The sequence below is a fragment of the Miniopterus schreibersii genome, assembly GCF_964146895.1.
Source record: "Miniopterus schreibersii genome assembly, chromosome: 15".
Lineage (NCBI taxonomy): Eukaryota > Metazoa > Chordata > Mammalia > Chiroptera > Miniopteridae > Miniopterus > Miniopterus schreibersii.
Genome location: NC_138115.1, coordinates 50,601,557 through 50,849,559, shown reverse-complemented (window position 1 = coordinate 50,849,559; position 248,003 = coordinate 50,601,557). Strand labels below are relative to the sequence as shown.

The 248,003-nt window shown below is 53.1% G+C and overlaps 9 protein-coding genes across 30 annotated transcripts; 4 read left to right on the top strand and 5 right to left on the bottom strand.

Moving 5' to 3' along the window:
* Positions 1–337: 337 nt before the first annotated feature.
* Positions 338–14,822, bottom strand: SLC38A3 (solute carrier family 38 member 3). 4 transcript variants are annotated; one of them, XM_081159810.1, is made up of 17 exons: positions 14,720–14,790; positions 7,290–7,355; positions 7,056–7,205; positions 6,879–6,960; positions 6,599–6,714; positions 5,988–6,061; positions 5,813–5,905; positions 5,630–5,711; positions 4,510–4,592; positions 4,353–4,411; positions 4,039–4,203; positions 3,874–3,953; positions 3,525–3,625; positions 3,265–3,389; positions 3,038–3,182; positions 1,851–1,954; positions 338–1,763 (listed from the first exon to the last, which is right to left on the bottom strand). In XM_081159810.1, the coding sequence occupies exons 3-17, from the start codon at positions 7,154–7,156 to the stop codon at positions 1,659–1,661; spliced, it is 1,515 nt and encodes a 504-aa protein (XP_081015936.1). In that variant the 5' UTR covers positions 7,157–7,205; positions 7,290–7,355; positions 14,720–14,790; the 3' UTR covers positions 338–1,658. The 4 variants fall into 4 exon arrangements, with proteins under 4 accessions (XP_081015936.1, XP_081015935.1, XP_081015934.1 ...); XM_081159809.1 differs by lacking the exon at positions 7,290–7,355 and having other exon boundaries at positions 14,720–14,822; XM_081159808.1 differs by having other exon boundaries at positions 3,265–3,625.
* Positions 14,823–19,351: 4,529 nt separating this feature from the next.
* On the bottom strand, positions 19,352–24,202 carry GNAT1 (G protein subunit alpha transducin 1). The gene is made up of 7 exons (XM_081160747.1): positions 23,450–24,202; positions 23,182–23,323; positions 22,923–23,080; positions 22,712–22,840; positions 22,360–22,489; positions 22,004–22,157; positions 19,352–21,881 (listed from the first exon to the last, which is right to left on the bottom strand). Exons 1-7 carry the CDS (start codon positions 23,452–23,454, stop codon positions 21,691–21,693), a joined length of 909 nt encoding a protein of 302 aa, XP_081016873.1. The 5' UTR covers positions 23,455–24,202; the 3' UTR covers positions 19,352–21,690.
* A 2,223-nt stretch (positions 24,203–26,425) lies between these two features.
* Positions 26,426–54,311, bottom strand: SEMA3F (semaphorin 3F). 2 transcript variants are annotated; one of them, XM_081159291.1, is made up of 19 exons: positions 53,786–54,311; positions 49,723–49,882; positions 36,745–36,905; positions 36,584–36,646; positions 36,352–36,471; positions 35,559–35,651; positions 33,896–33,989; positions 32,466–32,585; positions 32,154–32,293; positions 31,915–32,029; positions 31,690–31,759; positions 31,382–31,526; positions 30,232–30,454; positions 29,523–29,611; positions 29,389–29,430; positions 29,049–29,206; positions 28,810–28,877; positions 28,412–28,545; positions 26,426–27,764 (listed from the first exon to the last, which is right to left on the bottom strand). In XM_081159291.1, the coding sequence occupies exons 2-19, from the start codon at positions 49,832–49,834 to the stop codon at positions 27,354–27,356; spliced, it is 2,358 nt and encodes a 785-aa protein (XP_081015417.1). In that variant the 5' UTR covers positions 49,835–49,882; positions 53,786–54,311; the 3' UTR covers positions 26,426–27,353. The 2 variants fall into 2 exon arrangements, with proteins under 2 accessions (XP_081015417.1, XP_081015418.1); XM_081159292.1 differs by lacking the exon at positions 35,559–35,651.
* A 24,173-nt stretch (positions 54,312–78,484) lies between these two features.
* Positions 78,485–100,500, bottom strand: RBM5 (RNA binding motif protein 5). 2 transcript variants are annotated; one of them, XM_081160422.1, is made up of 26 exons: positions 100,376–100,500; positions 99,031–99,101; positions 97,331–97,496; positions 96,564–96,719; positions 93,217–93,286; positions 92,669–92,742; positions 90,182–90,265; positions 89,322–89,382; positions 88,812–88,877; positions 88,393–88,553; positions 87,895–87,992; positions 87,249–87,336; positions 86,992–87,069; positions 86,836–86,908; positions 86,120–86,205; positions 85,649–85,733; positions 85,352–85,443; positions 83,364–83,525; positions 82,672–82,821; positions 82,521–82,592; positions 81,727–81,906; positions 81,250–81,324; positions 80,122–80,219; positions 79,914–80,043; positions 78,962–79,068; positions 78,485–78,880 (listed from the first exon to the last, which is right to left on the bottom strand). In XM_081160422.1, exons 2-26 carry the CDS (start codon positions 99,045–99,047, stop codon positions 78,733–78,735), a joined length of 2,577 nt encoding a protein of 858 aa, XP_081016548.1. In that variant the 5' UTR covers positions 99,048–99,101; positions 100,376–100,500; the 3' UTR covers positions 78,485–78,732. The 2 variants fall into 2 exon arrangements, with proteins under 2 accessions (XP_081016548.1, XP_081016549.1); XM_081160423.1 differs by having other exon boundaries at positions 78,842–79,068; positions 100,376–100,492.
* Positions 100,501–102,279: 1,779 nt separating this feature from the next.
* On the bottom strand, positions 102,280–162,494 carry RBM6 (RNA binding motif protein 6). Of its 6 annotated transcripts, none has more exons than XM_081160416.1 (21): positions 162,302–162,494; positions 155,585–155,691; positions 150,334–151,579; positions 149,035–149,124; positions 147,460–147,529; positions 137,761–137,834; positions 118,595–118,669; positions 115,141–115,198; positions 114,049–114,306; positions 113,555–113,715; positions 112,511–112,608; positions 111,795–111,837; positions 111,574–111,655; positions 111,257–111,342; positions 110,576–110,722; positions 109,487–109,582; positions 108,084–108,344; positions 106,404–106,478; positions 105,640–105,737; positions 103,248–103,377; positions 102,280–102,525 (listed from the first exon to the last, which is right to left on the bottom strand). In XM_081160416.1, the coding sequence occupies exons 2-21, from the start codon at positions 155,626–155,628 to the stop codon at positions 102,400–102,402; spliced, it is 3,318 nt and encodes a 1,105-aa protein (XP_081016542.1). In that variant the 5' UTR covers positions 155,629–155,691; positions 162,302–162,494; the 3' UTR covers positions 102,280–102,399. The 6 variants fall into 6 exon arrangements, with proteins under 6 accessions (XP_081016542.1, XP_081016544.1, XP_081016543.1 ...); XM_081160418.1 differs by having other exon boundaries at positions 109,487–109,576; XM_081160417.1 differs by lacking the exon at positions 162,302–162,494 and adding an exon at positions 156,356–156,409.
* Positions 162,495–162,621: 127 nt separating this feature from the next.
* MON1A (MON1 homolog A, secretory trafficking associated) lies at positions 162,622–179,311 on the top strand. Of its 4 annotated transcripts, XM_081159577.1 has the most exons (8): positions 162,625–162,723; positions 163,125–164,128; positions 164,576–164,681; positions 174,902–175,041; positions 176,251–176,736; positions 177,324–178,089; positions 178,779–178,926; positions 179,025–179,311. In XM_081159577.1, exons 4-8 carry the CDS (start codon positions 174,915–174,917, stop codon positions 179,163–179,165), a joined length of 1,668 nt encoding a protein of 555 aa, XP_081015703.1. In that variant the 5' UTR covers positions 162,625–162,723; positions 163,125–164,128; positions 164,576–164,681; positions 174,902–174,914; the 3' UTR covers positions 179,166–179,311. The 4 variants fall into 4 exon arrangements, with proteins under 4 accessions (XP_081015704.1, XP_081015703.1, XP_081015702.1 ...); XM_081159576.1 differs by having other exon boundaries at positions 162,625–164,128; XM_081159578.1 differs by lacking the exon at positions 164,576–164,681 and having other exon boundaries at positions 162,622–164,128.
* A 4,658-nt stretch (positions 179,312–183,969) lies between these two features.
* Positions 183,970–197,162, top strand: MST1R (macrophage stimulating 1 receptor; the record flags this gene model as incomplete). Of its 7 annotated transcripts, none has more annotated exons than XM_081159992.1 (20): positions 183,970–185,202; positions 188,037–188,225; positions 188,305–188,433; positions 188,618–188,788; positions 189,084–189,244; positions 189,603–189,768; positions 189,880–190,016; positions 190,367–190,528; positions 190,623–190,716; positions 190,875–191,084; positions 191,186–191,332; positions 191,412–191,574; positions 191,743–191,844; positions 191,920–192,126; positions 192,493–192,573; positions 192,696–192,877; positions 192,990–193,099; positions 193,366–193,531; positions 193,932–194,068; positions 195,440–197,162. In XM_081159992.1, the coding sequence occupies 20 exons, from the start codon at positions 183,970–183,972 to the stop codon at positions 195,693–195,695; spliced, it is 4,203 nt and encodes a 1,400-aa protein (XP_081016118.1). In that variant the 3' UTR covers positions 195,696–197,162. The 7 variants fall into 7 exon arrangements, with proteins under 7 accessions (XP_081016118.1, XP_081016115.1, XP_081016117.1 ...); XM_081159989.1 differs by having other exon boundaries at positions 191,656–191,844; positions 191,923–192,126; XM_081159991.1 differs by having other exon boundaries at positions 190,872–191,084.
* A 14,826-nt stretch (positions 197,163–211,988) lies between these two features.
* CAMKV (CaM kinase like vesicle associated) lies at positions 211,989–223,837 on the top strand. Its single transcript, XM_081159200.1, has 11 exons — positions 211,989–212,171; positions 219,538–219,646; positions 219,735–219,866; positions 220,031–220,105; positions 220,295–220,433; positions 220,551–220,671; positions 220,813–220,888; positions 220,985–221,121; positions 221,281–221,359; positions 221,572–221,659; positions 221,934–223,837. The coding sequence occupies exons 2-11, from the start codon at positions 219,552–219,554 to the stop codon at positions 222,486–222,488; spliced, it is 1,497 nt and encodes a 498-aa protein (XP_081015326.1). The 5' UTR covers positions 211,989–212,171; positions 219,538–219,551; the 3' UTR covers positions 222,489–223,837.
* Positions 223,838–225,190: 1,353 nt separating this feature from the next.
* TRAIP (TRAF interacting protein) lies at positions 225,191–245,831 on the top strand. 3 transcript variants are annotated; one of them, XM_081159647.1, is made up of 15 exons: positions 225,191–225,389; positions 229,298–229,355; positions 229,849–229,932; positions 231,908–231,947; positions 232,548–232,675; positions 233,863–233,957; positions 234,455–234,568; positions 235,306–235,393; positions 236,274–236,363; positions 236,793–236,881; positions 241,435–241,590; positions 243,375–243,423; positions 243,697–243,846; positions 243,962–244,012; positions 244,211–245,831. In XM_081159647.1, exons 1-15 carry the CDS (start codon positions 225,292–225,294, stop codon positions 244,328–244,330), a joined length of 1,410 nt encoding a protein of 469 aa, XP_081015773.1. In that variant the 5' UTR covers positions 225,191–225,291; the 3' UTR covers positions 244,331–245,831. The 3 variants fall into 3 exon arrangements, with proteins under 3 accessions (XP_081015773.1, XP_081015775.1, XP_081015774.1); XM_081159649.1 differs by having other exon boundaries at positions 225,208–225,389; positions 233,869–233,957; XM_081159648.1 differs by having other exon boundaries at positions 225,208–225,389; positions 233,866–233,957.
* The last annotated feature ends 2,172 nt before the right edge of the window (positions 245,832–248,003 follow it).

Sequence of the window (248,003 nt, the reverse complement as noted above, 5' to 3'; positions counted from 1 at the left end):
GCTGGCAATGCCATGGGTCCAGCAGCCATCAGCTTCAGGAAGTTCTTTCTTCAGGGGTTTCCCATGCTGGCAGCCGCCTTACCAGTTCAAACTGGATTTTTCCTGCTGCTCTTTCCTCAGCGGCCTAGCTGGGCACAGGGTCTCTCCTAATGAGGGTTTGGTGCCAAGACCTGGGCAGCTCCATCCCGCTGGGTCCCAGCTGGTTCAGGCCTGCCCCGGGCAATGGGCAGCCTCCCAGCCCCACCCGGGGCCAGGGCACCTGGGGCTGCCCTTGCGTCCTTGCAGTCTGTGCCCCACCTTGGGTGCCCCCACTCAAAGCTCAGGCCCTACACACGGGACTCACTACCCCACCTTTATTCACCATGGGTTTTACTATTAATACAAAGACCAGCCTGACAGGGCACAGGGCCCTGCACTTTTGTTTCCAGATTCAAGGCATTGATGAGGGCTGACAAGGCAGCCTGGGAGGGCAGGGGGCCCTTCTGCACGGCTTCCGAGCTGCCCCCAGCTCAGACCCTCTCTGAAGCTGCTGGAGATGCACCTCACGTTGCCTCCTTCCGGAGGCCTCTCTCTGTCCCATTTCCTGGGGCCTCATTAATTCTTCCCCACCTCACCCCTGAGAAAGCAGGTCTGTGCTGAGCCTGGCCTGGGCCCAGAGCAGGGTCTGAGCACGCACACCACTGGTTGGTTTGGGAGGCAGGGGGCAGAGTGGGGTAGGGGACTCGCCTGTCCCTGCCCTCATCCAGGGAAGAAGCAGGAGGGCACTCTATCACCACCCAGGTCCCAGTTCTCACTCCATTTTCCAGGAACCCAGGGAACATGGAGACCAAGAATATAAAACACAGCTGGTCTTATGTATAATATTTATAAAAGGGGGCTGCCAGGCAGTCTCTCCACCCTGTCCCAGGCTGGCCCCTGGGGTCGTAGGCTCCCAGAGGCAGAGACATTCTGGGCCCCAGCCTCTCTCTTCTCCCAGCCATGGAATGTGAGTTACAGCCCAGGCTCGGGGTGGGGGGAGTCCCAGCCTCCCCAGGACTGGTGAAGGTGCATGGCAGGGGTCCCTTGGGGGTATCCACACCAACTTCACCCTCAAAATAGCCTGCTGGCTCCACGTATAGGGTGGGGGTCTGCTCCTGGTGGAGGGGATGGGAGAAGGGGGCAAGAGTATTCAAGGACCTGAGCCCAAGTGCCTGCGAGGGGCCTAGGGAACAGAAAGAGGGAAGGCAAGGGGGCTGAGGGAGCTGGGGCCTCAGGGCGCAGACGGTGGCCCAGCAGCAAAGTGGGGAGATGGCTGCAGGCCTGGGTTCCAGCTCTGCCTGCCCCCACAGGCTCTGTGGGCTCAGCATATGCCTCTGTGCAAGGAGGAGACCGGGCTTGGGGGAGATCTGGAGCAACAGGAGGGGAGCAGGGGTACATCCCCACTCTGCTCCCAGCTCAAGAAGGCCCTGCAGCCCAGAAGCCCAGCAGGGTAGCGGCCCAAGGGCCTTGGTCCTGGCTCTTTTTAAAGAAACCTTCCACAGAAGACGTGGGGCAGGGCCAAATGCCATTGTGTTAACCATGCCTTTCTCCTGCCCCCTGACTGGCCACTGGGTGCGAGCTGGGGCTCAGGATTCTGGGCAGGGGCACTGGGAGGAGTAGACAGAGCAGGACAGGTTGTCCTAGTGGCTCCCTCCATGCCGGCTGGTCCCTGAGACCCAGTCAATGATGATGAAGCTCAAGCTCATGGTCATCATCAAGAAGCCAAGTGCAGCGAAACAAAGGGCCTGTGGGGTCAGAAGTCAGGGTCAGGACGGAGGTCAGAGCAGCCCCCTCAGCTTCATCCCGGCCCACCGACCTCCAGGCCCCCGCACCAGGATTTTGGGGGAGGACTTCGCGGGCTCCTTCTCGGCGGGCACGATGCGGAAGTAGAAGATGGCAGGAAAGATGAAGATGAGGCACGGGGCAGACGTGGCACCTGTGGAAACAAGGCATGGCCGCCGAGTGCTCGTGGCCCCCTGTTGGCTAAGTTTCGGGGGTGGACCAGTGAGATCAAACGTCCCTTGTTGGGGGGACTTCACTTGAAAGCTCTGCAGGATTCTAGGGAACCCCCCAGCCCCTCCCCTGTTCTCTGCCCAATGGGGTGGGAGGCTAGTGCCACTGGTGTCAGAAGAATCGGTCAGTGAATGACTAGCAAAGAGGAAAGGCAAGTGACGCGCTGGAGACGGAGACTTGAGGATATTGGGTTCCTGGATATAGCTGTTCCTGAAGGCTGTTCTGTTACTTGAGCCAAAACATTCCCTCTGCTTAATTCATTTTGAGTTGAATTTGGGATATAAACCACCAAGAGTCCTGTCTGTGATATCCCTGGTACTCAGCCCAGGCCTGTGTGTCGGTCCTCACAGAATTGGGTTAGGGAGTTAATCTCCTGAGTTGGGTGACCCTAAAGATGTCTCAGAATTGCTGATATTCCAGCTCTGAGCCCCAACTGGTCTGGGACGTGGGTAGAGTACCATGGTCCTGGGGCTGAATCCTGGCTCCCCACTTACCAGCTGCCTGGCTCTGCCACTCCCTTAATCCCTCTGAACTTCCGTTTCCTCATATGCAAAATGAGGACAAGACCCAGTGACAAGACCCTGCGTTGTGGAGGCCTTGGCTCCCCTGTGTGCCCCAGTGAGGGGAACTGCTTCAGTGGTTCTGAGCCCTCAAAAGGCGTTAGAACAGCCTTAAGTTCAAAACCTCAGATGGGAGGCCATGCTGTGCACATGGCCAGCAGCCATCACTCTAAGGTAGGGTGTGAGGCCCTGGCCGGGTGGCTCAGCTGGTTAGAGCATCACCCTGATACACCAAGGTTGCAGGTTCGATCCCCGGTCAGGGCAAATACAAGAATCAACCAGTGAGTGCAGCAGTAAGTGGAACAACAAACTTCCTCTCTCTCTTTCTCTAAAATCAATCAATAAAATTTTTAAGTAAATAAATGTAGAGTGTGAGCTCAGGAATCTGCTAGGATTTGCAGAAGAGAAATTCTCCTGGGCAACACCCAGCAGGGCCAGACCCTCACCGATGATCCCGAAGATGCCCAGGATGTTGGGGGCGAAGATGACCAGCAGGTTGATGCACGTGAGCAGGCCAATGGCGATGACGGCGTGCCGCAGCCAGCTGAACTCCTGGTTCTGGAACAGCATCTGCTGGATGGCTCGGCGCACCTGGGCGGGGGAGTCACCGACCTGTCAGCCCCTCAGCCCCCCCCACTGGCGCAACCACCCAGCCACCTGCCCACAGGCTCACCGGAAACAGAACGATGGGCACCGTGAGTGTGACCGCGGTCAGCACGGCCACGCGCACGCACAAGATCAGCACGTCGAACGGGTCCACCTTGCTGTAGGTGTGCAGCAGCTCCGACTCCACGCCGTCTGTGGAGGCAGGGGGTCCGCGGGCTGCCCAGGCAGGGCTGGGACCCGGCCCGGCCCACCCGACCCCGGGGACGGCAAGCGCCCTGCCTCCCAGCTGGCCTCTGCCTGCCCCGCCCCTCACCAGCCCCGACGTACCGTAGAAGGTGAGGTAGCCGAACAGGGCGGCCAGGAAGTACATGACATACATGACGGCGATGGACAGGTTGGAGATGTGCTGCATCTTCCTCTTGGAGGGGCTGCGGGGATGGGGCGGGCTTGGTGCCAAGCTGGGCCACGCTGGGAGGCCCCCAGGCTCCCCCAGGCCTCTCTGGCATCACATTTGTCATGTGCACAAGGAGGCCTCATTCTTACCCCAGTCATCACCCACAGCAGCCACAGGGATCTCTGAGAAAATGACTTGGCTGGGGTCTCACCCCCCTTGCAGGGCCACATCCACCCTCGCCCCTGCCCAACCTGCTGCCCCCTCTCCCGGCCAGGAACCTACTCCTTGAGCTCTGTATAGATGGGCAGCACCTCCGGGTGGCAGACGAAGGCGAAGGCCATGATAGGGATGGTGTATGCCGTCTGGGGGAACACAGAGAGTGTCAGCGCAGTCCCCACACTCCCCCCCCCTCCCGGGCCCGGGCCCCCACCCTGGGCCTGTCAGAACCTGTATGTTGAGTGTGAAGTAGTTTGAGGTGCAGGAATCTGGGGCGACGGTCTCCCCCAGGAGCGGTGTCTCCTCCTCCATGACCTCCGCAAGGCTGAGGTTGCTTGTGATGTTGGCAAAGTTGGAAGGCAGTGGGCAGGGCACCTGGAACTTTTTGTAGATGACCTGGTGGGGGTGAGGCAGAGAGTATCAGGGCCTGGCTAGGCTGCCCAGAAGTCACTCTGATCTAGACCAGGACTGGGGGAGCTGCCTTCTGACAGAGGAGCCCCTAGGAGCCCTGCCACCTCCCCTGACCAGCATGGAGGGTGACTCACAGCAACTAGGAAGAATACCATGCAGCTGAGCGAGAAGCCGCTGGAGTAACCCAGGTAGCCTGCAAAGTTAGGGAAGGACGGGCTGTGAGACTGGGGAGTCCCCTCTGGTCCATCCTTCCAACATCCCCTTCCAAGGCCCTGGCCCTGTCACACTCACCAAGCTGCCGCATCAATGCCAGGGGCAGAATGATGGTGACAGAGACCAGAATCACCAGGTAGTTCCCATTCATGTACCAGTCCCTGCAGGACGGGAGTGGGGAGCTGAGATCAGAGCCCACACAGCCTCCACCCCCAGTCAGGGCCACCAGTGGCGCCACTGAGTGACCTCCATAGAATATGGGTCCACAGCTCTGAGTCTCCCTGTCCCCATCTGCACAATCGGCAGGCTCCCAGCACCCGCCTGGGTCAGGCGAGGGCTGAGGCACTGGGCTCCTGCTTGGTAACCATTCCGGTCAGTCCCTGCTGTGGTTTTACTCAGGACACATGGGTCTGGGTCCAGCTTCCACAGGGAATGACCCCAAAGGGCCCAGGGAGGGGGGTGGACTGAAAGAACCTGGCTCTGGGGGGTGGGGCATTTTCCACGGGGGTCTCGGGGACTTGCCAACAGCCTGTGCCCCTTTCGGTCCCTCCTGGCAGCTGCATCCTGCATCATCCTGCCCCTTCCCAATGGACATGGGTTGCAGGGAACTAAAGGGATAAAGGACCGACCATCCTTCAAGGACAAGCCTGAAGGCCAACTCCTCGGGAAAGGCTCCCAAGGAGGGGGTTTCTGGCTGTTTCCCTCCCCCCAGAGCTGCTCTCAGCCTCACAGCCCCTCTGCCCGCCTGGGCCGTGTTGCCAAGGGCAGGGCCTGCTGTCTTCTCTGCCCCACTCACAAATGTCAGGGATGCCATCAGGGCTGCTAAACTGATGATGGGGAACTGGGACAGCCTGGGCTTAATTTCTTGGTGGGGGGGCTCACACCCAAGCCACAGTCAGGAATAGCAGGGGCTTAGAGCTAAGCCCTCGGCCCTCGGGTCCCCCCTGCTCACAGGCTTGGCCAGGGCCAGGCGGGCTGTTTCCTCGCCCCTCCCACGTGGCTCTCCTGGGGTTCCCCTAGGTGCTTCATACACGGGGTGGACTGAATGTCAGCCCTGCTGGCAGCTCTCTGCCCAGCACCAGCCACTCATAGGGTCTCTCCCACTAGCCCAACCTGGGTTCCCAGGGCCAGGGTGGGACAGGGGGGGTAGACCAGGGCCTCCCACCCTCACCCAGCCCCGCCCCACCCTGGGGCTCACGAAGTTTTCTCCTCCAGGTTCAGGAAGGTCTGGATGACAAGGGGCAGCTCGGACTTGATGATGTACAGGTAGCTGGACATGGCTGGGGGGAGAGGGGTGGGCAGGCGCTGGGGTCAGTCCAACCGGCTGTCCTCAGACCGCCCCCCGCCCGCTGTCTGCCTGTGTCCGCCCGCCGGGCCGCACCTCCGATGTTCTGCAGCGTGATGGCCAGAGCCGCCGCCAGCTTTCCCGGGGTCCCAAAGGCCCGGTAGCCCAGCTGCTCGTAGGCACGGATCCCTGTGGGCACCGGGAGTCAGGACACGCAGGCGCGCTCCTCCCAGGCTGCCCCTCCCTTGCTACAGGCTGGTCTGAAGCTCACCCACGATCCCCGAGGACTTGAGCAGCAGGTGGATGGAGTAGCTGGAGAGCAGGGCTACGGCCGTCAACAGGAACCTGGGGGGACCGACGAGAAAAGGCCGCTGGCTCCCCTGGCTGGCGGGAGGTGATGCGCCCCGGGAAGCCCGGGCGTGTGGGCTCTGTGACCAGGTGTCTGAACCCCCCACAGGTGTGGATGTTCAGCAGGCACCAGGGGTGGTGAACACCAGCCAGTTTGACCCAGAAGAGGCCCTGTAAGCCCACCTTTCCTCGAGTTCTGGGAACAAACACGTGTTCCACGTGGCTATGGGGCAGAGCTCCCAGGTAAGGACACGTGTCCACACAGGCCTGGCCACTGGGGTTTGTCCGTCACATGTTAATACAGGACAGACAGACCTGATAGGCTGGCCCTGTGCCTTCATCCCGGCGGGTTCCCTGGGAAGTGGTGTATATTTGTCTGGCTGTGGCTGGTTCTTTTAGCCATGGCCTGGGCTGAGTTTAAGTGCCCCCCCACTGCCACCCGGGCCTCGGGACAGGAAACTGGTGGTCCTGGGAGGTCCTGGGTGGTGGCCTGTTAGGTGCTCCATCTGTAGGAGGGTTGCAGGCAGCACTCACAGAAAGAGGACGATGCCCGTGTTAGCCATGGCGTAGGCCAGCCCCAGGATGCCGCTGCCCATGATGGCATTGCTGAGGTTGAACACCGACATCCCGAACGATGTCTTCCCATCAAACTGCAGGGACCAGAGTGGATGGGGAAGGGCAGGGGGTCAGCAGGCCTGGAAGGCATCCCAGCAACCCCGCCCTGCCTCTCAGCTTCCCATCAGCGCCCTACAACGCCTTCTAACTTCACCCCTGCCCCCAGACGTGCCCGAGCCCCTCCGCTGCCCCGGCTCACGTCGGTGAAGTGTGGCTCCTTGCTCGGGCTTTTCTGTAGGAAACCCTCGCCCTCAACACAGCTTCGTCGGGGGCCCTCGACCCTGCAGGCACAGGCCAGGGTAGGCAGCTCAGCTCCAGCCCTTTGCTCTGCACCCTGCCCTGCCCTGAGACATCACTGGGTCCTTCCTTTGCTCACCTCTCATTGCCTGCGCTGGGGGTGCTGGCTGGGTGGAGTCCTCCCGAGTGTTTGCCGTTGGGCACCAGCTCTACCATCTCCGTCTGCAGAGGTGCTTCCATGGCTCAGGGAACACAGGAGCCTAGTTCTCACACCGACACACTCAGGAGTCTGCAGAGTGAATGGTCCTTAGATTATTCCCCACTCCTGGGCCCATGGCCCAGCCTCCCAGAGGAAGTGTCAGCCGCAGCACACCTTCCAGAGGGTCACTGGGGACATATGTGTGCAGGCTGATCTGTCTGTGGCCTCCCTGGAATCTGCCTGTGGGAGAGGAAAGCTTGGACACCGGAGGTCTCCAGGACATCCTGAGGGGCACCTCAGCAAGTATACACACACACACACACACACACACACACACACACCCCACACCAGCCCAGGCAAGTCCTTCAGGCCTCAGTTTCCCCATCTGTGAAGGGAGGGTCAGTTGGATGACCTAAGTTCAGAGCCCAGTGGCGCCAGGACCCTGGGATGCTGAGTCCCAGGCGTCCAGGTCCCACTCTGGTTGTGGGCCCTGGACTGACTCCCCTTCTCCGAGGTTAATACTGGGAGACGGTTTCCTGTGCGGGATCTGTGTGCCAGGGGCCTCCTAGCCAACCTAGAATGGCACAGCCCGACGGCTGGAGGCCTGGAGAAAGGGTGAGGGCTGTGGGCCCTGTTCCCAGCCACCCGGCGGGCACTGCTGGCAGCCAGAACAAAGGCCCCTCTGTGGGCTCAGAGCTGGCGCTGGGAACGGCAGGCGCAGAGGCTACCCCCTCGGAGCCAGGAGGCCTGAGGCAGTGCTGGGTGGCGGGACACCTGGGCCCTGCTTGCCTGGCTGCAAAGGGCCCTCAGGGGGCCTTCCAGGAAATAGGTGCCCCAGGGCCCAGTTCTCTGAGCCACACAGGCCTCACCCTCCACACAGCCCTGGCCTGAGGGCCATGTTTTCCTTCAAGACTCTCTTTTCCTGCTAGGGAACCCCCCCACCCTTAGGTGCCCATCTCCTGGTCTTCAAACAGAGTCCCCATTTGCTTGAGCCCCAGGCCAGGAGCTCAGGGCCTTGGCCAGCTGCCGAGGGGCCTGGACCACTGGATCAGCCCCCCTTTCCTGCTCTTAGGGTGTGGCCCTGCTGGGTCTCATAGGAACCCTGCTCTCCATCCCCCAACCCTGCTCACTGCCCAGAGAACTCCTTGGTTGGCCCCTCTCCCATCACTGGGGATGAGAACCACCCACCCACCTTATGACCAGAAGATACCTGGGCATAGTCCCCTCAGGATCTATAAGGACATTCTGATGGCCAGCCGAGCCAGCACGAGAGCTGAGGCCAGAGTGGTGACCAAGGAGTGGATGGCACTGCCAAGCAGGTCAGCCAGAGCCTAGTCTTGACGCCACGGCACCCCCTCTGCTTGGGAACCCTGAACCCTGCCCTGAATCCTCTCTCCTTACTCCAGATCCTGCTGGTCCAGTCTGCTCTTGAACCTGGAGCACAAGGAATCTCAAACTTAGCACTCAGGACTATGGGTGGGTAGGGGAGGCTAGGAGCAGGCCTCCGGCCTCAGGCCCCTGGTCCTGGAGGCAGCAGCCACACAGAGCTGACCAGAAGACCACCTGCCTTTGCTCCAGGCTGGAGTTCAGACCCCAGGCGTGTCGATCCTGGGGACCTCGCACCTGGCACCCTTGAACCCCCTCAATCTGCCTCTCCTCCCTCTGATGCTGCAGCCGGGACCCTTCTCTCCTCCAGCCCCGCCCGCTCAGGATCATGATCAGTGGATATCTCTTCTCACACCCTCCCTCTTCCCCTGGACCAGAGTCCCTTAGGTCAGGGACTCTGCCCCAAGCCCCAAGCCCCACCATCGGCGCCCCTCCAAGATCTGTGCTGGGTGTGGAGGTACCAACAATTGGTCCCCTGAGTCACTCCAGAGTGCCCCCTGGCTCTCAGCTGGGGTTGCCCTTGCAGGGCCTCCCGTCCTGGGCAGGCTTTGACAGGCCCTCGGAGTGTGCTGAGTCAGCAGCCTAGACAAAGCACCCTTCTCTGCCTTAATATCCTTCCCTAGCAGCCGGGCACTGCCTCCAGGGAGACCACAGCCATGGCATGGTCATGGCCAAAGTGCCCGAGGTCCTGGCTCCAGGTTCCCCATCCCCCAGCAGGACCTAAGCTGAGACTTTCAGGGCCTATTACTCATAACCAGTCACTGCTGGTTTTCGGCTGGCCTGAGACCTCAGCGAGAACATGGATACCCTTCCTCAACTGGGTTCCAGTCTAGGAGTGACAAAACCCTTAAACACACCCCCTCCCATGGCTCGTGCTGCAAACTGAGTGTGAGCCGCATAATGCTGGGACTAAAAAAAACAGGGAGAGTGAGGCATCAAGGAAGGCTTCCTGGAGGAGGAGGTGACGGAGTCAGTTCTGAAATTCCAATGGGAGTAACCAGGGTGTGGAAATAGGAAAGAGTGACCCAAGCAGAGGACACAGCACAGCAAAGGCCCTGAGGTTGGTATGAGGCAGGCTGTGAAGGTGAAATGAAGGTCCCATGGCCATAGACAAGCCCGACAACTTTGAAGGCCAGGGCAAGGCATCTGTACTTCATTCTAGTGCAAGGCTAAGGGCTGGGGATCCAGGATAGAGATGAACACTGGCCTGGCATGTGGACCCCCAGCCATTCCCTGAGCCCATTTTTGACACTCCCATCCCTCACCTCGGGCCTGCCACCTCCCAGGTTTCTTTATGTCAGGGAGTCAGGGTGGACTTAGGGAGATCACCCCTCCCTAAGGCAAGCTGCCAGCAGACCCTAGCCCGCTGTGGGAAAAGCCCAGAGTGGACACTCTAAGTCCAACGCTGACCTGGCCCTGCCTCACTGTGTGACTGTGGCCAGAGTTTTCCCCACTCAAGACCTCAGTGTCTGCCTGTCTTCCAGGAGTCTAGTGAGGTTTGGCCATAGCTGGGGACAGTGAGGAGCCTCCCTGAGGCCTTTGCCCCTGCACATGCCACGGGCTCTCAGAGTCCGGCTCTGGGGTGGGGAAATCGCTGTGACCTTGGGTGGGTCATCAGAATAGCATCTGTCATGGGTGCAGCGTGGGCTCAGACAGTAAATCGATGGCCCAGGCCACTGCCCCAGGGTCTGTTTGTTCTGCTTGGAGATAAGGGGGGGGGGCAAGGAGCCACAGGGACAGAGCGGCAGGTAACGCCCGCCCACACGCATCACGGGGTGCGAATTGGTCAGGCGCACCTTGGCAGGTGCTGAGTTTGGCTAATTAAAGATTCCAAGGCCCAGGAATCCAGGCCATCGTGGGGCTACAGCGTATGTCAGCTGCTGTGGGAAGCACACGTGTCTGCTTCCTTCCCCAAGGACCAGGGACCAGGGACGAAAGTGGGTCTGCAGGAGCGAGCTGGCTACAGGGAGGCATCCACACTGTCTATCCCTCAGTCCTGTGGCCACAAGCCTTGGTGGAGGTGGAGGCCCCACGGAGCTGCTGCTGTGGCCTCTGGGCTTCTTGTGCCTGGGCAGCCCTAACCTCAGCCTGGATCTCAAAGGAGGGGCCTGGCTTGAGGGCCCATTGTGCTTGTTCTTGGGGTCTCAGGGATGAGGGTTGCCCCCAGTTCCAGCTCCCCCATCCTTACCATTTCCCTACCACTACCTTGGCTGAACAAGGTGCCCCTTTCAGCCTGGCACCCCTCTGCCCACCTGCTTCTCCAGGCTTCAAAGGGAAAACAGCCTCCTAAGACAGTCAACAGGGAAACTAGATTCAAAGGACATGTCTGATTTGCCCGTTTTCAAGGCACAGCCACAAGGATTTTGGGAAACTGATTGCTGAGGTCAGGGGTCAAGTAATAGGGTATGTGGGAGGGTATTCAGGACCCGGGAAGGTGTTAAAACACACCCCTGCCCCTGTCCCAGATCCATAACCCCAGATTCTGACCCCAGTAGGCCCAGCTCTCCATCCACTACTCCCTCATTGTCAACAACACTGGGAAGTGGCCAGTGTGTGGCCAACAGCTGGCTGGTGGCACATCCAGGGAAAAGCAGATGACTGAGAACACTGCTGTATTGGCCACACCAGTCCCTCATCCCCTAGCTTCCTGGCCCTGTGTCTGGGGTCCGTGCTTCTGTGTTCTGGGCATCCGGAAGGTGGGGCCGGAATGTGAACTTTCCTGTAACAGGGCATATTTTCTAGACACTCAGTAGATGCCTAGAGCTGGGCCTAGCCGCAGACACCTCGGCCTCCCCTCTACCCAGCCCTGGACCCTACTTGCTCAGGCTGAACCCAGGAGAGGCTGCAGCTGGAACCTCTTGGCTCAAGACTGGACCAGAGCCAGCAGCAGCCCCCTCCCCCTGTTGCCAGCCTGCTGAGAGGGACGTGCAGCCTGAGGCCCAGCTGAGACAAAGGACAGGACATCACATGCCTGTGGCCCCCCAGGGGCAGGGAAGACCCCGAGCCAGCCAGCCCATCCTCCCCCGTGCTGACCCGGAATCCCCTGGAGGCGGCCAAATATTTGGACAGCCGGACTTCTGGCCCCGAAGAAAGCTGGAGCAGGGGCCTGGGGCAGCTCAGGACTTGTCGGAGACCCCAATGGGGGGGCTAAAGGCAAGGTCAGCTTGGAGGAGGGGCTCCATCCAATGTCAAGAAGAAGCAGAGAGAGGCAGAGGGAGGGAAGAGAGAGGCAGGGAGAGAAAACACACACAACACATGTGTCCGCGCACACATACTGGTCCGACAGGGAGTCAGAGAAGTGCGGATGGACAGAGAGGGACACAAACAGAAAAGCACACAGAGGTAGGTCACTAGACTTCAGACAGGGGGAGGGAGACAGACAACTAGAGAAGGCCAACTGGTCAGAGACAGCCAGATGGAGAGAGAGACAGAGACGAGACAGCAAGGGACAACAAGGGACAACCAAGGAAAGACAGAGAGAGCCCCAGGAGGAGCAGGAAGGGGAGAGGGAGCCAGAGGCCTGGGTGAGCCGGCAGCAGACCTAGGTGGCACTGCAGGGATGAGCAGGCAGAGCCCTGGAGGACCCCACAAAAAGGCTGCTACAGCATTTCCAGGTTCCCACAAGGGCAGGCTATGCCCCTATTAGCCAGGTGCACGGACATCCGGAGGGTAAGACTGAGCCCACTAGGGCCACGAGGCCAGGCCCAGCTGGAAAGAACCCTCGTCCAGCACCCGTGGCTTGTCTACCACACAATGGGAAAGATATATGGAGGCGATGGCCGGTTGGAGTGACCCCATCCTTAAGGGCCACGCACGTGTGTAGACGTGCCAGCTGAGAGGCTGTGTACAGGACGTGGCCCGCAGAGCGGAAATTCAAAACCAAGCCACCTCAAGCTGCTGGCCGGAAAGCCCCTCCTGCCCCAGCAGCTGGGCCTTCCCTTTGGCCTTCAGAAGCCCCGCCTGGTCCTCTAGGGCACTCCACCTACCCGCACTTGTCTTCCTATCCAGAGTCAAAGGCCAGCCCTCCACTCGCCAGCACATAGTAGGTACTCAGGCAATGTTGTTAAACAAATGAAGTGGGTTCGAGGTCCTTGGCAAGCCCCCAGCCTATCTCACTGGCTCCAAACGGCCACTGGCCCGCCATGTCTGCACTGGAACATCCTCTCTCAATGCCCCTGTCTCACTACAGCAAGGGCTGCACACATCCCAGCTTTCTGTGCACACAGGTGCCGAACTCCCCAAAATAGGTTTCCCCCTCAATCTGAGTGACTGTCCCCATGCCCAGCCCAGACTTTCAGGGTGCACTCAGTTCAGCTCAAAAACCTTCCCTGACCTCACCCAGACACCACGAACCACCTAGCCTGTCCTATTTTGCCTCAGTTTCTCCATTTGCCTGGGACTCTGAGGCTACTTGCTAGAGCAGCAGACACCAGGACAGGAGCAGCCAGCTCTCATGGTCTGGCCACCCGGAGCCCTGGACTGTTTTTTGTTTTTTTGTGTGCTTTGGGCCAAAAGAACCAGTACTGAACAAAGGGGTGGCTTGAGAAGCCAGTGAGGACATGGGTTCTACGCGTCCAGGAAGAATAAAGTTCTGAGACAGGTACCTCCCCCCCAGAGACACAGTCCCCTGCCCCCAATGCTAAGGAGTGAGATTCTCATTCCTGCCCCCAGTCATTCCAGTCCTCTGAGAGATGTGTCAGGCTTGGCCTTTTCCACCCCTGATTCCTCCCACCTTTGGTGCTTCCTACAGGAAGCCTTCCATGCTTGTGCAGAAGCTCTATCTCTTAAAATAGAACTGCCCCCTCTTTGGCTTTCCATGCTGAGAGCCTCTGAGGGACTTGCTTCCTCTCCAGAAGGAACTGAGCCCCCAGCCAGGCTGCTACTGAAAGGGAAAGGGAAGGGGTAGGTCCAAAGGCCTCTTCCAGGGACAGAACAGTGGCCCAAGCAGTCATGGAAGGAAGGACAGGACTGGCAGGCTGAAGGAAGGATGGGCCTGGGTGAGGACCTTTGACTTAGTGGCCCTCAGACCTGTGCTAGAGCCTGTACCTGGGCTCAGGGCTCAGGGCTCAGGGCTCAGGCTCAGGCTCGGGCTCAGGGCTCAGGGCTCAGGCTCGGGCTCGGGCTCAGGGCTCAGGGCTCAGGGCTCAGGGCTCAGGCTCAGGCTCAGGGCTCAGGGCTCAGGGCTCAGGCTCGGGCTCGGGCTCGGGCTCAGGGCTCAGGGCTCAGGCTCGGGCTCGGGCTCAGGGCTCAGGGCTCGGGCTCGGGCTCGGGCTCGGGCTCGGGCTCAGGGCTCAGGGCTCAGGGCTCAGGGCTCGGGCTCGGGCTCGGGCTCAGGGCTCAGGGCTCGGGCTCGGGCTCGGGCTCAGGGCTCAGGGCTCAGGGCTCAGGGCTCAGGCTCGGGCTCGGGCTCAGGGCTCAGGGCTCAGGGCTCAGGGCTCAGGGCTCAGGCTCGGGCTCGGGCTCGGGCTCAGGGCTCAGGGCTCAGGGCTCAGGGCTCAGGGCTCAGGGCTCAGGTCGGTGCTGGAGGGGAGGGATCACCACAGGCCCGGTCCCCGCCTCCCCTCCCCGGGTGTAAACAAACGCACGAGCTGTGGCGCTCCCTCCAAGCCCTGCCTCGCACCCGGCGGAGAGTAGCGCACACGAGCCCCGTCCTCAAATTTGCGACCCACAAGCGCCCGGTGCCCGCCGCGCCCCTCGGCCCGGTTGCAAATGGCACGGGCTCTGGGACCAGCATGTGCCCCGCGGCTCCTCAGGCAGCCTGGCCCGATCTGCCCTCAAATCCCTGCCCAGCGCAGCCGGGATAAATATACCCGGACTTCCTGCACGCCAACCGGGCCGATTTGCCTGCCAGGTGCCCGTCGGGCAGCGCTCCAGGGTCTGCTCGCCGGCCCTCTCCGGCCCCTCCCCACCGGCCGTGCTTCGGGAAGCCCGTCGGCTGTCGCCCACCTCCTGCTGTCCCACCCGGCCCTGCCGAGAGGCCCCGAGGCGCCAGGGTGCCACTCCCGGGACACCTGCTCGAGCTCGGAGCTGAGTCTGACAGGTGGGTCCCCAGACCTGCTTCCCGAGCGCGCGGGCTCTGGTTCCCCGAGGCTGGGGCGCCTGCCCGACGCGGGGCGGCGAGGGGAGCTGCCCAGAGCCTGGCTACGGACCGGAGCGTGGACAGCAGGGCTCGGCCCTCCCGGTGCCCCTGGGCTGGGGGACTGTGCCCCCAGCGGTACCTGGCTTCGCGGGTGGGACGCGAGGTGCTCAGCTGCCGCTGTCCTCTGCTCCGGGCCGAGCGCAGCGCCCGGGGATGAAGGGCGCCGGCCCCGCCCCCGGCCCGCCCCCGCCCCCCGCCCGCCGCCGGCCGGCCAACCCCCGGGGCCCGCGGGAGGAGGGGCTGGTCCCGGAGAGGCGAGGCCCGGCCGCCCGGCACAGGCACGGGGGCAGCCGGAGCGCCAGGGAGCCCCCAGGTACGGAGCAGCTGCTCCCGGAGGGCTCAGTTGAGTCTTGGGGGGGGGGTGCTTCAGTCCAAAGCAGATCCCCCTGAGTGCCCCCTTAACCCTCACCTCCCTGCGCCAGAAGGGGCTCTGCAGCCAAGCGCAGCGCCGGGCAATGCTTAGCGTCAGTGAAGGGGGCTGGAGCGGGGGACTAGGCATCGCCGAGGCTACAAAGTATCTCTCTGCCCGCCTCGCGCTTCCCAGGCGGAGGGGGCGAGCGGGTGAGGAGGGGCTCCCGCACCAGTCCTCTCTTCCCCAGATGTTCCGAAGGGACTGAGGCTGGAACAGATGGGACAGGAGCCGTGAGGACAGGAGGGGAGCCTTGCCTGGGATCTCCCTGGCCACGTCCCCCATTTCTTTATTTCTAAGGAGTAGGAGGCAGCTGTTAGTCTGCCCATGGGAAGTTGGGCCTGGCACTTGGCGCCCTGGGACAAGGGTTTTTGGGGTGGCCCTGTTTTGGGCCAGCGCCTCCCATTCCGCTCCCATCTGCTTCCCACGCAGGACTTTGGTGCCCAGAGGTGGGGCCTAGGTGTTAAGGCCCCCAGGCCCAGCCAGCAGGGAGCTGGGGGAGGCCTTGACCTCAGAGGTGAACTGGGGGGACAGATTCCCAGAGCAGCTGTGTCCCTTGCTTCTCAGTCACAGGCTTTGATCTGATTAATCCCAGGGCCTCTGCTGCTCCCAGCCAAGCTGGATGTCTGTGTCATGTCTGCCCCGTCGAGGGTGCTGGGGGGAGCATCCCTGCAGGACAGGTCTAACCTCTCCGCGGCCCTGTGCTGGGAGTCAGAACTCCCAGAGTCTCTTCCTCTTGACTCACAACATCACCACAGCCAAGCCTTAGTGTACCTCAGTTTCCCTATGTGTCACAGGAAATGGCCCTGTCTTCTCCTGTGGCCTGAGGGGAGAAGCTTCGAGCCAAGGCAGGGGACTCAGCTTTGCCTGGGAGTGCCAGAGGCCTGGGAGAACTACAGAGAAAGGCACTGGGAAGGTGCGCCCCTGAAATCCTCAAACCACCGGAGCTCCCAGCCCCTCTGATGGCTGAGAGATGGAGGGAACTGGCTTTCCCTCCGGATCTGGAGCTGGTGTCATCCCCAGATCAGAGTTTACCTTGGTCATGAGGGACCCCAAGACTCTCACCCTCCAAAGGGGCTTGAGGACACCCCACGGGACAGAGTCAGGCAGGAGAGGTGGTGACCAGGGTCTCAGACCGGCCCCATTGCCCACCTACAGACATCCTGGATGTTCACAGAAGTCATTTGCAAGGGGCTGGGGGCTTTCATTGGCAGCTCATGAGGGGCCAGGCCTGGTTTCAAGGTCGCCCAGCCTTTGGGTGTTGAGGTCCTCAATCCGTAATGGAGGGATCAGGGGCTGGCTGGGCCGGGCTGCTGTGGGAGTCCTGGAGGCGGCTTGATGTGGGGTCCCTGGGCAGGCCAGTTGTGGCCAGGCTGGGGGAGGGGCTGCCTGTTTGTTGATGCTAGGCCTGGGCCCTGGCCAGGGCAAACACAGCTCCGAAGCCTTTCCCGCCACCTGCCGAATCTCCCAGCCCAGCCTGTGGTGGCCGGACAGCTGGCAGCCAGGATGGGGCTTTAAGAACTGCCGGCTGCCTTGTCCCAGAGACCAGAGGGAATGTCCATCCACACAGCCGCGGTGTCGAGGGCAGCCACCTGGAGTGCAGGCTGGAGGCGAGCTTATGGCTTGATCTCAGCCTTCAGCCCAACCCCCATCGCCAGCCTGAGGCACAGCCCCGAGACCGCCAGACACATGAGGCAGAACTTAGGGTCCCGGGGTCACTCAGGCCCTCCTTCCAGGGTCTGGGCAGCCCCTTGCTCTCCTCCTCCCTCTCCAGGCATGTCCTCTGGGCCTCCAGCCGGACAGCCTCCCCTCCCCAGCCACCACCTTCCCTGGCACACCACCCCGGCGATGAGCCCAGGCCCTGTACCAGTGAGGCCTCATGGTGACCTCCAACCCCGCCCTGCCCAGAGCCCGGCATCTGTGCGCACTGACTCCTCGGACACCCTGCGGGCTCCTGCCTCACACCCAGCTGGCCTCCGCACAGCCTCCCAGGCCGCTCCTCCTCCCAGTCCGCCTCTCGCCCTCTCCACCGCCCAGCCCTGCAGGCCGCTCACGTCTCCTCCTTCACTCCCCGTGCCTCTGTCCCCGTGGTTCCCCATCCTGTCCCACCTCCTGAGCAAACTCTTACCTGCCCTTCAACACCCAAATGGAAGATGATCTCGGAGGACCCTGCCTGAGCACCGGGGAGAGCCGGCTCTTCCTATACTTCCGACGGCTGTTCACCCCCCACCCCCCACCCCACCCCTCCCTCCCCCTCCCACCCTTCCCCCTCCCTCCCCCTCCCTCCCCCTCCCCTCCCTCCCCCTCCCCCCTCCCCTCTCCCCCCCACCCCCACCCCCGCCAGCCGCAAGCCGCAGCCTGGGCATCTCTAAGTGCTCTCTACAGGCCGTCTAGACAGGGAAGCCCCTGCCAGGTTGGAGGAAAAGCCTGGTGGAGGAGCCACCTGCGGGCTCGTCTCTCCCGGGGGAAGAGAGGGACGTGCCTGGGCGGGAGGAGGAGGGGCGCTCTGGATGGAGGAGACAGCGCCGCCACAGGAGAACTTGGGCGTGAGTGTGGGGTTGGCACGGACAGGCGCAGGACTGCGTGCAGGGTCAGGACATCAGCCTGGAGTCATGTTGGGAGGGTCTCTAGGCCTCACAGGACAGGGTGGCTCTCACCTCCAAGCTTACAGAGTGGGGGACCCACGCCTGCAGCTCCTGACTATACTCTTCCCTGGATGGTGCCTGGGACATTCCTCCTTGAGCCTGAGGAGGGGTTTAGTTGGCACAATACAAGGGAAGGTTGAGGGGACCCTCCTCCCCAGTCCTTCCCCAGCCTGAGTCCCCAGAGCTGGTGACCTCTTGGCTGAGGCCTGTCCCCACAGCCTTGGAGTGCCCTCCCTCTCTCCCCTGAGATCTGGCCTCCAGCTTCTCTGGCCACTGGAGCGGCTTAATGAGCCCCAGTCACATGGGCCAAGCTACTGCCTGTGGGGAGGGCCCAAGCCCCCAGTGGCTACCCAATCAGATCCTGACGTCAGTGGCATTAACCGTCTGCCAGGCTTGTCTAATCTCTGGCCAGTGGTTGGGCCAGGTTAGTCCCGCCAGAGCCAGAGCTGGAGGCCGAGAGGGCCCTTGGGGGCACCTTGAGGTTGCAGGTCAGGCAGGACAGTGGTGGCCGTAGGTGCCCGCAGTAAACGCCCCCTACCTGCACTACTAGGTGTGGCCATGGTGCCAACTCTGGCCAGCTCTCTCTGATCCTCTGCCCTGACTTTGAATCAGGCATTGGGCAACCACTGCTCCTGCTCCTTGGGGTGTAACTGCACTGGTGTGGCGAGTGGGGCCGTGAGGCTTGCCAGCCATGGAAAGGGCAGCTTGAGACCAGGCATCATCTCCAGCCCATGAGATCCAGGAATATGGGTCCTGAACCCCAGACTCTGGGTTGAGAACCATGCATGGGAGGGGACTCCCTGGAGCGTGGGGTGCACCCCCTGCAATGGTGTTTGGGCTTCTCTCTGTCTCTTGCCCAGGAGGGCTGGGAGCTCACTACTTTTCTTCCAAGACAAGGTGGCTGTGTGAAGACCCCATCAGCCCATCTCCCCTGACAGCCTCCTCCCTCTCTAACTTGCCTCCTCCAGCTCCTCAAAGCTTTGTCTTCCTCCTTGCCTCTCCCCTTAAATCCTGCCGTCACTCTTCCCTGAGCACCCCATTCTAGTCCACTACTCAAGCAGAGGGTCCTTAGTTGAGATGAACAGCCCCTGCTCAGCCAGGCCCAAGACCACCCAGGGGGGTCCTAAACCACTGGCCCAAGCTCCATCCTCCCCTCAGGCCTCTGAGCAGCACCAGGTGGTTGCCCATATGTGTCCTGGGCTTTCTAACACAGCCAGTGTCCCCAAACCCTGTGCTCAGGTCTGGGTACCCTTACCGTCCCCTGGCACCTGCTATCCAGCTGCCTCCTGGACATCTCCCCAGTGGCCACAGGTCTGGAAAACTCAGTCCCCTCAGTGTTCCTCTGTAGTCCCAGCTTGGTGGGGGCATCACATGCTCTTGGTCAACACATAGATCTGGGTCCTGTCACTCCTTTCAGATCCTGGCCCCACAGGGTAAGGAGGCCGTGTCTTCTCCATGGATCCTGGGCCCACTTCTCCCCCATGGCCACTCACACCAGTCCCCAGGAAACATGTGTGCCCCCAAATACATGATTTTATGAAAAATTTTAATGATTGTTTTTTCCAGAAGCAGATTTGGAAAATATTACTGACTATTTTATTTCCATTAAAGTCAGGAAAATAAAATTATAAATTGTTTTAGGTATAAGTAAAATATTTAAGCTTAAAGAAACATTTTGAGTTTTAATATACTTACTGTAAATTATTTCAATGTTTTTTTAACTAAAGTTATGTGAGAAAATTAACCATTAAAAATACGTAAAACCGGTTATAGGAGTGGGCGTTTTCCTCTTGCTTCAGGCTCCAGTATGACTTCCCAGGGCTCGCTCGGATTTTGAACTTATTTAGAATATTGATATCTTGTGCATCATGGATTTTTTTGCAGCCATTCTGATTTTTAAAAGCATTGCATTAATATATTATTTGATTATTGAAAATTTTGTCCCAATCATAAATTTTGCACCAGAGATAATGCCTCACTTGCCTCACCCTTAATCCCAGCCCGACAATTATGCCCTGGCTTCGAGGGTTTCAGAGACCTCTCATCTTGTGGGGGAAGCTCAGGCCTCCAGGATGGCATTTGGCACTCTCCCACAGCTTCCACCCCACCCCATGTCCCCCTTCGCTCCTCTTGCTCTACTGAACTCCTGTGGCCCCCAAGGCCATGTTCCTGGGCCTTATACCCCTTACTACCCCAGCCAGAATGAGCTTCCATCTCAAAACTCCCTCTTGATCCAAGACAGTCCCTGCAAACATTTCCCATGGCTCCTCTCCCCGAGCCCCCATCAAGAGGCACTTTGGTCCCATGTTCCCAAGAGTGCCCCCTGCCATGTCAGGCCAGCTGCCTCAACCTGGAGGACCCATCTTCCCACTTGTGTCCAGCCTGGCACTGGGCACTTCATAAATGCTCATGACTCATGATAATTAATACTCTCCCCCTCCTCCCAAGAAAGGACAGCGGGGACCTGATGCAAAGGTTTATTGCTGAGTCTGAGCATCTAGTCACGGGGAGTGCGAATGGTGCCCTGGCCTCGCTAGACGGAAGCTCCTGTCCTCACCTGCAGTACGCGCCCGGGCCCATGGGCATCAGCGAAGACTGGGTAATTGAGGAGCAGGGAGTGGGGATGAGGGGACATGGGTTTTTGGCCCTGACAGTTCAGGCCTGGCCCTCAGTTATTCCTGCCGGGAAGTGGGCCTTGAGTAGAAAGGGTGAGAGAAGCTGCTGGCAGGGACAAGGGTCACCTGGGTTTGCTTGTGACCCCACCTGAGGTAGACCCCTCAGGGCCACCATCCTGTCCCAACTTCTTTTCCTGGGGCAGATCGATGGGAGCTGAACTCTGCCCCCAGCCACCCCTCAGGACAGCTTGACCATTGGCCGAAGCTGGTGTCAACAGTATCCTCCCTCAACAGACCATCCCCTTGACCGAGGCCTCGAATACTGTGGGTGGGTGGGTGAGGTAGAACATGGATCTAGTGTCCAAGGACGGAGGGGGCAGAGCCTGTGGGGGAAGGGGCTGGGGGGTTACTCTGAGACTGGTCTGTGGGGAAGGGTCCAGCTTAAGTCTCTCTTTGGCACCCAGGGGCTCCCAGGCCTATGTCAGAGCTATACAGGCCAGAGCTGGCTTAGACTTTGGACCCCAGAAGCCGCTGGGAGGGACAGTCACTGGGCACTGGGTAGACAGGTGTCAGACTTGTCACATGGAGGTGGTAAGGCTTGGAACGGGCTGATGGCAAGCAGGCCTGCTTGGAGGAGGGATCCCTTCCTGCCCCCCTGCAATTCCTGAAACTCTGGGAGGGAGGGCTGTTTGCTGAGCCCAGACCCACCGGGTGAGTCACAGGCCCCCTGGGGCGGGAGAGCTGCAGGAGATTGGCCAGTCGGGCACTGCTGAGTCACTGTGTGCTCTAGCTGCCCCAAGTCCTGCCGGCTCCTAGCTGGGGCTGGCTGTGGTGGGTCCTGGAGGCCAGTGCAGCCAGGCCGTGAAGGGCAGCACTGGGGTTTGGGGCACTTGGCCCTGGGAGGCCTGGGAGCTACAGGGGAGGGTCAGGAACTGAAAGTTAGTGGGACTTAGGGTTTTGAGTCTGGCTGGTGGGGCCACAGGCCGGGGCTCCGGAGTCCTGCTGGCTGGGGCTACAAGCTGGCTAGGCTACAGGGTCTCAGGACATGCATGGGTTCAGGGACCTGGGAAAAGAAGGAGCCTTGTCAGCATCCCCAGCCCCAAAATAACTGGGCCTAGGCTGAGAGACACTGTGGAGGTGGGTTTGGAAACAAGGACACCTGCAGGATTGGAGCCTGGTCAAAAGACCTTAAGTGGGTGGGACTTGTGAGCCAGGGGCGGGGCCTGTGACAGTGGGGTGGAGCCTGAGGGGGCCTGGAAGGTCTGGGTGAGGCAGTGGAGTGGGTCCGCTGTAGGGAGGTGGGGTGGGGAGTGGGCATGGGACTGGAGCACAGAGATCACGGGGCACGGCAGGGGAGCACCCGGGCCGAGAGGGGCCCCCCTCAGAAGAGGCCGCAGTCTTTGAGGTTCTCCTTGATGATGATGTCGGTGACGGCGTCGAAGACAAACTTGACGTTCTGCGTGTCCGTGGCGCACGTCATGTGGGAATAGATCTCCTTCACGTCGCGTCGCATGTTGAGCTCGAGGAACTGCACCTTGATGTAGTTGCCCGCGTCGTCGTAGGTGTTGGGCCCTGGCGGGGAAGGGGGCTCTCACTCCGGGCCCCAGTCCTTCCCCGCGGAGGAGGAGCGCAGCCCGGGGGTGGGGGGTGGGGGGGGCGCGGGCGCCGCCTGGCGGCCGGCCCGGGGCTCTCACCGTCGTAGTCGGGGAAGCAGATGCTCAGATGCGCCTTCTTTATCTTCTCGGAGAACACGTCCTTCTTGTTGAGGAAGAGCACGATGGACGTGGTGGCGAAGTAGCGGTGGTTGCAGATGCTGTTGAACAGGTGCAGGCTCTCGTGCATGCGGTTCTGAGGGGGGCAGGGGCCGTCGGGCAGGGACACGGGCAGCCTCCCCCCGGCCCCCCCCACGCCCCCGCGCTGCTGGCTGCCTCCTCTCCACTTCAGGCGGCTCTGGAACGAAGGCCCCCCCGCAGGCGCTCCCCGCTCCCGCAGCCCCGGCCCCGGCCCCGCTTTCCGCAGGCTCCCGACACGGGTCCTGCTTGAAGCTCACCACCTCGTCGTCTTCCACCAGCACCATGTCGTAGGCGCTCAGCGCCGCGATGAAGATGATGCAGGTCACACCCTCGAAGCAGTGGATCCACTTTTTGCGCTCGGAGCGCTGCCCGCCCACGTCGAACATCCTACGGGGCGGGTGGGGTCTGAGCCCGCGCGCCGAGCCCCCTGGACACGCCCACACGCCTCCCCTCGCCTCCCCCAGCCCGCAGACCCGCCTGCACGCCGCAGGGGCCCCGCCTTCCCGCGCGCGGGGGACTGGGCAGGAGCAGGGTCTCCCGTGGGGCGGGGCCTCGGGCGGCAACCCGCGGGCAGGGGGCGCGCGAGCGAGGACCCGCGCGGGGCCGTACCGGAAGTTGAGGTCCTTGAACGAGAACTGCGTCTCGATGATGCCCGTGGTCTTGACGCGCGAGCGCAGCACGTCCTGCTCCGTGGGGACGTAGCCCGGGGTCACCAGGCGTTCCAGGTCCGAGAGGTAGCTGCGGGAGACCCCGGGGTGTGGCTGCGCGGGTGCGGGAGCGCGGCAGGCCCCCGCGCCCCGCGCCCCGCCCGCGCGCTCACTAGCCCGCCGAGTCGTTGAGCTGGTACTCCGAAGCGCGCTCGAAACAGGCCTGGACCCCCGAGTCCCTCCACAGCCGCTGGATGATGTCCGACATCTCTTTGGGCATCGTGCCCTCCTCGATGGTGTCCGCCATGTGCATCAGTTTCCGGGCGTCGTCCTGGGGACGGGGTGGGAGCGGTGGGTGGGGACTCGGGCCTCGCGCCCCGTCCCGCGCCTCCAGCCCACAGAGGCCTCTCCGCCCGCCCGCCCCCGGCACACCTGGCGCGCGGAGTCTCCGTACTGGACGTTGAGCGTGGTCATGGCGCGCACGATGGCCAGGATGGACTGCAGCGTGTTGCCGTAGATGATGGCGATGAACTCGAGGCACTCCTCCAGCGAGTACCCGTCCTGATGGATAATCCTGCGGCCCGGGCGGGCCGAGGTCAGCGCCTCGCGGGTGCGCGGGCGGGGAAGGTCCGGCCCCGCGCGCGCGCCCCGCCCCCGGCCCCGCCCCCGCCCCCGGCCCCCGGACGGGCAGGGCACTCACTTCATCTGCTTGACGATGGTGCTCTTCCCAGACTCGCCGGCACCTGGGGGGGAGCCCGGCCTCAGAGCTGCGCCCCCCGCGCCCCCCGCCGACGCCTCCCCATCCTCACCTTGCTGCGGGGCCCGGAAGACGGCGAGGCCCACCCGGAGCCCTCAGTGCCACCTGTTTCCCCCTCAATCCCCCAAGTAAGGTCGGGCGCCCTGGCAGGAAAACTTCTGTAACAGCCAGGGGTGACCGAAGAAGGTCGCCAAGGGGGATCGACGACCTCGGCTGTGCCGGGGAACCCCCAGGACCCTGCTTTACGCACTTGATTAGCCTGAGACCAAAATAAAGCCTGGAGCGCCACCTTGTGGAGACATGTGGCACTGCAGCACGGGATTATTTGAGCCGGGTCAGCCCAGCTTTTCACCTGGGTTGGGGAGTGTTTCCCTGAGGCTCAGAGCGAATTAGCGCCTTTGGTGGGGGAGAGACAGAGCTGACAGCCCCTCTAAGCCTGCTTGCGAGGGTGTTGGGCACAGTTAATGGGATTTCTGGCTTAGCCTTTCTGCCTTCCTGGGGCACTGACTGGACGCTGGGGAACCTGGGTGGAGCCTGCACCCCTCTCAGAGCAGCTCCCTGGGGCCTCCAAGTACTGAATCCGCCCCATGTCCCCTCACTACCATGGGGCCGTGGGCGTGCTTTATCTGTTCCCCTCTGGGCCTTAGTACCCCTTTACCTGCTTTGCACGTCTGCCAACAATAAAGTTCTGGATGGTTCTAGAGGCTGCCCACTCTCAGGACTGTGACCTCTTTCCCAAGGGAGCAGCCTATTGTGGGGCTCCCCAGAGGACCCTGGTTTCTGAGCCCTGCCCAGCAGGCCCATCATGTCCAGCCAGGGCAAAAGTGTGCCCCATACACACACCTCTACAAGAGCAGCTAGTACACACTTCTCAGAGGGGAGGCTTCCTGAGGTAGGCCCTCTGGAGAGGGGTTCCACAGCATACCTAGCCTTGGGGAGCCAGGGCATTGCCAGTCAGGGCTCCCACTCTGTTCCCTGCCCTGTCGCAGGCTCATTCTGCTTCCCAAGTCACTCCTGCTTCACAGAAGGGCCACCTGCCTGCCCCTGGGCCTCTGACCTTGTGACAGTGGCCCCACCTGGGCCCACACCCCTACCCAGAAGCAGCAGTTTCACGGTCCGGGCATCCTTCTCAGCATCTTCCTTCAGCTTCTTTTCTAGCTCCCTTGAGTGCTTCTCCTCCGCGCTGGCCCCAGCCCCCATGGCCCTGGCAGTAGGTGAAGAAATGGTCAGTTGGCTCTTCTGGATGGAGGGATCTCCAGAGCCAGGCTCAGGCCAGCCTCTGGCCTCCCTGGATACCCTTCTGGCCCCAGGCCTGGCAATCAACTGGCTCTCCAGACCTGTGCAGGCCCTGGTGGGGCTACTTAGTGGGATTTGGGTGCTGCGGGTACCCAAGAGCCAATCAGAGACAAGGACAAGTGAATCCAGCTCAGCCCCCACCCCTTGTAATCGGGCTGGTGTAGCCCCAATCCTTCAACTGCTGACTCTGCACCCCCACTACCCCCTCCCCCAGTCCTCCAGGAGAGACCCTGGAAATGGTCCTGCCCCTGCCCTGGAGCAGGGATCAGGCTCAGAAAGGGGAAGAAAAGGCCTTGAGCCAAGGGGGTGGGGACCATGGGGGCAGGGCTGGCAGCAGGGAGCAGAGGGAGAAGCATGCAGGGGCACCTGGGCTCTGCACTGCTCCTGATTTTGTGAGCTCACACCAGCCCTAGGGGAGGCTCCCACACCATCAGCGCCTCTGTGCTGATGAAGCAGTGGAGGCTCAGTCATGCAGTAGGAGGCGATTGAGAAGGGTTGGGTGACTCTGGTACTAGGTGTCATGCTCTTCAGGGAGTCAAGAGGCAAAGGTGGACATTGTGTTTGTGCCATACAGAGGGCTGGGTCTGACCTGGGTGGGGCCTCTCCATGACAAGATGCCAGTGGACTTGGGTGGGCATGAAGATTTCCCACTGCCCATCAGAAGCCCCAAACCCTGGGCTCCCAAGGCTCCCTCGAGGGCCCTGAGCCTCCTGCCTGGACTCCCTCCGGGAAACCTGGCTGCCTTTTAATATCTGACTCTATTTGTAACCAGGAGACCACACAGGGCAAAGGTGGCAAAGGTGTCAAGTCTGTGCCTGTCCCAGTGGAGCTGGCTCCTTCCCTGTGTCCTGTAGTGTCCCTACCACATAGGTGTAAATACTGACCCCACCAAGGGCTCCAACATCTACCCTCTTGGGGGAGGGGGATCTGTCCAGGCCATTTTCAGCCTCAGGTTCCAACCATCTTCCATCCCCCACATGGTAAGTGGCCCCGTGGTTCTCTGCAGCTCTTTATACACAAGGGCTTAGGTGGTGCAGGAGCCCGGGTTTGTTAAAACAACAAAAACCTGCTTTTTGCATATTATTTAAAGTGGGGCCAATCCACTGCCTCCTGTCCCCACCTGGCTCCCTTGCCACCAGGTATGGCCCTAAACCCTGTTCGATCCTTGGGCCTCCCCAGCTCTTAGCTTCCCCTGCCAGGCCCGACTCAGTGCATTTGGCCCAGGGCACCCAGCCCCACTTCCTCCTCTCCAGCAGCTCCTCACCTACCTTGGTCTCCCCACCTCTACTCACTTGCTCACTTTGGGCCCTCCCCTGAGCTGCTAGAAGCAGGCAGGAAGAAAGGGGATTTTGTTGCTTGGGGGGGGGGGGACGGGCTAGACTGTGAAGGCTGTGGCTTTGTCTTGCCAATTCTGAGTCCTTAATGCTGGCACAAGGCTGGACACAAAGCCAGGTGAGGAGAGAGTTGAACTAACGATCCAATAATTGAATGAGAGAAGGGAAGCTGGCCAGTAAAAAAGAACCCGTGGGAACTTGTGGCCAAGCCGCACAGGGTGGGGCTGAGGGGCAGAACCTGGTCATGGGCTGAACCCCCATCCTCCCCCGCCAAGGAGAAAAGCCAAAGTCCAGTCCCAGAGCCAGTGTTTATTAACAAGATGGAACCCAAGGGCGGCTGTGGCCTGGGCAGCTGGGGGCCTCCAGGAGCTCCCATCCACCTACCCAACTGCCCCCCAGAGCTATTTACACCCATCATCTGAAGTGGTGGGCAGAAGGGAGCCCCGGGGAGCCTCCGCAGTCCCCAGCCTCTGCCACAGCCCCTCTGCCCTCAGCCCTGCTTAAGCCTGGCCCCTCTGCTATTCTCCCAGCCCCTGAGTCAGTGGCACAGAAAAAGCCAAGAGGAGGTAGAGTGGCCAGGCACGGGGGAGGAGGGGCTGGAAGGGCTGCCCCACCCACACAGGGTTCCTCTTCATCCCCAATAAATAGAGAATAAATACCCGGGAAGGGGCTGGCCTTGACTGAGTGCCCCCCTCCCAGGCTGGGGCCGGCATCCTGTGATGGCCCCTTCTTCCCTCCCTCTCTGAGTGCATCTGAGCCCCCCTCCCACCCCCAGTCTCCGAAGCAGTCCTTGCATCCATGTCTATGCCGACGGCTCAGGTTGAGAGCACACACTGGCAAAAAGTTGTCCAGTTCATGCCTGTCCCAGTAGAGCTGGCTCCTCCCTGTGTCCTGTAGATTCCAGCGGTGGCTGTCCAGCAGGTGGACTCCCAGCTGAGTCTGGGGACTGTGCAGTCCTGGCCGGGCCTGGCCTCCCAGCTGGCTGGGCCTGATTAGGTGGTCTCTGTTTTCTGCCGTCTCTGACCAGCACGGGTCTAAGTTCTGGACATTGCTGCCGCTGAGGCAGGCTATATACAACCCACCAATAAATACTGTCTTTGCAGGGGCAGGGTGTGTATAGAATATAGATATTTTTATATATATATATATCTATATATCTTTTATATTAAAAGGGACAAGGGCTAGGGTGGCCCATTGCAGGGCTCAGACAGCTGGCCTCATGTGTCCGGCGGGTGGTGGCGGCGATTCCGGGGCTTTTTCTGGTCCTGGGGTTCAGGAGGCCTGGGTGCCCCCAGGGCCTCCCTGGGGCTGGGGGGCACATGGCGCCAGTAGCCCTGGCAGTACTGGTGGATGAGGCCCACTTCCGGCTGGGCCAGCAGCTGGGCCAGCTCCTGGTACGAAGGTGTGGGGGGGCCGGCGCCTGGGGGGGGCGGGGCGCTCACAGCCAGCGGTGGGAAGAGGGCCGCGTGCACAGCGTCCCGGCCAAGGACGTGCAGCTGCACCCGCGTGACCACGTGCTTGAAGTTGTTCTCGGTGGCCGTGCAGGAGTACAGGCCCCGATCGCTGAGCTGCAGGGCACGGAGCAGCAGGCCCTGCTCTGTGCGCAGGAAACGATCCTCCACGCGGATCTGCAGGGGCAGGGAGCGGGCGCTCAGGGGCTGCGTGACACCCCGCTGCCCCAGCCAGCTCCCAGATCAGACCACCTTGAGGCCACTCCACGCAGGGGCAGCCATGTGGAATTTCCGTACACCAAGAAAAAGCCACAGGAAGGTTGCACATAATACCTGGATGAGGCATCCATACAATTCCCATGTTGGGAGGGGATTCCGTACAATGGGAGAATTTTGGAGCTCACAAAGAGTTTCTATCTAATGAGAATGCCCAACTGGGGCTCCTCATAAAACTTCCACGTAAGGAGGGATGCCTGGAAGGCATTCCCGTAAAACGAGGGCTACCCCATAGCATTTCCGTATACTGGAGCTCACCCACATGACGCCGCCCTATAGTGAGGTACACGTCGGATGGACACACGTATGGAGTTTTCACGTAAAGAGGCATGCCTATAAACGGTTTCATATAATGCGGAAACCCCACCGAGTGCCCACAGAACTAGATCCACCCAGATGATTTCCCTATAGGGCAGGGAGCTCGGGAGGGCTTTCTTAGAATGAGAGCCGGCCCAGGTTGGCTCCTATCCGCATTTCACCCACGTGGAGTTTCTACTGTACAGAGGACTCCCGCACCCGTGGGAGGACTGCAGGGCCCAGGGAATCACCTCACGGCGCCGGTCACTGGGGTCCCGCTGGAACAGCCACTTGACAGTGGCCTGGGGGGAGCGGGGCTGGCACTCGAGGAAGGCAGCACTGCCCGCCACGCCGTACTGCACGGACTCCACGGCGTTCTTGTTGGCTATGGACCAGAGGGTCAGGTTGAAGCAGCACTGCCTCCAGGCAGGCTGGTGAGGGGCTGGCGCCAACGCGCACGTATGGGGACACCCACCCACAAAAGGCAGAGGCACGCCATGGGGCACCCACTCCTTGAGGGGGCGGCTAGGGACAGCCCGTGTCCGGAACCCCAAGCCCCCCACCCCCGTGGGCCCCTGAGAGTCCTGTGGGCAGCTTGGTTGGCTGCCGGGGCTCCGCGCTGTGCGGACGGGGGGCCCGGCACACTCACCGTTGGAGTTGAAGCCGCGGCACTGCCGGATGGGGTTCCCGTGCCGGACGTCCTGCCGGCGGCTCCGCCTGGACGGGGACAGGTCCTGACGGGCATGCCTACAGCTCGCCCCCCAGGTCCCCGCGCCCAGAAGACCAGGGCGCACAGACTCCCCCTGGGTGATATCTCATCCACCTCCAAACCCCCAGGACAGGGCCCTGGGTCTGCTGCTAAAATTCCAAGGGTCTGGGGGTCCACACCTCTTGGAGGACGCCGTATAGCGGGAACAGGCCTGGCCATCCCAGGCGCAGTAGGGGTCCCGGGCGAGGCAGCAGTCGGCACAGGCGGCCCCATATGCCTGGCAGCGGTGCAGGCTCAGGTGTGTGACGCCCACAGCTGAGGCCACATACAGTTGTTGCTGGGGGAGGGGAAGGGGCATGTCAGTTCCCTCCCAGGGCTGGCCCCCATCAGGAGCCAGTAGGGCTGGGCTCCTTCCCTTCCTGTTCTGTGCCTCAGTTTCCCCATCCTTGTGCCAAGGGCCTGACCCCAAAGGAGAGGCAGCTCCATCCCTCGCCCCAGCCCACCTTGCCCAAAACTCACCCTCTTGGAAGAGATGGTCATGGTCTTAACGGGTGCTGGGTCCTGCAAGAAGGTAACGATCAGCTCTGGATTCTAGGGACCTCCCCCGGCCTTGCCCTGGAGGTCTGCGGTCAGGACTGGGGTGTCACACCCACCTTGAAGACCTCCACCTCCTCCAGCATGAGCTCCTCCATCTCCTGGTCATCCTTGGGTAGCACAATGACCTTCTGCACTGTCCCGCGGTCTGGAACGGGCCGGGCAGGGCCTCAGTGGGGCTGAGGACACTGGGGAAGGGGCACCAGCCTCAGCCCCTTCCCCCACCAGGGCCCAAACCCCAGAGGGCAGTGGAGCATCAGCTCTGTACCAAGGGTGGAATTTCCCCAGCAATGGGAAGAGGTCTGAGGGGACTGGCCTGGGACGAGGGGTGTCAGGGCCGGGGCGGCCCCTCCCACCTCAGACCCTTGTTTGGACGCTGCTCAGAACAGGGTGCTGGAGGTGGTCCCATGCAGGGGCTCCTGGAATGGTGGTGGGTGCACTTGCATGTGTGCATACGAGCACGTGTCAGTATTTGGACCCATGTACCCTGGAGGTGTCTGCCATCTGTCCCCCCTTTCCTGCTCATACATGGGTCCTCAGGCACCCAGTGTCCCTGCTCTCCTGTCCCTGGGGGATGAGAAAGGGGCCTGCCCACCCTTAGTCTCAGTTATCCTGGGCAATAGGGAGAAGGCTCCAAAAGATGAAGGTGGCAGAGTTGACCCTGACCAGCCTGTAGCAACCCCTAGCAGCGTAGGTCCCAGACCCATGGATGAGCACCCTCCACCCAGTGGGCCCAGCGCAGGAGGGGCTGGGAGCAGCAGTGGGTACCTGTGCCCAGGAAAAGCACCTCATAGCGCCCGTCGGCTGCGTCCACCTGGTCCACGGCGACAGTGGTGAGCCGGTAGGGAACACCTGTGCGGACCACCAGGGGCCGCCGCTGCAGCGGGTACACGGCCTGGTACATGAGTGGATGGCTGCGCATGAAGTTGATCACTTCGTCGGGATAGTCCTTGGTGGACTTCATGGACGGTGTGAAAGTCCCACCAGGGCACTGCGGGCAGGTGAGAGCGTCAGGCCCAGGTCGTCCAGGTGGGACTCCCTGGACCCACGCGCTGCAGGAGGCCTGTTCTGTCTGTTGTCTGTTCCCACCACCCCGTCTGCTTGCTTTTCACTGCAGCCAGGCTTTAGCCCTACACCCAGTCTCCCTGCAGGTCCTGCTCCAGAGGAGGTCCCACGGTCCCACATTGCCAAATCCCACAGCCACCTCCCTGGCCTCATGTGCCGAGGCCCTGTGGCAGCGTTCGGCAGAGCTGACCACTCCCTTTCCGTGTCCTTGCCACTCTGATGTCTTTTTCCTTTCTGGGTATTTCTCAGCCCCACTCTACCCCTGCCCTCCTGGGCAGGACTGCAGGCCCTGAACTCCTTCAACACCTTGGCTATGCCCTCCCCACCCCTGTGCAGCCTCTGAGTTCACCTCTGGGGGAAAGCCTTCCCTGACCTCTGCCAGGACCAGACTCTCCATCCCAGTCCTGACCACACAGAGGTAGCTGCCCACAGCATTTAATCAGCTCACTTTGCCCTCCTGCTTGGCCGCCTGCTGTGGCCCACAACACACCAAGACCAGTGAATCACCTCCCACAACCCCTGCCTCTCAGCTTCTACCCTGAAGACTCTTCCCTCCAACTTTCAGCTCCCAAACAGCCCCCAGAGGGAGTAGCTGGCCACATCCAGCCCCCCATCTGTGTTTCAGGAGCCTGGCTGGGTTGCTTCACAGCCTGACACTATGTAAATGGTGGGTTTTTGGTGTTTTTAAAATCTCAGCTCTATTTAGGGTGAATGGTGGGTTTATATGTGTGTATGGTCCACCTCTCCCACCTGCCTGTAAGCTCCTTGATGGTGGGGACCCATGTCTGCAAAGAGCTAGACCTAGGGCAGGTCTCACAGAAGGAGCGAAAGGGAGAGGCAGTGGGGTCCTCACCGTGCCAGGCCGTGGGTAAGGCATCTTCCCCGAGAAGGGCATCCACTGGTAGTTGGGGCCCTCCTTGTGTGCAAAAGGCCCATTGAAGACCATGCGGATGTCAGCCATGGAGTAGACGCACACGGCAGAGCCTCGGAACACGGAGCTGTGGGCAGGGCAGGCTGCTGTTAACCGGCAGACCCCCGGCCCAGGGCCTCTCCCCAGTCTGCCCTCACCCCACAGCTCGCTAGCAGGCTCGGGTCCTCCACAACTCATAGCCCCCCAATCCAGCCCCGCCCCGCCACTGCTGGCGCTGGCCCCAGCCTCACCCCGAGGAGGTAAAGACGGCGTAAATGACCGGGTTCCTCACGTCCTGGGTCTGCTGGACAAACACATCCTCTGGGGACAGAGGGAGAAGGTGCTGCGAGGAGGCCGTAGCCAGGAGCCCCAGGACCCTGCCCACTCCTGCCCAGGGGGACCCACCAAAGGTGCACTGACCAGCCTCCATCCCTCCCATAGTAGCCGCAGGACCCCCCCGCCTGCTGGGTACTCACGGAGCTCATCGAAGTGCGTCTCAATGCCATCCTCGCCTGGCACGGAGCAGACCAGCCGCGCCTTCAGGAACGTGCTCCACTTGTTGACCAGGCAGCAGTGGCCGCCGTCATCATTCTGGGGGGCAAGGGGCAGAGCGCTGGGTCGGATCAGCTCGCTCATCCTCAGGCCCCTGCCAGAGAAGGGCTGACCGGGCAGGATTGGGTCTGGGGAGGGGGCAGGGGGGGCCTGGGGCGCCTACCAGGCAGATGCGCCCGATGCGGGCGTACACTGCAGGGCTCTGCGGGGCCTCTGCCGACCGCTCGCGGAAGAAGAAGTAGAGCTTGTCGTCGTTGCGCTCCGCGCTGTCCGGGATGAGCTCGGCGTGGATGAAGGAAGGGTCTGCGGGGGGCGGGGGCAGCTGGGGAGCCTCTTCCCCAACGGAGCCCCCGCCGGGTACAGGAATACCCCAACTCTTCCCCAGCCAGCCACAGGGCTGGAAAATTCCCCAACTGCCTTCTCACGGGCAACATCCCAGACATGCTGCCCCCCAGGACAGGCGGGACGCACTCACCATTGAGCCACCGGGAGTTGTACTGATCTGTGCGCATGGCCGTCTGCTTTCCAAGCGTGCGGAAGATGGCTGCGTCGGTGCCCATGAAGTCGATGTACACGCCCGCATACAGCTCCTCATCTGCGGGAGGCCGGGGGGTCAGTCAGGGGGACCGTCCTTTGCTAGGACCCGAGTGCCGCCCAAATGACCTCCAGGGCAGGGTCCTGTCTCCCCTTCAGGTGCCCCAGGGCACAATCGTATCACCAGCGGGGTGCTGGGCACTGTTTAACTGGCTCTGGGAGGACTGGGATTAAGTGGCAATGAGCTCTGGTCAGTAGCAAGAGCCAGTTTCTGTGGACAGACCCCCCCACCGCGGCTGACTGCAAGCTGCTAACCCGAGTCCCTGAGCGTGGGGCTGGGAGGAGCTACCAGCACACTGTATATAGTATTTCCATCCCACGGACACGGCAGATGTAAATTACCTCCAGAGCAAGAGCATCGATAATAATAAAATGTAGTAAAATAATTAAGAAGTAATGAGTTTTGAGTGTATTTACCTTTTAAAAGTAATTGATTTTTAAAAAACTCATTGACTTAATTGTAACTTTATATAATTTAATTTTTAATAATAGCTGTGTTTAACATCTGGCTCACAAAATACCTGAACACTTAACCATGTGGGCTCCAAGTCTTCCTTCTGGATTCCCCCAGGCAAGCCCTATCTCTCCCATCAGACCCCTTGGTCTGGGCTCTACCATCAGGCTAGGACCTACTCACTCGACCAGAGGGAGAAGATAATGCCCATCCCCTGCCCTCAAGGGCCTCTCCCAGGCCTAGAGGTGGCATGGTGCCCAGCAGCTGCTCTTAGACGCAGACTGGGTTAGGCAGCCAGAAGATAGGCCCGATGCAGGGACCAGGGTCAGCGGTGGGCTCGCCCCACCTGTGGGTAGGGGCAGCAGCTGCTCCTGAGGCCCAGGCAGGACCCCTCTTCTAAGAACATTCCCCCAGCCCTCCCAGACACCTGGCCAGACCAGAAACAAGCTCCCCCCAGCTGGTCACGGGGCCAGTACTTTCCCTTGCTGCTTCCTGTGGGCCTCTCCCAGCCTCCCAGGCAAAATGGGATTATTCAACCACCCCTTACACCACCCCAAGTACAGGCTGGATACAGACTCCCCCAGGCAGCCTGTGGCCAGGAGGGTTCTGGCCTTGGCATGGACCACACTGTGGACTTCAGGATAGGATCTGGCCCCCTCAGCACCTCCATCTGCCTAGTCTCTCCCCCTCAGCTCACACTGGGGTCTGTCTGTATCCCTCTCCCTGCCAGGTGAGGCCCCACTGTGGGGTTCAGGGCTAGCATGTTCACCCTGGGGTAAGTGTTGGTGCCACACACCCCACTCCAGGCCAGAGGCCAGGCTTTTGGGCTGTAGAACAGGGCGGGGGGGGGCACTCACTGATAAGGGCTGAGGCTGTGTCCAGCTTGGGGTCGTACGGACACTTGCCCTTCCCTGACTCGAGTCTCTCGGGCTCCAGGTAGAAGATGTAGTCCTGCAGGGCAGAGGGGGGCTCAGCAGCATCCAGGCTGGTCCCATGGCCAGGAAGGTCAGGGCCATCAGGTCCCCGGAGTAAAATCAGGCCCCCAGGGTAAAAATCAGGCACCCAGTGATACTCTGAAGCCACTTCTCTTCACTCCCCAGATCTTTTTGGGTTTTAACTCTGTCCGGCCAGGTGGCCCTGGGCAGGGCCACACTGCAGGTTCCAAGGGAGGTGCTGCCTGGTCCCAGGTCTCAGAGGGCTCTGCTTTGGGGGCCATGAGAAGGGCATGGGGTGGGCTTATAGGGGCTGAAGCCCCTCTATGCCAGCTGGTTCAGCAAGACTCTGGCTAGGGCCTCCCTGGGCCATAGAGGCACAGCTTTGTGAGCTGTAGCTGCCTGCTCTGGGCCAAGAAGGGGCTGCCAACCAGATCAGGGCAGGGCTACTGGCCAAGGGCCTGGGTTCTGTCCTTTGCCATCAGGTCCCACCAGGTCAGAGGGCTCCGAGGTAACCGTGTCCCCAGGCTTTGTGGACAGACTAATAGGCCGTGGCCTTATTCCTGCCCCTCATCCAAGCTCCCGGTTCCACACGTCTCCCCTGGGAGCCAGGAGTTGAAGGGTCCAGCCCAGACCACATGGAATTCATAAAGCCTCCTGTGCCTCCCAGCCCAGCCCCAAAGATGCGAGGAGGAAGGTCGGTGAAGGCACTGGGACCAGGAGGAGCTCGTGGGGAGAAGGGAGAGAAAGGAGAGAGGCGCAGAGGCAGGGGGAGGAGGCAGCGGGTGGCGGGGATGGTGATGGGAAGGTGTACACAGGCCCGTTTCCAGTTACACTCTGCACACGCGACTTCCAGCACACACGGGGCTGCACACACAGCTTGGCACGCATCACTGCCAGCACGCGGAACCCACTGTTCACACCCCGGCACACACAGTCTGAGCCGTCCCAGTTTCCAGCACTGCCTGCCGCAGACACACATGCTCAAGCAACCATCTGCTCATACACCGGCAGCCCCTGCCCCCCTGCCCGCCCCTGCCCAGCCCCAGCCCCCCAGCCCAGCCCGGGGTCATGACCAGTGGACAGAGCGCTCCGCTCCTCCCACCCCAGGGGAAGAAAGCCCCAGGCACGTGAGTGTGCAGGACGCCTTTGCTAACCAGTGACCCAGGGCGGCATGGGGAGTGGACCCGAGAGCAATGTGTCGGATGCCCGCGTGTACCACGTTCCCACTCTGGGTGCTGAGTAAGGTGTGGGCTTGACAGCAAACATGTGCCCAACTATATGTTGGTGTGTGCTCATGCATATCTACACACATGTGTTCTGAGAGCTGAGGCATGGCTGTCCCCAGGGCTCCTGTCTTCCCCACCTGGCGGCTTCATGGTTTCTTGCCTGCAGGGCTCACATTGACTCCAGCTGTGACTGCCTTCAGAGTCACTGCAGGGGGAGGGCTGGGAGGGGCACAGAGATAGAGGGGAACCCCTGGGGAGGCTGGCCTGGGGCACAGGGCCCTGGCTAGAAGGCCAGGCCCAGGATGAGTGCAGCTCAGAGGCAGGGCTGCCTGGCAAGGGCCTGGAGGGATGAGGCCCACCTGGCGTGGGGCCGTGGGTGTCGGGCGGAGGGCGCCGTCCGTGGCTCTGCTGCCTCGGCCTCTGACCACCTGCATCTGGGTCCAGGGCGTGGCCTGAGGAGATGAGGAACAGAGGTTAGAGGCAGGGGTGGCAGGGGCTGGGGGAGCGGGCTCGGGCTGCCAGCCTCTCACACCACACATGCCAGGAACACACGTGAGCACCTGGGCCCCAGAGTACATATATGCGCCTGTGCGTGCACACATACACACAGCTTGGTGCACACCTGCACACACATGTGCCCTAGGTCCAATCACTCACATACGCTCCGCAAGGTCACACCAGCTACACACAGGCCCACATGGAAATGGAAAAGGGCAGAAGCGGGCAGGGTGGGCAGAGCCGGGGCAGGGGCAGCTCTCCCCGAGGCTGTGTGGCAGAAGCTGACCCAGGCGTCCAGCCTTCTGACGCTGAGGTCCCCGCCAGGCCCTCTGGCTTGGCTGCAGGGCCCGGTCCACAGGCATAGCCCAGAGAACTGCTGCCTTGCAATGGAGCGAGCGCTTACTACACGCCAGGCACATTGCTAAGAGCTTTGGGAGGGTTAGCTCACTGCCTCCTCCTCACACCGACCTGTGAGAAAGGCAACCATTAGCCCCATTTTCAGGTGAGGAAACTGAGGCTCTGAGAGGTGAAAGAAGTCACTCACCCAAGGTCACAGGGCCGGGAAGTAGCTGGGGCTCAAGCCCATCCTCCCATCAGAACCCTGGAATGGAGCCTCCAATGGGGGCAGCGCAGGGTGGGCAGGGCAGGGCTTACCTGGGCACGGCGGCCACGGTTTACATAGGTGCACATGGGGTTGTAGGCGCCAGTCCCACACACGTACAGATGTGTTCGGTTCCAGGGCTGGATGAGCCTGACGAAGTTCCCGCACTCACCCTGGGGCCAGAGGGAAAGCGGGGGACATACCCAGATGCCTGCCTGGCCCCACAGCCTCCCTGGAGTCACTGCCGGCCACCCCCATCCCACCTGTGGACCCTGCCGCACTCACGTTGCCATCCTTGCCTGACAGCACGCACTCCTCGATGCGCTGCGGGGAGGCCGCCCAGTGGATCTGCCAGAGACAGGGGTCAAGGTGCCGCCTGTGGACAGGGCCCCCAGCCCGGAGGCCCCAGGTCCCTCATTCCCCCGCCCCAGCTGGCTGGCCCTTACAATGAGGGGCTCGCGGTTGATGTCATGCAGGTCCAGGGACAGCACATAGTCCTTGCTGCCCACGTACATGCGGTCGTGGTCTTCGTCCTTGAGCAGGATGCGATAGTCGGTCGTGTTGAGCAGGAAGTTGAAGAAGTGGGCGGTGCCTGTGGCCTTCAGCTCTGTGGACCAAGGGTAGAGGGCAGGGCAGCAGTTAGGACCCGTGGAGACCATCCAGTTACACCCCCTTTGGTAGACGGGGTCCCCTACCACTCAGTCATCTTCACCCCCAGCCTGCCCTCCAGGGAACACTTGGCTCCCTCCCTGGCCCCTGGCCTGCTGGGAGGAGAAAGTGGGACAGGTGGGAAGGCCAGAAAGGGGCCACACCCAAAGCTAAAGCCCTGATTCATCAGTGATCCCAGCCAGGCTCTGGGTCCCAGCGAAAGGACAGTGGGCAGGAGTCAGGGAGAGTGAGGCATCAGAGTCTTTGCTCTGGTGGGGCGGATGCTCAGGGCGGGGCCAGCGTCCCACAGGAGCCCAACAGGATGAATGAGGAGGAGGTGTGGGCAGGGGCATCCAGGACAGCCCGCAGACGCTGGCTGGGAGGCAGGGAGCCCCGTCCTCACCACCAGACAGCGGGTCAGCCAGGACACGGGCAGGTCCTACTGGAGCCACACTGCCCAGCAGGCTGGGCTTCCCCAGGCCCCACGGGCTGCTGATGGTGGAATTCTCAGGCCACTCAGAAGCCGGAACAGCCTTTCTCGGCAAAGAGGCCCTCTCAGATTGTGGCGGTGTCCCCAGGGCTGGGGCAGGGTCTGGCTGAGTCCTCAGTTTCTTTTCTGCTTGAGTCCAGCAGCTTGGCCCTCCCACCCCCAGGTTGCTCTAGGAAAGTCTTCCTCCCTGGGGATGAAGGGCAGGAGGGGACTTGGCCAGTGACAGGCCAATATAGACACAGGACTCCGGGAAACTAGGGAACTTTCCTCTGGGAGAGAGAGAGTCAATGGGTCCCCCAGGCAAGCCCCTCCGCCACCCACCCCCAGCTATTTTTAGCTCAGCAGGAGAGGGAAGATTGTAATGAGGGTGATGAATATTCATCAGCACAGGAGGCCTGAGATGGCAGCACACACAGAGAGCACATGCGTGTCTCTGCAGGGCCCAGGTATGACACATGCACACACAGGTCCTGAATCAAATGAGGCATACAACCGGGAGATCATGCCCGACCCAGCTCCCCAGCCCACAGCTGTAACCCATTTCACAGCTGGTTACCCATCTCAGACCTGGTTACCCATCTCAGACCTGGTTACTCATCTCAGAGCTGGTTACCCACATCACAGGTGGTCACCCACATCACAGGTGGTTACCCACCTCACAGGTGGTTACCCATCTCACAGGTGGGGCAATTAAGGGGGAGGCTGGGGAGGGAGAACAGCTGGGATCCAAGGCCCCAGGGGGCTGCATGAGGTGGGACCAGCAGGTGGCTCCATCCCATCAGTCACGGTCACCCTCCACTCCAGCAGCTGTCCTGGAATGGCCCGGCTGCCCGGGCCCCTGCTGTGTGCTAGCCTGGAGCAGAGCTGAACTCAGGGGCTGTGCCCGAGCGCAGCATTGGACAGGGCTCCCAGATGGGCGTGTGCGGAGGGATGGCAGCCAGGGGACTCCCACAGCGGACACAGAGCCCATGTCTGAGGGGCTGGAGGACAAGCAAAGGCCCGGCCCTGTCCAGCCCTGTCTGTGTGGCGACAAGAGACTACAGATGATGACCTTGGCCAACCTCTGGGACGCAGGGACGCCGGGGGATCAAAGGGCCGATCCCGGCCTGGCTGCAGCCTCGCCCGCCTGTCCAGCGGCGCCTCTGAAGTACTGGGCAGGGCAGCCTGAGCACCTGTCCTGCACCTGTTGTCGGGCCACTCGGAGTCCCCCGCCTGGCCACCCAGCCATAGTGACAACAGGAAAGTAAACACTCCCCCACCCCCAGGCCAGGAAGTGGCCAGAGAGGAAGTGGGGCTGCCAGCAGAGCCCCCCCAGGCTGGGACAGCCCGCCAGGGGTTATTTATACCCTGGCTGGGGGCATGGCTTGGTTATGCCCTTACCCGTCCTGCTGGGACAGGGGGCGTTTGGGGGACAATGGAGGGGAGGGAGGCAGAGGCTCAAGTTGGCACCTTCAGACACGCGCACCCGGGAGTGGAGGAAGCTCCAAACATTTAGCCCCAGGGGTGCAACCAGCCACAATCCCCACCCTCCCTCCACCCCTGCCCAGCCCTGGGCCTCTATAAGGCAGGCCCTCCCCCTCTGCCCCTCTGCCATGCTGTGACTCCCCATGCCCGAGCCCCAGTCCAAGTCCCCCTCCTGGACTCAAAGCCCCAGCACTCCAGGCTCCATCCCTGTCTGCAGGAAACAGGACACAGACCATTCATTCAGCAGATGAGGAAACTGAGACATACATGGACGCAGGAGACTAGTTTTGATCTGACCTCCTGCCTCTCAGCCCTCCAAGGTGGGGACAGAGGGAGCCTCTCAGTCATCAAGCACCTATTTTGTGCAAAGCCCTGTGCTCACAACATCCAATTTACAGACGAGGCCATCCAGGCACAGAGAAGGAAGGCGACAGGCCAGAGTGTATGGGAGATGGGATTCCCACCTATGTCCACAGCCTTCTGGACTGAAGGAGGGGTGGCCCGAGCAAAACCAGTCCTGGTGGTGGGGACTGGCCACTGGGACGGCCAAGGCCAGAAGGTGACTTGTTCTCCAATGACAGGGCACATGACTCGGGACCCTTGGGATCCCTCCCAGTGGCCACGGGATATGGCGTCAATGGCTCTGTTGTCACAGGACATGATGTTTGGTGACTGTGGAAACTGTGGTGGGGGCAGGGTGCTCTGTGGGGTAAGGAAGGGGTGGAACAAAGGGTCAGGAATCTGGGTCTGATGTGGGTTCTGGAGTGGGCTTCGAGGCCCCAGCCAGGACACTCTGGCTCTGAGCCTCATGTCCTACCTGACCCATCTTTTGGGCCCTCCTAGTACTGACATTCAAGGTGACTCTGGGGTATAAGAAATGCTAACAGCCGAGCATCTCTGGGTCCTCCCCTCACTCATCCTTTGTGGGCCATCTCTGCCTTGGAGGGGAGAGGAGGTTCTTTCCCCAAAGAAGCAGGCCTCCCGAATGTCACCATCTCTGGGAGGACGTATACCCCCAGTCCCATCCCTGTCTCCCCATTTCCTAGTGCTGGGGTGGGGGTAGAGAGGGCATCGAGCAGGAAGGGAATTCCTGTGGACCCAGCCCCAAATCTCTCCTAACTCCAACCTGGCTCTGCTCCATCCCCAACCCACAGGAGCAGAACAAGACCCCAACCCATCCGTCTGAAGGGGAAACTGAGGGGGAGAGGGATGAGTTTCCCGGGGTTCCGGAGTGGATTGGGTGTAGAGCTCTGGCCTTATCATCCTCTGACTGGAGTGTTCACCTCACTCGTGGCAGACTGTAGGAAAGAATGAAAAAAGGGGCCCACGGCAGCCCAACAGCCCCAGTTCCAGGGAGAGGGGTGCTCACCTCAGGTCACAGGGTGGGGAGAAAAACTGGTGTCCTGTTCCCCCCCCCCAACCTACTGCAAGGCAAAGGAACTGGGGACCTCGCTCCTCCAAGAAGCCCCGGGTAGGGCAGGAGGCGGTCAAGCAGCCCCCTGTATCCTGCTTTGACACCTGCAGAATAAGCAGGACCAGCTCCTGCTGGCCCCCAGCCCCTCTTAAGGAGCAAGGACTTGGGCCAAGAGGGCATGGGGGGGGGGTGTTGCTGACTCGGACTCAGTCTGGTTATGTCCTCAGGCCAGTCCCCACCATTACTCCACTTGTCCCAGCCCCACTCCGATGGCAGGAGTGTCCCCCCTCCCCCTTCCCCATGGCAATACTGGAGGAGGAGCAGAGGCGCAATCAAGGGTTCTGTGGGTGTTGGGGCTCAAGTCTGGGTAAGCTTTGACCTTGGGAAGAGAGGGTGATGTGCCTGGGTAATGTGTCCTGGGAAGGGTGCCCCACCCCCATGCCCTTACCCAGGCCGGGCACAGGTTGGGTGGGGCAACATCCAGGAAGGATTTTCCCGTCATCAGGGAAGGAAGAGCCTTTTCTGGCATCGGACACCTCATTTCCGCAGACGTTCCCAGTCCCTAGCCCTCCCTCCCCCACACCATTAGCAGCTCCAGGTCCCCAGGTCCCGCCCGGAATGGCCTGGCGAAGGTCCAGCCTCAGAACATTTGCAACGTGCAGGGGGCTTGGTCTGGGGTCTCCGTCCCGCCTCTCGGGAAGCAGCTGACGCCTTGCTTTAAGGGAGGTGGTGGGAGACAGCAGCACTGAGGAGGCGTGCCCGCAGACCCCAAGTGCAGGGGGCCCCGACCCCTGCTGCCCGTCTCTAGGACACCAGGTCTGCTGCTAAAAGGGGGCTCTTGGAGCAGAGGTGGGCGTCCGCCCCCTTGGTTACAGCTCCACAAAGCAGCAGGCCCTGACTGACAGCGACACCTCCCCTGGCTGTGCTGGGATCCTGGGGGGTGATAGACAGGCCCCTGCAGCCCAGCCCTGACCTCTGACCTCTTGTGGGCTGGCGCAGCCCTAATCCTAAGCTGAAGAGAAATGAGGTGGGGGCCAGGGTGGGGGTGCTGGCCAGGGTCTCTGTCAATGCTTCACCCGCCTGGCCTCGAGGAGGGAAACTGAGGCAGACGAGGAGACGGGAGCATGGGCGACAGAGCCCAGCCAGTCCCCACTGGGCACCCCCTTGGGCTCTAGGGAAGGGTAGCCCCTGGCCCCTTTCTCGCTCCCCCAAAGCTGCGAGGGGGCCCAGAGGAAGGCCCCGGGTCTGGGCTGGCCCCCTGGCTCCCAGCCTAATCCTCTTTTAACGAGCGGCCAGCCGGAAGGCCTCAGCCCCTGGCCACAGCCCCACAACCCCGGGAGCCCCAGCCAAGCTAAGCTGGGGGCAGGGCAGCCCCAAAGACTTGCAGGCACCTACCTCCCTGTTCAGCATACCCATCTCACCCACACCCCGATGCCAAGACTCCAACACTGGCCAGGCCCACGGAGGGCCCCAGCATCAGCAGGGACACACCAGTGTGACACCTGCCTTGGGCTCCCATGGACCATCTCCTGGGCATTTCCTGTTTGTTCAGCTCCAGGTCCCACACGGGGCTGGGCAGGGGAGGCTGTCACTGATGATCTGGGGCTGGCTCTCACACCCTGCAACCCCCCACCCCAGGATATTCGGGATGGAAACCCCTAGAAGCCAAATCCAGGGTTTCTGCCTTGGGTTTAAGGTGCCTCCTCCTTAACAGGGTAGGCTCCAGGTTCCTCTGGCCCCAAACCCCTCAATATCTGTCCCTTCTAATCCCATTCCAGAGCCAGGCTCTCCAGATCGGAGACCCAGAGGCCTCCCAGGAGCTACCCACACTCGCCCCCCTTCCCCCCAGGCAGGTGAGCCAGGTCGTTGCCAACAATACCAATTACAGCCGCTCTCACCCAATTAGCAACTAATTATGGCCTCTAGTCCATTCAACATAATTAACATGTAAATGACTCGGCGTGTTTATATTCAATAACTACTCTGATTGAATTTAATTTAAATGTCTAAACTGGGGACCCAGTTACCGTATTTCACCACCTAGAGCTGCCACTTCCTGGGACTGTTGGCTCCTCCAGGGGAGAGGGACCCAAGGCCAGAGTGGAGGGTGGAGGGGCAAGCGCCTCGACACTGGCCCAGCCGCGGTGAGGGTGGGCATGGGTGCAGCCCCGGCATCCCTGACATGCCTATCCCCAGTGGAATCCTCAAGATGGGAAACCCTGTGGAATGAGGGGCCCCTTCTTAAGGGCTACTGTAAACATCCCGGCTGTTCAGTAAACACCAAGCTGGACAGGAGCCTGAGTGGAGGAGCCACCCAGCTGGGCTAAGGCTCCACTGCAGGCTTCCCTCCCATTTGGAGGGCTGGGGCTGGGGCAGGGGCAGGGACAGGGGCTTGGGGCTGGGGCTGGGGGTGGGGCCTGGGGCTGGAACTGGGGCCTGGGGGCTGGGGCCTGTTGTTCCCACGCCCGTTCCGCCCTAGTGCCCACGTGCTCCGCCCAGAAGAGGACAGGCTGGGGGCACAGGAAAAGCCAAGAGGCAAGGGGCAGCAGGGTCACTCCCTGGCACACAGGCCAGCGGGAACCAGAGGTTCTATCCCCACAGGATGCTAGTGACTTTCAACCACATAGTCCCAGCAGGTAGGGGCCCTCTAGCTGAGGTGCCTCCACTGCCCTGCCCATCCCCCAGGCCCCATGGCGTCTGGGCCTGGGCTGGTGGCTGGGGGGGGGGGGGGGGCAAGGGGTCCTACATGGACCCTACCAGTGCACACAGCTGATTATGAGGAGCCCTTTGGGCATCTGCTGGCCAGGCCGAGTTCAGAGCTCTGGCCCAGCTTGGAAAGGACACGGCGTGGGCAAGGGAGCTGGCCCGGACAGGCAGGGCGGCCCTGTGCGAAGAGGGAGGACTCGGAGGGGAGCATTCAGGCTGGGTCAGGCTGCGACCACACAGGAATGTGCCCAAGAACTGTGCTGGGGGTGGGAGGAGGGGCTGGTTGTGAGGGGAGGGCTGTGCTGAAGCACTTTTCAGGTGGGGACAGTGCCTCCAGTTCCACAGGCCCGGGACCTACCCCTCCTCCTACATTCCAGACCTGGCCCGGAAACCCCTCACTCCTTCCTCAGCCACCTCCTCCCCCCTGTGACTGCAAAAGACAACAAACTCTCCATGGCTCATTTACTCCGATACATCAACCAGACGGACAGGCTAGGATGGTCCGCAGGCTCAGCCCCCATCTCTGCTGCCATCCTAGGACTCCTGGGATCCCTGCAGACCCTTGCATCACCCACCCGAAGATTCCCAGGATGTCCCAGACAGTCTTAGCCCCCTGCCCAACATCCGGATGGGGAAACTGAGGCACCGCACAGACAGATGCGTGCTCAGGGTCGGTCCTGGGGGGTGCAGTGAGGCTGAGTCGGGAGCCCACACGGGAAGGCCTGTACTGGGACAGGAAGGTGTTGAACAAAGTGACAGTGCAGGCAGCCCTGGGCAGAGGCCCCTAGAACGCCACCCACTGGACCTCAGTGATGCAGGAGCCCGAGAGACCGCCACATCAACCTGCTGTTCTGCCCATGATAGTGTATGACCCTCAGGAGCCAGCCATGCTGGCCGACCAGCAGGGACACAGACGCTGCTCTGGGAGGGAAATGGGGACAACGGCACCAAGCCTTAGGCTGGGAGAACCAAAGCTCTTGGCTGAGTGCAGAGACCTCAGAGGAAAGAGCATGTCCGGGTAGGAAGCCAAGGACGGGTCAGGGTGATGATGAGAGGAGGTGGAGGCAAGGGGAGGTGGGGGGAGGAAGGAAGAAGAGTGGGGGAAGGGGGGTCTGGAGCTGAAGCCTCAGACTCCAAAGGCTTCCTGGTCCCCAGAGGGCCTGTTGCTTTGGGGCTGTCCCTGCCCTCAGAGATGTAGCAGATAGGGGGTGGCCCCAGTCAGAGGCCTCCCTCCCCCACAGGCTGGCCTCCTGGATCCTTCACAGCCACCACCCGGGGCCCGTTCTCTGCTGGGTCAGGGCCAGTGGTCAGGGTCTGGAGCCTGGAGGCCTCTGCACTCTCCCTGGGGCTGCTCAGCTGCCTTGGGTGGGGGGCTGCAGACCCACCAAGCTCAGGAGCCCGCATGAGCTGGGCTTGGGATTCAGTGTGAAGCCTTCTGGCATCCAGGCCTCTGGCAAAGGCCCTCTTGCTATTTCTAAGAAAAATGCAGCAGGAATCTTCTCTGCTTCTCCAAAGCGCCAAGGGCCCCCTTGAGGCGGGGCTCAGATTCCCAGGCCAGCGCCAGGCGGGGCCAGATCAGGCCAGTGCTCACTCAGCCCAGCAGTGTGGATGCCCAAGTGAGCAGCCCAGGTCTGGTCACCCCAGCACAAGCTGCAGGAGCCAGAACAGCGTTCGAGGAGGGGTCACTGCGGCTGATCGTGGGCCCAAACCAGACCGGGGAGCACATCTGAGGGGAGCCCACTCCAAGGCATCCCCTCCCCAAATGCATCTCTATCACTGGATTTTCCCCACAATAGGGATGTCACCTCTGCCGGGATTAAAAAGAGCTTAAAAATCACAAGGAGAAAGTGCAAGACTCCACCTAGCACTTTGCCCTTTCCCCAGGTGCCACAGCACCCACCCCCTCCTCTGCTCCTGCTCTTCCCTCTCCCCAAGCTCCCTTCCCCTACTTAAGATGTAGCCTCCTCCATGAAGTCTGCCGGGATGCCCACTCCACCCACAAGGCTCAGGATCCCTCCTGCAGTCCTTTCCAAACACCGTCTCCTCTCCAAAGGTGAGAAATCAGAGGGAGGGGTGAGGCGGTGCAGGACTCCTTGGGCCCTCGCCTGTCTGCCTCCCTTCCGCAGCGCAGCTCCTAGTTACTGAGACTTCCTTCACAAGGGCCACCGCTGGACTCACAAAGTTAATCCTCCCAACAACACGATGAGGTCAGTACTGTTTGTACCCCCATTTTACTGATGAGAAGCCGGGACACACAGGGACTCCACTACTCAAGGTCCACCCGAGGCCAGGATGAAGCAGGACAGCGGCAGCCATCGGGATGCTGCTTCCACAGGGCCAGGGAGGGACCAGGGTTTGGAAAGGCTAAGCCACTTGTCCGAGGTCACACACTGACGAGGGTAGAATGGGGTCTGTCTGCCTCGAGGGCCAGTCCTCTCCACCACCACCACCTGCACCTCTGCTTTCTACCAAATGTCAGTGCCCGCTCCCTGCCCTGGGCGGGGGAAGGCAGGGAACTGGAGGTCTCCCGGGAGTCAGGGGCCAGGTACCACCAGCTCTGAAGACACCCGCTAGGCCCACAGCACCTCCAGGGGGGTCACGGGGCTGGGAAGCACACACAGGTGCAGACAGCCAGGAGCCCACTCTGCAGCGGCTGCCTCCCAAGCCACAGGGTGAAAGATGCTTTTATGGGCCGGGATGAGATTTTTATCTTGGCGGTTTCTCTTTAAATTCTTTACGATTACGAAGCAGCGGGGGCTGCCAAGGAACATGATTTACTCCTTGAGCATGCACCAGCTCTCTGCTCGGTGCCAAGGGAAACTGGAGCCAAGGAGGGAGGGGCGGGTGTTGTACCAGGGAACCAGAGACAAGGCCTGTGTTGCCGAGTCCCAGCCGGTGGCCATCCCATCCAAAGCTTGGCTGGACCTGGCGGGACCACAGCTGAAGCTCAGCCCCTGGCCTGGCTGACTCAGGCGGGGCCTCAGGCAGGTTCTCCGCAAGCACAAGGACCTGTCCCTAGTCTCTTCCAGGGCAGATTCTGGCCAGCTGGGGGGCGGGGAGCCAGCCCCCAGGACCTCCCAAATCCTGAAGTGGCCATTTCCAAGCTCTCAGGAGGGAGGCAGCTTCCATTTCCAGGAAAGCTGATCCCAAATGCAGGGATCTGGGCTCAAGTTCACGAGTTGGGTCTTCCTTCCTCCCTCTTTCTGGCTCATCCTGGAACACACACCCATCCTGGTTTGCTGGCTCCATATACCCCTGTAGTTGTCCAAGCCACCTGACCCCGGCCCAGCTCCCTGGTGCCACCGCGGGCCTCGGAGCTCCGGGGCGCCTCACCTCCTCCCCTGCAATCTGAAGCTCCTAGCCTGTTTGCTGGCCAGGGAGCCCCCGGGGGTAAGGGTGGGTCCTCTATTCCCCATCCCACCTCCACCCTGTGCTCAGGCCTGGGGGTGAGGCAAGGCACCATCAGGACTTGCACAACCCCCACCCACCATGAGCCCTCCTAACCTGCAATCTCATCATCTCCTAACGTGGAAAGTGGAGAGGCTGGCTCTCAGATGCCACATGCAAATGACGGAAGAGGTGGCACCATTCTGGGCCACCTGAGCGGCTGGGGAAGCCTCCGGGTCTCATGGCTCACAGGAAACCCAGAGAAGTGCCCTCAGGCCTTGGAGGGACAGCCACTTGGTTATCCTCATGGGCACCTACGGCTATTTCTATTATCGTCATCTTACCTGACCTTTTCTGGCAAGATGACCTTCTGCTCCATCTCCCTATTCCTGCCTCAGTTTCCCCAGTAGCCTAACCACCTCATGTCATCACAAGACCTCTTTCCCCACCAAACACCTCTTGGCCCCAAGTCCTGGCCAAAGCCAGCACAGGCAGCAGCCGTGTATTGTGGGGTGGCTTCCTGGCAAACAGTAAGCATTCCCCAAGCTGAACAAAAGACCTGGCAGGGCCCTGGCACCTCCCCGCTGCAGCCAAGGTGGTGCCCTCTCAGGGTGGGGGAAGGGGAGCTTTTGCTCCCAGACTTGGTCAGTGACTCTGGGGTTAAGGGGGTCCAGGCCTAGGCAAGGAGGGGTGGAGAAGACGGCCCTGCTGTCCAGGCTCTCTAGGCCCCAGCACCCCTGAGCTCTCAGGGAATACCTCCCCTGCTCCTGGCAATAGTCCCCACTTGACCCCTCACTTCTGCCTGACCTTGGCTGTGCTGCGGGTGGGAGGGTGCTCAGGAGGGGGCCAGAGGAGCCCCCGCTCTGACTGAACCCTGGGGCCCTTCTCCCTTACACCCTCTTAGCTTTAGGCTTGGCTGGGGTGCCCGGGAGGACGGGTGGGCAGCAAGCCCAAGTCTGGCCCAGTTCCTGCCTTTGTTCCTTTATCAACCCTGGGCAGGAATGCCCCTCATGCCAGCACCTCCCAACTGCAGCAGGACCCAGGCAGGGGAGGGGATGAGTCTCAGCCGAGTCCCCGAGGCCTGGTATGCCAGCTGCTATATCCGTTCAAGGCATAGAAGAAGAAACTGAGGCATGGAGCCATAGCGACCACCAGTGTTTCTGAGAGCAACCCTCTCTGTGCCCAGGAGAAGCCCCCACTTTCCCAGGCCCTGGCCTGGCTGTGAGACCCGTTTCTGTAGGTGTTGGCCTCCGTTCTCACTCCACAAACACTTGATGAGGACTTACTCCTCACTGAGGGCCACCTCGTGTGCGTGACCTGGCTGAGACCACTCAGCACGGGGCCTGGTGTACCTAAGTGCCGGGCTCCCAGGTGGCGCAGACAACCGGTGTCCACTGTGTTTCGGCCAGTTTGACTGTAGGTACCCCATCCTGTTCACTGAAGATCCCCAGTACTCAGCACAGGGCCTGGCGCATAGTAGGTGCTCAAGTATCTGTTAAACTAAGTGACATTAACCATAAAACTAGGACATGAGATCAAGTGGGGAACAGGAAAGGCCATTCAGGGCAGGGAAACCTGCGTGTGCAAAGGCACCGAGGTCCAGGGACAGGGTGGCCCCAGGCGCCCCGCAGCCCCACCCAGGCTGCCAGGGCAGTCAGCAGCACCGTAGGCCGGCTGCCAGGAGTCGGGCTTTTAGTCACCGCGGGTGTTGGCTTCAGAGCGAATCGACCTGACTGATGTGGGCGTCAGGCGTCGACAAGGCCTGGACACCGGGGTTCTATTTTTGGCCTTGCTTCTGCCTCCTGCATGACCTTGGCCTTGCCCTTGCCTGAGCCTCGGTTTCTCACTCTGGAAAACAGGAACAAAAGCCTTTGTCCCTTTGCCCCTGGAGGTCCAAGGTTTAAAAGGAGCATACAGAGGATCTCCCTGTGTGTCATCCCTCCAGCTACCTCTTCATGGGTCTCCAGGGTGATGACAAAATTACACCCAGAGTGGATGTCTGGGCTCCAGGGTCCCTGTGGCGGGAGGGGATGGATGCTTTAACTCCCCTGCCTGGACCCTGGGATGGGAAGGGGAAAGAGGGGAAACCAGGCCCCTTGAAGATTTATTAATCTGCTCGGAGGAATTCCACCAGGAAAGGGTGGGGGTGCCAGCAGAATAAATATCTGGTCTTCCAGGCCTGGGAGAGGGGGCTGCTTCTACAAACCGCACGGATCCACTCTGCCCATTTCTCAGGCCCTGCCCAGGACTCCTCCCAGGCTCATCCTCAGAAATTCTTGCCCACTGCCCCCATCAAGTTGCAGGGACAGGATGAGGCCAGGGGAGGGGCTCTGCTGGGGAGCATGGGAACACAGTGAGGTGAGGGCTGGGCGAGCCTGAGGAAGGAAAGAGGTCGGCCCAGTCTTTCGCCCCAATATATGTGCCCGGAAATCTGGCCAGCCAGGGCCTAGTTGGCCCCACCCAGGGCGGGAGGCAGGACAAGTGACCTCAGGCCAGAGGAGGGCCAAGGCTGAGAACTCAGGAGTGACCCCAGGCCGAGAGCAGACTCTTCTGATCATAACACCTTCGAGGAAGTGGCCGGTGAGTGAGCCATCTGTACAGCTGGCTACGGTGCCACAGGTGTGCACCTGCCCAGAGGCTTAGGTGATGGAGCCGAAGGACCAGACCCCAACCCATCATTAAAACCTTCCAGGGACTTCCAAAGCCAAGTGTGCGTTGGGGCTCTCTGGAGCTCAGGCTTGTCACCACAGCACATGCTCTCCCAGAACTCACCAGGTGGCTTGCCCTCTGGTCACAGCCAACAGCACCCGCCCCAATTCCCAGGAATCCCGCCCACCTAGAGACCCACAGGAAGGATCCTCCAGCACCCACAGCCCTGCAGAGCAGGTCCTGCACCTCCAGCATCCTGAAGTCTCAGTGTCTGCCCTGAGTTTCTGACCCTCCTCCCCGGGGACTGCCCAGGGCAGGACCAGGCGCATAGCAGGGGCAAGGAAGGGCTTCTGCAAACATGAGTCTGAAAGGAGTGGCAGCTCCGACTTCCTGATTATCACACAGAGACACTCTGCAGACCTGGGGCAACCCAGCCTGAGACCTCACCTTCTGACTCTAGAAGGGAACCATACTCAGGACCCTTCTCCAAAATGTCTAAGCGGTCCAGTCTCCAGCCTTTCCCAGCAGGTCCCCAGCTCTCTGTCCCTCCCCCCCGCCCCCCACGGTGACCCTTGTGGCTGCACAATTGGTCCTTGTTTCCCTGACCCCTCCTCTCTCTCCTGTGCACAGAGGAAGATGCTGAGGAACAGCAAAGTGGCGTCTTACCTTTGAATGAGAGCCGGACCCGTGGCGTGGCTGGGAGGTGGTCCTGGAAGGGGGTGGCTGGCCAGGCCCCAATCACTAGGGAAGCCCAGAGGAGGAGACCAGCAACAGGCATTGTGGGAGGGGCCTAGGGCCCAGGAAGCAGGCTCAGCTGTCTGGATACCTGGGAGGGGAGACCGGGATTTGAGTGTGTGAGACAGATAGGGGAGCTCTGCCCCACCCACATTTCCCTTGTGTACTTCTGGCCAAGGTACCTCAATTTCCCTATCTGAACAAAGAAGGTGATGGGTGCCACCTTGTTCACACCCTTGGCCTGGGGCCATGAATGTCCCAGTATGCGAACTTCACATACTTTCCTGTCCCAGCTTTTGTCTGGGGAGAGGTAACCAATAGACTTGAAGACCAAGAAACCAGGTGCAGCCTGGGGTCAGCAGAGCTAACAGGGGCCACTGGAGACTCAACTCCCCAACCTCTAGCCCCTAGGACCCTGGATTCCATTCCCAGGGCCCAGCTCAAGCAGGTGATCCTGCAGCCCTCTTGTCCCCACCCCCAACCAAATGGGCTGCCCCATCTCTCTCCCACCTCAAGGACTGGGGGAAAGAGATGGGCCCAGCCTCGCCTGCTCCAGCTAAACCAAAACCTCTCCTCCCAGTACAGGAAAAGGAGAGGCAAAGAATAGCTGCTGAGTCTACTTTTACTGCAATCACAGCAGGAGGGGTCCAGGTCAGACACACGGAAGGACTTCCTGCTGGAAGAAGTTCTAGCTCTGCCACTAAAGGGTAAAGAAGGGGCACTAGGATGGCCAGAGGGCCTGGGCAGGCTGCAGTCTCCCCTGCAGATCTCCCACACCCCCAGCAGGTCCAAGTTTCAATACTATGTTTTTCAAATATTGTCTCCCCAGGCAGGCTGGCTGTTGGGTAAACGCAGCCCAGCACCAGTTGTCAGAACATATTGCTCCCTCCCGGCAAAAACCAGCGCCAATTCCCCACCCCCCCACCCAGATGCATGGAGGTGGGGGCACCAAGAATGATAGTGGGAGCCCCATCCTCCAGATCTGTTCCATCTATTGCCTTCTCCGATGGGGGCAGGAGCCCAGGTCAATTTTAGGACCCTGGAGTAGGGTGAGGGCTACTGTGGACTGTTAGTCCCCTGCACTGTATGATATTTACTGAGACAAGGCCCAGGTGCCACATCTGACTGCCAGGCTCCACTAGACAGACCCTGGTACCCTCCCTTGACCCACTTCCCCCAAGCCTTTGCCTCTCCTGCCAGGGCAAACCACTTGTGGTTCCTCAGACAGGAAGTGCAGCTTCAGGCCTCCTGGCCCATGCCCCAGGTGGTGCCCTCTGTGGGAACACCCTCTCCTGAGTGCCTGACACACCTCTCACAGTCCTTCAAAAGCCCCCATGACAGATGCTCCCTCCTGGGGAGGCTGGCTGGGGGAGGGGAGAATCAGAACCAGCCCCTCCCCCTGTCTGCTGGGGCACCAAGCTGGCACTGACTGAATGGCAGGCTCCACTGAGAGGGCAAGCGGGAAAAAGCTGTGCAGCCACATCACCCTCGGAGTACACCTTGGAGGCCCCCACTCACAGTTGTGAACACACACACACACACACACACACACCCTCACCTGCATGCTCACACATGTCCTCACAGGCATGTGTTTGCTCAAGAACTTGACCTGCTAGTGGGGTGGGGCTCAAAGAAGCTGGGAGACACTGTCCTGGCTTGGGGAGGGAAAGATGTAGCCTGAGTCCCTTGGAGAGCTTTGATGCTATGTACCAGGGGGCTCAGGTTGAAACCCCTTCCCTCATCCTGATGACCTCATTTCTCCTGCATCCATTTTCATGGTGACAAGGTCAGGGTCACCAAGGACAGTGTTGGAGTCCCCCAAGGTGTCCAGGAGGTGGAGGGCTTTGCCCTACTGGTCCCCTACAGGGACCTCCACAGTGCTCTGGCCCTTTAAAGGGGTGAATGTGGGATGTTCAAGTCTGTTGGGGCCTCAGGCCCAAGTCCAAGCCCCCTACTTGGCAGCCTGGGGGATGGAGGAGACAGAAGGAGAGGAGCGGCTGGAAGGAGGGGAGGACAGGGGAGGGATGGGGAGGGCATTTCTGTGGTCACTTCCCCTCTGCCAGCCCCTAGATGCATTCCACTCGGCCCCAGCCCCAAGTCCCCAGTCAGCTAGCCCGGGTGGGTGGACAGAGGAACAGGCACCGCCACCTGGGAGCCCACCAGGAGGAGAGCAGAGAAGGAAGGAAGGAAAGAAGGCTGGTGGGAGGGAGCAAGGGAGGAAGGCAGGCGGGAGGGAGGAGGAGAGAGGGAGGAGAAAGGGAGGGACAGAGGAGAGACGCTCAAACAAAGAACCGAGGAGCTGGGGCTGGCAAGGGGTGCAGGGAAGGGGCGGTAGATCGAGTGGGTCTGGAGGTACCTGGGGTTGGGGCGGGGGGCTAGGTGGTAGAATTGTCTAGCCTGCCCCAGACCTCCCAGGCTGAGAGTGGGGGTGGGGGTGGGCAGCCTGCCTCAGGGAAGGGAGGTTGGCTCCTCTGAGCTGAGAACTGCCTGGCTGGAAGGGAGGCAGGAGCAGGGGCTGTGGGGAACATGGGGAAGAAATTATTAACAGCACCCCACCCCCTACCCAGCCCCTGGGTACTCCCCCTCCGCAGGCCAGAGCTCCCTCCCCGCTCCTCGGCTTTTCCCCTCCCCCAACACCCCATGGACCAGGAAGCAGAGCAGCCCCAGCAGGGCTGGGATTGACCCCCCCACTTTCGTGGTGAGGGGTTTCCCAGTCAAGGTCACCTGGGCTTGGCTTCACCCTCCCCCTCAAGGTATGCCCAGCAGGGCGGGGGAGGTGGCTGCGGCTGGGCCGCTGGCCTTCTCTACCCCAGCCACACTTCCGGATCTGGCTCCTTCAGAACCGAGGGGCAGCAGGCAGGGGAGCCGTGCCCGGTGTCCTCTCCTTCCAGGACACCAACGCCACGGGTCCAGGCACACTCCTGTTGCAGCCTGAGGAAAGGCTCCAGCTCCATCTAACCCCTGCGCTGGGATGAGCTTCCCAACCCCGGGGGTCAGTTTCCCTATTCTGGAACTACACAGGGGCTCCTGGGGGACAATCTGGGTGAATTCAGGAGGGGAGCCCCCAACCTGGCCCAGCTCCAGGGCAGACACACCAGTGCCCTAAGTTTCCCCCCTCCCCCAGGTGCTCATGGGCTGGTGTTCACAAGATAGTTATCTCAAGAATGAGAAGTTATTTATCCAGCCAGGCCCTCAGCCCTAGCTCCAGGTGACCCCTCCTGCCATCCCTGCCTCACTCCTGGGCCACCTTAACACTTTCTGGTCCCACACGCTCTAGGAAAGCCCATCAAGTTCCTGGTGTCTCCTCCCCACTTCACCGCTGGGGACCCAGCCTGCCCAAAGGGGGGCTTGGCTGCAGGCACTCCCAGCTCACCTACACCCCACATACAGATGGGTCCCTGGTGGAGCGAGACTCCCTGCTGGAAAAGCGAACCCAAGCTGGCAGCTGGGGGCCAGGGGATTGGCACAGCGCAGGGAGAAAAGCCTTGGGGCTGGTGGTCCTGCCCTGCGGATCTGGGAGACCCTCCACGTGGGGGCCGCCAGGATAGCGTTTCCTTTGGGCAGAAGGTCATGAGACCGGGCCACTGAGGCAGGGTGGGCGCCCCCACCGGGAACATCGCTGCCTGAGGCGTTAGGGGGAGAGGGAGCTGAGCCAGGGGAAGGGGCATCGGGATTCCCACTCCAGGGCGCGGTGGGCGGGTAAGGGAGCACCCACCCACCCAGAACCTTATGGGGAAAAGTTGCTCTACGCACTGGTGACTCCGCAGGCCAGACCATGCCCCCATCTCCAGGTCGCCCCGACGCGGAGGGTCCGGGCAGGCGGACAGGTACAGCGCCCGCTCCAGTCCCGCCGCCCCTGTGCCCGCGCGCAGCCCCCGGCCCCCGACGCCCGCGCCTCGGACACTTCCGCGGAGTTGCGGCGCCGCGGGTCCCAGAGGCGTGGCGGGGTGGCCCGGCCGCCGGCCCGCTCCCTCCCGGGTCCCGCCGCACTCACCTCTTTCGCGGCGGCGGGGCCTGGGCCCCCGGGCGGCGGAGGCAGAGCCGCTCCCGGTCGGCCGGCCGGCGCTAGCGGCTCCCGCGGGCCATGGCCCTGCCCGCGCGCTCTCGCCGCTGTGCCTGAACCGGTGTCGGCGCCGCAGCCCCGGCTTAACGGGCTCCGAGGGCTTCGAGCGCGTCAGCAGCGGAGGCCCGGGGCCCCGGCCCGGGCCATGGGAAGGTTCAGGGGTGCTCCGGGCCGCCTCCCCCCGGGTGGGCTGCGGGCGCCCCCTGGCCGGCGCGCAGAGGGCGCATTCCCCCGCGCGGGGCGCAGGGCGCGGGGCGCGGGCGACGGCGCACGAAGCTTCGGGGCGCTGCGCTCAGCTCGGCCCGATGGCGCTGCGCCCGCCTGGCTGCGGGGCTGGGGCCGGGCGGCCGCGCGGGGCTGCGCCGCTCCTCGCCGCGCGCCCTGGCTCCTCGCTGCGCTCGGGGCGCGCCGGACCGCGGCCGTCCGCTCGCTCGCTCGCTCCGGTCTCCCGGCCGCCGGCGGGACAGGGTGCTCGGAGCCGCGCGGGGAGCGCCGGCAATTGGCCGCCCGTGGGCGACATTTGCATAACGCGGCCCCGCCCCGCCCGGCCCCACCTCCGGGGCGGGACCCGCCCGGCCGCCACCCCGCCCCCGCTCCACCTGTCCGCGGGCTCGGCTGGGGTCTCCCGGGCGGTGGGGCAACCCTCGCCAGGGGAGGCTAGTCTGCGCCCCGCGCCCCCGCCCGGGCCTCGCGGGCGGCGCCCCCGCCCCGCCCCGGCTTTGTCTCTCCGTGGATACACCGCGCACACCGCGCCTGGTGTTTACCCGGGCGCTCAACTCCCCGGCGGGAAGGGCGAGCGAGCCGGGAAGCGACGAGCCCGCGCTCACCTGCGCGCCCCTCGCCTCGTCGCGCCTTCCCACTCCCGCCGGCCGGCCGCGCGCGTGAGCCCCGCGGCGCAGGACCCGGGACTGCCCCGGACGCTCAGCAGGTGGCGGTGCAGGCCCTGGGACCGCTGGCACGGCGGGGTGCTGCCCACACCCTGAAGCCCAGGCCAGGTCGCGGCTGTCCAGCCTCACCGCTCTGTCCAGCCACTCCAGGGCTGCCTGGGATCCCAGCAACCGCCGGCCTTCTTTCAAGCCAGCAGCCCCAGGGACCCACCCGTTATAGTTCCATATCCCAGAGAAGCCAGATAGGCTGTGCCTCCCCTCCTAAAAGGGACATTTGCTTTCAGCTGGCCTCGTGATGACCCCAGCCTCCTGCAACTGAGCGGGAAGGGACTCTCCACCCAACCCAGCCCCCAAGGTCATGGCCTCCGTGTGCACCACAGTCTCAGCCCTGCTCCAGCCACTTTGCTCAGGTCCCAGGGGCATGGGCCTTCTTTCCCTCTCGCTGCCTTCTATTCCTTCGCCCCCCCCCCCTTCCTCTCCCCTCTCCTCCTTACCTTCTCCTCTGCCCTCCCCCCTCTTGCCCTCCCCCTATTTTTCTTCCCCCCTCTCCCTCCTCTCCTCCCTTCTATAGTCCCCCTCACAGCCCCTCTCTCTCCCCCCACTTCTCCTCCTGGCTAACCAGACCCTCTAGAGGAGGCCTCCCTCCCTCTGACCCAGTGGCTGGTTGACTGCAAAGGTGGGGTGGGGTGGGATGTTAAGGAGTCTGCTGACCGGCCTCGGAGTGCCCGCAGCATGCTCCAGGCAGAGGCTGGCCATCTGAGGCAGGAGACCCCAGCCTGGAGTCCTGTGGCTGCAGGGACAGCGCCCGCACCTTTCCTCTCTGTTGTGTCTCATTTAAAACACTGTGACAGTCATCTCTCCTCATCCCCACTCACTCCTCTGTACCAGGGTCACCCCTAAGGTTACCATCACAGAGCCACCATCACCAATGCAGCTTATGCCACCATCATCGCTGTGGTTTCCAATGCCATCCCTCCCGCCACCCCCAGCCCCAGCCTCCCTCATAGCCCCGGCCACCTCTGTCACCACCCCCAGCATGATCATTACCACAGTCACTAAAGCAGAACTGTTAGGACTTGTCAATGACTTGAGGGTGCTGGGTTGGGAAGGAAAGAGACTCAATTGATTTATCCACGGAGCTCCACTCACAGGCACAGAATAGGCCCAGGGCACAGAGGCCTTGGGGGCGGGGGAAGTGGATAGGGAGAGGGAAGAGAGCCAGAGCTGAGCCCGGCTACACACGGTGGAAGGCCAAGTCTCTTCTCAACAGTTTGAGAAGACGGAGTAATCAATATAAATAAGAACAATTATGACTGCAGCAGAAAATCCGCACTGCGCCCTTGCCCTGTGTCCGCTCTGGGTTAAGCATTTTGAATCACTATACGTGTTGTTATATATCATATATCATATATATATATACACACAAAGTGTGTATTATTGGGAGGAAATTGTAGAGCCTCCCAGGATTTTACCTTCCATTTCAAAGACCCCTTGAAACCAGCCGGGTGCCAGGCTTGTGGTTATAGTCCTGCTGTGAAGCAGGGCCCGGCGTCCCCAAGGTATAGATGAGGAAGAGGAGATGGGATAAGGCCAGGCCACGGTGTCTGAAGAGGGCTGCACTTTCCAGAGCTCTGGGAAGGCTCCAGGAGCGAAGGGCCAGGTCATGGGGCCCAGATGAGCCAAGGGGCTGCAAGCCAGACAGGGGCTCTGGGCCGGCAAAGAGAGCGAGAGCCGGCACAGCTCTTACGGAGGTCAGTAAGTCTTTACTGCGTGAATAAGAGAGAAAACCCCTGCAGCACCTGGTCTGAAAGGGAACCCGAACCAAGAGCCAAGTGGCCAGGAGCCAACTCCTCGCCTAAGACCCAGCCCTTCTGAACTGGCTGCCCCACCCCATGCTTTCCCTGCCACCCAGAGTCCTTCTGTCTTCCCCTCCAAAAGCCACTTGGTTGTGCTTGCTCCACCTGAGAGTCCCCCAGGTTGCCCTACAGAGTTGCCCACTGACCAGGCCTCCCTCCTTCCTCTGCAGGACACTCAGATCCCAGGCCTGCTTCTCCAGTCCCCCCGCAGCCCACCCTGGTACCAGTCTGAACATACAAGGTGGTAGAAGGTGCAGAGGTGGTTAGGCCAGGTCTCGTTCTCCCACCGAACCAGCCTCTGGGGTCCCCTCCTGGAGCTGCCCCCTCTCCCTTCTCAGGTAGGACCTTGGGGTGACATCCTGACTGTGTAGCTTTGGCTCCTGGCTTAGCACCTCAGGGAGCTTCTGAGGTGCCACACAGCCCAACAGTGTTATAATCTAGAAGGATTGGCCCCTTTGTCTCAGCCCTCACCCTGGGTGATGGTGCTGACAGCAAGCAGGAGAGTTTTGAAGGGCTTCTCCCCACCCCCAGCCCTCGGCCTGGTCCATTCTTTGTTTCTGGCAGCGCTCGCGTCTGTTTCCTTTCCTCTGGCTCTTCTAGGCTGCGCTGTGGGGACTGGAGTGCAGCCCTGGCCTCCTGCGGCCTGACCATCTCTATCTGTCTACCCCCGGCCTCCATCCTCGGGTCTGGGGGAGCCCGCCGCTGGGTAACCTTGAGAGAGGCTGCCTTCCGGCCCGCATCTGGAAAGCGGGACTCAAGGCCTGGGCTTCAGAGGCCCTCCGTGCCCCTGCAGGAAGGTGGCGACTAAGCCAGCACTCCCTCCTCTCCCGGTCCCCCGGGAACCTGTTTCCCGGGCCTAGCAGGCTGAGCAAGCCCCGGCCCGCCCAGCCCAGCCGAGCTGGCTCAGGTTTCCCCCCTTTCTGGTTTTCTCATCTCCCCTGCCCCAGGCGCTGCCGGCTCGCTGGCCCAGCCCCCACCCGGCCCGGAACTGGATCCCAGAGAAAGGGAGTGCTGGAAAGGGGGCCGTGGAGGGGGTGCAGGGAGGCTGCTCAGGCAGCACCAGGAGGGGGCGGGCAGAGGAGTCACCCGCAGCCCAGAGCTAGGATGGGGTTCGGCTCAGCTCAGCCTTTTCCTGCCCAGCTTGCCCCAGGGGCTGGCTCTGAGCCGATCAAAGCTGGAACGGCCCACCTCCCTGGCCGCTCCCCAAAGCTGCCTCTAGGCTGCTTCTGCTGCTGTCCCCTCTACCAGGAATGCTCTTCCCAGACTTCAGTGCCAGTGTAAACCCCGCGTTTCCTCGAGACCAGAGCCCTTGGCCACCTCCGTCACCCACAAATACCGTCCCTTTCTGCACAAGGGCCTGGCTGCCCTCTTAGGGCTGCCTCATCCTTCCCTTCCACAATCGAGCCCGCGGCCTCCCGAGCCTCTTCCAGGAGCTCTACGCTCTGTTCTCTGGGTCTTTGCACATGCCGTTCCCCCGTGCCTGGACCGCTTTCCCTGTTTCCTTCTAGAGCCTTCAGGCCTCCGGGAACACAGTACCTCCCAGAAAGCCAATCCCAATGGCTGAGTCAGGAGTTTCCTTGGGCCCCTGCAGGTCCTGCACCCCCAGACCCCTGTTCATTTCCCCAACTGGGCCCCACGTGGACCTATCAGCAACTGCTTCTCACATGAGTTCGGAGTGGACAAGAGAGGGGGACACAGGGCTGTGATCCTCACTTGTTATCCAACACCCCCTCATCATGTGTGTGTGTATTTGTGCTTGGTGGGGGTCGGGTGGGCCCAAGCTTGGCTGGCTGCCAAGTGACCCATGACTGTCATCAGCCTAAGCATATCCTGTTTAGACAGAGGCCAGACAGCCCTCCCTCACCCTCTCAGGCCTGCCCAGCCCCTGCTGGGGAGCCCAGGCTTCGGGCCTAGAGCTCAGTCCTTACCTCGTTCCAGAGACACCTGCTCACCAAGCTGGGGTGAGGATTCTGGGTTTCCCCTGCACCAGACCACAGCAGAGGCCTCACCTCCTAGTGTCTGGAACCTGCGATGGTAATGGATGGGCAGCCCCAGCCCCTAGGGCTCAAGTGGAGCTCGGCTGAGGAGACGGGGTCTATGTGGGAAAGACCTTGGATCTGGAGCCCAGCCTGGGGGACCCAACCAACAACCCATTGGCCTCTCCCAGCTGAGCAGGGGCAGCTCCATCTTCCAGCTTCTCTGGCCAAAAAGCCTTAGAATCAGACTGGACTCTTCCACTCACAGCTGCATCCAAACCATCAGCAAATACTTTCAACTTTACCTTCAAAATACGCAATATATCAGTTGACCACTTCTGGCTGGCAGCTCCGTGGCCATTGCCTGTGCAGCCACCACCTGCATAGGCAGGTTCTTCTCTAGGAGCCTCGGGACTGGACTCCCCACTTCTGCTCTTGCAGAATCTACAATCTAGTCAACCAGGATCAGAGGGACCCTGTTCAAATGGGAGCCAGGTCATGTCTCTCTCTTGCCCAAAGCTCTCAATGGCTCCTAGTTCATTGAGAGTCAAAGCCAAGTCCTTACGTGGCCATCCCCTCAGCTCCCTGCCCACCTCTCTGACTTGTGTCCTCTGCTCTTGGCTACATCTCCCTCTCTCTTCCTCCCACACCGGGCACACTCCAGCCTCAGGGCTCCTGCTGACTAACTGGGAGGGGGGCTCAGCCCAGAGCCCCTCCGTCCTCTGATCAGGGCCTGGGAGCTGCTTTCTACCCCCATCCTGGGCCTCTGCTCCTGTCATCTGGAGCTGAGGGTGGAGCAGGGTCGGGTGTCCATTTGCTGTTACCTCTTCTACCTAAGAGCTGGGCTGACCAGAGAGTGTCTCAAAGCTGCAGCAGCAGGAGCTCAAAGTAGACTTGGCCTTGGGTTGAAAGGCAGCAAAGCTCCAGCTGTGAACCCCCCAGGGGCAGGCATGGTCCCTCAGGCAGAGATGTACCTCAGAGCTAAGGGAGGGCTGTGCAGCCCCCTGACCAAGCTGACTGTGATGGGCTCTGATCTTGTGGGGTTTCTGGCTGCCTCCCAGGCCCACATCTGCTGCACACACACCCTCCATGTGTCTGTGTGGCCACAGTCCTGGGGGTGGGGGGGCCCAAGGAAGGTCCTGCAGCAGGGCCTGTGAGCTGGGATCTGGACTTACTTAGTTCCAAATGACTGGGGAATGTCCCTTCCGTGACAGCCGTGAGTGGCCTCCCCTGGTCCCTCACTCCAGGCAGGGAAGTGGGCCCAGATGAAAGCAGGCCCCCGGAAAGGGGTGGGGCTGGTGGGCAGACCTTGGGCACCCTGCCGTCCTGGTTCTTTGCCCTAAGCCTGGCTCCAGGCTCTCCCTAAGGAAAGGCTGTAATAGGAGGTCACTGTCTGTAGCCTCAGACCAGAGACCTAAGGTCAGAGCATCCCATCTTAGTCTCCATACCCCTTGAGTCAGAAAACACGGTCTTGACCAGCACTGTAGCTCGTTCTGGGCTGCAAGGTATCTGTGGCACAGCAACACTGAGACTGGCCAAGGGGAGGTCCTCCTCACAGAGAACCCCCCCTTACAGCCCATAGTCTCAGTGCTTTGGAGGAGGGTTGGGTAGCAGGGCTAATGCCAGGGAGCGTGGCACTGGGCCTGCCCTGGCAGACCTGGTGCCAGCTAAGCACTTCACCCAGCTGATGAACCTCTTTGCTCCCTGTGCTGCGGTTGGCAGGGCAGCAAAGCAGAGCCCATGCTCCCTACCCAGGGATAGGGTGCTTCCTGTCCTATCAGGGTTTGGTTTCCAAATATAACTGGACAGAACATATGTCTCAGCCATCCTTGGCCTCTGACCCTGCACCCCGAGACTGGGACCTGCACCTGTGCCATCTGTGGAGTCCCAGGAAGTGTCAGGCCTCTGGCTCACCTTGGCTAGAACATCATTGGGTGCTCATTTAACAGAAGGAAATACCAAGACCTTGAAGAGTAGGGGCCTGGGCAACCTTGTCTGGGGATTCCAGACTAGGGCCCCCTTGAGTATTAGGGTACAGCTCTGACTGAGAAAAGACTAGAACTGGCCTGAGGGTAATGAGGAGTGACATAGTCTGATTTAAGATTTTAAAGGATTCCTCTGGCTCTTGGGGGGGCCACAAAGGATCCAAGGGCATTCAAGAGAGAGAGGACAGGGACTTTGGATCACTGGGGGTGCCTCTGAGTAATCTCACACTCAGCCAGGGCCCCCTCACTTTTCCTTTGGAGCCCATCCATCAGGTCTGACCTGAGATGTGGGGTGGGGAAGAGAGGGCTGGTTGCTACCCCTGTAAACTCTCCAGAAGTGTCCCTGCTGGTTGGCCTCCCTGCCCCCTCTCCTGAGACAGCGGTTTAAGATTTAATCTGAGGACAAGTTTCTGCAAAGCTCATATTTGCTCCAGGAAGGAGCAGGGACCAGCCTAGATGGAGGGATAAGGGAGGAGGCAAGGCTGCAAAGGAAAGATCAGAAAGCTACACTCCACCCTCTGGCCCATCTGTTTCCAACACCCCAGACTAACTTGGGGGACCTTGCTCTTGCCACCCAGAAGGATGCACTCATGTGCATAGTCTGCCTGGGCACCTACTGCATGCCACCTCCACCTCAGTCATAGTCACAGTCACACAAGCTGCCCAGACTGCTTCCCATCCCAGCCCACATCCAAGTCCCCTGAAGGGTGTGTCCCACAGACGACATTGCAGCTCCCTCCTCGAGGTCAGGCTGTCTCAAGCATCACCTTACTACGACGACACTCTACCTGCCCAGACATCAGGGAGAAGGCTTCAGTTGCTGGACCTGTACGTACACATGCATCGCAAGGTCCCTGCTGGGCCCACCAAGGACCCCTTGACTCCACGCCTGGCTATGGGTGGGGCTCTCACCCCCCCTCCATGTTCATACATTACCCTTTCTCTGGGTCTCAGTTTCCTCATCTGTGAAATGAGAGCAAGTCCTTCCCTCCCAGGATGCTGGGAGGATAAAACCAGCTACCAAGAGCAGACTGCTAGGAGCAGCATGTAGGGCACACTCTGCCCATGTCACCTTTGTTGACTCGTCCCTCCCCAGCGGAGGTGGCATGCAGTAGGTGCCCAGGCGGACCCTCACTCCATCACCAGGGACACAGGGCTTGTGTGAGTCGCTCTGCACAGGCTGGGGCCCAGGAGGAAGCGGTGGGTGTTTGCCTGTTCATTCAGCAGGAGGGTCCACTCAGGATGGGGCAACCTTGACCCAGGGTCCTGCCACGGCCTCTGCTTGGGCATCCCGGATCCTCATGTCCACACATGCTGGCCCCACCTAAGCCTTTACCAGCACAGGCCACCTCACTGGCCCCCCAGTGGGCCTTCATGGGGGTTGTCATAGGAACACAGTGCTAGCAAAGCAGGAGACCCAGAACTCCCAGGACACACACACACACACACACACACACACACACACACACACCCTTCCCTCCTTAAGCAGGCTGCCCCATTGCAGCCCTGAGCCCTGTGTCCAGCCCACAGTTCCTCCAAAGATATGAACCAGGAGCTGCGGCAGTTGGCTGGGTGATGAGGCTGCTCCCAGGCTAGCTCCCTGGTCATCAGGGAGGTATCCGGGCAGGTGGATGTAGGGTATGTCCCCAAAGGGCCGGAGGGTGACTCAGGGAAGGCTGCATAGAGGAGGTGATGCTGCCTCTGGGCCTTAGAGCCAATTAGAGATCTCCCAGCTCAGTGGATGCAGGAACAGCCTGGGCTGGAGCCTGGGGGCAGACCTGTCACATGGTGAGTCCTAGAGCAGGACTCAGCAGCATCAGAATCTACTAGTGATGGGCACGGGTGGGGAGGTGGGGGAAGGTGAGGAGCAGAGGGGCACATACAAGAGCTGGGAGCGGCCGTGGCTGAGCAAAGCAGAGGCCGATGCGGGCCCTGGAACAGTCCTTGGGGAGGCCCCAGCCAGAAGAAGAGCCCAAGGGAGGGGCAGCCACTGGCCCAGGCAGCTGGCGAGCTAGCTTCCCTGTGGGAAGGGAAAGCAAAGGTTCGAGGAACCAGGTCAACCCCACATAGGGGCTGGGCGGAGGCTCCTTGGCTGCCTCTGAGCACCCCCTGGTAGCTGGTGAGCTGTCCTCTCCTGAGGGACAGGATGCCTTGCCTGGAGAACATGCTGCTTCCCGAGGGCTGGGAGCTGGGGCCCTTGAGGCTTCCAGGAGCACACAAGGCCTTAGGCTGTGTCCCTCTCAAACCTCTACCCTCCCAGCTTCCTATGTCCTCCACACACCTGGCTGCCACTCAGGCATACCTACCCCTGACCCCTGTGCTGGGGCAGGGCCCACTTGATTCACAGATGGTGAAACTGAGGTCCAGAAGAAGAGGGGGCCGAGGGGCCGAAGGTTCTGGCCCTCCATGGTCTCCATGGGCCTTCCTCGCAGGCCCATAAGTGAGAATTCCCAGCAGAAAGAGTGGGCTCCGACTGCAAGCTGGCTTCCAGGTGCCTCCAGGTGCCTCAGCCGTGCCTTCCAGGCCCTCAGCCCCTCTCCAGCCTCCTTGCTCTGTCCCCTCCCCAGGGGCGCAGGCTTAGGGGAGCGTTCCTATCCAGGTTGCTGCTCCCGGAGGACTCCAGGCTGCCCGCTTTCCTGGTAACAACACCCCCCTCTTGCCTGCTTCCCGTGGGCTGAGGGTGGTCCCCTGCCGAGGACGGGGGACTCCCAGTCCTATGGGTTAGTTGAGCCAGGTTAGGAGAGATGGGGAGGAGGGAGGAGAGGGCCCAGCGGAGGATGCCCAGCCTATCTCCCCCAGGGCTTGTCTGTTCTAGGTGTCAGGCAGGGCTCTTGGCCGCCCTGCCCCCACCAGGTGTGGGGCTTCCGGCAGCTCAGAGGCCCCTTTGTCCCTTATCTTCTCTGCCTCCTTGGTGGCAGGATCCAGATAAGCATCCCACTGGGGCTGAAATTCCAGCCCAGCTGCCCATTTCCCCACCTGGAGGTCTGGGACCTGCCAGCTGCACACTTTCCCCCAGAACGGGCCCAGGGTGCACAATCCACCCAGGAGCCCCCCAGCTGCACACTTTCCCCAGGACTCCTCCCCACCTGCATACTTGGACTGGCACCCCCACCGCCTCCTGGCCATTCAGATGCCCCCGGCCCTCCCGCATTTGGTTGACAGTGGGCCGTGGTGAGGTCCCTCCCCTCCCCCCATTTCCACTCTGCAGAGCTGGGGGTGGGAGGTTTGCTGACAGCCCTGACCTACCAGTGGGAGCCTGAAGCTGAAGCGCTGACCCCTGCGTGATCCCAGAGACCCCCCAGGCCACCACCGGACACACATCCCTGAGCTTCCTGGACCACCCCTCTCAGGGGCTTGGTCTCCATCTCCCAGCCCCACTCAGTTGCTCCTCTTCCCCATCTCCCCCCTCCCCCCTCATTAAGCCTCCTAAACCCGCCAGCTCCCTGAAGCAGGAAATTGCATTCTGCCAAGATTAAATGGACTTGAACGCCCTGCCTCTGCCCGCCGGGGAGGGGAGCTGAAAGGAGCCAAGTTTGCTGGGGGTGGGGGCCAGGACTCGGAATCGCAGGTTGGGGAGGGAGATCCAGAAGGGTGGGGTATTTCAAGGTGGGGTGGGGGCTTCCTGAGGGGCAGAGGGGTGAGGACAGGGCCTTCTTGGGGCGGCTAGGGCCGCCTGACAGAATGAGAAGCTGTGAGAGAGCCGCTCTGTGGGGGTGGGCACGTTCTGATTAGGTGGGGGGAGGGGGCAGTGGAAAGAGGGCAGGGAGGGGGGAAGGGGCGGAGGAATGGTGATTGGGAGGTGAGAGGGGATGCCTGTCAGGTTGAGACCCGACCTACAGGAAATGGGAAATGAACCTCAGGGGATGTGCTCAGTGCTTTTTGGAGTGCCAGAGGGTAGGGCTGGCACACCTCACACTCCCCCACCCCTTGGCCCAGGTCTCATAGCAAGGGGAGTCAGGCCTGTCGGGGACCCCTGTGGCCCCTAGCCCTTGTGTCCTTGCGGAGCCCCGTGCAGTTCCTAAAGTAACCCTGGACCCCAGGACCCCACTCCTGCCCTTCAGGAGACGGAGCACTGATAGTCCTTCTCGGCAAAGATGTACCGAGGTCCAAAGCCCACAGAGGCTGCTCCTCTCTGGGTCACAGAGCTCCCACCAGGACAGTGCCAGATGCCAGGGGAATGGGGTGGGTCCGTGCCAGTCCCTCCTCCAGGTGGGCAGGGGCAGGGACAGCTGGAGTGAGTGAGGGCCTCAGAGGGGCAGTTCACACCCTGGGGCCCATCCCTGCCCAGAGTCAGCCTCAGGCCTTGGGGCCTGGTCAAGCCCCTGGGCTGGAGGAGTAGGAGGAACAGCTGGTCCAAACTGGTTGGGAATCATCCCTGGGAGTGATCACCCAGAGAGCCATGACTGCAGGTGACAATGTTTACTGAGCCTCACTGTGTGCCAGCCTGGCCTCAGCACCGGGACAATGGTGGGCACCAGGAAGGATCGCCCAGCTCGATCAGTGTGGTGGCAGGGGACGGAGGGCCATGCGAGGGTCTTCCAAGAGCCAAGCAGAGGCCATTCCACTGCCAGGAGAAGAAGATAGTTGTCTGGGGAGGGTCTGAGGGAGAGTCAGCCTGGCTAAAGGCAGGTGGCAGTGGTCAGCCATGCTGAGGGGTTGGCCTGGGGCAACCGGCAGCTGTGGGAACTCCTGTGAGCTCCAGAGCAGGGCCGGGGGAATGCCACCCACCCCCACCCCAGCCCTACTGGCTCCAGGACTGGTTGTTCAGATGCTGGTGCCCATTTCAGGCAACCTGAACTGGGCAGATGGTTTCCCAGGAAGGAGGCTGGGGGAAAATGAAGGCTCCTGTGTCCCTGGGAGGCAGGGCAGGTATACACCTGGCTGGGGCACTGCGGATCATCCCAGCAGGCCCCGAGCAGACAAAGTAGTCCCTGGGAATGGGGTGCCTACCACAAGGACAACTGTACTGTGCCTGCTGGGAAGGGACACACCTGAGTGAGTCCAGATAAGGCCATCCAGATAAGGCCAAGGTGACAAGTAGCCTCCACAGTCTGCTCCCCTGTGTTCCTGGCCCAAACATTCCCTGGTCACTCCCTGGTAGGGTGATCGGTCTCCAGGTGGATCCGGATCTGTGGAGCCAGTTGTGGTGAGATCTGAGCTGGTCTGTCCTCCAGGTCACTGATGAGCAGTGACCCAAGGCCCTGCCACTGCCTTGTCCTGGCTCCACATCGCCAGGCTAGCCATTGTGGACAAGAGATGCCCCCACCCCGGCCCCCCCTCAAACCTCCCCTTCCACCACCTTCCACTGAGATCTGCTGTCTGGAAAACCTGCAGAGACACCTCCAGCCACGAGGGGTTCCTAGGTCCTGACATGCCTGACACCCTGGGCTGTAGACTGGACAATCCTGGACCTGGCCAGCTCAGCTCAGGGACCTCTCCTTGAAGAAGCCACCCCAGTCCCTCCTCCTTGGTATCTCACATGGCCTGTGGCCCCATCCCAGTCAAACCGCTCTATCTGCTCTGCCCTCGTGGCCCATGGGACTGTGCACTCTGGAAAGATGGAGACCCTTCTGTGTCAGCCACACACGGTCCCCAGGTCCTGGCAACACTGGGTAGTCGCTCAGCCAGCCAATGGAGTGACTGGTCACAAGGTGCAGGTACGTTTCTGAGGCTTTAAGGCAAATCCACTGCCTCCTGCAGAGGATAGCCTGTGTGCCCCTCTCTTTCCTGGGTCCTGGGGTGGGTGGCAGGCAGGGACGGGTGGAGACATTAGCCAGATGTGGTTTCTACCTGCACAGAGCTCAGAATCTTCCTGGAAGACAGGCCTGGGACAGAAACAATAGGTGTCAGGCCCCTGGGTCCCAGACAAGCCCAGAAAGACCCGAGATGGCTGGATTATCAGAACATCAGGGGACCAGGTGGGTGGTCATCTCCAGGGTCACGGATGCTTCCTGCAGGGGCTCCATGGAGAGCGCTGTCATCACATGGGTGGGTTGGGAGGGCTTCCTAAGCTTCTAATGTCCATCTGCTCAGCCAGCAGCGGGACCAGCCTCAGTGACCCAGTGCTCCCTGTCCTCTCAGCTCTGGTCTGCCCCCTGCCCCTGTTGCTGGGTCACCTAAGCCGTTGACAGGACAATTTATATCCTCTGCTCCTTAGCAGCCACTGACGTCCAGTCCACCTCTGCAGATGGTCTTGCAGCTTTCGCTTCACCCGGGAGAACTGGGCTCTTCACTCCCCTCCAGGAGGCCTATTCAACCACCGTCTCCCGTCGACCAGGGCTGCCCACTTGGGCCGAGAGCCGAGAGCCCTGCCCTGGCCATCTGAGTAGTGCCCCCTCTCAGTGCCCTCCCCGCCACACTGTGCCCGGGTCAGGTGTTGCCCTGCCCCCACCATCCTGCTCCCAGGGCTATGCAGGTCCGGGGCGGGTGGTGGGATTTCAGTGGGCTCTCCGGCTCTTTCTGAAACTTTGGAGCTTCCCAGCTCTAGATTGGGACGTTCAGCCCCTGGCTGGCAGGTGGCACAAGGGCGCGCGTCCTGGATCGGTCTGGCACATTGCGCTGGCCAGAAACACTCGCTGGCATTACTTCAGCTCCTCTTCTAAACGGCCCCTGGGGAGGCAGCCTTCTGGGCGCTGATACCTGGTGCCTACAGCCCCAGGGACCCCTCTCCACCGAGAAACGCAGTTCGGGGCCTCTGGGTGTTCAGGGGTCAGGTTGATCCCGGGATCTCACCAGTGAATCTGAGGCCCGCTCCCTCAGGCATGCGTGGATGCGGGGTGTGGGGGACAGGGTGCTGGCTCTGAACCCAGAGGAGAGCAGGTGCCCAGAGTCTAGGTGGTGCTCAGAATTGAGGCCACCAGGTGTCCCAGGATGAGGTGGTCTTATTCCCATCCTGACCCTCATTTGCCCCAGCAAAGGTTTGGATCAGCCCTGCTAGTCCCCCTCTCACCTACACCCCTCCCCTGACTCTGAATGGGGGGCTCCAGGGCCACACAAGCCACCAGGGCCAGCAAACCTTCTCTGAGTCTCTTCCCCGCTAGACGTGCTCTCTCAGATGGATGCCAAGGCCCCACCAGGAGAAACCCCTGGCAGCTGCCCCCCAGGACTTCAGCCTTGGGTCTCCAATGTGGCGGCCCTGGCGGAGCTGTAGTAAGGCTCATGATCAGTTCCCTGGCACTAGAAAGCTCTTCTGGGCGCCTAGGACCACCGACTGCTGGGGGAGAGCGGGGCTGGCCCTCCCTGGGTCCCGGGGCTCTGGGACGGGGTCTTGGGTTGTAGAGAGGAGGTGCCTGGGAGGTCAGCAGAGAGATTCCCAGGCGTCTACCGGCTGAGCATGGATAAAGGCTCAGGGACCAGGGTATCCCCACCTAGGACATCCCCACTCTCGCTAGGGCTTGATCTGGGCTCCCTCCTCCTCAGCTGAGCCTGGAGCTTCCTGGGTCTGGGAGCCTGGGAGGAGCAGGGGCAGACAGAAAAGTGGGCAGGTGGTGGGTGGCGTCCATAACCTCCTCCATCCTGTGCCCCCAAGGACCCACCACCCCCTCCCAGAGGTCTAACCCCTCCTCCCCCAGCTCTCCCACCAGCTGGCAGAACAGACAGGAGTTAACCCTGCCTACCATGGAGAGCCCGTGGCTTTGTCTGGGCCAACAGAGCCTACAGGGCTGCTGGGGGTAATAACCTGGAAAGTGTCGCCGCACAGGCTTCATTCTCCTGCACATGGGACTGCAGACCCAGGTGTTCAGCACTGGTGGACCCTGCCAGGCCTTGTGGGTAGACTCAGGCTGGGGCTGCTGTTTCAGAGTAGATTGGGGGGGGCAAGGTTTACCCAAGAATCCTTCTGGTCTCTGGGACTTCCCTGCCTTGAGTGAAGGAGAAGCAGGAGTGGGCAGGACCGCAGGCTGGGGGCTCTCTGTAGCCCCTCAAGGTTGGCTTGCCCATCTGTGTCCCCAGAAGGGCTATTGCTATAGGGTCTTGGCCCTTGAGCCCAAGGGGCAGGGAAGCTGAAAGCGGCTTTCCTTTGGCCTCGGCACCCACCTGGTGGCCCGTCTACTTTGCTCAGGGAGGCATCCACCCACCTGTCTGTTCTGGGCTGTCAGCTCCTCGCCTCCCAGCCAGGAGGCAGATGGGGGAAGGGAGGGGATGCTGGCCTCATGAATTTACAATGACCAGGCTGATGAAGCTGGAGCCTGTGAGGACCCTAGAGGGGAGGGGGCACCAGGTAATGGACAGTGTCTGCTTCTTCTTCCATCCAAACGCAGATGCCCCCAACCACAGCCCTGCCAGCGCAGGTTTCTGCTAAGCTAAGCACCCTAGCGCCAGGGCACGGCATAAACAACATCTGCCCCCATTGTCCTGGGTCTGGGCCATGTGCCTTGAGATCCTCTGATGAGCCCTGGGGACACAGCGGGGAGGTTGGGAGGGTCCCTGCTGACTCCCCTGCTCCTGCAGTGGCTCAGCCACAGGCTGCACCTGCAACCAGGCTCCCTAGGTGTGCTGGCCCCTGCCTGTCCAGCCATGCAGAGCCCTCATCTTCCCACTGCAAACCTGGGCCTGGAGACATGGGGAAGACGCTGCCCTGCTCTCCAGGCTCTAGTCTGGGGCAGGAGTCGGGAGGGATGGGGTTTGAGTCTGAGTTTTCCCGCCAGCCTCTCTGACCCTCCGCCTCTGGCTGGTGGCAGTGTCCCCTGTCCCAGCCTCCTAAGATTCAGAGAGAAAAAAGGGAAGAGTGAGGTGTCTGAGGGTGAAGATTGAGGGGTGGAAATTACCTCAACTGAATTTTAAAAACCCTGGCCAGTTGCCATGGTAACAGAAAGGTGCATCCCATTGTCATGGCAACAGGCAAACACCGAGGTCTGCTGCTGGGATTGGGGATTTGGGATGTGGCCGGAGGGGGTGGGCGGAGGAGGCTGGGCCTGGGCTACAGCAGTGGTCTGTGTGTGTGTGTGTGTGGGGGAGACAGCTATGCAGCCTGGAATCACGCACCCCCACCTTTCCAGGGGCCAGAAGGCGGGCTGGCACCTCCCCCCTGGCAGTGGTATCAGAGGAGAAAGATTGTTGGGAGTAATCCCCTAGGCCCCATCACCAACCCATCTCACAGATCGCCAGCCTGGGAGCCCCGAGGAGATCCTGAGCCTGCTTAACTGGGCTCCTAACTAGGCAGTCTGGGGCTTGGAGACCATCCACGTGGCTCCTGACCTTAGAGAGTAGCAGGCTGGGAGTCACACCAGTCACTGGTCCCAAAAAAGAAAAGTACATGGCCAGGAATTGGCTCTGTGAGGCCTGGAGGACAACTTTGTAATACCCTGAGGACAGCTCCACACACTGGAAGATGATCCCACACACCTGGAGGATGACCCCACACACCTGGAGGATGACCATACACACCTGGAGGATGACCACACACACCTGGAAGATGACCATACACACCTGGAAGATGACCACACACACCTGGAAGATGACCATACACACCTGGAAGATGACCACACACACCTGGAAGATGACCATACACACCTGGAAGATGACCACACACACCTGGAAGATGACCGTACACACCTGGAAAATAACTGTACACACCTGGAGGATGACCACACACACCTGGAAGATGACCACACACTCCTGGAAGATGACCATACACACCTGGAAGATGACCACACACTCCTGGAAGATGACCATACACACCTGGAAGATGACCACACACTCCTGGAAGATGGCTCCTCAAGGTGGCAGTCAGCTCCTCCAGGACCTGGCCTCCAGGACTCCAGACCCATCACCAGGACCCTGATTCAGTGTGAGGGCCCAGGGACGGGCAGAAAGTCTCCTGTCTGTCACCACCAGGTACGCTCTTGGGAAGCCAGGCCAGCCTGGTGGTCAGAAGCACAGGTCACACTTTCAAATCACATTCCTGGTGCAGGCCCAGGACTAACTTGTGGACCACTGGTCTCAACTGCCCCTGTCACCTCCACAGGCTCCACAAACACTCAGGCCGGACACAGGCTCACTGGCCCGGAGGCCTGACATCCCCCATCAGTCAGTCTCCGGGGCTCCCAGTGACGCCATAAGATGCTTATAGACACACCTGGGAGCAGCTTGGCTCCGGAGCCTCGGGCTTTTCCATTAATGCATTAGCATAGCCGAGGCTCAGAGATCATATGGGCTGCCTGTGGCCTTGGAGACCGGGCTCTGTGTGTGCGTGTGTGTGTGTGTGTGTGTGTGTGTGTGCGCGCGCACACGTGTGCGCGCACAGGAGAGTCAGCAAAAGAGGGGGGGTGTCCACCTTCCCAACCTGCCAGCCTCAAGCAGGTTCGTTACAATCTAGAGCCCCAGACCCATTCCCAGAGTTTCCTTCTGCAGAGCATGGCCTGGGCACCAAGCTCTGGGGAGACACTGGAGCACCAGGCAGGCTGCCCTGTGGGCAGATTTCGAATCTGTGGGTGACAGCGCATGGATCACCCCCCTCTCCAGGAATACAGCAGTTGTCTACACTGGAGCAGGAATTAAATGTGTCCCTAGTACAGTGTGTCCTCATGTCCCCAATACAAGACCTGCCAGGGCCAGGGAGAGAGTGACCTTGGCCAGAGTGGCACCCTGGTATCCCTGAGCCTCCGCTTGCCCCAGCCCCTTACTAGTATGGAGCCCAGGCAGCCCACCTTCCCAATCAGGCCTGTCCAGACCCAGGGTCCAGGATCCAGAGAGAGACCCAGCCCTGCCCCAGAAACTCAAGTCCTGTGGTTTTGACCCTGACTCTCCCTCGGGCTCTCAGGACAAAGGTTTGGGCTGGGACCTGACAGATCCAGCTTATCTTGTCATAAATATTTATCAGGCTCCAGGGGCCAGGCCTGCAGCTGGCTGGGGGTGGGGGTAGGGCAGATGCTGCAGAGGGATCTCGGAGCCCTTTCCTAATGAGGGTGCTGAGAGGGGACAGCGCCACCTGGGCCTTGGGATCCTTGGGGAGGGAGATGACAGATGGACAGCGGGACAGTCAGGGAAGCCTGGGGAGACTTGGGCATGCTTCAGAAACCAGACCCCTCATGCACCCCAGGAATGTGGGGGAGGAGCCAGAAGAGGCTGTGGGAGCCTCCTCCCTGGACTCTGGACCATCCATCCTCCCACAGAGGGTCCTTGAGAGCTGTGCTCTCGGCCCCGGACTATGTTCTCACCCTAGGGCTCCCCTGTGTCCTGGAGAACAGTGCACCCCATCCTCTTACCTGCATTGTCCTCCCAGAGCTGTGCTCCTGCAGATTCCCTGTCCCTGCAGAGCTGTGCTCCTGGGCACACAGTCCACAGGCGCTGTGCCCGCTCACGCCTGTCCCTGCCATCTCCTACCCCACACCTGCCTCTGGAACTGGGCTCCGCGCCCCCCCATCTCCTTGAACCCTGCAGAGCGTGCTCCAAACGCTACTCCTCACTCGGTCCTGCAGAGCTGTGCTCTCCACCACTCGGGGCCCCTGCACCCAGCAGGAGCCCCCTCCTCAAGCGAGACTCCCGACCTGGGGCAGGAAACCCCGGTGGGCCTCCGCCCCGGCGCCGTGCGCGCCCCTGCCTTCCTCATTGGCATGCTGGTGGCACCCACGGGTGAAATCAAAGCCCTTTGCTCACAGCCGAGCGGGAGCCGAGCCGCGCAGCGGGGAGCTGGGCACCTCGTCTCCCCAATCCTGGAGCGTAGAGAGCCAGGGGCAGCGAGGGCACATTGGGGGGCCCAGAGCCTCTTCCTCACGGCCACAGGCAGGCAGAGCTGCAGATAAGGGGGGGCTGCCTGAGCCAGTGAGCACCCCCAGTAGATAACGAGGGGCTGCGGGGGAAGGGACAGCCGCAGGCACAGCCAGGGGGGGAAGGCTGCCTCCTAAAGCCCAGAGCCTCATTAGTAAAAGCCTGGGAGGGAGGCAGCTAAGTGGGTCAACCCCCTCCCCCAGCCTGCCTGACAGGTGTGGGTGGGAGGGAGGATTGTCAGCCTATTGTCCCCCATTGAGGTCTGTCCCACTCTGAGTGCCTCTCCCTCCACCCCCTCCTCGAGCCCCCTGCCCCTCACAGAGCCCCTGCCTTCTCCCTGGGCCCTCCCCTTTGGAGCCCCCTTCCCTCTCTGAGACCCCTTCTGTGGCCTCCTTCCCCTTCCTGAGCCCCACCCTCCCCGTCGCCCCTCCCCCTCCCTGTGTTACCCCCGCCCCCAGGTGCTGGCCCCTCAGCCAGCCTCCCCAAGGCATCCTCCAGACGGAGCCACACCTGGGAGAAATTGAAATCTTAGACTCTTTCCCTGCCCCCGCCGAAGCAGCAGACATCCCTGTCCCGGCCACGAAAGGCAGTAAAACACCGCTCCGCTGGGGCCCCAGGGCTGTGCCAGAACAAGCATCAGATTTGGGGAGGAAGCCAGGCGGGGTGCTGTGGGCGCCGGGCCAGGGCTCCTCGGCCCCCGCCCCCACAGTCAGCAGGCTCCGGGCGCCCACTCCCCACTCTGGGGTCGCCGGTTCCCCTCTTCGCCCCCAGAGTTATGAAGCTAATTGTCCTGGCAGATCTATCACAGGGATAAGGTGGGTGGAAGAGAGAGGGAGGGTGTATCCCAGAGGCAGGGCCTTCTCCCTGCCCCCCCAGCCCCCCTGCAGGGTGGAGAGGTTCAAAGAGGGTCTACTGCCCGGGTCCCCTTCCAACTCAGGATAGCGCCAGATGAAGGCATGATGGACAGCCTGGCTGTCAGCTGCCCCCTCCCCCGCCCAGCCTAGCCCCCTCGCCCCTCCAGCCTCTGGCTGGGCCCCTCCCTGATCAAGGACTTTCCAGGGCTCCCCATTTCCGGTCAAGGCCACCTTCCTCAGCTGGACCCGACAGCTGGTCCTGGGGCTGAGGGTATTATATGGATGATGCTCTGCCACCCTTGGCGTCATTGTCCTTGATGCCCTCCCAGGACACAGTTCTGGGAGGGGCTGGGTGACTGTCCTGGTTTTGCCAAGCCCCAGGGCAGCCTGAGGCCCATGGGTCACAGCAGCCGATGAGTCTTGGTCTGGCTGCACAAGAGTTAATCTCAGGGTGCCCCCCACCACCACGTGTGCAGTCAAATTCCAGGAACGATTTCCATTAAGGATGCTTGGAGCAGATTTCATTTACATTAATAAGAACCAGAAAAAGTGTGGGGGGGTGAGACCGTGCGCGTGTGGTTGCTGCTCAGGGTTTGCATGAGTCTGGTGGAGTCTGAGCAGCTCAGCCAGGGAGCCTGGTCCTAGAGAGGCCCAGCCAAGCCAGTGCTGCGGTGTCTAGTCTGAGGGAGGAGGCAGAGTCCACTCAGCCCTAGGAGATCCCAGACTGAGGGAGGGGGCAGAGCCCAGCTGATTCTGGGGACTTCTAGGCTGAAGGGAGTGGGCAGAGCCAACCTGGCCTGAGGGTCTCCCAGTCTAAGGGGATGGCAGAGCCTGTCTTGGATGGGATAGGACCCCAACCCAGGGGAATGAGGGCAGAGGCAGGCGCCCTGGGAGTCCCGGAGCTGTTGATGAGCTCTGTCTGCCAGGGTTTGCTGCTGCCCATCTCTGAGCCTCAGTTTACCAGTCTGTTGGAGAGGCTGCGCCTTCTCTCCCTCCAGGTGTGGCTGCAGGTATCAGAAGCGAAGGTTCTGAGTCTGGAGCCTCTACTCCCAGAGCACATGCCCCTGCCTCAGCCTCCCCTCCCCCTCTGGCTCTGCCTTTGGATGCTAGAGCTGAGTGGTGGACCCTGTTGGACCCTGTTCTGTAAGCTCAGGAGCCTCTTGGGGGTGGAAACACCCAAGATCCACCATCCTGGGAAGGAAGGAGTCACAGTGACTGCGTGCGGGAGCGAGGGTGTGTGCCTGCGCTCTGCCAGCCTGAGCCCTGCGGCCCTGTCCCTTCCCAGCTCCCAGCTCCCACCCAGCTCCCAGCTGGCTTCCTTCCTTCAGGGGTGGCAAGAGTCTGACTCCCGCCCCACTGGGCCTGAGCAGGCTGCAGTGTGCAGAAGGTGAGCTTTTATGGCCCGAGCTCACCTGCCCCTGTGCAGGTGGTCTGCCGGGGAGCACTATTCTTGAGCTTTCACGGTTCGCCTATGAGGGCAGGGTGGGGGAGGCTGGGGTCTGCAGGCATCTGCGTGTCCTACCCCAGCGCACACCTAGGGTGCTGGGGAAACACGCCTGCTGCTACGGGTGGCTTTCCAGGCCTGTGCAAGCATGTGCATGCCTGTGAGTGCAGAGGGCTGCCCCTCGGCCCAGCCAAGGAGCTGGGGAGAAACAAGAGGAAGCGCTGCATGGTGCCCCCCAGCATTCAGGGTTTCAGCCCAGCCCTGCCTGTTCCAGGCCCCACACATCTGGACAGGGCGTCCTGGGGCACTGAACCCAACCTTTGCACAGGAGGCTGGGCCCCACCTCCGTACCACCTCCAGGCCCAAGCAAGGGGGTACGGGGTACGGGGGATACTTAATTACATCCATGAATCATTCTCAAATAACTGTCCGGCCAGGCTCGGGGGGGTGGTACCCGCCTGGAGCCAGGAGCCCGGCCTGCACGCACCAGACTCTGGGGGCCGCAGTCTGGCAGGAAAGCCCGCAGGGGCCCTGGCCAGGTCTCCTGGCCCCTCCTTTCTCCCCTCTGCCTGCTGCAGCCTCGCCTCCCCATCAGCGTGCGGAATTCACCCGCCGCTACTTGGCTGTCTTATCTGGCGGCAGCCAGGGGGTGGAGCAGATCCGACTCCCCCAGACCCAGCAGCCCCCATCCTGTGTTATCTTGTCCCCGCAGCCTCCTCCCACCCCTAGCAGCCTCAGACCTTTCCGCTCCTCTTCCCGGCATCCTCTCGGCCTTGCTTTGTCTGCAGTTGTCTTTTTTCCTGCCTCTCCCTGTCTTCTCTCTCTCCCCAGGGCATCGAGGGGGGTGGGCATCCCAAGGCTGAGCTCATTCCATCCTCAGCACATCAGCTGGAGCATGTCTTGCCCAAAGCTGGAGCCCGACCCTGTGCCTGCAGCTAGGGACTCACCTTTACCAAGTGAATCACTTGGGCCGGGGCTCTGGGTCGGAACCCAGGCTCGGCACTTCCCAGCTCTGCTCTGAGCCCATTTCCTTTTCAAACCAGATGAAAGTGGTCCAGGGACTGTGTGGGATGGGAGGCTCCGCTCCTGGCTCGTGCCCCCTGCTGGGAAGTTCCCCCCCCTTCAGGAGGCTGGGTGAGAGCAGTGGGCATCCTGTCTCCATCTGAGAGCCCTGGGTCAGCTCAGCCCCAACTCACTGGGCTGTAGAGACAGAGGCTGTGGATCCCATGTGGGCTCTGCCCAGGGAGTATCTCTGTGAGAGTCAATAATCAGGCAGAGGGTGAAGGGAGTGTGAGAGGCAGAAATGCACTTTATCGACTGCAGAAATTGTTTACCTGGGTTGGAAAGAATTGTTAAGAGACGGAAGCACTTAATGCAGGCCTGGCTTTGCCCCACAGCTGAGCATCAACTACCCTTCTAACCAGCCGGGATCCCTGGGGGTAGAACCTGTCGAGAACATGCGGGGCCAGCGCCACACAGAGCTTCAAGGCCCAAGTTCTGGCCAGGTTTCCTTGAATCCCAGAGAGACCTGGAGGAGACCCTGGGACCCTCCAGCACTTCAGGACTTGGTGAGAGCCTTCCCACTACCACCACCTAAACCAGCCTTGCCCATAGATGATGGAGTGCTGCCACCTGGTGGTCACCAGCAGCACAGTCCCCCTCCTCCAGGGGCCCCGCTCAGCAATCTCCCCCATAAACCTCCCCCACCCCATGCACACCCCACCTGTCTCGGAGGGCATTCATCCCTCGGGAATAAGGGTGGCTGGTGGCTGGGCTCCCGGCGCCCTTGAGACCCCCCAGCCAGACTGCGTGCCTGGGGAGCTTAGCTCAGGCCTGGCTGTTCATCTGGGCTTTGAAACTCGTTTGATGCGTGGCCACGACAGCTGCTCCTGGACGGCCCTCAAAGCCCTGCACTTTGCAGCAGCTGTCCCAGCCAAGGGCAGGCTGGGCTTGGAATCCCTGGAGGTTCCCTCTAGTTCAGCAGGAGACCCTTCCAGATTCGGAACTTGGGTTTCCCTGGCTGGGAAGTCTGTGCTGCTCTCACTGCACCCCCCATGTCAGGCATGGCTAGGAAGAACAGTGGCCCTGTGGGCAGGGCAGGGCAGGGCAGGGCAGGGCAGGGCAGGGCAGGGCAGGGCAGGGCAGGGCAGGGCAAGGCATGGCGGGACACAGCCTACTCACCCCTGGGCCAACCCCGATGGGCTGGTAGTGGGGTGGTGGTGGTTGGGCCCTTGGGCTTCAGCCTCAGATCCTCAGGGGCTGAGCCATTCGGCACTAGCAGGATCTCCCAAATAAGTCTCACACAACGGACCTGGGCCAAGGTATAGCCTCAAGAAATGGGGCCTTTGGTTCAGATGCCAGGTGAGGGCTGCAGTCACCTGATGAGGTATGCTGGTGACAGGTGTGGCTGCGGAGCAGGCTGGAAGCAAGAGAGGGGCCTCCAGCCTCCCTGAGGGACGGACACTAACTCCATGTTCACAGAAAAGCCCATTCCAGTCCAGAGCAGTCTTCATGGGGGCCTTGAGCAGCTGGGAAAAGTGACTGTCAGCACTGGCCAGCGTGGGGCTGATCCAAGTGCCTTTCCTGATGTAGGGAAGTCAAGTTGAGGTTCAAGATGACTGAGGGGGCCTGGCTCCCCTGCAGGGGCTCAGCTGTCGCTGCCCCAGGGAAGAGGCTTCCATTCGGCCTCTGAGAGCTGGGCGAATGGAGTTTCCCGGGTGCAAGAGCCCAGGGCGCTGTCAGGTGTGTCTAAGGAGGCTGCTCGTGACCGCTATGCAGGCGCAGAGCACCAGCACCTCCACGATGCTGCAGGGCCCGGGGGGGGGGGGGGGGGGGGGGCTGGCCTCTCCCCAGGGCTGACCCGGGAAGGCAGGGATCTGTATGTAGGCTGAACCCTCATTTGTGAAGTTCCCAAGCCTGACTCCATGAAGCCCAAGCTTGGGGCTTCTACATTTGCCACCGTATCTGTGTAGCAAAGCTGGGCTCAACCTCCCCAAGTCAACCCCTGGAGGCTGGGGTGAGGGCTGGTGACCCTCCTTAGCACTTTTCATTCTAACTTTGTAAGAACCAGGCCCGCCTGAAAATAGGAAAATGTGACCACCCATGACGCCGTGGCGTTCTAGCTTTACAAGTCCCTCCCTCCGACCATAAAACATGGAGCACTCAGTTCAGCCAGATTGGCAGTGTGGGTACCCATCTCCATCACCCTCTCTTCTGGTCCCCAGAGCACTCAGACCCAGGCACACTTCTTGCCCTTAAGCATGGTCTTGCTGGCTGAAATGACAAGGATGGGATGACATCATTTAGAATGGAATCCCTGCACACCCCAACTGGGGGGGGGGAGGGGGAGGTGGCCTCCTCAGCAGAGGGCGGATCAGGTGTCACCTGTATTGTGGCCTGCAGAGCAGTAACATCCCTGCCCCTGGCACACCTGCAACAGTCTGATACCTGGAGCAGCACGGGTGCTCACACTCTCTGGCCTTTAGGGGCTGGATGTATTAAAGCTTACTCGAGTATGACTGCATTTCCATAACTGCAGTTTTAAAACGTTAACTCTTGAACTTAAAAATTTGAACACGAGAACATTTTGTAAAATATGTGATTGTCTAACCACTATGCAGTACACCTGAAACTAAGATTTTGGGTTTGATTCCTGGTTAGGACACATGCCCAGGCTGCAGGTTCAATCTCTGGTGAGGGTGCATACAGGAGGCAGCTGATCGATGTTTCTCTCTCTCATCAATGTTTCTCTTTCTCTCTCCCTTCTCTCTAAAATCAATGTAAACTGTATAATTGAAAAAAAATCAGAACGTGATTAGGGCATGGAAAATAGCATAAAGTATAAGCAACTTAATCACCAGGCTTGACTGGCTCAGACAAGCTTTACCCATCCCATGGCCCAAAAATAAAGAGACACAGGCACTCATTTTTCAAGGTATTTCTTTTGTAAAGAAGCCAGATTTGGCAACTAGACTGAAAATCTTCCAAAATTCTGTACAAATGTTTAATATACAAATATACACAAGGCTTTTGCCAAGAAAAGACAGCACGACAACAAATGACAGAGGTGGCTTTGATGTCACACACCACCTAGGGCATCTCCACGCCCCCTAAGAACTTGGGGCTGATGGACCACACATAGGCTACACATGTAAAACACAGTACAGTACATTATGTACACACAAGTATAAAAGACCCAGTCCCCGCAGCCCGCTCGACCCTCCGGCGGGAAGGCCATTCACCCGACAACTGGAGGAGGGAACTCCTGTATGTGGGGAACAGCACAAGGCATGCCCTAGAGGCAGGTGGCCAGAGTGAACTCAGGCGATGGACCACTCCTTGCGCCCTTGGGAGCTCCTCGATCTTGCTCCTTCCTGAGTCTCACTCCATCTCTGTGAACCGGGCAAACATGGCCTTCCGGACAGCATCTTTGTAGGAATCTGCACCCGACAGTCCATATGCGCTGCCCTTGGCCCCTAGGCCAGCTCCTTTTAGCCGGACTTGAGCCTGGGGGCAAAAAACTGCTGTCAGCAGCAGGCAGGCAGGCTCTGGACTGCTCCCACGCCCTCCCCACCGAGCAGGACCACCCACTAGGGGCCAGGGAGAGGAGTCTTATCTGAAGACAAGATTTCCGCAATGGAGACCTGGAGCAGGTCTAAGAGCTGAAGGATAACGGGCCAAGGAAGACAGGCAGAGCCCCCCCAGTGGCTGCTGAGCAAGCATCCATGCCCAGAAACTAGGGCCCGAGCACGCCTGAAGCTGGGGAAGGCACAGTAATTATGGGCACAGAGCGCAGCAGGACAGCCTGGCGTCAGCGGAACTCCCTGCAAACGCGGTCAGGAAGAATCTGACCTAAGCGGTAGTGCAGGTCGGAGGGAGCAGGGGCTGGTGGGGTTCTTGTCTAGGCCAGTGGGTGGTAGCCTCTGATCCTGGGACTGTACCTCAATCTGACCTCTGACCCACTAAAGGATTTCTCATCATGGATAAAAATCCTACTAAATTATAACTTCCTTCATACGTAACAAAAATCACTTAGAAATTAAAGCACGAATCTTTAAAAACCCAATGGAGGCTACATGGGTCTAAGTTGGTGTTTAAGGATTTGTTTATGACAAAGGACATAGAAACATACAGTCCTTAGGAGAAAGCAGGTTTTACACTATGATACCAAAAACCCAAAAAACTCTAACAGGGTGCTGTACCCATTCCACTCAACTGACATCTTAGAAGAGGGTGAGGTCAGGGAGGGGCTCAGGGAACAGAATCCCGCTCGGTGGTGGTGATGACGCGACCTAGGACAGGGAAGCAGCCCCTGGGTCCCAGGCCCTCCAAAGCCAAATGCCCAGGCTCACCTCAATGGGGGCTGTGATGCCCTGACACTTTCTTCCCAAACCCGAGCCTTCCCGCCAGCCCATGGCCTGCAGCATCTTGTTGCCAATGTTACTGTGGTCGATGCCATCTTTGGTGGGCTGCTCGTAATTCCTGCCAGCGGCAAACACAGAGTTACTTAAAACAGCTCGAGCCCCAGCCAAGCAGGTGGAAAGTGCTCACAACACATACACAGTGCCGGCATCCAGCTGCTTCTTGCGCTTGGGCTCTGGAGGCTCAGGGATGCCATACTTTTCCCGTCTCTCGGCGGCTCGGTCTCGGTACTTCATCTGTGCGGGAGAACACACACAGCTAGAGACACTCAGCTTCTTTGCACCGCCTAATGCAGCGACACCCCAGAACCTCAAGTGTTCTCTTAACCTGGAGCTGACCTTGCACCAGTGACCTGAGAAGCGCCCTGGCTCCCTCCTGCACTCAGCTGTCTGAATAGCAGGTGGGCAGAGATAAACTGTGTGCAGAATCTGTGGCAGAACTATGTCTCCAACAAGCAATTTTATTAATTATCCACCACTCCTCCCGCTCTTCGAATAGCCTGCCCAGGTCCAAGAGGAAGAGGAGGGCCGAGCTGTCACTTCCCCTTAGCACTTGGACAGGCCCGCCTCCACGGACAGAGACCTGTTCAGCTGGCACCATAAATAGCGGAAACAAACAGGAAAGCAAAAAAAAAAATCCACAAAAACACCCTCTCCCGCCCCCCAACCTCAGATGCCTCGGCATCACTTGGGGAGCGAATTTCAAGTGACTTGCCCACTGGCTCATATCTAACCCCTAGGCTTCTATGCATATTGAAAACCCTACCCAGCTGGCCCTCAACTGGCCTCATTAACACCGACTCCCTGCCCATTACTGGCCTCACAGGCATTCTCCTGCCTACATCCCAAGCCCTGCCCTGCCCACTGCTTCCTTCCGCATCACCTATCATCATCTTGGGCCCTGCTATTCCCCAGGGCCTAATCTGGAGCCTCCCTCATCGCCCACAAAAGCTTCCCCGGCCAGGCCAACCCCCCCCCCCCCCCCCCCCCCCGTTTCCTTCCTCAAATCGGGTCTTTGACCAGTTAAGTACTTGGCATTCAGAACTTGAGAGCAGTCTTCAGGGGTCTTCTGTCTGCACCCTCATGAAGGGATAGTGCGGGGCTCACAAAGCAAATATGGCCTGGGTCCAGTCTACATGAGCGGCCGGGAGTTAAGTGTGTGACATATCCTACCTTACCCCTGGGACCTGAAACTAAGTGCTACCAACAAAAGTGAAAGGCAGAGACCCCAATATCTTCTTTCTAGTGGCACATGGCCCCCATTCACCTCTCGCTCCCTCAGCTCCAAGGCTTCCAGTTCCTGCTCGCTCAGCCTGGATCGCCGGTAGATGTCCATGTTTTGCTATAGAAGAGATTTGACAACACAGTAAGAACTCAGACCATCCTAATTTGAAACATCATAACATCACCAATATATACTGTACGCTAAGAGTCAAAGCCCAGTTCAATAACCCACAGCATGAAAACAGAGCCCAGAGTGTACGGAGCTGCCATGCTCCTGTCCACTCAGACTCATAGACTACAGGCGGACTTCGCTTTACTGTGTTTCAGGTGTCATTTTTCACAAATGGAAAGCAAGAACCCCCCCCCCACCCGCAAAATCTGAGGTACGCCTGTGAAATCAGAAACAGCTTCTACAGGCAACCGTTCCATGTAGGCATCCACTGAGCTTGCACTGTTGGGCAAAATGCCATCTGGCTCCCTCCCCTCCCCGCTGTGGAGCAGTGCAGAGAAGCGGGGCTACCTTGTGTAGGTCCGAGAGCTGCTGGTGCCGGACCAACGCGTCTTTGTTCGGGAACTGGCGCCGGCACAGCAGGCAGGCCATCTTCTTCCAGTCAGCCAGTTTCTCTTCCTCACTCTCCAGTCTCTCCACCAGCTCCTCTTCATTGTCACTGTCACCGCTGTAAGCAGCAACCAGACCCCTCTGGGGACAAGAGGAGGGTGGGTCAATGGAAATGTACAATAGGAAGATAGCTATAGCTACGTATCTGGAGAAAGGAAAGCATAATCCAAGACGGGAGAGACACCCATTGCTCTGTGCCACCTTTAGTCAATCACACTCCACCCAACTGCACGGAACAGCCAAGTCCCCGAGTGTTGGGCCCGACAGCCTCCCTGGTACCGACCCACTTGGGGCCCAAGAAGTTCCAGGATGGCTGTTTTCAAACCACCGACAGTACAAGAAAACCCCAAATACAACAGATCTGAGAAACAGCACACACAGACCAGTATCTACCAAGTAAAATCCGCTTCTTCTTGTTGCAATTTTCTCTCTCCACAATGTTAAAACTATTTACAAATGCAATAAAACTCAATGAGCTAGGCTTGGGAATCCAAGCCTCACTCCTGCTCCGTCTCACCTGCTCCCACAGGGAACACAAAGCCCTGAGAGTAGAGTCTATGTGCAGAGGCTGCTCCACAGACCCACAAACAGTGGCCACAGCCCATTTTAAGCAGAAATCACAACATCCAAGAGACACCTGAGACTGAGTGAGACACGACAGACATGGTCTTTAAGACATCGTGGCACCCCCTTACTTTGAGGGGATTCTCCTCCTCTCCGTTTCGCACCAGTTCAGGGAGGAGCTGCTGCCGTTCCGCTAAGGCTCCCTGGGGAACAGAATGAGTCGTGAGCCTCATGTATGACAGGAGCTCCCACCACCACCCAGGACATTCCTGCCACACTTACCTTCTTCTCGAAGAGAGCGAAGCCAGCATCAGCTGCCGCAGACTCCCTCCTTTCTTCTTCTCTCAAGGAGTTGACAGGCTGAAAGCTGTTCTTAAAATTTTCTTTCTGCTTATTTAAACTCTTAGCCCAGCGTTCCATGTCTTTGGCGATCTAATGTCAAAAACACCACCATGAAAACACATTTAGGCAGAGACACTTAGAATAAACTTATTTCGCCTCCTGTGCCAGGACAAGCCACTAAGAGTCTCTGTAATGAACCCCTTTTGCCCTTACTCCTAACTACAAATGCCTCTGGAGTCACTAAATGAATACTGCTCCACAGTCTGTGAGTCTTCCAGGTCTTTCCCCCAGGTACATAGGCAAACCTACAGGCAATGTATGGGAACACTAATCAATTGCACAATTCTTGCCCTGGCTGGGTAGCTCAGTTGGTTAGAGTGCTGTTCCGATCGCCAAGGTTGCGGGTCCAATTCCCAGTCAGGGCACATACAGGAGTCAACCAATGATGCATAAATAAGTGGAACAACAAATCCATGTTTCTCTCTCTCTCCTTCTCTAAAAATCAACAGGTTAAAAAGAAAAAAGAATCCAAATAAAGCTGACATAAATGCCACAACCAAAAAACAAAACAAAAAATTAAGCCGAGTACCGCAGAGCGGGCTGGGGGTCCCCTGGCTGAGTCACGTCCTCACCTGCTGCGCTGTTTTGCTCTTGGGCTTCTCCTTCTTTTCCTTCCCCTCTTTTGCAGGAGGGAGGCCCGCCTGCTGGTGGGAGTTGGACTCTGCAGCCGGCACGTAGGTCTCCTTCTCTCCATCCCAGTACAGGTACTGCTGAGTTAAGGAATTGTAGTAGTACTAGAAAAAAAAATACAATTAATGTAGACTTTCTGCTATGTCAGACCACTAACTTAAAGGAATACTCTGTCAAAATGGCATATCAAAGTTGTTTTGTCAAAAAACCCTAAACATACAGACGTAAAACATGTTGCGGACGGGTAACACTTCCTGCCTGCAGAGGAGCTTCACACCTGTGCGTGGGTGAGGATGGTGAACGAGCCAGTGAAGGTGAGAAACTTCTTGGGCAAAAGTGGAATATGGTTTCTTCTCAAGAGTCTAGTTCCCATTAATTTACAACTGGGCTTTGGGGGTACCCAGGGCAATGTGTCTGACTCCTTTCCATAGATAAACCATTGATACAAACCATGTGGCCAGACCCCCTCCCCCAACGACAACCAGCTAATAGCTATCATCAGGGTCAACCACACACACCACTTTGGACACCGAGGCCACCAAGCACAGGGTTGTAAAACACTAGCTAGGGTGCCCTGGAAGGGGGTGACAGGTGAGGAACTGGATCTGAAGTCCTTGGGAAGCGTTGCCCCAGCAGAGGTAGCACCTATCTCTCTCCCCTTTGTTCCCAGTCTGTCACTCTACCTGCTCAACAGGGACCCAGGAGAGAGGGTTGTTATGTCTCTTCCACGGAAGGTAGGGTGGGTCAGACACAGGGGTCATAACTTCTGTGTCCAGCAAAGCAACTGCCTGGGGAAGGGTTAGACTTCGCAAAGAGAAGTGGAAAAGCCTGCAGAGGCCAGCTTGCTCGGGCCAGGCAGGGCCCACAGCTTCACACCTGCTCTCAAAAACCACAGCTCTCAATGCCAAGTTCCAATTAAAAGCACTTCTTTTATATTCTATATATACAGCTCCTGACCATAACAGCTGTTTATTTATGGAGTGTTAAAGTTACCTTTCCTCTTTAAAAATACACACACACCCCCCAAAATAGAACACCACTCCACAAAACTGCTCATTTCTACCCTCAAGAATACACAGAGGTGTTAAGTAAAGAATCTGGACACAAAAGGTCACATCTGACTCCACTCATCTTAAATGTCAAGAACAGGCTGACCCAGAGACAGCAGCAACCAGCATTTACTGGGGAAAGGGACCAGGGCATAACTGCTAATGGGCACAGGGCTTCTTTGGGGGCGATGAAAATGTCCTGGAATTAGACGAGTACAGTAGCAACCACTGAATTGTACACACTAAATGGTGAATCTTATCTCAATTAAAAAAAAAAAAGAATATATGAAGAAAAAACACAATTGACGACTTCTATCTAGGTCCTTGCAGAAAGTTAAGAACCCCCTGTAAATCTGTTAACAGGAGGCAGAACAGGGGTTACTAAAGGGGGAGGGCACTGACCGGCAGGGGGCAAGAGGGATCCTGGAATGTGCTAGGAATGTTTTCTCACCTCAATACTGGTAGATGTATGAAGTATATGAATGAAAACATTCAAAGAACTGCACACTTAAATTTTGTGCATTTTTCTGTATGTACATTATACCTCAAAACATTTTTTCTAATCCATAAATTAAAAACTTAAAATCCTTGAGCCCCGGCCAGGTAGCTCAGTTGGTTAGAGGGCTGCTCTGATATACCAACGTTGCAGGTTCAACCCCCAGTTGATGTTTCTCTCTCACATTGATCAGCTGCCTCCTACACACACCCCAACCGGGAATCGAACCTGCCACCCTTTGATACTCTAACCAACTGTTTGAAGAAGTTAAAACTAATCTGGGTCACTTGCTCCTTTGCAGGGGCTACCTTCATCTCACGCTTCATCAATGGACCAAGTGAAACTAAGATATTTCTACTGGAATCGAGGAAAACGGTACAGTTACCTGGGAGTTGGGGTCATAGTATAGCCCTGTGGTTGGATCATAGTAATATCCCGAAGACTCATCGTACTGGTAGGTGGACGTGTCTGGCACCGCTGTAAAGCAGAACCCAGCAGTCAGCCAGCAGGTAAGAAACAACTGCATTCAAATTCCAGGCCGCTGAGCTGCAGAGGCCCTTAATGGTCTTCTTCTCTCGCATCCCCAGTGTCCCTCTGACACCCACGAAGGGAGAGGAACTCATTAAACAAAGGCAACAATTAGGACCTTCCACTGTCAAGAGCCCCACGAGGTTTGGCTTACCATATTTGGTACCAGGAACTACACCAGTGGGGGAAGCGGCAGGGGCCTGGGTACTTGTGCTAGTGCTAGGCTGTGCTTCCTCAGTCTGGAAAGAACAGCAGCTTCAATATAATTTCAACTGTATGGCCTCTCCGGAGAACCCAAGCACTGCAATCACCCAGGGTGGCTCCCCTGACACACACACTGCAGCCACAATCTAAGGCAACCCTTCCAGACACATGCTCCAACTTTCTCCCTGACGGCTGGCAAGTCGAAGCAGGCCAAAAGCATAAATACACTGTTTGGAATCCTACATTTAAAATATACATACAAACTTATTTTCTTATCTGATACTATCAGCCAGAGAGAAGTAAGGTGGGAGTGTGTGTATTAGTTAACCCTGGCTCACAGAGCAGGAAAGGATAATACTTGGCCAGCAAAACAAAGTCTCCCCACCAGTCACCAGGTCTGTATTTAGGACAACAGGATTACCGGAGAGCTGGGCGGATTGGTGGTTTGATTATACAGCTGGGGGCTCTGGGACACTACAGCCGATGAGGTGGTGGTCACCGCTGTGCCTGATGACATGAGAAAAACACAGGGGTTAGGAAGAGCCAAGCATCTGCATCTGTAACGCCCAGGCTAGCCTTCTGTCTTTGTATGTGTCAGTTCTTAATAAGCTAACTCCCATAAATACCCTGGACCCATGGCCTTCCCATTTTTATAACCTACGAGAATGAGACATACAGTGAACACTCTGTATGATGGTGAAAGAAAAAGGAGGAGAGAATCCATGTCTACTCTGGGGTTGAAAGAAGACTCAACTCTTAGGCTTTTGGAATTCTGGAACAAAAACTAAGCAAAGACTTCTAATAGTGACCCTTCTGACTGATATCTGGGCACCAGACTAGGGACACTCTCTGTGTCACCTTACCCTGCATGGGCACTCATCATTCCCAAGAACACAGAGGGGGCAACAGAGTTGAATTCCAGGAATGAACACTTCTTATGAGATGGTCTCTAAGAGGCTGTAATCAGCTTTTGGTGAACTTGAGCACTTCTAATCTCCCCCAGCCCCCTCGGGCACATGGTGACAACCCTGAATGTGCCCCCATCCTGTAGGGAAATGGGTTCGTAGCACTGGGTCTCACTAGAACATCTAGGTGCATCTCTTCAAACAAAAGAGAAAAGGGAGCCGAAGTTTCTACCTGATGCAGATGGCGCATCAGATTCCAACCCTCCAGCTTGTTGCTGATAAAACTGTTGGTAGTCCTGTGAGTACTGAAGAAAAGTCCACTGTTAAGGCTGCTGTTCTCACACATACTCTGGAGACCAGAAGGCGGGTGCTCGTCAGATCCACCTACCTGAGCATACTGAGCATAGCCATCTTGGCCTGGCTGCAGGTAACTGTAGTCAACACTGCCTCCTTCGCCACTTTGAGACTACAAAATGTCAAAAGAAGACGAAACACAGACAAACTTAGTGGACACCAGAAAAGAAACTAGGAAGGGTTCCCCAAAAAAGTCCTGGAGAGCTTCCAAGGCAAGCACCATGGGAGAAGGCACGCTGTGATGTAGGTAACACCCCCACACTACTCTGAGCAAATGATCCCGCATCTTACCTGGGTGGATGACCACTGAGCGGCAGCAATGGCTGTGCTGGCCACAGAAAAGGCGCTGACCCGGTTACCATCAGGGAGGACCAGGTCTCTGAAACCACAAAGACCCCATCATGTGACTCCACCTCAGGATGCTCCCAGCCAGTCACCCCCATGGTTAAAGACACAGTGATTCACTTCAGTCTTTGTCGGGAGGCCACCTTTCAGAGTGGGGAGGGGTCTCCGTGGGCAAAGTCCTCAGTGGGCAAGTGTCCCTGTTGTGTCACTGTTCTACTTTTTATCCTGTCATCAAATAATGTGTCTGCTGGATAAGCAATGACACTGGAAACGGGAAACCTACACTGCCAGATGAAGCCCTAGCACACGAGGCCATCAGCACACTGTTCCGGAAGGAGAGGATTCTCTCCGGATGGGTTTGCAAGATTCCAAAGCAGCCTGCATGGCATATACTCTCAATCCAGCTGCCAGATCTGCCTCTGCCCTGCTCTGGAGCTTTCTGGCAACTGGTGATTGAGGACAGGAAAGACTAATCTCTGAGATGAGACGACTGTCTCCCTCCTGGCCTTGGCAACCAGGGGGAGAGTGTCTCAGTATGAACACAAGCTCAGGATCCCTGGACAAATGAAACAAAAATGATGAAGCCACTCACTTTCTGGCACTTTTTGCAAAGTCAACCCCAATAGTTTTGCCATCGATTTTCAAAGGCGGATGGAGACTCTGTAGTATCTGAAGCAGCTGAGAAGCATCCTGAAGGAGAGCGTAAAGAAAACAATTCTGAAGTGTTATTCAAAATCTCACCCTACCACCCACCCCATTAAAAAAATAGAGCTTTCTTTTAAAAAAGAACAGCGATCCATTCTTGTTTGCAGGTATAAAACCTTGAGAAAAAACCTAAGTCCCTTCCCACCAGGACATGGAGGTACCCAGTCTATTCTATTAGAGGAGGAGATGCTAAGTCAATCTACAACAAAGCCAGGACTAAACTGGCTCCAGTTCCGCCCAGTGTCTACAGGTACCCGCACTATTTTTACCACTCATCAAAGTGATGTCCCTGTGATTTAGCACTGTGACAACTGTCACTGTGTAGTCTTGAACTTTGGGCTTACAATTTAGTATCACAATCAAATGAACCACATTTGCCCCTCACCATCGCAGAAGACAGCTGTACAAAGGCGAAGCCTCTGTTCTGCTGGGTCTGTCTGTCTTTTATGAGGCGGATGTTATTGACAGCTAAGGACGCATAGGGTGACAGCGCAGTCATGATGGAGTCCACCACAGTGTGCGGAGCGATGTTTCGAAGTATGATTGCTGAGGGTGGATGAGACAAATGATGTATGTATGCATTCCCACCACCAGTGCTTTTCAAGGCAGGTTCAAGTACAAACGAACAAACGATTCCATCTGGGGAGGTTCCTAGTATACCTTTCATTTTGACATGGAGAAGATTCTAAAAACCAATCTTTCATATGACAACCTGGACCTGCAGCTGCTGCTCATTAAAAAAGGATAAGAGAACAGAAAATTCAACTTCTAACATAAAGGTCAAAAGGTTATACTTGAACTTACTATCACAGTAGTAATCCACAGACTGCACCGATTCTGTGGTTCCAGAGGGCACTTCCTGTTCAGAGTCTACAGAGGGAAGGAGAGGGGGAGAATCAGCAACTGAAGACAAACAATAAACCAATGTATTTTTAGTAAAGAAATATATCAAAAACCCAAACCCTTAATTTTATGTAAATGGAGTCATTTTTTTAACCACTGTGGCTATAATAAAACCTCATGAATTCTGACACGATAAATGTGAAATGCAAAAATGGGGCAAATGGAGGATTGTTTTAAAGAAAAACAGGTGCAGAATGCAAACCAGGCAAGCAGACTTGGTTTTGGAAAATAAAAGACCCCTCTGCACTCGTAATCAGCAGCAGCATCTACCGAACCTATGGTAAGAAGGTTTAACGAAAATATCCAAGTTACTTGTTTAAACATCCTACAATCTATACGTTCCCTGAAGCTCACCGACAACCCAAGAGTCAGGTTTTAATGCGTATTCCCAACAGCTGAATCCGGGCTTACCAAACTTGTCCGCTCCACATCGGAAGCATTTTAGTCTTTTCCTGAAATTGTTAAGGCAGCACTGGAAAAAAAAAAGTTTCACCTGTAATTGCCAGGCTTACTAGGAACAGTGTGGGTTAGAACAGTGTGGGGTAGCAACAGGGCCATGGGCAAGTCCCAGTCAGCAATATAAATAGCAAAAGTAATAGCATGTAGCTAAGACAAGGGTCATTAACCTACAAATTTAGAATGCTTTGCTATGTGAATTCTCTCAAGAAAAGCAAATCTTGGCATATTTTGCATAGAATCCCATTTTTATCAAGTTGGGGGAAGTTTCAGTTCACTCAAAAACCTATAGTAAGTCACTGGCAAGGTTCTTCCTTATATCGGAAAGGCATGCTACAGACCACTCCATGTACACAAACAATACAAATAGAACACTGGACATGGGACACAGGCAGAACAGAGTCTGAGTGCTCTCAAAATATCAAGGGCAACACTCAAGTTCAAAATGGTGCATTGAACAACAGAACTTACATAACTTGAACAGGGTCACAAGGATTTTTGTTAATATAATGAAGAGACTGCCCAAAGTTGAGAGCTCTGGATTTTAAGAAACTGTCAAGTGAAACAAACCTCAAATCTTAATTAATACACTGGGCTTAGAACCTGGATCTCAATAAGTAACATCTCCAGTGCTCTAAGGACTCTGTCCTCTAATCTGTACACAGCAGGACCCAAACAAAGTCACAAAGACACAAATCACCCTACGGTAGAGAATCATGACGGTGCACCTTCATTTCCTTGTCTGGACGCATGCGTGTGTGCACGAAAACAACAAAATCCCCAGGAATCCTGTCACGTGGGAAGAACAGCCTTACCTTGTTACAAAGCCAATCCTCAAACTTGGGTCTGGGGTTGCTATAGTGCATTGCAATGTGCTTTCCTTGAATCACCAACTTTTTCTGTAAAAAAAGAAGTAATTAGTTATTCCCATTGTGGGAAACGTGTGTCCATTTTCCCAGGGCAGAGCACACTTCGGAAAAATCAGTGCTCTGGAATTAAATGGACAACATACGGGGAGGACCAACCACCGCCACCTATACTCTGCCCATCCAATCCTTCAGATAGGCAGTAAGAGAATGGGATGCGGAGTAAAGGTAAACGGAGTCAGGGAGTGCTGAGAAAGCTGCCAAACACTAAACGCTGACATGCACCAGGCCGTGTCTCCAGCAGAGACAGAAGTCCTAACATTCAGCAGTGACAGGCTGCCTGAGAGTGACAGTCTATTTCAAAAAGCAGAAAACACAACTCTCCCAATTCTGAGGTTGTCTCCTACTTGAGCCCTTAGCATGATGTCCTTGGGCTTCGCTTCGATTGTCTCCCAGTCCCCCATTCTTATACAAAGTGAGAGCCTCCGCACTTCCCCTTCCCCCAAATTCCTGCTTCAGGATGTGTCCCTCTGGGAGACAAGGGGAGGGAAATTCATTTTTAAAGGGAATCTGGTTACAACCCTTTCTCAGGAGGGACTATTCTGAATGCCATCGATTCTAATGAGGTTTCTCTCTGCCAACCGCAGCCATGTAATGTCCTAGGTGACCGGTGTGTTTTTCACTGAAATAGGTGGTACTCTCTTCAAGATGAGTGACCAGGAGGCCAATGAAGTTTCTTCAGGGGGGAGGAAAAGACTCGTAAATGCTCGCACACCACCTCACCCTTCAAGTCAGCCACGTGACTCAGAGGGACTGAACTGTAGAAGTTCAAAACTCTGAGCTGAATCAGTCTAGCCAAGAGTATGCCTGGCACCTGCCCCCAAAGAGTCTTCATTTAATGGTGGCACCTTCTCTTTATCTTTTTTTGGGGGAGAGGAGGGGGAGGGAGTGGGGTGTTCTGACACTATCAGAACAGGTTTAAGTAGGAGGTTAGATATCCAGATTTTTAAAAGGACTCTAACCCTCTAAACATACATACTGTTGAGCAATTTGGTTCTTGGAAATCCTGGAAGAGTTAAGACATGCTGTGAATGTTGTCTCTGCAATACCTAAAGGCAAGACCGCATGTCTGGCCAAGAGGAAAAGAGCTGAAGGGCCATCCGCTCCTTGTGTTGTACAGAAGCAAAAATAAAAGAAGCTGGGAGAGATGTCAACAGATCATCCCACCAGGAGGGATGTGTGCTGGGGAGACTCCAAACTACCACTGAGTCCCTAATCCTATTGGCCTCTTATTTCTGGAGTGAGTTTGAACTGTAATAAAGTATTACACATTAACACAGCTTTGTATACATTAAAATTGTGGAGATTTTAAATGTCTTACAGGCTTTAATTTCTTAGGAGTCTTAAACTCCCAGGCAAGTCCTTCAGATACATCTGCTGCATCAAAGGATGCTGCCATGTCAAGAAAACAGACTCACAGGAAGCTTGCACACCTTCTGAATTTACTAGGATGGTGTCCATGGTATGAAATGAATGCAGCTCTATTTTTATAAGATCAGGTGTCACCTCTGAGTTAAGAAAACAAGGCTTAAAAATTGAACAAATCAAACAAAATTAGTGAGTCTTGTTATAAATGGCAGTATATTAATAAAGAATGGAATTCTTACTTATGGGTGACAAATCCTACAATGCTGCAGAAAAGCAACAGGAGTTAGGAAAACTTCCCAGAATGCACCTGATTAAGGCATTCAATACTGTGCTCTGGAGTTCTGGCAAAAGTGTTATTTCCGTGCCAAGCCCTGAACATTATCTTGACACTTCAGTTAATGCCATGTTGAAAAACCATCCAAAGAACTACACATGGTTGGCTTTGAACATTCACAGGCGTTCCCAGGGAGATTAGAATGTTAATGCCACTCTAACCAGATTAGACAGCAGCGGGACACCAGCTCCCAGGCTAATCTCATCAGACTTATTGTTCATAAATTCCACCAGGTCCTTAAACAGCCTTGAAGACCCAGACGAGCAGTAATACCTCCAGGAGGCTTGTGGTCTCCAGGCAGAAATAAGGAATAATTTCTAAAATGCCTGCAGCCGACTTCTAGTATATTCTCTTCACTGTCAGAGCGAGAGTTGGAAACTCTAAGATTACTCTCAATGGTCATAAGGAATAGGAACATCACCAGGCAGGGAAACAGGAACATCTTGATGCTTTGGTAACTAGCAGCTTTGCCAGGTGGATACGTTTAAGGGCACAGCAAGGTCTGCATTGCAGTCCTGGGTACATTTATTCTAGTTGCATCAATTTTAATATATACAAAGCTTTTCTTTTTGTAAAGTCACTCCTTTGGAACAAACCACTCCTTCAACCTTTTTTTAAAATTGTACAGACTTGTTCCATTTTCATGAATATCTAGGCTTGGTGAGTGAAGCAACCTGATTGGCTTCCATCCAGCTGGTAGCATCTTGCAAGTGATAAAACTCCACGAAGGCGAAACCACGGCTTACACCTAGAGACAGCATTCAGATATAGACGGGATACTCGTGTTAGTCAGTTCCTTTACAACAGGCGAATCTCTCTCCCACTGCTTCAACACTGCGTGACAAAGCCAATTGGGAAGCAGCTTTACAAATGGCACTTGACTTGGGGATCTTCTTGATACTTTGCCATGGCAAGGAACCAAGCCGCCTGAGCTAAATGCCACTCGATTTGATTCCACGCTTAAAAAGTAACCATGCAACCGACTATGAACAAGGAGTTTATACATCGCTACTTACCGGAGGAAAGAAAAGTCCCTAAAAACAAAGTTTTAAAAAAGTCCTCAGATGCTCTCTAACATCGTTTCAAAGAGTCCCATTCCTTAGCCATGGCAAACCTTTCATTGTGAATTCATGTGCTTGAAGGCTGGGGGTGTCAGGAGGGCCTTTAGGGACTGGGGGGACGGGGAAGAGAACCAGAGCAGCGGAACTAAGCGAGCTCTCACCTGTTTTCCTTTTCATCAGCCTCACGTCCGCAGGCTGAGGGCCTTCGAAGGACTCCATCATTTCTCGAATCTGCACAGGGTTTTACACAGTTAAAGCTTCAGCCGCAAAGTTGTCTGCACTAGAGCAAGTTCAAGGACTGGGAGCCACATCGACGGCTCAACTAGCCAAGTTCTGAACCCCTAGCACCAAATGCAATCATTCTAAAAATGGAATTAAAGAAGGAAGCCTTCTCACAGGAATTCACACATTACTGCATCTTTGAGGACACTCTTCACTTACTGCCTGGGAATTTCCCTCAGGCACAATTATTTATGTTACGGCACAGTCTTGCTCACAATATCCTGTCCACCAAGCCTGCCTCCTTATGTGCAAAGGCTGCAGGATCATGGAGCTGGTCCTCATCATCTGTGGGTTCCTATTCATGAATGTGCCTATTCGCTATACCTATAAATCTCTAAGTCAGTATTGGCAGTGCTTTCAGGGAAAGACTGAGCGGCCAATGCACATGTTCCTGGCTGAGGCGATGCTTTGCCTTGTTTCAGCTTCCACACTCTATCAAGTGCCCTTGTCACACTCTACTTAGTGCCAAGCCGTCCCCATTTTTGTGCTTTTTGTTGATTTCACTGTTTAAATGACTCTCCCAGGGCAGTGCGGAAGAGCTGTCTAGGGCTCCGAAGAGCAAGGCCATGACGTACCTTACAGGTAATGTATATAAACATCAGGGGAGCTTCATTCAGCACCACCTACAGTGCTACTGGACATGAGTTCAATGCTACTAAGTCAATGACGTGTATTAAACAAGGCATCTCTAAACTCTACACATAAAACACGGTGAATGAAATTGTGACCAGAGGCTCACAAGAACCCAACTGGGTTTTCCCTGGGAGCAGTGGTTCAGTATCTGCAGGGATTTTATAGCAGCAACTACCACAAACAAGGAAAAACGCCTGTATTTATTTTTTCAGAGTACGAGAAGCGCTACACTAAGCCAGACCTAACCAGTGACTGGTTCATGCTTAGTTAGTAACACAGTAACTAAAAATGTCACTTTCAAAACAGTAATGTACATGGCAACATAATAACTAAAGACGGTTACTCTATGTTAGTGGGAGGTCAGAGGAAAGAGGCAAAAAATGAAAGTGATAAACTCAATACTACACTTTTAAAATGTTTTAAAGAGCCCGGCCAGGCGTGGCTCAGTGGTTGAGCATCGACCTAGGATCCAGGTGATCGGGGCTTGATTCCCAGTCAGGGCACATGCCTGGGTTGCAGGCTCGATCCCCAGCAGGGGGCATGCAGGAGGCGGCCGATCAATGACTCATCATCAATGTCTCTCTCTCTCTCCCCCTCTCCTTTCCTCTCTCTGAAATCAATAAAGATATTTAAAAAAAATAAAATGTTTTAAAGATACCAACAAGCACATTTTCTAAGACTATCGTACATCTGGGAATCTCAAAAACCCTATGTGAAAACCAGCCCTCTATGGCAGAGACTTCTATTTCCCCAAAGAAGCCTAGGACACATGAGCACTACAATCTCGTCTCATTAGCAGCAGGGAGAACCCCAAAGTGCCAGCTAGGGCACTGCTCTCCCTACACTACCCACTTCCTCTGGGGGCTCCCAGAGCCACAGACCTAACAGACTCCTCAAGGGGACAATCAGATGAACAGGTTAACTTTTCTGAATTGGCCCCGACTCCACATGCTCATTGCTGCCACTCTGAACTCAGCTCTGCCTTTGCTATCTACCCACTGCACTCTCCTCCCATCATTCTAACCTGCACAGCTCTTGCTACCAGGCAAAGCCCTCAGTAACTTTCTTTTATACTTAAGCTAGGCTTTCAGACTCCAGCACCTGGCCCCAACGGCACCTTCCCAGTCACCTACCTCTCCTATCAAAAGCCTTCGACTTCAGTCGAATCAAGCTGGTTGCAAGGCCTTGTCTAGACCCAGGTCAATCGTATGAAGCCCTGCTTGGAGAGCCAGTCCCTCACACCTTTCCCCCATTCTCTACCAGACCAAAATATTTCTATCACTCAAGAATCAGCTCAGCTACCATCTCCCTGGAGCACTTCCTCACCCTCCACTAGTAATAGCCTCCCATGAAGAAGCTTTCAGAGCCACCTGCAGGACCTCTCTCAGCAGGACCTCCTCCATCACTGACCCCCCTCTCCTCAGCTTGGCCCTCCTCACCCACTGACCTGAGCTATTCATCTGCAAGCATTTTCTGAGGCAGGATCCACGGCTCTGCATCACTGTAGCATCTCACAGAGTACACGCCAGGTGTGCAGTGGATCACAATTACCATTACCCACCATTAATCCGAACATCCCACCTCACTGTCACTCAACTGTTCAGAAGACCAAAGCTGTGTGAACCCAGTACTTATCTTCAGCTTTGTCTAAATTTGCTTAACTTTAGTTAGAATGTTACTTTGAATAATCCAAGATGATTTGGGCACAATGCTAATTTACATCTTTCAAAAACATTTCAAAATCTCACATCCATCTCACCAACAACACTGGCCGAGCAGTTTCCTGCATTCAAGCATGGAAGGCTGTCTTCAGAGATCTATGATCTTACGGGGGAAAGAGATGTGCACGGTGACAGCCACAGTGTAAGTGCTTTGTGAATGTCACGAATACAGAGCTTTGGGAAGACACCAAGGAAGAAAGTTGGCCTGGTAGATCAGGAAAGCTTCATGTAAGGTAGCCTTGGAGCAGAAAGAGGCAAGTGGACACATCCAAAGTGGCCTGCAGGGGAGGCAAATGGTGGATGTGCCTGGATGGAATGGGTGAGGGCCAGAGATGTCACTGGCAACCAGGCAGTGCCCAAAGAAAACAAACAAAAAAGAATTTTTTTAAAAAAAGAGAGAGATCAGGCAGTGCCCAGGACACCAAGGCCCCCATTGGCTGGTCTGAGGAGTGGGGAGTCAAGGAACGGCCTTCCTTTTTAACAGGCTTCTCAGATGTTTCAAATGGATAACAGTATAATTTTCATCAAATCAAAGGGTGGCCAGATCATACAGTGTTTTTACTGATACCTGCTCACCAAATACGTATACCAATTCAATAAAAGTGTACTGACTACCTTCTAAGGGACATTGAAGGAACAAGACCTGATCTCTGTATTAAGGAACTTCTGAAAACTCTACACTGAGTTTCGAAGCCTAAATATAAATGGTAATTTATATGAATGAACGAACCAACTAAGAGAAGTCTGCCCTAAGGATACATATTTCACTAGCTGAGATACTAGCTTGAGATAAAACAATAACACAAGACTTGGTAGAAGCTCAAAGTTCACTATGCCCACTAGACTGCTTGTTAGAACTGTTATTTCCTTACATCGCTCTCCGTGATGGTAATGGGAAGGCCGCGCAGCATGATGGTCTTGCTCTCCCGCTCATCACTAATGTCGTGCCTATAGTCATGCTCGCCATAGTCACCATCTGAGTGGTAGCCATCTTCGGATCGATCACTGTTCCTTCTTTCACGTTCTCTCTGATTTACAATAAACAAAATCGCAATTAAAATCACACTGGGTATATATACCCTTTGATCCAGGCCCCCAACTCCTAGGAATTTATCTTTGGGAACAACAGAGAGGATATAAGAACTCCATGACAATGTTCATGGCAGTGTTTTCTAAAACAGCAAAACCAAACCAAACCAAAAATCCCTGTGAACAATCAGTGCAGGAACAATGGTTTAACAACTCACTGTACAGAACACCAACATACAATAAGATACAATTACCTGTTACAATATGAAGATTATTCACATGGAAAAAGTGGAAAAAGAAAAAAGCAAGCACAAAATTATATGGGCAGCACGATTATTTCTAAACAAAGCCAGGTATGCAAAGTGCTCAAAAGAGCACCTGGTACGTGGTGAGCCCTAAGTAAACCCTGGCTAATATTTCTATTACTATAAGGCCAAGTTTGTCTTTGAGGGTTATAGCCAACTCAACGGGTTTCAAAATAATAGAGCATTTGAATATAATACTCAAGAGGAGAGATTTCCACACTTGATATACTTATTTTAAGAATCCTGGAGGTTTTATGCATACAATTCATTCTGGTAATTCCGTAAACAGCTTGCTGGTCACTCACCTCTGGACTGTCATAGTCTCGGTAGTCATCGTATCTGTCACCCCTCCGATCATCACTGGATCTTTTGTAATCTGAGTCCCTCCGCCTGCTTCTGGATTCACGCTCATCACGGTCATCCCTGTCTATGATGGAACCGTACCTTCCACTTCGCTCTGTTCTACTCACTCTGCCAGGGAAATGAATTTGCATTTACTCTAAAGTAAATCACATTTTGTCCCTTTAGAAAACATGGTTGAACACACACTCCACAGCTCAGTTTATAAGATATACAAATAGTTTTATGTATCCCTTAAAGTTTATCACTAAATTCCAGTTCACAAAGACAACCACTGGGAAAACATCCACATCCCTAAATGCAAACGCAAGTTTTAGGAATTCACCCTAAATCTGAAAATCCAGGTATTAAATGTTTGGGTTTCATGTTTTTGAGACAGGGCCAGGTTGTTCAAACTTATCCTGTGTTTTCCCAAGCCTGTGGTCTACACATTGGCCCATTATTCTTGACTTCAATCTTAGTGATCAAAGGTAGGAAGAAATTAGCATTTCACCCAGTTTCAAAGGAGAGCACATCCTGACTCACCCACTCTCAAGGTATCACAGCAGCCTGGATGAGTTAAATCTTTTTTCCACCAGGCAATTAACAAAGTAGTTCATTTGTTAGACATAACCAGCACCGCCAGAGAACATGATTTCCTATAACATCGAGTTTATTTTTGGTCACTGGGCAGCACTGGAAAATCTAAAAACAAGAGGCTTAAACCCTCTTGACCACAGATACACATAGTTCTTTCACCAACTGTTTACCAGGTTTGTAAAACTACTGTGTAAGGGTAAAACAAAGGACAGGTTTGTACTGGCCTCATTTAGAGTACACAAATTCAATAAAAAGAAATCAAGTGTGTGAAGTATGGGGGGTGAGAGGCCCTAAAAAGGTAAATGTTAATTTAATAAGTTATTTGGAACCACAGACTGCTGACAAAGAATTAAAATAATGGCACCATGTGACAAGAACATCTGAGTCCCTCTGGGCCACCCATCTGATCCATCACTGGGACTGGCCTCAATACCGAGGTGGCCGCGGCTGCATAAGGCTGTGTTCAGACCAAACGGTCTGAGTGGGCGGATCCACAGATGACAGGCAGCCAAACGCTCTCACCCTGATTCTCCACTAAGTCTTTAGCAGTTTTTCTATATGATCCAAAACTTTTCAGCGCTACACGTCTGGGTCATCTTGCTATGTAGGGGACAATAAAACTGGCACTCCTGACCGCTTACTTCTGCAGTTCAGTTCTGCACAGTGCCACCATGTGTGACCTCCAGGCTTCTGCAGGGGCTGTGCCCACACTGGGACCGCCAGGGACCCATCCCCCCTGCCGTCCTCTGCCTAAGCCTTACCATTCAGGCGGCATCTTAGATAATACTTTCTCCAGGAAGCTTTCCTGGCCATTTCCAGGAAAAACACACAGGAAATGTGTTCTAAGGGCACCCTCCACTCCCTTTCTCACAGCACTGTCCCCACAGCACTGTCGGCTCTCTCACTAAACTGCGGCCTGTGAGAGCAAGGATCAGGGGAGTGCTCCCGCACCGCCTGGCACAGGCAGGCACTCAAGAATCTGGCAAACAAACAAACAAAAAAAGAAAATTGTTCGCCCTCCCCCCCCAAAATGCTGAGATCAACGGCACGTACAGCAGTAACTTACCGTTTGTCCGACCCCATCGTCTTACTGAAGATCTAGCACACTGCTCCAAAAGGTTCAAATTTTGCTTTTTTCTACGAGAAAAGAGAGACTGGTTGCTGCAAACCCGAGCGGCCGCTTCGGGTCAATCATTCCCTCGGCCGGGGCGCTGCCGAAGTTGGAATTTCATCCAAGCCACAGAAGGGGGGAGGGAAGCCGGGGACCAACTGTCAACGTGAAAGTCACGCCGCCTTCCGTTAACGCCGAGGAAAAGCAGGAAGAAGAAACGGGCTTTAAAACTGACTCCAAATTCAGGAACCGACCCACGAAAGGATGCGAGCGGGAGGGTCCTGCCCGGCGCCCGCTTCAGGGCTGCGAGGCGGCGGGGACAGAGCCGCAACCAACGCCCCGCGCTCTGCGTCCAAGCCGCTCCAGCGGGGCCGACGGCCATTAGAACGCAGGCACCGCTGCTCGGGGGGAACGCGAGGAGCGACGTGAAATTCGAAACTTTCTGACGGAAAATGAAAAACCTGCTAAAAGCCGAGATTGCCGAGCTGATTGAAACCGACTCCGTTTATAACACTACGGCTGATCCAAAGCTACTTCGATCTGACAGGAGCAAACGTCGACAGGACCTAACTGCTCAGGAACAATGAGCGCCCCTCGCCCCGGGCCGGGTCCAACCCCGCGGCGCCGCCCGAACGCCACGCACGGAACGCGCCCGCCGCCTGCGGAGGCCGGGAAACTGTCCCACAGCAGGCGCCCAACGAACATCTGCGGCATCGACAAACGGAAGAGAATCATCCGGGGGAAACAAGGCCCTGAGCGGAATCGCTGCAGCCGCCCCTCGTCTCCCCGGCAGTGCCCAAGACCCACCTCCTCCGTGGGGTGTCGCGGGCGAGATGGCGGCGCCGCGCGACCCGACTGGGGCGTCCGGCTTCCCTAACTCCCTGCACACGCCCCTCCCGCCCCCCAAGAGGTTCCCAGCCCGCAGCTCAGCCTACAAGGAACAGCCTTCCGGATAGGGCGGATTAGGTGCAGCTGCGGGGCGGTGGTGGCTGGAGGCTGCCAGGGCTGTCGAGAAGTACCTGAGGGACAGCGGCGGCTCCACGCTCATTTGGGCTGGGGACTCGGAAGCGCGTCCTGTCAGGGCCGCCCTCAGAGCCCCTAAGAAGCGGGCCTGGGGCTGGAAGGGGGGACGCCCTCAGAAATCTGACAGCGCGGGCGGCCGAGAGGGGGGCGCGGGCCTCCAACGGAGAGATTGGGCTGGAGCTGACCGGCCGCGGCCCGAGCGCGGCTGAAAGGGAAGCTCCACAAAGCCCGCCCCACAGCAAGATCCGCCCGTCGTACGGCCGATCGCCACACTTACTTTCAGGGAGGTTCGAAGTTGCAGAAGTAGCGGTTTTGTGCTCCAGAATCTCCAACAGGGTACCGCCGCTTCACAAAATGGCGCCTCCGTCGACCGCCGTCTCCTACCCACAGTGCCTCGCGCCCACCCCCTCCCTCGACACGCCCCCCGAGGCGGCGGCCAATCCGCGAAGGTGCCTGGCTGCGCGAGGGCTACTGGGAAGTGTGGTCGCTAGGGCCTCCTGTCAGTTACTACGCCCCGTGTTAATTTCCTGCGTAATTTCCCTTTCTTTAAAGCCGCGGCCGTTGCCAAGCAACCTCTTGCGGACCTGGGTTAGGGCTTTTACCTTTATTAGGCGTAGTAATGTTTTGCCTTTGTTACAAGTGCGTTCAATAAGGCTTTAAGAGAAGGAACGCTAGTTCATCTTGTGTTGCATTATTGTAGGCTAAGATTATTGGGCTACTTTACAAGTATCTATTTTCATCTCTATAACCTATGAAATGGTGATTAAATCCATTTTGCAGCCCTAGCTGTTTTGGCTTAGTGGTTGGAACATCGGCCTGTGGACTGAGGATCTCCGGTTCGATTACAGCCAAGGGCACCTACCTTGGTTGCAGGCTCGATCCCCAGCTTGGAATGATCCCGCACCAGTCGGGGGCATGTGCAGGAGGCAACCAATCAACGTGTCTCTCTCACATGGATGTTTCTTTCTCTCCCAGTCTTTCTGAAAAGCAATGTAATAAATACCCATGGGTAAGGATGAAAAAAAAAAAAAAAAGATGGAGAATGGATATCTGGACACAACATGCAAACAATTTAAACTCACTTATCATTCCTACTTATCACTTCTGTTGCTGGAAATATTTTCTCCTTGGTGTATGCCCCTCTCTTTACATCTCCACCTTACTGCCCATCCCCTCAAAAATGCCAATCCCCACCCCCTTTTTATGGAGCCCTTCTTGGTCCTGTCTTATGCTGGATCTGCCCTTAGGCCAGGGGTTGGCAAACCACAACCTGTGGGCCAATTTTGGCTTGCAACCTGTTTTTGTAAATCAAGTCTTATTGGAATACAGCCACAATCACTTGTTTAAGTATTACTGTCTATGGCTGCTTTTTTTTTTTTTTTTGGTGTTTATGGCTGCCTTCTTAATACAACAGGGCTGAGCCTAAATACTGTCTTTCTACAGACAAGTTCACAAACTCCCACCTTACATCTCAAGATACTCTTCTCAACACGCAGTTCTCTTCCTAAGAAAGTCTTCCCTGTGGCGTCTGAAAAGCACAATTCTTAGTACTATAATGTTACCTTGAGGAATTATCTTTAAAAGTTTTGATTCATAGTCCTTTAACTGCAAATAATTGAAAAGAGAAAAAAAAAGTACCTGTGAAATGGTCTGAGTGATATGATGGGAAATTTAGGACAGATCTGAAAGGAGGCAGACACCTATTTAGAGAGTGTTAGCCATGGAGGGAAGGAAAAGTGGGGCATGGCTGGAAAGGAGTGTAATTCTTACTCTGCTGACTTGTGGTGTATGAAGCAGTGAGTACCCAGCAGACACTCAGATAAAGATGTCACAACTGCCCATCCCCCCAACAATGGGGAAGTCAGAAGAGGACTTTCAAAGGTCATTAGAATAGTAAACCAATACATGGAAATAGTTCAGCCTCGGCAGTTAGGGAAGAAATAGAAACAATAATGAGATACTATTTTCATTAATTAGATTAGAAAATATTTAGTCTACTCACACAGGCTAGAGTTCAAAGTCACTCAGATTGACAGAGAGCAGGCAGTGCTTCAGGGCTCAGTGCAGCACTCACCATTCAGCATCATCTTACATGGGCCCAAAGCAAGGCCCTCTCTCCTGTCCACCATTAGCCCCATCCCCACCCATCTACTGGAGAAAAATTCAACAATCCAAAAAAATCACATTGAAAAAAAGTTTATTTAAAAAAGTTCTAGCAGCAAGAACAGTAACAAAACAAAAGGAGAGACCGACAAACAAAGTAAGAAGGAGGTTGTGTCCTATGGGACTTGTCTCCATTCTTCAATCAAGTTCTTTATACCGAGCAAACATGACTCTTCGCACAGCGTCTCGGTAAGTCTCGTTGGACTGTCTCTTGCTGGTTCTTCCTGGAGCCCCCACACTGGGGCCCCTCATCCGGCCTTCGGTCTATAAAAGAAAGGCAAACTATAAAGCGGGCTGTATGAGTTAAATTAGCCTCTAGGCTGGTCTTTGACCACAAACATTTCTGAACCAGTGAGGAGCAGGACTTAGGAGAATTTACATGTTTAATAAATACCCAAGATGAATAAGGAAAGTGGTGATGCCATAATTTCAGGAAACAGAATTCAACACCAGGAATATGAGAAGCCAATCTATAGCTGGCACTTTCAGAGGGGGACTAAGTTAGCACAAAATGGGCGTTTCCTCTTAACACCTTTGTCCCCCTGAAATCTGAGCAGAAAAGCCCTTCCTGGCAACCAGGACTAACTTCATGCTCCTCAAATTTTAGCCATCACAGAACTGATGACAGTCCCTCTCAGAGACGCCTTTGTATCTTTTATTGTTAGTTCCCCAGATTTCACCAAATGATTCTTCAGTCTCAAACTGCCTAATTCCCACAATGCCTCACCTCTTCCTCTGTGTAACAGCATGAGCCCTATTCTAATTTCTCTCTCCACTTCCCACCACCAACCAAACTGCAAAGGGAAAGCACGCCTAGTTATAACCCAGTAATCAAGACCGAGGGGCCCCTCAGCTCTCATATTCTTCACCAGCAGTGGAAAGAGTCCAGCTGAAAGGCAGGGACGCAGCTCTGCGCTGGAGTGAGAGAAAACTAGTTAAGTATATTGTAGGTTCATGTCAGCCCAACAGGATGGAAACCACTTCACCTCTTCGGCTGAAGCCAATCCAGGATGGCCATATCCAAGGCCTGCCCCCTTCCTCCAACCAGCAGCCTGCTGGACACAGCCTCCTTTGCTGCTATTGTCAAGATCTTCTTTATCAACAGGTTTACGATCACTGCAAAAGAAGCAGACATACTTAGATACTGTTACTTTCAAAGTGACCTGCTGGTGAGCCTAATAAAAACCTGTCCTCTTGATTCAGATTTGCCTCCTCTTACATATATTAAATGATATCTCTGAGTGTCTGCTATCCATGCAACAGACTCTGTTGTGGGGATACAGAGATGACCAAGACCTGACCCTGTTCACAGGGAAGGACATGAGGAGGGTAATATGTCAACAGATGCTTATGGCACATTGAAGAACTCAGCCATGGGTGTGGCAACAGTAACTCCCTGCTATTGAAATACAGCACAAGGAACACAAACTGTGAAGGGGCATTTTCTTGTTACACAGAAAATGACAAACTCCAAGAGGGTACAGCTGAACTGGGTCTGACACATGTGGAGTTGGTGAGCTAGGAAAAGAAGTGTGGGAGGAAAGGAGGCCACAGCAAGGAGCAGCAAAAGAACACAATCTGTCCAGGAGAGGAGTGTAGGAGCTGACGAAAGGCTGCTCAGGCCAGACTGAAACTCTGTGAACATCATGCTAAACCCGACTCTGGACTTCACTCGGGCAAAGAAATGCCCGGAACCGCAGGCCTCCCTCTAGGCAACATCTACCTCCACACAAGATGAACTTTAGGAGTTTTCTGCATACTAAAGTCGTGGTAGTGGTAGGGTAGAGAATGGACTGAAGACTGAAGAGCAAAGGTTGAGATTAAGAGTCGGGTTTGGAGGCGAGCTAGAAAGGGGGCCCAGGGGATAAAGGAGGAAGACTGGGCCAGACCAGGTAGGCCATGATGCAGTAATGTTATTACTCTGAAACAGGAATACAGCAGGTTTAGCAGACTTGGACTAGAGTATAACGTGGAACATAATACCAAATCATTGTTTAGTGTGAGGAGCCTGGGAGGTATCCAAGAGGACACGCCCAGGAGGGAAATGGAAATAGAGATTCTGAACTCAGAAAACAGCACTGATTTAGGATGGAGCCGCAGAACTTGGTAGCCTGTTAGTGGCGGCTGAGGCTCTGGGTACCTTGGATGATACAGGTCAAGAGAGTACGGCAGTGAGGGCAAAGTCCAGGAGAACATCTGGAATCACTCAGAAAAGGGGTGAGAAGGAAAGAAGACGAAGGAGGAGCGCCTGGGTGTGTCCTCTTGGATACCTCCCAGGCTCCTCACACTAAACAATGTGGTGTGAAGGGTACGGGGAACAGAGGAGGGTACCCTCCACATTAACAACTGACTCAGGGCAGAGGTGACCTTCTTCCTCCCAGCAGACCCCTGAACTTCTGTCCTCATGCGGTGTAGTTCAAATTGCAGAGAGTGACCCAATGGGATGTTACATTTCGTGGTCCCCCCTTAACACCTCTTAAAAATGCAAATACAATAGACTAGAATTAAAATATTTATTTATTGCACACAGTAAGAAAGTATTTTTCATGAAGATTTCTTTTTCAGTTACACACACACACACACACAAAGTTACTGAGACATGATTCAAAAATAACCTCTCATTTGTGGGCTGTGATCAAGTAGTTGAAATGCCAGAGCCACAGCCCTACAGGGTCTCCTCAAGGCCTTTTTCCATCATCACCTCCCTTCCCCACAGGCATGATAATCTACCTTGGCTTCCAGTTCTTTTCTTACTAACATGGAGATCAGCTCAAGTCTAACTAGATCAATACTTTTCTTATAATCATTTTATAACCCCCACTGTCCTAAGATGATGAGTATGAACTTCATGAACTGGCCTTTGTTGGGCCAGCCTCATCTCATCACTCAACCACCTGTCCCTAGTGTTTAGCGCCACTGAGCTACTTAGAACTCCCCAAATGCATCATAACCCCCCTCTTTCATCCATGGTGTATGCAATTCCCTCCGACTGAAATGCCCTCCCCTTCCCCACCACACGTGTGCCTGCCCTACGAGACGCAGCACCACCTAAGCCTTCTTTATTCAGTGTTCAGTCAAGGATAATATGCCCCGCTCACCTGAGTATTCCCTGCACCTAGTGCAGAATCTGCGCACAGTGGGTTATCAACCAACTAAATAATTCTGGGCTCATGACCTGGAGACTACCTCACTGGAAACAAGCACAGGAAGCTAGAGACCATATATCTCTATCAGCAGCCAACCACTTATTCAGCCCCTATGTGTAACCTGCTCCCGACAGCCTGACCGCCCCGAAACAGAGAACATCAGCACAATTGGAGGAGATGGTTTCACCACTAGGTCTTGAGGCCTAGGCTGAGTCAAGAGTTCCTGGCTTACCTGTCGGTTTCCCTGGAGTATTTAATTCGTTTTCTTTCTGGAGAGTCAAAAGATTGAAGCTTTTCTCTGCGATCATTTCCTCTTTCTTTAAACTTTCCCTGTTGGGAAGCAGAAGAACAGATCTGAGGGAGCAGAGACGTGAGGAAGCTTAACTTTATTTCTCACATTTCTTCTAATGTGAAGGGAGTTCAACTGGTAACTCCTGGGACCTCTCGCTCTTCACACACTCTTCTGGAGGAAGCAGTAGCTTCTTGGACAGGTCAATTTGGCAATAAGCTAGTATGCTTGACCAGCTGTCTTTTCCTTCTCCTCTGAGGAGCTCTCCAACAGGCCTCCACAGGCAGATTCCAAACCATCACATAAGGCCTGACCTGGGCTGGTGCAGCTTGAGGCTGGGTAGGAGAGTCTGGCTAACTGTGTGGTCTAGGTGGCTCTCACAGGAAGCTACCTCGTCTAGCACTTTAGCAGTAAAAGATGCTATTTCAGCAGCCCTATCCAACACTGCCTCATTGATTTTAAAAGCTGGTTAGGAAAGATGAATGCTATTTATTTGATCTACTCGGAGACCCTTAGTACCACCTTTTAAAAAATATCAACTTTATTAAGGTAACATTTATAAATAAGATGCAACTGTTTAAATGTAGTTTGATGAGTTTTGAGAGATGTATACAGCATCTTTTAGGGCGTCTGCATTCTGTCTTCAGCACAGCCTAGAAATTCTACCCCAGAAAGCACAGTCAAGGCAGTAACATGTCTAAGCTTACCTCACGCTCTCTCCTCTCCAGATAGGCGAGCTCCTGCTCTGACTGCTTTATTTTCCGATGGATTTCCAGATTTTGCTGAGAAGAGAAGGAGTTCTGAGTATAGAACAAGTGGTCCCAGAAATGCCTCCAGGCCTTTCCCAGTAGCTGCTTCAGGACAGCAGCTCCTTTCACTGACCAGCTCTCCTAAGTGATCACTACACCCTGCATACACCAATCCTTAACTGGTCTTACTTCAGGCTCAGCAATGGGAACTCAGGTTCTAACGCTGCCTTGTTACACAGATTAGACGTGGTGTGGCACAAGAGGGGACTTCAATCTACTTCTATCTAAAATGTAAAAGACACAAACCTGGTTTATATCTCTTTACCTAAGATCAAAATTATGGGAGAGGGGAATCTGAGCACTTCAGTGAAGAAAACCAAATGCTCACATGCTCTGCCACCACCACCACCACCATCCTGACATCATTCACTTTCAAGCCCCCAGAGGAACATGGAAAGGAACCCCAAGGCCCTGAAAGAGCAAACAGGCTGCTCTGAGAATCCCCTACTCCTTGAGGGCCCCACACTGAAGCCCGGCTCCACTACACAAGATCCTCAGACAGATAAAAGAGAGGAAACTGCAGGGAGGGGAGTCTCTGCACTGATCTCTGCGAGGAAAGGAAAAGTGCTCCTTCTACTTTCTACTGCCCCAGGGCCATTTCAGTTTGTGGGTTTACCAGAAGGCTAGCTCCTCTTTCCTGATGACTACTTTTTATCCCGTTAGCCATTTATTAGCATTTTCATCAGAGAGCTGAAAATTTAAATGTTAGTCTGATGACTCAGAATTTAAAAAGATAGAAGGGACTTGGGAGGTGGTCTGTTGCAGGGACTGTCAGAAGGAGTGTCCCAGAATCCTCGAAGCTTTGCAGAACCTCCAGAGGCAGCTGGGAGAAGAGGTGTGCATATTACCAAGAGCAGAGCTTCTCAGCTTTTAGCCACATGAGACTGGGTTTTGTATTGAGAAAAAGTCTAAGTCCAATCCTCCCCTCACCTGCCCTTGCAGCATGTGCTACAGGAGCCTGAAATAAATCACGCTACAGCGTGAGTCCACCTATGGGGCTGTATTTGTCCAGATTTTGGCTCCTTGGTCAGTACATACAAAGGGAAAGACTGCAGGGGAGGACCGATGTATGTCCATTTAACCCCCTAAGAACAGCTGTGCGCCACAGCTTACAGCAATTACTAACTACATGAAGAATCGGGAGAATGTGACCCACCAGGGGAAAACTGCATCCTGTCAGAGCCAGACGAAACCAGGGGTAGCCTCCAAGGATCAAAGAAGGGAAGGGGCTTATCTGAGGTCCAACTGTTAGGTTAGTGATAGAGCTAAGATGAGAAACCCAGTAGGTGAGCTTCCGACTCCACAAGCCCTTCTCCTCCTATCCTCAGCACAGGCTGTGTGTGGTGCCCCAGCCCAGCCATGCTGCTTGCCTTGGGTCTGAAGTTTTTTGAAGGCGGGTACAGCTTGAAAGCAAAGCAACTCATGAATAAAAAAGGTGGAGAAGCATCTTATTCTCAAAGTGGCCCAATTTAATTATAGGAACCGGGGATGATGCAGGCTGAGGGAGGACAGCATAAGCTTGTTTTTTCCCTGAAATGCTCATCAGAAGTTTGAGAGGTCAGGGCCCCTTCCCGATACCTTGTGCAGGTCTGAGAGCTGCTGGTGCTTGATCAGGACTTCTTTATTGGGAAACTGCCTTCTGCAGAGCAGACAGGCCAGCTTATTCCAGTCTGTGAGTCTGTCATCTTCGTTCTCCTTCTTGGTCAGCTCCTCCTGCTGTTGGGGCTGAGCTGTGCGGGGCTGTGGAGGAGGGGGCTGCTCCTCTTCCTCTTCCTCCTCATAGTCACTGTCTCCGCCATATTCACCCAGGAGGCCAATTAGCGGGTTGACCACCTTGGGCTGGAAGGAGGCGGCCACGGATTAAGACCAAACTTAAGCTATAAGCCAGAAAAGTCCCCTAGCCCTAGGGACTCTAGCCCTAGCTGGTTTGGCTCAGTGGTTAGAGCACTGGCCTGCAGACTGAAGGGTCACAGGTTTGATTCCAGGTCAAGGGCATGTACCCCAGCTGCAGGCTCGATCCCCAGCCAGGTCGGTGGGTGTTGGAGGCAACCAATCGACACATCGATGTTTCTCTCTCTCTCTCTCTCCCTCCTCCCTCCTTTTCACCCTCTCTCTAAAAATCAATGGAAAAATATCCTCTGGTGAGGATTAAAAAATAAAAAATAAAAAAGGAAGTGACTCTAGCAACAGAATGGTGAAGAGAAGAGGAGGAAGGGGGGCCGAAGTAGAACACAGTCTTTATTACCAGCTTAGAGGAAACTGTCAGGTAATGAGGCATGGCCAATGGCTTATGATCAATCAAAAGTAAAAAATAAAGCAGGATACGACTGTTATATATTTATATTTAATCTTAACCATGTGATTAGATTTAGACTATCACTTCTTTTTCAAAATTTATCTTTACTGTTGAAAGATGCCCTCCCCCCGCCACTGATTTCAGAGAGAGAGAGAACGGGGGCTGGGGGTGGGAGAGAAACATCGACTGGTTGCTCTACTTATCTATGCATTCATTGGGGATTGAACCCACAATCTTGGCGTATCAGGATGAAGCTCTAATCAACTGACCTACCTGGCCAGGGCGAGACTATTACTTTAAGGCATCTAAAAAATAGGAAGCAATATTAGCCACTATTCACTCTGGCCAGGCAGGCAAACTATAAAAATGACCAAACATCTAAGCCAGAAAAATGAGTTTCCTTGGTCATTTAGAAGAGAAGAATTAACAAGACCAAGATTTTAACTTAAAATGGCCCAGGCATTCCCCAGTCTGGCAGGAATAGAGCAGGGTGGAGGGAGAGAGGAACTGCCTCTGATTCTCTAGTTATATCCCTATTAGCAGACAATGTACCCCACTTGTTTATACTTGTTTGTGAGAGACAGAGAGTTAAAGGACCAACATCAAAGTGAGGCACCCGCCTTTGAACTTCCTTTCCCATTGGAGCCAGCCCTAGCCCTAGACCAGGGCATGAGCTCAGCCTTACTGGTGGAGGACTCTCTTCCTTCTTCACAGTGGGAGGCAGGGGCTTCTTAAAGACATCCTCTGGGGAGGCTGTCCCCTCACCGGCATTTTCCTGAAACTGACAAAAGTTACGTTAAGAGTTGCTGCTATAATTGCAAAATAAGAAAAGCCATTAAACACCTAATATTTAGTATATATTAAGTGACTACTATATGTCAGGAACCAGATGAGACATTTATACACAGCATCTTCCTCAGCCTCCACTACAATCCTCTTCGATAGGCATTAATACCCTCATTCTAGAAATGACTGGGAATACGGTTAGAAACACAAGTAGCAAAAGCAGGAGCCAAGTATTAAGCCACTGTGACTGTGAAGTCCAAGTTCTCACAAACACGTTCTCTCTCTCCAGATAAACTAAGTAGTATTAAAAGGAAAAAAAAGACACGTTATGAACTGAACCACAAGCATTCATCCACTTTCACTAATGTGTCAGGACAAATCAAATACAATTCTTTGGAAAATAATTTGATTTTATGCCAGGAGATGCAAAGATATTCATTAGCTTTAATCTTGAAATTTTATCCTAAGGAAATAATTTAAAAGGAGAAATAAAATGCTAAATGCTGTACATTACTACAGTATAAAATTAGAAAGAAGAGACAAACAATGCCGAAATGATGAAGAAAATAAGGGCACAGTTTTACTGTGAATTTTTACCAGGCAGGAATTAAAATAATAATTTAAAAATATTATAGAAGCATAGAAAAATACTTATGATCAAATATAAAATGAATAAAAAATATAAAACAGTAGCCCTGTTGCAGTTACACACATAGAGCTGTGTAGACAGAATCAAACACTGAGGGGGAAGATAGGAAGTGAAACTGTGTGGCGCTGGAGTGCTGGGGTTTGAGCTGAGTCACTTTGTTCTACCACCCACGGTTTCTGCACTTGTAAAAAGAGAGACTGGCCCCGGCTGTGAGAGGCAAGGGGATTGCCTACTCTTGTAGCAACTTTACACCTCAAACCCAGCTATCCTCTGCAGTGACCCCTTGATTTTCATCTGTAATTACGCACTGAAAAGAGAGCAGACCACAAATCCTCTCACCCTTGTCCCTCCGCGGTCTTTTTTCTCCTTGCCATCTCTTTTAGACGTTTCCTTCTTGCTACTTGACTTTCCTTGACTGGTTGGTTTCTTTTCCTTGCTCTCTTCTTCCTCAGGTGACCCAGGGTCCTGGGGCACATAGACTTCTTGCTGCAATACAGTTGGAACAGTTAAGTCTACAGAAAATGTTAATTTCTCAGTAGTTTCAGGTCTAAGGAGCAGAGTTCCCTTCTGGGGGAAAGAACAGTTCTCTACTTCCAAGTCTAAGAAGAGACCACATCTCTCCTTAGACTTGGAACAATGTAAAAACCCATTCCAGGGGCCAGGACACATCCAGGCTCCTTTTCCTAAGAGCAGCACTATTCTACTTGTAATGCCACAAGGCACTGATTTTTTAAATAGGAAGAGTTAATATAAAGGTCATCATCTTTAAAATACACCTGAATAAATACAACTCAATAGAAGATCTGGACTTTTTAAAACACCAGACTAGACATGAGGCACAACAGTCAAAGCAGCTGCCTGGAATGGAGAATTACTGTTTCCATAGATTTAAACTTTTCCAACTTTTCATGTAATGAGCAACCAGAGAATCTAGGGGATAAAATCTTCAAAGTAACAAATTATAGGTACTCTTCTCAAAATAAACAACCACTGACAAAGTAAACAAAGCCAAACACTCACCTGGGTATTGGGGTCATAATAAGTTCCCGCCAAGGGGTCATAATAGTAGCCAGTAGCAGAGTCATATATGTAACAGTCAGATGATGCTATAGAAGGAAAAAAAGCAGATGCAACATTAGTCCCTACTAATGAAACCCTTGTTGGGGACACACTAGGAACAGCCAAAGAATGAGGCTGGCCAACCTAAACAGGAGAACATGTAGGTGGCTCTCTCTCTGAATGAGCACCCCTCTTGCCAACTTTGTGACCACTAAGATTTCAATTAATGAGTAGTCAGGCCAAAAACACACAATAGAAATAAAATGAAGGTCACTCACACTGTTGTCCTTGTCGATTTGAATCTGAAGACCAGTCTGAATTTCTGCCACCTCCCCTCCTATCTCGGAAATATTTTTTACCCTATCACAGAAAGGCAAGTTAAAATAATGGAACTTCCGACAGCCGTTAACCTTAACCGTCACCATCGGAGAGAATTCGCGGTCCCTCTTTCAGTCACTTGAGAATTTTAACGGAGCCCTCCCCAACTGCTGAAGCCTACCTGATAGTAGTGCATGTGGTCAGAGTGGTCCCCAGAATCATTTCTGCAACAAACAATACAACATGTCATGGGCCTGTAACCAAAAGCCACTTGAGAAGTGCCTAACCCTACAGACTGGCCAAGAAACTCTCTTTCCCCCATTTTGGAGGGAAAGAAACCAACCCCCACAGCATGCAGTTCTGGTGGTGCAGACTCCTGATGGGAGGAGCAGCGGGCCTTCTACAGAGTCTCTACAGGAGCAAAACAGCAACTGAATTGAGTGTGCAAGAGCCAGATTCCTGTAAGCCGGCCTCTCTGATGTAACCATTCCCCAGTTACCACTCCTGGGCCAGGATGAGTGAAGGAGTAAAGACGAATCCAATTTCCTAGTGCTATGGGAGTACGCACAAGGTCAGGGAGTAGGAAGTCAGGACAGCATTTTCTTAGATTTCCAAGGGGCAAGGCTGTTTCAAGATTTTTCTGCATATCCAAGAGTGTACCATCATTTGGGACCCAAAGATACCAGGCAGTCAAAAAAGGAAGGACTAAAGTACCTAGACCTACTATTTAAGGAAAAAAATCTTGAGTCACAACAAGGCAAGCTTCAGAAAAAGGAAACAGAAAGCAATCCCTAAAAGGAAGGCATCATGTCTTACTATTTGTCTCTCCAGCAGGGAATAGAAGTTTCCTCCCAAACTCGAATGGAGGCAGCACAGGGAGCCCACCCTCTGCCTTACCTTCGTTTCCCAGTAGCCAGGTTTACAGCTACCATCTTCCCATCAATGCTAAATGGTGGATCAAGGTTCTGCAAGATCTTCACTACACGAAGAGCTTCCTGGGGAACACAAGACACATGTTCAGTATTCGAATTCTCCACAGGACAAACTGTAAATGCCAGAGAGAAAAGGCCATGTCCTCTGAAGGGAGACCTGAACAAGGATTTACCTTCTCGAAAGAAAAAGTTACTGAACATTATGCTCTGGTCGTAACTGTAATACGAAGAACATGCTGGCAAGAACAGGCCTCTTAATGAAGGGCTGATCAGGGTAGTCAGAGTAGTCATCAGTTTCTTTTCTTTTTTAATTGGAAAACATTTTATTGTGATAAGCACGCCTTTTTCTAAATTATACAGATTTAAGGTTTGTTCCAGACATGAAGACAGAATCAACTCATATTCATTTTTGTTTTCAGTCAGTTTCTGGTACAAAATGCAGAAATTCAAATCCTTTTCTTTTAGGCTGCAACTATCCTCAACTCAGATCCAGTTTACAAAGTCTCCTGTGATTTTTGAGCATGAAATCGAAGACATACCAATGACTTTTATTACTATCTTTGTGTTACTTCTATAGAAAAGGGCCTCACAGCTAAAAATTCAAGCCACGAGAATCTGTAAAAGCAACACTCTGAGGAAAAAGAGGAAGTGTCCTGTTACCACCAAATAAAAATTTGTCTGTGGTTGGGCAAAACAAGGTTGAGAAATGGGAAAATTCACTAAACTCTTGAAAGGTTCAGTATGCAGATTCTGCACCAGTGACTAAGCTATTTTAACTGGAAACTGTAAATGCCACAGGACAAAAGTGGATCTGAAAGACCGCTCAAGAATCCTAAGTTTCATGGGCAGTCACTTCACCTGAATGAACATTAAACCCAAAGGAAAGAACAAGAGAGGTTATGATACCAGGTAGCGCATGAGAATTCCACTGATAAAGTAGTCCTTCAGACCTTCTTGAGGCTTCTACAGCCAGCTGTCTCTAGGCCACTGCAAGGTGGGGGCAACTCACCGCGTGGGAGTCAAGGTCAATGAAGCCATAGGTGTGGCCCATGGGGCCGGTTCTATTCTTAATGATCCGGACATTGGCAGTAGTCAGGCGGACATAGGGCTCCAGCACTTCCACGATCACCTCAGGGGGCGTGGAACGATAGATACGTTTGAGCATGATCGCTGGACAAACCAAGCACAGATGGTAAAGAAGGAGAGAAACAGAAAGGTTAACTTCTGAAGTCCTCAGAGCCTGTCTTGTTTTTTTTCCTCTAGCGAGGCTGCTTCTGTGACAAAGTGCTAGTCAAATAACTACCTGATACTTTTCTTTACCAATACTTAGAAATCTACAATTAAGCCTCGCTGCGTGTGAACAGTAACTTGCTGTTTGGAGGATTCCTTCAACCAGAACAGCAAGGTCCGCAGAGCAGACGCCTCTACAACCAGGCTGAGCAGCTGTACAAGGGTGCGGGAAGCGGGGTCACAGTGTGGCATGTGCCCCGACAAACCACTTACTTTTGCTCTCCCCATCCTGGCGTGTGTCACCAGACCACGGCTCCTTCTCTCGGTCTCTTCGGAAGCTCAGCCCTTCCCTTCGGGAGGCCGGCAGATATCTTTCTCCTTCTCTCTTCTGATGTCCTTCTTCCCGCTTCTTGGGTTCAGGTTCCTTATCAGCGGACCTTGGGGGCTGGCTGGGTGGTTTTTCTGATAGTGCTGGTATGGAGGTTTTCTGAGGCTGAGGGTAAGTTATTAAATCTTGCTTCACCTCTGTCACTAGAGAAACAGAAACAGAATCTCTAGCAAGTTTTATCCAAAAAGCACTACTGCTGTGATTCCTCCTTTTCTGCCATCAAATACTGACACTGGAGTGCTCTTAATAGTCTCAGAAATGCCTACAAAAAGCCCCGACAGACTATACACAAAGCTAATGAGACAGCACATGAAATAGTTCACAGAAGAAACTATCCAAGTATTTAAAAAATGTAATATTATGAGTTTTCTATCACTTCCCAAACATTATATGATGAAAGAGAGTCATTGATTGGCTGCCTCCTGCATGCCCCCTGCTGGGGATCGAGCCTGAAACCACGATCTCCTGGATCATAGGTCAATGCTCAACTGCTGAGCCATGTTGGCTGAGCTCGTTTATATTTTTACCGGTATTTCTGCAAATGTTTTTCTATTGAAGATCCTGAAATGTTTACATAGAGTGTAAACGGGAAAATAATGATAGCAAATGATTCCCAATAACTTCAAAGAAATGGGAGGGGTGTGTGTGTGTCACATGGATTAACGCCACATAGATTCTTTCCCAACCTAACACCCTTAAATGTATCCTGAACCACAATACTACTGATCTCTATTCAGCTGCCCATTTAGCCACCTCAGTCAGAGAAGCCCACAACCCATCTCTTTTCCCTGGTGGGACTCTGAGGCCCTAAGTCATTTATTAACAGGCCACATAAGGTTAGAAGTCACATTTCACTTTTAAGATCTTTACAGATCAACTTATATTTAGGGATGACTACTTTTAAAGCCAAGCAAAGTATGAAATTTATTCTGCTCAGTGCACAAAACAAAAACCACTGCTTCTGTGCCACTACTCACCTTCCCTTGGGCACTTGCAGAATGAGCATGATCGGTGCCCACCAGTGCTGGCCTTACACTGCAAGAGAAAGAGAAAGAATTTAATTTGACGAAAAATATTTTTAAAAGCCGTATGTAACCCAACACTGTAACACCTGCCAAAAATGAGAGAAATGAGCCATATCCCAGGTCACCTTAAAGCCTAAGAAGTGTGATGTCCCCCCACTCACCGGAGCTGGCAGACAGAGCTGGGAAGCTGCTGTTTGAGAGCTGCTTTCTGACAGGGAGTCTGGACTTTGGAGCAGCCCCAAATGCCTTTGCCCTGGACAAGGATTTCTATAGGAAATAGACTTAACTAAGAAAACTGGACTGTTAGATGGTTTATAGGATACTACTTTCCCAAAACAATTGCCACTCACAGTATGCACCCAAAATCTGGTGCTGAACAGGTTATGACAGCCCCACTCAGGCGTGGCTGGAATGAGAATTCAATGATCAATTTCTCAGACGCTGATTTTAAAAAGGCAGAGGAGGAGGGGGATACACAGGCCGCGCCTTCGGCAGGTACTCTGAAGATGTTAAAAGGAAACGGAGCGTTAACTAGCCAGTAACAAGGGAAGAAACACTTTGCAATGTGGATGTAATTCTTCTTGTTGGAACCTATGAACAAAAAGGCAAGCACATCGTCCAACCCCTACGCCCCTAAAGTTTTGCCACTGAGCTTCCAAGTGCTATGAGGGCAGGGAACTGACTGGCAGGAAACCAAAAAGCAGGAGCCATGAAGAGGATGCTCTCTGAGTAGGCCCTTGCAGGGTGAGTAAGAGTACGCAGATGGAGGAGAGGCGAAAACATTAATAGCAGCAGCTGATGAAACAGCACATGCCACATTCCAGGCCTACATGTCATCACTTATTGATCCAGATGACTATTACCTTTCCATTTTGTAGATGAAACTGAGGGCTGTAAGGTTATCATAGCTGATTATTTCATTATTCCCTGTTCTGTAAGGGGATCATACACACAGCCCTGCCCACTGTCAAGTGATTGTGGCATGGCCCTGTCCCTGTAGGGTGAGTGCACTTCCCTTCTCCACTGTCAGCCTTGGTCATGTGTCTTGCTTTGGACAATGGAGTGTGAATGAATGTGACCTACAAAGGTCTGGCAGAGGTTTTAAGAGCCACTGCTTGTGGGAATGAGCCTCTTGTTCTTTCCCTTAATCTCAAGAAGACCAGTCTCACATCAGGACTGCTCCTTCCATCTGGGTCCCAGAGAGGCCATGGAGCAGAACAATTAGCAATGACGCATAGGCCCCAACATGCACTGTGACTGAAGAATATGTTTGTGATTTTAAGTCACTAGTATTTGGGGGCTATTTGTTATTAGAGCTGTCAGTGGTAGAGCCAAGATCCAAACCTCAGTAGGTGCACTTTAAACACCATGACATTCACCTGTGAGTGTCCGATTCAACAGGCTCTAGTGTGCATATAGTGTAGCCATCACCACAGTCTAACTTCAGAACGTTTTCATCACTCAAAACAAGCTTAGCTGAGTCAATTCCCACTTTCCCTCCAGCCCCCAGAACTGTGCAGTGTATGCTCTTTTGTGTCTGGCACAGGGCTTTCAAGGTTCATCCATGTTGCAGTGAATATCAGTACTTCATTTCTTTTTATTGCCTAACAGCACTCCATTGTATGGCTATACCACACTGTGTTTATCCATTCATCAGCTGACGGGCATCGGGTTGTTTCCATTTTCTGGCTATTGCCAATAACACCACCATGAATACTTTTGAAGTCAGCACATTCCATACCAGGCCAAAGATCACATACGTAGGGTTGGCACCTCAACCCTTTCAAAAAAGTGCAAAAATTTAAAAGTACCCCAGACAGCTAAGCAAGTAGCCTGCCATTTTTTAAAACAACAAAAAACACATTTTTATTGACTTTAGAGAGAGAGGGAAGATGGAAAGAGAGAAACAATGATCGCCTGCCTCCTGCATGCTCCCTACTCAGGATCAAGCCCGAAACCCAGGCATGTGTTCTGACTGGGAATGGAACCAGTGACCTCTTTGTGCACTGGATGATGCTCGACCAACTGATGCACACCAGCCAGGGCAAGTGGCCTGTCGTTTTAAGGGGAAAATGTATCCAAACCACTCTGTTCTTTCAAGCAATAGCCTTGGCAACAATGGTATAATTCTGACATCAGATATCAAACTTTGTTTTATGCCAGTTATCAGAAAACAGAGTTCAAATTTTTCTCTTTAATGCTTGTCCCCCAAGTCTGATTATGAAAGAAACAATAAAGTATACATGACTTCAGAGAGAGGAAGGGAGAGAGAGAGACAGAAACATCAATGATGAGAGAGAATCATTGATCGGCTGCCTCCTGCACGCCCCCTACTGAGGATCAAGCCCGAAACCCAGGCATGTGCCTTGATCGGGAATCAACCTATGACCTCTTCTTGGTTCATGGGTGGATGCTCAACCACTGAGCTACACTGGCTGGGCCATTTTAGCAAAATTTTAGAAAGTTAAATGTTTTCCTAAATTGGCACCTTAAGGTAGTATATCCGTGAAATATGAGTGCTTTGGTTAATGACAACCATAGCTATCCAAAATGCATTTTATTGAGATTAATAAAGTGTCAAACTAAAGTTTTTACTGACATATTAGATTCTATAATACTTTTAATAAAACATGTTCAGAAACTTTATAAATTTTTCATAATTGTTTTTGCAATGAAGTAGCAGCAATGAAAAATGAAAAATTATATTTTCATGCTCAATTGTAATCAAACTGGGCCTCTTTTAAAGAAAAAAATGTTTTTTGATTGATTTGAGAGAGCGAGAGGAAGGGAGAGAAACATCAATTTGTTGTTCGACTTATTTATGCATTCACTGGTTGATTCTTTTATGTGCCCTGATCAGGGATTGAACCTCCAACCTTGACTTATCGCGATGATGCTCTAGCCAACTGAGCTACCTGGCCAGGGCTCTCAAACTGGACTTCTAATAAGAGTATAGCCTAAAATCTTTTAATACATCATTCCACAAGAATATGGAGTTAAACAGAGGTAAAATGCCCTGGTACCTGAAGTTCTATGTCCTTGGAAACCCCTGAATATCCAAAAAATGTATACCTTGCACAGAACCAGCCTCTCTAAATTCACCTTTGCAAACACTACTTTCCCTGTATCCACCCCCAGGAAGGGTAACTGGAAGAGGTTGAAAGTCAACGGACTATCATTCTAAAAAGTGTTTCCAACTGCAGGCCCAGAACCGTCGATGGCTACGGGCAGCAGCTGGGAAATAGGAACTATCGAGACCTTGCCCTGAACTCCAGTTCATCGGAAATGAATCAAGGAAGAAGAGCTCTGTCCTTGGCAATGCCTGCTACCAAACAGCATTCCTGGAGACACAGAGAGCTGTGAGGCCAGATCCTTACTGCTAAGGGAAAGAACTCTTGGCACTTACCCGTTTGCAGTACCAAAAATCCGGGCTTGGTACGTACTCGAGGGTGACCTCTTTGTCATGGATCATTAGAGTTCCCTGTGAAGACAAAGACAGAAGCCATCAACACCACCCCTCAGAGGACAGAGAGACAGGAAGGCACAGACAGCCTTTCCAGTCCCCGAGCTGAAACACTTTATAAAGAGGGAGCTATTCACCGACAGAAGTAAATGGCTGTTTTAAGCCAAGACTCGGGCAGTGCGGCAGAGCAGGCGTAAGCTTAGGGCAAGGGCGCGGGAAAGGGTGATTTCAGTCTTCGGCCTTGGTTCCTGTGGGTTGGGGCACTGTCCTTGGGCAGGTGAGGCCCAGTCTACTCCTCCAGAACTCAGGCAGTAAACTTTCATGTGAGCCCCAGCAAGCCCCCCACCTGGCTCGGGAGCTAGCATACTACCCAGAAAGCAAACTTTCTTCTGCAGCACAGAAGCCCAGGAGCCCTCTCAATTGTCTTCTTTTCCATGGCTAACTCAAAACCTCCTTGGAGAGGGAGGAAGGGCTCTTCGGTGCCTAAAAATTTCCTTGGGAACACTGGCTGCATGGCAAAAGCACCAGGGGAAAGAGATACAACACGGAAGACACGGAGAAGGGAAGAAGGTGAAAGCTTCATGGTAGGTCACATCCTCACATCAGGAAACTGAATGGCTGGTGGCGGTGGCTGCAGCATCACCCTGGCTTGGAGCCTACAGAGTGAGCTGCCACGAGATCTAAGAATCAACCATTGGCAAATAAGCACTTTGGGAAGGTCTGGCACAGGAACAGGTGGGGCAAGGGGCTCAACAAGCCGGCAGCTACAGAGCTCCTTTGCCTCTGCATTTTGGACAAGTCATGAAATCTATTTCACATAAAAAAGAGTTTTGTTTCATAAACACTAACCAGCAGATACGTGTTAATGCAGAGGAAGAATATCTCTGCTACTGACAGGGACCCTCACCCATACTGTAAGTGAACTAACCGAGGATGCGCCTCTGGAACTAGCCCCTGCGCTGTTCATTGTCCGCCCTCTAGGGTCCTCTGTGTTTCCTCTGAGTTATACAAGGCTTTCTTTGCAATTGGACCTCAGTTTCTTGCTTGAATCCATACATCTGTCAAATAATGCTTTACCTCTCTGCTTTTCACACCAAAAGAGTCAAGAAAAATACATAGAATAAAATTATTGTCTTGTCAAAACCAAAGGAAAACTGCCTGCCTACCTAGGTCCTAGAATCTGATTGCTGTGAAATTGTTCCCTGGCTTATTCTCAAGGCTGGGAGACGATGATAGTATTTGCTAACATTTATTAGGTGCTTACTCAGAGCCAGGAACTGTTAAGTATGTTATTCTATTTAATCCCCTAAATCAATGGCGGGGAGACTTTTTTCTGCCAAGGGCCATTTGGATATTTATAACATCATTCGCAGGCCATACAAAATTATCAACTTAAAAATTAGCTACGAAGAAAGCTACTAGATTTATTGAATTTCGAGTCTCGCCTGCAGTTGCCTTGGTAGGTCTAGACCAAATGATACAGCCCGCAGGCCGGATGTTCCCCATCCCTGCCCTTAATGATCCCATAAAGTAACATTATCTCCACTTTACAGATGAGGAAACATGTCAGAGAGGGCAAGGTCACTCAGCCCATGAAAGGCAGAGCCAGGTTGACATCTGGGGCCATAGAAAAGGGACCTCCTACAGCATTCACCAACTCCTGCTCAGTATTAGGGGGAGGAACCAACCCAGAAAGAGAAAAACTTTGCAGGCAGGCAGGGTCAGGGGGATGGCACTCTGCCAAGCTCTACCCTCAAGATGGTATCCGTCCATCCAGAGGCAGTAAATCACATCATTTAGAAACATGGACTCTGGCCCTAGCTGGTGTGGCTCAGTGGTTCAAAGGTCAGCCAGCAAACGGATGGGTCCTGGGTTCAACTCCAGCCAAGGGCATGTACCTTGGTTGCAGGCTTGAACCTCTGGCCCTGGTTGGGGCTCATGCAGAAGGCAACCAATCCATGTGTCTCTCTCACATTGATGTTTTTCTCTCTCTCCCCCCCCACTCTCTTTGTGAAAAGCAATGGAAAAGGTATCCTCGGGTGAGGATTAAAAAAACAAAACAGCCCTGCCAGGCGTGGCTCAGTGGTTGAGCGTCGATCTGGGATCCAGGCGATCGGGGTTCAATTCCCGGTCAGGGCACATGCCCGGGTTGCGGGCTCGATCAATGACTCTCTCATCATTGATGTTTCCGTCTCTCTCTCTTCCTCTCCTTTCCTCTCTCTGAAATCAATAACGATATTAAAAAACAAACAAACAAACAAACAAACAAAAAAAACCAAACCAAACAAAACAAAAGCATGGACTCTGGGCCCAGCTGCTACGACTTGGTTGAGGGCTGATCTATGCTCCAGGAGGCCGCCAGTTAGATTCCTGGTCAGGGCACGTGCCCTGGCTGTGGGCTCGATCTCCAGGAGGGGACGTTCAGAAGGCAGCCGAGCGATGTTTCTCTGTCATCGATGTTTCTGTCTCTCTCTCCCTCTCCCTTCCTCTCTCTGAAATCAATAAAAACATATTTAAACAAACAAACAAACATGGAATCTGGGTCACGGTCCTAAATTTGAATCCTGCCTCCACTCCATGACCTTCAGCAAGGTCCTTAACTTCTTTGCACTTCAGTTTCCTCATCTGTAAAGTAGGGATGACAGTACCTACTTTATAAGGTGGTTATGACCATTAAGTAAACTACCATATGTAGCTTAGCATGGGATACAGTGAAGGCTCAGTAAATGCATTTTGACCCCTCTGTGCTAGACAAGGCCTAGCACCAGCAGGTGGGACTAGGCAGGTCAAGCAGCCACTCACTCCATCTCACTTGCTTGTCAGGTACTGTAGTACCATTTCACAACTCCTTTCACCCTATTGAAAGACTACACCTTTATAGGGAATAGTCACTGCATGTCAGAACCTGCATCTCTATGACAGCACTTAGTGTTTAGCTGTCAACTGCTGGGCAAATCTTAGCATCCAGGCTAAATCTTCCTGACCTTTTATTATCAGTACCAAGCGCAGTACCTGGTACAGATAAGGGACTTAATAAGTGCTTGTGAGTGAAAGACTGAATGGCCCCAACTATCCCTGGAAAATTGGCATGCGCAGTGCACAGCAGCTCTGGAGGGAGTGCCATTGTCACAGATTACATCATCCACCCAGCCCATAAAATGTGTGAGCTGCCATTTGAACAGTAAACAGTGCTGTCGGAACAAGGCACTACTGTTACAGTTAATTGCAAATCCCCATTTCTCCACTTGGAGGCATCAGTAGATCCAGGAATTTATAAGGCAAGGAGCACTTTATACTACAGGTAACAGATATGCAGTCCAGGGGCTGTGGGCAACTTTCTGTTGAAGGTGGGGAAAGTCCCCTGCCGTAAGTACTCATTGGCATACCAACCTGGAGGTTATCTTCACCTCACGTATTACAAAGGCAATGATTTCTTACTGCTCTGAGTCCCCTACAACTAAGGCAGCCCTTCCTTTTCATCCTGCACATGGCTAGACATAAGGCTGCCAGAGGCCACTGCTAAAGATGTGAAATGGCTTTAACATTGCTATTGCTTTAATAAGAATAAACGGACACAGGAGCAGCTGAATGAGAACAATCGGGTCCATCTATGGTTTCACTCCCCAGCTGCCATCGTACAAAGGCAGCCCAGACATACCAAGCACAGGCCTGACATACACTGTACCCCTCCCTAACCCTGCAGTGCCCTTTCTTCAGATTTCACAAAGCAAAGATCTGCCAGCATCTCCCAGGTAAGCAACTTGTGGGCAGTTGGATTAATAAATGGGTAGGATGATTTCTTTACTTTTTGGTTGTCCACTTTAAGGTAATTGTCTATCATCTACCATATTCACACATTAGAATTTTTATTCATCATTTGAATTGCTGGGTCATTCATTAAGCTGCAAAAGTAAAGGTATCATAAAAGACCACGAGTCTGATTAACCAGGTATGGCTCCTAAAGAGGTACCATTTATTTCAAAGTGAAACCAAAGATAATTCCCTTCTCAGCAGTGAAAGATTCAGTTTACATTAGATTAAAACCTGCATTTTAAAATCCTCCCAAGCCCAAAACTCTCACCTGACAAAGTCACACATAGGTGTTCCTAAGTACATCTCAAGAGGCCTTAACATGAAGCTGCAAAAGGCTAAACGTAATGCCCTCCTCAGGAACAAAGCAAGTCCTAACTCTCCACTGCAGAGGAGCAAGCTAGGTGTGAGGGCTGCTGGATGCAACATCCACATTTCCATTTCCTTTTTTGCTGCTGCTCCTGGAGACTTCATAACTCCATTTTGTGACTGTCAACCTTGAGAAGGACTTGAGTGAGAAAACTGAGGCTCTACCCTATGCTCAAGCTGGCTCATAACCAAGTCCAAGCATTCTTAAGCTACTGGGGAGGAACAAGAGAAAATGGACACACATTTCTGGCCAGGAGCTTTGCATCTTTGTTAAAGATCTCCAACACAAGCACGGGCACAGTTAAACTTTGTACTGAGGGTACAGCTGCTGTGTGGCATATGGACTGTCTCATTAAAGCATGGAGAGAGAGACAGACAGACAGACAGAGAGGATCAAAAGGCAGAGGAAAGTATGTGGGCCTAGTGACTACAACTCACACTGAAAAGTCAGCATCCCTCTTCGTAGGGTTGTGCTTCTTCCAAACACAGGGTGGGAGAATCGGGTTACTGGTGGCTGAGAACTGGTACTGTTCATCAGAGATAGTAGCCTTTATTCACAAAGCAGTTACAGTTTACACAGGCATTCTTCACAAACATCACCTCGCTCAAGTCTCACAAGTAGGACACATATAAAACCTATTTCCACATGGGAAGCTATGGCTGAGATACATGGAGCAGCCTGCCAAAAACCAGAGCTTGTTAGCAACACAAAGAGGACTAAAAGGTTTTCCTTTCACCATATTGCTTTTTTGTTTTGTTTTTAAAATTCCAGGGAATAAGCCAACTCATCATACTTGCCACACCAAAGAGGTGACTTCTGATAAAAAGATGCACATGGTAAAGTCTAAAGAAATTCACAAGCAATGGCGCTATAGGGAGTTTCTAGAGAGACTACCACAGAGAATTGCTTGATAGCTTTTCTAATCCCCAACCAGCCTACTCAAGGTGGTCTTTGTGTTCTTGCAGCACCAACAAGTACTTTAGGTGCTATGCCTAAGACTAAGAGGGCTGCTAGTAAGTAGCTGCTACCACGAGTTTCAACAACCCTGACAGGAAGAATAAAGCAGCAGGTTTAAAACAGATGCGTCATTTCTCTTAACAGTAAAGAGTAGTTTTATTTATTTATGTATTTAAATATATTTATTGCTGAAAGTATCACAGGTGTCCCCCTTCCCTCCCCCCAGTGATCCCCTCCACCCCGCATCTGCCCCCCCCCGCCCCCTCACTATTGTCTGTGTCCATGGGTTAAGCATATATGCATTTAAGTTCTTTCATTACTTTCTCCCCACCCGCCCCCCACCCCACCTCCCCTCTGAGATCCCTCAGTCTGTTCCATGCTTCTATGTCTCTGGACCTATTTTGTTCATCAGTTTATTTTGTTCATTAGGTTCCACATATGAGCGAGATCATGTGAAACTGAGTCAGGAAGAATCAGAAAACCCAAACAGGCCAACCACCACCAATGAAACTGAAGCAGCGATCAAAAAGAGTAGTTTTAATAGAAATCTTTGCAAAGCAACCAGGCTCATTCTTTTTGGTGCAAGGCTAAGTTATATTTCAAACATTTTGTAAAACTCAGTATTCTCAAAGGCAAAATGAGAAATGAGACGGAAAGAGGAGAGGAGGAGCAGGAAGGGGGAAAGCAGAGAGCAGAGCCCCGGAGGGAAGCACACGGAATGCTCTGCGACAACTCTGCAGCTCTGTCCGCTGACCTCTGCACCCTCTGCTTAGACGGGCCTTTCACCCAACAGGATCTGAGTTGCCCTCTCAGCAGCCAGGAGATGAGGCCCTGATGGGATCTCTGCTGGAAACAGAACCCACTTCAGGGTCCAAGTTAAGGTTCACGGGCAAGAAGATACTGTCTTCTTGGCTGCTACTTGAGATACCTTTTCTTGTCCAGATGAAAATACAACAAAAACATTTTCTAAAATCCTCCTTGCCCGGCCGGGCGTGGCTCAGCGGTTGAGCATCAACCTAGGATCCAGGCGATCAGGGTTCGATTCCCGGTCAGGGCACATGCCCGGGTTGCGGGCTCGATCCCCAGTCCGGGACGTGCAGGAGGCAGCCAATCAATGACTCTCTCATCATTGACGTTTCTCTCTCTCTCCCTCTCCTTTCCTCTCTCTGAAATCAATAAAGATATATTTAAAAAATAAAGTAAAATCCTCCTTAACATTTTTCATAGTCTTACCATTTATCGGTCATTTCCTAAGAGGACACAACCCGCATCTTGCTAAAACCTTGCCTGTGCTCTTTGAAGCAGTATAGCTGGCCTGTGTTTCACTGAGCCCCACCCACAGGGCTCAGAGCTGGCCAAAGTCAGGGTCTCCAGATGAACTCTGCTCCAGGAACACAGTACACTCTAGACCAGGACTTGACATACAGCAACTTGATTAAAGGCATCTGGTGCTGAGAATATATTCCACCCACTCCACTACGCTCTCTTTTGTGTATTTTAAAGTAAGATCCCAGTTCCTCCAGATAATGCTCTTGTCATAATGAAAGGATATCAGTGATTTGTGGTCTTGGAGATAATTTCATTAACTAAGGTCCAGACTTAGGAAGAATAGACTTGTCTACCCAGGGATCCACAAGACTCTCCCATTCTAAGACTCATTTGAGTTAAAACCAAAGAGGCAAAATATGAACAAACACATTAAATAAATGAGTAAGCAGATAAGTAAATAATCAAAATAGCCAGAAGTCTCTCTCCTGTGAGAAAATGAGGCTCTACCAGAGACTGAGACTGCCAGAAAGGTGTGGCACTCAGCAAGTCCTTTCACCACAAACATCTTACTATAAAGAAACGATTTACAAGCTCCAGCTATTAGTACTTAGAATAACTGAACAACTGTGAACTGCTAAAATGCAAATATTTTTGAAACTTTCAGTTTGTTAACTCTGCAACATTTTACTTTTATTATTATTAATCCTCACCCGAGGACATGTTTCCATTGATTTTTATAGAGAGAGGAAAGGAGAGGGGGAGGAAGGGCGGGGAGAGGGAGAGGGAGAGGCGGGGAGAGGGGGAGAGAGAGGGAGAGAGAAATATCGATGTGAGATAGAAATGTCAAACAGTTGCCTCCTGCACATGCAGGGGATTGAACCCGCACAACCTGGGCATATGCGCTAACCAGGAATCGAACCTGCGACTTCTTGGTGCATGGGACCACGCTCCAACTGAGCCACACCGGCGAGGGCAACTTTATACGCTTCAGAGCAATGTTTCATCGAATGCTTACAAGGATCTCAGTCAAGATTTCCCTTGTTAATCAAAAATTTATTTCCCCAAAAATATATAACCTAATTCATAGTGGAAGCACAAGATTACACTTGGACATATCCTACTGATAATCCTCAGAATTCCCTTCAGAGTTAGGTTTCTGTAACCTCCATTTAATTTTCCTCAGAAATTTCTTAGTTGGTTTCAATCACACTGTAATGAAATCAAAGTACTCATAAAGTAGACTACAAAAGCATGAAACAGCTTGTTTTTTCCTAAAGATTTTCTCGGTTAACCCTAAAATAACTGTGGGGTCTACAGGAAAAAGGTTTTGAGTCCCAGTTAAAAGAGAGACTCCCTCCACAACAATTAGGACCATTTTCTCCCACATGGCTGAAGGGCAGCTCTATGACATTCTTTCATATTCGGAGAGGACGACTGTCCTAGCTCCCTTGGCTCTTTTCTTCTGGAAAAAGTGGACCCTAAATTCAACACACACACATGCTGCACTGCTTAGGTCTAAATAGAGTGACTATGGTGGAAGGTTTTCCAAAATCAATGTGAAAAATGCAAAGCTCCTTACTTTGCTGTTCACTGAATAATGTAAGCAAACCAGTTCTCTCATTTCTTCTTCTTACAGAGCTGATGGCAGGAGGTGGCAGAACAGCCATGACAGCAGATGAGACCCACAGTCCCGAAATGCTGCACAAGCCACACTGCTGAACCCACCACGAAGGCTGCAGTGTGTTCCCCAGGCGCCCCCCAAAGAACCAACAGCTATTCTGCTGGTCTCACCATTGAAAAGAGATTGTATCTACTGGTTCTTTATCTACTGCTTCCCACCCAAGAAACTTAGCTCTTTTTTTTTCTTTTTTTAAAAAATATATCTTTATTGATTTCAGAGAGAGGAAAGGAGAGGGAGAGAGAGACAGAAACATCAATGATGAGAGAGTCATTGATCAAGCCCGCAACCAGGCATGTGCCCTGACCTGGAATCGAACCCTGATCGCCTGGATCCTAGGTTGACGCTCAACCGCTGAGACACGCCCAGCCGGGCCAAGAAACTTAGCTCTTAAAGACTGTCTCTAGCAGCCTCTCTGGCTTCAATGTCCTTGCTCAGACATTTCAGAGAACCCTGCTGACATACTTTCTACACAAACAGTGCCCTGAAAAGATGAATAAAATACAAAGCCACAAGACTTCTGAACACATACTGTTCAACCACCATTTCAGGGAGGTAACCACCTACCACCGTTCTTTTTTCTTAGGCAAAAGCTACAGACCTAGTGCCACACTGACAGAAGCTACAAAACTAGGAATGGAAGCTTAGAGTTAGAAAAAGTCCATTGGACAGGAGGTTAGGTCATCAGGTCTACTCATTCTCACCTGCAAATAACACAGAATTATCAAACTTCAATTCCTAATAAAAATAAGTGGTGGCATTTCACATTTGAGACGTGCTCAAGTTAAATTAGTCCATGCTGAGGAAGGAACATTTACTGAGCTATATCATGGCTGCCTCCAAAACAGAAATGTACAGAGAATAAGGGAAGGATCTCAGCACAGGGCAGAAATCTCTGGTAATCCAAGGGTTTGGGAGAAGACAAACCCAAGAGGTCTCTAACCATACCCCAACTGGAGTTGCTGCCAAGTCTACAAAGGACACAGCCATCCAGAAACCCTCTTGATCAGAGCCATCCACCCTAGAAACCTAACACAGACTTAACCCTTAGGTGCTTTTACATACCCTCAGACCATCTAGTGTATTAAAAGGCATCCCTTTTATTTGTTTGAAGGTTATCAAACAAAATAAGTGATCATATAACTGAAAATTTCTCCTCTTTTTAGGAAAAAGTGTGGAAAATACATTTAAAAAGGGAGAGCCTTGAACAATGTTAGGAAGCACCTTGAGGTTTCTGTTACATAGAACAGACTGCATGTCCATATTTCCTAAGATAATTCCAACTTCATGGTCTGTCCTGTTGAAAGGCTATGTGTCGGGCAGTACCAACCAATTTGAGGTTCTAGGAGATGGTCACATTACAACACACAACTGGCTCCTCTCAAAAAGATTTGAAATTCAATGTAGTACTGAGATTATTTCTTCTTGTGGGAAGACTGCTAGAGTTTTATAGATTTAAAAATGCCTTTATCACCCAGCCGGTGTGACTTAGCAGTTGAGCATCGACCTAGGATCCAGTAGATCAAGGTTCGATTCCCAGTCAGGACACATGCCCAGGTTGTGGGCTAGATCCCCAGTCGGGGGCGTGCAGGAGGCAGCTGATCAATGACGACTCTCTCATAATTGATGATGCTATCTCTCTCTCTCCCTCTCCCTTCCTGTCTCTGAAATCAATAAAGATATATTAAAAAAAAAATGCCACCCAGCCGGGCGTGGCTCAGAGGTTGAGCATCGACCTAGGATCCAGGAATCGGGGTTCGATTCCCGGTCAGGGCACATGCCCCGGCTGCAGCTGATCAATGACTCTCTCATCATTGATGTTTCTATCTTTCTCTCTCCCTCTCCCTTCCTCTCTCTGAAATCAATAAAGATATGTTTAAAAAAAAAAAAATGCCTTTACCTTTTCCCCTGCTACCTTTTCATCCTTCAAAATCACTAGCCAGAACAGAGCATGTATTCTTCTTATTTATTTTTAATGGATTTTGAGAAACATTGATGAGAGAGTAAAACATCAATCAGCTACTACCTCCTGCATGCCCCCCATTGGGAATCAAGCCCACAACCCAGGCACGTAGGACTCAAACCAGTGACCTCTTGGTACATGGGATGACAGTTCACTGAGCCGCACTGGCCTGGCAGGACATTCTTTTTTTTTTTTAAAACATATATTTATTGATTTCAGAGAGAGGAAGGAAGAGGAAAGAAAACAGTTGAAACATCAGTGATGAGAGTCGTCATTGATCGGCTGCCTCCTGCACGTCCTCGACTGGGGATCAAGCCCACATGTGCCCTGACCGGGAATCGAACCGTGATCTCAACCACTGAGCCACACTGGGCCAGGCGGAATATGTATTCTTTACTCAATAACAGATATGTTCTCTCGGCTGACTAAGCATGTAGATGATGTTTTAAAGCACTAGGATCATAAACAAATACACTTTTAAACAAATAAGAAGAATGTATCTCTCTGAAATGCTTATCGGGACACACAGAATGGAAAGAGCTCTTCAATACTGTCGGAAGTGAAGAGGGACAAAGGAGTGAGACAGTTTATGTTGAAAGGTCGGCTGTGCTGACGGTTCACCAACAGTTCAGGCATAAAGTGCACTGTGAGCTGCAGGCACAGCGGACAAAGCTGGATGTGACCCAGAGAGGAGAAAATGATGAACCACATTTAAGAAAAGTGAGAGCGCCCAGAAATAAGATCAAGATATATTCTTCTTAAGATAAGCCTGGCAGGAATGCTGGTGCTTTCAGACAGGAGGCATTCTACTTCTGTCCTCTAGAAATCTTATTCACATGTAATAAGATTCAGAACTCATGCAGAAAAACTGCATCCAAAGCAGCCCAGGCAGAACATGGTCTCTGTCATTCTGTAACCTCACTAGCTTCTGAATCTACTGATCTCGTATCCAAACTTCAGACACTGACGCCAATGCTGGTCTATTCCACTACCAGTTATCAGTCTATGTGTAATTTTAAAGGATATAAAAACATTTTCTATTTTATTATTATTTAGTATATTTTATTATTATAAGGATAAATAAGGTTTGGAGATAAGGTTTGGAAAATTAAGAGACTCCTTCTTAGTCTCCCAGTGCCTATTCGCTTCCTTTTCCTTGGAAGGAAACGGGAACTTAAATGGTGACATGGAATACAGGAGTTTCCTGGCCCTCCCTGGTTATGATTAAATTCTCATCAACTGGACATAAGCATAAATATTGCTTGCCAGGCGCAGGAGCTATTCTTAAAGGGAGGGCGAGGTCCATTTTCATCCCTCTTCTTTCCCACTGGTCGGCAACTCAAGCAGCCATCTTGGACAATAAAGTAGAAGTCGCATGCTGAGGACCGAAAGGGCCTGTGTTCCTGACGTTCACGGCGCCACCGTAAGAAAGCCCGGATGACTTAGACATTATTCATCAGAGAGAAATGAGCTCATTAACTCATTTAAGCCGGTTATTTCTGTCACTCACAGCTGAATCTAATCCTGATACAGATGCTTTTGGAAATTACTGGTGATAGGCAAAGGTAGGTATAGGTATATTGCTCAAAAGACATAAACTATAAAGAGAAGGCTATAGAATAACTAGTTACGTGGTAGAACAAAAGGTATAAAAAAATGGCAAAAAATCCTCATGGGTCTGGCCAGGATGGCTCAGTGGACTGAGCGTCATCCCAAGCACTAGGAGGTTGCTGGTTTGACTCCCGGTGAGGGCATGTGTCCAGGTTGCGGGCTCAATTCCCAGTAGGAGGCGTACAGTACGCAGCCGACAGGTGTTTCTCTCTCATCGATGTTTCTATTTCTCCATCTCCCTTCCTCTCTCTCTAAAAATCAATAAAAACATTAAAAAAAAATCCTCATGGTTTTTCTGTCAAGCTCCAGTCCTGTATCTCTAATGGTTACCTAAAGGTCCTGATGTCACCTTACACTCAACACACCTCAAACAATCATCTTATTCTTCCCTCCCAAACGCCTTCCCTTTCCACATGCTGTATTTCTGTTCAGGGCACTAACATTCTTCTAACCTCTGAGTGGCCTTTGAATCTGCCCTTTCTTTTGCCCCTCTCTGATAGCCAGTGTTACCAAACCCTAGAAAATCTTCAAACTCTTTCAAATCTGACTTTTTCCTTACATATCTGCTCCCAGCCCCTAGGGCAAGCCATTACCCCCTCACATCTCAACTATTGCTCTAGATCCTAAGGGAACTTTTCCTCTGCAATTTCTCCCCATCTAGTCAAATCTATGTGCTACCACAAGAAGAGTTCCCTACAGTGTCATCTTAATTCTGTTACATTCTTGTGGCTCTCCTATGTCTTCAAATTCAATAAATGCAAGATTCCTGACAACCTACCTGCACTTTCCTAATTATCCCTTTCACAACTTCCTGGGGTGTGAGGATAAGACTCAGACAGGAGATCGGAAGCTGGAACAAACAAGGTGTGACCATCTCTATGAGAACAGAAAGGGCATAGAGTATTACTATATGCTATCAAAGCTTATAGAAGTACCGGCTCCCTGGCATATGTGTTCAGTTTGGCTCAAATAAGCATACAAATTAAAAAAAAAAAAAAGATTACAGAAGTATCAGAATCTGGCAAGTAAGCAGTTGCTCAGATTGGGAGGACTGGAGCCTTCTACATTATGCAGAAACAAAAAAGATCCCTAAGGGCTATGAAGAGGCATATAGCATCAGAAATGACTCTATTCACCAGTCATTAATCCAGCTAACAAGTATTTATTTAGTACATCATATGTTGCCAGGTCCAGCTCTAAACCATTTGGGTAGTGAAGGGAAAAAAAGGAAAAGAAACAATACCTGCCATCATGGACCTTTCAAACTAGAGATGTCTGATTTTATCTAGTGACATCTGCTTTATTGTACATAGATCTTGACTAGTGATTTACCCAGACACTTTGTCTGGTTCAGCTATTTACTTAGGGCTCCAGTGCTATCTTTTTTTTTTTTTTTTTTAAAATATATCTTTACTGATTTCAGAGAGAGGAAGGGAGAAGGAGAGAGGCAGATAGAAACATCAATGATGAGAGAGTCATTGATCGGCTGCCTCCTGCACGCCCCCGACTGGGGATCAAGCCCACAACCCGGGCATGTGCCATGACCAGGAATCAAACCGAGATCTCCTGGATCCTAGGCCCATGCTCAACCGCTGAGCCACGTCCGGCCGGGCCTGTTCATCCTCTTGAGAGAATTAAGAGGCCTGGAAGCAGTTCCCAATAATGAGCCCCAGGCAACAGGCTAAATGAGAAGTACTGCTGCTGCAAAAATAACACCCCTGGGCAATACCACGTCCTTATCTAGCCATATACTCCAGGGAGCCACGGCTTACGTGCTGTTCACTTAAGATTCCTTGTTCCAGTCAGATGAGAAGTTGCTGTGATAACAAATATATACTCAACGGGCAATGCATGCCAGGCCCAGCTGTAATCACCTTACAGGCACTAACTCATTAATCTCTACACTGGGACACAGAGACATTAAGCCACCTGCCCAAGTTACATAGTAGGTAGGTGACAGAGCTGGGATGCAACCCCAGGCATCTGCCTGCAGAGTCCATATTTAACTACGATATACCACCTTGTGCTCAGACAAAACTCAACCATTGCATAGGTAACCAGACTGCATAATCAAATCACCAATTCTTAAAATCATTTTTAATTCTCCTGAATACCCCAACCCTCCGGAGAGCGAGAATCTTCAATAACTGTTGATTACCAATTTTAGAGTGCATTCCCCCCCCCCCCCCCCCCCGGACAAATCCCCTGCGGGCAATCAGAGGAGGGTACTGAGACTGAAGCTTTCAGGAAGAATGGCAGGACTCAAGCCACAAGCTATACAGCTGAGCTCTGGCCGGAATGCCACACTCTTCAGTGAAGTAGTTTTGGGGTGAGGGTTTAGGCAATACCGCAACTTTGCAGGATGTTTAAAGATTTTGTTGTTGCTGTTGTTACTTGGAATGCACACAGTTTAAGTACTGAAGTGTTTCATGCAGTATTGCTACCAACTTGAATAAGATTCCAACAATCTGGGTCTTCACTTATTTTCCATTATGGCCTCACAGAACAGTCAACAAGAACTCTGTCAAGGGGATATGCTCTTAATTCAGTCACTCTCTGAGGATCTAGCAGCATTTATACTGCTAAAAATCATCTTCCCATGCCCCCCCACACAAGCTTTCCCAAGTGATCTCATTTCCATCACAAGGACAGATCCCACCTAAGATGTGGCTTCCTTCACATGCATTCAGAAACACCCCGCCACCCTGGTATCCTCAAAAACCCAAACTCTCTTAACTTTGTTGACACAAATAACACTTTCATAAAATTTCATGTATTCTACAGCCTTTATGCTCCCACACCAGAAAAGGTCAGCATCTCAGAGAATTTTCATGTCAGCTGGTAACAGAACCCTTTTCCTTGCCCTTTATGAAGTCAAGCTGACTATGTCATACAGCCAAGTTATCTTTGGCTGAAGAAGGCCACTGATGCTAAGAAAGTTGAGTAAAAATTCCAGGGAAATTAATTCTTCTCCCAGAGCTATCTTTCATAAGAGAATTTTAGTGACTATTTGGCCGAACATGAACAGGCAACAAACATCACATCTGCAAATCTGAGAAAATAAAACGCTAATTCCTACAGACCAAATGACAATAGTTTGAGGAGCAAGTAGTCAGAACTGGGCAACCACTGAAAGGGATGGGTTCTCTTAACACAATGCTTACTACCTCCCAAGTCCCCTACTGCAATGGCACATCCAGCGAAAGGAGGAAATATTCAGCCTCAACCTCCAGGGCCTTGGAAAACAAAGTAAGTCAAGGAAGTATGCCATTGTTAGAAACAACTTTCTCCACAGGGGGTGGAATAAAAGGCTTCGCCTCCCGGTGTTTGCTGGGTTTCCACCTCTTCCTAGGCAAAGAAGGTAAAAGTATGAGCCGATAGACCTGTTAGAAACTACTTCACTTAGCTTGGCTAAGTGATGCCCTGATGAGTCCCCCTGGCTCAGTACTGCTGCAGAGCATCCTAAGGTTTGATGCCCCCGTGAAGGCACTGGGAAAGGGCTAGAGAGGCCTTGGATATCATCTCGGACAACCTCATTAAGGCATATATAACCCATAATATTTGACAAAGCAAGTTGGCAGACCTATAAATATTAGTCAATGATAAATAAAAATCATTTCACATCAAGAGCAGGACCACAAAGATATAAAAAACTCAACCGAAATCATTTCATAGAAACCTCCTCAGAAGCATACTCAGAGGTGCCCAGCAGATGGTGACTCAAAATCTGCATCAATTTGGTGTATAAGTGAAACCTGAGGGAAGGAGAACGGATGAACAGACAGAGACATTCATCCTCCATAAGCCCCCCGTTTATGCATCCAAAGGAGTAAGGGTTTCGTCCCTCACATTCTTATGCCTTGCGCTGTGTTCTTGGGAGCTTGATCCACATATTTCCTTAAAGAATATCCAGATATGAACGTGTATTTTCCTAAAATTAGGATTGGAAATTACTTGACATGAAGAAGTGGGAGAGGAGAAGGAGATGATTGTCTAATTTCAAATGCTTACTAGGTACCAGGAGCTATGCAAAATGTTCTGTATGTATTAATCACCAAGAGTTACTCCTCAAATGTAATGTCACTCAAGAAGCTTCCCTGACCACCCATCTAAAATCACCCCATCATGCATCCTCTCAATACCCTGTTCATTATCTTTAGAGCACTGAACACTATCATATATTTTTTTAAATTTGCCTACTTGCTTATGCACTAAAACAGAAGTTACACAATTTTGTTTTGTTTACTGCAGCATCTCCAGCATCCAGAAAGGTGCACCTGGCACACAGGAGGCATCATGAATATATCATCTCATCTAATCCAGACCAGAGCCCCATGAGGTACTGATAACACAGGGAACTGTGGCTGAGGGAGGTTAAGAAACTTGCCAGAGACAACCCAGCTAGGAAGTAACATCTGACTGCAGAGTCTACATTCCTCTTTTCTATGCTATCTACAAATTTCCATGGAGATCCCAGTCTCAAGAATTTTTCCATCAAAATGATCTGCATACATCTGCATTGTGGTAAAGGTTATTAAAAGAGTGCTGATTGGCCCTGGCCAGTTTTGCTCAGTGATTAGAACGTCGGCCCTCAGACTGAAGGTCCCAGGTTCGATTCCAGCCAAGGGCATGTATCTCAGTTGCAGGCTTGATCCCCGGGCCCCAGTTGGGGCACGTGCGGGAGTCAACCAATCAATGTGTCTCTCTCACATCAATGTTTCCTTCCATATCTCTCTCTCCCGTTCCACTCTCTCTGAAAAACAATAGAAAAACCATCTTTGGGTGAGAATTTTAAAAATAAATATATAAAAATTAAAAAGTGCTGCCCGGCCGGGCGTGGCTCAGTAGGTGAGCGTCGACCTGGAATCCAGGCAATCTGGGTTCGATTCCCAGTCAGGGCACATGCCCAGATTGTGGGCTCGATCTATGACTCTCTCATCATTGATGTTTCTATCTCTCTCTCTCCCTCTCCTTTCCTCTCTCTGAAATCAATAAAGATATATTAAAAAAAAAAATTAAAAAGTGCTGACTGGATAGTGAAGTCTATGCAGTTCAGCAAGAGGATACTGTTGTGTGGCAGTACTAGCAGGGGAAGAATAAAAATCTAAGAAATGGAACCAACTGAATTAGGCTATGGTGATTTCTCATTAAGGAATAACTCCAAAGAACATTAAAAATGATATCAGACAAAAATCTGGAGTTTGAGAGAATGCCCTATAGAATCCATGAGTACCACATAATCTCTGTCACCTTTCTTAGTCTGATTATAAGGTCCTAGAAGACAGAGCTGTCCCTTACTTGTACTCCTGCAAAGTGCTGTATGGTACCCTATGCACGATAATGTCTACCTGTCGCCCTGTCCAGTGTGGTTCAGTTGGTTGAGTGTCATCCTGTGCACCAAGAGGTAGCAGGTTCGATTTCTGGTCAGGGCACATTCCCAGGTTGCAGGCTCGATCCCCAGTAGGGGACATGCAGGAGGCAGCCAATCAGTGTTTCTCTCTCTCTTTCCCTCACCCTTCCTTTCTCTAGAAATCAATAAAAATATGTGGGGTTTTTTTGGTGTGTTTTTTTAAAGTCTACCTGTCAAACACTCTGTTTCACACTTGGAAGAATCCTAGGCCTGCTCCTGCTTTGTTCTGCTGCCCTATTCGCTGGGCAAGGATCATTCATCAGGGACCTGGAGTCCCTAAGAGTGTTCACAGATTGGGTGGCAAGGCTGAGAAGAGAGATACCTCTTATATAAAATAACGTTTTCCCAGACATGGCTCTAATAGAAACCCTAAGGCTAAAACCTGTTTTTAAAGAAGACTGCCCTAGTTCTAATTGGCACTATTCTTTAGGGGGCTGGATACCTTAGACAAGATTTTTTTGTTGGGATGGAGGGAAGAGGCAGTTAAGACACAATACTGCTTTCTTTTTTAAGATAAAAGATTAAATAGTTCCGAAAAAAGCAACACCCCTCTAGGAGAAATGGGAGAACGGTACAAAAGAGGTGGCATCTGCCATGGCTCCCCCATTTATGTTTCCACCACTCAGAGTATTGCTTAGTGCTGTGGTAAAGGACTGAAAGACTATTCACTGATAAGAACAAGATGATTATGAATTAAATGCATGTTCTCAAATTAGAACAGACTGTTAGAATGAATCAACCATAGCATACAGATTGGGACCTTCATTCTTGTCTCCCAATACTGGAAAATAGCAATTTCTGACTCACAATTAGAGTCTGTTGAATGACTAATTCAATGATGGACATGGAACAATCAGGCAACAAGAACTCAGTGAAGGGGATATGGTCCTAATCCAGTCATTCTCTGAGGATTTAGCAATATTTACACCACTAACAATAGTAATGGATATGTCAGTTTCCTCTCTAATTAGTGCTTCTTCCAAAGGTTTTAGAGGATGTCACCTCTCTAAGGGGAGTTAGAACATGGCCAAAGAACGGAAAGGTTCAGCATAGTGAGCCACGCTGAATGGAACAAAGCTGACAAAAGGGCGGTAGGCTATAAAAGAGGACCTGTTCTCAAGCCAATACTACTCCTCTCAGGCAGAGCCTTCTTTCAAGATTCTGGGTGCACTGCACTCACACTGTTAAGGATAGACAGTGGGTTCATAAAAATCAAACTATATCGCTAAGCTTCTTTCTCTCACTTTACAGGAGAGGCACTAAGACACCACAAAAAAACAACAAGCAAACAAAAAAACTTTCCCCAAGGAAACACCAAGACAAGAAGGATTCTATCCATTTCATTATTCTTCCCAAAACTACCGGGCAGGGTTTAATTAACAACCCAGATGACAGATCTAGGTGGCAAGTTGAATACATCTAGGTGTCTCAAACAGAAGTACAGATTCAGATTCACCAGCTTTGACTATATGCAGTCAAGAACTTGAGTACAAAACTCTAATCTGCACAGAGCAATGATTAATGCAATATACACAAACAATCCACGACTCTCTCCTCCCCGATGGCCCCTGTACGAAAGTAGCACATGCAGGTGGAACCCGAGTGCCACAGGAGTTGCCATCAGCGGGCTTCACCCTAGGTCTGGATAAGAGTACTGACCCAGAATTCCTGTGCCAGGCAGTTCCTTGAGATCACAGGCACTCAAGGATCATTCTTTGCATCAGGATCCACATCTCAGTCACACTCCACAGGGAGAAAGCACTCCAGACCTGTCATTTTCCCCCCATCTACTATCTTTGGAATATAGTCCAACTACAACTGGGCTCTGGTTTTTAAAATACACTCTGTGCCCATTAACTCTTCAGAGGAACCTTCCCAGCCTCTTTTAAAGTTTCTCCTCACAACTGCTTTTCAGTTGGAATGTGGTATGCTCCAAATAGAGATTTCTGGTACCTTTCCAAAGTTTAATCATTTGAAACCCTCCCTCCCCATACATAAAAATATATCCTTCCAGCATCATTTGACCGAAGTATAAAGCAACCTGGTTGGCCTCCATGCATCCGATGGCATCTTCCAAGAGTGAAAACTCCACGCAGACATAGCCATAGTCGTAACCTGGGGACAGCATTTAAATACAGACGGGAGTGGTGTTAGTGCCTTGCAAAAACAAAAAACACACTTCAATCCCCTGTTCCTGAACCCCTTAAACACAAGCCCTCCCAACTAGCCCCTCCCTCCCCTAACTAGACAGAGCTGCTACCCCAAACAGAAAAAAGTACTGAAGGAGAGTCTGGATGTTTCTGGACTTCGAGAGTCATTCCAAAAATGACTTTTTCTATTAACCAAGGAGAGCCTCTGCGCTCTTTAGCACTGATGATCTGGCAAGGGTACTCCCACAGAAAGTTCAAGTGGGGACCCAAAGCATTTTAACCACATGATGAGAAATAAGGCTGAATTTTCTGGTAAAACAAAGTCAACAAGAACAGGAAAGTACCAGGAAAAAAAAAAGTATCCCAAGAGAGAAAGTAGAAGCAATTATCCCAAAGCTACACTAATAGTCACCACTTTTCAAGCAGAAACCACCTTCAAAGACAGAAGTGCTGACAGACTGAGGCAACTACTCTGTTTGGATACCACAGGAGGCTTCTGGTTGGCAGGGACAGACCATTTCAGGTCTCCTTTTTTTTCTTGTTTCAACTCAAGCCATAAACCAGCTAAATCTTTACAAAAGGAAGAAGGTGTAAAAGCATAAATAAGTACAAAGAGCTGGGTCCAAAATTGTGCTTATGCACAAAGACTGGCGGTGGGATAGGCTGGGGGAGAGACAGCTGTGGTTAGCAATCAATACAAATTGAAGAATTGTACGTACCATTAGTTATAACACACCCTTCACCTTTCTCCTGATCAAGTGTCATCTGCGGCTCTCGTGACCCATGAAACTGTGAAGTCATGGGATTTACAGGCTGCTGAACTCTAATCCCAACCCACCCTAGAATTTCCCTGTTATGCCAGCATCTGACTATAAAACCACACTTGTCAATGCAATGCTCCACAAGGGGCTTCCACGCTTCCTCCACTGCCTCACAGGATAAAGAAGCTCATCTTTAGGAGTGACACTGTACAAATGGAACAGCAAGAAAAGATGTGGTTTGTTCAGATGAGAAATAAAACTCAGGGAAAGAAAACACAAAACCTAGGGCAATTTTGAGCACAAAGTATATATTAACAACAGGAAACCACTATAATTGATTCAAAGTATCAAAGGCCAAAAATCAAACCAAATTTAATTTAAAAAATAAAACAAAACTAGGGTAATGGAAAATATAACTTAAAAAGTAGACCAAAGTTGGTAAAATGGGGTGGATTCCTTGTCATGTGGAATGAATGGCTGAAATGTTTTATTATGAGTAATATAGCTATTACTTCAGATTTGTTAAATGCTCCAAGTTCATTATGAAAGGTTACAAAGGTATAGGTTGACTCTTGCTTTGAGTTTTAGGAAATGACCAGGAAGAATAAAAGAAAGCTGCTAGAGATCTCAGATTTTCTACCCGATTTCAAAGTTTTGACGATAACCCCTGCAACAACCTCCATTTAAACTTACCATGAAATCAGCCTCCTCCGATTACTATTTGAAGAAATGAAACTACTTTAAAGAAACAATGCATGTATTTGTATATATCCTATTAACTGAAATTATTTTGTTACTTAGTTCCTTTCAAGTGGATTCTTTGATTGAACTCAGTGCACATCTCATACATAAAACATTCTGCATTGTATAAAGGGCTCTGCATGTTTTTGGGAAACATCGAAGAATAGCAGGAACAACTAAAGTGCCTTCATCACCAAATATCTACTGCAAACACTCAAGTGCATGGCTACAGTCAGAAACGGGTAGCCATGGAACAAGCAGAAGTACTCTCGAGTGTGTGATGACCGAGACATAAAGCAACCCACAGCTGCCAAAATGAAAACAGGAACTAACACCAAACTGGCAAAGCCTTGAGTTTCCTTCCTATCCATACAGAACTACTGTGGCCCAAAGGAGCGCACAGAATCTGTAGAAACAGACAGAGAGACAGAGACAGAGACAGAGACAGAGACAGAGACAGAGACAGAGACAGAGACGGGGGGGCGGAGGTGACGACTTATTACAACATTCTTACTTCACTAAAAGACAGATTTTGACACTAAAGTCGCTGGGAAGGAAAAGATATGGTTGGCAGAAGACATTAAGAGCATTTAACAGCATTTTTATACATCAACCCTGCAATACTGTATGCTGACAATGTACTTCAGATTTAATATTTAATCCACAAGCCCAACACTCCGCTCAATTTCTTCTGCCCACAACTTTAGCTATCAAATAAGAACAGAAGTTTAAAGTTTACCCATAATGCCTAAAACTTAAAAAAATAAAAGTTTAAAAAGTACACAATCTCGATCCCAGGTATTTTGTGTGTCTAAGACTCATGGTTGTACCATAAGGATTTTCAGTAATTAACAAAACTGATGATGATACTGTTATATTTGCATAGTACTTGCTGCTGCAAGGCTATAATCAGAAAGCTTTACATACATTAATTGAATCCTCACAAGACTACCCTATGAGGCAAGTATTATGAACCTCATTTTACCCATGGGAAAGCAGGCAAAGAAAGAATAGTGATTTGCTCAAAATCTCCTCAATGATAAGTACCAATACTGGGTTTCAAACCCAGGCAGTCCAGATTCAAATTGATGCTGCTAACCGATACTCTGTATGGCCTCTCACCCTTTGATAAGATCCTAAACTGATATAAGAACCTGAATTCCAAACTCTCCAGAGTCCAATTACAGAAAGGGTCCCACATGCTTGAGCATAGATAAGACCAAGTCTACAGTTAAGAAACATTGAAATTTGCAGCACAATTATTCTTACTCTAAATGCCAATGGCAGAATCATTGTGAGTGGGCCCGAGTATGCAAGTTAGAAAGCAGTCACTCGCACAGACTGACTGAGACTGCTATCAAAATTCTCCTGAAAAGACAAAACCCCTGAAGTCTTCTTGTAAATGATGGCTATAAAAATTACAATGTGGTAAAATATTTGATATGGGATACTTAATATATTTTAAAAGCTTTAAAAATGAGGGCAATTATATAAGATGTGTATAGGAAAAGAACTATAATTAAACAGAAAGAAGTCATATCTAATTCAGAGGCCAGAGCACATGAGATGAAAATGTGCACTGTCAAAATCATACTCAAACACCCCAGGGTGAAGAACATACCATCTCCCAACACAGATTAAGTCCAACACTGCCCGGTTTTCCTCCAGCGTTCCAACAGATCGCTTTTCTTTTGGGTGACACCAGATGAAGAGGTTGGCTTGCATTTTAAGGGCCGTAATGTATGAAAAATATGTGACTTTAAATAACAGAATCACAGCCAGCACAGTGAATGCTCACACTCAAGAGAAACTGGGAAACAGACCAACTGAAGCCCTAGTCGAATCACACCCCACCTCTCAGGCTAACTTCATGAGAGAAAGTGAGGTGTAGGAAGGAGGGGCTGCGCAGGAACAGGTGAATACTAAAAATGACATATGCAACACAACTGGATACAAAGACAGTTACAGCGGTTGGACTGTTACAGTGAAATAACTGAGGTTTTATAATCCATAGGAGAAGTTTTAGTAGGCACAGAAGGTGTTCATTCTACCCAGAGACCTAAACATTCTGAAAATGGCCAACCAACCTTACAGTCAGACCGTTTGGAATCATCAAGATGGTAAACTCAAAAGAAAAAAAAAAGATGGTAGACTCAGTGTTAAGGACCCATAGGCAGCTTTTTACCTAGAGTAACAAAGTGTCTTTTATTACCTGTCTCCTCCTCCGTCACATGCTGGGAAAAGTCTGGTGGGCTGATGGGTCTCAGTGCTTAGTTACATGACTATTAAAAATGTATCTTACTCCATTTTCTAACCTGAAACTATGGATTTCTCATGGACATGTGAATGCTCTTATACTTTCCTTGGCAGCTGAGGATGAGAACAAGGCAAAGGGAGACAATCTATAAAGTAAAATTAATATTTTGATTCTTGTCTCTTCATTAACCATGTGGCTGTCTGTTCTCCAAAAACGTATCTTTGAGAAAATCTAACCAGGCACTTATGGGGGAACAAGGTAAAGAAAACAAAGAGCCCTGATAAATAATATCCAACCCCAGAATCAACTCTTTAGTCTCTGTCCCCCAAAAAGCTGACTTGGTGATGCTGACAGACATGGCCCATCATTCAAGTCAACTGCTCGGCTACAGCAATGTTTATTTAGGCAAATGAGATGAGCAGCCCCATATTCAAGCTGACCTAGAAAAACTCAACTAACATGAAGAAGTGGGGTTGAATCACCCATTAGGAGAGTACTGACTGACTTTAAAAAAGCCCAGGATATATATACCAAATATGACCAAGCCCTGATTAGAAGCTTGGAATTTTCAACCTCTCCCCCACAACTCCAGGGAGTGGAAAGGGAATGCAGATTGAGTAATGACCAACGGCCAATGACTTAATCAATAATGCTTACATAACGGAACCTCCATGAAAACCTCTAAATGATGGCATTTGGAAAGCTTCCAGATCAGTGAACAAACCCATAATCCAGGACCCTTCCTGACCTATGTACCAGTCATATTTGATATATATATTCTGGGCTTTTTAAAAGTCAGTCAGTACTCTCCTAATGGGCGATTCAACCCCAATTCTTTATGTTAGTTGGGCTTTTCTAGATCAGTTTGAATATAGGGCTGCTCGTCTCATTTGCCTAAATAAACATATGCATCTCTTCACTTGGTCCTTTTTAACAAACTGTTTTCCTGAATCTTGTAAGCTGTTCTAACAAAGTCTCAAACCTAAAGGGGGGATATGAGAACCTCCAACAGAAGTGTGGGTGATGTGGGTATCTGATAGGTGACTAGCACCTGAAGTGAGGGCAGTCTTACGGGACTGAGCCCTTAAACCTATGGAGTCTGATGCTAACTCTGGGTAGTCAGTGTTAGTGAAATGAATTACAGGATAACTGCCTGATGCCAGAACTGGCTGGTATCAGGAGCAAAAAAAATCTCTCAGTAACGCTCTGCCTATATGACATGGGAAGCAAATACTGCCTTCCACTGATGTCATTCCTGAACATGTGCAAACCTCCACCTCTCAATTTACCTGGTTTGCCCCCACCCCCTTTCTGCCAAGTTCAACTGCAAACACTACCATAATCAGGAACTTACTGACAGCACTTGTCCTTCAAACAGCCATTTAAAAATACAGGACTATTGTCGATTAAGGCTTCCCCCCAAAAGGTCTATTTCATCAGATATACTTGTACATTTGCCAAACATAGTCGTTTAATGCTAAGTAAGCACTTTCTAGGGTTTGACATTAGTCCAAAAGCTAAAGTGAGAATTTTTACTTTTCTAACAAATATCAAATTTTAAATTACTTATAATGATATGAAGAACAGAAAAGAAAACTCTACTCCCTCTCAACATAACACCACTGCACAGTTTTACAAACTAAAATTAAGTCTGACGGTACTATTTGGGGAAAACATCTTGGGAGGTTCTACTCATCCAATGTTTTATTTCCCAAGTTTGCACATACATGTTAACTAATAGTTTGGGGTTAAAGAAACACATCTCAATATTTAGACAAGTATTATTTAACCACCAATTCATACATAATCTACATTGCTGCCAGGAATTTTTATAGCATGGAGTGTGAAATAAGACAACGTGACTAATGTCTTCTGTGATTTGGAGGCAAGCAAAGGCAGGAAATCAGTTTGTGGCACAAATCCAGTTGACAAGTTACTAGGAAAAATCTAATGAAGCTATGCAATGACTGTCTACCCTGTCATCATCATTCAGGAACATTTGATTCATTTTTTTAAAAATTGATTTTGAGAGAAAGGGAGAAGAGGGAAAGAGAGAAACATCAATTAGTTGTCTCCTGTACACCCTAGACTGGGGATTGAACCCCCAATGCTGGTATGTGCCCTGACCGGAAATCGAACCCACGACCCTTAGGTACACAGGACGATGCTCCAACCGGGTCACACCACCCAGGGCTGATTCATCTTTTTTTAAAGTGACATTATAGCCCTGGCAGGTTTGGCTCAGTGGTTAGTGTCTGCCCGTGGATTAAAGGGTCCCCGGTTCGATTCTGGTCAAGGGCACATACCATGGTTGCAGGCTCGATCCCTGGCCCCAGGCAGGGCATGTGAGGCAACCAATCAATGTGTCTCTCTCACATCGATGTTTCTCCCCCCCATCTCTCTGAAAGCAATGGAAAAAATATCCTCAGGTGAGAATTTAAATAAATAAATAAATAAATAAATAAATAAATAAATAAATGTGACATTATATAATCACTTTACCTCACCAGAGCTATGAAGTACTAACCCATAGCCCCCTACCCAGCTCCTGTACCATGGGATTTTCTAACATGCATTTGACAGTTATGACAGCCAACTTCACGTCTGATAAACGCAAAAGTACCTGCGGACATTCAAATATAACACAGCATGTATCAGTATTTCATTTCTTTTTATGTCAGTGTGTATAGCCTTTTGAGTCTAATTTCTTTCACTCGGCATAATGCCTGTGGGGTTCACCCATGCTGTTACGTGCATGAGCAGTTTCTTCATTTGGCTGCTTGCTGAGCAGTAGTCCACTGTATGTATACACGAGAGTTTGTCCAGTCACCAAGAGACATTTCACTTCTGATACTTTCCCCGGGAACATAATCATGTAACTCAAGGTAATTTACAATGAAGGGAGTTATATTTGAAAATGGCAGAAGAAAAACCCAAATATGTCCCTTATATGCAACTCCAAGACCCCAAAATTCCTGAAATATCAAGTTTTTTGTGATTTTCAGTGAACTCATCTGGAGCCAAATCCCGACCTCCACTAACCTAAGTCTCTTCATAGTTTTTAAGTTCCTTCCCTTAGTGAGTAGTCATACATTTTGCTACAAAAATATTATGTCTGATATACATTCCACTGGGATATATAATTCATATATGATCTATATACCACATTACCTTCCCATGTTCAGAAAAATTTATAAACTCATCTGACCGTGCAGATTTTGGATCAAAGTTGTGGCCCTGTACTTACACAGCTCTAAATGAGATAAAAATTCAAGTGGTAATTACTAGAGTCAGTAATTAATGTTATAGACTGGCTCCCCTTACATCTACCCCACAACACCCCTCCTATGAACAGTACCAATCCTGCACGGTCTTTGCAGGTTATCATACTGCCTTAAAGAAGTGACTGCCATTTATAAAATCACCTTTTCTACTGAAATTCACACATAATCTTTTAAAAAGTAGATGTTAAAGTTCTCTAACACCTGACTGTTCCAAGGCATATTCTTCAGCAGATACGTAAGACAGCACCACTATGACACCTAAGCCACCCTTAATGCTCCTCACCTCAGAGAGATCACAGCGGCTCTCCATATACATCACAGACACTTCACTCCATGCACACCGGGAACCTGCCAGTGCCAGGCAGGGTGTAAGCACTTAGGAAACAAGATGGACCAGGACAAACCAGGCTCCTGTTGTCATGCAGCTAACTCCCCAGTGGGAGGAATAAGACACATAAAACCACTAAGAAAAATATCCATGACAGATCCCATGACAAACACGGATGTCATGAAAAATGACCGCGGAGGGATTATGGATTGGGATGAGACAAGGCCTCTGAGAAACAAAACTGAAGCCAAGAAGGAAACCCCAGAAGACAGTGAGGATCAGAGGGAAGAGCAGTGCAGAGGCCCTGACAGAGGAAGAAGTCTGTACTGGTCAAGGGCTAGGAAGGGTGGGTACGGCCAGAGCACGGTAAAAAAGGGAGAGCGGTACAGGATGAGGTCCAACAGCCAAGGGCGAGCTCATGCAGGACAAGCAGCGGGAATTTCTTCCAAGTGAGATGGAAGGCCGTTAGAGAACTTCAGGCATGCGAGTAACATGATCTAACTGGTATTTTCAAAAGTTCACTCTACTTGCCACACAGAGATGTAATACGGATAACATGGAACTGGTAATCTAATCCTTTCATTAAAAAAAAGGAAAAAAGATGTATATGTATAATACATATATAACACATTACCAGTTAATATAATAAAATGACAAGAAAAGACTGCATTTCCTGAAAGATGTATTTTTTAAACCAGTGTCCTGAATGATTTCACATGTGTATTACTGTCTTTGGTCGGCCAATTATGATTTTAATAGCTACCACAGCCAGCAGATTTAAGAACTTACTTTGTGGACCCTATACGTTAATATAAGTTTTACTCTTCTAATAAATCTGACAATATAAATAGAAAGTCAGTAAGTACTAAAGAAATGAAGAGTTTAAATTGCTGTTATTTAAACATCAGACATCTCTCCTTTCCTAAATATACCAATACTTAATGAAAGCAGTTCATAAAACAAAACTTGAGGTTATTGCCCTATTACAGTTAAAGAGCAACTGCAGCCTATAAACTCTAGTTCCCAAAGATAACAATAAATCAAGAAAGTGTGTATGAGACACACGCAAAACAAACAAAAATAGGTGAAGCGTTAAGAACAACAGAAGAACTCTTAATCATGTTTCCACAAATTCAGAGTTGCTTTTAAAAGAAAGAAATGATTAGCTTTCTAAGAAATAATGCTTCTGAGTTTGTTCCCAAATTACAAAAAAAATATTTCTGGACTTAATGTAAGTTTATTTCAGCACCAGATTATTTCAAGCACAAAAATTTGTTCTTGTGGATAGTTTCCCTCTGGAGAACCAATTTGAAGAAGCAGCTATCTAGTTAAAGCAAAAGTTTTATTCCATGGTAAACTGTTTAAAGGTAAACTACATCCTCAAAAATATGGCATGCTCTTACTTGAAGAGTTCTTTAACTTGGATTACTGAAATGTAAATTCTGTGAAATGATTAATGCTCTACTTTCAACTTAAAATTCTACAAATTAGATCACTTAAAGATTACCTTTATTTTTAAACCATGTCATATCATGTAGTCCTAAAAATATTGGTCAATACCTTAAGTGCTTGGCACTTCCCTTTTGACTCCATTTCCTGTACTAGTAAGATGTGAAGGAACTGGCAGGACTTGGTACTCTCAAATATTAGGAGGATATTCTGAAAAGTTTATTCTGCAGTTTAGACCACAGAACAGGTCAAAGAGAAAGTTCTTCTGGATCTATTTATGGGTTTCAACAAACTAGCTGTTGCAGGACTCTGTTCTCAAAGCAAGACTGAAAATTCAAGAAATAACTAATTTGTACAATTTCTCTAGAAAGTTGTAATTTCATGCTGAAGCAATAAAATGTAAACTTTTACATATAGTAAGTTTATTAAATCCTACTAGGCTCCGTCATAAACATTCCACCAACATGAAGAAAATAAATAGCAAGATTAATGATTTAATTATATAAAATCTATTCAGGGAGAAATGCTGCAGCACTCACTTTACATCTCACAGGCGCTCAGGACTGGAGCATGCATCCTCACCCGTGTGGACAAAACAGCCACAAAGAATCACAGCTCAGACTAAAGCTGGCTGTTATTTGAAGGCACCAACAGGAGGCTTCTGGAAATCTTAAATGTGGTTCCTTAAAAATTTTTTGAGTAGCACACAATGCAGAGATCTGACAAAGACCCCTCCTAACCCAAGGCCACATGCATAACAAGAAACTCACCTGTGTTATACTCCTTCAACTGCAAGTCCTTTACAGGCATGTCATCAGGCGTCTGAAAGGCGTTAAGAATCTGAAAGAATATGAAATTTACAGTAATGATACAAATCATAATCAAATACTAAATATTATATTTTCCCTCCTGGTTTTCACTCTACGTAACTTAAAGCTATGATTACTTTAAAAAGGCAAAATAACTTCATAAAGGAAAAAAATTTACTCCACAGAATTTAAAGCTATGATTAGTTTATAAATGCACTTTGGCATTCAAAAACTGTTGAAAGAGTCTAACATAATTATTCAAAAATTCCCAAATATATAAAAAAGGCAGAAGAACATAACCATCACAAGCTCAATCTCGAGCTCTGAAATCGGACTCTGTCTGAGCCTCTCCTGCTCACTTGCTGTGGAACCTTGCAGTGGCCAGTTTCTCATCTGTTAAAGACGAGACACTGAACTTATTCCAGTCTAGGGCCATAGCACTGAACTCCCTCAGCCTCATCGGTTCTTTTCCCCATCTTCTGGACTGTTTGTTCTCTCACTGCATTCAGTCCTGGGCTCAAATGTGACTTCCTCAGTGATGGCCTTCTCTAACTAACCAATCTAAAAGTTCCTACACCCCAGTGACACTCTAGAGCAGGGGTGGGGAACCTTTTTTCTGCCAAGAGCCATTTGGGTATTTAAAACATCAACTGCAGGCCATACAAAATTATCAATTTAAAAATTAGCGATGACAAAAGTTCCTAGATTTATTGAATTTCGAGTCCCACCTGTGGTTACCTAGGCAGGGCCAGACCAAATGATTTTGTGGGCCGTATACAGCCTATAGGCCAGAAGTTCCCACCCCTGCTCTAGAGCCTCTTTAGTTTTCTTCAGAGTACTTATCACTGCCTGAAATTATCTACCTTTTGCTTACTTTTTAATTATCCATAGAGGCAGTGACTTTATAATATTCACTGCTACATCACTCAACACCTAGAACAATATCTGGCATACAGGACTGCTTAATGTTTGAAGTGAATGGATTAAGAGTACCTACTCACAGTATACTCTAATATTTAAATGAACTAATGCTTGTGAGCATCACATAATGCCTGGTGCAGAGTAAGCACCAAGCACTGTTAGCTCTTGTCATAATATTCTGACCAAATTTTTCCATATGTTCAGCTATAATTTAGTCAGTCAGTCCTTTAACTGAGGAGTTAGGAAGCTCCCAATTTTTACTACTATAAATAAACTGCATCTTTATGTATGCAGTCCAACCTTCCCTCTTGGATTATGCCCTACTGGATGACTATCGGTCTGAGGAGAGCAATCATTTGTCATAATATCTTACAAACCTCACCTCACTGAGTATATGCATAACTGGTGAAATCTGAATGAGCTCTATTGGCACCAAAGCCAATTTCCTGGGTTAGCTACATACCACAGCAATGCGAGATGGGAACACTGCTAAGAGCTAGGTAAGGAATAGCCAAATACCCAAGCCTTCCCTGTGCATTTCTTTGTACCTTCTTCTGAATCTGTAATAAAAAAAAATTTAACTGACCAAAGAAAAGGGAACAAAAAGACACTTACGTCTTCTTTTGTGGCATTTTCAGGCACCCCACTTAATCGAATAAGCTTGCTTGGTTTCTCCTCACTTGGGCCAGTCCTATAATCTTGATCCTTGAACCCAGAATAAAAATTATTTCAGAAATAAATCTATGTTAGTACAAAATGAAACTGAACATAAAGTACAAGAACCCAGAATCAAAAATCAAATTAACGTGCATGATATGAAGATGTAAAAAACTGTCATTTCTGTTTTGCTGTGTTCCAAAATGTGATCTCAAATCATTAGAATACAAGTGTACTAAGACAAGAGCTCACTGAAGGAGTCTTGAAAGAGTAAAGCAGAATATTAAGAGAAACAACATTGAACAGGACTTTTACAATCAGAAAAACACACACCAATAAAACATTCTCAAAACTGTAATTTTCTTTCCTTGAATGAGAAAATAGCAAAAAAAAAAAAAGAAAAAGAAATTTAAGCCACATCTACAAACAAATTCCAGAACAAAGTCAAAGTATCATGTGACCATACAACTTATTACAATTCAGAGAAATCTGCATTTTCCATATTCATAAAAGGCTCAGCACCAAATGATTTCTATTTCAAAAATTATATCAAGGGTTTAACTTCTGAGAAAAAGTCACCTAATACTAAGCGACCACAATTCCCAGTTATGTCTACCGTTCTGGCACAACTGTCAATAGTGTCCTCTTTTACTCTTGAAAGTGTCCTAATTTGAACAATAAATTATATGGTCACCCACCTCTAACATTCTCAAAAGCCATTATTTGGTTAGCATGTCTTAAGATTACTGTCCAAAATAACAGAAACCTGAATAGACATGGGTAAATCTATTTGAAAAGAAAGTATTTTCATTGTCCAACTGCAAACCTAACTCTCCTTATTTAAATTATATATTATATTGAAAGAAATTCAACATTTAAGTCAATTAAGTTAGCTGCAAGGAGATACTTGCGACATTAATATCACCTCCTCATGACTACAGAGAGTCCTAGGTATTCCCTAAATGAATTTAAATAAGAAAATGACCCCCAAAGAGCCACAAGGTCTGACTCTGCAAAAGTTGAATCAACTAAAAAAACATACTTTCAAAGAGCAAAATACTGAAGACATACATATCAAAAATATGATCTGAGCTGAGGGCCCTTTCTGTAGAGACGTATGTTGCATTCCTGAGTACACATTTTGCTTTTTAATGGTTATACAAGGAGAGACCCAGGACTAATGGTTCTGGACTTTATACTTCATCCCTCAGAAAAGCCTTATGAAAAGGCAAAAAAAAATTCACTCCATTCACATACCTGAAGCTCCTGTTGGGCATCTCGAGAAGTTTTGGCCTCTGGAAAAGACTTGCTCTGGCCATAGCCCAATATCCGGCTTGCTGGAAGCCTGTGATCCACATCACGGTACTCCATGCTTCTGTAATCAGTGTCTTGCCGGCCCAGAAAGTCCAGGCCACCTTCCTTAAATAAACCAGAGTCGGAATTCTGCTTTTCACCTCCAGAAGGCTGGGGTTTGTCTTGATCTTGAAGTGGGCTTTGGTTGTTCTGAAAGTCTGACGAAGACTCACGTTCAAAGGCTGTACTTTGTGTGTCTCCTTCTCTCTTCTCTGAATGCTCAAATTCTCCCTTCTGCACACCAAAAGCAGGCCTCTCTGTTGTATGGTCATGTGTGGCTTCTTCCCTCTTGTTCACATTCATACCAGAATGGTCTCTATTTTGTGTAGACGGCTGAATGTAATCCAAAATATTTGGATCCACAGAGGGCATCTCCCTACCCTTATATTCCATACACGTTCCCACGTCTCTGCCCCTAAAGTCCTGATCAGTCCTGGACCGGTGTCTACCTCTGAAATCTGAATGTGGTGTATCCCTGTCCCTAAAGTCTAGATCACTAGTACCTGAACCTCGGCCTCTAAAGTCCACCTGTGTTCCGTCTTTGTCCCTGAAGTCCAAATCAGATACATCTCTATTCCTAAAATCAGAACGAGGCTGATCTCTGGTCCTGAAATCCAAATCTGATAAATCCCTTCCCCTAAAATCTGCATGAGATCCATCCCGGCCTCGGAAATCTAAATCATAAGTGCCCCGGCCCCTAAAGTCAACAGTATGAGTATCTCTGTCTCTGTAGTTCATGTGAGATGTTTCCCTACCTCTGTAATCCATAGAAGTACCATTGCCACCCCTATAGTCCATAGGTGGTCCTTCTCTATCCCGAAAATCCCCAGAATGTACGTCCCTACCTCTGAAGTCCAACTGTGATGAATCTCTGCTCTGGAAATCAGAAGATGAAAAATCGCCCCCCCTGAAATCATGTCCAGATCCCTCCCCTCCTGGATAGTCACCAAGTAGTCCGTCTCTAGCTCCATAGCTGAAAGAATGCTCCTCTACATTTGCAAAAGGAGGCCCCGAATGTCCCTGGAAATCAAAGGGAAGTGAATCTCTGCCAGGAAAGTTGCCAGAGTGTCTCTCTTGAGCATGACTCTTAAGGGGAGGAGGAGGATAATCCCTGTTCCACCCGGGAGCAAACCTTTCTTCTTGGCTCCCACTGTAGAAACAAAGACAGTGTTATTCATATTGTCCAGAGAGTTTGAAATCTACACACCAGCATATTCTTCTCTAATCACAGCACATTCTTCTGTAAATATATATATTTTTTGGCCGAGTTCTGTAACAAGGTCCTAGATCTGCAGAAAACAGCAAGGTTTTGCTATTTTAGGACGAAGTGGTGGAGTAAACGTTTATGCTCCCATTTCAGAACACGAGGAAAGTCAACACAAGGTTTTCAACATGACTGCTGCAGAAAAAGCTTTCACCCAGTCCTGCAACAGGGAAAATCCGCAACACCAGATAAGCTAGCAATGGTGACACGGTACAGAAATTTCCATTTCCTACAGCCAGGGAACTCAGAATTCCAAGGTCAACATGATGATTCCTATACATCAGAAGAATCAATGCACTGTAAATTTCTTACAGTAAGTTTCAGGAGGTGTTTTTCTCATTGCTGCATAAAGGAGGAACATTCCAAAATATCTGATTGCAGCTATAGCAGGGACACCACCAGATCAGAATGGATGCAGGCCCAAAATGAAACACTAGCTGTAAATAACCAGTAGGAGCACACCACTGTACACCAACTGAGTGCCAGCCCTGGCTGCATCTAAATCCCAGTTCTACAGTGGCTCTACCTAGAAGCACTCTCACCTGGTGCCTACTATTATAACTACCCAAGGGTATCACAGAAGGCCACAAAGCATATGTACAGTTGACTAAGCCAAGCAACTGCACCCAGGAGCTTAATGCTGAAAGGGACCTAGAGAGAGCATTAGGCATTCAAGCATTATCCCCAGGTCCCAAATAAAGAAGCTGATATTTCAGATTCTAATGCTTTATGCTAATAATTTTTCATGGTAATAAGTATATTTAAAAATAGTATAGTATTAAATTCACATTCTCAGTTTACAGAACTCAAGGGACAAATGAGAACTGTCCCAATCTTTTATACTACCCAACTTCTGCCATTTGCCTAACCTCCAGGTCATTTTTTTTCTTCCAGGCCATTTTACATTGCTTTGGCTTTGATAAAAATTTAGAGAGTTTAAATAAGCAATTAGTTACCCAAAATTCTGAACTTGATGGGGATAGGAGGACATGAAAAGGGAAAACATAAAATGATCTGAAGGGTTATCTGCTATTTAGCAGTAAAACAAAAATATTAAGAGATCAAGTCCAACTTGGTTCTCTCCTCCCAGCATATATAAGTTCTATTATATCACCCTTCTGAACTCATACTACACCATTATACTAGAAAGATTCAAAGGAAAACTGATTCTGAGAAAAGGCTGCAGTGCCAAACCCTTTCTTAAGGTAATAGGAATTTAACAACAGCAACCTAAATATTAGAGTTATGCACATTTAATGAATTTTCAGACTTCCATTAGTTCCCATTAACATTAGTTAAGTCTATGTGGTTCATCACAAGAGAAGCAAGTTTAAATGTTCTTCATAAGTAATACAATTTATACTAAAATTAAGACATTACCACTAACTGTAATGTCTCCCATATTTAAAATAATTCAAATCCCAATGGTTAGCTTGCAGGAAGACTTAAGCCTCAGCAGACACTCACAGGACGAGTGCTGAGGTATCTAAATCTACATGTTTTCTGACCAGAGCACATCCAACACTGTCTTTAAATACTGCCCTAAGCATTATCCTACCCTCTTAAGTTGAGAAGATCAAACAGTTCTAGAGTAACCTACTATATTAGGGTTGTCAGAACTGTATTTCATGTAGATGACTGGAGAAACAGTTCTATTAATATAAAATAGCAGTGGCTATGAAAATAATTTTTAACCAAATAAAAATATTTTAGGAAGAAAGTTGTTAAAATGGAATATAAAATCTTTTTTCTGCGAGATATCTTTTTTAGAAATCCAAATTAGTCCCCCCAAAAAGTTATGCTACATAAACTATGCCTCCCTTCTAGTCAAAGATCTTAGAAAAACAGCATGTAATGACTTATAGTTAAACTAAATTTAAGGTGGAAAAATATAATTTTAAAGAATTGGTTAAAGAAAAAATGTTTTGAAATTTTTTAGAAAGTAAAGCAATAGAGCTAAAGTTACCTAACACTTCTAAAGGCTTACCTAAACCATCTAAATGGGTTAATGCTACAAGAAATAACTGTACTGCCCCACTAGCGTGGCTCAGTGGTTGAGTGTCGACCTATCAACCAGGAGGTCACAGGTTCCATTCCCAGCCAGGACACATGCCCTGGTTGTGGGCTTGATCCCCAGTAGGGGGCATGCAGGAGGCAGCCAATCAGTGACTCTCTCACATCACTGATGTTTCTATCTCTCTCTCCCTCTCTCTGAAATCAATAAAGAACATTAAAAAAAGAAACAGCTGTACTTGTACAATGATCATCCATAAATATAAGTAAATAGATTACTGCTGCTCTCCTTGTGAAGTAGCCTACTTTCTATCTCACTGCTTCACTAAAATCCACTTTCACTTTAGAATAGGTTACAATCTAGTATATTAAAAAAAAAAAGAAAAAAGAATAGGTTACAATCTAAATATATATAAATGTTAAAGTATAAGCCCACTGATCTAGACTAGGGATCAGCAAAGTTTTTCCATAGCCAGATAGTAATTACATTAGTCTTAGTCACAACTATTCAACTCTGCCACTGTAGCATGAAAGTCACCATAGACAATTTGTAAATGAATGATCATGGCTGTGTTCCAATAAAACAAAAATGAGCTATAGGCTACAGTTTGCTGACCACTGATCCAGACCTTAATGTTTTGAAAGAAAAAACATACCCAGCATCACCACCACCGCTTTAATTTAAAGATCACTGAGCAGAAAGTAAAGACTCCTATCATTTAGTATTTATGAAACACTAGCTTTACTAATTATATGGATTTTTAAAAACTCGATTTTCTACCTAAATTTTTCATTGGACTCCAAGCTTCAGAACAATGAATGGAACATCTACTGAATTTGCACAATAAAATCTTGCAGACCGCCAATCCAAAGAAAATCCACTAGTAACTGTGTGACTTTAGGGTCAGATTTCTTGGTCCTATACCAAGTAAAACCATAAAAGTCACTACCTATATCATTCTATTAATTGTAAACATAATGTAAAAGTTTTAAAAATACTATCAGTGTTTATTATATTGGCTATTAAAAAAATTAACTCCTTTTAAATCTAAAATATAATCCATTTACAACTGAATTACTACCTTTCTCCACTTATCTTTGTACCTAGTAACACCTAAAACTGAGATGTAGCTTAGAAAATTGCATCAAGTAATTTTTCTTTCTCAGAACTATTCCTGGTAGCTGAAAATCAATGTGCCACAGGCAAGACACAGCTCTGGATTCTAAACATAAATTAGTGAACTTAATGAAACATTTGTGTACATTTATAAACATTTATGCTAGCTTTCCTTATTAGTCAAATAAGGAAATCAATAAATAACTGGCAGGTATTTTTTAATGTTTAAAAAAATGCTAAAACACAAAATACTTGGCATGCCTGGGTATTCAGTCTAAGAATCACTTCAGGAATGACTAAAAATTTTTAAATGTTTCTATTTTTTAAAAATCAGAGCTATTTCCATACAAAAAAGACATCCCCCTTTATGGTAAGCCCCCCAAAAATGTTATACTGTGTCATTAAAATATTAACAATTTCAATATTCAATTTTTTTTTACTTTTGAAAACAAATTTATTGACATAAACTCAGTGATTTGATTAATGTTTATCAAAACAAAAAAATAAGCTTTTAAAAAATATAAAGGGTGGGCTTGCAGTAAACATCCAATGCTTTTTGTCTTCTGTCATTTTTTCTTTCTTTTTTTTAAGTTTCTTTATCTTTATTGTTCAAAATATTACAGATGTCCCCTTTTTATCCCCATTGATCCCCTTTACCCCGCATCCATCCCACCCCCAGGGTTTCCCCATATCAATGTCTGTGTCCACGGGTTATACTTATAAACATATAAGTTCTTCAATATTCAAATTTTAAGACTTACCGAAAAGGTCCTGTTCTATTAGCAGATCGAGAATCCCCCCACATCTCTTATGTCAAGAGGGCACAATAAGTAGATCCTTTGCTACCAAACTCTGGTTATAGCAGTACCTGTCCAAAACACAAAAAATGAGTACATCAGAACATGAAATAAAGGCTAAACTAATTTCCTCCTGCTTGGCTTATGAGGGACCATATTCGCAGAGATATTTTTGGAAGTCACTTTTAAACATTTACTTATTAATTTATAACAAAAAATATATATTTTTTAAATTAAAAATGTATACTCCAGGGCACTACAAACTTCTCAGTGTACTAAGAATGCTTCACAATTTCCTAAGTATTTACTAATTTTTCCAGTAGCATTCTATCTTCCTTTTTGGAAACAGAACCTTAATTAGCATTAATACCATTCTCAGTCCTACACCATCCAGCCTGGCCAACCACAATAGTCTATTACTCTCACCACAGTGATGCTTTGAAGATGGGCACATAACCCAAGTTAAACTGAGAAGTCATTGGCAGGACCTTTGTTACAGCTACTAAAAAAAGAGGCAAACTTTCAAGACCTTGGATTTGACAATGGTTTCTTAATGACACCAAAAGCACAAAAGGAACAAAAGGAAAAATAAAGTATACTTCATCAGTTTTGAAAACTCTTGTGCATCAAAGTACACTATCAAGAGGGTGAAAAGATAACCTACAGGTCAGTAAAATGGCAGACAAGGAAGTTCCAAATTCTAGTTCCTCCACAAAATTTTAAATGTATATTTACCTCTGACTTTCCAGTTCCTCTTCTAGGAATTCATTCTCCAGATACTTAGAATGTGTGGTGACATGCCCATAGTGCAGTATTTTTTGTAATAACCAAAGATTATGAAGTCTAAATGTACTTCAATAGAGTATATTTGTACTATTGAAATACTATGCAACTCCAAAAAATAAGGAAGCTATGTTAATTGATATAGAATAAGCTATTGTATATTAAATTTTAAAATATGTGAAAATACTATTTGTAATATGGTATCATCTGTGCAAAATAGAAAAGAATGTGTACAAAAAAGTTAGAGAACTCAAACTTCCCCGTTTTAAAACTTACTACAAGACTACAATAATCAAGACAGTGTGGCACTTACATAAGGATATAAATACATAGATCAATGGAAAAGAATTCAGAGTCCAGAAATAAACCCCTCACATTTAGGGTCACGTGTTTCAGAAACCAGTGCCAAGACAATTCAATGAAGAAAGGACAGTCTTTTCAACAAATGTTACTGGGACAACTAGATGTCCCCATGTGAAAGAATGAAGTTGGACCCCCTACCTCACACCACATATAAAAATCAACTCAAAATGGATCAAACACCTAAATGTCTACGAAGTAACACCATAGAATTCTTAGAAGAAAACAAGCATAAATCTTCATGGCCTTGAATTAAGAAATGGTTTCTTAGATATCAAAAGCTCATCAACAAGGAAAAACAAATAAATTGGATATCATCAAAATGTAAAACCTTTGTGCTTTAACAAATATCAAGAAAGTAAAAAGACAGCTCACAGAATGGGTGAACACTTGTGCAAATCATATATTTGATGAGACCTGTATCTAGACTATATAAAGAACTATTTTATAATTCCAACAAAAAGACAAATAACCCAATCTTTTAAATGGGCAAAGGCTATGAATAGACATTTCTCCAAAGATGATAACACAAATGGCCAAATAAGCACAGGGAAAAAATGCTCAACAGTACCCAAAAGGGAAATGAACATCAAAACCACAAGTACTACTTCACATCCACTAGGGTGGCTATAAAAAAAAAGACAGATTAACTTGGCAAGGATGTGGATATCTTAGAACCCTCATACACTGCTGGTAGGAATAGGGCAACAGACCTGTCAAGCCATGTAGTAGTGGTTCCCTCCAAAGTTTTCCTTAGGATAGATGAAGTTTCCAAAGACATGCAGTTTCATCCAGCAAAGCAAATGATTACAGGCCTTGGGACCCAAATGATCACAACTTTAAATGGGTAAAAACTCTGATATGCAGAAAAGGTTTTAATTTTGATGAAGTCCAATTTGTCTATTTTTGTTGTTGTTGCTGCCTGTGCCTTTTGTGTCATTCAAGAGATTACTGTCAAACAATAAAAGCATAAATAAGTGGAATAACAAATCGATGTTTCTCTCTCCCCCCCCTTCCTTTCTCATTCAGAAATCGGTAAATAAGTTAAATATACACATCTATACACACATACACACACAAAAAACCCTGGCTATCTAGGTGGCTCAGTTGGAGCATCATCCCGTACACCAAAAGGTTACGGGTTCGATTCCGGGTCGGGAGACAAACCTAGGTTGCAGGTTCAATGTCCTGTTGGGGTGGGTATGGGAGGCAACCAATGGATGTGTCTCTCCCTCATCAATGTGTGTGTGTGTGTGTGTGTGTGTGTGTGTGTGTGTGTGTGTGTCTGGCTGTCTCCCCCACCCCCCAAAATTCAATGGAAGAAATATCCTTGGGTGAGGATTAACAAAACAAAAACCAAAAATAATCTATAAATGGCTAAAATGGTAAAAAAAAAATGAGAGAAACTACTCCACACTCATTAGGATGGCTATTATTTTTTTAAAAACACAGAAAATAACAAGTGTTGGAAAAGATGTGGAAAAACTGGAACCCCTGCCTGGCCGGGCATGGCTCAGCGGTTGAGCATCGACCTAGGATCCAGGTGATTAGGGTTCAATTCCCGGTCAGGGCACATGCCCGGGTTGTGGGCTCGATCAATGACTCTCTCATCATTGATGTCTCTCTCTCTCTCCCCCACTTTCCTATCTCTGAAATCAATAAAGATATATTAAAAAAAAAACAAAAACCACCATACAAAAAACAAAAAAAACTGGAACCCCTGTACATTATTAGTAGGAATGTAAAATAACGTTGCAATTACTGTGGAAAAACAGTATGGCAGTTCCTCAAAAACCTAAACACAGAATTATCATATGACCCCACTTCTGGGTATATACCCACAGAAATTGAAAACAGGGACACAAAGAGGTATTTGGACACCCATGTTCGTAGCTGCATTATTCACAACAGCCAAAAGGTGGAAACAACCCAAATGTCTACCAACAAACAAACAGATAAAATGTGGTCCATACACACCAATAGAATGTTACTCAGCCTTAAAAGAAAATGAAGATATCAATTATATCTCAATCAAAAATTTGTTTTTGCCCGGCCAGGCGTGGCTCAGCGGTTGAGCGTCAACCTAGGATGCAGGCAATCGGGGTTCGATTCCCGGTCAGGGCACATGCCCGGGTTGCAGGCTCGATCAATGACTCTCTCATCATTGATGTTTCTATCTCTGTCTCTCTCTCCCCCTATCCCTTCCTCTCTCTGAAATCAATAAAGATATATTTTTTAAAAAATTTAAAAATTTGTTTTTAATTTTTAAAAAGGAATGAAGTCTGGATACATGCTATGGCATGAATGAACCCTGAAAACACTGTGTTAAGTATATTAAATCAGACAGGAAAGGACAAATATTGAATGATTCCACTTACATGGAGTACCTAGAACAGGCAGATTCACAGAGACAGAATATAGATTAGATGTTACCAGGCACTGGAGGGAGGAGGAAATAGGAGTTACTTGCTTAATCTTTAGAGTTTCTGTTTGGGGTGATGAAAAAGTTTTGGAAATAGTGGTACGATTGCACTACATTGTGTGTATAATTAACACACTGAATGTAACACTTAAAAATGGTTTAAATGGTACTCCGACCAGGTGGCTCAGTTGGTTGGAGCACTGTCCTGTGCACTAAAAGGGGTGCAGTTTCGATTCCTGATCAGGGCACATACCTAGGTTGTGGGTTCAATCCAGGGTCAGGGTGTGTATGGTAGGCAACTGATCACTGTTTCTCTCTTACATCAATGTCTCTCTCTCTCTATCCCCCACACTTCCCCAGTAAAAAAAAAAAAAATTTTTTAAATCAATAAACATATTCTCAGGTGAGAATTTTAAAAAATGGCTTAAATGGTAAATTTTTTTTTTAATCCTCACCTGAGGGTCTTTCTTTCCATTGCTTTTCAGAGAGAGTGAAAGAGAGAGAAAGAGAAGCATTGATGTGAGAGAGACACTTTGATTGGTTGCCTCCCACACACACCCCAACTGAAGCCAGGGACTGAGCCTGCAACAGAGGTACACACCCTTGGCCCAGATCAAACCCAGGACCCTTCAGTCTGTGGGCCGACATTCTAACCACTGAGCCAAACTGGCTAGGGCTTAAATGATAAATTTTGTTATAATATATGTAACAAAATATATTTATCACAACTTTGTAAAAAAAAAAAATAGTAATATGCAAAGACATGACTTATACATCTTAAATGAATCCTATGGTGTCTGACTGAATTCTATCTCAACAGAGCTGTTTTGTTTTTTCCCCCCACAAAGGTTGGGGGGATGGGTGAAAAAGGTAAAGAGATTAAGAAGTACAAATTGGTTGTTACAGAATAGTCATGGGATCTAAAGAACAGCATAGGGAATATAGTCGATAATACTGTAATAACTATGTATGGCGTCAGATGAGTACTAACTAGATTTATTGGGATGATCACTTAGTAAGCTGTATAATATCTAATCACTAGGGTGTACATCTGAAACTAATATAATATTGTATGGCAATTGTAATTGAAAATTTAAAATGATTTAAGTTAAAAAAAATTAAAGTTAAAAAAAGGCAACAGTGATGGCTAACATTTAGTGAACGCTTTTTGCACACAAGGCTCACGTGTATTACATTAACCTCACAACAATCTATGAGGTGGCTACATTTCTTAACCTCATTTCACATACGAGGACACTGAAGTTAGGTAATCTGCCCAATGTCACTGAGTTAGTGCAGTCGTCAGTGTATCAAACCAAACCCTATCACATTCTAGAGCTCCTACAGTTATCAACTCTGCTATACTGAGTCCCACTGACTGTGACAGGAGGGTTATAAAACCCACTCAATGGATGTTCCATTAACTAAGTGAATAAGATGATGGTAGTCTAACAAAAAAATTAATTCTCGCCCAGCTAGTGTGGCTCAGCGGTTGAGCATCAACCTATGATCCAGGTGGTCACCGTTCAATTCCCAGTCAGGGCACATGCTGGGGTTGCGGGCTCTATCCCCAGTAGGAGGTGTGCAAGAGGCAGCCCATCAATGACTCTCTCATCATTAATGTTTCTCTCTCTCTTCCCGCTTCCTCTCTCTGAAATCAATAAAGATATACATATTTTTAAAAAAAATTAATTATAAGCATGTGGTATATAGCTAAAAGAGTCAAAGAAATGATTTACGATCTTTAAAATTTCAAAACTTTGCAATAGTTTTAATCTTAATATAACTCTGAACTAAATTATTAACAACAGTACATACAATAAACATTGGTAGAAGAGTATAACCTTGCCCCCAAGTATATGCAGTAAGACAGAGTTCATTTAGTAACCTCCCTCCTTGACAGTTCTCTGAAAGGCTACAAGAACCTAGCATACAAAAGGCAACAAAAACCGTAGCAGAATTCTGTAAAGAAGGATGCTGTAGATGTCTAGAAATAGAGACGGAGTACTTATCCTATAGGTTAGGTGCCAATTAATGAGATAAAGTTCAGGTTCAACTTTTGTGTTTCCCCGAAATGGTAACATACCATTAGTTACTATAGACCCTGCCAGTCCTACCATCACTCACCAGTTCTTGAGACCTCTCCCTACAGTCCTCACAAGTTTGCTGATGTTGACATTAAACCATTCACACTGGTGGCATTACTCAACAGGATGAAAACTAACAAACCTAGGGCACAATCCAGAGTTCAGAAAATGAACCAGGTGACCAGGCGCATCAGTCTACTGAACTCCTTCACTTAAATCCAGCAACTGACCTTCACAAAGCAAAAACCTGGAATATGCAAAAAACACGATTACCCTTACAGTTTATGTTCCCTACGAACCAAGGCCCTTTCTATTTTAAAAATGCAGTCAGAGTCGAACACAGTAGCAAAACATAAATTCTAAAGTTAAAAGAAAAAACCGATTTGCAACGCCAAAAGGAATCTAAAGAGTGAATAGGAGGAAAAAATCCCGCTCCTCTCACGTTCGCCCAACGGGCGCAGAACCCACCAGACCACTCCCCCGCCTGCAGGTTCTACTGCCCAGGATGCCGGGATCCGAGCTCTCGCGCCCTGGGCTCCCGCCGAGCCCACTCGTGTCGCCTGTGCAGGTCTGAGGGCGAGGCTCCGTGCGAGGAGGCACAGAAGAGCCCCTCTCGAGCGATGCCTCAGAACTGAATCCGATTCCAGCAAAAGCAGAGAACAAGAAGGAACACGGGGCCCTCCTGCGGCTCCGCAGACTAGGAGCACCGAACCGCAACCACGCGCCAGTCCCCGACCCCGCAAGCCAGCCGCCCCGAGGCTAGACCGGTAATTCTACCGCCCGGCCGGGGCCAGCCCCTGGCCCGCGACCGTTCCGGGGCGTTCCTCCCGTGGGCGGCGCCTCCCTCACCACACCACACCAGCCCTGGGCTCCCTGCTTCCCGAGCGAAGTCGCGGCCGCCCCGCGACACCGAAGCCGCAGCTTCCAGGCCGCGCGGGCCCTCGACGTCCAGGGCGGCCTGACGGGCCCGCTTCCTCCCCGCAGGCTCCAGCACGCCGCCCCTGCCTCCCCACCGCCTCAGGCCCTTACCGAGGCAGCGCGGCCTCCACGGCCCGCTCCTCCTAATCCTCAGCCGCGGCCGCCGACCCAGTGTCGCGGAGACCGGAACTTCCTCCGCGCCGGGCCGCTGCCTCCACAAAGGCGCCGCGCCGCCGCCTTCAGCGCTCGGCCCGCCGGGATATGGAGTATAGCGGCCGGTCACGCCGACTCCACTCCCGCCGTGCCCCGCGCGTGGGGGGGGGCGGGGAAGGCGTGCCCGGCGGGGCGGGGCGGGGCGGGGCGTAAGGGCACGCTGCTCGTCGGCGTCCAATAGGAGGGCACGCTTTCCCGCCTCCGTGCGGCGGCCCCGCGGAGGGGGGCGGGGGTGTTGTGGTTTGGCTGCTGGTCTGTGGCCGCTAGTCCTCCGGCTCGCGAGGTTTGCCGCCGGCCGGGAGCGTGGCTACGACTCCGGAGTACGTAGCTCGGGGCTGTCTTATGGTCTGTTATTGCGAAGGAAATGAAAGGGCGCCCGAGACCGAGAATCGACGCGAGAGAAGGAGGACTTGAGTTAGAGAAGCGGTGATCACGGAGGTTCAACCCCATTTCCTTCCGATAGGTTTCCAGGTTAGGCATCCCCAGCTCAAAAATACCAGGCTACGTTAACCGTGTTAAAAGTTCAGAAGCCTTACTTCTGAAGGAAGATCTCCCCAGCTTCCACAGGGCCTTGCTAGTTGGCAGGGAATAAATCTGGCTTAGGGTGACATGTGCGAGGTCACAGAGGAACGAAGCTATCTGCTAATCAGCCATGTAGTGGAAAAGAGGCCATCACAGCTTTAGCTCATGTTCTTCAAATGGGTTGTTCTTCGAAATCCAGGCTTCCAGATGGATCATCTACGCTGTTGAAACGCTTGCCGATTCCAGCCACCTGGTGTCCCTGCCAGTGCACCCTCAGGGAAGGAAACCTGATTTTATAGCTTAAATTCAATATCATGGGATGAAAGAAGTCTGCTGCAAGAAAAACCTATAAAGCATTCTAAAATAAAGCAAGCCTTATCTGTAGAGAAAGGAAGTTGTTGAGTTAAGTAGTCTTTAAAGTTATGTTCCCACTTTTCAGGCATCTTGTCTCGAAGTCAATTCTTCATTTAAGAATTGTATAGAGTACCTGATGTGTGCCAAGCACTGTACCAGGTGCTGGAGATACAGGCAAAAAAGCTGATAAAAATCTCTCACCTAGTGGAGATGGAGATGGGGGCAGTTAGTGGAGAGACAACAAATTAAACAAGATACACAGTCTCTGCTGAAATGAGTTTGGTTTCTGTAAGGAGGGAGATGGAAAGCTGCTGGAGGGCTCTAAATAGAATACTATGACTTGCCTTCCATGATAATAGGACCCCTCTGGCTGCTGTGTGGAGAATAGACTGAAGGTAGGAAAGTCAGAAGCAGGGAATCCGGTTAGGAGACTTGCAGTAATACAACCACAAAAGGATGGTACTGGTACTTGTGTGGTCACAGTGGAAACAGAAGACGACTAGGATAAGGGAAGAGAGGGGAGAATGCGGGAGGAGCAGTTTTGGTAGAAAGAGCTGGAGCTCAGTTAGGGGTAGGTTAAGTTTTCTATGCCTAGTAGACAAATGAGACCTGCAGTTGGCAGTTGGATACATCAGTCTGGAGTTCAGGGTAAAGGTCAGTTAGAGATGCAAACCTTGGAGGTATCAGCATATCTCTAGTGCTGGTATCTGAAGTCTTGGGCTTGGGTGAGAAGGCCAAAGGAACTAGGGAGCGAGTATATATAGATAGATCCGAGTTCCAGCCCTGAGGCCAGGGGCTCACCAGCACTAAAGAGGTTCCAGAGAAGAGGAGGAACATTTACAAAGAACTGTGAGTACTTTGACTTTGCTTCCCAAACTGGGCCATTATTGATGCATTGCTCCATTATCAGATAGTACTTTATCCTCTGACCGTGTTAAGGAACTAATTTTTCTTGCCTCTGCCCAATGTCCTTGGGTAATGATAATTGCTACCATTTATCACACTGTATGCCTGGCATTGTGCTAGTGTTTCGTTATGTCATATAATCTTCACAATAACCATATGATACGCCCTTTTATAGTTAAGGAAACCCAAGCCCAGAAAGACTGATTTGCCGGTAGCAGGAAAGTAGAGGGTGTGGGGATTCCGACCCAGGTCTGTGCCACTATAAGGCTCATGCTACTGAATACTTTCCCCTTTTCATTAAGGTAATTATTGAGCGTTCTCAGAGGAAGCCTCTGGAATTCATTTTTTTAAAAATCCTCACCTGAGGATGTTTTTTCCATTGCTTTTCAGAGTGGAAGGGGGAGAGAGAAAGAAAAGTCAATGTGAGAGAGACACATCAATTGATTGTCTCCTGCACGTGCCCGGACCAGCGCCGGGGATTGAGCCTGCAACCGAGGTATGTGCCCTTGGTCAGAATTGAACCCGGTACCCTTCAGACCAATGCTCTAACCACTGAGCAAAACTGGCTAGGGATGGAAATTTTTTTTAATTACATGGGCCCATAGTACCTATAAGGTCGTATTTACTGCCTAAGATCAGGAAGTATGAGCTATTTAAAAGGGCTTACCCAAAGCAGTGTCCTCACTTGGAATGGGGAGTACAGGGTCCAATCAGGTAGGTGGGCTCTCTCTCAGCCCCTACGTCTTGATCTAAGAGAAAGACATTATCCTTCCTGTTGTTTCTTGTTGTCTCAGTCTCACTCGGGGTCATGACTCTTAAGCGTTGTAAGTAGGGATTTGATCAAATGTTAAAATGAGAGACAATAACTAGGAGAGAGAGAGATGAGAAAAGACCACAGGTGAAATTTTTCAGGAGAGCAAGAAAACCAGCTGCCTTACCAAGAGTTGCAAAGTAATAAAGGCAGGAAGGAAAACCTCTTCAAAATTTCTAGGGAAGGACTGACTGTTATTATCTGAATACTCCACGTAGCTACTTGTATTTGTGTGAGGGGAAACTGCTAAAGATACTGAAAGAGTCGTTAAAGGATTTGGCCCTCAGTCACACAAGCAAGATAGCAACAGGGCTGTGGACTGATCCAAGCCTCAGGATACAATCAGGTCATTTCACTTTAACCACAACCTCTTGGCAGCACCTTAGGTTCAGAAATGTCCAATAAGGCAAGGAAAGAAAAGAAATACGGGGAAGAACAGGAGGTTTGTGGAGGTGACATACTGGTCCATGAAAATTACGGGCCTACAAAAGAGAAAGCTAAGGTTTCGAGGAGCCCCAAACCTGGAGGACAACAGAAGGCACAGGGTAGCATGTAATGTTGTTTGTGGCAAAGCCCAAAGTTTGCAGCAGGACCATGCAGGGCAGCACTGCCATCATGGGGCTGACATATATGATTACTCCAAAGACGAAGAGTTATTTCTTGGTAATCCTATCAGCAAAAAGTAAAGGAAGGGGTTGTCTCAATATTCAAATATAATTCAATAGGTGGATTAAATTGAAGTTTTTTTTAATTGGTTGATTGATTTTAGAGAGAGAGGAAGGAAGAAAGGGAGGGAGAGAAACAATGATTTGTTGTTCCACTTATTTATGCATTCATTAGCTGATTCTTATATGTGCCCTGACCAGGGATCAAACCCGCAACCTTTGCATACTGGGACAATGCTCTAACCAACTGAGCTACCCGGCCAGGGCCTAAAATGAAATTTTAAATAACACCCTTAAAATGTTTTAAAGTAGCCACAATGGTTTGCTCTATGGATGAAAAAGGGGTTCTGTGGAAAGTAACCTCACAGGGTGATCTAATCATAAATTCCTAACCAGGCATGTCGTGGTGGGTAGTCACACCTAAGGCATATAATTTTTTTTAGTAAAAGGTTTGTCTTTGTCTTAGGCGAACTCTGTCCATTGCTTTTGTGCATCTAGGTTAACATACCTTTGAAATAAGCCTTAACCACTCTCAAGAGAGCACATACACTAACTATCCTGAAATACAGTCCCTGCCTTGCTTTCTCCCACCTCCACGTAATCTTCCTTACTTTCTCTCCCTAATTCCAAAATGCATAAATGAAACCGCAAAACTGTCATTCTCTGGAGCATTTGAGATCTTGCTTCCTGGCAGTTGTCATCTGTTTGGGCTCAAACTCATAGAAATTCTCTACAGGGTTGGACGTTTCTTATATCAGCAGCTCTGTGAGAGTGTCCTAGGCATAAGTCTTAGCCAGAAGCACATAGGGTATATGTATGGCTACTTGCTAAGTAGGTGCAATGCTTCTAAGTGACAGTGGTGCTTTCTAGTGGAGGTGATATGCTTGAAAGCAAGAATGAGACTCGAGCCTGGCCAGCGTGGCTCAGCGGTTGAGCATCACCCTGTGGTCTGGGAGATCTAGATTCAATTCCCAGTCAGGGCGCATGCCCGGGTTGTGGGCTCGATTCCCAGCAGGGGGTGTGCAGGAGGCAGCCAAGCAATGACTCTCATCATTGATGTTTCTCTCTTTCACTCCCTCTCCCTTCCTCTCTCTGAAATCAATAAAGATATATTTTTTAAAAAAGAAAAAAAAGAATGAGACTCGAGGAAATGCTGAGGTCAACGTGGAGACTGTCAAGGAGACTGATTAGGTATGTTAGAAAAGTTTAAATTTGTCTTCTATGGAGATCAATTCTATAGGGTACAATTTTTGGTTAATGGACTATAGCCAGGATATTTCTGTACCAACCAGAGAATGTGGGATCTTTATGGCTTACACTCTTATAATGTAATATATGGCAGGATTAATGAGAGCAAACCTATACAAGTGACATTTACTCTAAGGGAGGGAGCCTGGACACCTGAGCTAGTGAGGAGAGAAAATAATGATCTGTGGAGACCCGGAGAGGCTCTTCCTCCCTCCTCCTATCTCCTTTGCAGGGGAATAGTTAAGGAATTGGGCATTTTCTCACATGTTCTTACCTAAAAGTGAGAAGAGAGCTTCCCTTGAATTATGTGCAAGGGTCTAATAGCCCTGTGCAAAGCCATCTCTGGTAAAAGGCCACAGCTTTGTCACCATGTCATCACAGGCCAGTGTTGTAGAGGTAGGTGCCAAGTGGCATCCATCTGACACCAGGAGAAAAACCCAGGGGCAGAACACTGCATTGGGGTGCTTGCAACAGCAAGGAAAATCAAAGGAGTGATTTCAGACTTTTCTTCCATCTCAGAACCACTTGGTGAATTGACCACAAGGCTATAAAGTGATTTAATTGCTTCAGAGAAAACATGAGCAGTATTATTGTTAATCCCTAATTGTACATCTTTCAACTGTTCCCCCAAAATAAAATTGTTTGGGAAGCTTTCTGTTTTTCTGTTTTTATTGCTTTGCATCTAGAAAATTGCAAATTCTGTAGCAGTGATTCCTTGCCCTGGCAAATCACCTGGGAAGCTTTTATTTATTTTATTATTATTATTTTTAAAATATGTCTTTATTGATTTCAGAAAGAGGGAGAGGAAAAGAGAGATAGAAACATCAGTGATGAGAGAGTCATCGATCAGCTGCCTTCTGCACGCCCCCTACTGGGGATCGAGCCGGCAACCCGGGCATGTGCCCTGATTGGGAATTGTAACAAGATCTCCTGGATCATAGGTCGACTCTCAACCACTGAGCCATGCCAGCTGGGCTATTTTATTACTTTTTAAAAAATATCTTTATTGATTTCAGAGAGGAAGGGAGAGAGAAAGACAGAAACATCAATGATGAGAGAGTCCTCACTGATCTGCTGCCTCCTGCACGCCCCCAGATGGGGATTGAGCCTTCAACCCGTGCATGTGCCCTGACCAGGAATCGAACTGTGATCTCCTGGTTCCTAGGCTGATGCTCAACCACTGAGCCACGCCTGCCAGGCCATTTTATTACTTTAAAAATATATTTTTTTATTGATTTCAGAGAGAGGAAGGGAGAGGGAGAGATAAATAGAAACATCAGTGATGAGAGAGTCATTGATCAGCTGCCTCATGCACGCCCCCTACTGGGGGTTGAGCCTGCAACCCGGGCATGTGCCCTGACCAAGAATTGACCTCCATCTCCTGGATCATATGTGGATGGATGCTCAAGTGCTGAGCCACCCCAGCCTGACTTGGGAAGCTTTTATTTAATTAATTTATTTTTTAAAAACATATCTTTATTGATTTCAGAGAGAGGAAAGAAGAGGGAGAGAGAGAGATAGAAACAAAAATGATGAGAGAGTCATTGATCAAGCCCACAACTAGGGCATGTGCCATGACTGGGAATCGAACCCCGATTGTGTGGATCCTAGGTCGAGGCTCAACCGCTGAGCCACGCCCGGCGGGGGGACTTGAGAAGCTTTTAAAAAGATACCGTTGCCCTGGCCGGCATGCATCGGTGGATAGAATGTCAGCCTGGACACCAAAGGGTCGTGGGTTTGATTCCTGGTCAAGGGGACGTACGTACCTGGTGGCAGGTTCAATCCAGTCAGGGTGCGGTGTGGGAGGCAACCAATTGATGTGTCACTCTCTCCCCCTCCCTCTCTGCCTTCCACTTTCTCTAAAAATCAACGGAAATAATATCCTCAGGTGAGGATTAACAACAACAAAATAATAATAAAAAGATACTGTTACTTGAGTACCATCCCAATCCAATTAAATCAAATTTTCTGGGGACGGTGTCCAGGCATTAATGTTTTGTGGGTTTGGGTTTTTTTAAATTATTTATTGTGAAAGGGGGGGGGGGACATTGATCTGTTCCACTGTTTATGTACTCATTGGTTGATCCTTGTGTGTGCCCTGACCAGGGATTGAACCTGCACCCTCCGTGTGTGTGTGTGTGTGTGTGTGTGTGTGTGTTAATCCAGAGATGAGCTAAGCAACTGAGCTACTGGGTCAGGGCCAGGCATTAGTGTTTTTTTTTGTTTTTTTCTTAGTTCCCCAGGTCATTCCGTGTGCAGATTTGAGAATTACTGTTCTAGAGCCTCACACTGTTCTATTAAAACGTGGCTAAAAGGATGTTTGTTTTTAGCAACAACTGATGTGGTTAGATCCTCTACAGCTAGTGCGGCGGACCCACTAATGACATTTATAAAGCTCCCCAAACTTGAACGGCCCTTCCGCAGTCCGTGAAGGAAACGCCGCCGACGCCTCTCTCTCTCCCTTGAAATAAACCTCCCGCTGTGCGGGGCGCAGGGCCCGGGGTGTCTGGGTCTCTGGTCCGCTCGGGCTCGGGGCTTGGCGGAGGCGCTGGGCCGGGCCGGGCCAGGGCGCGGGAGGCAAAGGTGCGGGGTGGGGCAGCGGGGCCCAGATGAAGCCCCGCGGGGGGTTCTCTCGGGACCCGACGCCCCGCCCGGGCCCCCTGCGCCCCCGCCCCGCCCCCACGGCGGCCGCGCTCCGCGGACTACATTTCCCACAATGCAGCGCGGGGCGGGCCGGGTCGGGCCGGGCGGCTGGAGCGGGGCCTCTGCCCGGAGAGGCGGGCCGGGCGGTCTTCCTGGGCTCGCGGCCGGGCGGGGGCGGTGGGAGGGGGCGGTGGTCCGCGCTGTGGCCATGCCTGTGTCCACGCGGTGCCGTGGCCCCGCGAACCTGCGCTCTGAGCCCGGGCGCGGCCGGGTACCCGTGCCCTCCCGGGGGCCCGGCGGAGGGCAGTGACCCGCAATCTCTGCGCGTCCTGGGTCCCCCGGAGAAACCGGTGAGTCCGACTCCCCACCCACGTGGCCTGGGGGCGCCGGGAGACTGGAGAGCTGTCATCCTTGGAGGGAGGGGCTTGAAGGCGGAGGTGGGGGGAGGGGTCCTGCCCTCTGCGCTGCCTTCTGCGGTGGGAGGACTGGTTCTCTCCGGGGTGCCTTAGCCGGTTGGCCCCCCCAGCTGGGGAATACAAAAGGCGAGGCCTGGAACCCATCCTTTGGCTGGGAGGGCGAAGTCCTGTAGGGGGCAGTGGCCAGGTAGGACCTGCCCCCCAATGCACACCTTCCGCCAGCAGAGTCCTCTCCAAGATCCGCGAAGGTGACTGTGGGCTGAGCGGGGCCGCTGCCTTGGGGCTCGGGACTTGGCCCACAAGGGTGCTCTGGCTCACGTATTGGGTGAGCCACCCTTTCTGGGATGGAGTTTGCTAGGGGAGGGTGAACAGCCTTTGTCAGAGAGAGGAGTGGCTACCGGCCGTGACTAGTTCCAGGCCATGCTCTCAGCATGGAGTAGGCATCCTGCTGAAGCACCTACTGCACAGCCTCACCTGAGCCCTGTCTGCCTCCCACCCACCTATCCCGGCACCACCCTCCCGGGAGGCCACTCCTCAAAGGGTCAAGGCTGGATGGAACACTATCTAAGCAGGAAGAGGGAGCCAGTAGGGAGGGGCTTGTGCAAGGTCCTCTTCCCTTCTGGGCGGGCACCTGAGGGAGGGAGTCACACTAGAAGGGCTGATTGAGTCAGCCTCTCTGGTGGCATTGCTCCTGTCAGCAGAGCACTTTCAGGCAAAGTAGCAAGCCCTAGGGGCTTCTTGAGAAGCTCCCTGAGGAGGGGCCCCAAGGGAGCATCTGGGACTGGTTCCAAGAGACCTCTCTTGCTTAACTGCTCAGGCCCAGCCTCGCAGGAGCTTCAGCTATCCAGGTTATGAGTCCAGTGGTGTTGGGGTGGGTTTTGCTCCCTGCCTGGTTTCCAGGGTAAGTGTCCAGAGAACTGTTTGCTTCATCAGGGCTTCTGGCTGGATTCCCTAGATTGGTCTTGGAGATGCTGAGATGTTGCATGATCTCAGGTGGCAGGGGAACTGTGGTGAAGGGGGCATCCACTAGCCCTGGCCAGCTGACCCTGCCCCCACTCTACTCAGGTACCACTCAGCCAGGCTTGACTCAGTCACCTGAGGCCCACAAGAGATCAGTGGGTAGTGGCCCCCTGGGACATTGGGTATGCTGCTGTAGACCTTGTTTGGGTCTTTGAGCCAGAGGTGCGAGGCCACAGAGCAGGAACATGTGATAGACCAAGAGGTTCAACTTGGGAGAGACTTCCAGGGGCAGCAGAGAACTGGTCTGTTCTTGCAAATCCAGGGCCCATGAATGAATAGGCAGTTAGCCTGGAGGAACTCCCAGCCCTAGTCCCATAGACAGCTCTTTGGCCCAATATCACAGGTGAATCACTTTAGGCCAGAGCCCACCTGGCTTCACAGAAGCACATTTTCCCGAGCAGATTCTCAAAAGACCTATTTACATGGCAGAGTCCTCTGGATGGATCCGTGTATAAGCACAGCTACACATGGTCTGAATGCTAAGTGGGAATAATCATGATGTGTGAAGCAGCAGCTGAGTGCACAGCGCCTACTCTGCGCCAGGGTAACCAGATTACATGGATTATCTTATTTAACCCTCCACAACCCAAGGAATCTATACTATCACTGTCCCCGTTTTATAGATGAGAAAACAGATTTATAAAACCAAACCAGGTTAATCCAGGTCCCTTTCCAGAGACATTGTTCCTGAACACTTGACTACTAGCAAGGACAAGTCTTCCCTACAGGCAGGATCTCCAGAGGCTACATTGTAGCTGGGTGTCCTCTCACCTTCTCCCCTCCAAAGTTACTTATCTGGCAAACATTAATTAAACTCCTGAGTGTGGCGCTGACATTCTGAAATCTGTGGCAGGTCCCAGGGGGACCTTCAATGTAGAAGAATAAAGCAGGGCAAGGGGGTAAGAATGAAGGATATTGCAGGAAAGCCTCTCCGATAAGGTCACACATGAGCAGCAAGCTGAAGGAAGTGAGAGTCATGCAGGCATTAGCCCAGGCAGTGGAACAGGTGAGGTCGGGGTAAGGGGAAAAGCAGGAGATGTGGAAGTGAAGGGGTATATAATTTTACACTATACTTAAGGAAAGCCATGAGGTCAGTGTGGCTGGGCCCATAAGAAAACGAGTGGGGGAAAGGGGCAGGAGAGGAGGGCAAAGAAGTAATGGTCTGGAGGATGGATAGAGTGCACAGCACTGTAAGGAAACCGGCTTTCTCACTGAGCGAGGTGGAACCCTCACTGAGTCATGAGCAAAGGAATTACATGACCTGCCTTCTGTTTCACGAGGATCGCTTTGAGCGCTGTGAGAAGGACAGACCGGAGGGGCAAGGGCAGAAGTGAGGAGATTGGCTGGAAGACGGTTGCAACAGAGATAGCAGTGGCTTGGACCATTGTATTAGTGGCGGAGGTGATGAGAAGTAGTCAGATTCTTGATTTGGACATTTCTCACTTAGCATCAGTAATCCATTCCACAAAAGTTGGGCATTGTATCTGGAATCAATAATTTAGTATCTGTTTCCCATTATTTTATTTATTTTTTAAATGTTTTTATTGATTTTTTTAGAGAGAGAGAGAGAGAGAAACAGTAATCGGTTGCCTCCTGCATACACCCCTACTGGGGACCGGGGATCGAACCCATAGCCTGGGTATGTGCCCTGAGCAGGAATTGAAACAGCAACCTTGCGATGCACGGAATGATACTCAACCAACTGGGCCACACTGGCCCAGGCAGTTTTCCATTATTTTAAGTGGGAAAAAAGTGTAACACTTCCCTCCTCATCCCCAGATCCGCAATTTTCTTAAATGGCAGTAAAACACAGGGGAATATATGCCTGATATATGCCCAATATATTAGAATGTTAGGATATAAAATGCTTAAAATGTTTCCTCCTGATCACCTGGCAACATCTGTTGCTTTGATCCAGTTTCATGACCTCTTTCAGTACCTGCAACAGACATGATGCAAGTAAGCTCCTTTTGTTGGCACTCAGTGATCTTGCATCAGTTCTGTTTGGAATGTAATTTGAGGCCTTAAGTGTACATACTTTGTTTAAAATGCAGATAGAATTTTGATGCTGTAAATATACTTTTTTCTATATAAACAGAAGCTGAATCAATACCTATTTGTTGTATTAGTCATCTATTGCTGCGTAACAAATTATCCCAAAACTCAGCAGCTTAAAACAACAATAAATATGTATCCTCTAATACAATTCCTGTGGGTCAGGAATTTGGGAGCAGCTGAGCTGAATGGTTCAGACTCAGGGTCTCATGAGGCTGTAGTCATCAGAAGGCGTGACTGGGATGAGATGATTTGCTTCCAAGATTGCTTACTCACATGACTGGCACATTGGTACGGGCTGTTTGCAGGTCTCAGTTTCTTGCGGTGAGTTTCTCTGTAGGGCTGCTTGTGTCCTCACAACATGGCTGATGGCACCACCTAGAGAGAGTGATCTAAGAGAACAAGGCAGAAGCCACAATGTCTTTTATGACCTAGCCTCAGAAGTCATGTGTCATTTTCACATTAGCCTACTGGTTATATGGATCAGCCCGGCTCAGTGTGACGGGGGGTGCACAAAGGCATGGATACTAGGAGTTGAGGCTCACTGGGGACCAAATAAAGGCTGGCTACCAGGGTTAGGCATTAGAAACCATTCTGTGGGCAAATATTAACTAGAGAGACATTTGGCTGGGTGTGCCTGTATCCTGGAGTACAGCCAATAGGATTTGCTGGTGGTTTGGTATATGAGGTTGGGGAAAAGAGAGACAGAAGGGATGACGCCAGGATTTTTCACTGAACAACTGAAAAGCTGACATTGTCTTTCACCGAGATAGAGAAAACTCTGGGCAGAACACCTTCTTAAGGGGATTACCAGGAATTCAGTTTTGGACATAGGACTTTGAGATCCTGATCCTGTAAGACATCCAAGTAAATGTGTGTGCTTCTAAAAGTCAAAAAAGAGATTGGGGCCGGTAATAGAAATTGTCGAAAGTTGTTTGTAATCAGTAAGGCAAGCCCTGGTGCCAAATTCAAAAGTTACAAAAGTGTACTCTGAGAAAAGCCAGGCTCCAGCCTGAAGACTAGCCTGTTTCCTCTGCCTCACTTCTTTTTTGCAAGTGCCTAGATATCCAAAAAGAACTATTGCTCAACTCAGTTTTGAATGGAAAAATGTTCCTGGTAGGATGTGCAGTGAAAGATATCAGGATAGAGAACTGTTTCAATTCCCAGCTCCAGTGCCTCCTTCCTGCAGTGACATTGAACCAGATGCTTAAACTCTCCCAGTCTAGTTCCTTCATCTATAGAGCTACCTGGTAGGAGCACCTGCCTCAGAGAGCAGTGATCAGGAGTGGATAACTTAATCCACATCAACTTCTTAGCAGGCTACCTTAGCATTCAATAAGTATTAGCTGCTATCAGTTTGTAAAAATAATTTACAGTTTTATATACATTTTTTAAAAAGACTAGAAGGAAATACACTAAAATGTGAATAGTGAAAGATCCTGCATGGTGGAAATATGACATATTTTCTTTACACTTCTTTGTACTTTTCCAAGTTTTCTACAATGAATAGATACCATGAATTCTTCCTTTTGTTATCAGGAAAAGAACAACATACTTCATTTTTAAAAAATATGTTTTTATTGATTTAAGAGAGAGAGAACGAGCCCACAACCCGGGCATGTGCCCTGACCAGGAATTGAACTGTGATCTCTTGGATCGTAGGTCGATGCTCAACCACTGAGCCATGCCGGCCGGGCCGTACTTCAGTGTTTAGAGGGGAATACTTGGAACCTGTTCCCCAGAGGTTTGAGTTAGCTGGGTCTGGTGAGGGACACTTAACCACTGTTAATTATGCCAGTGTTTCTTGCCAACAGCACCTTCCCCCTTCCTCTGGATGATGCCTTTGTTTGCCCCACAGGAGAGCCCAAGGGATGGCTGCTGACATGCAGAGGAAGAGCAGCAGCGAAGGCCCTGATGGCACATTGGCTCCTTCTGATGGGCAGAGTGTGGAGAGAGCCGAGAGCCCCACACCGGGACTGGCCCAGGGAATGGAGCCAGGTACGGGCAGGGCGTGCGCTGCTGACTGCTAGAGCAGACTCCAGATTCTTGGGATTCCCAACCCTCTTTCCCTCCCACTCACTCATGTATGTGTTCCGCTGTTCACTGGGTATTTGTCAGATACTGGGGGTACTGCAGGGAACCGAGCTCGGTCTGCTCCCCTCTTTCCTCTGCACTTTGCGTTGGGCCACTCGTTGCCAGCCTGGGCTCTCCTCCTATTCCCTGTGTCTACAGTGTACCCGCGTGGCTCCTCCCTGCTCAGCTCTCAGCGTAAATATCACCTCCTCACAAATTAGGCCTGCTCTGACCATGATCTGTACAGAACACTAGTTATTCTGTAGTTTTATTTTTTATGTCTGGATTGACCATCTCTCTTGTCCACAGATTGTGAGCTCTTTGAGCACAGGGTAGTTGTGTCCCCCCCAATGCTGAACTCATAATAGAGACCTGAAATATACCTGTTGAGCTGTTCTGTAAAAAAAAAAAAAAATCAGTAGAGGAAGACTGACATGGCCCCTGGGGGAGTCACAGGGTAATGGGCCATTGCAGTGGAGTGGATTAGGAGCTACGGCCTGAGCAGTCAGGGAATCTTCTCCCAGGGAGAGATTCAGTGGGCACAGGAGGAATTCCAGGTGCAGGCGAGGTACTGGGCACACAGCAGTGAACATCCAGATTCCTGCTCTTGGGAGGGACCCCATCACAGGGAGAAGGACAGTAACTGATAAGTGTTGCAAGAGAAATTCAGGAGGGAGATATAAAGCGCCTGGGGTTGGAGGTCAGGTAAGGAGGCAACTAACATCTTTGCTGGGAGCTGACAAAGAGCAAGACCTGCGGGGAGGTGGGAGTGCCTTCCGGGCAGAGGGAACAGCAGGTGCAGAAGCCTGAGGTAGGTGGGGGGTGTTGAGGGTGTCCAAAGAGCAGACGGACAAAGGCCAGTGGGATTGGGATGGACAAGGGCTGCGAGATAAGCGTGAGAGAGGCAGGCAGATAGATACCAGCTGCCCCCATAGCCATGAGGGGCTTGGGTCTTACTCCCAGGGCGACAGGAGGAGCCTGGCGGCCTGTAAATTGCAGGCAGACAGTAGCTGGAGGAAGAGTGATGTGCCTCATAGAGACAGGCAGTCAAGCTAGAGTCGAGGAGATACACCTTGCTGGTGAGGTGGTCTGCCAGCGGCTACTACTCTAAGCACCAGTGCTTTTGGCTGACAGGTGCTGGGCAGGAGGGTGCCATGTTCGTCCATGCCCGTTCCTACGAGGACCTGACTGAATCAGAGGATGGGGCAGCTCCGGGGGAGAGCCCCACGGAGGGTGCTGGGGGTCCACCACCACTGCCTGCAGACATGCGCCAGATCAGCCAGGACTTCAGTGAGCTGAGCACCCAGCTGACAGGTGTGGCACGAGACCTCCAGGAAGAGATGCTGCCAGGAAGCTCTGAGGACTGGGTGGAGCCCCCAGGGGCATCTGGGAGACCAGCCACAGAGCCCCCCAGGGAGGGCACGGGCGAGGGGGAGGAGGAGGAGGCCGCTGAGGCCTGGCGACTGCACCAGAAGCATATCTTTGTGCTGAGCGAGGCGGGGAAGCCTGTGTACTCCCGCTACGGGTCGGAGGAGGCGCTTTCCAGCACCATGGGTGTCATGGTGGCCCTGGTGTCCTTCCTGGAGGCTGACAAGAATGCCATTCGTTCCATCCACGCAGGTGAGCCGCCTGACACGGGATTGGAAGGGATCCCCAGGGTTAATTCACAGCAGGCTTTGGACTCCCAGGGCCTAGAGGGATGGGATGTGCTGTGTGACCAAGGGCAGCCCCTCCACTCACTGGCCCCATGTCTTCACCTGAACAGGGAATAGCAACACTGACTGCCTCATAGGGCTGTTGTGAGGGCCAAAGGGGGCTCTGAAATGGGTTTTGTCCTTGGAGAGGTGAGAAGCCTGGGGAGGTGACCGAAAAGTCCCAGTTCCTGAGCCCCACCCAGCTCTTCTTGCCATTTAGGACAAGAATATGTATTTTTCTGAAGGGCTCCCCGCATTTCAGCCAGTGCCAGTCTGTGAAGCAAGTTGCAATGACAGGCCCGATCCCTCAGGGAAAGGGGGCCGTGAGCTGCTGTTGTTCTCATCATCCCGAAAGCCCCTACTGTGTGCAGAGCTTTGAGGGAGGGTGTAGAGGATGTGGAAGACGACCAGCTGCCAGGAGGCAGGGCTCCCAGAGAGCTGGGTAAGGCCATCCTGGAGGGCTTCCTGGAGAGGGACTGAAGCTGGTATCCCCCCACCCCCACCCCCCCTCAGACGGCTACAAGGTAGTATTCGTACGCCGGAGCCCCCTGGTGCTGGTGGCAGTGGCCCGCACGCGGCAGTCGGCGCAGGAACTGACGCAGGAGCTGCTCTACATCTACTACCAGATCCTGAGCCTCCTCACAGGCGCGCAGCTGAGCCACATCTTCCAGCAGAAGCAGAACTACGACCTGCGGCGCCTGCTCTCGGGCTCGGAGCGCATCACCGACAACCTGCTGCAGCTCATGGCGCGAGACCCCAGCTTCCTGATGGGGGCGGCGCGCTGCCTGCCCCTCGCGGCCGCCGTGCGCGACGCCGTGAGCGCCAGCCTGCAGCAGGCGCGCGCGCGCAGCCTGGTCTTCTCCATCCTGCTGGCGCGCAACCAGCTGGTGGCGCTCGTGCGCCGCAAGGACCAGTTCCTGCACCCCATCGACCTGCACCTGCTCTTCAACCTCATCAGCTCCTCCTCGTCCTTCCGCGAAGGCGAGGCCTGGACACCCGTGTGCCTGCCCAAGTTCAACGCCGCCGGCTTCTTCCACGCGCACATCTCTTACCTGGAGCCGGACACCGACCTGTGCCTGCTGCTCGTCTCCACCGACCGCGAGGACTTCTTTGCGGTCTCTGACTGCCGCCGCCGCTTTCAGGAGCGCCTGCGGAAGCGTGGGGCCCACGCGGCGCTGCGGGAGGCACTGCGCACACCCTACTACAGTGTTGCCCAAGTGGGCATCCCCGACCTGCGCCATTTCCTCTATAAGTCAAAGAGCTCAGGACTCTTCACCAGGTGAGGGAGGGCCTGGGGGACACTGCTTGAGGGAGACGGGATTGGGGGGGCTGGTTGGGCCTGAGCCCTGATGCGGTGCTGAAGCTGACGACCCCTCTGGGAACAGACGGAGACTGGGTCCGTGTTACTATGATACAGGGACCCAGACTCCCTATCACCCTACTTTGCACGGGCATACACCTCTCTACTTTATTACCCAGACAGCCTGGAAATGCCCAATACACCCAGAGAAGGAATTTGGAACAGATGTCTCTAGGGTCCTGCCCTGGGGTCACTTTGGTCCAGCCCAGGATGTGGAACTTCTCCCCTCTTCCAACAGAGGGTCTGGGACCAGATGTGGCAGCCTCTGTCTCCCTTTTCCCCCCTTTTGGGTCCAGAGAGTTCCCATCTCCCCTCCCTTCCACTTCAGACCTGTTGCTCTGTCTTGGACACCTAAACTCAGATTGGCCTCTCTAAGGGAAGGTCACCAAAGATGCCATGAACTTGGTGGAGGGAGAACAGGCCTCCAGTCTGGGTGGGCCCAGCTCTTCATGGGGAGTCTTCTGTGCTGGGGGGACAATGCCTTGTCCTGGGAGAGCATTTGTAGCCTAAGACACATGGCAGAGTCACCCTAGCTAGGAATAGGTGTTTCTAGATCTCCAGGGAAGGCAATGAAAGCCATGCCTTTGCAAATCCACCCCCACCTCCAGCCCTGAGATTGAGGCCCCGTACTCCAGTGAAGAGGAGCGAGAGCGGCTGCTGGGCCTCTACCAGTACCTGCACAGCCGAGCCCACAATGCCTCCCGCCCGCTCAAGACCATATACTACACAGGCCCCAACGAGAACCTCCTGGCCTGGGTAAGAAGGTCCTGGGATGAGCTGGGCTTCCTCAGGGTCCTGGCAGGGGCCACGAGGGGTATCTAATCTGGATGATCACCCTGTGCCCCCTCCTTCAGGTGACAGGTGGCTTTGAGCTCTACATGTGCTACAGCCCTCTGGGGACCAAGGCGTCTGCCGTCGATGCCATCCATAAGCTAATGCGCTGGATCCGCAAGGAAGAAGACCGCCTCTTTATCCTGACGCCCCTCACATACTGATGAGAATGTGTGTGGGCTCAGCCCTCCTAATCCCACTGGGCCATGGAAGCCACGGGAACCTGCAGGTGGGGCTGGCCCTCTCTCTTGCCCAGGCAGCAGGCAGGGACGGTGGGTTGGTGCGTCCATTAAAGTGCTTTGGGGAGACACTCGCCTGGCCCTGTCACTGGTTCCTTTGCTCACCCACCTCACTCACATACAGACACTGGGTCCTCCTCCCTAGCCCCTGCTATGCTTCCCACACGGGCACGTGCATACTTGGGCCCCTAGACCTCCTCCCTCGCATGGCATCAGGCCACGTGAGCTCAGAGTTGGACCCTGGGCTTGAGCTGTTTCCATTCAACGGAAGTCCTACCACATGTAAAGGTTTCTCTAGCACCCCACTGGTTTTTCCCCCATAGCTCCACCCCCATACTCAGTCTGAGTCCCTTGATGCCTCCCCAAAGGACCACCTAACCACCCCGGGAGCCCTGGCTGTGGCTCTGCCCAAAGGGCTGCTGCAGCTCAGCAGGGGCAGAGCTCGGTAAGATGGGGACAGTCACGTGGGGAGAGTCTGAGCCCTGGTACAGCTGGGAGCCCCAGAAGGCTCAGCAGCGAAGGCCCAGCCTTATTCACTCCATCATGAGACCCTCTATGGGCAGAGCTCAAGGCACAGTGCAGAAAGCCTCTCCCTTGCTGCCAAGGGGGCTCTCCTCGTTTTGCCACAACTTACCCATCTCATTGGCAGAGGGGTGGAAAGACCTAGGAAGTATTTTATCAGAGAACAGTGTCCACTGGATATGGTCTTCAGACTTAACAATGAGTCATGCTCATGCAGTCTGAGAGCTAGGCCAAGAGACTCTGCGCTAAAACCAACCCATGTTGGAGAACGTGTCTGTGTGGGTGGCCTGGGCCAAGGGTACACTGGAATGGTTCTACTTAACTGTCCCAGGAAATGGCAGCATAGCCACTGTCCTTGGCCCCTCCCTGGTCACATTAGAATGAGTGTGGCAGCAGGCCATCTGCCTAGACCCCCAAGGCCCTCAGGAGCAGCCATAGGCTTTGTGGGTGCTGCTCACCCTGCACACCTGCCTTGGGCCTCTTTTCTGCCTGTTTCCTGCTTCTGTTCTTCCCCTTGCTGGCCAAGCCTCCAAACCACTGCCTCAGGGGCCAGGGTGGTGCCAGGCCAGCTGTCCATGACTTACTGGTGTTTTGGTCAGTGGTCAGCCCCGAGGTACCCCTGTTGGCTGTCCTGATCCCTGTAGGGCACTCAGCTCCTCTGCAGTTCAGCACCTACTCTGAGCAGTTACGAGAAGGGGTAGTCACAATTAGATAAATGTGTGTATCTAGGACAGTAGGCACCTAGGAGTGTGGGGGTTATCTGGAGAAGGGGTAACAGGCAAGCAGGGAAGGTGTTCCTAGTGGAGGAACCAGCACGTGCAAAGGGAAGGACCTGGTAAAGAACCTGGTATGACTGGTTTACAGGGAAGCTGGAGGAGTCTTCAAGGCCTAGGGTTCTCAAACTTCAGGTAAAAGTCCGGCAGTGGGGAGCCACTGAATGTGTTAAAGCTGCAGAGTGATGGGGTTCTATTGTGGTTAAAGAGGTCCTCCTGCTGCCACTCAGATGATCTCTTTGGGTTGGAGAAAGAAGTTGGCACTAGTTCGCTGGAGTATTGTTCAGAGGGGAGTGAGAGCCCAAAGAAGGCAAAATGGTTAGCACTCCTTCAAGGTGACAGATGCCACGGCAGTTGGACAGGTCATAAGCCAAATAGAGGCCAGGCTTTGTGAGTTCATCTTGGGGGAGGCTTGTCCTGGGCACTGCAAGGCACCATTAGCTGACTTCCCCCACAGGCCTTGCCTGCCCAGGCTTCTGCAGAGCAAGCAGATGGGGAGGGGAAACAGGTGCTCCTGTGGCCACCTGCTGTCCGTGACCTAGGCTGCTTACATGGGGACGCTGGCCGGGGGCAGCCAACAGCTTAGCCACACGGTGGCAGCAGAGAACCAACTGTTAACTGCTGCGCTTGACCCCAAAAAGGGGAGGACTGGGTGATTAGGGAGGGCCCCTGAAGTCTCTCTGAGTGTCCCAAGGCCGGATACAGGTCACGAGAACGCATGTTTCTGCTCGGGGCGGAGAACGTTTCATTTCAGTTTTGCTCTGCATGACTATCTTTAGACATGTTGACTGTGGGACCCAGGAACTATGCCATGATTTTCCACTACTGTTTATTCATTTCCGGGCTAATTCTGGTTAGAGAAGGGAGTGCCTTAATGTTACCTCTGGCGCTGGATCCTGCGGCACTGGGTGTGGCCAGAGGTACTCTTTCCCTTCTCTGTCACCAGGTGCTCAGCCTCCAGGCGGAAGGGAGTCCAGCACTAGGAATGGGGGGAGGAGGGAGACGGGTATCCAGAATGAACTATGCTGGGATGGATGTAGCACAGAGTCTGTGACTCAAAAAATGGACCTGGCATTGCCTGGACCAGGACAGCTTCCTGGGGGAGATGCCACCTAAGCTGTAAGAGGAGGAAGGGAAAAGGGTGCATCTAGAAGGAGGAACAAGGAGTATGGGCTGGGTGGGGAGTAGAGGAAATTACAGCTCCTAGGGCCAGGATGAATTCTGTTGGGCTGAGCGCTCCTCTTTCCCCCACTCCCCTTACTCTTCAAAGCCCTGGGACCCAAGATTCATAGGTCCTCAGACCAAGGCCACCCTGTGAAGCTTCCCCTCCCTCCAGGGTCCAGGCCCACTTGGCTGAGGGGGCTGCCAGATTGAGGATGTCCCCCAAGGCCCCTCTTTAGCGTTGAGGGGGGACCAGTGTCAATGTAAGAAACGTCTAAACCTGTAGAGAATTTTTATGAGTTTATTTGAGCCAAACTGACGACAATTGCCAGGAAGCAAAATCTCAACAGATTGAGAAAATGCTCCAGAGAATGGCAGTTTTGCACTTTATTTCATACATTACAATCAAAGAAAGAGGCATAGGAGGGTTATATGAAATTCACTGGTGGTAGATTAGGGATGTGGGAGAAAGCAAAGTAGGGAAATCTCTGGAATTGGATAAAAGTAAAATGGCCCTGGCCAATTTGGCTCAGTGGTTACAGTGTCAGCCTGAGGTTCAGTTCTGGCCAAGGGCACGTACCTCAGTTGGAGGCTTCATCCCCAGCCCTGGTCGGGGCGCCTGCAGGAGGCAACCAGTGGATGTGTCTCTCTCACATCTCTTTCTCTCTCTCTTCCACTCTCGGAAAAATCAATGGAAAAAATATCCTCGGGTAAGGATTGAAAAAAAAAGCAACCAGGGTTAAGAAGCACTGATCCATGGGTTGCTTTAAAAACAAAGGGTGAAATGAAGAGACAAATACTTCTTTTACATCGGTGGGTATAGGATAGTTAACAATGAACATGTATGGTACACAGAGATGGTGTGGCAGGGACAGACAATGAGGGAGATTGTGCCCTGAGGGGTCTGAAAAAAGGGATTACTCAGACATTCCAAAGGTGCTATCTTGGATGCAAAAAGACAACAGACAGGTTCAGTTAAAGATTGACTTTTGTCAAAGAAGATACTGGCCTAGGATAGGACTACCCACCACGACTTGCTTTTAGTTAAGCTTTCATTTCAGACCATCGTATGTGGTTACTTTTGATCTTTGAGTTTTCAAGGCCACCATGCAGGCCTCCCCTGAGCTTGTCATGCCAGTTACCAGGGGGAGGCTACGGAGTCCAGGTGAGAGATGGGAAGAGCAGACCTAAGTTGCCTCCCTTCCCCCCACCCCCACCCCCCACATCCCACCAGAGAGAGAGCTCTGGGACACCACCTAGTCAGAACTACATCCACATTTTACAGAGCGACAGACTTGAGGCCCAGCAAGGCTTAGAGCAGGTTAGAAGTGCCCATGCTTCCCCCATATCAGGGGGCGCTGAAGCAGAGCCAGAAAGGAAGGCCAGCTTGTGTTTTCCTGTCCCCATCCTACAGCTTCCATTACTGAGGCAGCGATGGGGGGACCAGAACTAGGGTTGGGCCTCCACATAAGCTGCCTCTCCCCTAACTCTACTGTTCAGTCAGCCCGGCTGGCCCCATCCTGTAACCCCTCCAGTTCAAAGGCGGGCAAGGCGCAAACATACCTTCCTCGGACACCATCCTATTGCTGACCGCCCAGGGCAAGCCCGGGAAGGATGACCCCTGCCCACAGAGGATCCTGTCACTCCTGGGGGCCCCTCACCTCTCTCCTCTGATCCCGCACACATTCCTGGTCTCCTCCCCACACGGTGGGTTCCCCAGACCCTGCCCCGGAACCAGCGCTGAGGGTGTGGCTGTAAGATGGCTCCAAGAGAAGAAATGAGTCAGGAGGTCCTCAAACCCTCACTGGCACTGGGGTGACCCCGCCCCCTCTGCCCTTCAGCCCAATTTAGGCCTACTTACCTTTCTCCGGGCCACTCCCTGCGCACCCACCCCCAGGCCATGGAGAGAACGGCTCCCAGGAGGAGTAGGACTTGGGCCCAGGGTCCCGAGAGTCTGGTGGGCCGGGCCCAGCTCTCGACAGGCCCCGCCCGCCGCCCCGCCCGCCACCCTGCGGCCGCCTGGCCTCGGAGCTGGCCTGGGAGCGGCGGCTGGGGCGGCAGGTGAGTCAGCTTCTCTAGCCCGGGCCGGGTGTGCGTGTCCGCCCGCGCCAGGTGCTCAGCTCCAAGGGCAGGGGAGGAGGGGGTGCCTCACAGGAGCCCCGGGCCGGCACCCGCTGCCTGCGTGCTCCCAGGGCCGGCGCTGGACGCCCGTCCCAGCCCTCGAGTCTGCTCCCAGCCCAGCCCGTGGCCTGCGGGACTCCCCCTGGGCCTCGATGGAGCTCCTCCGGCCGCCCTCGAAGCCCTTGCTGCTGCTGCTGCTGCTGCTGCCGGCGGTGCCTGCAGCTGGCGGCTCCTGGCAGTGCCCGCGCATCCCCTACGACGCCTCCCGCGACTTTGACGTGGAGTACACGGTGCCCAGCTTCTCGGGCGGCGGGCCGGTGCAAGCCCTGGCCACCTACGAGGGCGGCGAAGATGGGAGCGCCGTGTTCGTGGCCACGCGCAATCGCCTGCATATGCTTGGGCCGGACCTGCAGCTCCTGGAGAGCCTGGTCACGGGCCCCGCCGGGGACCCTGGCTGCCAGACGTGTGCGGCCTGCGGCCCAGGCCCCCACGGCCCGCCGGGGGACACAGATGCCAAGGTGCTGGTGCTGGACGAGGCGCTGCCGGCGCTGATCAGCTGCGGCTCGAGCCTGCATGGCCGCTGCTTCCTGCTCGAGCTGGAGCCCGGCGGGGCCGCCCCGCACCTGGCCCCGCCAGCCTGCCTCTTCTCCTCCCACCGCAACCGGCCCGCAGACTGCCCCGACTGTGTGGCCAGCCCTCTGGGCACCGTGGTGACCGTGGTGGAGCAGGGCCACGCCTCTTACCTCTATGTGGCATCTTCCCTGGACGCAGAGGTGGCTGCGAGCTTCAGCCCGCGCTCCGTGTCCATCCGGCGCCTCCGGGCCGACGCCTCGGGATTCGCCCCAGACTTCGAGGCACTGTCGGTGCTGCCCGCGCACCTTGCCTCCTACCGCATCGAGTACGTGTACAGCTTCCACGTGGGCGCCTTCGTCTATTTCCTGACCGTGCAGCCGGCCAGTGTGGCCGCGGCTCCGGGAGCCTTACACACGCGCCTGGCCCGGCTCAGCGCCCTGGAGACCGACCTGGGCAACTACCGCGAGCTGGTCCTCGACTGCCACTTCGAGCCCAAACGCCGGCGGCGCGCGGCTTCTGAGGGCGGGCAGCCCTACCCGGTGCTCCGGGCAGCCCACGCCGCTCCCGTGGGCCGCCGGCTGGCCGCTGAGCTGAGCGTCGCCGAGGGCCAGGAGGTGCTCTTCGGGGTCTTCTCGGCCGGCGGAGGCAGCAGGGCCGGCGCGGGTCCCAGCTCGGTGGTCTGCGCCTTCCCCCTGGACCTGGTGGACAAGCTCATCGAGCAGGGTGTGGAGCGCTGCTGCCACCCGCCCGTCCACCCAGGCGTCCGGCGAGGCCTCGACTTCTTCCAGTCGCCCACGTTGTGCCCCAACCCGGTGAGCCGAAAGAAGGGGCCCTCATCTGTGAGCAGTGTGCACGTGGGTGAAGCCGGGCTGCTTCCCCCCACCACTGAGAGGGTCTGGGAGATGGGGGGCGGGAGGGGAAGCGTTTCCTCTTCCACCTAATTCCTTAGTGTTGGGAGCGGTGTGAGGGGACCAGCCAAACAAAGGCCGCGCTGGGGGCGCATCTCCCAGCCAGGGAGCCCCCGCTGCCACCCCATTTGCCCTCTTGCCTGTCATGGCCTCTGATGTTTTCAGGCAGTTTCCCTGGTTATGTGAGAGCTGCATTGCACGTACTCAACTCTCTGCCAACGCTGGAGAGAATGGTGGGCACCCCCCCACCTGCCCACCACACATACCCTCAGGGACAGACAGAAACACAGGTCCCCACACCAGCAGCTGCTTGCAGACTCGCACCCCACTCCCCTCTGCTCACCAGCACGCTTTCACTTTCCCTCTGGGAGCACTTGTTTGTTCTGCTTTCCAAAGAGGGTGGGGCAGGGGTTGTGGAGAATGCCCCCCCTTCCTGTCCCAGGGAGTTTCCTGTGCCTGGAAGTTTGGGGGCTTTTCAGGGAGTCAGCATGGCTTGGGCTTCATGGACACACTCATCCCGGATTGACGTTCCCCGTGGGGTGATTACGGGAGGCCCCAGGACCTGGTGGGAAGGTGACTTGGCTCTAGTAGATTCCAGGAGGCTCACTCCAGTCTTGTGCAAGCAACTATAAACATCTGGAAATGAGTAAAGGCTTAGGAGGGGCTGGCTAGAACTGGCTCACCACGCAGGATTCTCGGGCATTTTGCCACTATAGTCGGACTCTGCCCAAGTCCCCCTTCTCACCCCAGGCAGGAGGTTTCCCTGCCTATGCTGAATTGTGGGCTTCTTCCAGGAGACCCTACCCAGGTTCTCCCCAGCTGCCGTGTCAGGGAGCTGGAGCAGAGACAAACAGGACGTTTCTTAAAATGCTGAGCATAAAACCCAAACTGATTACTTGAAGCCATTGAAACAGTCCTACCCTAGGTTATAAGAAATTAAACCAAGGAAATGGGGTGAATGGCACTGGACAAGTGGTCTTTCAGCAAGCTGGCCCAGAGTCACTGGTCTCAGAGTCTTGGCTGCCCTGTGGCCCTGGCCCGGCTGTAACATTTGCCACCGACTCCTTCCTAGCTCCTGTTGATGGCCCAGAGTTGGGAGAAGCTATACACATGAGGATGGGGAAGTCTTCAGCCTCCCTCCTTCAGTTAGTTCGCCTAGGTTGTGGAGGTCCTAGGGCTGGGGCTCCGGGCTCCCTTGTCAGCCTGGCAGCCCTGCCTGCCCTTTTCTCCTTCCCTCTGAGGAGTCAGAACCTCTCCCCAACTTGGCCAGTGGTCAGCAGATCAGAAGACACCCAGAAGACTTGGCAATGCTAGGCTCTAGGAAGACTAATCTCAAGCTCTGCCCGTAGGCCAGCCCAGCCCCTGGGAGGTGTGTGCACCAGCTTGTACCATGTTTGTCCAGTGACTGGGCATGTACCCTCCAGGGCAATACCCACTGTGTGCTCTTTTTTGTATTTGGTATTACAAATACAAAACCAGGAAGCCTAGGAGGCTTAGAGCTGCTACCTGCCCTCCATGGGTTCAGGTCGGATTTGAGTCTGGGACAGTTGCCCTCCTCTGTGGGGCACTGGACACTAAAGTGTCTTCAGGAGCCATGGGCCACTAAACAAGTCTGGGAAGCCAGAGCTAGGACTCTGGAACCCAGAGCAAGCAGGCAGGGGTGTGGCCCTGACTGGAGTGGGGCCCTCTTTTTCCACCCCTCAGCCCCACCTGTCCCTGAGTCATGCTGAAAACACCTGGCTGATTTCCGATGAGGAACAGGCCTCAAGTTTCCTTACTCAAGTGAGGACAGAGTCCCTGTCCCCACCCACTGGGCCACACACCCAGAGTGTGTTGAGTTTCTGGGCCCAGCTCTGCACCTGCTCTTGTCCCCAGGGCTCCTGATCAGTGCTGAGGTCTGGTGACTGGGTTCCGCATACTTGGTCTGATGGGGGCTTCAGAGGCTCCAGCCTCGAGTGCCCTCAGAGCTAGTGAGGGAGAGTCCCAAGCAACTAGGATTATTGAGCCCCACCTACACTTTGCACCCAGCTCCAATACCTTGCATTCACACCCTGGCTTCCTGATTTCCCAGAAGCTTCCATAGCCCTGCCCTGGAGCACCGAGTGCAGCCTCCAAACACCGTCTGTTAAGAGCAGGGGAGAGGGTATTATCTCCCCCTAGCTTGGCACCCAGGCCTTCAGACCTTGGTTTATTTCTTTTGTACCCTGAAGGAGGTACAGGTAACAGCTGAAAATTCAGGAAGACCTTTGGAGTCTCCCGGAGAAGGGTCATGTTGCCGACCCCGTGCTGACAAATTAACCTCAGAGTTCAGCCCTCTGATGCTGGTGGAGAAACTGAAGCCCTAAGAGGGGATGGGGTTTGTTGAAGTGCAGGTCAGAACCAGCAGGGGGCAGGAGAGGACTCTAGTGAAGAGCTCAGACTTCCAACCTGGCTCCTCACCTAGGGGCTTTCAGGCCCTCCTGTTGCCTTATCTGTAAAATGAGGGTGATGAGTGGCCCTGAGAACAGAATGGGGTTAGGTCTGTAAGACTCAGTAACATCATGGGAATGGACCTGACAGGGTAGGGTAAGGCTACCTCTGAGAGCCCCATGGCGCAGTGGGGGGTAGGGGTGGGGTGACTGGCAGGCCTGGGGTCTTCTCCAGGCAGGCCGGGTGAGGTGTGGGAGTTTGGGCTGCTGTAGTCACTGACAGAAGCGCTGTGTGGGATGAGCCCTGACCCCTTCCCTGGTTTTCCCCAGCCTGACATGGTGGCCTCCAGCCCCAACATCAGCTGCTACCACTTCCCTCTGCTGGTCAGCAGCAGCATCTCACGTGTAGACCTGTTCAACGGGCTGTTAGGACCGGTGCAGGTCACTGCGCTGTATGTGACGTGCCTCGACAATGTCACAGTGGCCCACATGGGCACAATTGATGGGCGCATCCTGCAGGTAGGTCCCTCATCTCCACAGCCCTCCGTCCCTGGGTCCCCATCCCCATCCTCATTTTGCTCACAGCTGACCTTCCCAGGTGGAGCTGGCCAGGTCTCTCAGCTACTTGCTGTATGTCTCCAACTTCTCACTGAGCAGCAATGAGCAACCCGTGCAACGGGATGTCAGTCGCCTTGGGGACCACCTATTCTTTGCCTCTGGGGACCAGGTAAGGTGGGCAAGGGCAGGGCCTGGGGCCAGGGCTGTGGGAACACAGCCCTCCCATCCAATCCAGGGAGGCATTAACATAGAGGCCTCACCACCCTGATCTACAATGAGACCATGGAGGTCTCTGGGGCCTCGGGCCCTCAAACCCCTCCAGCCACCCTGAGCCACTTTTCTGCCACTCCAAGGTCTTCCAGGTACCCATCCGGGGCCCTGGCTGCCGCCACTTCCTCACCTGTGGGCGTTGCCTGCGGGCACAGCGTTTCATGGGCTGCGGCTGGTGTGGGAGCATGTGTGGCCGGCAGAAGGAGTGTCCTGGCTCCTGGCAACAGGACCATTGCCCACCTGAGCTGACTGAGGTATGGCTTGCCTGGCTGGGCACAGGGAAGTATGAGACAAGCTGGGCCTGGGGTGGGGAGTAGCAGGTCTTGACCGTGACCTTCCTCAGGCCTGTGATGTCCTCAAGGAAGGCATTCTTGGCAGAGAAGACGGCACATGTAAAGATCTGGAGACAGAAAAGTGTTAGAGTGAGGACTAGCCCGTGACTTAAAATGAATGGAGTGCGGGGCAGGCAAGGGGTCTGGCCAGAAAGTTTGGAGGAAGCAGTCAGGGCTTAGAGGCCTGGCCCACAAAGGCTGTCTGCTCCCCCTCCAGTTCTATCCTCACAGTGGACCCCTAAGGGGCAGCACGAGGCTGACCCTATGTGGCTCCAACTTCTACCTGCGCCCTGACGGTCTGGTGCCTAAGGGCACCCATCAGGTCACCGTGGGCAAGAGTCCCTGCCGACTGCTGCCCAAGGACAGCTCAAACCTCAGGTACAACTGTTCCATGCCCTTCCTATCCCTGATGGGGGCAACCAAGCAGTCCCTTCCCTGGGAGACCCTATCCTTTGCTTATCAGGGGCAAGGAGGGATGAGGCAAGCTGCAGTGGCTCTGGCTGCTTTGTGTCTGTGGAGACATCTCTGTCCCTTCTTGAGCCTGCATATGCCCTACTTGTCCCTTGAGTCACGGAGCAGGCAAGGTTAGTCCCTGCCCTACAAGATCCCACCTGCTCTGCAGGAAGGCGGGATGGAGAGAGGCCACCCTCGGGCTCAGAGGAGCCTGTGATTTGTGTTGGGCATGCAGCCAGGCCTGTGTGACCCCTGGCTGACCTTGAGTTCCTCGGTGCTCTAGCCCACTGTCCTGGAAGGGCTTTGTAGAGGAGCTTGAGTGTGAGCTGGAGCCCTTGGGTGCACAGGCAGCTGGGCTGGCCAACATTAGCCTCACCGTGACCAACATGCCACCGGGCAAGCACTTCCGGATAAACGGCACCTCCGAGCTGCATGGCTTCTCTTTCATGGTGAGGCCTCCTTGTCTTGTCTGTGCCCTTGGTCAGCCGGGCAGTGGGCAGGGAAGGGCTTGGAGTGGGGGGCCTCCTACACCGAGCTAAGCCACCTCCATTCCCTCTTAGGAGCCAGTGCTGAAAGAAGTACAGCCCCTCTTTGGCCCACGGGCAGGGGGCACCTGCCTCACACTCAAAGGCCAGGGTCTGTCCATAGGCACCAGTCGGGCTGTTCTGGTCAATGGGACCGAGTGCCTGCTGGAACAGTAAGTGCTGGCAGGCAAGGGATGGGAGCCACAGGGCAGAGGGAGGACGGCTCAGTCATGTGGTCAGGTCCAGGAAGAAGGGTCTGTTGACTCATCTAGCTCAGAGGTGGTTTGGGGATGACAAGAGAGACCATCACAAAGTGCATTGCCTCCAGCCAAGGCTCGGAGGAACCTGTTCCCTCCCTATCTTCTTGGAGGTCTTCCTGGGACAGCCCTGGCTTCGGGCAGACCCAGAGAGTAATTTCAGGTGGGGAGATGACCAGCAGAGGAACTGGGAGGCAGACCCCTGGAGGACGTGGGCTTGGGCATCAACTGATGGTGGCCCTGAGCCCAGCCCCCCTGTTCTGCAGGGTCAGTGAGGGGCAGCTGTTATGTACCACGCCACCCGGTGCTGCTTCGGCCAGCGTTCCCATTCACCTGCAGGTGGGGGGCGCCAAGGTGTCTGGCTCCTGGACCTTCGACTACCGGGAAGACCCCATCATGCTGGGCATCAGCCCCAGCTGTGGCTTCACGTAAGTGCTACCTCCTTTCCCTCTCTGGTCTCCTAGAGATGAGGGAGGCACCCTCAGAGAGCACCCAAGCCCACCACCCTGCTCTCCTCCACAGCGGCTCCCACGTCACCATCCATGGCCAGCATCTGACTTCAGTGTGGCACCTAGTGCTGTCATTCCATGATGAGCTTATGACAGTGGAAAACAGGGTGAGCGGGCGCTGGAAGCTGTCAAGTGGGCACTGGCCAGGAGGGAGGAAGGCCGGACCAGTCCCCTGAGTTCCAGCCCCACCCCATGCTGGCCTGAGGAGACTGGGGTGGCCAAAGGTGGGATGCGTGGCTAACCTCTCTCGCATGGGCCCCAGCAGTGTGAGGGGCAGCTCCCGGAGAAGCATCGGTGCCGCCTGCCCGAATACGTGGTCCGAGGCCCCCAGGGGTGGGTGACAGGGAACCTGAGTGTCCAGGGGGATGGAGCTGCTGGCTTCACACTGCCTGGCTTTCGCTTCCTGCCCCCACCCCATCTACCCAGCACTGACCTGGCCCCACTGAAGCCCGAGGAACATGCCATTAAGTTTGAGGTAAGTGTGGGGGATGGAGGGAGGGCGCAGTGGAGGGTTAGGGTTGAAGCCTGCCCAGAGGACATGGGGGCGCTGGCCAGTCCTCCTGATTGTCTCCACAGTACATTGGGCTAGGAGCTGTGGCTGACTGTGTGGATGTGAACGTGACCGTGGGTGGCAAAAGCTGCCAGCATGAACTCCGGGGGGATGTGATCGTTTGTCCCCTGCCCCCCTCCCTGCAACTGGGCAAGGACGGCGCCCCACTGCAGGTAGGTAGCTCGGATGGCCCTTCATAGGAGACATGGGCAGGGGTCTGCAGGCTGGTCCTGAGCTGCCACCTGCCCCCAGGTCTGCGTGGATGGTGAATGTCACATCCTGGGCAGAGTGATGCGACCAGGCTCAGAGGGTGTCTCACAGAGGACGCTCCTTGGTGTCCTGCTGGCCCTGGTGCTGCTTGTGACTATATTGGCCGTTGCGCTGGTCTTCAACTACCGGTGGAAGAAGCAGCAAGGTGAGCTCTCCACTTCCATCCTAACTCAGCCTCTACACTCAGACTGGCATCTCCAAGTCCCCATATCCTCTCTCTGCCCAGGCCTTGGGGGTCTGCCCACACCCCCTGGGTGGGGATCGGCCTCTAGAAGCTTGGAGAGGCTGTCTACCAGGGCCCTTCTTCCCGCAGCCTTTTTTCCGTACCTGGATGACCCAGCGTCTTTGGACCAAACCACCAGGGCCATGCCTCTGCCTCTGCTCCAGTCGCGCTCTGACTCCAAAAATGGCCTTGGTGAGACGGGGGAGGTGCTCGAAGCTGGGGCCATATCCTCTGCTCCACAAGCCCCTCACTCCCTCTCCTCCACAGCAGCTCCTGCCATGGATGGTCTGGACTCCACCACTCAGGTCCACAGAGTGTCCTGCTCAGACAGCGGGGATGGGTCCTGTGTTCCACTGCTTCGGACAAAGTCCATCCAGCTTGGGGATCTGGACCCTGTGCTCCTGGCCGAGGTCAAGGATGTGCTGATTCCCCATGAGCGGGTGGTCACCCACAGTGACCGAGTCATTGGCAAAGGTTTGGGGGCCAGGCCAGGTGGGGCTGGGGCAGGGATGGAGTACTGACATGACATGGGCTCAAGGGACAGTTGGGCAGGACTGTCACCAACAGTCCTACTCTGGCCTTCTCACCAACCAGTATGACCTTGGGCATTCCAAGTAACTCTCTGAGCCTCCAGCTGCTCGTCTGTGAAGGAGGAATTCGTTCTGTCCTCAGTGGGTTCCAGTGCAGATCATGCAGGCCTGGGAGGGCCGCAGGCGCTGCCATCGAGCAGCCACTGCTTGTTTTCAACGTATGATCGGCCAGCTGGTGCTCTGGGGTCCGGTTGCCAAAGAGAGGGTGTGGTGCGAGCCTTGGGCTCCTCTCACCATCTCCCCTCGCCAGGCCACTTTGGGGTTGTCTACCATGGAGAATACACAGACGAGGCCCAGAATCGAACCCACTGTGCCATCAAGTCATTGAATCGTAAGTGAGACGGAGGCTGGGTGGGCCCTCATCCCTGCTGTGTCAGCCTCTCGCTGAGCGACCCTGAGCAGGTGACCCTTCTCCGTTTCCCCGCCCTGGGCCTGACTCTCGCTGCCCCGCAGGCATCACGGAGGTGCAGGAGGTGGAGGCCTTCCTGCGTGAGGGGCTGCTCATGCGTGGCCTGCACCACCCCAACGTGCTGGCCCTCATCGGAATCATGCTGCCACCCGAGGGGCTGCCCCGTGTGCTGCTGCCCTACATGCGCCACGGAGACCTGCTCCGGTTCATCCGCTCACCCCAGCGAGTCAGTGCCCAGCTGGCCCTGGGGTGGGAGGTGGCCCTGGGTGGGGAGGTGTGGGCAGCAGCCGGGGATGAAGCTGTTCTGCCCTCGCCTGCTGACCCACCTGTCCCCCCAGAACCCCACGGTGAAGGACCTCGTCAGCTTCGGCCTGCAGGTAGCCCGCGGCATGGAGTACTTGGCAGAGCAGAAGTTTGTGCACAGGGACCTGGCTGCTCGGAACTGCATGTGAGGGGCTGGAAGAGTTGGGGTGAAGTGAGGGGCCAGAGTGCCAGGGTCTACCGCTGCCCCAAAGGCACCTTTGAGAAGGGGCCACGCTCGAGGCCTTGCTGTGTAGCCCCGGGCATGTCCTCCTTCCCTCTCTGGCCCTCGGCTCTCCTGCCTGCCCAGTTCAGGCTTAGATGGGACTCTGGCTCTGAAACCCTGTGAAGACCTGGAACAGGTGGGTCCAGGGCCTGGTGGGGCCAGTTCTGAGCGTGATTCCCTCCTCCCAGGCTGGATGAGTCATTTACGGTCAAGGTGGCTGACTTCGGCCTGGCCCGCGGCGTCCTGGACAAGGAATACTACAGCGTTCAGCAGCACCGCCATGCTCGCCTGCCTGTCAAGTGGATGGCGCTGGAGAGCCTACAGACCTACAGGTTCACCAGCAAGTCTGATGTGGTGAGGCCCCACCTGCCCCAGAGGCCACATGGCCTCAGAGTCCCGGGAGAGCACTTGGCACTTGGCTTTGCCCCTCCAGCTCCAGATGATGGCCCGAGCCCAGGGAGTCTCCAAGCTGGGCACCCCCACAGCCCATTTGCCCATCTCTTGGGCAGGAGGAGGCTGTGAAGTCACTGGCTCCCCAACACTCCAGGCCCTGCTCAGTTCCCACTCTGGACTGGCTCAGGTGGCGGGAGGAGATATAGGGAAGATGCTTGTGAGCTATTGAGGAACGGGCTCTGTTTGGGGGTGGAGGCCCCATTTCCAGTGAGAGGTCTCTGGGAGGTAGAAGACCTGGGGGGCCCACCTACCCCCAAATTTGGGATGAGAGTTGAGTCACCTCACTTTTCCCCTCCCACAGTGGTCATTTGGTGTGCTGCTATGGGAGCTGCTGACACGGGGCGCCCCACCGTACCCCCACATCGACCCTTTTGACCTCACTCACTTCCTGGGCCAGGGTCGTCGCTTGCCCCAGCCTGAATATTGCCCCGATTCTCTGTGAGTATGGAGAGGTGGTAATGAGAAGGGAGGTGGGCCCCAGAGACAGGAGAGGGCAGGAGGCAGAGTTCTTGCCTCGCACTCTGGCTGGTCCTCGGGGTAACCTGGAAGGGGCCCTCTCCGAGCCTTAGTTTTCTCATCTGTGGATTGGTCCTGCCCCCATTCAGGGCTGGGCGCAGGGAGGAGATCATGGTTGCCATGGTAACAGCATTCCCATCTTCGTGTCTGGGTTGAAGCCAGTGATTTGATTTCCCAGCACTCTCCCCCCACCTCTGTCAAGGGGGGCTGTTTCCCATCTTTTCCACTCACTTAATCTCAAGGAAAGGTTCCATTAGCTCCCACACTAGCCCCCTCCACAGCTCCAGATCAGATGTTTTTTTCCAAGGGATCTAGTTTCAGATTCCTCATTCTTGGAGGCACGATGACAGCTGTGTTGTCATCGGTGCCTATGGGGTGGGTTTGGTGCCGAGGTGCATCTTTCTCAGCAGCAGCGAGTGCCTCAGCTGTACCCAGGCCTTTGTGGTTAGGACAGGAAGAACCAGGTCCCAGGTCCCGGCTCGGGCTGCGCCCCGGAGGGGCTGAGTAACCTCCCGCACAGCCCTGCCTGCCTGAGGCCTGATCCCCATTACTCACTTCACTGACGAATCTGGCTGGAGTGAGGGAATTAACCTCACTGTCTATCTGCCTCCGGCGGAGGCTCCCTGAAACAGACTCTGAGGTGGGGATTTAAAAAAATATATTTTTATTGAGAGAGAGGAAGGGAGAGGGAGAGAGAGAAAGAGAAACATCAACTAGAGAGAAACATCGATCGGCTGCCTCCTGCACATCCCCTCCTGGGGATCAAGCCTGCAACCCCGGCTTGTGCCCCGACTGGGAATCAAACCAGCGACCTTTTGGTGCATGGAACGACTCTCAACCAACTGAGTCACACCGGCCAGGGCTGTCTCTGGGCTTTTAATCCCCATTTCATCAGACCTGGGCTTCCTTCCTAGATGTGTGATGATAACCATGATAGCTTGTGAGCTGGGCCCCCCGCAGGCATCCTGTCATCTTATGCCTAACAGCTTTGGGATCAGAGGAGAATCCAAAGGCACAGAGAGGTTAAGGAACTTGACCCAAATCACACAGCCCAGGACTTGAGGGCACAGGAGCCCAGGCTCTTAACCTCTCAGGCCTCTCGACCTTAGGGTGGGAAACAGGACTGGAGCAGCAACCACAAAGATGAGAAGAGCTGTCCCTGATTGGGCTGTGCTGGGCATTAGGCCCTGTCACCCGTCTTCATCCCTATGTGGCCTGCCAGGGGGCTAACGGGGCAGCCTAGAATCTCCGGGTGGGGGTATCCCTGCCACAGACACTCTCCTTCCCCCGCAGGTATGCAGTGATGCAGCGCTGCTGGGATGCGGACCCCACAGCGCGACCCACCTTCGGAATGCTGGCAGGGGAAGTGGAGCGAGTGGCAGCAGCTCTTCATGGGGACCACTACGTGCAGCTGTCTGTGGCCTACGTGAACCTGGGCCTTGCTGCCTCCGGTGAGGCAAACATGCGCCCAGAACTGTCATTGTCCCCACATGTGCACAGGAGCACCAGCCGGCCTCGGCCCCTCTCAGAGCCACCAAGGCCCACGTGACCTCAGCCCTAGGCAGGCCCTGAGGGGCTGGAGCTGCATAACCCCTCCAGGGAGTTAACCTCAGGCTGCCTCTGGCCTGTGCCGAGCCAAGGGGTGACCCAAGTTGCCTCTGCCCTGTCCCTGACCCTTAACCTTCAGGCTATAGGAGGGGAACAAGGCACACTGGCCGCTCACGCCACAGAGGGAGCCAGTGAGGGTGAGCCTTGCTGCAGTGAGTGCTTATGGGGCTCCTGCTGTGTGCCTGGCCTGCTGGGTGCAGGGGACTCAACCATGACCAGACACTGGCCCATGAACTGATAAATGAACAAATGACTATTTAAGCACATAAAAGGAAAAAACAGGTGGCCCTGGCCACTGTGGCTCAGTTGATTGAGCATCACCCAGTGTACCAAGAGGTTGCTAGTTCAATTCCCAGTAGGGCACATGCCCGGGTTGCAGGCACGATCCCCAGTAGGGGGCGTGCAAGAGGTAGCCCATCGATGTTTCTCTCATCAGTTCTCTCCCCCGTTGATGTTTCTCTCTCTCTTTCCCTCTCCATTCCTCTCTTAAATCAATAAAAACATTAAAAAAAAAAGAGAGACAGGTGGCTTTGAGGGAACGGAGGACAGCATTAGATAGAAAGGTGAATATGGATGTGAGGGAAGTCCCCAGGAGGTGACATTTTTGCTAAGACCCTGTCAGGTGGAAGCTGTGCCAGAAGCAGAGTTGGAAAAGAGACCGTGAAGCTGAGAAGCGTTGGGTCAATGAGAAGGTTCCAGGGAACAGGAAGGTAGGCAAGACTCAGATCCAGGTTGCAGGACCCTGGGGACTCTTGGATGGAACCAAGAGGGTTGTTGAGTACTCAGGATTGCAGCAGCCAGGATGTCTTCTCCTGCAGACCAGTCTACCTGTCCCCTTCCCTGGGCTCTAGCCCCTCTCCAGGGCTCCCTTTGCCGCCTGCAGCCTCCCCCCATCATATGCACACTGTCAGGGAGTAGACACTGCTCCCCCTCCCCCTACCCTGCCAGCATTGTCCTTGCAGCCTTGAGAGAACTGAGCTAGCAGCAAGGCCTCGGATCCACATTTTCAGGCACCAGCTTCGAGGTGCTGCTGACTGCCCAGGCTATTTATACTCGCCAAGGCCGCTCTACAATAGCCACTAGAGAGACCGGTCCATTGGAGAGGAAGGACAGCCTCCTCCTCGTACTAACCCTCGCCACAGTGAAGCTGGGGTGCCAGGGTGACTGGGCCCAGGACATACATCATGGTAGTTCCTCTTTCTTGCCCAGGACTCCCATAGTCTATCCTGCCAGTTTGAGGCACCCCAGTTTACCCTAAGGGGAGCACATTCCCTCCTGTGAGTCCCCAGCTCAGGATGGGCCCAACCCCCAGTGGGGGGCATACAGGAGGCAGCCAATCAATGTCTCTCTCTCATCAATGTTTCTATTTCTCTATCCCTCTCCCTCTCTCTAAAAAATCAATAAAGACATATTTAAAAAAAAGAAATTTTATAAAAAACAGAGAGAGGAAGGAGGTCTCTGAATGGGAGGGGAGATTGGCAAGGAGAGGGGTCCCAGAAAAGGGAGATGGAAGAGAGCTCCAGGGATGTCGACTTTCCACTGCAGCCAGAATGTGGCGCTTTGGGCCTGTTTCTGGGCCAACGGCCTCCAGGGCTAGGATTCTCCAGGGAGGGGCCCCAGTTAAGCCAGTGCATGGGCTCCTGGATCATGACACAGTTGTACCCCCTCCCAGTGCTGCAATCCTCAAGTCCATCTGAGTGTCAGGAGCTGGAACTGGGTTTTAAATTCCTGAGTTAGGCCACTGGGGACGAGAGAAAGGGAGGGTTAGTTCTAGGCCCCCACATGGGCTACGGGTCCAGGAGGTTCTGAGTGGCTCCCAGGGCTCGTGAAGGCTGGACTGCCTTTCTGTTTGGGGGTGGCCTCAGTGGTATCTCAGGTATGACGGCTGACCCATGCAAGGGGGAAGATTGCTGGTGGCCATGGTGAGCCTGAGCCTGCCACTAGGGTGGCATGGCATAAGCAGAGGTTTCTCCCAGGGCTTTGGGATCCAGCCTTTCCACCATGGGCTGTGGAGAGTCACCAGCTTCTCTGCCTCATCTCTCTTCATCGCTGCCCAGTGGGGCTCAGGGCAAGAGATGCCAGCAGAGGCCAGAGGGAGGCCAGCATGGGAGCTGGGGCCGAGGAAGCAGCAGAGGACTCACACCCTCCTCAGTGCCCGCTGGTATCACTGTTGTCTGGCACCTGGAGGCACGCACTGAGTAGACTGATCTGCTCTGATGGGAACCATGAGCCTGGTCTGAAATTCCCCTTACGCCTTAACCCCAGTCTTTTAGAGGATTTTCCCAGGGGTCCGAAACCTCTTTGGGTGTCACACTGGAGGGCTCCAGATATAGTCTTATTTCAAACCCTGGGACCTTCCTGGACAGCGGCTTCATCCGTCATTCCTCGTGCAGCCCAGGTCTACCCCTGGTTCCATTCCATGAACTAAATTCCCTCACCTGTAGGAGAGAGCAGGACTCTCTGGTGCTAGGGTTGGGTGGGGGACATGGGCGTTGTTGCAAAGGCCTGAGGCTCCTGGAGGCCTGGGCTGCAGCTCGAACGTGTTTCCTCTGCCTGGGACAAGCAGCCCTGGAAATCAGTAGCTGAGCACTGAGCCTCCACTCACCAGGCCCTGATAAAAAACATGCTGGGTTTCGGCCGGTATGATTCAGTGGTTGAGCATAGACCCATGAACGGAGAGGTTCCCGGTTCTATTCCTGGTTCGACTTCCTCTCAGGGCATGTGCTGGGGTTGCAGGCTTGATCCCCAGTAGGGGGCGTGCAGGAGGCAGCCGATCGATGTCTCTCTCTCATCGATGTTTTTATCTCTGTATCCCTCTCCCTCTCTCTCTAAAATCAATAGAAAACATATTTAAAAGCAACAACAACAACAACAAACATGCTGGGCTGGAGAATCCCCGAGGTGAAGGCCTCAGGAGCCGAGCTCCTCTTCGCCCACAGCCTCTGCTCTGCCAGGTGCGCGTCCAGCCAGCCTGGAGCGGGGCTACACCAGCCTGGAGAAGTGGGGATGACTCGATGGAGCACGCCTGGCATTCCCCGCCCGGCAGAGTGGGGCCAACTGAATGTCAGTCCTTTGGGGTTTGTTCCAGTGGGGGCTTTAAGCCAATGAGCATAATGCCAGGAGGGCCTGGGCAGCTGCCGTGTTCACCTCTGGCTCTGGTGGCCCCCTGGGTGGGCTGGGTTCTGCATGTCTAAGGATGGTGACCTGGGGCATGGTCTTCACATTTGGTCCTCTCTTGGTGGGAGTCCTTAGCCCAAAGCTAGGCAGCAGGTGCCCAGCCCATGGCAGAGTTTGCCTGGCCCAGCTCAGTCCTGAGGTGTGGCACCTGAATCCCAGCCACCCCCTACTGATACCCTCAGACACTCTCAGAAATGACTGTTTCTCCTGAGCCCCATCCCTATCAGTTTATCCCAGACAGGAACTCAGGACCCCCGCCTCTCTAAGGAAGGGTGGCTCTGCTCCTGCGCTTCCCTGTGGCCTCTGCATCTCGCTCTCCATTCCTTCAGTGCCCTGAGCATCCTCGGTCCCTGGTCCCCAGGATGTTCATCCCAGGCCCATCAGGGACTGTGGAGCCGCCCTGGAGAGGGAGGCAACAGTCCAAGCTCTCCCCTCACTTGGTAGGATGAGGAGCCCAGGACCGGCTTCTGTCCCTCCATGGCTACCCATGGCCCTCCTCCACCCATCTGGCAGCCCTCATCTGGGAAGGCAAGCAGGGGCACCAAAGGCCCTGGCAGGCTGCCCCTTGCTGGGAAGATGGCAAGAGGCCTTCATATTTGGCCCTCACCAGTCTCACTGTTGCTCTGTAGAGCTCAGGGGCTAGGCTTGAGCTCAGGTGGTAGGAGCTGAGGGAAGTTGCTGAATCCCAGGGGCTCGGCGTGGGCAGAGGCAGAGAGGGCACAAGAGGCTCCCAAAGCCGGGGCCTCCTCACCTCCTCTCCTCCCTGCTGCTTTCACGTTGGCTTAGCCACCTGTGCACTGTGGTCAGCCTGGACTGGACACATGGGATGTGGGAATGCACTGGGAAGTCAGGGGATTCAAAGCAGCCGGTGGCCAAGATCACGGAATTCGATCAGCTTTGAAGCCAGCGCCCTCCCTCATACCACAGTCCACCGGTACAGCCTGGACCATGGACACTGAGTCCGCTAAGGAGTCAGCCCCAGCCCTGGCCTCCATGGTAGTGACAGCTTCAGCCAGGCCTCAGTCCTGCGCCTCCAAGCTGGGGATTCCCCTCTTCAAAGGGGCAGCCCCAGTCACCCTGCCCACATGGGCTCCTGACTTGGTGTCTGTGACCCAGCCACCTGTTCTTATTTTATTTTTAAATATGTTTTTATTGATTTTAGAGAGGAGGAAGGAAGAGGGAGAGAAAGAGAGAAACATCATTGATCGGCTGCCTCCTGCACGCCCCCTACTGGGGATGGAGCCCATAACCCAGGCACGTGCCCTGACCAAGAATGGAACCAGTGACCCCTTGGTGCATGGATTGATGCTCAACCACTGAATTACACTGGCCAGGCCAACCACCTGTTCTTAAGTCGCCCCCACCCTGCATTGGGCCTGGGTTCCTCGGGGACCCAGAGAGGGGCAGCTCTCTTGCATCCCTTCTGCAGGCATGGTTGGAGGTCCCCTCTCAGTGGTCGTGAAGTTACGTGTGCTTCTGGCTGCACTCACTTTGTCCCCACCTCTGCTGGCTCCTGGGTGGGGGACTGCTCCCAGGGAAGGTGAGGAGCCCACCCCAGCCTCCTGAGCGCGCGGTGGCAGCAGTCAGGGTGACTGTGCTGCGGCCCTCCCTCCGGGCCGGTGCGGCTGGCCATCTTTCACGCAGAGTTACGTAAGCTTGAGTCAATTGGAGCTCAGAGCGGTTCATTGTGGGCTATTTTTAAGCTGTAACACATCACAGCAGAGGGGTCACTGCACTGAGGCTTGCAGGAATGGTTGTTTAAACATCTGTTATTTAAATTTCCCTATGCCTTAGAGCTTAAAAGCCACATCCTCCTGGCAGTCTTGGGTTCTGCCTTCCACAGCCTAGATCTGGAGTGGATTATGACCCCTAATCCCTCTGTAGGTCCCCTTAGAACTGGGCTCCTCTGCACCCTGGCAGCGTTCCTTTAGGGTCAGGTGGGGGTTGGGGGGCAGGGAGGAAGAGGTGCCAGCTCCTTCGACATGGGGCTGCCTCCATGGAATGGGTGCACCCTGGCCAGGAGACTTCAGGGAAGCAGGGGATCAGGGCTCCCAGGTCACTTGGATAGCTCTAGGGAGGGGGGTCAGGGGAGGAAAACACAGACAGAGCACTGGGTGCAGAGCTGGGAGACCAGAGTGCATCCTTCCTCCTTGGGGCCTTGGTGTCCCATCGGTGCCCAGAGAGGGTTAGAGCACAAGATTCACTGGGGTCTTTTCAGAATCTGCCCTCTGCCTGGGCTGTGCTCCTGCCTGGAATGCCCTCTCTCTGCAGATCTAAACGCTACCCATCTCAGCTTCTGGGCTGAAGGGCTTGCGCCTGCGCCCCTGGACAGTGGACAGGGATGAACCTCTGGGAAGTAGGCCTGCTGTTCACTCTGTTCTCAAGTGGCTGGCTGCACTGGGCGCCACTCAGGCTCCACTCACTGTCTGTCTTATGATTTGTTGGTTTGTGTGTTTTTTTCTTTAAAAATTTTTTCTGATTCTAGATTTTTGGAGATGTCCAGAGTCTTCCCAGGGCACCAGAGGGACAGGCAAGTGGAAGAGTGGAGGTCAGGGACTGGACAAAGCTATCTCCTGGGGACACAACAGAGCCCCAAACATGTCTGCACTGGACAAGCAGGTGGGGGAGCTCCCAGTAGAATGGAGCCCTCTGTGCCCCTCCCCTTAATGCCCTTCTGCCCACCATCCTTGGGGCCTCCTGTGTGAGCAGATTCCAGCCTGATCCACAGGAAAGAAGGCTCTCAGAGTGACCGACTCTGCCCATCTCCCCCTCTCCCCTGGAGTTGGGGCCTTCCCCCCACACCTACCAGGAGGGGGCCAGGTGAGGTATGGGCAGGCAGTGCCGCACCTGCCCTCACAGAGGAGACTCTGCATGGCCCTCAGACTGGGCTTCTTCCAGGTCCTTCTTGGCCCCTCTGTCTCAGACAGTCCTCAGCCTGGGGAATGGGCTCAGCCTGGGGGAGGGGCTCTCAGGTTGCCATGGCAACACGTTGGCCCTCCTCACTTTCCAGAATCAGAAATAGAATTGGATGCCCTTCTTCCTAGTGAGAGACTATTTAAAAACATGTTGGGGGGAGGGGTGGGGGAGGGGACAATGTTCTTGCTTGATCCCTGGGGCCTGGGCAGAAGGGACCCTGCCCCGGAGCCTCCCTAGCTGCCCCGATGCCCCTCCCCTTAGATGGGTGAAATGGGGGGCTTTGGCCAGCCAAGAGTCCTGAGTACAAAGGACTCAGCCTGGTCTCTCAGGGTGTGTAGCTGGTCCCTACTCAGCACTGGCAGGTTCCCGGGAGGCCACTGGCTTCATGGTGCCAACAGGGAAAATGCTCTACCCTAGGCCTGGGCCACCTGCTAAGCTACTCAGAAGAGCAGGTCTATGGGAGACACCGGCTTGGGTGGGGCTGCAGCTCTCAGGAGAGAGGCTTGTTGGCTTCCCTCCAGCAGGGTCCATGCCCGAATGGCCCTGGGCATGGCAGCCAGTGGTAGCACCATAGCTCCCAAAGTGAGGGTCCAGAGCCTGGTGGCCTGGCTTCAGGTTCTGGCTCTACTGCTCACTAGCTGAGACTTCTCTGTGCCTTGATGTCCTCATCTGTAAAATAAAGATGTAGTGCCAGGCTCCTTGAATTGCTGCGAGGCTGCGTTCCATGTGCTCAGCGTGGCCTGGCACAGAGGAAGGGCCCAATCAATGGCAGCCACTCTTCCCGTTAGGGGGTATGGTGTTTGCCTCCCAGGTGGGAAGAGCCTTCTCCTCTCTCCAGACTGCCTTCCGCCTTTCTTCGTGGGCTGCACCCTACAACTGGCTCTGCTCCCTCCTCCTGGACACCTCAGGTCGCTTGTTCACAAAGTCCCAGTCCTGGAAGGAGGATTGTGCCCCTATTCTGCAGGAGGTAGGGGGTGGCTCAGCAATTAGACAGTCAGGAGGCTCCCAGGGCCTCCCTCCACGCCTCAGCAGCCCTCCCAGGTGCAGCCCAGCTCAAGGGAAAAATCCAGCCTCCCAAAAGTAGTTTTCTTGGGGTCAGAGATTAATGAGGTGAGCAAGCCACAGGCCCTTGGGCTCTGCTCCTTTCCTGGGCCATAGTGTGTGGTGAGCAGCAGTGTCCAGAGACAGCTGTCCCCATTCTTTTTTTTAACGATTTTTTAAAAATTGATTTTTACAGAGAGAGGAAGGGAAAGAGAAAGAGAGAGAAACATCAATGCGAAAGCTAAACATCCGTCGGCTGCCTCCTGCATGCCCCTGCTGGGGATCAAGCCTGCAACCTGGGCATGTGCCCTGACCAGGAATTGAACCGGCAACCTTTTGGTGCACGAAACGATACCCAAACAACAGCCACACAGGCCAGGGCCTGTCCCCACTCTTAAATGCAGGTAGCATCTAGGGAAAGGAAGGGGCTCAGGGGGCCTGAGACCTGGCTGAGTCAGCTCTGCCCAGTGCTGAGTTAGGGAGGTGCAGACGCAGCACAGTGCTAGCCTTGGTCCCTGGTCACATCACTTCACACCCTGGGGCCAACTGTAAGCACTATTTTTAACCTCTGTGAAAACACACTGCTTCAGAGGACAAGCCTACAGCTGCATTCACCACAAACCTGTTTCTTAGGAAGAAAGACTGAGGCCTGAAAGGACCCAGTCCTGGAGGACAGAGGGAGGAGGCCCAGAGCTCATAGCTGGGGGGATGGAAGAGGGCTTGACCCAGCCCAAGGTCAGAACCTCCAGGCTCAGGCCTTGGGCAACGAGCAATTTCCCAAAGGGCTGCCTAGGCCTGTCCTCTGTGGTTGCAAGGGCACGTCTTGGCCTGGGCTGGTGGTCTAGGCAGGTCCCACTCCTCGCTGCCCCTCTGTTTGCCCATCTAAGAAATGGAGAGTGGAGTTGCACACCTGGTCTAGTAGCCTACATTTCCTAAGTGCCCATCCTATGCCCAGTCCTGCAGCCACCATGCCTCCACTGTGCACCAGCCCTGTGCTCACTGTGTGGTTAGCCCTGTAACCACTATGTCTTTACGGTGCTCCAACTTATAATTGCCACTTGGCTGGCCCTGTGTTCACTGTGACCTATCCCTATGCCCAATGCTCTAACCCCCTTCTGGCCACGGTGCAGCTGACACAATGTGACAAAAGCTAGAACATTCTGACTTAAGAATTCTGAGCTGAGGCCCCACCCCCACCCTGAGGTCCCCATCAGTACTATGGGGGATACCGGCCCTAGGTTTCAGGGACATGTGGCTCTGGGGAGGGGGCTCTGCGAGGCACAGGCAGAGGAGAACCATCTGGAGCAGAGAGATTGCCAAGGAGCTTCTGTCCCTGGAGCGGGAGCCGAAGAACCTGGGGGAGGGGAGCTTGGGCCTGAGCCTGGGCCCCTCACCCTCTGCTGCCTTCCAGGACTGAGTGGTAAAGGAGCTTTGGCCCCGCAAAGGGGCCTCATGTCACGTACTTGGAACTGCATCCCTGGGTCAGGACTTTGTCTCAAGTTGCCACATGGAAGATTAGGAGAAAGAAGGAAGTCTTGCCTCTGAGGTGGACTAGGAGCCCAGGAGCTTCCTTCCTCGGCATCTCCCCTGCCTGCCTTTCTCCCTGGGGCTTGCACTGCCCTCAGGCTAGGGCTGGCTGAGCAGAGTGGTCACCTGGCTGGTAAGGGGAGAGGAGGCCAGCCTCGGATTGGCTTTACTGGGCTAACTGGGCCTTTATGTCTCCCAAGGGTCCCTTGGCAAGCCCCCATCTCTCAGGCGGGTGGGGCCCCTGGTTTCCCACACTCTGTCACCCCCATCCAGGTCACTGGGGGCTGTGATGTGTGGTGTCGTCATGGCAATGAAGTGGGGGCAGGGCACCTAGGGCATGGAGCAAGACTATGGAAGTCACCAAGAAGGTGGGGGACCCTGATCCATCAGACCCCCAGGGCCACCCCTCAGCCGGCAGCCAGCAGCTGGGGGATGGGCTCAAAGGGTCCCAGGGACCATGGATAAACTCAGGGTCCACATACTTTAGGCAGGGGTTGTCACTGTCCCCCAAAGCTGAGGCTGACATTGATGAGACCTCTGGCCCAGCCTCCCAGGCCCAAGCTCCCGAGCCCACTCACCGGCTCTTCTGGGACCTTGCTGAGGTCAGCTCACAGTGTGGCTTTGAGCAGGCCACCCAAGATGTCCTGAGACTCTCCGCCACTAGCCCATTTTCAAGCCCCATCGTGGAAGCTGAAGTGCATCTCACCATGGAGAATGAGACCCTGGCCCTCCCCTTGTGCATGCGCAGGGATAGCACCAATGACCTGCTCCAGCATGGAATCTGCCGCTCCTGGCTTCAGGTGCAAGATGAGAGGGAGGGCAAGACTCCAGCTAAAGTCCTGGTAGGCTGGGGCAAAGGGCCCAGCAGCATCGACCAGACGGCCCCCTTAGGCAATAGGACAGGCCAACAGGTTCTCTGTTTCCCTTCAGAGGAGAATGGCATAGCTGCAGCCCAAGACCAGGGCCAGGGCAAGTGGCCAAGTCTGGCTCAGGCTCCTCCAACTCCAACTCAAGCAAATACTCCAGCTCTGAATGCCACCCCAGTGGTTGAACCTCACACCCCCAACCCCAACCAACTGACCAGTAGCACTGCCATTACCAACGGCTTGTCCCAAGACTGGCTCAGGGAGTTTGGCAACCAATTGTCAGAGCTCTTGGAGTCTTCCAAAGTGGTCGCCTGCCAGGACAAAGTGAAGTCCAGTTCTCAAGAGAAGCTTGCCACTCCAGGACCCCCTCCAGGACCAATTCCGCAAGAGTCCCTAGACCATGCCCAGGAGCTCGAAGCTGTCAGAAGACAAGTGTTACCCAAGCAGCCTGAGAACCCAGCAGAGAAGTCACTGTTCAATATCTCCGAGCCAGACAACTCAACGCCAGTCTTAGAAATGCCAGGCTCCCCCAAGTCCCAGAGGCATAGCCAGGAGATCTCCAGCTCTCAGCCTGAAAAGCAGCCCCTCAATGTCAGCAACAATACCTGCTCCAGGCTGCTCTCTTCCCGCCCAGTAACCTGCCACAAGCAGTCCCCAGTCCAGTCTCCCAAAGAAGCCATGCAGAGTGCCCCCTCCAGTGCTCCTACCTGCCAGCTCCAGGGCATGGTGGAAGACCATGTGCTGGTGTTTGATATGGCCACAGGCAGCACCAGGATGGGACTGCTGTGCCATGACCCCATGGGCTCACGCGCAGTACTGGTGGGCCTCGCACCCAAACCCTCATCCATTTATGCCCCTGAAAATATGCCGCCCACTCAGCCGTTGGCCATGCCCACTGTCTCCGCTGACAGCAATCGCTCCATCTTCTGGCCCGTCACGTCAGTGCTGTCCACTCCCGTGCCTTCCAGCCTCTCATCTGGCAGCTACGGAGAGGTGGCCCTGGTTCCCAAGGAGGCTAAGCTCAACCTGGAGTCACAGGCCTCCCCTGGTACTAAGACACCCATCAGGGTGGGGATGCTCACTGGGCCCGTTCCATTGGGGATGCCCCACCAATTTGATGAGAGGACATTGAACCATGTCCATGATCCTGGCCAGTCCAAACCTGATGCTGAAAAAAATGAACCTAGTCGCACCATCTGGATGCTGGATGCTTCTGGGATGCAGGACACCTCTATGGGCCAGGCCAAGAAACTGCAGTGGATGAACTCAGAGCCGACCCCAGAGACTGCTCCTTCAGCCAAACCCCAGGAGGCACCCAAATCCCTGCTCCAGGAAGATCTAGGCAGCCACAACTGGAAAGAGGTCAATATGGCTCACCCTGACAACTCTCAGGATGAAAGCACTAGGCAGGCCCCCCTGGGTGGTCAGTCCCCACTAGCTGAGCAGCATCTCCTCTCTGAACAGCCACCTCCAACTGGTCAGCCTCCTGCTGCGCAGTACCCCTTCCCCAGGCAGACACATCCTTCTGGACAGCCCCCTCTAGCTGAGCAGCCCCCCTTTGCCAACCAGATCCCATTTCCTGGTCAGCCCCCTCTCACTGGGACCCCTCTTGCCGGGCAGCTTTCTCTCACTGGACAGCCTCCCTTTTCCCAAGAACTCATCTCCAAAGAGCCCATCCTCTCAAGAGGCCCCCTCATCACCAGAGAGGCTGGCCAGGCCTCCACCCTGTGCCAGGAAGGTGAGGCCTTGGGTCTGCCCGCCCATGTGGGGGTACTTCGGGTACCCCAGGACCTGGAAAAGGCCTGTGTCTATGTAAGCAGAGAAAAGATGGGCATCAGTGCCCCTCTAAGCTCCAGTACACATTGGCTCTCATCCTGGCAACCGGGCAGCTCTCACAGGGTCCTGGAGGAACAGCTGTCCCTGATCACATTCACCACACCTGGCACTGGCTACAAGGTCTTGCCCATGGCCATGGTGGGCACTATGCCCCAGTGTACCCGGCTCAAGCTGACAACTGAAGACAGTACAGGCCCATCAGTGGTCACGAACCTTGGTCTGCTCAGTGACACCTACTACAGCTTGCCAGTCCAGTACCCACCGCTCTGCTCCCAAGCACAGGGCCGCTGCCAGGGCAAGGCAGCTGTGGTGATCGACACAGGCACAGGCTTCACCAAGTGCGGGCTGGCGGGGGAGGACCACGTTCTCAGCGTGGTGCCCTCGCGTGTCCAGCTGCTGCAGCAGCCCTCCCGGGACCAGCCCAGGTATGTGATGCCTCAGAACAGAGGGGGTGCCTACACGGTGCTGAATCGAGGAGTGGTCTCCGACTGGGATGCCCTAGAGGTGCTGTGGCAGCATCTGTTCTACTGCAAACTGGGCATGAAGCCTGAGGAGCTGGCCGTGCTTGTGGCCGACTCGCCCGTCTCACCGCGCACCAACCGGGAGAAGGTGGCCGAGATACTCTTTGAGTGTTTCCACGTGCCAGCCATGCAGACCGTGCACCAGGCCCTCTTGGCACTCTATGCTTATGGGCGCACTACTGGCCTAGTGCTGGGCAGTGGCCATGGCACCTCCTACGTGACTCCCATCCTCACCGGGGGTCTGGCCCCACTTGACACCTACAGGCTGGATGTGGCCGGCGCCGACCTCAGCGAATACCTGTCTCAGCGATTGCTGGCACGTGGCCACTCGCTGCCCGAAGCAGGGCTGGTCAACCGCATGAAAGAGACCTACTGCTACGTGGCACTGGATATGAAAGTCGAGATGGCCCACCCCAAGGCCCGGGCGCAGGTGGACTTCGTGCTTCCGGACAAGCAGGTCTTCACGCTGGGCTCTGAGCGCTTTTGCTGCCCTGAAGCGCTTTTCCAGCCCCATCTGCTCGGCCTCAACCAGCCCGGCCTCCCACAGCTAGCCCTCCTAAGCATCAGCCGGCTGGAGGCCAAACAGCAGGAGCAGCTGCTGGCCAACGTGGTGCTGGACGGCGGCAGCACCCTGCTGAGCGGCTTTCCTGAGCGCTTGGGAAAGGAGCTGGGCCCTCAGGCAACTGTCCTGGGCTCTCCCCACCGCGCGGTTGCCGCGTGGCTTGGCGGCTCCATCATGGCATCCCGGGACTCCTTCCAGAGCCTGTGGCTCAGCCGCCGTGAGTACGAGGAGGAGGGCCCATGGGCCATCTACAAGTACCATCTATGAGCACATAAAAGTTCTGGTTCTGCTTACTTTGAGCACTGCGGCATGTTTTAGGCCCAGGGGTGCGTGGACAGGGCAGGGGTCCCAGCATGGGGTCAGGAATGGGGCCCTTGGCACACCTAAGGCACACCCTGCCTCTGCGCACGGGAATTCCACAGGTCCTGGCAATTCTACCCTTTCTAGAGCCCCCAGAGCCCCTTGGCATTGGCTGTGGTCTAACCTGACCTTTATTGCACCCCAAGGGCAAACACAGAGAGTGGCTGCTGTGGATTTTGCCCCGTTGCCCTGGCGACAAGTGCAATTACCCTTGATTGCCAGCTGGTTGCCATGGCAATTTCAAACATAATGTAATAACCCACACAGCCTGGAGTGAGTCATGATGGGGGGCAGCCCCCTCCCCTAGCTCCAGAGCAAAAGACTATTTGCCCTCCCCCATCTTGGGCTCTATACAGGGGGCTGAGGCCAGCAACATAGACCACAGCCAAATAGTTCCAAAGATGGTTGGCGACCTGGAGCATTTGTTGCCCCCATGGGACAGTCCCTATTAGAGTTTGGGCTTCTTGGGGTAGCTGCCCAGTAATGCAGTTACTCCTAAAGTCAGATCCTGGGCTGGAGCTCTATGCTGGGTTGGTGGAGCCCCTGTCCACCAATCAGAACATGAGGGGGTATGGATGTGCTGGCCTTCAGTGTCCTGGGGCAGGAAGTAAGGGGAGAGATAAGTCTTGGCTCCTGGGGGGGGGGGGGGGGGACACCTGAGCTAGGGGATGAGACCCTGGCCTGTTTTGTAGGTTCTGTGGATACAGAGGCTCACACCTTATCCTACCTCTCTGACTGCCCAGCTCAGGTGAACCAGAGCAGTCAACTTTGGGCTCCCTTCTCCTTCTCAACCTCCCAACCCAGGCAGCTCCTGCCTGCAGGGTGGCCAGGGCATAGGCCTCCTCCGGAGATCCTCATAGAGCCTATTGGGCAATGCCAAAGCCAATGCCAATCGCCCCTGCTCTTGTCCCAAGCTCTGCCTTGTGCTTGGGCCTCCTGTCACCCCTAGAAGCCATGGTTCTTGACCTTGTCCAGCTCTGAAAGTAGGGGTAGAAATGAAGCTCTGTCACCCAAATCCATGGTCCGGGAGAGCTGGAAGCATGGCATCAGCTGGTGTTGCTACTTCCTACCCAGAGGACAGCCTCGGATCGAAGCTGAGACCATGAAGCCCTTCTCTGGCTGGAGGCTGGAGGGATAAGCTATGGCCCAGTCCCAACCCTGGGTTCTGTCTTTAGGTTGTCTTCTCCACAAAGGACAAAGACCTGGTTACATCTCCCCACCACACACACACCACACACACACACACCCCTGAGAGGACGGGGCTGCTCTAGGTGTGGAGACTAGAAGCAGCCAATAACATAGGGTCATCACAGTCCCTGACCACCCCCAGGCATGGTCCAGTACCTTCCCATTTCCGGCCCTCACACCCTGATTCAGTCTGCACAATCCAGAGGCCCGTGTCATGCAGGAAGGGGACCAGTGTCTCCAGGGACCAGTGTCTCCAGGGACTAGCTACCATGTCCATGCGCACATGCAAACAAGCATGCCTGGGTGCTCACAGAATGCGGACATATGTGCCCCTGGGCACCACTGCACACAGTGCTGCTGCCTTCTCCTTCAGCAGAAAAGTACACACACACACTCACACGTGTGCGCACACACCCTGCCACGTGCTCTCACCCACAGGCACGTGGAGTGTGCACAGGACCAAGAAGGGGTGGAGCACTGCCAGCAGCAGGCAGGGCTCTAGCAAGCCACCTCTTCCCCTGTCTATAAACCCCCTTCCAGCCGCTCCTTAGCTCAGCTGCTCCATGCCTGGATACTCATGACCTTCAGGAAAGACAGAAAACGTGTGACGTGCGTGGGGTCAGCAAGCCATTGCTCAGCTGCACCATACAACTCCCAGAAGCATTGTTTCAGGGACAGTGGGCAGACAGCAGGAAGGACTGAGTGCCAGGCCATTCATTCACTTTGCAGACAAGAGCTAAGCAGACTGAGATGAAACAGGCTCTGCCCTGCAGACACCCAATTTGTCAGGAGATTCCTACCCAGTGGTGGGGTTGGTGCTGTGACTGAGACCACCCAAAGGTAGCATCAGGCTGGCCTGGAAGAGGTTACCCAAAGCCAGGGAAGGGTGTGAAGGGCTCCTCAACACCCTCCTCCAGAGGCAGATTTTGATGGGCCTTGCTTGAGTGATCTTTTTTAAAAAATATATATATTTTTATTGATTTCAGAGAGAGGAAGAGAGATGGAGAGATAGAAACATCAATGATGAGAGAGAGTCATCGATTGGCTGCCTCCTGCATGCCCCCTGCTGGGGACTGAGCCCGAAACCTGGGCATGTGCCCTGACAGGGAATTGAACCTCGATCTCCTGGTCCTAGGTCAATGCTGAACCTCTGAGCCACACCAGCCGGGCTGAGCAGTCATTTCTCTGGCGAGCCTTCCAGCTCCAGCTCCAACTTCCTAACTTGGGGAGTCACTCACATCAGCACCCAGGAGGAGCCATGCAGGGGAGACTCAATATGGCAGAGGGTTGGAGATGACCCCTTCCAGGGTGGGGTCAGAAGCTCACTGGGAGGGTTGGATTGAATGTAGCCCAGCTCCAGGCATCGAGAAGCCTAAGTCTGCCCTTCAGATAAAGGCCTCAGGGCTTGTTTGGGGAACAGGCCAAGCACTGGGTCCATGTGGTTCCCTGACAGGGGAAGAGAAATGGCCAAGGATTCCTTTAGAGCTTCTGCCTGGTAGTTCTCTGCCTTCTCCAGTGAGGGGCTAGGTCTGTCAGCCCCCAGCCAGAGAAGCCCAGGCAGGGTAGGGCTTTGTTGGCTTGGCTTGGAGCTCCAGCTGCCCTCTGGGCCTGGGCTAGGTCTGTATCCCCATAGCCCAGACCAGGCCACAGATGGTGATTCTGCTCACGAAATGTCTGAGGATGATATAACTGGGAGAAAGAAGATTCCACACCATGCCATAGGTGCTTTTTATAGTTTGGGAAATTTGGTGCCATATAACAGGGGCAGACTGGGAGAGCCACCCTGGCCCAGGCTTGGGGATGGCAAAGGCTTTGGCCCTGTAGGAGTGGAGGTTGGGGTGGGGAGGAGATTCTGCCTGGGTGGTCTTGGAGCCCTCACTGGCCACTGGCACCCCCCCCCCCCATGTGCTTACTACTCCCAGCTAGGGGATGCTAGTCTGTAGAGCAGCTTGCCACTTGTCCTTCCAAGCAGGTTCCACCCTTTGGGTCCTGTGCTGCTCCAGGGCTCAGGCTTTCCCCACACCTCCTACTCCCCAGCCCCTGCAACGGACACAAGAAGGCCCCTCTGATCTCTGCTGCCCAGTCAGTTCGAGGGCCTAAGGGAGACTCTGAGAGCCTACCCACGGCCCGAAGGCCAGTGCCACCCGTGCCCGCTGGCCTTGGAGTGTGGGACTCAGGCTCCACCAGGGCCGGGGCGGAGCCAGCTGCGGGAGGCCCCGCCCCCAGCCCGCCCCCGGCCCGGGATGCGAAATCGGTGCAGGCGAGCGGCGGGAGATGCTGAAGGCTCGCGAGCCGGAGCGGCTGCAGCTGGCGCCGCGTCTGTCCCGCGTGCCCGGAGCGGATTCTGCCCGCCGCCCCTGGAGCCCTCGGCGCCCCCGCTGAACCCGCGGTCGCTTCCTCCCCGTGATCGGCCGGCGCTGCAGGTGCGTCCCCCGAACGCACGCCGTGGTCTTGGGGGATTGGGTCTGTGGCTCGAGGGTCGGGACGCCGAGCGTGCGGGGACCCCGTGAGGACTTGGGGCCCCGGCACGGGCAGAGCACGCGGGCTCTGCAGACCTGGGGGTCGGCGTGCGGGGCTGAGCTAAAGTTCCCTGCCACCTCTGACAGCTCGGGGGGTCCCAGGGGAAGCCTCTGAGACTCAAGTCCAGGCGAATCTCCTCTACCCGGCCCCCCTCCCCCCTGCGTATCCCGGTCCCCCCGTCTCGCTAGGCTCCTAATTGTGAAAACATGAACCCGCAGACCTTCGTGGCGCCCCGTGGGGGTGGGTAGGGGCCGAGGGCAGAGCGGTCCCTCCCGACGCCCAGAGCCTCCAGCCCCTCCCAGCTACCCCCGGCCGCCTCCCTCCCGCGCAAAGCAGTCACTAATTTCCATGACAACGGAGAGTTTTTTGTGGTCTTTTTTTTTTTTTTATGGACGACAACCTGGAGGGGGCTGGGCGGGGCTGCCGGAAGGGGGGAGGGGGCTCCAAGCCCCTGGGGACCAGCAGGCCCCCGAGCCGAGATCTAGCTTCCAAGCCTCAACGTGGGGCTCAGCTGGGGGTCCAGGGCTCCGACCCGGCGCTGGGCGGTGGGGGTGGGGGACGCACATGTTTCTGCCGGGAGGTGCGGGGCTTGGTGCTCACACGTGTGCCTCCCGCATGTGTGTCGCTGTGCCAGCGGGGGCGAGTCAGCTGCACTGGGGAAGGGGGTCAGGGTGGCCCCGCGGTGGGAAGCGGGGCCCCGGGCTGGGGGGAGGTGGACAGTGAGCCAGTGCGCCTCTGCCCTCCCCAGCCTGTGGCGTTTGGCAGAGACCCTAGGCTCTCCCAGCCCCCCCAGCTCTGCAAACTGCTTTTGTCCGCACCTCCTAGGCAGAGCCTGCTCCACAGATTCTCTCTCAGGGAGCAGGCCCTCTGTCCCTCACCCAAAGCTCAGTCTGCAGCAGTCCAGCCTCTCCACCGCCACCCTCCTCCAAGGCCCAGGCTTTGAGCCCTCCAAGGACCACCAAGGGAGACACCCCTCCCCCCCAGCTGATTCCTGTCAGCTTTAGCCACCTGCTGGGCCCCAGTTTCCTCAACTGGGATATTGGTGTCTCCACTTCTCTCTGTGTCAGGCTAGGCCCTGGGGTGTGTGGACCCCCAGGTGTCATGGGCTGCTTTCCCATATCTGCAGCTGGCCCTCTTCTCCAGCCCATGTCCTGGCCACAGAGGCCGTGATCTCCATCCAAGGAAACTGAGGCAAGAGGAGGCGGGGCTGTGCAGTTATCCTGTTTCTAGGTTGTTCAGGGTGCTGTTTCTGGTTCCCCTGACAGGATGCACTGTTGGGAGGGGGATAGCAGTGGCAGAGAATTAGGCTGAGCTGCAAGAGGGGCCCTGGGGACCCAAGGCCTGGAGAGGATAGCAGAGGGGGGAGGCGTGTGGCTGGGGAGTCCTGGCAGAGCTGGGCCAGCTGAGAGGAGGGGCTGTAAAAGCAAGCAGCCAGGTCTCCAAGGTTCATTTCCATCCCTCACACTCTACCTTCCACATGTGGCACTTGCCTTACCTAAGCTGGGTGATGACAGGGAGGGGGTTGAGGAATGGCTTTGACTTAGGGGACTGCAACAGCTGGCCAGTTCCCCGGGGGTAAGGCTGTGCCTCCCACATCAAATTAGGGGGGCACAGGAGAGTTCAGTCTCAAAGGTCCAGGCACCCGGGCAGTTCCTAGCCCAGGTGTTCAGAGCACACGGTCATGGAGGCCTTAGGGCTCTGCTGAGCACCCATAGGCCCCTTCAGAACCCCCTGCCCACCTTCCCCTCGTGTACCCTGTGGCTGCTCCCTTTTCACTCCATTGCCTCCCTCTTTGCTCCCTTCCTTTGCAGGTTGTGCCTTTGTCTCTCTGTGTCCCTGTCCCACTCTCTCTTTTTAAAAGTCTCTCGGTACCCCCACCTCCCCATCCTTGACAGGGACCAGGGTCACCGAACTGGAGGGGAAGGAACCTGGCTCAAACCTCAGGAATTCTTGGAGAGGGGTTTGGCCAATACCTTTCCCCTCCCCCTCCCCTTGTTTTAAAACTTCCATCACCATAGCAACCCTTTGCTCCCTGAGACTTCCCCTGCATTTCCCCTCCTCCACCCACCAGGAAGCAGGGCACCCAGTGGATTTTCTTTCAGGGGTTTAAAGATTGGGACCCCTCGGCTCTGCCAGCCAGTTGAGGACTGAACTTTCTAGAAGCAGTACCGAACCCTATGCCACCCCTGAGACTGGAGAGGCCCCTCTCTCCATGCTCCCTCATTAGATGGGAGAGTCAGCAGCAGGAAATATGGACAGTGGTTTAGCTAGGGCCTGAGGCCGAGCTAGGACACCTCCCTGCCCTTTCCCTGAAGCAGCTGGATGGTGGGCTAGAAGCTTGGCTCCACCTCCAGACACCAGACCCTGAGCGAGAGGTCTCTATTTCCGTTGGCCCCGCAGGTGAGGCCTTAGCGGTGGGCCCGGCAAGGCTTGTGCCCAGCCCCAGTCCCCGACAGGAGAGCAGGGAAGGGAAGGGAGTGCCTGCAGGCTGGTGTTCACAGATGCCACTAAATCGGGAGGTGTTGCCCACAGTTGTTGGGAGGTAGCTAGAGGCCTCCTGGGCCCCTCCTAGCCTTCCTAGGATTGCTGTAAGCTGCGGAACCCCACATACAGAGGAGCAGGGTGGCAGGAAACTTCTGTTTCTTGCTACGAAAGGTGGGGCCTGAACCAGGCTGACCCTTGTGAAAAGGAGGGGACAGGACTCCCATGTGGGACTTCTGGACCTCTGGAGCTGGCCTCTGTCTCACTCTGGCTTTCCCTAGGTCAGACTTGCCTTAGCCTGCAGCAGGGCCCTTAGGGAACCCTTTATTAGCGGGTCACCTGCAATCAGCAGCTTCCTCAGGGCTGCCTAAGGCTCCACTGCCTGAGCCCAGGGGTCAGACTGAGCAGAGCTTGGTCCTCAGGCTCCCTTAGAGCTAGCTGGAGGGCAGTGCCAGTGCCAGGCTCTGCAATCCCTGTGCACACCATTCGGCTCTGCAGAGAATGGGAGAAGGCACGTTCTAAGGAAATGGCTGCTCTGGGGCTCCTGTGCCCTCCCATGTCCCAGTGAGGACCTGAGGCCGAACCCTGGTTCCCTGTCGCTGGAAGGAGAGCTCCCTGCTGTTGGGTGTTGAGTCTGGGCTGTCTGGGCCACAGGGGTGAGAAATACAAGCCTTTTCTGCCTGGCCTTCCAGTTCTTGAAGCTGTCCGTTGGCTGTTTTTCCCAGCTCTGGGGCCAGCCCCCTCCCCCGTTATTGCAGGCAGGTGCTAGGGGCTTGGTGCACCAGCAGCCTCCCAGGCGGCGGCAGTGGGTGGCAGATGACAGCATGGTGGGGGTGGAGGGGACCAAGGCGCTAATCCACAGGGCCCCCTTTCTTCTCTCTTCGCCCTGAGGCCAGGTTGGGGGTGGAAGCAAGTGAGCAGAGTTAGGTGAGGAGAAGCAGCGACTGACCGGGACCAGGGCAGCCTGGGTAGTGGGCAGGCAGCTGTCTCTCCCTGTGCACGAGGCTCTAAGACATGGCTTCAGGCTGGTGTGACTGGGCAGAGGCCCGGGCTTCTGCGATGGAGACAGACCTCAAGAGCAGCCCTGGGTCCCTGTGGGCACAAGTGCGTGTGCATGGCCAGAAGCTGGGCCAAGATCAGGGACAGGCATATACAAAACCTCCCAGCCCAGCCGCGGTTTTTCAGAGCAGGGGGCCGTGAGGCGGGGTGGGGGAAGGTGGAGGTTGCCGAAGGGATTTCAGGGAAGGGCCATTTTGAGTTTGGAGCATCAGGATTGTTTTAGACAATCTGTTGCACAACCAACCTTGTCAGAAATCACAGTGAAAGAAGAGATTCAGCCCTGGTGCCGGCACCCGGCTCAGGTGGAGGCTGCTCCACAGGGAGGCCAAGACGGGCAGTGCCCACATTTCCTGCCACTGAGTGGACACTGTTGTTGCTGGCAAGTCACCTGTTGGATGTTTAGGCAGTTGCCGTTTTTTTTTTATGGTATAAATAACTCTGGCGTGACAAATAGGATACCGCTGGGAGACTGGGGGGAAGGGCATTCCTGCCAGAGGGAACGGTGTAGGCAAAGCCACAGAGCTGAGACACAGGTCCCTTCCAGCCCTCCTGCGGACTCGCTTCCAGCCAGGGAAGGGAATCCTGCACACAGAGGGACGGATGCAGCCCCTCCCCGATTGTTAGGGCACAGAGATGGGTGGCCGGCAGGGGTGGGTGGCTGTGCCTCTGCCGTCAGCTGTCAGAGTGGGATTCCAGCCACATGCTCCTCCCCGGCAGACGCAGGAGCAGGGCTGGGACTGTGGTGCAAAGACACGCAGTCGGGGATGATCTTCAGAGCTTCTCCTTTTCACCTCTGCAGTGCCTCCCTCACAAGATGGCTTAAGCCCTGGCTTAACTCACACTGATGAAATCCCCTTGCAGTCCCTGAGCCCAAACAGCCCAGATGAGGGAATGATGGAACCTGTTCCCTGATGCTGAGGGCAAATTTGAGGGAGAACTTGCAGGACTGTGACCCCTGGGAAGTGGGTGGCCTCTGCCTGGGAGGAATCAAGCAGCAGCCAGGGCTGGCCATGGAGCTTGTGTGGGTCCTGGCCTTTGATTCCAGCTGGCAGAGTCCCTCTGACCCAAGCTCCTTCCTCTGGTGGTGGCTTCCTCCCTTCACTACCCTGTGGCTGTGAGTGACTCCAGGTAGGGGATCATCTAGGTCGTCAGGGCCCCAGTCAGGCCCTGTGAGCAGCCAGCAGAGCCAGAGCAGGTGGACTACAGCCTCAGGGCAGAGTTGGCTGTAGCCCTGGTGGCCAGGCATTATGGAGGAAGACTCTGGGTCAGCTCTGCAAAGGTCCCAACACTGTCACCAACTCTCCTCCCTACACTTACGTCTGAGCAAGGGCTATGAGTGCCTTTCCTTTGGGAGATGGAGCACTGCAGGTGGCATGCCCCAGGAGCCAGAGTGCCTGGACCCCACTGCAGTCAGCTGCATGTGGTCACTCTTGTGCCTGGAACACCCCTGGCCAGGGGCCTCTGCCCTGGACCTGACTGCCCAGGTCTCCTGTGGGCCCTGGCAATGAGCACTAGGCAGGCCTGCCTTGTTTTCCAGACCATTGCCCCTGCATGCCTCCTGGCAAATCCTTCTTCTCTAAGGCCTGGCCCTAAGCTGCTTCTTCCTCAGAGCCTTTCCTCACTTCTCTACCTGGATGGGAGTTCTTCTTCTGAGGAATCTCCCTAGCACTGTGCCTGAATGCAGTATTTATTACGTCAATAAAAGTAACCATAGTAAAAATCCTAACAGAAAGTTCATGAACAAAAGATATAAACCTGCCCCTCTGACACCAATTCTTTGCCCCAAAGAGAATTCTTACTTTCTTGATTGTCCTTCCAGAACAGGATTATATGAACTTTAAAAGTTTAGCCCCGGTCGATGTTGCTCAGTTGGTTGAGTGTCATCCCATGCATTTAAAGTTTGCCAGTTTGATTCCCAGTCAGGGCCGACACCCGGGTTGCCAGGTTGATCCCTGGTCGGGTGCATGCAGAGGCAACTGATCGATGTTTCTCTCTCTCTCCCTCTCCCTTTCTCTTTGTCTAAAAAAGTCAATTAAAACATTTTTAAAAAAAGAGTAAAAGAAGTGATGTATTTTTAAAAAAACCTTTAAAATATTTACCCTGATAGAAGCACCCTTTACCCACCACTCTGTTCCTTCCTTGTTCACTTCATGACAAATCTCAGAGACCATCCACAGCAGCATATTTCAATCTACTTTATTCTGTTTTAAGGAAATATATCTTTACTGTTTTCAGAGAGAGGGAGAGAGAGAGAGACAGAAACATCAATGATGAGAGAGTTGTCATTGCTCGGCTGCCTCCTGCACACCCCCGACTGGAGATTGAGCCCGCAACCCCGGCATGTGCCCTGACCGGGAATCGAGCTGCAATCTCCTGGATCCTAGGTCGACGCTCAACCGCTGAGCCACGCCTGGCCTGGCAATCTACTTTATTCTTTTTAATAACTACCAAGTATTCTTTAGTTTGGGTGGCCATAATTTTTTAAAATTGATTTTAGAGAGAGGAAGGGAGAGAGAAACATCGATTTGTTGTTCCACGTACTGATGCATTCATTGGTTGATTCTTGTATGTGTCCTGACTGAGGATCGAACCCACAACCTTGGCGCATTGGGATGATGCTCTAACCAACTGAGCAACTTGGCCAGGGCTGGGCGGCCATAATTTTTATTAACATTTTTTATTGTGAAATATAACAAAATTTAGGAATGTGCCAAAACTTTTATGTACATTTTTACAAATTATTATAAAGCTGTGAAACCACCACTTAGGTTCAGAAACAGGCCCAACAGAATCCTCCAGGTGTACTGACTCAATCACAGCTCCTTTCTTTCTCTTAGAAGGACTCGGGGTGTTTATTTCCTAGCATTTCTTTGTAGTTTTGCCAGTATGTTTATATCCTTAAACAGCATAGGTTAGTTCTGCCTGTTTTGAGCTTTACATCAATTCTATGTAACATTGATTATAGATTATATAATCAGTATATATATTTATTTGTGTCTTTTTCACTCCACACTGTTTGAGCTTCACCTTGTGGTTGGGTGTAGCTATAGTTATGTCATTTCCATTGTTGTGTAATATGATGTTGTGTGATCATATCACAGTACATACACAATATCACAATGTTGATGGATATTCGGGCTGTGTCTAGTTTTTGGCAATCATGAATATTGGACCTGTGAGCATTCTTGTATGAGTATCCTGATGCACAAATATATGCATTTCTGTAGGGCATTTATTTGGCAGTGCAATTGCTGGTTCAGAGGATTTATTTGACTTCTATAGTTTTAGCAAACTGGTGTCCAAAGGGGAGACTTGCCCTCCACCAGCAGTGCTCATGTTCTCTCCTCTTTGCCAACACTTGGTATCATCAGATTTTCAGAGATGACTAGCTGAGTGGGTAGTTACAGCCCTTTTCATCTGTAAAATAGCTGAAATGTAAAGAAATCATTTGATCAATCTTTTCAGTGTGTATATTATAAAGTGATTCCCTTATCTATCAATTTAATACATTTTTCATAAGTGGGGGTTGTTGTAGTTCAGGCAGCCAAGCTGAGTGGCCGGAGGTATGGCCAGAAAAGCAGGGGTAGAGTCTGAGTCTGACCTCACCCTCTGGCCCTTCCTGCCTCAGACTCTGCCTCTGGCTTGGCCTGAGCCAGCCTGGGTCTCCCAGAGTGTAGTGGGGAGAACTGGGGAGTGGTACAGCTGAGCCAGACCCCGTCCTGCCCACAGCTCAGAGCCTGGCAATGCCGTTTGGGTGCGTGACTCTGGGTGACAAGAAGAACTATAACCAGCCGTCAGAGGTGACTGACAGATATGATTTGGGACAGGTCATCAAAACGTGAGTGCCGGTCTGTGGGCAGGGCTGGGAAAGGGGACTGGAGTGCGGCACTTGCTGAGGCCAGGGCTGAGCGGGCTGCCTGCTGCAGGGAGGAGTTCTGTGAGATCTTCCGGGCCAAGGACAAGACGACAGGCAAGCTGCACACCTGCAAGAAGTTCCAGAAGCGGGATGGCCGCAAGGTGCGGAAGGCAGCCAAGAACGAGATAGGCATCCTCAAGATGTGAGTGTGAGGCCTGGGGCTGGGAAGGGTGGCAGGTAGCAGGGCAGGGGCCTCAAGCGTTACCGGCCTCTGGCCAGTTAGTGTGCTGTGGCCCACAGTGGCAGCCAGAGCCTCTCTGAGTGGTTCACTCAGCCCTAACTATTGGCTCTTCTCTCTGCTGCCAGGGTGAAACACCCCAACATCTTGCAACTGGTGGATGTCTTTGTGACCCGCAAGGAGTACTTCATCTTCCTGGAGCTGTGAGTGTGGGCCTGGGGTCCCAGGATCCTTCCACCCTCTACAGCCAGGGAAAGCCCCTTTCTTGGACCCTTGGGGTCCCAGTCTTTGTTCCTTGCCCAGCCAGCTACCTGGTGTAGGTAGCCTGCCCAAGTGCTCCTGCCCCACCCCCGGTCCTGCCCACGCCGCGCTCAGGGGCTGGTGTCCCTCAGGGCCACGGGGAGGGAGGTGTTTGACTGGATCCTGGACCAGGGCTACTACTCGGAACGAGACACGAGCAACGTGGTGCGGCAGGTCCTGGAGGCCGTGGCCTACCTGCACTCGCTCAAGATCGTGCACAGGAACCTCAAGGTGAGGACTGGAACCAGTCAAAGGGTCAGTTGGCAGCTGGCCTGGGTGGGCAGTGCTTTGGGGCCTCGGCCCAGCCTCTGAGGTCCTCTCCTCATGGAGTCTTCTGCCCACCCACAGCTGGAGAACCTGGTTTATTACAACAGGCTGAAGAACTCCAAGATTGTCATCAGCGACTTCCACCTGGCTAAGCTAGAGAATGGCCTCATCAAGGAGCCCTGTGGGACCCCCGAGTACCTGGGCAAGCAGAAGGGGGGGCAGTGGCGGGGGGGGATGGCCTTCAGTGGCTCTGGGTAGGGAGGAAGTCCCCAGGAAGTGGGTGTGAGTGGTACCAGGCCTGGCAGGCCCGATACTGACCAGCCAGTCGGAACTGTACCCGCAGCCCCGGAGGTGGTCGGCCGGCAGCGGTATGGGCGCCCTGTGGACTGCTGGGCCATCGGAGTCATCATGTACATCCTGTGAGTGGACGGGCGAACCAAGAGGCTTACAGCCGGGTGGGGGAGGGCCTGCGCCCACGGCCTCCTGGGTGACGTTGCCCTTGGGCTCTCATGCAGGCTTTCGGGGAACCCACCTTTCTATGAGGAGGTGGAGGAAGACGACTATGAGAACCATGACAAGAATCTCTTCCGCAAGATCCTGGCTGGCGACTATGAATTCGACTCTCCGTACTGGGATGACATTTCACAGGCGGGTGAGGAGGCGCCCAGCATCTGGGCGGAGTGAAGGGCTGGTGCGGGGGACCTGTCATCAGCCTCCTCTGCTGGACTCTGCTCCGACCCCCCAGCCCATCCATCACCTCTAGACAGTGAGATGGGTGCCATGCCTAGCCTCTCCCTGGCTTTGTCCCCAGCCAAAGACCTGGTCACAAGGCTGATGGAGGTGGAGCAAGATCAGCGGATCACCGCAGAAGAGGCCATCTCCCACGAGTGGTGAGCAGGGCCCAAGGAAGACGGGAGGAGAGGCTGGGCCTCTGTCCTTCTCACGCCTCGAAGCCCCCATCCTGAGGCCTTGGGTGGGGGTTTGGGAGCAGCCAGAGCTCAGGAGGTCTGCCTGGAAATCCCTGGATCTTACAAGGAAAAGGGCTGGGCAGAGTCTCCATGAAGGCCGTACTTAAGATCCGACACATTTGTACCCTTTTCAGGATTTCTGGCAATGCTGCCTCTGATAAGAACATCAAGGATGGTGTCTGTGCCCAGATTGAAAAGAACTTTGCCAGGGCTAAGTGGAAGGTAAGGCATAGATGGCTCGCTTTCCTGGAACGATCCCAAGTGTTCCTCTGGCAGCCACAGCTTCTTGCCTGCATCACACACAGGCTTCTCTCCACCCGCAGTGTAGCTATAGCCGCTTACTTCAGTGGGTGTGCCGAGCAGCTGGGTGCCCAGCCCTGGGTGACCAGAGGCAGCCAGGGGCACTATGGGGTGGTCTGGGTTTGGCCTTTGCTGAGGGATGGATTCAGCTTCTGTTAAGCCTCACTCTAAGCCTCTCTCACTACCCTCCCTTCAGAAAGCTGTCCGAGTGACCACTCTCATGAAACGGCTCCGGGCGCCAGAGCAGTCCAGCACAGCTGCAGCCCAGTCTGCCCCAGCCACAGACACTGCCACTCCTGGGGCTGCAGGCGGGGCCACAGCTGCAAGTGGAGCTGCCCCAGCTCTTGGGGGCAGTGCCACTTCAGCCACAGCAGGTGATGCTGCTCTTGCTGCAAAGAGTGATAGTGTAGTCCCTGCAGACCGTAGTGCCACCCCAGCCACAGATGGGAGTGTCACCCCAGCCACCGATGGGAGTGTCACCCCAGCCACCGATGGGAGCATGACCCCAGCCACCGATGGGAGCGTCACCCCAGCCACTGACAGGAGCGCTACTCCAGCCACTGATGGGAGAGCCACACCAGCCACGGAAGAGAGCACTGTGCCCACCAGCCAAAACAGTGCCACCCCTGAGCCGGCTTTGGCCCAGCCGGACAGCATAGCCCCAGGGGGCCCAACAGGCCAGGCTCCACCCACTAGTAAAGGGGAAGAGGCTGCTGGCTCTGCCGAGGCTCGGAGGGAGGAGACCAGCTGAGTGGGCAGGCTGGTGGGGGGCGGGGGCGGGAAGGAGGGTGGGAGAGTGGATGAGGGGCTTTTCACTGTACATAGAGTCACTGGCATGATGCCCTCGCTCCCCTCCCAGCCTCTGCCTCTCAATGTGGGGCATGTCTGGGGGCCACGGGAGAGCAGTCTCATCTCCTGTGTGTATGTGTGTGAGTGGTGGGAAAGCCAGAGGCAGGACTGGCCCCAGCCCCTGCATGGATTCCTCGTGGCTTTTCTGTCTTTCGCTAGCTTCACCAGTTTTGTTCCTGTGGGATGCTGCTCTAGGGATACTCAGGAGGTCCCTGCTCCCCTTCCCTTCTGCCTCACAATCCCCCCCAGGCAGGCCCTGCAGGTCCCATTCTCTCCCAGGCCCTAAACTTGGGTGGCCTTGCCCTGAGAGCTGGTCCTCCAGCGAGGCCCTGTCAGCGGTCTTAGGCTTCTACACATGAAGGTATGTGCCTGTGGTATGTGGGCTACTCTAGGAGTGGACACAGGCCAGTATAGAGAATGCAAAAATCTGGAGCAGTATGCTTTAAGACAAGACTGGTCGTATGGCTGGGGCACTGCTTGGTAGCTGTGGGGGTCCTCAGAAATGAAAACGAGTGAGGAGGGTAGAAGCTTCCATCTTTGTCCCTGGGAAGCCCCTCCCAAGACCCTTGTGCTATTTCCTGCCTCCTGGGTCCTGCAGTGGGTTGCCCTGTGCCCTGAGTCCATGAGCCTGTACGGGGAAGGAGAAGAAAGTATGTGGCAATGAGAACTGGGAGGACAGTGCAGGCCCAGCACCTAGTGCACCAGCCTCGCTGGGTCCTTACCATTAGCCAAACAGGAAGGGCTGATGTCCCCTGGCCCTTCCCAGATGGCCACCCTCCAGATCAGTTTACAGTCTTCTCCATCCCGGGGGCCTGCTGCATGGCAGTGTCCCACAGTCTGATTTGGGGGTATGCCCTTCACGGGCAGATTTTCTCTCTCCCATTTCAACAACAAAAAAGAGAGGAGCCTCTGTTATGTCTGACCCACTGCCCCTTCTATCGGGGCTTAGAGAGAGGCCCAGGTGCCTCTGAGCCGTGCTGAGTTCCTTTGCTGGGATGAGGAAGTGGAATAAGACTCCCTAGTTTCCTGATGGAGGCTCCTGGCAGGTGCCCTTTGTCAGACCCCACCACAGCCTGGGCAGGCAGCCACTCTGGTCCCGGCCCTTGCTCAGCACTCTGGTGGCGGGCGGTCCTGCCCTTCTCCCTGCATGCCTGTGGGTCTGCTCTGGTGTTTGAAGATCAGTGGGCTAACTGTGCCTGCTGAACCTGGCAAATAAATGTCACCCTGCCAAAGCCTCTGGCCACCCTCTCACCTTTGCTTCCTCTGTCTTACTGGGGAGGGGCCCCTGGAAGGCAGTGGGGAGGGGAGAGGCTGGAAGCTGGTTAAGAGGTGGCGGCCTGTGTTTAATGCCACGTGGCTTGCTTGGGTAGAAAGTGCAAGCATCCTCACGAGTGTGTTACTGATGGTGGTGACGGGTTCCTTGGGACTGTGGTAATCCATATGGATGATGGGTCCTGTGCAGGACTTGTGCCAAGGAATAATCTCTGGGCTGCTGTCACGACAAGTCCTATTTAACAAGGAGTCTTTGTCTAACTTAGGCATTGATCTAGAACGCATCAACTACCTTAGGGAGAGACCTTTCCTATAGCCAAAGCGGGCTTCCCTGGGTTGGGGAGAGGGCACAGGGTGGGCATTGCACAAAGGTTCTATGCTCCCCTTTGCGTTGATCTTTCTTCCCGGGAACAACACTTGTGCTTTCCGCATAGGCCCCAAGGATTCGCTGAGTCTACTTCAGGCAGACAAACCAGCTTTGTATTGTGGGGCTGCTTCTGGGGAGAGGGGAGTAGGACTGCTGAAAAGAGTTGAGTGGTAACTCCTAGGAATACTTGTTCCTTCCCCTACCGGCCCAGGTGAACTCACCAGGGCCACTGCTCCTTCTCAGGGGAGACCCAAAGATAACTTACGTGAGGTGGGAATAAGAAAAAGGGCTTTGTTAATCACTGGTCCGTGAAACACCTGGGCCTCCAAAATTCCAACCCTGCTACAGTTCAGGGGCATAACTGATCCTCCCGGGAGCTAGGAGCTGAAGTCAGGGTACTTGGCCTTGCCGCCTGCAAACTTGGGGGGTCGTCCGTCACGCGGGGTTAGGACCTGTGTCCTTTCCAGGATGACTCCACAGCCGAGGGCTGGGAGGGCGGAGCAACCTTTTGGTCTGTGGGAACTGTGGGCTTCCAGCGTACGGTCTGCCACTGCCCGGAGCGCGGGGGCCCCGCTCGCCATCGTCCTGTCCCCGTGCGGCCGCGGTGCTGACGCTCCCGAAGTTCAGAGGAGGCTGCCATGAGAGAACAGGGCTGAGGGGCCCGTGCCCGGCGCGCCTTGCAGCAGCTCCGGCTTGGCCCAGAAGGCAGCCCGGCCGGCGGCGCAGTTGCTCCCGCTCCCGCTGCCGAACCGGCGCCGCAAGACTGCGGTACCGGTTGTCTTCCCGGGAGCCGCCAGAACGCGACCGCTGACAGGTTCCGGCCCGCGCTCAGCCGCGGGGTTCTATTTGGCCGCTGGGCCGTTAATCCCCGCCCCCCCTGAGAGTTTGTCCAATCCGGACTCAACCTTCAGGTTCTGCCTCCACGTTTCGCGTAGCCACTTCCGGTCCTACCCCGGAAGTCGCTCAGTGGAGCCAAATTTGAAGGGACTGAGACGCGGGGGCGCGGCCGAGGAACTGGATCCGTGGCGGTTTCCTCGGCTCCCTGGGCCCGTGGAGTCCGGGGATCATGCCTATCCGCGCGCTCTGCACCATCTGCTCCGACTTCTTCGACCACTCGCGCGACGTGGCCGCCATCCACTGCGGCCACACCTTCCACCTGCAATGGTGAGTGACCACTGTTCCGGGGCTGGGCGCGCTCTCCGGTACGGCAGCAGGAATGTGGGGTGTCGGGCCTTCGGGCGCTGCCGGCCCCCGGAGCCCAGACGGGCGATGGCACTAACGGAGCCTCACAGGAGGTTGCCGACCTGGACAGCGGTGGGTCAGGGCAGGCTTTCCGCAGGAGGTGGCAGCTGAACTGGGCCCAAGGGGACAGAGTTAGTTCAGTGAAGAGAGAGTAGGGACTTTCGTGATCGGTTTTTGTGAAGAGATGTGACTTCAAAACTGTTAGCCCAGGCGGAGGCGAGCTTTCACCAAACTGACGAGCCCTTTTGTTTCTTCGAGATGGAAACCTGGTAGGCCTCAGGCTGCCCATTTGGTGTGGTTTGCTGGTTTGGAAGGCTTCTCTCCAGTCATGTCTTTGGTCGGACACCCCAATGTATACGCTGACGCCGGCAAAACCAAGTTAAGATCTAAGGGCGAGGAGGTGCTCCCTGATCGAGCCGCGCTGCTAACCCTGTAGAACCGTTCTATTGGGTACAGCGGGTGGGGAAAGATTCCTGCAGCAGCTGTGCACAGGCTGACGCAGAGCTCTTTGCTCCTTAATTTATCGTGGTAAAATAAACATAACAAGATTTACCATCTTAACCACTTTTTTCTGTTTTTGTTTTTTTTTTACTGTATACCTTTTTATTGTAGTAAAAATATATAACATAAAGTTGACCATTTTAACCATTTTTGTAACCAAAAAAAGTTTATGTAACAAAAAAACTCAATATGAAAAAGTACAGGACCCAATTTTAAAATAGACCCTTTTGGTTTTTTGTTTGTTTGTTTGTTTTTATAATTAGAGCATTTCTTTTTTCTTTTTATCTGTTGATTTCAGAGAGATGAAGGGGGAGGGAGGGAGAGAGGAAGAGAGAGAGAGAGAGAGAGAGAGAGAGAGAGAGAGAGAGAGAGAGAGAGAGAGAAACATCAATGATGAGAGAGTCAATGATAGTCTGCCTCCTGCACACCCCCGACTGGGGATGGAGCCCGCAACCCCCGGCATGTGCCTTGAGGGGGAATCGAATCTCGATCTCCTGCATCCTCACCTGGCCAGGGGGTGTCTTCTTTTTTTACTGTGTGTCTTTACAGCTGTCAGTTTCCCTCTTAGTACTGCTCTTGCTGTATTTCATAAGTTTTGGTATGTTGTGTTTTCATTTATTTTAAGGTATTTTCTAATTTCCCTTGTAATTTCTTCTTTACTCATTGGTTGTTTAAGAATGTTGTTTAATTTCCTTGTACTTGTGAATTTTATTTTATTTTTTTCCTGTTACTGATTTTTAGTTTCATTCCATTGTGATCAAAAAGATACTTCGTATGACTTAAGCCTTTTAAAATTTATTAAGACTTATTTTGTGGCCCAACATATGGTCTGTCCTGGAGAGTTCCATGTGCACTTGAGAAAAATGTGTACTTGGCTCTTATTGGGTAGAGTATATAGCTGTTAGGTCTAATTAGTTTATTTTGTTAAAGCTCTCTATTTCTTTGTTGATCATATGTCTGATTGTTCTATCCATTATTGAAAGTGTGGGGTATTGACATCTTCAGTTTTTGTTGTAGAACTATCTATTTCTCCCTTCAATTCTGTCCAATTTTCTTTCATATATTTTTGGACTCTGTTGTTAGGTGCATATGTGTTTATAATTGTTACTTCTTCTTGTATCGAACTTTTATCAATATATATGTACTTTTTTTTTTAACTTATAAAGTCTATTTTGTCTGACAATTATGTAGGCACTTCAGCTCTCTTTTTGTTACTATTTTTACTTATCCTGGTTGGGATTCATTAAATTTCTTCAATTTGTGAAATGATTTCTTTAATTAGTTTTGGAAAATTATCAGCAATTATCTCTTCATGTATTGCTTCTATTGCATTATGTCTTTCCTTCTGTATTAGTTTCTCATTTTGGCTATAACAAATTACCACTAACTTAGTGACTTATAACAACACAAATATGTTATCTTGTAGTTCCAGAGATCAGAAGTCCAAAATGGATCTTACTGGGTTAAAGTCAAGGTTGGTAGGTGGGGCTGTGCTTTTCTTGGCTCATGGCCCCTCTCACAATCTTCAAAGCTAGCAGTGTTACATCTTCAGATCTCTCTGTACAACTCTGACACTCCTGTCCCACTTGGAAGTATCCTTGTGATTACATGGGGCACACCTTGATGGATAATCCCCCATCTGAAGACCTTTAACTTAATTGCCTCTGCATAATCAGTCCTTTCTAATGAAGTAAAGTATTCACAGGTTTTGGAAATTAGGATGTAGACTTCTTGGGGAAGGACATTATTCTACCTAACGCTCTTTCTGAAACTCCTAATTATATGTATGCTAGACAGTCTCTCAGTATCTTCTATATTGTTTATCGTCTTTTTAATTCTCGATGTTTCCTCTCATCTATCATTCAGTTTACTGATTCTTCAGCTGTGGCTAAACTGCTATTAAACTCATCCACTGAATTCTTAATTTTGGCCATTTTGTCAGTTTTAGAATTTCTCTTAGGTTCTTATTAAGTTCTGCTATATCACCTTTTACTTTCTAATTTTCTACTGATATTTTCTTTCCTTTCTTTTTTTAATCTTCACCTGAGGATATGTCTATTGATTTTACAGAGAGAGGAAGGGAGAGAGAGAGAGAAACATCGATGTGAGAAGGAAACATTGATCAGTTGCCTCCTGTATGCACCCTGACTGGGAATCAAACCTGCAACCTTTTTTGGTGTTCGCTCCCACCAACTGAGCCACCTGGCCGTGGCCATTTTTTACTATTTTCAATATTGATTTTGATTTCTTTAACGTAGCATGTTATGGTCTGTGTCTCGCAATACCAATATCTGAAGTCTTTGTGGATATGTTTTGGTTGGCACTTGTAGCACTTTTATCCTTGTGTGACTGCTCACTTTTTAAAAAACCATTTTATTGAAATATATTATCAAAAATATGCATATAGTAAGTGTATGGCTTGCACAATTTTTACAACTGAAGAAGACAAGAAACAAGACATCAACACTCCAGAGACCTCTTTGTGCACTCTTCCAGTTACTCCCATCAGCCACCTCTCCCCCACACACAAGGATAACCAGTCTTGACTTCCAACAGCATAGATGAGTTTTGCTATTGTTTCACTTTATGTAAATGAAGTCATATACAACCTACCTCTTTTTTTTGGCATCTGGCCTCTCTTCCTCCATGTTATGTTGATGTCATTCATTCATAATATTCTTCTCAGTTGTAGATTCATTCATTCTCATTGCTGTGTAGTATTCCATTGTGTATGGTTAGCTTTGATCATATGTTGCACATAGTATCTGAAAAATTATTTATAGAAAAAAATTGAGGTCTAGGATAATGATATCATCTTCCAGAAAGGACTTTCTCCCTTGTCCCTGGGGGTGGTAGAGTCTACTAGTCAGAGACTAATTTAAGTAAAGTTTAAGGCTTGAGGTTTTGTTGGACCACCAGATAGATGATGGAAAGCTGGGCTGTGTGTTGCTTTTACTGCTTCTTGCTTTTACTTCTAGTTTACCCTTTGAAAATACAGCTTTCTGGAGTTCCAGCTTAAAGTGGGGCTGTTATTACAATCCCCATCTCTGAGGGACCCTAGGTTTTGACTGTTGCGCCCCCCCCCCCAGTCGAAGCCTAGACGGTTCACAAAAGAGCAGCTCAGGGGTAGGGAGGGCCAAGCCAACAGGGTCAAAAAGAGGGCCATGTGGTCAGAGTGCTTGTACCTGCAGGCCCTGTGGGATGTGCTGTCACCGCCGGTGATGCTGCCCTCCTATGGGCAGGCATTGGGTCACCAAGGAGCAGGACAGACCCTTTTGTCTCCAGCCAAGCAGTGGCTCATGAGCCTGTTTTTCTGCTTCTCATTCCAGCCTAATCCAGTGGTTTGATACAGCGCCGAGTCGGACCTGCCCACAGTGCCGAATCCAGGTGAGGGTGGTGGGTGGAAAAGCTGAAGACATCTCCTCCTTGCCAGGGAGCAGGAATGAGGAAAGGTCTCTGAAGCTGGTATCTTTGACCCTTTTGGACCCTTAGGGCTGGAGGCTAGTTGAGCCTCACTTGTGCTTCTCAGTGGCTTGGGAGACCTGCTATGCCCATGGGTAGCTGCAAATGCATTCACTGCCTGGGTCAGTCTTCACTTGGGGAGATTTGGCCCCTTTCCCTCCCTTTCCCCATTTTCTCAATGCCCAGTACCTAGAGTTGGGGTGTCTTTCGAGTAGTCACCTTATGGGTCTGCAACCACCAAGCCTGTGGCACCAGCTTGGGGTACCTGCAGGGTTGAGAAGTCGCCTGACTCCAAGGGACGCAGTGTGAAGGTTAGGCCTGAGAGCAGGCCTGGCCGCACGTTAGGCTGCGTGCACACCCTGGCCGCCTTGCCCATGACCAGCTACACAATCATGCTCTTCCTCCTTCTCTCACCCAGGTTGGCAGAAGATCCATTATCAATAAGCTCTTCTTTGACCTTGCCCAGGAGGAGGAGGGTGTCTTAGATGCAGAATTCTTAAAGGTACCCAGAATTTATTCCATTCTACTGAACCCAAGCCCTCTGAGAGTTCTTTCTGCCCCCAACCAGGGAGAGTACCTAGAGCATGGAGGTGGAGCTCTTGAGGGGAGACTGTAGAGATTCCAAGGCAGAGGCAAGGAGAACAGAGGACAGGTGAAGATGAGACAGTCACTGGAGAAACACACTGTTGAGCCCTCCCTTTAGGATTCCAGAGCAATTCCAACCCGGGGTCGGAGTCCCTCTCCCAAGGCCCCCCGACCTTGCAAAGGATCTACAACCGTCCTCCCCAGCCCACTTTGCTGCTTGCATGGTTAGGGACAGATCAGAGAACTCTTCTAGTTCTCAGTCAGGGAAAACTCTCTGTTTACAAACCTGGCTGTGTCTCAAAACTGCCCCGGGTGGCTTGGTATATACCAGGTACCATGTCTTTCCCAGGCCAGGAATAGAGAGCCGAACCCCTGGTATCAACATGAGCAGCCAGGGCATAAACTCACATGGCAGGAGAGGAGGGTGGGATCCCTCCTACACTTCTACTGCTTTTCCCCTAAGTCTAAGACTTACCTCTTTATGTACAAGAAACCTCTTGAGGAAGTGGGATTGGGGTTCACAAGTGAACCTGGACTCTGAGGGTTAATTTGCGGGGCATCTGTCAGATCAGTGTTCATTTGGCCCTGGCTCCAGGGTGCCATGATGTCCTTGGAACCTCACTGCTTGAAATGAGGAGCTTTTGTGCTTGAAGCCAGCATGCTCATCGTCATGGTAACTGCTCCCAGTTTTCAGCTGTGTTCCCCCTGTGATACAGCAACAAAGGCAGCTTCATTTCTTTTCGGCTTCCAAAGCTAGATTAGGAGGCAGGGAGGCAGCATCTTGAGTAGTTTGGACCAAGGACTTGGAAGGCATCCTGCTTGGGTGTGGCAGGAGCCAGGAGACTAGGGGTAGTTTTTCTTCTCAGGCAGCCCCTGCGCATCCTTCTCAACCACCACTTCCACCTCCAGATGTCCAGCCTACACTGACCAGCCCAGCTACCGAAAGCACCTGCCCCCAGAGTCCTGAGTGGAGAGTTTGACCCCATGGGGCATATCTACCTATTGGGGCTGGGCCTTAGTATCGGTCAGATGTGAGGCCTGAGTCTGTGTTGACCTGGGAAGGTGGATCTGGAGGAGGACTTGCCTGGATTCCATCCAGCTACCACCATGGACCTTTGGCCAAGCCTTTGGGTTCTGTAGAGCCTGGTTTTCCTGCTTATGGAGTAGACACCTCTCTTGCCCATAGGGTTGTTGAATGCCCTGGACTCCTGCATGGGAGCTGGGCTCAGTTCTGCCCCAGCCTCAGTGGTTCTGAGCAGTGGCTCTGGACTGTATACACAAGCTTCGAGAGACTCACAGCAGTCTGGTTAGAATCTAGCATGTATGCGGTTTCATTCAGTGGCTCACAGTTGTCCTGGCTCACTGATCATATTAGATTCTGGGGCTAGGAGATCTGTGTACATAGAGCCAGCTTGGAGCTGGGAAGAGAGGTAGACTGTGAAGCAGGCAGGACCCCAGGGTGGAGGGAAGGAGTGGTGGCCCAAGGTCGTTGGCTATGCCAACTTTGTGTCCCCAGTGAGTGCAGCTGACTCCCAGAGAGGGTAAGGGCTAGCCCAGCGCCAAGGAAGCAATGGAAGCCTCTACTATAGGGCTGATCACACAGACCCAACCTTGCTTCTCTCACCTCTCTTTTGCCTCTTTCCCTGTCTTGGGGTCTTATACCTGAGATTATTTTTCCCCATCTTAGCTACTTCTTAAAAAGGCACACAGAGATAAAGCACGGCTTATCTCTCCATTGTTGGCTTGGCCTGGCCTTGAGGTACAGCAGAGTCCGTGCCTCCCTAGATCGACAGGCTTCATTCTCTCCTCCTGGGGCTCCCACAGCCTTATGGGAGGCCAGGTGGAGGCCCGCTGATACCTTGCTGCTGCTTATTGTACATATTGCCTTACAGAATGAACTGGATAATGTCAGAGCCCAGCTCTCTCAGAAAGGTGAGTTAGCAAGGGACAAGGGACATGGGAAGCCTCTGACTTGGGTGCTGGTAGGAAAGGCCCTGGGAAGAAGGCCTCCAACCTTCTGGTGGAGCCAGGTACTCTCCCTGCTTTGTGTCCAAGAGTCTTGCCAGCTCCTGTGACTGGCAGAAAAGGAGAGGAAAGGGGGTGACTGGAGCTATCCACCTAGACCAGGTGACCCTCTTCTCTTTGTTGGAGGCTTCTTGCCCAGGCCTCAGGCTGGGAGGGGGCTACCTGATGCACCAGAGTATTTGTAGGAGGGGTTTCGGCCACAGAGTTTGGCAGGAACCTGTGTGACTTCCCAGATGATGAATTTACTAGACCCATGGGAGCAGGGAACAGTGAAATCTTTGCTCAAGTAACCCCAGGCAGCAGAAAAAGGGTTTCATCCCCTGAATGAAGAGACTCTAGCTGGCTTCCCTGGGTTGGTGTGTGCCAGAGGGAAGCCTGCCGCCTAGCTTGCTGGCCTGGGACTTGTTCCTCACTTGTCTCTGGGGTGGGGTGCTGGAGCCCCAAAGCCCAGGTTCTCATGGTGATAGGTGAGTGGGCCTCTCCCCACCCACCCCTTCCTTGCTCCAGAGAGGGAGAAACGTGACAGCCAGGCCATCATCGACGCTCTGCGGGACACACTGGAGGAACGCAATGCCACTGTGGAGTCTCTACAGAAGGCCTTGGATGAAGCTGACATGCTGTCCTCCACCCTCAAGGTGCGTCCCCAGGTCCTGGGGCACAGGTTGGTGGGGAGATGCAGCCGCAGTCCTGGGCTCACCACTCAGGGCTTAACTTCTGGTTCTGCCTTGGTCAGCAGTTTGGCGTGTGCAGTTTTAAAACGGAGGCAAATCCCTTCTTCCCGGTCCTCCCCTCTGTACCCATCCAGCCCATAAGAAAAGGGCCATATTGGCCACACTTATAAATATTGTATTAGGTGGTGTGAAGAGGTAAGGCCTTCCGGGTACTTCATGGAGGGGCCGCTTAGCCAAGACCATGGTGAGGCTAGGCCATGTTTCAAAAGTGGATTGTACTCCACTGACGAAGCTTCCATCCGCACTCTGGTCCTTGGCTGGGCTGCTCTCTGGAGCCAGATCAAACAGCATCCCAGGGAGGAGCAGAGGCCTTTGAAGTTCCTGTGCTGAGCTGACTGGGCAGATCAAAGCCTGCAGAGCCAGCCATTCTAGACCCAGATGAATTCGGGATGAGCCTCTTGCTCTCTAAGGGGCAGGAGGCGATTGATCTGAGCCCACAATTGATATTCTGGCCTCGTAGCAAGCAGCAGTCGTTGCTGGATGCCACTGCAAAGGGGAAAGGAAGCATCCTTGTGAACAGATAGGGCCCCAGGGTGTTCAGTGTCTCCGCTCCTGCTTGGTGGCTGGTGTGGATCACGTGGCCTGGCCAGTGGAAGGGAAGGAGCAAAGCAGCACCTGGCTGCAGAGCAGGAGTCCGATGGCATCGCCAGAGATGGAGTAGTCCTATGCCCAGGGCAGCTGGCTAGCTGCCTCTGGCTCAGTTCTGCCATCCTGGCAGCTGTCCATAGGTCTAGGTGGTGGACAGTGAGGCCTGGACTGCACAACATGCACCACAAGGCCCAGGCCCAGGAGTGGGGTGGCCCACAACGGGCCTGTGGGTGCTGGCAGCAGACTGTACCTATGGGAAGACATATCTCAGGAGGAAGCAAGCAGGGAGGTGAGGAAGCTGCTGGCCTAGCGCCTCTTAGCAGAAAAAGCACAAGCTAGAGTGGAGCCCAGGAGCCTTACCTCCTGGGGGCTGGGGGACACGTGGTTTTCAGCATTTTCAAAAGCAGAAAGTTTTGGGGTAGAGTTTCCCCAATGACTTTAGCCATGGTCCCTCGGAGCCTCCAAGCAACAGGTGCATGTATTTGAGTGTCTTTGCTCTTCAGAAGCAGATGAAGTTCCTGGAGCAGCAGCAGGATGAAGCCAAACAAGCACGGGACGAGGCCCGCCGACTTAGGAGCAAAATGCAGACCATGGAGCGGTGAGCTTGGAACTGGGGCCTGCCCTGCACCCTTGCTCCCAGGGACCCCAGGTGGCACAACTCACAGGACTGGAGCAGGAGTTGGGTCACCTCTGTGGCTCTAATCTCCACAGGCTGTGGGGGGGCTCGGGCCAGCTGGGCGTGGGCACAGGTCTCTGCTCTGCCCCTGTGAGCTCCTCTACTTCCATGGGGACCCTTGCTGCACTCTTCCCTATACACGTTGCCTATGGCAGGCAGCCTGACAGGTCTTTTGCCCCAAGAACCTCTCTCTGGGATCCCTGACCTTGACCACTGTGAGCACCCCTTCTTCCTCAGAAGCATCCCTGGAGCTGTGCTCAGCTCTGCTATGGGGCCTTCTTTGAGCAGACCCGCCTGCTAAAGCATCCTAGCAGCCTAGGCTGTTGCCATAGTAACAGCAGCACAGGGAGGCAGAGCTGCACTGGGTACCTACCCATCAGCCTCCGGATTTTAAATGCTGTGGGCCGGGTGTTTTTCAGGATTGAACTCCTACTCAAGAGCCAGCGGCCCGAGGTGGAGGAGATGATCCGAGACATGGGTGTGGGCCAGTCAGCGGTGGAGCAGCTGGCTGTGTACTGCGTATCCCTTAAGAAGTGTGTACTCTGGCCCCTCTTTCCAAGCCCAGGAGCTAAGCCATGGCACCCCAGCCATGCCTCTCCATCTGCTGCCCCCCTCTCACAAGGCAGTGCTGGTGGAGTTAAGGGGCAAGCTCTGGAGCCCTGCTGCCTTGGTTTGAACCCTGATCCCACCTCTCACCATGTGGTGGGGAGCCAGTTTCTTAGCCTCTGACCCTCAGCTTATAAATGGAGATGGTAATAACTGGCCTCATAGGGTTGTAGAGAGAATTGAGTGATTATAAGCGTTATTTCTAAGGAGGTTAGCACAGCTCTGAGCTGTAACCCCCTCGTGATATCTGCAGCCTGTTTCCCATCAGCACTGTTATTGACCTGCCTGGCTTACAGCAGAAATGTTGCTCAGATTCTCCAGTACTGTGGGTAAGAGGTTGGAGAAAGTGCCATTTGACTGACAGGCACAGAGGATCCCAGATGCTTCCTGTGGAGGCCAGGTGGTGTAGGGGGCCTCCTGAGTGAGGCCAGGGCTTCCTAAGCATGCTCTCAAATCACCAGTGCCTGCAGCCCAGGCAGAGAGCAGGCTGGCCAGCTCTCCTTGCATTGAATGTAGCACCCTCCACAGCGCTGCCCTTTGAGCTCAGGTGTCAGAGTAGGAATGAGAGCAGGTGAGGGGTTGGGCTGGGCTTTGTGTCTGGTTGGTGCTTAGTCCGACCAGCAGGTATCCCGTTCTGATATATCTCTCTTTGGCCCCTGTGTAGAGAGTATGAGAATCTGAAAGAGGCACGGAAGGCCTCAGGCGAGCTAGCTGAGAAGCTGAAGAAGGACTTGTTTTCTTCCAGAAGCAAGGTAACAGTGGGGAGCGGAGGGTGAAGGGAGAGGTGGCTGCCCTTTTCTCACGTTCTTTCATGTCCCCTGAGCAAGGCCATGGGGCCTGATGATACAGCTGATCCATGGGGCTGTTGGATGACTCACAGAGACTGGTTACTGGGCCTCACTGGCATTGGCTCTGGCTCTGGCCTGATTGTGCAGCTGATATACCAGGGGGCTGTTGGATGACTCACAGAGACTGGCTACTGGTCCTCACTGGCATTAGCTCTGGTGATGTGGCTTGTCCATTTAGGGTAGCAGGTCATGCAGGTAATCTAACATGTTCATACTTATGCTCCCTCTGCTCTTCCTGGCTTCTGGACACTTCTCAGCTGGCTGGAGAACACAAGTCCCAAATGCGAAAGCTTCAGAGGTCTGTTTTTGCACCAGGCCCAGAGAAGGAGGGCCCTTGGAACCTGATTCAGTGAGCACAACTGCTTTTATTTCTGGGCCTGGTGCATCCATTGGCTGCAGGATATAGGAACAGCTGTTGTTCCCGGGCAGCTCCAGAAGGACATTGCTGGACTGCCCCATAGAGCTAGGGTCTCCCTAATGTGTCCCCACATTCTTCTGGACCCTGGTCTACCATGAGCAGGTGCTGGGTAGCAGCAGGTGGTGGCAGAGCACATGGCCACCCCTTGGCTCATTTTAATTTTTTTAATATTTTTTATTTTAGAGAGAGGAAGGGAGAGGGCGAGAGAGATAAAACCAGCAATGAGAGAGAAACGTTGATTGGCTTCCTCCCGCATGCCCTCTGCTGGGGATTGGGGATCTAGCCTGCAACCTGGGCATGTGGCCTGACTGGGAATCGATCTGGTGACCTCTTGGTTCATTCTTTACTCTCTGAACTTTATTATAGTTGCAGACAGTCTACTCTGAACTGGACCAGGCCAAGTTGGAGCTGAGGTCGGCCCAGAAGGACTTACAGAGTGCTGATAAGGAAATCATGGTGAGGGTCAGCCCTAACCGAATGGGAATGAGGGGTGGTTTGTGTGCCCTCCAAGAGCAGAGCTGGGCTAGCTGTGCCTGGGAACCTGTGCATCAGCTGGTGGTGGTGGTTCTGGGTTCCCTGCATCCTCCTGGGTCAGGGCGGGTCAGGATGTGCACCTTGACCTTGGTCTAGAGCCTGGGAAGACAGCACCATGGGTCGCCCTTCAAAGTCTGTTTTGTCCCTACAGCCCCGAGACCACCAGAAAGAGCTTTGCCAAAGGGGTTTGGGGGCCAGGAGGTCGTGGCCTCTGGAGCCTGATGATGGGGCTTCAGGCCTCGCTCTGTTCCCACTGGGCCTGCCCTTCTGCATGTTGCTCACATCTTTGGAGGTCTGTCTGGACTTGATGCCTCAGCCTTTCTTTCACACTTTTCTCTCTCCTTCCCCAAGAGCCTGAAAAAAAAGCTAAAGATGCTGCAGGAAACCCTGAACTTGCCACCGGTGGACAGCGAGACTATGAACCGCCTGGTTTTAGAGAGGTTGGTTGACCCTCTGGGGTGTTTCAGAGCTCCCTGGTAAGGGTCTTCACTCCTCCTGGCTCTGGTGGAGTGGGTGGTCCCTGTGAATGTGAAGGCTGTGGGCCTCCTGCCCTGGGAGACAGCCAAGATTTAGCTACAAAGCAGCTCTGAGGTGAGTTCTGGGCTCAGACCAGAAGCCAGGGCAGGCCAGAGAGGACCTGAGGATGGTCAGAGAAGGGGCAGGAGCACTGACTGTTTCCGGGCAGCCTGTTTATGGGGTGGCTCACCAGATTCATCTGTCTGCCCTGAATTCTGAAACAAACAGGAAACCATTCACTAAGAGAATTCCCCTCTAGTCCTGGGTTGTGTGCAGTGACGCAGCCAGCAGAGGGAGCCATGAGACAGAGGGATGCTTGTTCCTGCCAGGGGTGGCAGCCAGGTCCTCCTGAGTGTTTCACAGAAGCCCACTGGTGGAGGACATCCTCAGGGCTCTCTCCTCCTGGATGCCCAGCTAAGGGCCCAGACAGAAAGCGCACAAGGCAGTGACCTGGCCTTTCATTTGAGCCACTTTCAGTGTCCTTTGGCAGATCGATCCCTCTTCCCCACATCTAGTCAGTTGTTGGAGCCTGCCCATTTAACTTATGGTGCCTCCTGCCCCTTTCCCTGCCACCACCTCCCCATATGGCCTGTGGCCCATCCTCTCACTCATCCTATCAGCCTAGCAGTAGCAGCCCCTAGGCATCGTGCTACTCCTTCCCCACCGAACACCTCGCAGAGTCCTTGGCACTGAGCCTACAGCACTCAAGGAACCAGCCTGTGGACTGCGGTGGGTCTTCAGGCTGCAGCCAAATCATACTATCAAGGAAAACCCCTTGCCCTTCTGCTTCTGTGCTTTTCTGTGCATCAGCTCTTCTCCACACTGGGCTCAGCTGCCCTACAGAGTCTCCCAGTCTCCTCAGAGATAAGCTCACCCTCTGCGTAGGTAGCACTTCTGATTTAGAGACCATGGCCACAGGGGTGCTCTAGAGTCTTGTGGCGCCCAGTCCACCCAGTACACACACCTGCAACTGCGAGTAGACCAGGAGCCACATCCTACTCTGCATCCCCCGACCAGCTTCCTGCCACGTACACTCCTTTTCCCACGGAGCCTGGTCAGCATCTGCTCGGGGGAGTGAATGCACATGAGGCAGTTTCCTGTCATCCCCGTGCCTCTCGTTCCTCAGGCTTACTTCTTTCTTACCTCAAAGCCCTCCAGCGTCTCTTCGTGGAGCCAGAGCTGCCTGCTTGGCCCCCAAAGTTGGGGTTGGCCTGGGAAAGGGCTTGGGGGCAGTGGGCACATGGCTGGCTGTGAGGTCCAGTATGAGGTCGGCTTTGACACACTGGACTCTGCTTCTGTTCCCGTCAGAGCCAGTTGGCCAGGCCACCTTGGAAGCCCCAGGCAACTCAAGGGCTGTGTCAGCTCTGCGGTCACAGCGCTCACCCTCAGGGAGCTGGTGGCCTCAGAGACCATCTCATGTGGACCAGCCTTTAGAGCCCAGGCTCCCTCAAGGGGAAATAATCCTTTTCCTGTGATGTCACTGGAGGCTGCTAGGTGGAGCTCCACGGCGCTTCCTCTACCCTCCACTCCAGGGGCGGGTTCATCCATGCTGTAGCCTGTGTCAGAATTTCCTTCCATTCTAAGGCTGAATCAGCAATTGCGTTTTAAATTTGCAAGAATTCTTTCTTGCTCTCTGAGTGCTTCCTTTGTGAACTATGCTATTCCTTGTTTTCTGGTTTAGTAGTTTTGTTTCTCTTGGCATCTGCGTGTATAAACCATGACCTTTCTCTTGAACTTCCCTCCATTCCTGGGGTTTCTTGGTTGCCTGTGGTCTCTGAGGGGGAACTACAGAAAGGCTTCCTGGGAACCCAACCTATTGGGCAGGGTTTGGGGGGAGTATGCAGTGAGCTGGCCCCGTGCTGAGTCTTACCTGAGCCTAGGATGCAGGGGGCTTTTCTGTCCCTTCCAATACTGGCTGCTCTGAGTCACTGTGGATGGTTTGATTGATGTCTGGGAAAGGTCCCCCCATTTCTTGGCCCGGGGTAGCAGCCCAGCTGCCATGTGTTCAACCAGTTCAGATTTAGGATGGGGTAGAGCCAAGCCCCACCTTCCATCAGCACCCCAGTTTTCAGCCCTGTTTAATGTTCTGCGATTCTAGATTCTCTCATCCTCGCTTCATTCGTAGGCCTCTCCTGTAGGCTCTTATCTGCTGTCCCCTGGCCATGGTCTCCCAGAATTTGGGGGAAATCTATGGGTACTGATCGTGGTTGCCCATTCATTTGTTTCAGTAGGATTATCCTTCACTCCTGTCATTTTAGGGTGGCCTCAGGAGGTAGCTATCACCCCCAACTGCAGAGGGGGTATTTGGAAGACCTCTCTCAAGGACCCCAAGGGCCCCTGACCTCCAGGCTGAAGGGAGCTAGGGAGGCCTTTGCTTAGGGAAGGCCCTCCAGGCGCCACAAGTTCATGGAGGAGACACCGACTGTTCGCAGGCCACACGGGATGGATCTGCCCGGGGCCTTCATCCTGTTTCGGAAAGGCAGCTTCGAGTGTCTTGCTCCACCTCCTGAGGCCTCTGGCGCAAAGCCCTGTCTGTACATAGGCCGGGGTGAGTGTTCTAAAGGTGATGGTGTCACCCAGGAGGGCCTCGAGCCAGCACCTCAGCCTGCAATGGAAGGCTGCTGGGCTCCACCCTCTCCCTCCTTGTACAGACAGAGGTGGGAAGGAAGGAAAGACCCTTGGCAGCAGGGAAGCAGAGTTTGAGCTTCATAAAACAAGGGTGTACTGGGAATGGTCTGAGGGAACAAGAACTGTGTCCACATGAGCCAGAAGTGGGTGTGGGGGAGTGAGGGGGGCGCTGTGAAAACCTTCTGGAGCTTGAATTTAGTGCTGTGGGTGGGTGGCCAGGAGGTGCAAATGAAGAAGACTGCCTTGGCTTGAGCCAAGGGTGGGCCTGTGTCATGGACACCACTGGGCAAGGTCACAGGGGATGGCAGCAGGAAGCCCTGCCATGAGACACCTGGAGTGCACAATGGCTGCCCCAGCCAGACCCTGCCTGCCTGAGTGCCCCTCTTCTGACCTGGGGCTGGACTTGCTGGCATTGATAAACAGTGGCAGGATAGCAGATACTATAAAAAGTTGGCATGAGTGGTTCTGGCTTCTGCTTTGTGCTGTGGTTCCCAGAGAGGGAAGCAAAGCAACCTGCATGGAGTTGGTTTGAGGTGGGTTTACCAGCCTTAGATTCCATGTGTAGGCAAGGAAGGGGGAGAGCTTCCAGGGGCCAGGCCAGGGGAAGAAAGTGATGGTCCAAGCTTCCCACATGCTTACCCACCCAAATCAGTTCCCTTTGCTCTGATCAGCACACCTCAGTGGCCTCCTGGTCTCTGTCCCCGAGCAGTGGGTGTAGGGCTGTGGGTAGCCCTGGATGGTCCCTGAGGGAAGGAAAGGGGACTTGTTTTGGGAGTGTCCCTCCCACTCCCCAGAGTTCTCCTCTGACCACAGGAGCTGGGGAGACCCACCAGGCCTGGATAGGTTAGAAAAATCCTATCGGCTGCATTTTCTAATAGAATACCTCCCCATTTTCAAAGTAAAAACACAGTCATTATTGAGAATTTGGAAAATATGGACTCATCACAGAGGTAGTCACTGTTGACATGGGGTATACTTCCTTGCAGTCCTTTTTCTATATGTGGCATGGGGCTGGGGGATCAGGGGAAGATGTGTGTGCATCAAATCATGTGTATACACTATACATATAGTTGTTTTCCAAAATTAGTGTATAAACTGGCCATTTGTATATCATCTTGGAAGAAATATCTATTCAAGGCCTTTGCCCGCTTTTGAATCAGGTTGTTTTCCCATCATTGAGCTTTAGTTCTCTATAGATTTGAATCCCTCATCTGAGATATGACCTGCAAATGTCTTTTCCCATTCTGTGGTTTGCCTTTTTACTCTGCAATAGTATCTTTCGATGCACAAAATTTTTAATTTTTGTCAAGTCTAATTTGTCTATTTTTTCTCTTGTCACCATTATACATAGAGTTTTATATTGCTTTTTAAACTTAATATATGAGCATTTCCCATATTATTAAGTTTACTGTCTGGAACCCCCACTTTAATATCTGTTATAGTCAGGCTACGAAAGTGCCAGCCCCTGAGGGGGGTCATTTTGACAGTTTCTAATACTGTGCCATTTGCCATAAGTAGCACTGAAGGGGACATCCATTTACATCAGTCTGAGGCCACATTTCTGGCTCCTTGCACTGCATTCTGAGAAATGAGGCTACTTGTACATTTGGGCTTTGTGTGGGGCTTTGTTTGCTTCCTTTCCCGTCTTCCAGACTTTCACTGGTCCCATGACTGTGTGGAGGAGTAAGCCCAGCGGTTTTTCCTGTAGCGATTAGGGCTTCCTTGCAGGGTGGCCTTGAGCCAGCTGTGTTCTCCAGGCCCCTGGAGCGGAGCCATCACTGATGCTCAAGGAGCTGTTGTCCTGGGCCGCCACTGTGATCCTGAGTAACCAGTCTGTCTGTGCCTCTAGCCCAGCCCCTGTAGAGATGCTGAGCCTGAAGCTTCGCCGGCCAGCCTTCAGTGATGACATTGACCTCAATGCCACCTTTGATGTGGACACCCCCCCAGCCCGGCCCCCTGGCAGTCAGCATGGCCACGCCAAGAAGCTCTGCCCAGAGAAGGCACAGTAAGTGGTCCCGAGCACAGCCCGGAGGGAGGGAAGCCAAGAGATCTCTGCAGGCCCTGCCCTAATAGCTCTGAGTGGTAGATGAGGCAGTGAGGGTCACCTGGGCTTGACTGTGACTTTGGTTCCAGCCACCTCTTCTTTTCTCTCCTGAGTACTCACTGTGCAAAGCCTTTGTCTTGCTTGTCTCATTAATCTTCACCCTTAAAGCAAGAGTGTTGGGGTGTGAGTTGGAGGAAATGCAGAGGTCCCAGTGGGTGCAAGTATTGGCTGATGGTGTGTGCGGGGGTTGTGTGCTCCCAATATTTTGAATGCCTGCCCACCGGAGTCCTGAGCCAGGGACTCTGCAGCTCCCCTTCCTTTGTGTGCCTCTCAGACTCATGTTCTCAAACCATGGAACCCAGGCCCCCACCCCCTACCTAGGTGGGGAGCCCACAGGGGCAGGTGTGAGAAGCTGTGTGGAGCTGCAATGGGATGGGCGGGATCTGCACCAGGGATGCAGTGGGCCTGGGAGCAGGGAGGCTGTCTCCTTGGCTATGCAGGCCAAGTGTAGTTCATTCTGGAGACAAGAGCTATTCCTGTACGTACATGGAAGTATGCGCTGCCCAGGTAAGGGAAGTCAAGGGCTGAGCAGGTTTCCCCTTAGTCAGAGACTTTGGACATGAGAGAAGAAGTTGAGATGATGGGTGCTGGAGTGGAGGAGGCTCAGGGAGAGGGCAACAGGGAAAGCCAGCTGGGCTGCCCACCTCTCCCTGACTACAGGCGCAGAGGCCCCTGTGTTGTATGGGGTGTGAAAAACAAGCCTAGGGCATGTGGACTGTGGTCAGGGGTATATCAATGCCTGTCCTTTCTTTAGCTATAAAAGTTGAAAGTGGGTACTGGGGCCTGCAGGCTTCTGGGCCTTTTAGAGGCATTTCTACCATCTTCAGGGCCTGTGGGGGATGTGAGGGAGCCCAGGACACCCCAACTTGGATCAGCCTCCCCAGAGTCATACTTACAGCAAGTTAAGAGTCTTCCCATGGTCTTCATGTGGCCTCCCCACAGGCTATGGGGACAGGAGCAGAGGGTCAGCAGGCCCTGATCCTGCCCCTGTCCTTGTGGCTTTGAGAAGCCACAGGATCAGCCTTAGGTTACCATTCTCCCACCCACCTAGGAAAATGCCAGGAGAGGGTACCCAGCTGCTAGGGTCCCCAGGAATTGGATGGAAACACTGGACCCAGCTCTGGAGCTGGGAATGGGAGGCCAGGCCTGGGGCCATGACCTGTTCTGCCCCAGACCCTGCCTGCACAGATAGATGGTCTACATCACCTGGGAGATGACCAGCCCTGTGTTCTAAGAGTATTTTATGGGCTGTTTAACTTACTGAGGGTCTTGTGAAGGTGGTGGCTCCTCGTGCAGACAGGGCAAGGCCTGAGCTCATTAGGTGTGTCTGCCTGTATCTGCCTCCTGTGGGTGGTGAGTCAGCTGGGCTCTCCTGCCCCACATAGAGCCCTGGGACATGGTGAGGTGCCTAAGGGCTTAGGGAACATGGAAATTAGCTTATCCCTGAGTGAAAGCCACAGGATTGGCACACAGTCCAACCTTCCCTGCCTTCGCCACTCTGGCAGCTGTGACTTTCCAGCTAGTCACAGGTCTGCACTCGGAGTGGGGATCGCTGAGATGCCTTGCCCAGCACACAGCCACGACAGCAGCCATGCCACATGGTGGCTCTGTAGGGCATATGTCCTGAGCCTGACCACCCTGTCCCTGTGTCTTGCTCACCTGCCTCTTGCCTGCTTGTCTCACAGCTCTCCCACTCAGGACGTTCCCAAGAAGATGCCCAAAGGCTCCAAGCAGGTAAGGCTTCCCCGAAGAGGCTCAGTCAGTCACCATCCAGCCCTAGCCCGACTGAATGTGAAGCTGGACTGCTGAGAGGGCAGGGTCTGGCCAAAGCTCTCTCATTCCCAGCCCAGGACTGAGGCACTTGGAGCCGCCCTAGGAACCCTATTCATGATCCTTTCTGCCTCCTGGAGGGGCATCAGAGGTCCTGATCCTGTTCCATCCCCACTACCACCCCCACCTTTGCTGCCATCCAGCTCATCCAGTCTGGCTCTGGGGTCTCCCCTGCAGGAGTCCCAGCTCTCGCTGGGTGGCCAGCACTGTGTGGGAGAACCAGACGAGGAGCTGGCTGGTGCCTTCCCTCTCTTCATCCGGAATGCTTTCCTGGGCCAGAAACAACCCAAGAGAGCCAGGGCACAGCCCTGTCACAGCACAGATGCAGTGAGTATGGCTTCCTGCCAGTGGCAAGTGCCAGCCCTCCTGAGAAGGGCTAGGCAGCCAGCTCCACCCCCACAGCCCATCAGCCTGGTCCACTCATCTCCTTCTTTTGCTTTAGGTAAGGACGGGCTTCGATGGTCTTGGAGGCCGGACAAAATTCATCCAGCCCGTATCCTTGTTCTGCGGCATTGGGCTGAGCTGAGCTCTAGCGCCCACACCATCCCTCACCTGTATCCCCAAACCCCAGCCTGCAAGGCGCTGCAGCCTCAGCTGTGCAGAGCCAGACCTTGCTGAGTCTGCATTCTCAGCCTTCCCTGCCCTGAGTTCCAATCCCCTCTTTAGGTCTTTTCCTTGACATCTCCTTCAGACTGACACAACTGTGATCCGCCCACTGCCGGTGAAGCCCAAGGCCAAGGCTAAGCAAAAAGTGGGGGCCAGGAAAGCACTTCCTCCCTCGCAGGCTAAGCTAGCCCCCTTCCTGTGGTAGTGAGAACAGTGAGGCCAATCAGTGGCCAGATAAGCATCTCCAACTTACAGGCCGAGGACTGGTTCAGCTGGGGATTTGGGGGGCACAGCCCCTCTCCCAGGACCAGCCTCAAGGGCAGTGGTGGACAAGATGGGGCTGAGGGAGAGGCCCAGAGGATGTGCTTTTCCAGCGCACAGCCTGCCCACCCCCGCCACAGTGGGCCAGCTGTGGGAGCTGTGGCCAGCTCACTGTTCTTGCCGGCAGGGCTTGCTCCTTGCTGCAGGCTTGACCATAGCCTTGGCCAGATGTTGGGCTGCTTCCAATCCTCCAGACCAGGGTCTTTCGTTGACTGTATGGACCAAAGTGCCTGAGGCTTTGCATACCGCCTCCGCCTGCCTGAGCTTCTGCCTGCCTCTGGCGTCCCATTAGGCGTGGCCAGGGCCAAGCAGAGTGGAGGATGGCGCGAGATTTCTATGTTGAAAATAAAAAAGATAGAATGTTTTCTTCCAGGTCTAGGAGTGTAAATTTGAGCTTTGGAAAACTGTTTGGCATGACTTTCTAAAGTCTTCACCTGCACTCAGACCCTTAGGCACACACCTCCCACAGGGCACAGAGACTCCAGCGAGAATGAAATCACTGCAGCCTCGTCCGCAGACTAACCTGGGCGCAGCCCGAAGACCACAGGCGGCTGTCAGATTTAAAGGGCCAGTGCAGTGCCCGTGCCTTTTTTTTTTTTTTAGCCAGAAAGTCTTTGTTAGCTGACAGCAGAGATCATGGCACAGAAACTCCAGTGACCATACACAAGGAACACATATTTTGCAAAAACAGTCACCAGTAGACAGCTTCAGCCCTCAAGAAGCAAAATTTAGCAATCCCTGAGGTGTGGGAGAATTCCATTTCCAGAGTTACCATAACATGCTATTCAGAATATCCAGTTCTTAACAAAAAAATTGCAAAGCATATAAATAAACAGGAGAGTATGGCTCATTCACAGGAAGAAGAACTTCATAGAAACTGACATATTTTGGAACTAAAAAGTACAATAACTAAAATGAGATTCACTATCACTAGAGCCACAAAAGTCAATTGCTTTCTTATGTATCAGCAGTGAACGATTGAAATTAGAAATACGTTATCATTTACATTAGTACAAAAAAGGGGGGGAAAAGGATATATTTAGGTATAAATCTAACAAAATATGTACAAGATCTATGTGAGGAAAACATTAAAACTCTGATGAAAGAGATTTTAAAAGATCTAAACAAATGGAGATATATTCTAGGTACATGGATAGGAAGACACAACATTGTCAAGATGTCAGTTCTGCCCTGGCTGGTGTGGCTCAGTTGGTTGAGCATTGCCCTGTGCACCAAAAGGTTGCTAGTGGTTTTCCAGGTGAGGGCATATGCCCTGGTTTCAGTCAATGCCCAGTGGGGGTTGGGCAGGAGGCAGCCGATTGATGTTTCTCTCCATCTCTCTCTCCCCCCCCACTCTCTAACAAAAATAAATAAAAACATTTTTTTAAAAGATGTCAGTTTTTCCCAACTTGCTCTATAGAATCAACAAAATTCCAGTAAAAATCTCAGGTTATTTTGTTGCTATCAACAAACTGATTCAAACGTTTACATGCAAAAGCAAAAGACCAATAGCGAACACAATACTGAAGAACAAAGTCCAGGACTGACACTACCTAACTTCAGGATCTGCACTAGCCCAGCAGGCATGGCTCAGGGGTTGAGTGTCGACCTGTGAACCAGGAGGTCACAGTTCGCTGCCTGGTCAGGGCACATGCCCGGGTTTCAGGCTTGATTCCCAGTAGGGGCCGTGCAGGAGGCAGCTGATCAATGATTCTCATCATTGATGTTTCTCTCCCTCTCTCTGAAATCAATAAAGATATATTAAAAAAAATACAGGCCCCGGCAGGGTAGCTCAGTTGGTTAGAGTGTCATCCCAGTATGCCAAGGTTGCAGGTTTGAACCCTGGTCAAAGTACATAAAAGAATTAACCAATGAATGCATAAATAAGTGGAACAACAAATTGATGTTTCTCTCAATAATTTTTAAAAATGTTCATTGAAACGCACACACACAAAATCACCTACCACTTTACACCCACTAGGATGGGTATACTTTTTTTTAAAAGAAAAACCAACATTGGCCACAATGTTGACAAATAGGAATTTTTGTATACTGCTGGTGGAAAACATTTTGTTGATCCCTCAAAAAATTAAACAGAATTACCACGTGACCCAGTAATTTTACTCCTAAGTATATACCCCAAAGAATTGAGAACAGGGACTGAAGTACACGTTCAAGCGTGATCATAGCAGCACTCATTCATAACATCCAACAGGCAGAAACAACTCAGAAGTCCACCAGCAGGTGACTGGATAAACAAATTGTGATATATGCAGATAATGGAACATTACTGGGCCACAGAAAGCAAGGAGGACTGATACATGCTACAACCAAATGAACCTCCAAAACATGCTAGGTGAAAACAGCACATTTTGTATGATTCCTTTTTTTTTAATCGCAACCTGAGGATTTGTTTTATGCTGATTTGAGAGAGAGAAGCATCGACCGGTTGCCTCTTGTACATGCTCGGACCCGGGATGGAACACATAACCTAGGTATGTGCCCTGACCGGGAGTCGAACCTGCAACCTGTTGGTGTACAGGACAGTGCTCCAACCAACAGCCACCCGGCCAGGGCTGTACGATTCCCTTCATATGAAATATCCAGAATAGGCAGATCTCCAGAGACAATGTGTTTGCCAGGGGGCTGGCAGGGAGGTGGTAGTGATGATTTACTGTGGTGGGGGTGTTCTTCAGTGGGTTATAAAAACTTCTGAGGGGGCCCGGTTTCGGGGTAAAAGGGGTCATCTGTAATACTTTCAACAATAAAGATAAATGTTAAAAAAATTTGAGAGGGGTGGTGCTTGCACACCATTGCAAATACACTAAATTTCACTGAATTGTACACTTTGAATGGTTATTTTCATGTATTTTACCTCAATTTTTAAAAATAATTGATGATGGTACGTCATTTCACTACGTGGAGTTTTGTGGGGAGCTGTGGTCCACCCTCCAGAATACTGGTTCCAAGTTCCTAAGAAGGCAAACGACACATCCATGGGTGAAGTTACACAGGAGCTTTCTGTACTGTTTTTGCAACTTTCTTTGAGTCTATAATTATTTCAAAATAAAAATTTAAAGGAAAAATAAGGTCATATGAGACCATGGCTGCCCCATGCCTCCCACTCTCAGGTCTGGCACTCAGAGACTGACCACCCTCTCTGAGTCCCGGGACCCATCCCCGACTGGCCGCCTAGGACTACCATCCTGCCATCTGTTCTGGGCTGGCAGCTGCGGGCAGGGAGGGATCCTTATTCTTTGAGGAGATAGCTCAGCGCCCAGCGGGCACTCCTAAAGATGCCAGGCCCCACCCGGGCTGTGCTTTGGGCCCTGGAGTGGGGCGGCATAACCTCATAAGCTCCCACAGCCTCTGGGCCGGGAATGGCTCCGACCTCTATGGCATCTTAGCCCCTGTATGGTGGACAGCAGCAGGCCTGGTGAGTCTCAGGACAGGGAATTCCCGCCAGCATTCCATGGGCAGGAAGCCCACTCAGGCAGGGGCACCCGACGGGGAGAGGGGCCTGAGGTTTGGGATGTCTAGGGAACCACGGGAGGCCA

Bases quoted from the DNA above. Each gene is read 5' to 3' on its own strand.
- SLC38A3 (XM_081159807.1), bottom strand. From the start codon at position 7,156: ATGGAAGCACCTCTGCAGACGGAGATGGTAGAGCTGGTGCCCAACGGC. The intron at 4,412-4,509 runs GTGAGTGTGACA...CTAACTTTGCAG, and splicing joins GGCATTGATGCGGCAGCTTG to GCTACCTGGGTTACTCCAGC. The intron at 3,954-4,038 runs GTTCTGACAGGC...GTGTTCCCCCAG, and splicing joins ACTTCACACTCAACATACAG to ACGGCATACACCATCCCTAT.
- GNAT1 (XM_081160747.1), bottom strand. The intron at 23,081-23,181 runs GTGTGCCGGGGG...CCCCGTCCCCAG, and splicing joins ACGGAGACTCCGCGCGCCAG to GACGACGCCCGGAAACTGAT. The intron at 22,490-22,711 runs GTACGGCCCCGC...CCCGCCCCGTAG, and splicing joins TTCAAGGACCTCAACTTCCG to GATGTTCGACGTGGGCGGGC.
- SEMA3F (XM_081159291.1), bottom strand. From the start codon at position 49,834: ATGCCTGTTGCTGGTCTCCTCCTCTGGGCTTCCCTAGTGATTGGGGCC. The intron at 32,294-32,465 runs GTGAGTGCGTCC...CGCCCCCCGCAG, and splicing joins CAACTCCCGGTGGCTCAATG to ACCCTTCCTTCATCCACGCC. The intron at 32,030-32,153 runs GTAGGCGCCCCA...CTTGCCCCCCAG, and splicing joins GCATCGGGCGCATCTGCCTG to AATGATGACGGCGGCCACTG.
- RBM5 (XM_081160422.1), bottom strand. The intron at 80,220-81,249 runs GTGAATGGGGGC...TCTCCCGCACAG, and splicing joins TGGAGCTGAGGGAGCGAGAG to ATGAAGTACCGAGACCGAGC. The intron at 80,044-80,121 runs GTATGTGTTGTG...TGCCGCTGGCAG, and splicing joins CAGCTGGATGCCGGCACTGT to GAATTACGAGCAGCCCACCA.
- RBM6 (XM_081160416.1), bottom strand. From the start codon at position 155,628: ATGTGGGGGGATTCTCGATCTGCTAATAGAACAGGACCTTTTCG. The intron at 118,670-137,760 runs GTTGCTTTATAC...TTGTCTTCACAG, and splicing joins GATGCATGGAGGCCAACCAG to GGAACTCTAATGATCCATGA. The intron at 114,307-115,140 runs GTGAGTAGTGGC...CTGTTTCTCTAG, and splicing joins CTGCAAGTGCCCAAGGGAAG to TGACAGAGGTGAAGCAAGAT.
- MON1A (XM_081159578.1), top strand. From the start codon at position 174,915: ATGGCTGCTGACATGCAGAGGAAGAGCAGCAGCGAAGGCCCTGATGGC. The intron at 175,042-176,250 runs GTACGGGCAGGG...TTTGGCTGACAG, and splicing joins GGCCCAGGGAATGGAGCCAG to GTGCTGGGCAGGAGGGTGCC. The intron at 178,927-179,024 runs GTAAGAAGGTCC...CCCCTCCTTCAG, and splicing joins ACGAGAACCTCCTGGCCTGG to GTGACAGGTGGCTTTGAGCT.
- CAMKV (XM_081159200.1), top strand. From the start codon at position 219,552: ATGCCGTTTGGGTGCGTGACTCTGGGTGACAAGAAGAACTATAACCAG. The intron at 220,434-220,550 runs GTGAGGACTGGA...GCCCACCCACAG, and splicing joins TCGTGCACAGGAACCTCAAG to CTGGAGAACCTGGTTTATTA. The intron at 221,660-221,933 runs GTAAGGCATAGA...CCCTCCCTTCAG, and splicing joins TTGCCAGGGCTAAGTGGAAG to AAAGCTGTCCGAGTGACCAC.
- TRAIP (XM_081159647.1), top strand. From the start codon at position 225,292: ATGCCTATCCGCGCGCTCTGCACCATCTGCTCCGACTTCTTCGACCAC. The intron at 229,356-229,848 runs GTGAGGGTGGTG...TCTCTCACCCAG, and splicing joins GCCCACAGTGCCGAATCCAG to GTTGGCAGAAGATCCATTAT. The intron at 241,591-243,374 runs GTAAGTGGTCCC...CTTGTCTCACAG, and splicing joins CTCTGCCCAGAGAAGGCACA to CTCTCCCACTCAGGACGTTC.